The following is a 242624-nucleotide window of genomic DNA, read 5'->3' as shown; positions in this document are numbered from 1 at the left end:
TTTAAGTAAAGGTCCATTTGGTGTAATCCTTTTTTGCTTTGTCCATGCTCTCTAGGTCATGAAAGGTAGACCTAACCTAGACAAGGTGGCTGTAGTTTTAAATGTTTTAAACCACCTCCTTGTTTCTACACACACTGACCATTTTATCAGTGCCACTTACCATATAGGAGCACTTTGTAGTTCTACAATTACTGACTGTAGTCCATCTGTTTCTCTGCATGCTTTGTTACCCCCTTTAATGCTGTTCTTCAATGGTCAGGACTCTCCCAGGACCACTACAGAGCAGGTATTATTTAGGTGGTGGATCATTCTCAGCACTGCAATCAATGACATGGTGGTGGTGTGTTAGTGTGTGTTGGGCTGGTAGGACTAAATAAGACACAGAAATGCTGATGGAGTTTTAAACACCTCACTGTCACTGCTGGACTGAGAATAGTCCACCAACCAAAAATATTTAGCCAACAGTGCCCTGTGGGCAGCGACCTGTGACCACTGATGAAGGTCTAGAAGATGACCAACTCAAACAGCAGCAATAGATGAGCGATCGTCTCTGACTTTACATCTACAAGGTGGACCAACTAGGTAGGAGTGTCTAATAGAGTGGACAGTGAGTGGACACAGTATTTAAAAACTCCAGCAGCATTGCTGTGTCTGATCCACTCATACCAGCACAACACACACTAACACACCACCACCATGTCATTGTCACTGCAGTGCTGAGAATGATCCACCACCTTAATAATACCTACTCTGTGGTGGTCCTGTGGGCGTCCTGACCATTAAAGAACAGCATGAAAGGAGGCTAAAAAAGTTTGTAGAGAAACAGATGGACTACAGTCAGTAATTGTAGAACCACAAATTGCTCCTATATGGTAAGTGGAGCTGATAAAATGGACAGTGAGTGTAGAAACAAGGAGGTGTTTAAATGTTATGGCTGATTGGTGTATGTTTCCTGTTATTTTATCATGTTCAGTGGTCTCTTGATTCTTTTTTGATTTGATGAAGAAACTGGCTTTTTGTTCTTGTAAAGCAACTGAAAACAGATGACCACAAAACCCTTCAAATGTTTTGGGTGAGATCTAAGGTAGTCTTAGAGTTATGAGGGATTTGAATCATATTTAACTGTCACTATTTTCTTTTTTATTTTGGTACAGTTGACATAGACGAGCTAAAATACTTACTTAAGGTTACCAGTCAATATATTTAAAATAAAATTTGGTTGCAATTTAATCGACGGTTACTAGGCAGTATCAGTTGAAACACCACTAGGTGGCATCATGCACCAACAAAGAGCACTTGCAGTACCCAGCTTAGATTGGCACTGCAGCCTATAAATACATCTCACCACACTCACACCTACATATATTCAAAAAGATGGCAGGAAATTGCTGTCTGGCAGTCATTTCCCAGAGAGCAACCATGCAGCAATCCTTCTTTTCATAGCCATGTGATGATGAGTCAGACGAAGACAATCAGAAATCAGAATCACTGTGGAACAGAAAGGTCTTGCACCTCATTTGCCAGTTTATCAGGTACAGCAAATGTACAGAGCACAGTGAGAAAAACAAGTATTCAAGCCCATGGGTGTGCATGGCACTGGGATTCACTACATCAGACTCAGTGAACATTGAAATTAAATACGTATTTAACATTGATTAAAGTATGACAGGTTGTATAATCAAATTGATTAATAATTACTCTATATTGAGCAAAGATTTTACGAAGTAGGAAATACAAATACAGTGGACGCTTGAGTTACGAACGGTTTACCATACGAACATTTCGGGTTACAAACAATCTTTTTCAACTTAACGTACAAACAAATTTCGGATTAGGAACCGAAATTCACGAAACACGTGACGTCACGAACAAGTTGACTCTGAGCGTCTCTCTCTCTCTCTCTCTCTCTCTCTATATATATATACAGTGAGCCAACATTCGGACAGCGGACTGTGTTTTTCCGGTGTTTTCTTTATATTTTGTAAAATTCAATATTAAAATGTCCCCAAAGAATGTGCAGAGAGAGCGCAGTGCTGAGAAAATGAACAAATCTATTACTATTTGTTGTTTTATAATTACTCCTGCCAGTAGATGTCACTGTGTATCAGACAGCGGGGACAGTGAGTGAGAGAGAAGGAGGAAATCGCTGGGTAAAGTATTTTTTCTTTCGTGCAATTACACCTACAAAATACAACATTATTGAAATAAAGAAGGAGATAATAGAGAAGTATGAGAGTTATTGTTGTTTCTGGTAGATACATTTTATAAAAAAAAAAAGAAGGAAATTTATTATGGTGTATGGTACAGCACACGTACTGTACTGAAATGTGGTGTGTGTTTTATGTACAGTACTACTGTGTATTATTGTTTATTATTGTTTATTACAGGAATGTCTATTCTATAATTTAAGATTTAAGGGAAAATATACTTGTATTTATAACAAATAAGACAATTTAAGACATTAGAAGGGTTAGGTAAGGGGGTGGTGGTTTGGGAGGTCTGGCACAGATTAAGATAAAATAAGATAAGATAATCCTTTATTAGTCCCACAGTGGGGAAATTCACAGTGTTGCAGCAGCGAAGGGATAGTAAAGCACTCAGTACAAAAAATAAACAAAAAAAAGTACAATGTATAAAAATAATAATAAAAAAGAAAAACTGAAAACACTCTGAAAAAATATTTACAAATAATTACAAATAACAAATAATTGCACATGGGAAAAAATTATTGCACATTGTAATAGTTACACTTGATTCAGGACTTTGTGGAAAATTATTGCACATTGTAATAGTTACACCTGGTGAAAAAAGTTGCACATTGTTATGAATAATGAATGTTTTAGAGTGTGTGTGTGATCTGTCTGGAGCAGTGCTGGTTGTACAGTCTTACAGCAGCAGGAAGGAAGGACCTGCGATACCGCTCTTTCCCACATTTGGGGTGAAGCAGCCCGTCACTGAAGGAGCTGCCCAGTGCTGCCAGAGTCTCATGCATGGTGTGAGAGTCGTTCTCCAGCATGGATGCCAGCTTGGCTAACATCCTTCTGTCTCCCACCACCTGCACTGGGTCTAAGGGGCTCCCCAGGACAGAGCCGGCCCTCTTAATGAGTTTGTTCAGTCTCTTCCTGTCCGCTGTAGAGATGCTGCTGCCCCAGCATACCACTCCATAAAAGATGGCTGATGCCACCACTGTATCAAAAAAAGTCCTCAGGAGTTCTCCCCGCACTCCAAATGACCTCAGTCTCCTGAGTAGGTAGAGTCTGCTCTGACCTTTTTTATAAAGTGCGTTAGTGTTAACTGACCAGTCCAGTTTGTTGTTGAGGTGAACACCCAGGTACTTATAAGAGTCCACTCTCTCAATGTCCATTCCCTGGATGTTCACCGGTGGCAAGGTGGATCTGCACCTGCGGAAATCCACCACCAGTTCTTTGGTCTTCCCCACGTTTAACTGGAGGTGGTTCTGCAGACACCAGTCCACAAAGTCCTGAATCAGTTCTCTGTACTCGCTGTCCTTGTCATTATTTATGAGTCCGACAATCGCTGAGTCATCAGAGAACTTCTGAAGGTGACAGTCCGGTGAGCTGTACATGAAGTCAGGGTACAGTGTACAGGGTGAAGAGGAACGGTGCCAGGACCGTTCCCTGAGGGGCCCCTGTGCTGCTGACCACCATATCAGACACACAGTCCCGTGCCCTCACATACTGTGGTCGGTTGGTGAGGTAGTCCAGTATCCAGTTGGACAGGTGACTGTCCACTCCAACACGATCCAGTTTGTCCTTCAGGAGCCCCGGCTGTATGGTGTTAAAAGCACTGGAGAAATCGAAAAAGGTGATTCTCACAGTGCTCCCAGGTTTCTCCAGGTGAGAAAGAGAATTAATTCTGTTTACATTATTTCTTATGGGAAAAATAGGTTTAACTAACAAACATTTTCCTTGAATGTGAATATAAATGCTCTGTAAAACTATGACATCCGTGCTGATATTTGTGCAGCTTGAATGTCTGTAATCAGTCGTGCACTTATGCAGTGCTGTGGGTGTATATACACAAGTGGATAGAGTGTGTGTGGGTATGTGTCCTTGCCACACACATGCACCAGAGAAAAGTGATCCATTTAAAACAAAAGCAGATATGGCTATCGGGTGGCCGGGTGCCTACACACACATAATTGGCAGGTAGTGCAGCGGTAAAACACGCTCCCACACCAAAGCTGACATTTCAAACTTGTTGGTTCGAAACTTAGCTCTGCCATCCGACTGGGCTGGGTGCCTACAGGAACAACGATTGGCTGTTGTTCATACAGGGTGGGAGCCGGATAGGGACTCCTCATAACTAAGACAATTACGACCTCTGCTGGCTGACTGATGCCGCCTGCACAGAGTTGAGGGATAATGTGATCAGGTTTTGGCTCTCCGCACACAAAGCCGATCCACATATGAACCGCCTCGTGCAGGTGAAAAGATGCAATCAGCTACTGCACACTTGTCGGAGGGGGTGTGTGTCAGTCTTGCTCTCCTCAATCAGGGCGGGGATCGGCATGAGTAGAGAGGAATTGACTTGTCTGGAAAAGGGAGGGATTCCTTATAACTGCTGCAATTATGACCTCTACCTGCTGGTCTGCTGGGGATAATAGAGATTGGTGTGTGACTCTCCATGCACGATATGCATCTCCATATGAACCCGTCTGGCGCAGATGGAAAAAAGCATTCGGGAACATGTTGGTTACGGCCCTCATCAGTCAGGAGTGGAGGTCTGCAGCTGTGGAGGTGAAATAAGTTTGGGTAATTGGATACGACTAGATTGGAAGAAAAGTTATCTCTACAATTACCTCCAAGCTGGTAATTACTGTTCAGCTGTTACCTAGCAACATGATTTCGATTTTTAAAGAATCGAACCTTTCTGAGTGGTAAAAAATTCAGAGAACAATTAAATGCCCAGTTTCTTAATAAGTGTGTCCTCTTAAAGTTCAGGCTGGCTGGTTCTGAGTATATTAGCCATTCTTTAGAAACATCAAGGAGACAAGGCGCCGGCCTGTAGTCATCACGTAGGGTTCACAATGACTCATACGCTGAGATAATAGATACTGGAGACTGTCCAAGTCACTGAGTCATGCTCTGCTGGGGCTGAGAAGGGAGAAATCACACAAGGTGAGGTTGTCTTGGTTGGGGAACACAGGAGGACCCTTCAGGTTGAGTGATGCATTAATCAGCCTCATGTCATTACTGCAAAGCACGACACCTCCATAGTGCCAAGGGGGGGAATATTAGGAATATAATCACTCACCTACTATGATAACAATTTAGCATAAGACAAAAGTACTAAGCTTTTCATCACAGTGTACATTAATTTTTTAATTTATTTATTAGGAGTTTAACATCATGTTTTACATGTAATGTTCCAGCCCACCCAAAGAGGATGGGGTTCCCTGCTGAGTCTGGTTCCTCTCAAGGTTTATTAATGTATTTTTAAGGGAGTTTTTCCTTGCAATTGTCGCCCTCGGCTTGCTCAACAGGAGTTTTTGGTCTGTTGGTCCTGGATTCTACAAAGTTGCTTTGAGACAATGTTCATTGTAAAAAAGCGCTATACAAATAAATTTAACTTGACACACTTTGGTTACATTCATGACAGGACAGGTAGTTACTTGTTATACAAAATTCATCAGTTTAAGTTTAATGTCAAACAAAGTCATGGACAATTTTGTATCTCCATTTCACCTCACTTGCATGTCTTTGAACTGTACATAGAAAGTAGCCGGATTGCTCCACCTGGTCAATCAAACCCAGGACCTTGAGGCGACAGTGATACCCACCAAGCCACCGTGCCACCCCAGTGTACATGACAGGCTAAACTTTATTCCTTTTTATTAAAAAATATAATAATATTTTGTAAATATGCATTTTTAGATACCCTTCTTTAGTAACAGCCATTTCTACAGGACGAGTTTTGGTATTACCTATTCCATCAAAAACTATTCTAATATTTATAAAATATAAATTTTACACCATATGCAATAGTGTTTCCCTCAGTATTTATAGTAAAATGATCACTATATGTTGCCATTAGGGATCAAACAGTGTGAAGGCCTCTGAGAAGTATCAATAAATAAATATCAAATGTAATTAGTATTTTTACTTAGCAGTCCCTAATTCCTCCTACTGTTGTTCCTGACTTCTTAAAATTGTAAGCAGTATGTTGACCCAGTGGGTAGCACTGTCATCTCACCGCAAGAAGGTCCTGGGTTCAATCCCCAGGTGGGACGGTCTGGGTCTTTTCTCCCCGTGTCTGTGTAAGATTACTCCGGGAGCTCCGGTTTCCTCCAACAGTTCAAAGAGCAAGTGAGGAGAATTGGAGATACCAAATCTATCAAACTTGAATGTGACATTAAACTTGTGAACTGATTAACCTTGTGTAAAAAGTAACTACGATTTATGTCGTGAATGTAACCAAAGTGTGTAAAACATAACGTTAAAATCCTAATAAATAAACATTTTACATGCTTCAGAGTAATTAATTCTGTAAAGATCTGTGGATCACTGTTTAATACCATTATGCTTGAGATTTATTTGTACTTTTATTTACATTTACTAAAAAGTATTTTATTTAAGCCTGTCCGAATTATGATGAATGCATTCTGGCTAGAGATTAAAAAAAAAAATACACACACCTCATTCAAAATGAAGCCAATGCAAAACATGCTGGTAAACTCGAAATGTGCGAGATATTTTCCCCAGAAACCAATTTTTGCATGTTGTTTGAATGGTTTTCAAATTTTTAAACCCAAGGTATACAAGCCTGACCACATATTTGTTTTGGAATAAAATAATGTATGTATATGCTAGAAACATAACATGGATACACTATCATCTCCTGTTTGACATTATAGCACAGCTGGTAGACTGTGTGCTGCAAAGCAACATGGGTCTTGGAGACCTGGGGTTTATCCTTGTGTTTTTACCGTCCTGTGTGCTGCAAAGCACAATGGGTCCTGGAGACCTGGGGTTTATCCTTGTGTTTAAAACCTACTAACTTTCTGTAAGAAGTTTATTGTTCTTTCTATGACTTTCCCAAAGCATGCAGAAGGTGTTTTAACTGCTCTAAACTGCCCCTAGTTATAGCTAAATGTATCAATGTTTGTGGCTTTGTAATGCAATGCTGATTTTCAGGTGCTGCCAGACCCACCGTGACTCTGAGCAAAATGAGGTGGTTCATAAAAATGAATGAATTGAATGATTAAATAATTCATCTTTTTTTCTGATTATTTGTAGTAACACAAGTGCTCCCAGTAGGAGTTCACACTCATACAAAATGAACATAAGTGTATGCAGCGTTTGTTTACAGTGCTGTTGAAATTTTGTAAAATAGGAGCCCTTGTTGTGAGTGAATTAGCACCCCTGGGGTCTGTTTTTACACGCAAAAAAACAGCTACCTTTATGTCTCTACCATAAAAAGAGGATTTATTTTTTATTTTTTACTTTTACTGGAAAAAACTAATGTACAGCGGAGGTGAGTAGATTAGGCAAAGACTTATGATTTAGGATTAATATATTAATGATTAAATAAAGACTTTTAGCTTTTTTCTTTTAGAATTAACATGACTGTTTTAATTAGGTTACAAACAATTCTGTACAATTACGCTCTTCAATTACTTATTAAAATCATTTTCTTGTCTTGATTAAAAATAGAAATTGTCAGACAGCTTTTTCTTAAATAAAATGGGCATGTAATTTTTATTGTTAAATGTTGCATAATTTGACTTATAACTTAATATATATTAAGTTTATTTTTAAGATTTTTGTGTTATAAAGAAATTGTAACAATGTGTTATAATGAAATTCACAATACCCGACACAATTAGTGAGCTGTCACTGGTAATACTGTCAGTGTACTGTCGAAGTGAAGCTGGGTCAGTAATGGTCAGTAAAGGTATATAACTGTGGTTATATGGTGTATTATTATTATATGGTATATATTACTTGTATATCTATCTATCTATCTATCTATCTATCTATCTATCTATCTATCTATCTATCTATCTATCTATCTATCTATCTATCTATCTATCTATCTATCTATCTATCTATCTATCTATCTATATATATATATATATATATATAAATACACACACAGTATATATGTATAAATGTATATGTATGTATATAAAAGTATATATTACTTGTATATTCTATCTATCTATCTATCTATCTATCTATCTATCTATCTATCTATCTATCTATCTATCTATCTATCTATGTTTATATATAGTTGTGTATATAAATGTATATAAAAGAATTAAGTATACAGTATATTATTTGTATTTTCTATCTATCTATCTATCTATCTATCTATCTATCTATCTATCTATCTATCTATCTATCTATCTATCTATCTATCTATCTATCTATCTGTATGTGTATATGTGTGTAAATGTATATGTATGTACAGTGTATCACAAAAGTGAGTACACCCCTCACATTTCTGCAAATATTTTATTATATCTTTTCATGGGACAACACTATAGAAATAAAACTTGGATATAAGTTAGAGTAGTCAGTGTACAACTTGTACGTATAGCAGTGTAGATTTACTGTCTTCTGAAAATAACTCAACACACAGCCATTAATGTCTAAATGGCTGGCAACATAAGTGAGTACACCCCACAGTGAACATGTCCAAATTGTGCCCAAAGTGTCAATATTTTGTGTGACCACCATTATTATCCAGCACTGCCTTAACCCTCCTGGGCATGGAATTCATTAGAGCTGCACAGGTTGCTACTGGAATCCTCTTCCACTCCTCCATGATGACATCACGGAGCTGGTGGATGTTAGACACCTTGAACTCCTCCACCTTCCACTTGAGGATGCGCCACAGGTGCTCAATTGGGTTTAGTCCATCACTTTCACCTTCAGCTTCCTCAGCAAGGCAGTTGTCATCTTGGAGGTTGTGTTTGGGGTCGTTATCCTGTTGGAAAGGATTTTTCGAAGGGAGGGGATCATGCTCTGTTTCAGAATGTCACAGTACATGTTGGAATTCATGTTTCCCTCAATGAACTGCAGCTCCCCAGTGCCAGCAACACTCATGCAGCCCAAGACCATGATGCTACCACCACCATGCTGGACAGTAGGCAAGATACAGTTGTCTTGGTACTTCTCACCAGGGTGCCGCCACACATGCTGGACACCATCTGAGCCAAACAAGTTCATCTTGGTCTCGTCAGACCACAGGGCATTCCAGTAATCCATGTTCTTGGACTGCTTGTCTTCAGCAAACTGTTTGCTGGCTTTCTTGTGCATCAGCTTCCTTCTGGGATGACGACCATGCAGACTGAGTTGATGCAGTGTGCGGTGTATGGTCTGAGCACTGACAGGCTGACCTCCCACGTCTTCAACCTCTGCAGCAATGTTGGCAGCACTCATGTGTCTATTTTTTAAAGCCAACCTCTGGATATGACGCCGAACACGTGGACTCAACCTCTTTGGTCGACCCTGGCGAAGCCTGTTCCGAGTGGAACCTGTCCTGGAAAACCGCTGTATGACCTTGGCCACCATGCTGTAGCTCAGTTTCAGGGTGTTAGCAATCTCCTTATAGCCCAGGCCATCTTTGTGGAGAGCAACAATTCTATTTCTCACATCCTCAGAGAGTTCTTTGCCATGAGGTGCCATGTTGAATATCCAGTGGCCAGTATGAGAGAATTGTACCCAAAACACCAAATTTAACAGCCCTGCTCCCCATTTACACCTGGGACCTTGACACATGACACCAGGGAGGGACAACGACACATTTGGGCACAATTTGGACATGTTCACTGTGGGGTGTACTCACTTATGTTGCCAGCCATTTAGACATTAATGGCTGTGTGTTGAGTTATTTTCAGAAGACAGTAAATCTACACTGCTATACAAGCTGTACACTGACTACTCTAAGTTATATCCAAGTTTCATGTCTATAGTGTTGTCCCATGAAAAGATATAATGAAATATTTGCAGAAATTTGAGGGGTGTACTCACTTTTGTGATACACTGTATATAAAAGTGTAACGTATATATTACTTGTATTTTATATATATATATATATATATATATATATATATATATATATATATATATATATATATTTGAGTACAAATGTATATGTATGTATATATAAGTATAAAGTATAAATGAAACATGTAAAAACATGCAATTCTTAAGCCTGTTTTAATTGAGGAGCACATAAAATATATAAAATATAAAAACACAGCACACCTGATTTGTAATACCATAAACTCCATAAACTCACTTCAGAATACAAAATAAGCAGCAGGAAAGAGTTTAAATCGCAGTTTAAATTCGTGTCTGTAAAACAATGAAAACAATTTTTTTTCCTTTACAATTTTTTATTTGACATTTCATACAACAGCTATGCAATTCTTCTTGATCTTTACTGATCTAAATTTTACTCACAATGTGCAGTTAATAGTAATCAAATGCAGTTAAAGGTGTGAGCCGAAGGCATTGTATGAGAAACTTGGGAGTACTTTGGAAAACTGTTGTCATTTAACATAGTCTGTCGCTACATTGAGAAGAGCAACCAGAAATTGTATTATGTAAAGACAATGCCATACATTGTTATCTGGAGCCAAGCTTGTCTGTCATGGTAGTGGGGTGCATCAGTGGCCATGGCATAGATAACCTAAATATGTGTGAGAGTACAATTGACATGGAGGCATATATTGAAATTTTAGAGAGACATATGTTTCTATCAGGACAACATCTTTTCTTTTGAAGTCCATGTTTATTTCAGCAAGTCCTGAACATAGCTAAGGGAATAGCTAGATGACTGGTTGCTGAGCTGGCCACTCAACTAATTTTACAGCCTTAGAAATAGCTTTGTAACCATTTTAGACATATTTCAACAACTAAAATCAAGCCTGTCTGTCTTAGATATTAACTGATAAACTGGTTGATGCAACCAAGAGAGAAATCAGATTATTAATTTAAAAACATTATGTTACATTATGCTTTACAAAATGTGATGCATTTTAATCAAGTTTTCATTGTGTAATATCATTTAATGAAACATATTCGCAATAACAGACAATCAGGAAAGCAAGACACTTACCCATAACTTTATATATTTGTATATTACAGACTATGTAAATATAAATTATATAGTCTCCACTATAACAGTCTCCACTCTTCTGGCTTGCAATTCACCCCAAAGTTGTTCAGCAGCATTAAAGCCAGGGCTCCAAGCAAAAAAAAATTGAGTTCTTTCACACCCAAAGTGTTGGTACTTTGGCACTAAATGTTGGAAGCACAACATTTACTTTTGGCCAAATAGTGTAGTGTATATAGTGTATATCTATATAATCTTTTAATATCTATCTATCTATCTATCTATCTATCTATCTATCTATCTATCTATCTATCTATCTATCTATCTATCTATCTATCTATCTATCTATCTATCTATCTATCTATCTATCTAACTAGTTTGAGGTCTAATGGACATATTTACATTGACATTTATGTCACAAATTAGTCCTTGGGCAAACAAAGTCCTGTCTTCTCCCACAGTTGAGCTGCCCGCTGCCTAAACACAGACTGACCCACTCCTAGATTAATTGTAGTGGCCAGTGAGTAGAAGCTAAAGATTATCCAGATGTTATTGCGGTCACAGAACAAGCGTTCATATGTGCAGTACAAATCCAAAAACATGGCTGCAGAGCAAACGATGTAGAGAATCCCTTGTACAATACCAGTGATGGTCACTCTAATCTGATTCTGGAGAGGCTGAGACTGGATGTTTGTTCCACTTTTGGCCATCTTCCTAATGTGCTGGTAGAGGTAGCAGACTGTGGCGCCCGTTGCTGACAGCATCATTATCAAACCCAGAAAAACCATTCCCATTGATATAGTGTCCATGGCGCCCAGATAGTGCGTGATGGTATCTTCAACTACCTTGTTGCCGTAGATTGGGTTTGAGATGTTCTCGCTGGTGACATTAAAACCATCAACGTTTTCCTGGGCATTGTACAAATACACGAATTCTAATGCAAAGTATAAAAGGAAGAACAATGTGGTGATGATAATGGCTGAATAAATAACAAGCTTGATGTTATTTTTGAGCAACTTTAAAAGAAATATGCTTCCGACCGGAACGATTTGCAGGCAGTAGAAGATGTTCAGCCACAGTGTTGCAGGAAAGCTAATCCGAATGGCACAGTACACAAACGCGTCAGCTAGGTTTTTTACTTTCCAGCTTGCATTTTTGAGGTACAGGTTGAGGTGAAAGATCAGGCAGAACTGGAAGAGACTACCGCAGTAGACCATAAGAACCAGCAGAGTTTTCAGAGGCTGTTTGACAATCACCTCACCACCCGATGTGGGAAAAAAACAGGAAACGTAAAATGAATTTATCAGGAGACCCAACACTGAACATGACATGCTGATATAAACACAAATCAAAAAATCCATGCTGCAAGCTGCTGAATGTCTCCTCTGACAGGCGGATTCAGTCTGAAGCTCCTTTTTTCCTTCATGCAGGTGTTTAAAGCTTCAGAGAGTCAATGGTCCATATCTACTTTACATATGATTAGAATATAAAAAAATATGGTTCTTCTCAGTGTTTGCATATTTTAACCATCTATACATTTATCATAAGCACTGACAACCCCAAACCATCAGAAATGAAGTGGGAGTACATTTCACCAAACCTATAAGTGTTGCCACACACATTATCAAGTACAACAGCACAAAGAGAAATATTTAATCTCTAACCTTAACAACTTTGATGATTTCCCAATTCAGTGTTTTGGAATCACAACCAAAAATGTTGGGACAGGGACGATGTCAGAGTTGGATTTTGTTAAATATTTAAAAAAGACAGCAGTTGTGGTACTTTTCACAGGTAAACAGGTTAATATGTAAAATGTGATGTATTATGAGTGCAAAAAAAAGTCTCAATCATTTACAAGAAAGAAGAGGTCAAGGTTGGCCACTTTGCAACAACTGCATGACCGAATAGTCCGACAGTTAAAGAACAATGTTTTTCAAAGCTCACTTTCAACTGGTTTATAAAATTTTACCATATACAGTCCATAACATTATTAAAAAATTAAAAGACAGCTTAAGCAGCGGTCTTATACAGTGGTACTTTGTAACTCAACATCCCCTAAACTCAAAATCTTTGAAACTCAACTCCCTTTTTCGAGAAATTTGCACCCTTAAACTCGTTTCCCTTAAACTCAACGTGTTGCTTTGCCCAGCGCTCGGCTTGATCGGTGCGGTAAAACGTCATGCGAACATGAGACGAATCTGCATTTGTGTGAAATAATCGAATTTACTCTGAAAGCGCCACATATATCTGTGTTGAGCTTAATTTTCCTCCTGTTTCACTTTTAAACTTGTGTTACAGTCGGGGTTCTTAGAAACTGTAAGAATCACCTTTTCTGAGAGAGTCTAAAACACATCATAAAAAAAAAATATATAACTTAATGTATTAAAAGAACAACATAGAAATACTAAATTATTACTGCATATTTGTTCTCTGCACTAATTAAGAAGCATAAGGAAACAATAAAGAAGTAAAGGTAAAGTGTTGATTGATTTTTAACTGTTTTATAATTGTATTCCAGTGTTTTTATATTATATTTGTGTTATGTTCAGTGTATAAGTGTCAAAAACAACCCCATTATTTTACATTAGCCTAAAATCTATGCAGTTTCACGGGTCCATGGAACGCATTAACAGGCTTCTCATACATCCTTATGGGAAAAAATACCTTAAAACTTAACGCCTTTTAAACTTCCACTCCCAGAACCAATTGACGTTGAGTCTCAAGGTACCACTGCACCCTATACCTTTGCAATAATAACTTTTTAGCCATCATATTCCATTAATATGCATTCATATGGAAAAACATCACATCATTTGTGGCTATAACAGCCTCTGCTCCTTCAAAAAGGCTTTCCACAAGATGAAACAGTGTGTATGTGAGAATCGGTGGCTGTTTCTTTGAAAAAGTATTTGTGAGGTCAGGTCTTTATCTTGGATGAGAACACCTGGCTTGCAGTCAGTGTTCCAGTTCATCTTAAAGGAGCTGGAGCATCTCTACAACAACAAAGTTGGATTCATTAAATTTATTTGTGATTTTAGATACCTGCTTGCAATGGGTCTGGCTGAAACACTTACACTTTATAATTAGAAGTGCTGTCTGAATTTGGCAACATAGTGTACATGTTTCATACAAGTGTATTAAAGTATAAGTTTTAGCGCTGTATTGTTTGCCTTTTCTACTTTTCCTGTCATTCTTACTTCCCCTCTTTCCTGCCTTTACAATTACAATAATTATCCAGTCACTTAAATCCCATAATTGTAACTCTCGGCTGTTAGGAGCCTGCCCCTGTCCTTTTGTGTTCACACAAGCTTATCTGCAAAAGTCTTTATGACAAAAATATCCCCGCATGTTTAATATGTAGACAAATTGTGGGTTAATGCAACATTACAGAATAAAAAAAAAACATGTTATGCCAAGACTTACTATGTACAGAGTGCCACCACATTGGATGATGTGTTGAGAACTACATATTAGACCAGCACAATCACAGGTTTGTTGTTTAATGGGTGTAGAGTAAAACTGCAGTACACAAAGAGTTATATTTATTTTAATATTTAAAACTGAAATCAAAACAGAAAGTAGTAACTTTCACAGTCAACTGTGTTGTACAGGTTTTTAATTAAAAACAGAACCAAGAAGTTACAATAAATGTTTTACCTTATTAAGTTTAGCCTCCTGTCTGGGGTGGGTTGCTGCGTTCGACCCAGTGATTCTGGCGAACCTGTACCTGCGGCAACCATGACCAGGTAAAAAAATTGGGACACAGGCAGGTGTTTCCTGGAGGTAAATCCACTATGACCGCAATCAGGATTAAGCATTGTCTATATAAATAAAATGGATACATTTAATATATAAAAATATAAAATTAGATGCAACAGAAATGTATTGAAATGGGCAAATGTGACAGTGTGGCAGGTAGTGTAGGAACCACACAATACCAGGAGCCTGTGGTTCGACCCTTCCTCACCTCCAGTCACAGCCTTTAAAACTTTGGCATGTTACTGTGATTACTAATTGGGACAGTAAATAAGTGGAAGTCAGTATTATTAACCATGTACCAGGCTAGTCAAAGCTTTAGTAAACTTTTCCACTAGAATTCAACTGAACCTGTCCAAAAACTAGACATTAGCCAATTGTTTTCTCAGTCCTCTCTTAAGCATGAAGCTTGTAATCTCAGTGGGTGTCAGTGTGAGTACAAATTAACAGAATTAGTGTCACCTTTCGGACTGGCGGCAAGACAAAATATTCACTTTATCCTTTAATCTACTTATCCATCATCCACCCTCCTTCCATCCTTCTTTTTCTTCCTGCCTTGCTCCTCTGTACCAGTCACATTGTCTGTCATGTACAACTGCCGGTGTTTGAGATTGAAACTCTGCCCTGAGTTTGTGGGACTGTCTGAATGAATTGTACAGGGTCACAGAAAGCATAACCATAACTGACCGGGTTGCCGTGGGCCAGATTCAGTGTGGCAAGAAGGCAAGAAAAACCCTGGACATGCAATTTTTTTAGCTGTAATTGGTCTGACCAATTACATGCATGTCTTTGGACTTGTGGGAGGAAACCGGAGCACACAGAGAAAAACCCACACAGACACAAGGAGAACATGCAAACTTTACATAAAAATGAATCAAACACAGACTCTTTTTGCTGTTTTTTATCTAAACAGTGTCCATGTACAAATGAAGAAGAAAGTTTAAATGCACATATAAGGGACATGATGCATGGCAGGCACAATTAAGATTAAAAAATTTTTTTAATATGGTAATATACTTTTAGCACCAGAATTGAAGTTTAACCACATGTTGGTTTTTCTGGCACTGAGCTGACATTTTATTATAGTCATTATTATAGAAGTTTAAAACTTTATTCAAAGTTTTTTTTCAAGCTTAATTTTAGCCTGATTTAATCCTGTTCTAAACAGTTATTGATTTGGGTCACACCGAGCTGAATGCAATTATAGTCCTTCTGGCCGATGGTTTAAGGTTTTGTAAAAATCCCATCCACTTGCAGCAAAGTACCAGTTTAACAGGCCACAAACCAGCATCAAAAGATTAATTTATTTATATAAATCTACAATGCCTGACAGTATTAACAGTATTAATTTGTTTAAATGCCTTTTCTTTTCTCCTCTCCTGCAAACATACTTCCAGTCAATTAGCTAAATACAAAATTCACACGCATAAGGTTTTTTTTGTCTATGAATTGATCATTATTTTTAATCAAGCTTTAGAATGCTGAATGTTTTGTACTTTTGCATTTTTTGGTGGTTTATACTGTAGATTATGGCTATGACTATTTAGACCAGGGTTTTTTTTGTCATGACCCTTGGGTGAGTCGCAAGCCAAAACAAATGGGTTGCAGAGAAAAATAATTAGAATTAAATGAAGAAATTTTAACAGACACATAAACACAAAATTACAATGAATGCCCCCTTGTGGAGGCTTTACGGTACATCTCGCCAACCACAGTGGGACCAGATTGCCACCATTTTTATTCCTTTTTTTTATTTTTATTAATTAATAAAAATATAAAAAAAGAGTTTTTATTATTTTGTTTTGTGTTTTGTTTTGATGCATTGTTGTGTTGCCTGGGTTGCAGTAAAAATCCTGGACAAAATGTGGGTTGCTTGAGAAAAAAGTTGAAAAACCCTGATTCAGCCCTTCAATTGCTGTGAATTGACAATTCTAGTTTGTTAATCCATAAACTGCATTGGTTTGCAACTTGGTAAAGGGTAATGAACAGCAATTAAGTAATTAAAAGAGTCTAATTATAGTTAATCATTTAATGTTAAAAAACAACCTTGTATTTGGTTCCCATAAGACCCTGCACTGGCATTGAACATAACTGACATTACATATTCCTTTCATTATACAGATGTGAACAAAATAAAAAAAATTAGAGCTACACTGCCTAGTTCCAGCCACTCTTCCAAATACAGTCAACCTTAATATAAAAAATCTAAACCATGATTTTTTTGTCAGACAGCTTAGACTGTGGCCCACAGCAAAACTGCAAAAAGAAAAAAACTGGAATGGTATGTCTGTCAGTAGTTTAGTCAAAATCCTAAACTTAACCATGTTCTCAGAATTGCTAGACACCACTGAACTCTAATCAACCTGACAGAACTTTGTAATGGGAAATGGACTAGAACTGTTCCAGCACTTTATGCAAAATCTCCCATTCATTAGACTGACTGTGTTACCACTGCTTTATCCCTTTCAGGGTCACGGTGGGTACAATTCACTGGGTGTAAGGTAGGAAACATCCTGGATAGGTCGCCAGTCTATTACAGGGCACTCACACACTCACACACATTTACACTTGGGGCAATTTTACTATCTCCAATTAACCTGACTGCATGTCTTTGGCAGTTGTAGCCTAGCAGGTTAAGGTACTGGATTAGTAATCAAAATGTCACTGGTTTAAGCCCCACCACTTGCCACTGTTGGGCCCTTGAGCATAGCCCTTAACTCTCAATCGCTCAGACTATATACTTTCACAGTAAGTATACTGTAAGTCACTTGAGATAAAAGCATCTGCTAAATGCCAAAAATGGAAATGTAAAAATGGAAATGGACTGTTGGAGGAAACCTGAGCTTTTGGAGGAAACCCACACGGACACGGGGAGAACATGCAAACTCTAAAAAGAAAGGAATTTTTTGCTATTACCCAGCACTCAGTTGACTGAATAATACTTTGACTGTAGTAGCTTCTCAAGGTGGCCCAACCAAGTACTAAACAAATTGAGTAAGTACTTATGACTAGTTGATACAAATCCCAGGTTGAAGCAATCCTTCATGAATAGAAGGCTTGGGAGTGATTACTTTTTCAAGGATTTGTCCTGGAAAATCTGACTAGCCATGATAAAGCCACTGTTTGGGGGGATTTTTAAAAGATTGGTAATTATGTTTTTAGGGGGAGGAGGGAATCAGTGTTGGTATTAGAAGTGTCCAGCATCTGTCTACATTACAGCCCCACTGAGCTCTGTTAATCTTACACCAGATTATAGCATGAGAATCAGCCACTAAATCCAACGACTAGCCTTATAATCCCACCCAAAACAAAACCAATGCACATGTTTCATACAAACACACATTAGGAGGGTAAAATGACATTTATATCATTAGCTTTACTACTTTATAGTATGAAATTATAACACTGCATACTAAAGGTTTCTTCACTGATTTCTACACACGTGTTTTACAAGCGACATTAGCATGACATGATCCGGATATGACTGGCATTCAAATGAGCATGTACATCCTACTGGAGTAACGCTTGGAGATCAGGCAAATGAGGCATAATAATGGGCATATGGACATGCATGTAAAGGTGCATCAGTGTAGGGAAATTTAAGCTGTGAATTAGAAAAATACATAGGGCACATTAGTTCATGACACAGCATTATTTGAATTAGTGGATTCTGACTGGTTTTAACTTTTACCTTATCACGTTTATATCACACAGAACATGAAATCAATAGAAAATAAAAGTAACTCTTATTGACCTGGGCCAACCCTTCCAGATTGTGTCCCCAGCTGAATCGTCTCTCTAGTCGGGTTACGTCCTCAGTTAACCTGGGTTGTAGAGAAAATCAGGGGTCGCTTCGATTATGGGGTAACCATGAGGTCACATCTAGGATAAAGTAGCTAAGCGTTCTCAGGTCAACTTTTGCTAATAAGACCAGCGGGATTTCTTGTATGTTGTGGTGTGTGTGTGATTATAAGTATTATTATAATGATGTTTAGAATACACATCTTACTTTACGTTTGTATAATAGTAGAAATACATTTGTAATGGCAGAGCTTGAAAAAATTGCATAGTTTCAATAATTATTCTTATTAAACAAACATAATTTGTTGCTCATTTGTTGTTTTGTATTTATTGAATTTTTGGTGGTTCCTGGATTTTGTCGTATCATTTAGACTATGACCTTGGGCCCTACAGTTGCTGTAAATTGACAATTATAATTTGTTAAAATCCACTCTCTTCCAAGAGTGTACTCTTCCAATGTAACACCATTAAGCCATTGTAATTTCACTGTAATTAAAATAATAAATAAATAAATTAATTAATAATAAATTAATAATAAATTAAAATAAATTAATAATAAATATATAAATAATATTTTTGGACCTTCATGCTTCACTGGTAAACATACACACTGACCAAAAAAAGCAGCAGATCTAATGTGTATGCCAAAAAGATTTACAATTTCATGTTTTAACACAGATTTATCCTGGTCAGGATCACAGTGGGTCTGGATTACTATAGGAATCACTGGGTGTGATGCAGTAACATTATAAATAATGGTAAATAATCACAATAAATGTCAGGGCGACACAGTGGCTCAGTGGGTAGCACTGTCGCCTCACAGCAAGATGGTTCTGGGTTCAATCTCCAGGTGGGGCGGTCCGGGTCCTTTCTGTGTGGAGTTTGCATGTTCTTCCTGTGTCTGTGTGGGTTTCCTCCGGGAGCTCTGGTTTCCTCCCCCAGTGCAAAGACATGCAATCACATTAACTAGAGATACAAAAGTGTCCATGACTGTGTTTGACATTTAAAACTTGAACTGATTAATCTTGTGTAATGAGTAACTACTGTTTCTGTCATGAATGTAACCAAAGTGGGTAAAACACAATGTTAAAATTCTAATAAACCCAAATAGCCATTTTTTTGTTTTACAAAAACACTCACACATTGAAGTCCTACAGAAAGGCTTCAGTCTGCTGCCTTCAAAGTCACCCCACTGGGTTTGTCTATTTATAGTATATCACTGGAGTTGTCACAGTTATTTAAAGGTCATTTATGCTTGTTCAGCACAACAAAATATAAAAAAAAATATGCTAAGACTTTAAGCTTTCCAGAAATGTTGGCCAGATCTCTACACACATAGATAAAGAGAAATATTGTAAAGGTGGAAACATGTAAACAGACAAGTTTCTCCAACAGGTAAAACAGCTAGTTAGGCTTAGATAAAGAATGTTAACACAAGTGCATTGTAAATAATTGATTTAAATAATATTACTAAACAGTCTAGTTCAAAGATCTGTTTGTTGGGCATTTTTTAACATTCGTTTTATTTTGTGAGGATGTATTTACTCTCTGCACACATTTCTAATAAAAAAGGACAACTGTCAAATTTTAATTTCAAATTAACAACAAGCCTTTTCTTAATTATCAAAAAATTTTGTATTTTTCCCCACAGGTTCAACATGTTCTCTGTGAAAAATCTAAAACATTATGAAATTGCATCTGCTTTTTTTATTTCCAGAGTTTAAGCAGCGAACACACTGATTCCTTAACAAGGCTTTATTAGGAGGAACAGATTAGCCTGGGCTAATCATCGGAAAAGCGCTAATTCTGCATTTTTCAGAGCAGGAAAGGATCCAGAATGATGCCGCCTTTATCTCTCTCTGTCTCAGTCTGTGGATTTTTTTCTCTAAGACCAAAAATAGACAACCGAACAAACTGTCCTGGTTCCAAATAAGACAGCAGAAAAAACATTACAGTAATACGATTTTGACCAAGTGCAAAGGTTGTACACAGCATGTAACCACACAATTAATAACAAAGTTTCTGGACAAAAGTTTCTGGCTTTTGTAGGTAAAAATGTGAAAATAAGGATAGACTGGGCACGAAACTCCAAGGCATGATTTTTGGGGGATTATTTAAATTTTCCCTTTTCACCCAATCTAGTCGAACCATAGACTGTCACACATCCCCTCTGATACACACGCTGCCACCGTCTTCTTCTTTTTACCTGCTAGACTGCAGTATCATGTACGAAGAGCCATGCGTGATCAACCCCCCCTTGTGCAGATGGCTTGACCAGCCAGCTGAGGTCATTCCTGTGTAAATTCAACACTTTGTCCGGGTTCGTCCATTTCAAAATGCTTGCTCTCACTGTGGTTTGGTACAGTCCTTGTGTATATTTTTTTTACCCTTTTCTGGCTAATATAAAGGAAAAAAAGGAAATTGCTTAAATTACTGCATACTGTTCCTGTAGAAACCTCATGCCGACTGCTTGATTTTGATGGTAGGATTTAAGATAAATGAGATTTATATTCATAAGGCCAGATATTAAGCTTAGATTAAAAGTTAAATAAGAAAAACATGCTTATCATTTGTTGATTGAGTACATAGTGGGGTAATTACTTAAACTTGTGTTTTACAGATGATGTTTCTGCTAAGGTTGACATCATTCAGGGTGACATATATGCATTAACAGAGAGAATAATAAAGGGGGTGTTTACTTTATCACAGCAGTGTTCAGCATATATATATATTTTTCACACTGCTGTTATGTGTCACACACATACACACACACACACACACACACACACACACACACACATACAGATGAGAGGCCACAAGATGGCAGTGGACTCTCAACAGGCATCACAGTGGCATCATTTTAACGTGTAATTTTTTGTCATCCCATTATGACTGTGGACAGTTTTACCCATGTTTCAGCAGCTTTGGTTCAGGGCACAACTGTTTTTAGACCGTTCTAAAATAAATTAAATTATACCCGTAAATGGCACTTAGCATAAGGTGACAGTTTGGATTTTTTACTCTGAAGAGAGACCATTGTTCCATGTACATTTTAATGTGAGCAGATACATTAGCTGTAAGTCTATGAGCGTAAAGAAAATCATACATTTTAAGGACATTGTAGAGCCCTTAACACCATCAAGTGAGCATACTTGATGTATGTATCATTTTGATTTAGCAGATAAACACACACACACACACACACACACACACACACACAATATGTGTTTCATTAATTCAGTCACAAGAAAAACAGTTGCAAAATTTAAACCCCAAAACTACCATGACACACACACATGTGTATACACACTTGTGTATCAATTAAACTAGTGTATCAATTTATTCAATCATTTTTATTAACTGAATTATCCAGATCAAGGTCAGATTTAGGGTGTGTCCAGAGCCTGCGAGGCAAGAACAAAGAGGGAACCAATCCATTTTAGGGCAAAGCACAAGCAAAGCCTTGGCAAAGTTACATATATTTATTCAAGCTTACACAGTGTTGTCATGACAACTCATGAAAGGATAGTATTGGCTCATGCTCACACACAAACACACACACATGAACACACACACACTCTATTTTGTACGTTTAGACCTGCTTGTCTTACAGGACTGGGCTGGATCCCTCCCTTAGGTCTCTCTCTATCTCTCTCTACCACTGTCCACAAGCACTTACATTGGGCATATGATTGAGGATTGAGCATCAGACCATGGAGTCTGAGCAGCACACCACAGCTGGGTGCTTGCTGAACTGGGAAAGAAATAGTATCTAATGCACTATGAGAAGTGTACTTGGTGGAGTGGTCAGGGATTTATTCACACTATTCTCAACCAGTCATGTTTCTTGGAAACCCAATTTGCATAAAGGGGACCAGGAATAATGTAACAGGAAAGAATCTTCCCCAAACTGTTGTTGCCAGTTGATAGAAGAAAACATGAAACCAAAACTGAACTTTTTGGACACTCCCCATCCAACCTGACGGAGTTTGCTAGGAAATGCCAAGAGGAATGGGCAAAAATGTCCAGAAACAAGTGTACCAAGTTCATAGCCTCTTTCCCAAGACACCTTAACCCTTTGATGCACAAGCTAAGCAAACCCCTTCTAATGCATAACATGGGTCAAAAATGACCCATATTCATCCATTCAAGAATATTTTCATATGCACATTTGTCAGTTATTCATGTACAGTATTTGCTGTCTTAGCTAATAAAAGCTATCTATACTAGAATATGTAAACAGCTAGCAAGCAAATAGTATTGGACATATTCAAGATTCAAGAGCCTAATCTTTGGTTGTCTTTCAAAAGATCAGTAAATATGTTTTTGACTACAAACACTTACAAATGTCAGTAGTTTCTGTCAAATTCCATAGTAAATACATAAGGGTAATTTTTGACCCATGTTGTGCATTAGGAGGGTAGTGATACAAAAATGATTTTTATTAAAAAAGCAAAAAATATAAAACTGAAATAAGGATTTGTGATGATCAAAAACAAAAAATTCATGGAAGCTTGAATGACGAAATTAATTTATTGCAAAGATATAGAAAATAATAACTCAGTTGGGTCACTTTTGACCCAGGTTGTGCATCAAAGGGTTAAAGCTGTAATTGCTGCCAAAGCTGCATTAACCAAGTATTAGGCTAAGGGTGTGTACAGATATGTAACCCCTAAATAAACCATTTATGTCAGTAAAACAAAATTGCATATTTTCTAAACCCTGTTTTCATTTCCTAATTATTGGCGATTGTGTGTAGATGTGTGAGGTAAAAAAAGAACTCAATCTATTATAGAAAGAGTCTGTATCGTAATAAAACGTGGAAAAGGTGAAAGGGGTGTGCAGACTTTCCGGCTTGACTGTAATGTACACAGAACCCCATTTATTCTCACAAATTGTAATAAACATCCCACCTGTCAATAGTACACATATTCTATCCTGAGCCTTGCAGCCACCAGGCCCTTGACCATGGCCCCTATGTCTAATGCTCCCTGTCTCAGCATTTGGTTCTTCCTAAATTTCCAAATTGCTAATATTGCAATACCAGATAGGAAGTTTAGAATTACTGCAGTGTTTTGTGACATATTTAGGCCCAAAGATAAAAAGCTGCACAGAGAGAGAGAGAGAGAGAGAGAGAGAGAGAGAGAGAGAGAGAGAGAGAGAGATGCCTATAACAATTGAACAAACTGGTGGCTTTAGGTAGAATAAAAGAAGTGAGCAGCATGACACAGAGGGACAGAGCGGGACCGAAATGGGGGGAGAGAGGGATTTACATCTGAGGGGGCAATAGCAGTCACTCGCAAAGCACACACACACATACACAGTCATACATACTCATACAAACCCATAAGCATAGATGGAAGGCATCAGTCAGTTCGTCTGCCACTAATGAGGGATGAGGCCAGTCGAAGGAATCCCTGTCGGCCCCTCTATGTATAACCCACGGTAAGAAAGATACACTTATTATCCAACACAAAATAGTTTCTGTTTTTCTCTTTCTCTCTTCCTCTCTTTTTCTCTGTGAACATCTGACACGTCCAGCACTGGCTTCAACATTCATTTTGGTGTCAAAACTTTCTTTGTTAGAAAAATCATGGCTACATTTGGAAAATGTAATGACTGTTGACTTTCAATTTTACATTTCAATTTATATTTTGTATAGGTTTGTTATTATATAATAACAATTCCAGTGAAAAATTAAGGACAATGCTATAGATATATTTTTAAATAAATTATTTTTCTTATATTTAATTTTCTAAAATTCAAAGTGCATTTTATAAGTATACCAATCTATTAACGCTGCTAACATTTTTTATTATTATTTTTAAGTTGCATAATATTATACTATTTCATCACCCAGAAAATAGCAGATGCCAAGATTTATTTATCACTTATGTTTGTCAATTTTGTCTATTTTTAACCTTAAAGCAATTTTAAAATATTAAACACAGATAATTTGCCTGACAGTACACGATATGATATGATAAACTGAACCCACCAGAAAGAGAGAAAAACACATGGGTTTTTTTAACTTTTAAACTTAACTAGATGTGATTTTATTTCACAATTTTAAAACAACATTTTAAAATGGTGATTTCCTAATATTCCTAAGTTAAATATTCCTATGTTATTAAGAAATTATAATGGTGTTTTAATATGTCTTCCTTATATATTGGTTGTTATTTTAATATACAGTATTTTTTGCTAAATGCTAAAAAAGCTAAATGTATGTTTTTGATAAATGCTATGTTTTTAAGGACTTTTGGACTTGGCATTACAAAGGTCATATGGGGTTAGTTTTATGATGCACCAGTTTGCGTACTACTTTCCTTAAATCATATCAAATAAAAAGAGTGCTGTAGTTCATCATGACATTAAATCAAAATTTATAGTCAGTGTAATATATTGTTTCTGTATATTCATATCCAACAATAGAAATAATACATTTAAACCACTTTCTGTTATTTGACAAAATGTAACTTAAAAAGAGTTTACTTTGTTTGCATCAGTACTGTCGCCTCACAGCAGGAATGTCATGGGTTCGATCACCAGGTAGGGCGGTCCGGGTCCTTTCTGTGTGGAGTTTGCATGTTCTCCCCATGTCCTCGTGGGTTTCCTCCGGGTGCTCCAGTTTCCTCCCACAGTCCAAAGACATGCAAGTGAGGTGAATTGGAGATACTAAATTGTCCATGACTGTGTTCGATATACCTTGTGAACTGATGAATCTTGTGTAATGAGTAACCACCGTTCCTGTCATGATTGTAACCAAAGTGTAAAACATGACGTTAAAATCCTAATAAACAATAAACAAACAATAGAATTTAGCTGGAATCATCCCAACAACAAAAAACATCAAGTAACAGTTTAAAACCACAGACTTTCCGTCCGTCTAACCAGTCTGGCATCTCATCAACAAAGTATTTCTGCCTGCAGAACTGCAGCCTATTCTGATGTTTGATGTAAATATTAACTAAAGCTGATGAAATAATAGTTACAATGGGCTAATTTTTATTATACAGCCCACTTGACAAGTTGATCTCTGCTTTTACTATTTATAGTATGTGCTCTATTAAAATAAATCTTTTGGTTGTATTCTATAAACTACCAAACAATCCTTAGTATGCACTTTACCCCTCTGCTGCTTGTAGTTCTTTTGTAGATCACTTGATGTGATCCTTTGGTTGTTGAGTGTCATTTACATCTTATGTTGGTCTGTTGCTTAGTTGTCCTTAATATCTGCTGCTTGTTTTACTTCCCTCTGCCCGTAAAGCCAGAATTGAACCTTTCCATTATTCACTCAGTACATGTCATCAATATGCAAGGTCAATAGTGATGATCAAAGCAGTGGAATGTTACACATGTAGAGATGCTCATTTAAGACTACCAGTGTAATAAATTAGTTATATAAAAGAAATGTATATGCTTCTAACTTTACAGCAACAGTTTAGGGAAGATCCTGTCCTGTTTCAGCATAACTGTGCCCCTGTGCACAAAGCAAGGTCTATGAAGAAAGGTCTATGAAGGAAAGCTTGGTTCAAAGTAGCCTGCACACAGCTCTGCCCTCAGCCCCAAATGAACAGCATTAGAATGAACTGGAACATCAATTTAGGTTTTCTTGGCAAACATCAGTGTCCAGCCATACACATGCTCATTTGTCTAAAAGGACACAAATTCCCACAGACATACTTTAAAGTCTTGTGGGATGTCTTCTCAGAGAATCGGCTAATGTTATAGCTAAAAAGATCACATATTAGATTTTGAAAGTTTATGGTCAGGTGTCCAAATCCGTTTGGCCATATGGTTTATGTATAAATATACTAAAGGCTCTAAAGGAATATTAATGTTGTGATCATATGCTTTACTATCTACAGTTAGCTTAAACATGTTTATATATATATATATATATATATATATATACATATATATATATATATATATATATATGTGTATATATATATATATATATATATATATATATATATATATATATATATATATATATATATATATATATATATATATATATATAGTTGTACAGAGTTCATGTGGGACTTTTTTTCTTTGTCTGTCTAGATTAAGATTATGGCAGGTATCTAGGATTAGATTTAAACCTTTCCTCTTAATTTGATTTATTGCTTCTGACATGGATAGCAAAAGACACGTACATTTATGAGCCTAAAATTATAGATATTTCTGATGGATTCAAACATAAACATCTGTCAATGTTTCTATTAGTTATTGATGAATGGCAGGAAACTCCAATCTCTCCCCCAATGTTCAGTTCATGGCTACAACTTTGTTTCACAGTGTTCTTAATAATGTAACTTTGATTAAGCTAGTCTAGTTTTTTTGCCCTTGTTAAAAAGTCAATGGAACAATCCTCCCATGCCAGGGTCAGGAATAAAACAACTGTCATCTTATGCTGAGGCAACATTTGTCTAGGTGATCAGATCAGAACAAGTTTGCCAATTTAACTTTGTAGAAGGCAAAGAAATAAATGTTTTAATTATGTTGTAGAACTTGCAGAAACCTTTGCAATCCTAGTACACTCCATGACCCTACATGTCATAGAAAGCTACAATATGAAGGCATGACTATTTATATTCAACAGTAAATTCAGGTGGACAATGCCAATAACACATGCACATGAATGAATAGGCTTAAAGAGAATGCGCCGTCACACTCGTGCCACTTTTGACCTGTCAACCCCAGGTTTTGTGATGTTATCTTCACTTCAGTTCCTGGATAGCCAATGCTACGATAACATTAGAGGCACATTACAAAAACATCCAAAGAAAACATTGGCCGGTTTGGGATAACAGTTAGGGATTGTGCAGTCTCATAAGGTTAGATGACATCATTAGAAAGATTTAGCATTTGAAGAAAGTGAGGGGATTTTGGAATAGGATGTCCATGATCAGTTGGCTACTGTTTTTATATATATTTTTTTTCTTTATGCATTTTTCTCCCTTTTTAGCGCGTCCAATTGCCCAATTGCGTCATGCTTCCTCTCCACCAATGCCGATCCCTGCTCTGATTGAGGAGAACGAAGCTAACCCACACCCCCACCGACATGTGGGCAGCATGCCGTATGCATCTCTGACGAGTGCAGTGCAGCTCAGCGTTGTTTACGGAGAGACACACCCTGTGTTAAGAGCTCCTCCTGAGCTGCTGTTCTCTGTGGCCGCTCCTCTGGTGGTTTTGGTGACATCTAGCGGTGGCTGAAGGTACTTCTCCTCCCATTCCAGCCAATAGATCTCTCCCCTGCCTAATTTGACTCACCTGGCCCTAATTACCTTCTCATCAGCCTCCTGGTTATAAGCCCATGCCTTCCTCTCAGTCAGGACCAGATTGTCAGTTGTTGTTTGCTATGCACACTGTCTGGTTTCCCTTGCGCCTGCTATCTGTTCCTGTGTTCCTGACTTCTCTGCCTGGTTCCTGGATCCCTCGCCGGCTCTCTGTTCCTGTGTTCCTGCCTTCTCTGCCTGGTACCTGGATCCCTCGCCGGCTCTCTGTTCCTGTGTTCCTGCCTTCTCTGCCTGGTACCTGGATCCCTCGCCGGCTCTCTGTTCCTGTGTTCCTGACTTCTCTGCCTAGGTACCTGGATCCCTCGCCGACTCTCAGTTCCTGTGTTCCTGCCTTCTCTGCCTGGTTCCTGGATCCCTCACCGGCTCTCTGTTCCTGTGTTCCTGCCTTCCCTGCCTGGTCCCTGGATCTCTCATCCACCTGCCACCTGCGGTTCCTGTCAGCCTCCTACCCCCAAGCGTAGCCACTCGTACCCTCGCCTTCACCCTCGTTCCCTGGTTCTCTTTCTGGACTATTATTCTTAATAAATCACTTAAACCCTGCTCCTGTCTCTGTGGTTGTGTTCGCATCGTGGTTCCAATTCCAAACCCCGCTTAACAGTACAATCTGGTCATCACTATGGAACCCGCGAACCCTTCCACAGATGGACAGGGAACCCTGGAGTCCCTGCTGAGCCACCAGGCCACTCAGCTGGTTCAGCACGACCAATTGCTCAGGTCTCTCATTGAGAGCAACCGCCAGCTTGTGCAGCAATTAGGGCAGGTCTCCCGGCAGGTTGAAGCCCTTACCTCCGCCCAACCTATCTCGTCCCTGAACCCCAGCACCGCGCCACACGTACCTGTTTCCGAGTTTGGTTCCCCAGCCCCGTCCCTGGCTGAGGGTCTCACCACCCATCCGGAGCCTTACCATGGTGAGTTGGATAAATGCCGGGGTTTCCTGTACCAGTGCGGCCTGGTCTTTAGCCAGCGACCCACCACCTTCTCCAACGACGCTAGCAAGATAGCCTATGTGATTGGACTCCTCAGGGGAAGAGCCCTAACTTGGGCCGAGGCCGCCCAGTCATCTGTGGGTCCACATGTGGGTTCTTATGAAGATTTCTTCTGTCGGTTTCAGGCGGTGTTCGATCACCCGAATCATGCCGGAGATGCGGCCAGTCGTCTTTTGGGGCTACACCAGGGCTCCCGGTCTGTTGCTGATTATGCCGTTGAGTTCTGGACGCTTGCGGCTGATGCCGGCTGGAATGACGCCGCCCTCCGGGGAGCTTTCCGCCGTGGCCTAGAAGAGCGTCTTAAAGATGAGTTGGCAGCCCGGGATGAGCCTTCTAGTCTTCAGGGTCTCATTGACCTGGCTATTCGTCTGGACGGCCGGCTCCGGGAGCGCCACCGGGAGCGGTCGTCACGTCCTGCTCTGACCCCGAGGCCAGTTCTTCCTAGATCCTCCCTTCATGAAACGCCTGTTCCTTTTCCAGCTTCCCCCACTGCTGAGGGGGACGAACCCATGCAGCTTGGACGAGCCCGGCTCGCCCCAGAGGAACGTCTAAAAAGATTGCGTTCGGGCGAATGCCTCTATTGTGGCCAAACCGGGCACCTTCTCGCTTCGTGCCCCATACGCCCAAAAGGGGGAGCTCGCCAGTAGGAGTGGGGATTCTGACGAGCTCAAGAACCACAACCCCACCTCTTCGTCCTCGCCTCCAGGTCCCTGCTACCCTATGCTTCCCCGGGAATCCAGTGTCCCTCCTTGCACTCGTCGACTCCGGATCGGAGGACAATCTTATCGATGAAAGTCTTGTTACCCAGAAAGGGTGCGTCTTGGAGGTTCTCGACACCCCTGTAACCGCTTTTGCTCTGGATGGGCGCATGCTCGCTCGTATTACTCACCGTACGGCCCCGGTAACCCTAGTCCTTTCGGGCAATCATCGCGAGTCCATCCGTTTCTCGGTAGTCAAGACTCCCAAGTCCCCTCTGGTTTTGGGATTCCCATGGCTCTCAACACATAATCCTCAACTTGATTGGCAGCAGGGTAAGATCACTGCTTGGAGCGATCTCTGCCACTCCCGGTGTTTACAGTCAGCAGTCCATCCTTCTAGCCCTCGTACCGACCCCCCTCCTTTCATCGATGATGTTGACCTCTCCCAGGTCCCCTCCAAGTATCATGATCTTCGGGAAGTATTTAGTAAGGACCGAGCTCGATCTCTTCCTCCCCACCGGCCCTACGACTGCGCTATCGATCTCCTCTCCGGAGCCACACTTCCCACCAGTCGTCTTTACCACCTGTCTCATCCGGAGCGTGAAGCCATGGAGAATTACATCTCTGAGTGTCTCGAAACTGGTCTCATCCGTCCTTCCTCCTCTCCCCTCGGTGCAGGGTTCTTCTTTGTGGAGAAGAAGGATAAGTCATTGAGGCCTTGCATAGACTATCGGGCGCTGAACCAGATCACGGTCAGGAACAAGTATCCCCTTCCACTTTCATCCTCTGTTTTCGAATCTCTGCAGGGTGCTGTCATTTTTAGTAAACTTGACCTCCGGAACGCCTACCACCTGGTGCGTATTCGGGAAGGTGATGAGTGGAAGACGGCCTTTAACACCCCCCTCGGCCATTTCGAATACTTGGTGATGCCCTTTGGACTGACCAACGCCCCCGCGGTTTTCCAGGCCCTGGTAAATGACGTCCTACGCGATTTCCTGTACCGGTTCGTGTTTGTTTATTTGGACGACATATTGATTTTTTCCCGGTCCCCTGAGGAGCACATCATTCACGTCCGGCGGGTCCTGTCTCGCCTGTTGGAGAACAGGTTATTCATCAAGGCTGAGAAATGCGAGTTCCACACGAATTCCATCGCCTTCCTCGGCTTTGTCATCCAGCCAGGACGAATTAGGGCTGACCCCGAAAAGATCCGTGCCGTTACTGAGTGGCCTGTTCCTTCCTGCCGTAAGGCCTTGCAACGCTTCCTAGGATTCGCAAACTTTTATAGGAGGTTCATCCGCGACTACAGCAGGGTAGCGGCCCCCCTAACTCGCTTGACCTCCACCAAAGTCCCCTTCTCCTGGCCCCTGGAAGCTCAGGCCGCCTTTGACCGTCTCAAGGTTCTGTTCACCTCTGCTCCCGTTCTTTCTCAACCAGATCCCTCGAAGCAATTCCTTGTGGAGGTTGACGCATCTTCTTGTGGAGTTGGAGCGGTCCTTTCCCAACGCTCTAGCCCGGACAACAAGTTTCATCCCTGTGCATTCTTCTCCAAACGGCTCACCCCCTCGGAGGTCAATTACGATGTGGGTAATCGCGAGCTCCTGGCAGTCAAACTCGCCCTGGAAGAGTGGAGGCACTTGCTGGAGGGAGCAAGACAGCCTTTTGTGGTCTGCACGGATCATAAGAATCTTTCTTATGTCCAGACAGCAAAACGGCTGAACTCCCGCCAAGCCAGATGGGCTCTATTCTTTAGTCGTTTCGACTTTACCCTGACTTACCGCCCAGGCTCCCGCAACACCAAACCTGACGCGCTCTCGCGCCAGTTCATTTCCGAGGACACTCCACCCTCCGACGACTCCATCTTGCCTCCCAATTGCGTCCTAGCCGGTGTCACCTGGGATATCCAGGAAGCTATTAAAGAGGCCCTAGAACAGGAACCCGACCCTGGAGATGGGCCTTCCAACCGCCTGTTTGTCCCGACTGCTGTACGACCGGCTGTCCTCAGATGGGGCCACTGCTCCAATTTCGCCAGCCATCCTGGAGCTAATCGCACTGAGTCCCTCCTTAAGTGCCATTTCTGGTGGCCTTCCCTGGAAGCAGACACCAGGCAGTTTGTGGCTGCCTGCGCCACCTGCGCCCGCAGTAAGTCCTCCCACACACCCCCTGCGGGTCTGCTCCAGCCTCTTTCTGTCCCTGGACGTCCCTGGTCTCACATCGCCCTGGATTTCGTCACTGGCCTTCCGGAGTCTCAGGGAATGACGACCATTTTGACGGTAGTGGACCGTTTCTCCAAGGCGGTTCGGCTGGTAGCCTTACCCAAGCTCCCTTCAGCCCTTGAAATGGCTCAGCTCTTATTTGACCAAGTCTTCAAGATCCACGGTATTCCCCTGGACATTGTATCCGACCGGGGTCCCCAATTCGTGTCCCAGGTCTGGCGTGCTTTTTGTAAAGCCCTGGGAGCCACAGTCAGCCTCTCGTCCGGTTTCCACCCCCAATCCAACGGGCAAGCGGAAAGAGCTAACCAGGAGGTGGAAGCCGCCCTGCGTTGTATGTCGGCCAACAGCCCCTCTCTCTGGAGCACCCACCTCGCCTGGGCCGAATATGCCCATAATACCCTCATCTGCTCTGCCACCGGCCGATCCCCGTTTGAGGCCTCCCTTGGCTACCAGCCACCACTATTCTCTGAACAAGAGGCAGAGGTGGCAGTTCCCTCAGTTGAGCACCACTTACGGCGCTGCAGGAAGATCTGGAGGTCCGTACGAGCTACCCTGCTTAAGTCCCAGACCGTCACCCAGCGTTCGGCCAACCGCCACAGAAGACCCAGTCCGCAGTATCTCCCGGGCCAGTCTGTTTGGTTGTCCTCCAGAAACATACCCCTACACTCTGAGTCCAGGAAGCTGGCGCCTCGTTTTATTGGACCTTATACCATCCAAAGGATCATTAACCCCACTGCTGTCCGGCTCACGTTGCCCAAACATATGCGGATTCATCCTACTTTCCACGTCTCGCAGTTGAAACCGGTCAAACAGTCCAATCTGTGCCCTCCATCCAAACCCCCTCCACCCGCCCGACTTATTGATGGGCACCCGGCCTACACAGTCCGCCGCCTCCTGGATTCCAGACGCCGCGGCCGGGGCCTCCAATATCTGGTGGACTGGGAAGGCTATGGTCCAGAGGAACGCTCCTGGATTCCCCGCTCTGCCATTTTGGACCCGCACCTTATTCGGGAATTTCACCGGGACAACCCCGACAAGCCTGGTAGGTCGCCTAGAGGCGCCGTTAAAGGGGAGGGTACTGTTAAGAGCTCCTCCTGAGCTGCTGTTCTCTGTGGCCGCTCCTCTGGTGGTTTTGGTGACATCTAGCGGTGGCTGAAGGTACTTCTCCTCCCATTCCAGCCAATAGATCTCTCCCCTGCCTAATTTGACTCACCTGGCCCTAATTACCTTCTCATCAGCCTCCTGGTTATAAGCCCATGCCTTCCTCTCAGTCAGGACCAGATTGTCAGTTGTTGTTTGCTATGCACACTGTCTGGTTTCCCTTGCGCCTGCTATCTGTTCCTGTGTTCCTGACTTCTCTGCCTGGTTCCTGGATCCCTCGCCGGCTCTCTGTTCCTGTGTTCCTGCCTTCTCTGCCTGGTACCTGGATCCCTCGCCGGCTCTCTGTTCCTGTGTTCCTGCCTTCTCTGCCTGGTACCTGGATCCCTCGCCGGCTCTCTGTTCCTGTGTTCCTGACTTCTCTGCCTAGGTACCTGGATCCCTCGCCGACTCTCAGTTCCTGTGTTCCTGCCTTCTCTGCCTGGTTCCTGGATCCCTCACCGGCTCTCTGTTCCTGTGTTCCTGCCTTCCCTGCCTGGTCCCTGGATCTCTCATCCACCTGCCACCTGCGGTTCCTGTCAGCCTCCTACCCCCAAGCGTAGCCACTCGTACCCTCGCCTTCACCCTCGTTCCCTGGTTCTCTTTCTGGACTATTATTCTTAATAAATCACTTAAACCCTGCTCCTGTCTCTGTGGTTGTGTTCGCATCGTGGTTCCAATTCCAAACCCCGCTTAACACCCTGAGAGCACTCTTCTCTCATCTCTGTGCAGGCGCCATCAATCAGCCAGCAGAGGTCGTAATTGCACCAGTCATGAGAGAGAGACCCCATCTGGCTTAGTCCCGCCCATATCTGAACAACAGGTCAATCGTTGTTCATGTGACCACTCAGCCTTAGCCAGCAAGCAGAGCTGAGATTTGATTCGATGTATTCGAGATCCCAGCTCTGGTTCCAGCGTGTGTTTTTACCGCTGCGCCACCTGAGCGGCCCTTGGCTATGTGCTTTTGACTGTATAGTGTGTATAATTCTACATAATCATATCATTGTAGTTTTAAAAGGGTCTTTCTTGTTCTATTCTATCGTTCTAACAGGACAATAAGCTGACACAGGACGTCTTCTCTTCAAAGACGTCTTCTCTCAAAAAGATCAGCAAAGCCGTTTCCCTAGCAGCCTCGGAGCAACACACTTTCCTTGGTTTTGGCTGAACAGAGCTTTAAATACAGGCACTGCTGTTTATCCTTTCCAGTCACCGGAAGAGTTGCGCCAAAGTCAGTTTGAAGAGACAAAGAGCAGAAGGAGATCTAGCTCAACCCTCTTAGACCATCCATCAAGGAAACGCTATACTGTTACACCAAAGCCTGTGGCAGCAATGTCATCCCCATCCCTTCCAATCACCACACTGCCCCCCAGCCCACTTGCCATGGAGTACCTAAACGACTTCGACTTGCTCAAGTTTGAAGCAAAAGCAGACTCTCCTCCCCCTCCTCAGACATGTTCGAATCTGGAATCAGACCTTCAGATGCAGGATGTCTCAGGTTCCCCCTATGTGGTTCGCCTTCCACCGGATTCCAGTCTCAGCTCCAGCCCCTACACCTCCATGCCTCCCTCGCCAACTCTGAGCGATGCTCATCCGCCACCATCTGCATCTTCTTCCTCCTCCTCATCGATGTCCTTCCCTCTTTCAATCTCTGCCAGCTACATCTCTGGATTAAACAGCACCTCTCAGGGGAATCTTGACTGCAGCCCTGCACCTGGTGTAACAACCCAGTGTCCAAACCCTGCATCTTTGGAAGACCTGATCTGGCTGGCTGCACTCCAGCAGCAGTTTGGAGGCGATGCTGGGGGTGCTGCTTCTCTTCTAGAGGCCCTAGGCAGTGCACCAGAAAAAAATGACAGGGACAGGGGAGTCGTTGGGGGATTTATAGGGTGTGAGAATGCAGTAGAAGCTTTGCTTAACTCTGCTGCCGCTGCTGTAAGTTCACAGGTACAGTGTGTCTATTTGTGTCTTGGTAAATGTCTGTTAGTTGGGTATAGGTACGTGTGTGTGGCAGAACTGGTTGGACGTGTGGGTGGATGTTGGACTCTTTATGTAGGTTGGATTCAGCTTGTTTTTGAGTGGTTCTAAAAGAAAGTGTGGTATTATTAGGTAATCATTTGCATACGTGTTAGACTTTTGTTGGGTTAGCACATCAGAATTTCTCATATTTATGACTTCATTATCCACCCATCCATTCATCCATCCCTTTCTTTCTATTCTTTCTGTTTCTCAGTTTCCTGTTCTCTCCCAGAGCTCCGGCGGCAACAATCTTGGAGACTCAAGTAGTGAAAGTGGAGGTGATGTAAAGACCTCAGAGCTGTGTCATCGTCCTCTTCTGTTTGTCGCCTCCGGACATCCATCTCTCCACAATGGTAACCAACCTCCAGGGCCATATCCACAGTCCCCTAGTCCTTCATCTCGCCTTTATCACCTGCAAAATCACCATCACTACCATTCTCATCATCTCATTGATGACCATCACAGTCACCATCATCACCAGCTTCAAGCTAGCCAGGTACAGAGAAATGCTTGACATTTTGAATTTTATTATGATGAATCATTTAGTTGCATCTTAAAAAAAAGGAGTTGCTTGTTATTTACTGGTGCCATGATCCAGCATATACAGTGTATCACAAAAGTGAGTACACCCCTCACATTTCTGCAGATATTTAAGTATATCTTTTCATGGGACAACACTGACAAAATGACACTTTGACACAATGAAAAGTAGTCTGTGTGCAGCTTATATAACAGTGTAAATTTATTCTTACCTCAAAATAACTCAATATACAGCCATTAATGTCTAAACAGCCGGCAACAAAAGTGAGTACACCCCTAAGAGACTACACCCCTAAATGTCCAAATTGAGCACTGCTTGTCATTTTCCCTCCAAAATGTCATGTGATTTGTTAGTGTTACTAGGTCTCAGGTGTGCATAGGGAGCAGGTGTGTTCAATTTAGTAGTACAGCTCTCAAACTCTCTCATACTGGTCACTGAAAGTTCCAACATGGCACCTCATGGCAAAAAACTCTCTGAGGATCTTAAAAGACGAATTGTTGTGCTACATGAAGATGGCCAAGGCTACAAGAAGATTGCCAACACCCTGAAACTGAGCTGCAGCACAGTGGCCAAGATCATCCAGCGTTTTAAAAGAGCAGGGTCCACTCAAAACAGACCTCGCGTTGGTTGTCCAAAGAAGCTGAGTGCACGTGCTCAGCGTCACATCCAACTGCTGTCTTTGAAAGATAGGCGCAAGAGTGCTGTCAGCATTGCTGCAGAGATTGAAAAGGTGGGGGGTCAGCCTGTCAGTGCTCAGACCATACGCCGCACACTACATCAAATTGGTCTGCATGGCTATCACCCCAGAAGGAAGCCTCTTCTGAAGTCTCTACACAAAAAAGCCCGCAAACAGTTTGCTGAAGACATGTCAACAAAGGACATGGATTACTGGAACCATGTCCTATGGTCTGATGAGACCAAGATTAATTTATTTGGTTCAGATGGTCTCAAGCATGTGTGGCGGCAATCAGGTGAGGAGTACAAAGATAAGTGTGTCATGCCTACAGTCAAGCATGGTGGTGGGAATGCCATGGTCTGGGGCTGCATGAGTGCAGCAGGTGTTGGGGAGTTACATTTCATTGAGGGACACATGAACTCCGATATGTACTGTGAAATACTGAAGCAGAGCATGATCCCCTCCCTCCGGAAACTGGGTCGCAGGGCAGTGTTCCAGCATGATAATGACCCCAAACACACCTCTAAGACGACCACTGCTTTATTGAAGAGGCTGAGGGTAAAGGTGATGGACTGGCCAAGCATGTCTCCAGACCTAAACCCAATAGAACATCTTTGGGGCATCCTCAAGCGGAAGGTGGAGGAGCGCAAAGTCTCGAATATCCGCCAGCTCCGTGATGTCGTCATGGAGGAGTGGAAAAGCATTCCAGTGGCAACCTGTGAAGCTCTGGTAAACTCCATGCCCAGGAGAGTTAAGGCAGTTCTGGGAAATAATGGTGGCCACACAAAATATTGACACTTCAGGAACTTTCACTAAGGGGTGTACTCACTTTTGTTGCCGGTGGTTTAGACATTAATGGCTGTATATTGAGTTATTTTGAGGGAAGAATAAATTTACACTGTTATATAAGCTGCACACAGACTACTTTTCATTGTGTCAAAGTGTCATTTTGTCAGTGTTGTCCCATGAAAAGATATACTTAAATATCTGCAGAAATGTGAGGGGTGTACTCACTTTTGTGATACACTGTATGTGCTACTTGAAGGAACACCTAAAAATGTCAATCCATCTTTAAATTTGACATTGCCAAATTACTATCTGTGGTTAAAAAGATCTCTTGGCTATCCTCAGACTTACCAGTTATAGATGTCTGTTTGCCTGTGAAAGAGTCAGTGCTCCCCTTTGAGTGTATTTAGCTCTCTATGGTTTTGTTAATGTTGTTGGTAATGTTATTATTAAGGCAGTGGCTATTTTACGTGCATTAAAGTAAGCATGTTTAAGCTCTTATTCACCTAGATTAGGAATTGCCATGCAGTATGAGAGACTCAGAAAGCAGATTTAAAATGGTGATCATTATTAAAAAAAAATGGTAGTACTTTTATGGAGAGTAACACCATACCCAGATGACTTTATTAATGAAAAACAGTACACATTAGATTAATGGCAGCCCATATGATGCTCGAGTGAGCTGTCATTTTAGTGATATTTTTAAGATCTGAAGGGTTTCTTAGGATAAGGGAATCTGTGTGTTGTATGTCCATGTACATGTGGGTTTGACATTTCTGTGGTGCCAGTTGAGACGTCGTTTAAGGATCTGTTGGTTTGAATCTAGAACAGGTGTATAAGATTAGTGTAATATCTGCTATTATTGTTGTGTAATCCAGATCACTGTCACTTGTACTCAGTCAAACAGATTATAGATTATAAACATACACATGCTTGCGACAATACTCACGATGTATACGTTCATCAGTCACAACAGACATGCTCATGCCAAGTTATTATATTATATTTACCTCTGTACCTACTTATTTAACATTAATATACATTTCTTTGGTAATTCTAGCAAGTGCAAAGTCTTTTAGAAATGCTGTGGCCATTTTTTATTGTTTTATACCATAAAATATAGTATGCTCATATTCTTTAACACAGTTTGAGTCTTTTTATGCTACAACAAAAAAGCAACCTAGAAAAACGCCTGGAGAAAAGACTTCATTATATGTCCAATAGTATCTGGGCACCTGACTATGACCATGTTGGCATTAACATAGAGTTGATACCCTATTTGCAGCTTTAATAGAGTTAAATATTTTGTGAAGGGTATCCCCAAAATTTTAGATCATGTCTTTGAATATGTGCCCATTCAGCCAAATAACAAGACACAAATTCTCGACTTGCAATTAATGTTCTAATTAAAATTGAGGTGTACAGTAGGGTTAAGCTCAAGGCTTTATGCAGGTCGCATGAAGTTCTTCCACATTAAACAATGCTTGCCACAGGAATGGGCCGCCATTACCCTGTTGTCACTAAATCACTAGAAGGCATTTTTTAGTTGATTTTTTAGTTTTTTAGTTAGTTTTTTTGGGGTAATATGCAGTCGATGTTGATAAAACACAATAACCCCAACTGGGGTTAGGAGATGTCTACATAATTTTGGTTTGAATGGTGTAATTAGGAGTCCAAGCACTGAATAAGGAGTCATATTAACTGATTGTTAATATTATTAGGTAAATGCAGTGGGGGTCAAAATCTTATAGATGCACTGATCAATACACAGTAGAATTGCTCAAACATTTGATCAATGCAAGTTTATATATTACTAAAAAACACCAAATAACTAAGACAGGTTCATGTTGGCTTGTTTACATTTCTCCTGCCAGTCATGTTGTAGACTCTATCCCAAGATCACTTAACTTTACCTCTGCCTTTATCATCTTCATTTATGTTTCTTAATATTCCTAATTGATCTATTTTGGCCTTGTAATATTACAACATATAAATACTGTAATTTATCAGAATGTCCATTTTTGTTTTTAACATAAATACATTTTACATTACTAAAATTTAGCCATTCTTAACTTTCAAATGGTACTTTGTGTACCAATATTGTATATGTTAATGATACAGTGGGGGGAGGAGGTGGGGGGGGGGCGGGGTTTAGATTGTCGAGGTTTAAGAGTCACAGTTTGCTATTGATATTATGTAAGCAAACAAGTTACTGATGAAGATCTAGGATAAGGTTCTCTATTTCCATGACTGTTTCATATCTTTTTATATTTTGCTTATACTTTATATAAAAAGGTAAAAATTTTACAGTAATATTCATATAAAATAGACCAGGCATATAGTAGCAGTAGTAAATCAGACATTTAGGTGTAAATCTTCAGAATATTAAAACAACATGGTGTGAAGATTTTAATGAAATGATGTTGGCTTTTAACCAAAGTGCATGAAGAGCCGCTAGCCAGCACATTTCAGCCCAACCATTTTGAAATCCCTGTCAGCTAGTGGTCCTCTGCCAGCCAGACAGCTAAATCTCATAGTAAAATCTGCCAAGTTAAATGATGTGATAAGCACTTGACCTCTAATTAAACCATCAAACTCTTGAACAAATGTAATACAGTCCCAGCAGGCAGCTGGTCATTTGTAAGGTCATAAGTACTTATTCTTTTTTTAAATTATGTATTTAAATTTTGTTTTAATGAACACATGTGGCTGGATACACGGTGGGAGGGCAGGTATTTACCCACTTTTGTTTTCATATTATTTTACTTACCTATACCCACTTTAAATTTACATACATGATTTTGTACTTGAAATTTGATTAAAAAAAGATGGATTTATAGGCATAAATATAGTATCTTTGAACCTGTATTTAAAGTGCATGGTGCATGGTAAAGCACAGGATTTACTATGGTTGGAAAGGTGCTTTTGAAAGCTTTGACTCTCTTTTTGTCTCTCTTTCTCCCCTCAGTCTGGACTGGATGATCGTTTTTCCGATGAGCAGCTTGTCAGTCTATCTGTGCGGGAGCTGAACCGGCACCTGCGTGGTGTAAGTAAAGATGAGGTGGTACGTCTGAAGCAAAAGCGCCGTACGCTGAAAAACCGAGGATATGCCCAGTCCTGCCGGTACAAACGACTGCAGCATCGACATGCACTGGAGTCTGAGAAGCACATCCTCACCCAACAGGTGAACAATAGAAATGCCCAGGAATACACACACGCACACACACACACACACACACACACACACACACACACACACACACACACATACACACACCTAAATAAACAACATTTACTATGGATCACTTACAGACTCATAATCCAAATATATGTTAATATTTAAAAATGGTTGTATATAGTTTTAAAATAGATGGGAAGTGGTAGCCTAGAGGGTAGAGCTTTGAGCTATCAATCAAGAGATTGCCCGTTCAAATCCAGGCTTTGCAGCCACTGTTGGGCCTTTGAGCTAGGCCCTCAACTCTGTCTGCTCCATGGGTGCCGTACAATGGCTGACCCTGCGTTCTGACCCCAGTTTCCAAACAAGCTGGGATATGTGAAAAAAGAATTTCATTGTACTGTACTTATATATGACATTTGACAAATTAAGGCATTGTTCTATTTAAAATATTTTTCTATATTATTATCCACCCCACTAAATAAATATAAAGAAAACAGTGACTCACTGTGTGACCCAGTGCTTGCTAAAGAATTCTATAAAGTCAGATTAAATTGTTTAATAATTTTAGTTTTTGCTGTTTGAATTAGATTTTGGAAATGGAGATTTCAAACAATTATACATTCATTAAATTGCATTGTTATGTACAGTTAAACAAGAACCTGACGATGTTTGCAAGTCCAAAAATGACCCATATTCATCCATTCAAGAATATTTTCATATGCACATTTGTCAGTTATTCATGTATTTGCTGTCTTAGCTAATAAAAGCTATCTATACTAGAATATGTAAACAGCTAGCAAGCAAATAGTATTGGACATATTCAAGATTCAAGAGCCTAATATTTGGTTGTCTTTCAAAAGATCAGTAAATATGTTTTTGACTACAAACACTTACAAATGTCAGTAGTTTCTGTCAAATTCCATAGTAAATACATAAGGGTCATTTTTGACCCATGTTGTGCATTAGGAGGGTAGTGATACAAAAATGATTTTTATTAAAAAAGCAAAAAATATAAAACTGAAATAAGGATTTGTGATGATCAAAAACAAGTTAATTGAAAAATTCATGGAAGCTTGAATGACGAAATTAATTTATTGCAAAGATATAGAAAATAAAAACTCAGTTGGGTCACTTTTGACCCAGGTTGTGCATCAAAAGACAAATTGCCAAGACGAACAGGTCAACACTGCACCACTATGCTGCAAAAAGTATATATTTTTTTACCACAGATACAAAATACAAAAGTTATAACTAATTATTCCTATTAATCTGTGATGTTTATACATTTCCTCATGTACATTTTCATCGTTTTTGGTCTAAAATGACTTTAAGATTACATAATGACATTGTGAAAGACAATTCTTTAAATGTCTTTCACAAAAAGTATGAACAGAAATACAAGAAAAGCACAAGGCAAACATTTTACACAATAAAAAACAACATATTAAATAATGAATAAATAGGCACAGATGATGAGACTTCAGTGTTTAATTAAAACAGAGAGCAGGCATTTAATATAGAACATTTATAGCCTGTTTAATAACCAGTTGATACTAAAATGTGTGTTCACGCATGAATACAGAAAAAGTAACGAGACTCTAATGGTCTACAGCTGCCAGCTGAACGTAGTCGTGATTGGCAAGAGATTAGGCATTACATAACTCTTTTTATCGCTTCTACCCATCTATATCTCTCTTACACACACTTGCTTTATTTTTCATTTTTATTTTAATCACTATCATCCTGCCTCTGACTGTCTTCCTCTGTTAGTTTAAATTTTCCTTCCCCTATACTCAGATGCCTGGACAACTTTTGTTTTGGGGGTAATTGCCAAGCCCTACATGCATAGATCTTGTATGGATTTACTTAAAAAGCAAGGTCCATAAAGACATGATTTGACAAGTTTGATGTGGATGAACATCAGTGGTCTGTGGAACAGTGTAACATCCATTGTGAGTCAGGAACTTTCATCCAACATAGATATTTGACCACATATACTCGACATATAAGCCACTTTATTTGGAACACCTGGACATTTGTGCAATTATTCAATTAGACAATATATATATATATATATATATATATATATAAAACTATAAGAAATTGCAATAGTACATGTCATCATTTCAATGAAAGAGGATCCTGTTCTTTCTTATATTAGCAGTGCTGTGTGTGTTGGTCATGCCAGATCTACAATATCAGAAATATTTGACCATTCTTTTCTATGGATGTCATTCAGATTCTTGTCCAGTCTCTACTCAATCTCCCTCCTGGCAGGTCTTCAGAAATCCATTATCTGACTCAACTATCTGATTCAAAATGCAGCTTCATGCCTGATTTTCAATCAACCCAAACACTGACACATCACCCCACTGATGCACTCTATTTACTGGCTTTCTGTAGCTGTCTGCATTTAATTTAAAATAATGATAATTGCCTACAAAGCCAAAAACTGACCAACCATGACATTCAACTTTCATGAACTTTCGAAACCACATTTTGTGCCACATTCTTCTGTCCTATCAACTAGGTGGTGAATGAACTTCCCCTGTCTGTTCAACTTAAGTCTCTTGATGTCTTCAAAAGATGATTAAAGACCCTCCTTTCCACTAAGCACTGAAATGTAAACTTACCTGCACTTAACAATCTATCTGTATTTTTAAAAAGGCAGGGATTTGGTCTAGTCGGGTTCTGGACGGGTTGATGGCTAATTTCGCTGTAATTGTACTTGTTGCAATTTATAGTGACAATAAAGACTACTACTACTACTACTACTAGTCAGGGATCTCTGCCAATAGCTGGTGAAATTAAAACCAGCATTTAATACAGAAGTGGGTGAAATAAGACATGTCTAAAATCTTTTAGAAATGGCCATTCTTCTCATTCTTAACAGGTGTGTCTGGTCCATTAGAGCTAACATTATTTTCCCTGGCATTTGTTTTCTTTAACTATGACATAATGTTAGATTTTAGATTTTTTATGTCTTAAAACTCTCGGCTATAGTGAAGAAAGGTGTCTGCATTGCCAACACAAGATTTTTAATTAAAGATTAAAGATAAAAATATAACAAATTTGCTTGCAGCTTTCTGAGATCATCTGGTGAACCTCTTTAGGTTGCTTTAAGTATTGCTAGTCATACTGATACTATAGTTTGAGATCCATTGGCCTAATTTATTAATATTAACTTCAGGATATGTAACAAACTAGAAAATAAAACTTAAAATAACAGAATATGATTGTTGCCTATAGTGAAATAGAACTTTGTGTTAAAAACATACTTTTGTAGTACTTTTCTAGAATTTTCCAATATTTTTCTCAATGTCCCCTTTCTCACTTTTTTCTCTCTTTCCTTTCATAGCTGGAGCAGCTGCAGTGTGAGCTGACCCGTGTGTTGCGAGAACGAGACGCCTACAAAGCTCGTTACGAGAAGCTTGTTAGCTCCAGCGAGGCTCCGACCACTCAAACGAACGACCAATCCTCCCCTCCCTCGGACTACTTTCTGTAAAAAGAAATGCAGGAGACCTGATAGAACTGAGAGAACGAATTGAAGGAGATATCAGCTGCTTTAGCGAGCCAACAGAGCTACCAGACAGTTTTCAAAGAGGACAAATTAAGTTCTCGTCTGTTAAATAAGCTAATTAACCAAAGTCAGGGAAACTTTACTGATAATCTTGGGGGTTGATTGGAAGCCTTTGGTTGTAACTTTATGGGCTCTAATTATGAGAGAATGGTTTCACTTTATAATACAGTTCAGTAGCATAAAAATGCCATTAACCTGTTGATTTCTTTATAACCACCATGCTGCATTCAAATAATTTGTAAGAATCTCCAATTAATTTCAGTAATTTTCAAAATTCCAAGTAATTTGGAGACCAAAGTTGGTCAAAGCATGTGCTCTACCAAAAACAAATTCTGAAAGGTCACCAAATGGATTGATGACTATTTAAGTTATATATTGTACTTCATACTACTGCCTTTTCAATCACTGGCTCTCAACCCAGTTATTATTTTTACCTAAGTATACATTTACTGATACCTAAGAAAACTGAGTTACAATTAAATGGGATATTAATGGGCAACAATTTTAACACATTAACACATTAGTTAATATCAGTATATGAATATATTGAGTATTGAATGAAAAATTTGAAAATTGCAGTATTGTGTTACATCTTATTACAGAAGCTGGAAATTTCTCTTTTTTAAAGGTATGTGATATACACCAAGAGAATGGTACAATCCTAAAAGCACTGATTCAGTTTACTAACATAGTTTGACCTTCAATAGAATACCTTTTAACACAAATTACACAGTACTCTGACTGATCACTTCATCAAATCAATTTGATCCAACATATCTATCCTGATAGGAATTGTTCTCTTCCAGAACGATAGCATCCCCATTCAGGGGCACAAGAATGAAAATCATGTAATTCAAAACCTACAGTCACCAGTCACTAATTTTTTATCCCAGTTAGGATCTATATACATGTATAAACCTAAACATCATACATGAGTTTAGGTAACATGGTAACTATTTTACATCTACTTTGAATGAATGAATGAGCAAACTTCAATGTAACAAAGGATATTAGCATTCAGTCTTACAATCCAGTTTATGATGAAGGCTAGCATTCCTTACTCTAAAACTGTTTTATTCATGATAATACTTTATTCTTACAATGATTCTCATTTTAAAGTGTTGCTTTGGGGCAGAAATTGACGAAGCATACAGTGGGAGAATGCAAATTGCTTTTATTGTGTGTATAAATCTGTGTGAAGTCTTCTGAGAATAGCTGGTGGATTTAACACTTTTGGGTTTACAGTGGCCTGCATCAAAAACACACCATCATAAAGCAAATCACATCCTAGCAAATCTGATAACACACCAACAAATGTGAAAACAGATCCAAAAATGTAAAATCTCCCAGCAAATCTGAAAACAAACCAGCAAATCTAAAAGCAAAATTCTGAAAATGTACTCAAAATGTAGAGAGTGAATACTTATAACAGGCTAACGTGCACTGTAGCCAATCAACTACAAACATAATTTTAATAATTCTGTTGTTGTTGTGTTTTTGCTTTTATTGTTTTATTATCTTTTTTTGCTGGTGAGTCCTGAACTCTCTTGGTGTGTTTTTGCTTTTGTGGGTGTGTTTTAAGTCAGTAGGTTTTTCTTTCTTTTTTTCAACTTTTCTGGTGTGTTTTGCACTTATGCATAGAATAAATTCTCTAAAGCAATTCCAAAGAAAAAAACTCTAAACTAAACTCTGAATTCACAGAGCTGGACACTGTGGGTTACTGGATTTTTTTGTAATAAGTGAGTGATATGCAGGGACATATACTGATGTGCATTTCAATGATTCATTAAACATGACATGTTATTAGCGTAATACATTACACATTTTAGTTGAATGTAGGTTTGCTGATTTAATTTGTTTGTTTACATGATATTGATTTACAATATTTATACACAGTACTATTTGTTGTTTGTTTTTGCTGGGTTTCTATTTTATTTTATAGATTAAGGATTGTGATGAAAATGACTTGACATGAAAATGGTTTATGTGCTGTTGTGGTGGTTTCCTATGAAATAAAGATATTTTACCATTTGTGGCTCATTATTAATTTAATATTTCATCATCTTGCATCTAACACCTAATAATCACATTAACAGTTCTTATGCTGGTGTAGCTTCCCTGTTATAATGGTTTGGAACTGGTGAGTGATGCCTTTTTAGACACTATGTCCTTTAACACTTACCTGTTCCATTTTGTGAGACTGTGGGCCAGTTGCCTAGGAGCTGAGCTCTTTTTGCAAGCTTATTACACCATAACAGTATTAAAATTAAGATACTCTAGATTAAGAACTCTAGCTGAAGTTTGATGATTATGATGTGATAATGGGAAAATGAGGTGGCATTCCATGTTTGTCAAAAGATTACACCTAATTTTAAGGGACGAGCAGTGGAATCAAAATGCATGTAGACCCCCTGAGTTTATCTCATTGTTTATGACAGATCTTCTCAAGCTTCTTCAGACTGGATTGCGACAGTCTGTAGAGCAGGGGTGCCCATACTTTCGTGGCTTAAGATCTACTATTTCAGTCGACAGGTCATTGCGATCAACTTTTTAAGGTTGGCCTCATCATTTTTGCTGTCAATGCTGTCAAATATGTGGCACATATTCTTATGTTTGGATATTTTTCCTCAGTCAGCAAGTTCCAAAATTGACTAGCAGAGGCCCTTGACTTCATATGAATGTCCCATTGTAGGGTTAAAATTTCTGTATGTAACCTGAGATCTGAATATTCTGTCAACTTCTCCTACGTATGAACAAAACAGCTGTCTTTGCAGTGATCTTGCCCAAATCGAACAGTTTTTGATTTATTTGTGCTTGGTTGTGCACTCCTCTTCACAAGCATTGTAGGTTACAAAAAGAAAAATGCAAAAATGGGGCTAACTGGCTACTGATGAATGAAAACTTTCTAGATTTACAGTGCTGTAGGCAGACTGAGGCGTAGCTCTGGTAACAAACTGCAAATTAAAGAAACAGTGGCCACATTTCATGTCAATCACGTTGTCCTGTTTGAATGAGGCGCAAACTACCAGCGTGCACTGTGTGATCGACTGGTAGATCGCGATTGACAAATTGGGCACCCCTGCTGTAAACTGTCATCTTCAGGTCTCTCTAAAGATGTTCAATGGAGTTTAGGTCTGGACTGTCAAGGATTGGCTGCAGTCATACACTTCTAAAATTCCGTGCTGCTAAAAGCACCCCCATAGAATGATACTGCCACCAGCGTTTCACCATACACATGGGATTAGCCAGGTGATGTGCAGTGCCTGTATTTTGCAAGAAAAGAAAATCCTAAAAGTCCTTTATATGCTATTTAGCAAACTCAGGGCTGTCACATGTTGACTTTCATCTTGACAAATCCTGATTTATGGAGTGCTGCAGACATGGTTGTTCATGCTATTTATGCACAGGATTATTTAGTTTTTTTACAGTGATCATTGGGTTTTACCTTAACCCGCTGACATGGGTTCTTTTTGCCTGAATTCCCATTTTGGGCAGACAAAAAGGTTTCAATATTATATATATTTTAATATTATATAATATAATATTATATTTGTCACGTATGCAGTTATTTAAGGTATACTACCTGCAGTGAAATTGAAAAAAACTTTTTCCATTTCCCTAGACTGTGTAAGAAAGTCAAAAAATAAAAATAGAGAAAATACATAAAGGATAGGGTGAAATAAAGATATGATTAACCAATTATATACAGTACAAGAAAACAAGATACAATCTTTTTTCTAAGGTTGGTGTGAGTAAGATTGAAGAAGTCTCTGGTCAGAAGAACCCTGGGGATAGAAGCTCCTCCTGTGAATCAGCAAAGTGTATGAATCATTTTATGAATATGAGATTTAGTTTTTGTTATGACTGTCTTTGGATCTCTTGGGAACTCTTTTTAGTGCCCATATAAACAGAGCTAGGTTGACTAGATCTATTTAAAATGACATTAAACAGTGGTCTCCTGCCAGGATTGGAAAGAAAACATCTTGTGCCCAGAGGAAATGTCTCTGAATAGTGAGATGCTATTCAAGGCCATGAATCAGAAGCTGCTGGTGGGTGACACTGTCTACAGTCAAGCAAGCATGTGCTCACTATGTGATTAGAAAGCCCACACAAATCAATGAATTCAGAAAAAAAAATAATTGCATACAGATTTGACAACTGTTTTTAGATTGCATGATGACGCATGTTCCATTTCACAAACATGGCCATAGTGTTCTACTATACTTTTAAGTTCATTTCACATCCTGCCTTTAGACTTGTTCACTTGTTTTTTGTCTATGTCATTAACAGTCCATATTTTCGGGCACCCTATCTGCCCTCCTGTTATCTCTCTGTCTCTCATTCTCTACATCCCTCGCTCTTACCATAGAGAGACAGTGACCCGGGCTAAAGCTGGTGCAGGATGACCTCACCCTCGCCCTCCCTCGCTCTCTCCATATCTCGCTCTCTCTCTACATTGGCTCAGGGATTTAGGAGGATAATGGCCTTGGCCAGCTCACTGCCGGAGAGCTTTGGAAAAAGCAGCGGGCCTTTGTGGTCGGGACATCCACAGAATTACATGCACACATGCGCACATGTACACACAACACACACAAGGGCGTAGGGAAGAGATGGACATTGGTAAGAGACCAAATATTTCACAAACATGACAGCAAACAAAGTTAAAATAACACTATAAAGGTAAACAGTAACACAAATGTATTTTTTACACTTAAAATGTGATTAAAATTGTAATTAAACTACTTTTAGAGACAAAACCGTAAAACATTTGTGTGAAGATTTATGAATAATAAAAAATGGCCACAAATATGTGGACACTGCTCCTAATTATTGAATTTTGATGTTTCAGCCACACTCATTGCTAACAGATAGCCTGTGACTATGACTGTGTTACACAAAGCAAGGTCCATAAAGACATGGTTCAAGGAGTTCAGTGTGGGGAAAAAAGTGGCCTGTACAGAGCCTTGACCACAACAATTGATAAAAAAAAAAAGGTGTAAAAATCACTATATCAAATACGTTTAGGAAGTGCTTTAACGCCTTTGTAAACATGACCTAAAGGTTGGTTCTGCTGCCCCCTGGTGACACTGGTCTTTTTGATACTAGCGTTATGATTGGTTGCCAAATACTGTTTAAAGCACCAACAACCAAACAATTAATAAATACCTAGTAAAATCAAAAATCTTAGTTAATTCATCCTTAATATATTTATGGGCCAACAATAATAATAACTGAATTACAAATTAGCATTTTTAATCACTAATTGCAAAAACTAGTTGCAGAATTTGTCAAAAAGTTGTACAGAACGCTGTGACCCCACATTCCTCAACCTACATGATGATTTTAACCATGTTGATTTTAAGTAGGCAGAATATTATGCAGTTACCAACTAGGTTTATACTAGGATGACCATAGTCCTCTTTTCCCCCAGACATGTCCCCTTTTTAGGAGTACGGTCGAAATTTCTAAACTGCTTAAAATTGCCAGGATTTCGGTTTTGCTCTGACGTTTATTTACTACAGTTGCTAATCATTGTGTATACATTTAGAACAGCTTTGACCGCTTCTCTTCATGCAAGCATCGACTGACTGGTCACGAACATGCCCAACACATTATTAACGGTCAGTTTTTCAATTATTATCATTAGCATCCCAGCATCAACCAAATATAATATACTGTTATGTCTATGATAGTGGATTTTGATGGTAACTAATGTTTTTATTACATGACTGACATAAAGTTGTGAAAAAAGCCAAGAAATTCAAGGATGTCAAAGTGCGCTTCATTGACTAGAGCAAAACTTTCGACACTGTTGATCACACAACTATGGAATGTCTTTACCAGAGTATCTCATCATTCTAACGAGGAATCTCTACACTGAGCAACAAGCCAGTCATGACAATTAAATTAATATTTTAGGCATTTAGCAGACGCCTTTATCCAAAGGGACTTACATTACAGTATACAGTCTGTGCAACTGAGGGTTAAGGGCCTAGCTCAAGGGCCCAACAGCAGCAACCTGGCAGTGGTGGGGCTTAAATCAGCGACCTTCTAACTAATAGTCCAGTACTTTAAGCACTAGGCTATGGCTTGCCCACATTGACAAAAAATTGATTAACAGACTGGCTAATGAGTTCGACAAAACTACATACTGTTACCCTTAACATGTATGTTATTATAATTATTATTATTATTATTATTACTCTGAATTATTATTATTACTATATATATATATATATACATATTATATGTATTATTATAAGTATATATATATATATATATATATATATATATATATATATATATATATATATATGTGTGTGTCCCAATCCACAGTGTGAGAAATATTGTATTATTATAAGTATATATATATATATATATACAGTGTATCACAAAAGTGAGTACACCCCTCACATTTCTGCAAATATTTCATTATATCTTTTCATGGGACAACACTATAGACATGAAACTTGGATATAACTTAGAGTAGTCAGTGTACAACTTGTATAGCAGTGTAGATTTACTGTCTTCTGAAAATAACTCAACACACAGCCATTAATGTCTAAATAGCTGGCAACATAAGTGAGTACACCCCACAGTGAACATGTCCAAATTGTGCCCAAATGTGTCGTTGTCCCTCCCTGGTGTCATGTGTCAAGGTCCCAGGTGTGAATGGGGAGCAGGGCTGTTAAATTTGGTGTTTTGGGTACAATTCTCTCATACTGGCCACTGGATATTCAACATGGCACCTCATGGCAAAGAACTCTCTGAGGATGTGAGAAATAGAATTGTTGCTCTCCACAAAGATTGCCTGGGCTATAAGAAGATTGCTAACACCCTGAAACTGAGCTACAGCATGGTGGCCAAGGTCATACAGCGGTTTTCCAGGACAGGTTCCACTCGGAACAGGCTTCGCCAGGGTCGACCAAAGAAGTTGAGTCCACGTGTTCGGCGTCATATCCAGAGGTTGGCTTTAAAAAATAGACACATGAGTGCTGCCAGCATTGCTGCAGAGGTTGAAGACGTGGGAGGTCAGCCTGTCAGTGCTCAGACCATACGCCGCACACTGCATCAACTCGGTCTGCATGGTCATGATCCCAGAAGGAAGCTGACGCACAAGAAAGCCAGCAAACAGTTTGCTGAAAACAAGCAGTCCAAGAACATGGATTACTGGAATGCCCTGTGGTCTGACGAGACCAAGATAAACTTGTTTGGCTCAGATGGTGTCCAGCATGTGTGGCGGCGCCCTGGTGAGAAGTACCAAGACAACTGTATCTTGCCTACAGTCAAGCATGGTGGTGGTAGCATCATGGTCTTGGGCTGCATGAGTGTTGCTGGCACTGGGGAGCTGCAGTTCATTGAGGGAAACATGAATTTCAACATGTACTGTGACATTCTGAAACAGAGCATGATCCCCTCCCTTCGAAAACTGGGCCTCATGGCAGTTTTCCAACATGATAACGACCCCAAACACAACCTCCAAGATGACAACTGCCTTGCTGAGGAAGCTGAAGGTAAAGGTGATGGACTAAACCCAATTGAGCACCTGTGGCGCATCCTCAAGTGGAAGGTGGAGGAGTTCAAGGTGTCTAACATCCACCAGCTCCGTGATGTCATCATGGAGGAGTGGAAGAGGATTCCAGTAGCAACCTGTGCAGCTCTGGTGAATTCCATGCCCAGGAGGGTTAAGGCAGTGCTGGATAATAATGGTGGTCACACAAAATATTGACACTTTGGGCACAATTTGGACATGTTCACTGTGGGGTGTACTCACTTATGTTGCCAGCTATTTAGACATTAATGGCTGTGTGTTGAGTTATTTTCAGAAGACAGTAAATCTACACTGCTATACAAGTTGTACACTGACTACTCTAAGTTATATCCAAGTTTCATGTCTATAGTGTCGTCCCATGAAAAGATATAATGAAATATTTGCAGAAATGTGAGGGGTGTACTCACTTTTGTGATACACTGTATATATATATATATATATATATATACAGTGTATCACAAAAGTGAGTACACCCCTCACATTTCTGCAGATATTTAAGTATATCTTTTCATGGGACAACACTGACAAAATGACACTTTGACACAATGAAAAGTAGTCTGTGTGCAGCTTATATAACAGTGTAAATTTATTCTTCCCTCAAAATAACTCAATATACAGCCATTAATGTCTAAACCACCGGCAACAAAAGTGAGTACACCCCTTAGTGAAAGTTCCTGAAGTGTCAATATTTTGTGTGGCAACCATTATTTCCCAGAACTGCCTTAACTCTCCTGGGCATGGAGTTTACCAGAGCTTCACAGGTTGCCACTGGAATGCTTTTCCACTCCTCCATGACGACATCACGGAGCTGGCGGATATTCGAGACTTTGCACTCCTCCACCTTCCGCTTGAGGATGCCCCAAAGATGTTCTATTGGGTTTAGGTCTGGAGACATGCTTGGCCAGTCCATCACCTTTACCCTCAGCCTCTTCAATAAAGCAGTGGTCGTCTTAGAGGTGTGTTTGGGGTCATTATCATGCTGGAACACTGCCCTGCGACCCAGTTTCCGGAGGGAGGGGATCATGCTCTGCTTCAGAATTTCACAGTACATATTGGAGTTCATGTGTCCCTCAATGAAATGTAACTCCCCAACACCTGCTGCACTCATGCAGCCCCAGACCATGGCATTCCCACCACCATGCTTGACTGTAGGCATGACACACTTATCTTTGTACTCCTCACCTGATTGCCGCCACACATGCTTGAGACCATCTGAACCAAACAAATTAATCTTGGTCTCATCAGACCATAGGACATGGTTCCAGTAATCCATGTCCTTTGTTGACATGTCTTCAGCAAACTGTTTGAGGGCTTTCTTGTGTAGAGACTTCAGAAGAGGCTTCCTTCTGGGGTGACAGCCATGCAGACCAATTTGATGTAGTGTGCGGCGTATGGTCTGAGCACTGACAGGCTGACCCCCCACCTTTTCAATCTCTGCAGCAATGCTGACAGCACTCCTGCGCCTATCTTTCAAAGACAGCAGTTGGATGTGACGCTGAGCACGTGCACTCAGCTTCTTTGGACGACCAACGCGAGGTCTGTTCTGAGTGGACCCTGCTCTTTTAAAACGCTGGATGATCTTGGCCACTGTGCTGCAGCTCAGTTTCAGGGTGTTGGCAATCTTCTTGTAGCCTTGGCCATCTTCATGTAGCGCAACAATTCGTCTTTTAAGATCCTCAGAGAGTTCTTTGCCATGAGGTGCCATGTTGGAACTTTCAGTGACCAATATGAGAGAGTGTGAGAGCTGTACTACTAAATTGAACACACCTGCTCCCTATGCACACCTGAGACCTAGTAACACTAACAAATCACATGACATTTTGGAGGGAAAATGACAAGCAGTGTTCAATTTGGACATTTAGGGGTGTAGTCTCTTAGGGGTGTACTCACTTTTGTTGCCGGTGGTTTAGACATTATTGGCTGTATATTGAGTTATTTTGAGGGAAGAATAAATTTACACTGTTATATAAGCTGCACACAGACTACTTTTCATTGTGTCAAAGTGTCATTTTGTCAGTGTTGTCCCATGAAAAGATATACTTAAATATCTGCAGAAATGTGAGGGGTGTACTCACTTTTGTGATACACTGTATATATATATATATATATATATATATATATATATATATATGTGTGTGTGTCCCAATCCACAGTGTGAGAAATATGAACACAACCATTAGTGTTGTTACTCTAAATAAAAACATCTTAGCAACAACCAACAGGTTAAACTAAGCTATAAACACTAAACTAAACGTTGCATTTTGTTTTAGCAGGTGGTGTACACTTGGTTGTATTCTTGGTTTAATGCACCTGTTAGCAACAAGTGTGGCTAAAGTAAACAAGGCAACAAATGAAGGGGTGTCCACATACTTTTAGCCATGTAATGTACCAAAGCACGAACGTATCATAGTTTATTGTATTTCTGAACTCATGCACGTTAGCAATTGATGTGCCTAAACAGCTTAACCCACTAATTAGAAGCTGTTTTCACATAGATGTGTCCATGTTGAATACCAGCACAACCATTGAAGAGAGAGAGAGAGAGAGAGAGAGAGAGAGAGTCGTGAGCGCGGATCAGGTGGAAACGAGCAGCGCGTGTGGGTTGGGCGGGCGCGCGCACAAGCCGGAGTCGCTTGTGAAAGCAGGTGAAGCGACACACAGCTGAGCTACATCCGCGCGAGCTGCGTCACCTGATGGGCGTGAGGAGGACAGTGTCTGAGGTAAGCTTTTACATTAACACACATTAAACCATTTAAAACCTGTTTTTGTATATGTTGACTTAATAAACCAGGTTTGATATGATACTGTTTTAACCTTACTATTTGTTGAAGTATAAACATTCACATGTTGAAGCAGCCTTGAGTACATTTATGGACTTGCACGAGCGTCATGATAAAATTATATAATTGACTAACATTTGGTCCTATTAATTCCACTAATCAATTAATTGCGAAAGCTGCTGCTTCTAATAAGACCTGTAGTTGCTTGTTTACTTTACTGGTCCTGCTTTTTATCTGTGCATCTATTTTAATCAGAGGTGTCTGTTTATTTGTCAGTAATGCTATTAATTATAATGAGAATAATGTTTTGACAGACAATAGACACTGTTGCTGTATGGGGTAGGCACCAGGTGAAGCCCCACACCTGCGAGGTCGTAAGATATGAACCCAATTGTTGGGCACTTAACCCAGGTAGACATATGAACTCAATTGTTGGGCACTTAACCCAGGTAGACATATGAACTCAATTGATGGGTACTTAACCCAGGTAGACATATGAACTCAATTGATGGGTACTTAACCCAGGTAGACATATGAACTCAATTGATGGGTACTTAACCCAGGGAGACATATGAACTTAACCCAGGTCGACATATGAACCCAACTGATGGGTACTTAACCCAGGTAGACATATGAACCCAACTGATGGGTACTTAACCCAGGTAGACATATGAACCCAACTGATGGGTACTTAACCCAGGTAGACATATGAACTCAATTGTTGGGCACTTAACCCAGGTAGACATATGAACCCAATTGATGGGTACTTAACCCAGGTAGACATATGAACCCAACTGATGGGTACTTAACCAAGGTAGACAAATGAACTCAATTGTTGGGCACTTAACCCAGGTAGACAAATGAACTCAATTGTTGGGCACTTAACCCAGGTAGACATATGAACCCAACTGATGGGTACTTAACCCAGGTAGACATATGAACCCAACTGATGGGTACTTAACCCAGGTAGACATATGAACCCAACTGATGGGTACTTAACCCAGGTAGACATATGAACCCAATTGATGGGTACTTAACAAAGGTGTACATATTAACCCAATTAACAGGTGCTCAACCAAGGTAGAAAAATTCCTCATTCATTCCTTCACTGTCTGTTTTACCATCAATTTATCCTGGTCAGGGTTGCCAGTGGGTCTGCTTTATCAGGCATAAGGTAGGAAACACGCTGGACAGGTTGCCAGTACATCAAAGGGCAGACACGCACTTGCATTTACACACTTAGGGCAATTTTTAGTAGCTCCAGTTGGAGCTTGTGAAAGGAAACTATAACATCTGAAGAAAACCCACTCAGACACAGGGAGAACATGCAAACTCCACCGAGTAAAGACCCTGTCCGCCCAGCTGGGGATTACTGAGGAAAAATAGCAATGGAATTTAACAGGCCCTTTTTTATATTTTTATCGAAGCTAATTCTGTAATTCTGTAATTTAAGCTCATTAATAGCAAACTAATAAGATGAAAAAAAACATTTAAATTATTTAAAATTAAAAGATTATTTTATTGAAAATGACATACTACTCTACTCTACTCTTACAGCATGACTTTATCCAGCGCCCCACCACTTCGCAGAGGAAGTACCCCAGTTCCATTCAAACACCAGCTCCGTAGGGAGGAAGCGGTCAATGATGACTGTGATTGGACACCAGGAATTGCAGTAAAAGGAGGAACGTCGCCTCCTCCGGTTAGCTTTCTACCAGCAAAGGATGAGTTTGTGAGCGTTGATGTAGAGGAGAAACAAGAAGGACCTCTTAGGATTGTTCTGCTGGGCCAGAATGGAGTGGGCAAAACATCGCTTGCTATCGCCCTCTCAGAGGAAATGGACCGAACTGCATCTGTGGACTCAGATGGTAGGATGATTTTTGCATCTTTTTAAAATCTTTAAACACCTATAAAAGTCAATACGTGAAAATTAAATTAATCAATAAAAGCACAATAGTGCACAATAGTGATTGAAATTATAATCAAGGCTATCTTAATACTAAATTGTTGCTAAATAATTTTACTAAATTATTTGGTCAGCAGAAATTGTGGTGGTATTGAGGTCAGGGCCGTGTCAGGTTTTGATTTTTGGCCCTTGTTTTGGGCTAAATTAAAACAAGGACCTTGCATGGTGGTATTGGTACGTTCGGGCCGTGTTTGCAAGGGACCGGCTTTAGAAGCAGAGAAATATTTAAGTATAGTGTGTTCTTCTGTGCATGTCACGGCTCTGTTTAAAAATTTTTTTACTTTTGATTAGGACAGTGACATCTTATAAAATATACTTTTTATTTACCTGGTATACATACATGAATGAGAAGGATGGCACAGTAGTGCAGCAGGCAGTGTGGGTACAGAGCTCCATGGTAGATTTATTTTGGGATTAAACCTGGGTTAAAAAATATTTTACTATTACTATTATTATATGGATGTTTTGGTACAGATGTGATGTTACATGTTTATTTAGTTTGGTTTTTTATTTATTTGTTTGAGATATAATGAATCTTTAGGAAGGGTGGCACAATGGTGCAGGAGGTATTCTGAGTGCAGCACCAGGGTCGTGTTGATGTTGTTCCAAAAATATATGTTTACTTTTTACACTTTACAGGTCCTCTGTCCCCAGAGCCATTAGGGCACAGCGGGCGTTAGCTAAGGACTGAGGGTCTTACATGTAGCCATGTATGTACATGTATGTATTTATATATATTTATACACATGCATATGTATGTGTATATGTATGGGTATGTGTACAAGTGCATATGTGTATATGTACATATGAGTATGTATAAGCATGTGGGTATATATGAATATATGTTTATATATATATATATATATATATATATATATATATATATATACGTACATGGCTATTTCATATTTAATATCTATTTAATTTCGACTTTATATGAAACTGCACCTCCCTACACATTCATTCATTTATTTAATTTGTTGTGTACATTTGCTACAGTTATCCAGTGTATGTAAACATGTGTGCAAGCGAATTCACAGTGAGTCACGCTTCGATCCTCTTTATCCCCCAAGTCTGTGCAGGCACCATTGCTCAGCCAACTTAGGTCGTAATTGCAGCAGTTATCAAGAATCCATAAAGCCTCTGTTCCTCGGACCAGCCAATCAATGTCTGTGTAGGCGTCTGGCTGGTGATTAGCAGAGCTGAGATTTAAATTCATGAACTCCAGATGTCAGCACTGGCGGCCTAGCATGCGTTACTGCTGCGTCAGAGAGTGCCCTTTATCTCTTTGATTGTGAATATAGGTAAATATTTGAGAAAAAGAGACTTGGTGCCACACAGTACCAGTGTCTTGAGGACCCGGATTTGAACCTTGTCTTTGGTTTCTGACTTTGATAAGTTTGCCATGTTCTCCCCATGTCCATGGTGGTTTCCTCTGGGCCATTTTGTAAAAACATGCAGAAAATTAATTGGCTGCTATGAAAAATAGCCCTCATAGTAATTGAAGTGAGGAGGCGAGTGTATAAGGCTCTTCAGTGTATTGTGGCACCTCATTCTTGTCTTACATTCTTACAGGTGGCTTTGTAAGCAGTTACTGGATATGGATAAGTGTATAATTCAAAAATAAGAAAACAAGACGATGTAAAATCTAAATTATATTTAATGTAATTAACTAATGAAGTCAATAAATCTTTGTTAATATTCTTTTATTATTTAATGAAGATTTTTCTTTAGCTGGTAGCTGCCGAATTGTGATCAGGGCTGCTAATTTGACTTCACCCATTACAAAGCGCCTGAGTTTGAGTGTCTGTTGTGCCAACAATTGGCTGTATATGAGGGAGGAATAGCTGGTTGCCCCTGCAGGTAGACCCATACTGTGTGCTTGAGGTGCCAATGATTGGTGGATGAAAACGAAGAGTAGTGTGAGTCCCTGTAAGAATCCACTACTACCTGGTGAAAAGATGCAGCTGGTAGCTTTTTGCATACACAGCTTGTCATAACAAAAGTACATTCAGCGATGGTTTATTTGCCAAGGTAAAAAAAGAAAACCTGTAAGGTGTGTTCCTGTCTTACACCAAGTGTTTACAGATGGTCCTGGACCCACTGCAACTCTGAGTAGAATAAAGCAGTTACTAAATGTAAATGAATGTATCATTTTAAGTGGATGAAAAAGCATTTTTCTCATTTTTAATAAATGAATGGATTATTTAATTATAAAAACGTTTCCACTTCAACTGATCAAAAAGCTTTGAAATTTGTTCATGTAGTTCAAGGCTGAAAATGCTCAAATCTTGCATAAAGTGTTAATGGGGTTAATAATATTTTAAATCATTATAAAATACTACAACTACACTGAAAAAAGAAAAGAAAAGCCATACTATACTCAATATCTCTGCCAGCAAAGGCATCAAGACAAATAGTCTACTTATCACCTACCCAGCTTTACAAATGGCTTGGTACATAGAGGACAGACACAGAATCTTGAGTGTTAATCATGTGTAGCAGGGAACAGTCTGAGATGATTTTGTGATTTCAGGCTGTGGTGGTCTGAGCTCCGGAGGGGGATTATTGCAGTTATGTAAGCCGCTAGAGAGAAAAGAAAAAACACTCAAGTCTCTGAAGAGACGTCACTCTCTCAGGTCACGGCTGTTTGTGTGTGTCTTATAGGAGAGGGCTACATTCGCACAGTCACCGTAGACAATGAGGAGAGCACCGTCGTTATCTTTGACAACTGGAGACAGGTGAGATTGTTATACCTATAATTATTAGATAGTTCTATCTGTACCGTGAGCATGTAAGTGACGGAACACATTTGTGAATAATTTTCAGTACATTGCCCCATTCTTATTCCCTTTGTTGCATATTTGTCACAATACGGCATTACAGATCATTCAGCATAGTATGCCATATAGTGAGCAACATAATTCATGTTATTCAACAACCATATCACCCTAGTAAGAAATACTTTTTTTACATCACTCTGATGCGGCAAAGCATCCCACACCATCACTCATGCTATGGTTGACAGTATTGCAGTATGTTGTATATCTCTACTTTTCACAACTCCCGATGTGAATAACCTAAGTAAGTTGGAGGCCCTGGGACTGAAAGTCCATAGGGGGACAAGGAATTGAAAGTCTGGAATTTCTCATAGGCCAGAACCCTAGATCAGGAACAGGCCTCAGAACCTAGATAGATATATAGATAGATGGATAGATGGATGGATAGATGGATAGAACTCTGAGTTTAAGAGTCTCATACTCTACCAACTGAAAAAATGATGGAGACAGGTGACAGCAGACGTAAAAAAAAAAAAACAGGCATTAGGGCTGCACAACCTACTAATAGCCTTTTTCAACCTAATTTTGAACTGTTTAGCGCATTTTTTAAAATAAAAAGGTTCCGAAACTGGAACATTTGTTTCAGGCTGAAGCCAAAGAATAGATGACATCCATGGGTGTGTTAATTTGTAGCGGAAAAAGAACATGATCTTATCACCAATAGATCCATGCTTTGATCCAAGGATCCGGTTTCCTCCCACAGTCCAAAGACGTGCAAGTGAGGTGAATTGTAGATACGAAATTGTCCATGACATTAAACTTGTGAACTGATGAATCTTGTGTAATGAGTAACTACCGTTCCTGTCATGAATGTAACCAGAATGTGTAAAACATGACGTTAAAATCCTAATAATAATAAATAATAAATAAATACCTGTTGGATAAAAACAAACATTCCATGGTGATGCATCTTATTCCAGTAAAAACTGGTGCAAACACGGGCCGGTTTTATAAATTATCAAAGCCTGAAGGCATGGTGTAATGACCATTTGTGAGATGACTCATTTTCTTTACTAATGTACTGCCAGATTCAAATTAAACCTGTTTAAATAGCTAAATCACCCTACCAATTAAAATAGAACATCTGGTAAATGGAGTAACCAAAAAAGGAAACAAGATCATCAAGGTCTGGTAAATGGAGTAACCAAAAAAGGAAACAAGATCATCAAGGTAATATGGTGGTTGGATAATTATTGTCCTGAAAAAACTTGAATTTACTAGAATTTCCTTTGTGTTATATCCTGTTCTTCAATAAACAAATTATTTATAATGACAAAAATGCAATTACTTCAGCAAAAAGAATTAGGCCACATTTTCACAGCATTGCTCTTATGTATTATTTTTCTTGCCAAGATGCATTTGGTACCATTTGTCACTCATATTTCTATTTAAAAATGAATACTTTCACTGCTGTGCTAATTACGTCTGTGTGCATTTGTGTGTGTATGTGTGTTTCTTTGTATGTCTGAGTGTACACATGGGCATTGCATCAAACAAAGAGTGCCATCTTTTTATGGTCTCTCTGAGCTTCATTAATTGTGGCTTTTTGTATTTAAAAATGGTAAAAAAAAAAATAGTAGCAACATGACAAATCAATAAAAGTCTTACCAACAGTTGTAAGAAATAGTAAATGATATCTCAGACTGTTTTACAGTGATGTCAGTGGCAGCTTTAATCGGTACTAACATTTTCTAATCCTATCCACTGATGCTTTTCATATCGTAATGGATACCTTAGATGTTGTCTGACATGACAGACAAATTTAGGACCTAATGGATCTTGAAACATGTTTTGGATAATTGGTGAGGGTATCAGTTTCTGATCAGTATCTCCATCAGCCGGAACACATCTGACCGCTTCCCAATGATGAAAGCTCAAAGATCCTGAAGTCCTGTTAGTGGAAGCAGTGTAGTAAATTCCTCCAAATGCCTCCTGCTCTTCACAAAAAAGCCTGCAAAGGAGATTTTGTTGGAAATGTCCTTGCTAGCTGATGAGTAAATATACTTTTGCTCATTTCTGGATGGAGGACAAAAATGTGGAAAATTAGGCTGGGAAAAACTTTTTAGTGAGGGTCTTTTTCACAGTCTGCCAGGATTAGAATCTATCAGAATCAATTAAAAATGGAAAATGGGTAGTATAAGTTTATAAATAAACATAAAAGGGTGCCTTAAGTCGTAGCAATCATGCCAAGATGGCTACAGAAAACCTTTCACCAAAGGGATTAAATATTTGCAGGCTGAATATTAACGGTTGATTACATGTAAAGGTCAGCCTCACCAGCAGAACAGGAGAAAATCACTTTAAATCACCCACTTAGTTCTATATTTACCTGCTCTGATTAAATTTCCAAGAAAAGGAAATGTGAAGATGCACTGTTTCAACAACAGGCTCAGGCGCCCAAGGCCAAAGCTGGATTTAGCTGGAAGTTGGTGATTTGGACCGATTAGGGACTTATTATTTTCACAGTAACAAAATATCTCAATCTGATGTAAGTATGTGGACATACATAAGTTTGTCTGACATCCTATTGCGAATTCTATTCCATGGGCATTATTACGAACCAGGTGAACATACTGTCCAACACTTTTGTCACCAAATTGTAAGCTAGTTAAATCTAGAGACTAGAAGAACACTGTCTTCATGCTGTCCATACAGTATATATAATTTTTTTATTATTTATTAGAATATTAACACCATGTTTTACACACTTTGGTTACATTCATGACAGAAATTGTAGTTAGTCGTTACACAAGATTCATCAGTTCACAGGTTTATTGTCAAACACAGTCGTGGACAATTTCGTATCTTCAATTCACCTCACTTGCATGTCTTTTGACTGTGGGAGGAAACCGGAGCTCCCGGAGGAAACTCACACAGACCCGGGGAGAACATGCAAACTCCACACAGAAAGGACCCGGATCGCACCACCTGGGGATCGAACCCAGGACCTTCTTGCTGTGAGGTGACAGTGCTACTCACTGTGCCACCTCAGTATATATAAAACAGCAAAAACAAAAGCAGTTGAACCATGGTTAATCTGCCATACTTAAGCAAACATGCTGAACTGTTGAAACTATGACATGCCACTTATGGTAATCATCACCCCAGGCAGAGGCATAAACATATTTGGTGTAAAATGAAGCACAACAGGGTGTGCAATTGTATTTAATTACAGTTTATGTGAAATATGCTAAATGTTTAAAGCATATTTATGCTAAATGTTTTTATTGTGTAGTCTGTGCCCATTATAGTAGCGTAACTGCAATGGACGTGTTAAAGCTGTCCAGTAATTTGACCTCTCTCTCTGTGGGGTGTTGCTTCATTAATAAAGAGAAGAGTAAAACTGCTATCTCCCTCCAGGGGTGGGTATGGAAAAGGGCAATGGCTAGTGATTCACCAACAGGTGAAGCTGCACAGATGAAGTCTCACTCCAGCCAAGAATACAATGCTTGCAGATTGCCACCGAAAATGTACAAAACAAGTAATTAAAGATGAACAGATCATGTATTTTTTAGCTGATTGCATTGTCAGTTTCTTTATAGGCAACGGAACGGCACGGTGGCTCAGTGGGTAGCACTGTCACCTCACAGTAAGAAGGTCCGGGGTTTGATTGCCAGGTGGGGTGGTCATTTCATTCATTACATTTGCATTAACTGCTTTATCACTACAGCATTGCGGCGGGCGACAAGAATACCCTGGACAGGCAGAAATGCCTTGGGTTTGGGTCATCCACCCTATAGACATAGCCAATCATGTCTGTGTAGATGTAATAGCACAGCTACCAGCACCCATACTTAAGCGCTAGTGGGCTAGCGTGTCAGGCCGCTGGGCCACCCGAGCACCTTTAAATACCTTTTCAATAAGCCACAAAGTTAATTTGCACCATCACGCCCCCAGCAGGTGGACATACTGTAGTACATCAGCTAGCGACATATTTATTCACTCATTTTAAAGCGCCAGGAAACAATCTTGTGATAAACCACTTGTGATGACTGTAACACATTGCCTTTCTGTCTCACAGGATTTGGCCACGCTGGCGTGTGAAGTATGTGTGTTGGTGTTTTCAGTTACAGACAGACGCAGTTTTCATCGCACGGCTCAACTGCGCCTCCTCCTCAGGGAAAACCAACCGCAAACTCCCATCATCCTCGTAGGCAACAAGAGTGACCTCGTCCGTTCCCGAGAGGTCAGCACAGAGGGTAAGTCCTATAGGTTATGCCATTTCTTTACAGACAGTTTTGGGTGATAATAAGCTAGGCTAAAGGCAGCTCATAGGACCAACAGGACCCGGAATAATTTTAATATAATTGCCAGATTATAGCATCAATTTTCAAAAATAAGGCCGCTCAGGTGGCGCAGCGGTAAAACATGCTAGCACACCAGAGCTAACATTTCTAACTTGTCAGTTCAGAACTCAGCTCTGCCATCCCGCTGGGCTGGGCGGCTACATGAACAACGATTGGCTTGTTGTTCATACAAGGTGGGAAGCCGGATAGGGACTCCTCATAACTGATGCAATTACGACCTCTGCTGGCTGATTGATGGTCCCTGCGCAGAGTCTAGGGATAATGCGTTGATCAAGGTGTGGCTCTCTGTACACAAAAGCTGGTCCGCATATGAACTCGCCTTGTGCAGGTAAAAAGATGCAGTCGGCTACTTCACACCTGTCGGAGAGGGCGTGTTGTCTCGCTCTCCTCAATCAGCAGTAGGGATCAGCATCAGTGGAGAGGAAGCGTAATGCAATCGGGTAATTGGGTACGACTAGATTGGAAGGAAAATTGGGAAAAATGCAGAAAAAAATATTTCTATTAAAAAGTTGATCAATTTACTGACAAATACATCATATTTTTAAAGAACATACGTATTCTTGTTGTTACAGTATTTATAAAAAATATATCCTATATAATGTGGCATTATTTTAAAATGATTATGGAGAGTGTACTGGTTTCAACAGTGCTGTTTTTTGGTTTGGTTATGCAAATTTGGCAACCCTAAAGATACACTTCTCTGATATTGCCATTTAAAAACAGTTTATTTTACACTTTTATATAACAGTTTATTTGGTATACAGTTGTTTTTTTATATGACAGAACACAAGTGGCTAAGCAACTAAATCAATATGTTATACATATGCAAAGACAAAGCTGAAAGCATTAGGTTATGCAGCAGTACAATGATCCAAAATACAAAAGCCCATGTCCACATCTGAATGGCTAAAAAGAAAACAGAAATACATTATTAAAGTGGTAACATTCTTAAGAGGTAGTTTGCATAAGTGTTGGATATCTTCATTTCTTAATAATAATAATAAATGAAATCATGTAGAGCAGGGGAAGGATAAGATTCTATTGGGAGACGGGTGCTGAGGATGGAGCTGGCAGGCAGGAGGAGGAGAGGAAGGCCAAACAGAAGGTTTATGGGTGCTGTGAAAGAGGAAATGCAGGTAGTTAAAGTGAAAGAGGAGGATGTTTGGAAAAGGGTGAGACGGAGATGAATGACCAGCTGTTGCCACCCATAACTGGAGCAGCTGAAGGAAAAGATGTTTTACTTGAGTTTCCTTTACTTGAGTATAATTTCTTGTTTGTGTTTTTTGGTTAACGATCTAAAATCATTCAGTGTGACAACCAAAACCATAAGAAATCAGAAATGGAGTGATATTTTTATTTTCCAGCATTGTGCTATATATTCGGTACTAAATCAGCCAGCTCCAGCTTGTGGCGGTGTGTGCATGTTAATTTTATGTGTTTGTGTCTTGTGTGGGCTCTATCTGGAGAAATGGGATGCTGGCATATTTGTGAAGGTAGTGATAAACACTGGCAGACAGCAGCAGCGTTGACTCTGTGTAGGAGGGAAGAAAGATTTAGGTTTTCACATGATGCCTTTCACACATACACACACAACCCCACACACACATTTGTTAAGCCTTTGTGTTTGCTCTTTGTCTTTCTTACATTTTGTTTGTGCATGCTTTAAGGGTCAGTCTCATATATTTTATGCAACACCGAATTAAGGTCATTTAGGCACTTAGTTTGACAGAGCAGTGTAATACGCTAGTCCAAAAGAGACTCTTAACGGGCTTAACAGGCCCTGTTTGAGGGGCGGAAGGTGGGATGTAGAATCTTGCCGCTGCTATAGATGTGTGATTAATGTGTGATTAAGGCAGCAGCACGAGCACCAGAAAAATGAGAGGGTGGCGTAAATCTTTACCTGCTGAGGCTCTCTAAAAGAATATGGCACTAGGCAGAGGAAAGATGCCGCTGGATTTACACATGGCAGAAAAGCAGGCTCTAGACTGCGCCCCTCCTCAGGTAGAATCTAAATCTAGACAAATGTTAAATGCTGGGTAACAATAATACACTCTAAATGTGATTTTAAAAAAATCAAAAGATAATCAGTCTGGTTTGTGTCTGTCTATGCATGTAAATGTGTGTATCGGACAGAGATAAAGTCAGATACAGTGCATGCCCTTCTGACAGTTTCAGTAATTACAGTTTTAGTATTTAATTCATGCACCTGAGCTGTGTCAATTGACATTTGATGTTAAGTGCATTCACCAGACATTTCTTATCAAATATCACATTTACAATCCAATATTTTTGTCTCTGTTTTTCCATCATTTAAAATAATGGATTCATTAATAATGGATTTAGCGATAAATAGGAAAATTGTAGTTCTGACAGATCACCTTTAAACCACCATCTCCCTTTTTTCCCCTGTTTCTTCCGTCTGACAGGATTTCATCACAGCTTGTGAGATGAGAGAAAATGAACATTAGCCAAATACATTTTCAAAGCATCTAACTGCAGAGTTGGTACCAGAATAACGTCTGTAATGATCGTATCAGTATTTAGTGCATGTACCTGCACAGGCGTACTTAACATTTGGGGTTAATCTGTAGTGCAGATTTTTTTCTTTTCAAACACATTTACAGCCATTTGGAAAATGACCATTTCAGTTGTATTCCTCATCAGAGACATACAATTAACTTTATTTTTGGTACATTTACAAATAATGGGTTCATTATTGATGGATACAGCGATAAATAGGAAAATTGTAGTTCTGACAGATCACCTTTAAACCACCATCTCCCCTTTTTTCCCATTGTCTGTTTCCTTCGTCTGACAGGATTTCATCACAGCTTGTTTGTGTTGAGCTGTAGGTCAGCTTCTATAATGAAGCACAGACCTTCTACAGTTCTCTCTTTGTGTCGAGTTTACAAAGCAGAGAGAGAAAGAATGACTCAGCCAGATGGAAAAAAGAATGAAAAGACAGGTAGAGCTGAGTACGTCTGCCTACACAATTGAAGCATCATGAATAAATTCTGTTTTCTATTCTCCCATAAGCCTGTCCTAGAATTTAAGTGTCAAATTAATTCTGGTTAAATCACATTTTCTATCAACACAAATCCAAATGAAAAACAGTCATATCTGAGGACTAATATGTAATAGCATCTTACTAGACCTCAAAGCTCAGTTTATTAAAAAATGAAAGCCTACAAGATGCGTCGTTCAGGCCAGATTCAGATTTTAATTTGAATCTTTTTCGCAGGCTGCTAAACCTCATGTAATTGAAATTCCATATAGTCGTATAAGCCAGGGGTGTGTAACAACTTTCCTGGAGAGACAAATCCCACACAGTATGGTAATTTCCTGCTCAAAATACAATATTTGAACACAGGTAAGGATGACTCATATAGATGAGAAAAAATAAAACTAAAATGTGGTAAAACTTAGTAGAAGAAAGACTCAAAGTTCTCAGACACCTGATTTTACCACAGGGTGAGGTAAGGATGCTTCTACTTTCACAGGTAAGGATGTTGTCCATTTCCCTTAGGTGTGTCCAATGCTTAGGCTGTAATACAACTGGAAGACCCTAATATTGTCCTAAATGAAAAATAAAGAGTGGTGTTTAGGCTGGCACAATTTTTGGTTGAAATAACTATTTTTTCTCTATACAGTGGTACCGTAAAACTCAGTCAATTGGTTTGGGAGTGGCGTCGAGTTTAAAAGGCGTTGAGTTTGAAGGTTTTTTTTGATGGATGTATAAAACCTGTTAATGCATTCCATGGTCCTGTGGAACTGCATATATTTTAGGCTAATGTAAAATAATGGGGTTGTTTTTGACACTTATATAACACAAATATAATATAATAAAAAACACTAAAATATAATTAAAATTGTACAATTGCTTTTGTGCCAGCTGTGCTGTTATATTATATAGGGTGTGCCGGTGCACAAAGATTTTTTTAATTTATTTTAAATTTTTTAATTTTTCCCCTTTTTCTCCCCCTTTAGCGCATCCAATTGTTCAATTTGCGTGCTTCCTCTCTGTCTATGCCGAACAGCCACTCGAACCGGTAAGGCAGAGCTGGATTCGATACAAGGTACTCAGAATCCAGCTCTGGTTGCAGCGTGTCTTTTTACCACTGCGCCACCTGAGCGGCTCCGGTGCACAAACATTAACGGGACTTATTGTACTAAAACAATTTTTATGATAAGCGTTTTAGACTTGGAAAAGCTGATTCTAAACACAGATACATGTGGATGCTTTCACAGTGGATTTGATGGTTATTCCACACAAATGCATATTCGTCTCATATTCGCATTTTGATGATGTTTTACCACACCGCTCTAGTCAAGCGCTGAACAAAGCGGCTGTTTATTGTTAATTTGAAATTAAATAAATTATTTTTTTTCTAAGCTGAGTTTAAGGTAAACATTGAGTTTAAGAGTTGAAAGAGCTTTCTTATTAGAAGGAATATATCTGACAGTTAGCTTGGAAACCTCCATAGATCACTAATCAGTAGCTGGAGTGTGCTGACAGGAATAAATTATGGACTGACCTTTTTAGCCTGATGCGTCACAACACTTTTCAGAAAATGAAAAAGGAAGATGAGAGAAAATGAACATTAGCCAATTACATTTTCAAAGCATCTAACTTCAGAGTTGGTACGGTTCAGTTTCATACTGAATACAGCCTTGTTTGTCAAAGTGTACCAGACTAACGTCAGTAATGATCGTATCAGTATTTAGTGCATGTACCTGCACAGGCGTATTTGACATTTGGGGTTAATCTGTAGTTTAGATTTTTTTTCTCTGCAAACACATTTTACAGCTATTTGGAAAATGACCAATTCAGTTGTATTTTGCATCAGAGACATACACAATTAAATTAATGAGTAATTTATTTATTTATTTGTTAGGATTTTAACGTCATGTTTTACACACTTTGGTTACATTGATGACAGGACAGGTAATTACTGGTTACACAAGATTCATCAGTTCATCAAGTCTTCAATTTTAACAGTAAGGACCCGGACCGGTTCACCCAGGAATCAAACCCAGGACCTTCTTGCCGTGAGGCTACAGTGCCTGAGCCACTGTGCCAACCAAATAAATGAGTAGGGATTAACTTGGTGAGGATTATGAATATTCATTTTTGGTACATTTGGTACCATTATAATAATAATGTTCCTGCTAGATAATTATGTTTGAACAATCATCTTTGCTTATCTTTTATTTTGCTTCCTGCGACAGCATTTCAGAATAGCTGGTAGAATGTTAGCCCATAGGTGGGTTCTATAAAGAGTTATTTTAGCCACAAAGCACAGATCTTTTACTCTGTTATGAGTGTCTAGTGTTTATAGGACAGAGTGAGAATGATTTAGACAGATAAAAAATAAAGAGTAGCGATAAAATGGTTTTCTCTGCTATTTCCCTGAAGTACCAGCCAATTCCCAGATCATAGCTGAACTTGAGTATTCTCATGTTCATCTAAATGGAAATTTGGAGAGCGGTGATTTTTAACAGATGAAATAGCCATCTCTGGGGATTGAAATTGTCACCCCATCTGACATTACAGTTAAGTTTAGCAAAAAAAATGAAAGCATACAAAAACAGACTGCCATGTTAGATTCAGCCTACTTTATGCTTTCTTTTGATCAAATCCTTAAAAGGTTAAATATGTGCTTTGAATAGCCAAGGACAAGGCTTTATTCAAGCGCTTTTGCAAAAAAGAAGCTCACCACCACTGCCACACTGATTGGCCAGCACAGACAGTAAATGGATAAGGTTGGGGGTTGGTTACTGTCATAGGCTCAAAGAACCACTCTAAATATTATACCAGCAGTAACATTACATTGTATAAAATATTTCAAATCACCTCACAGACCTGGCTTGAAATTTACTCACTTACACCTGCAGTCTATAGGTAAATGTTTCCCCCCAAAAAAGGAGCCATGGACATGTAGGTTCAGGACAGTTACAAAGGTGATTTGTATCAATAACACTGTGGGCAAGCTGTATGAATATAATAAAGGTGCAATGAAAAGTCAAACTAAATCAGACTACATAATTAGGCTACATAATATTCTCAATATCTTGAACTTGCATTAACTTTGTGTTGTTTGATCCTTTCTCATTTGCATATGTATGTGATAAAAAAGTGCAAACATGCACATTTGAACAGGCAGAAAATGCTAAGGGGATCTAACTATGTGTGTACTTGGTATTTGCAGGTTTCTATATTTTATTATGCTATTTATTGCCGCTCAGGTGGGGTAGCGGTAAAAACACGCTGAAACCAGAGCTGGGATCTCGAATACATCATATCGAGTCTCAGCTCTGCCTGCCGGCTGGGCTGAGAAGCCACATGAACAACGATTGGCCTGTTGTTCAGATAGGGGTGGGACTAAGCCGGATAGAGTCTCTCATGACTAATGCAATTACGACCTCTGCTGGCTGATTAATGGTGCCTGCACAGAGATGGGAAAAAAGTGCTGTCAGGGTGTGTCTCTCCGTACACAGTTCTGAGCTGCACTGCACTCGTCAAAGTGTAGGTGACAAGATGCATACAGCATGCTGTCCACGTGTCGGAGGGGGTGTGGGTTAGCTATATTCTCCTCAACCAGAGCGAGGATCGGCATTGGTGGAGAGGAAGCATGACGCAAACGTGCAATTGGACGTGCTAAAAGGGTGAAAAAGGGGAGAAAATGCATAAGCCAAATATGTATATATATATAATGCTATTTATTTGTTTCCACAGAGGCTCAGTCCAATGCTGCTCTATATGAGTCTCCATACGTGGAGCTGTCTGCATCTCTGGACCACGGCACCTCTGAACTACTGGAGCTGGCAGTGCGGGCCGCACGTGGAGAAAACCTAGGGTCCCTGATGGCCTGTGGGAGCGAGGGGGCTACAGGAGTTCGCAGTGAAAGCATGACCACACGAGCTAAGCGGTTCCTCGCCAACCTTGTTCCACGCTATCCTCGAGAGAAGGAGCGTGACGGTGGCAGGTTCTTTAGGCAGAAATCTCGCTCCTGTCACGATCTAGGAGCTCTGTAAGCCATCAGCTGGGAGAGAGGGGCAAATATAGAATACAGGGTGATACAGAGAGGGAAAGGGAAATTGGAGGAAGGTTTATTTTATGGAAAGTGGTGGATTTATTGTTGAAAAATCGGGTTTTAAAGCCATGTAAGGAAAACTGAAGAAATGGACAAACATAGCCTTTATTGACACATTGGACAATTTTAATAGCATTAGAGCTAAAGCTGTGCATCACTGTACACTCTGTCTGTACATTCTGTTTGTTCTATGGTACTGTGGTTTGCATGCTACATTTAAAAAATGTTAGTTTTTTAAATTGTTCGAGTAAACCAGTTAACTTAAATATTTGGCTATGGTCATTCTTCAAGACTTTGTGCTCATTTCAGATTTTCTGCTTAAATAAAATTGCTTATATTATAAGTATGATGTATCAAACACTAATCTAAACAGTGTTTGTTTAGTTTGTTGGTATACAATTACTGACTTTAGCCTATTTGTTGCTTTTTTGCTCTGTAAACCCCCACAGACTAAACCCCCATAGACAAGATGTTATGTGGGTGGTGGACCATTCTCAGTATTGCAGTGACACTGCACCAAGGCTGCTGCACCTGATAGATTTGTACCAGAACAACACACATTACCATGTCATTACTATTTTAGTGCATTGCAGTGGTGATAAACGCAACATAATCTGGTCAATTGGGATCCTGTGGGTGTTCCTTTTAATTGTTAAATGGAGTACAGGGTGGTGACAAAGTGTAACAGATGGGCTACAGTCAGTAAATGTATTCTATAAAAGTTCATCTGTATGGTAGGCATAGCGCATAAAGTGAACAATAAACGTATGTACCAGATAGATTCATTGCTGACAGGTGTATACAGTGAATCATGTAAATAAATGACATGCTTTTAACTTGGAAGCAGTTTTGGAAAGACTCTTTTCCTTTCCAGTATGAGTAGGTCCATAAAGATGGTTTGGTGTGGAGGAACTCCAGTGGTCTACATAGAGCTCTGATTTCAACCTACCAAGCACCTTTGGAATGAATTGTGAGCAAGGCCTTCTCATTCCAACATAACTGCTTATTGTCACGTTTTGACTGAATGGTCACAAGTTCCCACGAACACACATTGGATGTACAACAAGCTCATGGCCAGAGTTTTTTTAAGATCATGTGTTGTCTTTTTTCTTGCCTAACATCTTGCCTAAACATTTTGAACAAATGGACCTTATAAGATCTAAAGATACAGCTCATTTGATTTATGCTTTTTATGTCTTTACTTATTATTTATTATTATTATTTTTATAATGTTTGAAAAATTTATAAACTAAAGCGGTAACATGATCGTTTTACTGTCCATGTCTAGCAAACTTAATTGACAGGGATTAGGAAGCTGCCTTGACTGTGTGGTACTGATTGTGAACACTGTCATGTGTTCCAGCAACTTCTAATTCATAGGGACGGCAGATAAAGTAGAAGTTTGGGTTTTCCTTTCAACACTGGAAAAGAGAGTTTTATAACCGAGAAGTCACCAGCTGTACTCGATCATTATCACAATATACAAAAAATATACAACAAAATAAGTAAATAAACTATTTTTGAGCAAGCAAAGGCAATGCAATGGTTTTACATGGGTTAGATTTTTCACATGAAGTAAGGATCCAAGAGAACTGGCTAAATATAAGCAAACAAAACCAACCCCAATCCTGTATAAAATGTAACATTATTGTTTATAATAAAATGTTAATTTTATGTTTTTGTGGTTTACATTTGATGGCTTACAAGCATCACACTGCTTTGCAACATGTTTGTGTTTTGATTATAATTTGCTCACTTTAATATGACAAACCAGAATTTGCATTGATGCAAAGGTGCTTGAATTCTGATCTGGCTGTTTAGACAGGTCACACTGCTGCAGATCAAATATGTATTTCAGTACCACATATGAAAGTAGCACGGATTAAAATGTAAAGTGGATAAAATGTAAAAGGTTAAATTAGGAGAAATCCTGTTCCCTTTGAAAAATATGTTGTTTTAAACTGTTGAACTGAACTTTACAAACAGCAGTATCAAAGTGTGCCAGTGAAAATGTGCAAGTGAGAACTTAAATAAATAAATAAAGTCCTATTAATCCGTCCACCATTACTAAGAGCTACAGGTACAATAAAATATTACACAATCTGAGGGTGCCGTTTCCTCTTTTTTCCATTTTTCCTCTTTAATGTGTTTGTCAATTATTAAAATTCAGTTACCGTTGTTGTTCATCTGGAATCATGAACACATAAACAGATTTAATATGCAATAAATGCGTAGGTACCCAGTCTAAACCATCAAAACAATTCAACGTCCTCTTAAATATGGAAAGCAAAGCAACCAGGATGTTTGTTAATCTTCCTCATGTCTCACAGATAGGATATTGGCGTGCAGTTTTGTGTCACGTATTCAGCATTGCACATTGCATTGCACAACAGAGTGTTTTTCTTATAGTAGTTTTTTTTTTTATTTGCTCTTACACTTGCATTCTCTGGTTCACCTCTTTTAGCATTGCATGTTGGGCTTTTGGTGTGATCTTTGCAGGAAGCCAGCTCATCTACTCTGTTCGTATACTTGTTTTCTTATTGTGACTTTGGAACATCCATGTCTTCAGATATGCTTTTGTAGCTTTATAAATGTTCATGCATCTTCTAAGCGTCATGCAATTTTTTTAAGGACCTTTGAAATCTTACATGAGTTAAACATACAGTCCATTTGTTAATTTAACATACATTTATATCAATTTATACTTAATAAATTTTACTCGCTGAATGTTTAGTTACTGTAAAATATGAATGTTGCTGTCTGTTTAGTTTAAGTACTAATGTCTGTCCTGTGTGACGAGGTTGGCTGTGCTCACTGCAACTGGATAAGAAGCAGAAACGTGGAGACGTGCTGTTCTGGCTTATTTTCTTTAATCAAAGAAGGTGGTGCACTGTATATGGTCTGATCGTTGCCTGGCGACAGTAGTCATAGCAACTGGAAATCTTTGTGACATGGAAAATCTTTTTTCTTCAATCAGCAGGTCACACTCAGGTAAAAATAGGAAGGAAGTAAAGCACATGAAAATATACAGTGACGGGCGCTCGGGTGGCACAGCAGCAGGACACACTAGCCCACTAATGCTATACTGATCCATGTGTGAACCCGCCTCTCGCAGGTGAAAAGAAGCGGTTGGCAACTGCACACGTATTAGAGGGGGCGTGTGTTAAGTTCAGCCCTCTTTGGTCTGTCGTATCTCTTTGATACGACAAGATTGTGAGAAAATGAGAAAAGTGCATGAATAAAATAATTATAATTTTTAAAAAACAATCGTAGTCGGGGGTTTAGAAGTATTTTTATCAAGTCTAGTAGAAGTTTCAATAAAAGCAGAGTCACCATAAAAGAAAATGTAAAAAGGTTTTACAGTAAAATACTGTGAAAAAGTATTTACCCCCCTTTGATCTGCACTGTACAGTATTTCCAACTTTATATCAAACTTGTCTGGTTCAGATCCACATCTGTAATATAAGACAATAGGAGCATGAGGAACACAAACATTTAAAATCATTTTTATAAAAGGTTATGCAACACATCAGCCATAAATAATTGTAACTGTGTTTTACCTACTGTTCTGGGCGGCACGGTGGCTAAGTGGGTAGCACTGTCGCCTCACAGCAAGAAGGTCTTGGGTTCGATCCCCAGGTGGGGCGGTCCGGGTCCTTTCTGTGTGGGTTTGCATGTTCTCCGCGTGGGTTTACTCCTGGTGCTCCGGTTTCCTCCCACAGTCCAAAGACATGCAAGTGAGGTGAATTGGAAATACTAAATTGTCCATGACTGTGTTTGATATAACCTTGTGAATTGATTAAACTTGTGTAATGAGTAACTACCGTTCCTGTCATGAATATATGATGTTAAAATCCTAATAAACAAACAAACAAACAAGCCTACTGTTCTGGTTATTTAGGAACTGGGTTTGGGTAGAAGAGTGGATCCGGCTCGCCGCGTCATTTGATCCGGCACGCGAGAGCTTAAACGACTGTATGATTGTTGTTTTGGTTCGAGTCGTTACAGAGACGCGCTTATAATTTAATGCGCTCCTGCGCCTTTAAATTCAACTGGTGACATCGTAGTCATGGCAACTAACTTTGACCTTGCTGAGTAGCCATGTGACTTTTACGGCAAAAGAACGCGGGGTAGCGTAGTCAGTAACGTAAACAATAATAAATAAATATAAATAATTATCTTGCAGTATAATACCCAAGCATTGTCTGTAAGTAGTGGCGTTTATATTCTCAGTTGTTTGTAAATGTTTAGTGAGTATATCGGCAGCGCTTTAGTTACAAACTCGTTAGCACTATCTTTACGTTTGGTTAAATCTCATATTGTACCAGATGTAACACTTGACTACAGCTGTGTGCTTGTACTGTATTAAGTTCTTTATTGTTTTTATTGTTTGTATTTTTACTTCATTTTGATGCACACAGTGTATCACACAGCTGGGAAGCAAATAAAACCGACTGTATTCTGAAGGGAGCTGTCTGTCTGTCTGTCTGTCTGTCTGTCTAGCTGAGCAAGGGGGATAAACTATTAGTGAGGGCAGAATGATTGTCTTAAAAATACACTGTAAAATCCTAAATAAACTGCATCTTTCAAAATGCAGGCTGATTTTGTGACCTGCAAAGTGACACATCCCGCCAGTAGATGATGTTACACATATTTAAACATGATCCTAAAATGTACAAGAAGATAAATAAGAAAATTAAGCAGAAGGAGGAAATGTAATGAAAGTGAAAACAAGTTTGTGCTTCAGGAAGAGAAACCGGTGTGTCTCTTGTGTTATGAGGCCGTGTCTGTGGTAAAGGAGGACAATATAAATGCAGAATTTAGCCTCCAAGAAAAACAACAGACTGCAATCACAGCAGGATACGTTACAATCGGCCCTTTGAGGGCCACAATAATGCTGATGTGGCCCTCGGTGAAAATGAGTTTGACACCCCTGTTCTAGGTGGTGGCATAGACTCACTAACGAGCCATAGCGGTTATGCTCCTTTATATGCACTTTACTGCACCGAATCACTCAGAATAAAAAAAAATATATCACCCCCTTGTGGCAGCTATAAAACCTTCTTTACATGTTTTGTGCCAAGTCATTTCAGGTGTTACCACGGTAAAAAATAGGAATTACCTACAAACCACTTGAGAAAAATCTATACGCCTCAGCACGAAGCTATGCTATCTCAGTAGACGGTGGAGGTAGAATGGATTGGATTGAAAAGAATGCTAGCAGTTCACTAATGAAAATTCTACCGAATAAATAAAGGTATCTGGGTAAACTTTCAGTGCTGCTAATTAAAGTGGAAAGTCTAAGAGCAACAACAACTTGTAAACAGGTGATCAGTGTTAGGTGGTCAGTGTTTTGCCATGTGATCAGCAACAACCATAAGTCAAGTCAATCTTATGTGTTTTGCTACTCAATCTTGGCAAGACACAACTTTAACATACACATATTCTTAATGGGTGCAGTCAAACTAATCCTATTTATATGATCACAGAGATGTCATCAGGTAAAGTCAACCATAAGGAATTAGGAGGTCATCCAACAAAGTTAAATGACATTATGAAACTTTCTATAAACTAGCAGCTTTTCAGAAAACCCCCCAAAACTTTGGAAAGAGTAAACATTTGTAATGGGTATTTATTTTATTTTATTTTATTTTTTTTGGAAAGAAAGAAGAGCTTGTTGTAGTTATTTAGTTAAGAAAAGAGAGCAGTTGCAACTCCAAAACTACTATGGCATACTGTATACGTCCACTAAAACTGGATGTAAACTTTTAACTTTAGCTGTTATTCGTTTAATAGATTTAAGGATGCTCTGGGTAATATTCAATTGTATTTAACACAAATAATGTGTTACATAAAATATAAAAATTATTGGCTGGTTTGGTCTGTAGTACTTCAAACAAATCCCACTGGTTTGGATTATTTCACTGTCCACTTGTATTCTAGTCAAATTTGACCAATTTGCTGTTTTCATAACTGTGGTTTCTGTGGTCTGATTGACACATGCCCTGTTTCTCTGAATATGTATTATGAAGGACATATTTCAAAGTTGAGAGACATGATCAGCTATAGAAAGTGAATGAGCAAAACTATATGAAGGTGCATAAAGAGTGTTTTCTGTTATACTAACTGTATGGCCGAAAAACATGTGAACAACCATGACAAATTATTGATTTTAGTTTAGGGTTTAGTTGCATTCTTTGCTAGTGGGTATAAAATAAATGATTTCAACTTTGTGGCAACAGGCTAGGGAAACACACAATCACACACCTACCTGGGGGCAATTTAAGGCAGTCAACCCACCTTTGGGATGTTTTTCAAAGGTGGAAGGATACTCTGCCAGAGGAAGCCTATCTGGAAACAATTTATAGACAGAAACCAGCAATGAGAATTGAACACAGGTCCTATCTTGCTGTGTCATGTTTTATCAATCTTATAATAATATGATATCCAGAAACTAAGCCAAATCAAATTCAACAGATCTAACAATTAATTAACATTAAAGGTTTCATACCTCAGCTTTAAATTGGTAAACATAGTTATTTTAATTACATATATATTAATTACATATATTTGGCACTTTGAGATTTGTACCAAATGTAAAGTGCGTTACAAATTAAATGTAGTATTATTATTATATATTCAGAATACACAAATGTGTATTTTATCAAAACATTAAGCAAACTTCTTATGGTTGAAATATATATTTGTATATATATTTGTATCCATACAGTTTAAAGTCTGCCTCATACATTTTGAAGAGTTTTCTTCTCCACTTAGGGGTAATATTGGTGTACCAGCTCTTTATCAAACTTTGTTCAGTCATATTGCTTCTTTTTAACAGATGCACAATGTTATCAACTTGAAGGGATCGTAGCAGGTCATTTAGGGTCTCAAACTTTCCTATAAAATCATAGTCTGACATGGATGGCACAAATGATTAACCTAGCTCCAGTGTTCATCAACATTTGGGTAATTACCTGCTGGGATGCACAGTAAATACTGGATAAACCTGGAGAAAGAAGGAATGTAGCCTGCATCATGGGCTTCCTTTGTGGATTTGGATAAGAGTACAGGACAGAGGGGTCAATTTTACTTTAATTTGAAATTGGTCTTTACTTTAATCCCGTCCTTCAAATTCCAACGCAAATGGAATAGGCAGGTATGGAGGATTTATTTGCTTTGCTTTGTATTTCTTTAAATGTTGTTTGTCAAACTGTTCTAATATAATCTAATGTAAACGCATCATCCATACAGACAGGTGCCATGACTTCTTAACTGATACACCCCAAACCTGTAAACTCGGGGCTCATGGTAAACTACCACTTTTCCTATAATATTATTGAGATTGTTGTGACGTTCATATGAGCTTAACTCAAAATTATGATATTTCTGGCTAGAACCTTAAGGAAGCACTTTTTAACAAATGAGCAAATATTATATACTATTGTGCTTCTTGTGCTGGAGTTTGCATGTTCTCCCCGTGTCCGTGTGGGTTTCCTCCGGGTGCTCCGGTTTCCTCCCACAGTCCAAAGACATGCAATTGAGGTGAATTGGAGACACTGAATTGTCCAAGACTGTGTTCGATATAACCTTGTGAACTGATGAACCTTGTGTAATGAGTAACTACCGTTCCTGTCATGAATGTAACCAAAGTGTAAAACATGACGTTAAAATCCTAATAAACAATAAACAAACATGAGCATGCGTCTAATATATTACAATTTTATTTATATATTACACTGTTATTTTTATTTTACCAGATTTTACGATAAAAAAATATAATATTAAAAATTCTTTTTCTTAAAAATTTTAAAACTTCTTTTTGAAGTATCAGAACTCACAACTTTTTTTCACAAAATATAATTACTATGCTCCCATTTCACAACTTTTATTTCAAAATATTTGGACTATTTTTAGAAAATTGAATTTCTTAAAATATTAGAACTTACTATTTTTTCTTGAAATATTACTACTTTGTTTCTGTAAGAGCTTGGAGTATTTTTTTATTACAGAAGTTATCTTCTAGTGTTGGAACACTACTTTTTACTCTAAATAATGTGGCTATTCTTAGACTTAGAATAAAACTTTATTGTTGTATTGGACTTGACTTTTTCTCAAACTATGTCTGTATAACTATTCTTGTTATATCAGTACACAGTCCCTAGTCAAATATTTGACCAAATTTGAAGTCAAAACATTTATTTTAAGCTATTTTAAAACCCCAAAAGCACATTATACTTTACCACCCACTCCACAGAATTGCAAGGTATAAACTCGGTAGAGATTAAATGTTACAATATGTAGTGTTTTGTTAGAATTCTAGATAAAATCATGATATTTTAAGTCTAATCGAGGCTATCCCCGCTTCATCCTCACTCAGCTCTGTCAGGAAAAGCCTGTGAGACTTAACCGGCCTCAACATGGAATAAACAACATGGCTCATAAGAAGAGCATTTTTATTGAAGGTCAGTACTTATTGTGGCTCAATATAACAGGAATTTTTATATATATATTTTGCAAACTTGTGGCTGTCAGGTGGAAACGTGTGCGTTTTAAAATTTGGCTCAATGCTGTTCTGTTCGCTATTTGTTCGGTGCAGTGCGCTAGCTTGCTGAGCTAACCTAAAATTCCCACAACACTGTGTAGCCCGTTAGCTAAATAGGCTATCCAGCACTGATTGGCGATTTGTTTGCATTTATTTTTTATTTATTTATTTGCAATATGTATATTAACAGAGTTATTTGCTTGCTGTAAACTAAAGTAGGTAAAACATGATACTATATTTAATATTTTTCACCTTCTGTTTCATGCTAAAACAGAGAGCTAGTGGTGTTGTTTAGACTCCAGGGTTATGTTTTAGAAAACTTTATATATTTAAACTCATTATAACACGCATTTTCTGAACATAACTGAAACTCAACTCATTTTCGTTCAGTTTTGTTGTTGCAGAACAGGTTCTTTTTCGCTATGTAGTTGCTATCCAGCTACAGATTTAGCTAGCTGTAATTTGGCTGCGTTCCAATCCGCACACTGCTGCACTAACTAGTGTTCCATATAAGTGCGCAGTCAATGGTGGTGTAGCATACTATGTAGTAACTACCTTGCGGTTTGGGACGCGGCCCTTGGCCTACTAGGTATTAACGCAGACAAAACATTACATTTAACAGATAATTTATTAAAACGTGTTAGTGTGAAATGTTACAGGAATGCATTAGATCTGATTTATTATAAAATGCATGCTGTGCTTTAATGCTGTGTCGTGGAATTGCATACACAAAGCTGTTATTTATGCACTGTAGCTGTCAGCTTTGTCTGCAGCTCTGTAGGCTACTTGCACCAGATTAAGTTAACATTACTTACTTTCTTTACTGGAAATTGATGTTGTTTAAATAATCACACTAATAAAAAATTGGTTTCTTCAATGCTCGTTTTATATTTTACTTTTGCAGTTTTAAATATGCAATAATAAGTCATTTAATTAAATGTAAAATCCTGATTTCCTAAATATGGCATTAATTCTTACATTAATATGGCAACTCAACACACAGATGTAAATGTCCTATCTAAGCCTAAGTTGAATTTATGTAGAGCCAGAGAAAACAACATAGTTTTACTGCTTCAAAAATATAAACCAGAACTATAATAATGCCATATAAAGCATGTCATTTGAGAGTGTCAATAACAACACTACTTATTGACTAATCTTCAAATTATTTTAATGGTAATTGAGATGTTGATAAATGTAAATAAATATGATAAATATTTATGTAACAGCTAAAATACGGCATAACAACATCATTAATGCTTATATTGTATTAAACAATATTAATAGGAGAGCGGTTTGGACTGCAAAAGACATCATCCAAATGTCCACATATGTCGCTCCAGACTGTGTATTTGGCTCTCAGCGTAATTATTGCCTTATCAGATGTGCAAGTTACCTATGCCATTGGCTAACACTTAACCACACCATGACAGACACTGACTTTCAAACTTTGTGATGGTAACAATCAGTGTTTCTTTTTTCTCTTTGGCCTGGAGAACACAACATCCATTATTTCAAAAAACAGTTTTGGCAAGTCAGATCACTAGACACATTTCCACTTCACATCAGCCCATTTCAGCTAATCCTGTTGTTGAGGGTGGCACAGTGACGCAGTGTGTAGCGCTGTCGCCTCACAGCAAGAAGGGCCTGGGTTTGATTCTCCGGCTAGGCGATTTCAGATGATCTCAAATATATAATATTTAACTTGTATTTATAAAATTCCATTCTTTATCACTGGGTTTGAAATTGAACGCACACCTGACACGTGGGGTTAAATGTAAAATGTAAATGATTGAGCCTGTTGGTCCTGTGTAGATGCAGGTCTGTGCTCTTATTCTGCTGTATGGTGTGTTTTTCTGTATCTGTCTAAGCTCTTGATAGATCAGAGGCCAGCAGAGATGGAGGATACAAACAGAACTGGAGTTTTTCCCTTTCCGATGACAGTGAAGAGGAGAAGAGAAGCGAGTAAGCACTTTACTAAAGCTTAATCCTGCATTCATGGTTGCTGCTGTTTCACTCCAGCCAGCACTCACATACACAGATAGATGCATGCACAGGAGAAAAGCTGCTCGAGATCTTTTTGTCAGCCAGGAGATCACAATTAGGTCCACATTATTTTGGTGGGCTTTAATAATGCTTTTTTACCCAGTCAGAATAGCATCACCTGGTAGCATTGTGCCCAATATTAACATGTGTACATCCATAATATCTTAAATGAAATATTATTATACAATTGAATGTATAATAATGTGTATAATAAGTGTCTCAATATCTTTGCTTTTTAGAGCTTCCTTGGTGACCATGGATCAAGTGGGTGGGCGGCAAGAACTTTCCCCTGAAGGGATTAAGGTATTCACATGTACTCTTTACTTGCAGCCTGCTTTCTGCCTTGGCCCAAGTGTGATGTTACTCTATGATAACTACATAGAAAGGGTTTTGTTTTAAGTGGCATGGAGGTTAGGTATGTGCTTATTATATTATATTATATTATATTATATTATATTATATTGATTATATTATATTATATTATATTTATTACATTACATTACATTATATTATATTTATTATTTTGTATTATATTATAGCATTTCAAATCCAGTCTAGCTTAACTAACTTAAGATCTGATCAGATCCGTAATAAACATTTCACTGGTCTGCAGCTGGTTTGCATTGTTGTTGTGGTAAAATTACATATTATTAAGGTGTTGAGACACTACAAGCTTCCTGACAAATTTCAAACTCTGGAACCGTCCAGGAAGGATTAAGCACTATTTTTCATAATATTTAACTTTAATTGGTGTTTTTGTGACCAGTAAATTGTGCCGTCTTAACACACCGACTCAAAATCTGTCACAGATGTTTAGTTGGGTTGATATCTAATGACTGTATAGGCCATAGTATGTGCTTTATATCTCACCGTCATTACCACTTAATTTATTAACCCCTTGTATCCTGTGGATGGGGGCAGTGTCATACTAAAAGTGAACATTCCCATAAGGTTAGACATGTTCCATCATGTTGGTTTTGAAGACAGACTAATGACTTTGGAGTTATCCTTAATATTCTGTAAACATCATGTTTTCCTCAAGCTATATTGATACATCATGAGTAGCTGGGCCTGCTGAGCATTTCTGTTTTTCTCAGTTAAAGAGCATATTTTCATGCTTATCATTTAGCTCATTCGTGCATTAAACCTGTCTGAAAACATCTGCACCAGTTATGTTTCTTCCTTTCCTTTTCCATTTTGTCACCTGTCATTAGCATAATATCAAAAGCCAGAATGTAGCTCTTAAAATGTCTTTGTTTTTTGCTCTTTCTTTCTGACGTTTATTCTTTATTCTTCCCTCCATGGTTTCTGTTCTCTGCAGCAGGCACCACCTTTGAGGCATTTCAGACCCTTGGAGCCTGTGAAGACCTACGAAAGACGGTCAAATCATTTGAAGTCTTTGAACAGAGTGGGAACAGGCAAACCCAGGTATCTGCTGCATGTGCTATATGATATGGGGGTTTATGCAGCTTAAGTAGCCTGTTAGTATAGCTTTGTAATTTAAGCAGCTGGCTAAGTACTTTAAGTACTCCAGCTAGATCACTTGCATTAGAAGATGTTTATAGAATGGATTAAAGTAATGTGTGTCAGTTTGTTAAAAAATGATTTCTTATTTGTTGAATTGTTTAAATAAATATACAGCAATACAAGGGCTGCAATACAGTACAAAAGAGAGACAGGTTCAGTGGATCTTTTTCACAATACAAATGTCAGAACAACAATCATCTAAGTGTGCGTGGCAGGGTGCTGTTGCTTAGTAAAACAATGTATGTTTGCATGCTGTGTCTAAACCAGAGCCTGATTTTACCACTCCAGCCTGCTGACATCAGGAGAAAGCAGTTGACTTTTAACATGCATGTCAACAAAAACATTTTAAAAGTGTAGCTGTGATTTAGATTTTTATTAAGGGTGTAATGTGGTATAAGTCCTCATTCAGTTTTTTTCCCCTTTTTCTCTACAAGGTATCCTATGGTACGTTTTTAAACCAGTGATCCCACTTTTAGAGCGTGGCTTCATTGCCAAGTTATCTTTACTGTACCCAAGTACACCTCTTTTACCCACCGCCTCTTGCACAGTCACTTGGAGTATCCGGCTGCTTCTTATCACCAACCAGTGGCAGATATCACATACAGTGATTTACACTATGCCTAGGTGAATCTCCCATCTTTTCCTGCTTTTTTGCAGAGGCAGTAAGGAGAAACCCCATCTGACATTCTAATACCATTCTTTTAAAAGCCTATTATATTATATTTTTTTTACATTTACATTTACATTTTCGGCATTTAGCAGACGCTTTTATCCAAAGCGACTAACAGTTGTGACAGTATACAATCTAAGCAATTGAGGGTTAAGGGCCTTGCTCAAGTGCCCAACAGCTGCAACCTGGCAGAGGTGAGGCTTGAACTGGCAACCTTCTGATTACTAGTCCCATACCTTAACCACTAGGCTACAACTGCCTAAGGTTCTTCTTAAACTAAATACATTTTAGTGAAAATGTATGTTAAACAATTACATTTTTATTATTTTACGTAAAGCCTGTCACTAGTATTGTATTACTGTTGCTAAAAAATTTAACTATTTAATATAGTGAATTTTACCTGTATAATTAGGATATATATTATAGAAATTTATAATTAAGATGTAAATTTCAGCTTTTGTAAGGCTAACATCACTGCTTTTTTATTTCTAGTGAAGCCCCCCACCAGATGGCTGTTTCGCCACTTCCCAACAAAACTAATTTTTTAATAATGAGTTCAACACCACCTCAAGGAGTGGTAGTTCAAGGGAGACTGTTTCAGCACACTCATCTTAATTCTTCTGTTAAAAAGCCAGTCCAAAGGTACAGCACATTACATTATTCTTTACATTATGTTTTACACCCTTGAAAAGGCAAATGCTTGTCTAAATTCTAATTTAGATTAGAATGAATAATCAAATATTAATGTGTAACAATGTAATAGAACTAAAACTTGACATCAGTTTGTGTACCTTCTCCTTTTTCAAGCAACCTTGACTTTAAGGAGAGGTAAGGCTTGGGTTGAATTAAAGTTTGTGTCCCATGCACAATATGTGATTTTGATTATTTTGAGGAGATGCCACTGATTAAACTTGCTTTGTGATCATGATTGCCCCACTAAGTGTGCCAGTATTCCCCAGCATATTTAAAACTGTCGCTGATCAGTTGCTGATGTAATGTGCCATGTAGAGCAATTAGTTGCAAGTCTATTGATCAGGAACGATAGACTGAGTAAGAAAAACTAAGAAGGTAAAAAAAAAATGAAAAGCATGGCGTGCACACGAGAATGAATGTAATATGTCTAGACACAGCAGAGACGAGCTGCCTTAGCTATCTGAATCAGTTCTTCAGTTATATTTTACTGAGGTCAAATTGCAATTTTAAAAGTCACTATAAGCTTCTATTTATTTTACATTCTCAATAAACATATTGATACTGACATTTCACAGTTTAGAAGTTAATAGATTAAGCTCACTATGTAGTGAATAGTGTGCTTATTGACCCAGCATTGTAGTCCAGCATCTAAAGCATCACCTTATTTCTCCTCTGTTTGCAGCCTGGTACAGCACATTATTTTGTAGATTTTTTTGATCTTTTATGCCTAGACATTGCAGCCCTGATTTTCCACTGTATTAAATGCTGGTCCTTCCCAAATCTCCTGAGGTCATCTTTGATCTGATGTTTGCATACATACTTTTTGTTTCTGCTATATTTAGCATGTAAAGTTTCATTATTTTTGCATCCTGCTTTTGTTAGGTAATGCTTTGTGTCATTAATGAATAACTTGCATATTTGTGCTCCTTAGTGATCACAGAATGACCGTCACAAGTAACAGTGTTGTGTCATGTACACTGCACAGTCAATATTTATTGGTATTTGAGGCTGGCTTGGCTGTGTTATATTTGACTAATTACCCATTCATTTATTATTCTATTAAAAAACATGCAAAAGTGGTTTGCTAAATGAAAACATACCTATTTTTTCATGTTTCAATACTTTTTGTATGTGCTCAAGTGTTTTTTCTCATCCTACAGATCTGACTTCAACACCCAAAGAGTAGATGTGGACAAAATTATTCTAACCTGTCCAGAAATCGCAGGTAAGCTTTATTACTGTTTGAGTCTTTTTCCTCTTGACTGCATTTGTAATTGTAGTTTCTAGTGCTGATCATTTGATCATGCACAAAGGCTGTGTGATAACAGTAAGGGTTGGGGTTAAATGTGGAAATGTGGAGGTGGTCTTGTACCATACTTCCAACTTGATTGGAGTGTTTATTTGACTTTGCAGTGACTGCTGACATAACTATACATTAATGTAAGCAGAAAAAAGAGACAAAGTGCCTTTAAAGTGCCAAATTCAGAAGCATGGCAGTCTTTCTTGGATCTTATCCTGTAAGGAGATACCTAGAAACACTGTACCCACTATGCAGAGACATCAACTGTAGTCAGTCCACAAGCCCATTCGACTTTAGACACGTGTAGTCGCCGACTGCTTCTGATCACCAATCATAGTGCATATGAAGTCCTGTTATACCCTAGGTGACTCCTCCAGCACTCATGCTGTTGCTTCAACCAGACTTGAAGGTCAGATTTTGCAATGACAATGAGGAGAAATTCCATCTGACCTTTTATTGACATTCTTTTAAAAGCATTTTTTCTCACTTTCCTACAAATCTTTCATGAAATGTTTAACAATGTTAACGCTAAACAATTCTTAAACTCTTTACCAGTGTATAAACCAATGTATGTATAAACTAAAAAAAGATTGAACAATTCTGCCATGAATGTAACCAATGTGTTGACATGACGTTAAACCAATAAACAAACAAACTAATGTTTTACTATTACTATTTGCAAAATGTAACGGATTCTATTTAAGTAAGGACTTTTTAATTGAAACAGAATATACACCCATAAAAATCTTTATTAGAATTTGCTTTAATAGAAATGTGCCAAACCAGTTTTACTTATATTTTTAGCATCTAAATACTACACTGCTGCCAAGTATACTGTTTGGGATAAAATGCTGTGTTTTATTTTAAAATACAGTTTAAATTAGGGGTGCAAATTTGCCAATTTCTTTTAACCAATGACCTACTGTCATTAAAGTATGTATTGTAGTACTGTCTAAAGTACTAAATCAGTAACTTTTCTTTGCTTGAATGTTGTAAGGCAAAATATTTTGATTGCAGGCTGTAAGACAAATTTTGAAAGTGTATGAAGATTTTCTATAGGCACTCTATTTAATCTAAAATGTTCATATGGACTTCATGCTTCTTGTATATATAATAATTAAAAATAAGCACAATGCAACATGTCTTGTCACAGCTGGTTTAAATTAAAATGCTTGCTGATACGTGTGTCTCGACCGATGCGTATGTTGCGCCTGTTAAAATTATACTTTTAAAAGCAGTAGTTTTACATCATAATTATATAGTAGCTTCCTTGAACATCCAATTCTGTGGCCCTTTTTGCATGCAGGTGCTTCAGTCTCTGCCTTCTCAGTTTACTTGGAACACTCAGTTCATGGCACACAGAGAGATGTGCTGGTGCACGATGTGCACGGTGGAGAAAGGAACAAAGTGTTCCGCATTCGTTGCTTCTGCATTGTTTGAGATAGCACAGCCGTTTGTGGCAGAGCTCTATGCTGGGGTGAGCCAGTGTATACCAGACAGGATTGCTGGCCTGTGATTAATCTGCACGTCCCCTGTGAAAGGAAAGAACTAGATAAATAAGGATGGAGAGAGAGACTGCTCCCCAGTTCAGCTGCTTTAAAATCATATGAACGTCGAGTTGCAAACACACGGAATGCACAAGCTCATGGGCAAGGGCAAGCTCATGAATATTAATATTTTTTATTAATTTATTTATTCATACACACACTATGTCTACTATGTCTTCCAGACACTGAGGAGCTAAATGTGAAAAGATTATCTCACTCGAAAAGGCGGGCATTGTTCGAGGGTGTGGGTACGGCTCCTTCTGCTGGCACAGACGAGGTGAGGGTCATTAAACAATTGACATCTGCACCCATTGTACCCGACGTTCAAATACACTGGCTGTGGTATCCACATATGTTCGGCCATGTTTTGTTTATCAGAGCATCGATGGTAATGAAAGTGTTGTTATGTGAACATCTGTAAGCAGCAGGTTTGTATTTATTATTAGCTTTTATTAATCGACCTAAATGTGTTGAAAGATGATAAATGTTGAGCCCAGACAAACCACTTAATAAAGCTATTTCACTCAGATTCAATTTGATATGACACCTGTGTTGTGGTCAACACATGCCTAAATTAACTCGCATGTTTGCTTAGGGGGTAGAATTCTGTTGAGTTCGTTTTTAGAACAACACCAACAATATCAATCTTTAGCTTTTTTTCTAAAAGCATTACATGAGCAATCACTAATTTGTTGCTAATTGGTTAATAATTTATACCTGGCTTAATAACAAGAACTACTATCATCTGCACTCCATTGACTGACCTTCTCTTTCTCTCTCTTACTCTCACTCCCACTTCATCAGTCAATAAAGCCGGAAGAGTATCTGACCGTGTGCAGAAATTGTGGTGCACAAAGTGAAGACCACACGAGGTGCAAAAGTTGCAGTCACCCTTTCTCCTCTGAAGTTCCCCTGCTGCCTGCTGTTGCTTCCTCCCCTGCCCCTCGAGTGCCTCTGCTCAGCAAGAGTTTCTATGGCGCGTCCTCCGGGGCCCGCTCCATCCACATTGACACAGTCAAGACCCCTCCAGCACTCATTACCCGGGGTACCCTGCTGCTCCCCCACAACGGTGCCAATCTTACCAAGGGCAAGAGACAGCCAGTGGCCAAGCAGAACGAACTCAACGACCCAAGTGAGTGAAGCGCAATAGCCCGCAGTGTTTTTATGTAGTGTACCTTAAACTAAAGTTTAGCTTGTACTTGTTGATGATTGGTTAAGAGATGGCTGTTTTCAGTATTGGAAATTAAGATCTTTGCCCAGTACCATACAACTAATGTTAACCAAGTAGGGCTAAGTGTGTAGGGATAAAGTCAAGGTCCAGGTTTTGACCACATGATCTGATTATGATGAGGAATGTTTTCATTTCACCCTAAATTACCCCTTAAGACTAAATACAGTACATCAGTCCATCTAAGCATAGTTATTCACCATACTTTACTCTGCATTCTGTTTACAATGTAATAGTAGTGGTCTGCTTTGCTTGGGCAAACAGTGAAATAATTATTGGATAGGACTCGTTTGTTGTTTACGTTACTAAGTTAAATTCCAGATTGCCATCTCCCTTTAAACAACAATTAAGCAACCAGACATGCACGATGCATTAATAGATACGCAGCCACTGATACTAGCCCCGTTTAATACAAACTCTTGTCCTACAGCACATACAGCCTTTATTCAAGTATACAGAGTCACAATACAATCTCTCATGACTCATTTTGTTCCAAATTGGCTCTTTTATCTTATGGTTGGAGCACTAACAAAAAACTTTCATTCATTCGAGTTTGACGATTTGTTTGCAGTTGTGCTGTCCAGTGACGAAGATGACGAGGCGGACAGTTCCAGTACGGGCAGTGTGAACCGACTGGATAGCGTCTCTCCGAGGCCTGCCGACTCGGCTCACTCCTCTCCGAGGCCTGCCGACTCGGCTCACTCCTCTCCGGCGCCTTCCGGTGGCAGAGTGGAAGCAGCTGTTAAAGGAGTCGGAGAAAATGAGGAGCAAACGTGTGAATTCTTTATCGATATGGACCCCAGGAACACTGTGCCCAGGAGAAATCGCACGAAAGATCAAGTATGTATCCAGTTCCACAATTTACATTATACTCATTAACTTCTTAAAAAAGAAGCTAGAAAAAGGGCAGTATGTAAAATTCCTTTAACAATTTCATTCACTTTTTTATAAATGGGATTGAAATCTTTTAAATCTTTTAAAAATAATATTGTTATTATAGAAGGTTTATTTGAAAGGTTATATGTGAGATTATACCATGTAAAAAAGTTCATGTGTGTAATGTATTAATGTCTCATCAGGTTGGAAATGCAATCGGTGATGACCCCTCTCCATCCAAGAAGCGTAAAGTGAGCCCACTGCAGGTGGAGAGCATGATCATGCAGTGCAGGAGTGTACGGATAGGAACGTTGCGCAGGATGGTCACCAAACCTGTCATTGTAATATTTGTTCTTTGTACCTTTATCAAACTCTTGTTTTATTTCTCTTTTTGTGTTATATAAGCAAGTAATATGTGCTTGTCAGTTAATGTAAGTGAGCTGCCTGGCAGACATGTTATTTAAGTAAACCTAACAGCCTAATGTTTAGCCATGACTATTTAGCATGCTCGAATTACTACACACGTTCTTTCAAATGTTTATTCAGGTAATTAAGAATGTAAGACTATTGCAGACCAAATTCTGCTTTTAAATCTGAATCCCACATTTTCATTGATTATTTTTTGTATACTTATCATTTGGGCACTACAGTGTGTAACGCTCATGAAATACAAGACCTAACAAAACTGTGGTGTGTATCTTACCTAAGCTCTGAGCTTAGACTGAGGTCTGTGGATGCTTAGGATGTTTTCTTACAGTAATGTAAAAAAAAAAAAAAAGGTACAACCTCTTGGAAATTTTATGGATTTACTTACCAGGGCTTAATAAAAAATCTTTGACTGGGCTATTGCAAACTGCCAAAACTTTAGCTTTTATAGACATGGTCAGTTGATTTAGGGCATTTGATTAGCAGCACCTGGTGCTATGTACCCTCTTAATCCCTATGCAAGCAGTAATGGTTTAATGGGCTAATTTTTGTTAAATAAATAATGACACATTTTAATCACTAAAAATCTGTTATTTTGCATATGATCAGAACAGGAATGACATGTAGAGTGCATCTGCATTAAGCACATCTGCAATATCCGAAATTATATTGAAACAGTGAAAATCAAGACTGTATGTCCCACTGCCTGACTATTTTCACTTTTTTCTTTTTTAGTTCACTATAGATTACATACAGCTTGAGACGGAAGGTAAGTGACGGCATGACTTTTTTATTATAATGTGTAATGCAGTATGTTTAATTGCATTTTAGCTTTTTAGAGTGCTAATAATACTCAGCAGTCCTCACATTCAGATAACTACAAAAAGGAAATAAGTATTTAATCACTCTCCCCATGAAGGATTTCCCCCCTTTATCCTCCAGACTAAACATTTCTGAATCCTGATTGTAAATGATTGTCACTGATTGTGTCACTGCCACTTGCACAACCCCCGATCTGATCAAGTAGAGCCAGATTACCGCATATTCCCCCCGACATGTGACCAATCTGCTGCCGCTTTTTATCACCTGCCAGTTTTGGGTTCCCACACTGAGCAATGCCACATACAGAGACATACAGAGACCCCTAGCCTGAATGGGACTCGCGCAGGCAGAGAACAAATATTGCACCTTCTTCAAACATGGCTAATTTTGTTTGTGTGTACACCCGGCCAGGTCAGTAACTTTGCTGAGATTTGAACTCACAAGTTCAAACATTCCACAGTTGTGTGCTAGTGTGTTTGACCACTGTGCTACCTGAGCTCCCCCCAAAATGAAAAAGAAAACAAAATTTAAAGAAAATGAAACTGATAGAAAGGTTACAAGCACTGTAATAAAGTTGTTGTTATTATTATTAGGTAATTTGTAAATTATTTGTTTTTTTGGTGGGTTATTTTTGGGCATCATTTTTCATGCTGTGTACAGGTCAGGAAATAGACGTGCTGGAGAATGTACGCCTCAAGTCATCTGAGCTGACAAGTTGTGAGTGGTGCAGCGTGAGAAAACTGCCAGTCATCTTCTTCCAGACTAGTGCAAATGAGTGCCAGCGTCTGCGTTCCCAGCTCCAAATGTCCCAGGAGAATGGTGTGTGGTACGACTGTGCTGTGGAAAGTGAGTATAAAAATTCGAATGCTCATAAGAATCAAAGTAGTGCTTCAAAAGCTAAGTGCTACAGTCAGTATATTTGCTAATGCGACATTTTGCAGGAACTTTCACAAAAGGAGGAAAAGTAATGCAGCCACAGGTTGTACTAAGCTTCTTTCACAAAAGTGCGTTTAACCAGCAATGTACCAGATCTGGTATGGCTGGGGAAACCCTTTGGAGTTTATGTACTGAATAGACTTACATGACTATTGACCAGACTAAGACTTAAGTCAAATTGTTGAGTAAATATGGTATTGCTTCATGTGTATAAAAGACAAGGGAATCAGGAAAGGACTAAAACAATACAACACACCCAAAATCTACTGCTAGGCCAATCATTAAATTGGTTGCATTTTAAAACAACCAAGACTGTTTTTTAACCTGCCTGGAAAATAAGGCAGGTTCATTTTGCCTCTTTTATAGTGCGGATACTGGACTGTTACGCTGATTTGTCCCTCTAAGTTGGGCACATTTGCTAAAAAACAGTGCTGTTCAGCCGTGCTTACAGAAGCTACACAGAAAAGCTACAAATACAACACTGGACAGATACTAATATGTATGGAGATACTAATCTGTGATGTTTATTTTTTATTTTTTCAGACCTGGATGAGAAATACATAGTGCTGATTTTCGAGACCGGTCCCTCGATGAAAGAGCAGATGATGTTAGAAGACATCCTGGTTGAGATAGGCAAAAACAACAAGCTTTTGAACTTTCCTGCAAGACTGACCTTCGATGACGCAAACGTTAGACTGGTTCAATATAACAAAGCATCGAAGGAGAAGGAGATGGTGCGAGCCTTTACCAATGTAACATTTTGTTATAAGGAATAGAATAAAGATAGACTTCATTTATTTTGTATATGATTACACTATAAAGTATTATTTTATAAAAATAGTATGAATTACTTCACTAATCTCCAGCTTGTTTGGGGTTAAGAACTACTAGCCAATTACAGCACAGGGGGTGGGATTTATTAGCTCATGAATGGTTAAAGAAGGTGTCAGTAACTACATTTAAAAATTACTGAACTATTTTTTTTATTTCCCAAATCACAGAAAGCCAAGTCTCTTTCATTACCTCCATCATCAGCAATGAGTTCGACGACAGTAACTGCCCCAGGCACCACAGCAACAGCAGCAGACACTGCTGCAACAGCAACCACCGTGTCAGCATCCCCGGTAGCCTCAACAGAGACCATGGTACGAACGCGATCATCCACTCAGCGCTGTGCATTCTTTGATGATGAGGAAGAGGAAGATATGTCAGCTCTCCAGCCTACTTTTACAGGCCCCATCATCAAGTAAGAACCACCTCAATGCAGGCTTGTTCCACTCATTTATTATGGATTTAAATAAACAACATCAATATGTAAAAATGTATAGAATAGTAGGCAGAAATGAAAACATGAATGGTAACTAATGCTGGACCCTCCCTCCACTTTATTTTCCTGCTGGTTAAATGTTCATTTAATGCGAGTCATTTGTTGTGCATCGTCTGCATTTATTACTAGCACAATACAAACACAAAGGCTATTTGTGATGCTGATTATTAGACTTCAGCATTTTTGCCTATGTTAAGGGTTTTGTTAATAGGCCCAACAGTGGCAGTTTTGTGATAGACCGTTTCAATGAGGGTAAACAATAACAACGCTACTGCGCATGTCTGTTCCTTTTGCCTTTCCGGTAGCGCCATTTTTAAACATCCATCCATCTGTCAACATGACGAGCTCGTACTTTGCGAGTCTCCCGAACACGGAACAAACGCGATATTAGCAGAAATGAATGATAGATCATCAAGTATCTTTACCAGCCACTTTTGAGGAGAATTTAAGAAGTCAGTGTTTTTCCTCTGACCTAAAACGTTTGCCTGAGGTAACATACCCAGCCGTGTATCACTACCCTGTTGAAACGGAGTGTGTTTACACCAGAGGCAGTGAAAGCACACCGCAGATGGACGCATACAATTAATTATTAAAATCATTATTGTGTCATCTCCCCTTTTGTGTCTGTTGAGCTAAGAGCCATTATAATATGATAAAAATATGACAAACCACAGTGAATTACTTCTCATCTGAATTAGAACATGTTAGCTAATGCTAAAACTATTTTTTATAGCCTAACTGGAAATACATGAAATATTTTACAGTAAGCACAACGTATTCATAAATAGTTTATTTACTTTTTGTATTACAAAAGTAGAACCATGTTTCTTAACATGTCATTTAATAATGAAGCTAAGCTAATTAAGCTGTTAATATAATTCCATATAGTGACATGTCCCCAAAATATAGTCCTATACAGTTATGGCTTTTACACCGTATTATAAGGGGAATGTAAACTTTTTAAGGCTTATGTTGGTTTATGTTTATTCTGTACTATTAATACAAATATTAAGCGCCTGCGTATTTTAATACACTTAAGCTAAACGTCAGGGACAAGACACCATGAGAACAGCGTTCAACTGAGTACATTTGTTCACAATATTTTATTATGAAATAATATACAGTATATTACATTAATTATAAGAGTTGATGGTGGGTATCCAGCCGTCTCTATTTATAGCAGCAATCCAAGCGTTTCACTGTGCGTTCTTTTGGAAATCTGTTCACCTTTATTTCTGAAAGCAATTTTGTACCCGGCCTGAGGGAACATCCGACAACCGAACAACATGTTCCTAACTTTAATTTAGACATACTGTCAATAAATCAGACCTGAACTAACGCAAAGGAATTGAAGCAGTTGTGGTCAATCGCTATTGTTCTGAGCGCTGTTTACCACCAAGCGGAAGCGTCTTAGGAACATCTACGTCACTTCCTGGACTCATGAATATTCATTTGAAACGGTCGATAGGCAGTGGCAGCTTAGCAGTGAAGTTACCTGATAAATAATCAAAAGCTTGCCGGTTCAAGCCCCACCACTACCAAGTTGCCACTGTTGGACCCCTGAGCAAGGCTCTTAAGCGCCAATTGCTTGAATTGTATTTAATGATAATTATAAGTCGCTTTGAATGAAAGCGTCTGCTAAATGCTGAAAATGGTGAGGCATCCATTAGCCTAATACCTCAATTGCTGAGCCACCACTGCATTTCTGTGTTTTGACTTTGTACTGAATGTAGCACTTCTCGATAATAACGTGTCTTTTATTGATTACTGCACATCTTTCTTTTTCTTTGCTAGGTTAATAGTCTATCCTCCTCCGCCAGCTAAAGGTGGAATTTCTGTCACCAACGAAGACCTGCACTGTCTTAATGATGGCGAGTTTCTGAATGATGTCATCATCGACTTTTACTTAAAGTGAGTGTTTACTTTTCGCCAGTGCTGTTAGCTAGCTCTTTAATGAGGGGAAGCTTTCAGCATTGCAGAATTTACTGATGAGGTGATTCACATTTAAAAAGATTTGCTTGAGGGATTGATTGACAAACCACATTTCTTGATTTTCCTGTATTCAGGACTCGGCACAGTGAATCATTGTGGTCTGCATACCTGATCTGGCACAGTTTTTACGTTGGATGCCCTTGCTGATGGAACACATTGACAAGTGCACCTTCCAATGGCTTGGCTGTTCAGCCACCCCACCAGACAAAAACAGTTGTGCCTGTGCAGACACTTGACTGGCCAACAGCACCGCTGAGATTTGAACAACTGATACTAGCAGCAGTGGGCTAGTGTTTTACTACTGGGCCACACAAGCGCACACAGTATTTCATAATGAAAAAGACAGTCTATTTATTTGGGTGTCCCTTTTACACAACAGCCACAAATTCTGTCACATTTTAATGCACTGCAATTAGGAAGGTCAGAGTGCTTGGAGGACAGTACAATATGGCCACTTTTAATCCTGAGAGTTTAAAGACCTTTAGGATTACACTGAACTTCTTGATTGATTGGTAAAACACACACACACACACACACTATCACACTCAGAAAGCAGGGCCAATCAGCTCCCAGATTATGTCTATAAACAGCTTGTGATTAGGGGTTCCCTAATTATTTTAATCAGGAAAACTAGTGACTTAACACACACAAAGCCACTTTTTTGTTCTGTAGTTGGGTAAAGGGTGTACTTACATGGTGAAAAATGTTTCTATGTGACTAATTTCAGGTATCTGTTTATGGAGAAGTTAAAAAAAGAGGATGCACAGAAAAGTCACGTTTTCAGCTCTTTCTTCTACAAGAGACTTAACCAGAGAGAACGGAGAAATGCACCAGACACATCTAACTTACCGTAGGTTCCACTCAGCCAGACATGATGACATACTGAGCTGCTTTACACTGCTTTACCCTACTGAAACGTCATCAGTCTGCTGCTGATTTATTCATTTACACACAGACATTCTTTGATTTTGGTTTGACTTTGCGTAGGATACCGAAGAGGAAGCACAACCGGGTCAAAACATGGACGCGGCACGTTGACCTCTTTCAGAAGGACTTCATCTTTGTGCCCATCAATGAGTCGTAAGTTAGAGTTTGGTTAATTGAGTGAATTGAAAGTTGATATTTTTGGTGTGACCTTTTAGAAATTGAGGACAAACACAACACGGGAACAAATGGACAACAATATGAAAAACAGTAGACAATACATTTCCTTATCGATTATTTGGTCCATGGTACACAACATATGAACATATTAAACATATCACCGAGTTTCATATCAACAAGGAGCATGGTTTAGCAAATGAAAAATGTGTAACACTGAACATGGCAGCAATGCAGAACAGTAAAATGAGCAACATTCAGTTTGTAGATTTTAAATGATAGAACAGTTCATAGTAAGTGCTAGCTGATCATGCTAATCACAATGAATAGAAATGCATTCTGTATATTAAAGCTTTTTCTGGCAACATTAGTGTAGTTAATATATGATAGTAAGCAGATATTTCCACATGTGCAGAGTTTAACGTGTAGTAGACTCCATACTGACTCAAACCAGCTTCAGTTTGTGATTTTAATTCAAGATTGTAATAATATTATTAAATAATAAGAGTTTTGGAGCTGGGCATCTACACAGATGTCATTGTCTGAGGAGAGTGGATGGCCGAAGCCCTGCGATGGACTGGCATCCAGTCCGGGGCATTCCTGCTTTACGGCCAGGGGGTTCAGATCGGCCCCAGCCTACCCCAGTACACCAAATAAATCCTGGGTAACAACCTGAGTAGTCAAACCAAGTGTAAAAAAAGAACAAAAAAACTTAAAAATGCAAGAGCTTCATCATCTACATTTACAGAGAGTTCCACTTTTGAACACAATTGAACAAAGCCACACTTCATCTTGGAGGGAGTAAACCTAAATATACACAATGTAAATAAAGGCTGGTATATTAGTGTATGTTAGTTTTTGTTGTTTTTGAATGTAAAATGTGTAACAATTTCTTTTTTTTCTTTGATTAGAGCACACTGGTATCTTGCAGTGATCTGTTTCCCTGGTCTAGAGGGACCTCACCACAAACCAAATCCTCTATATCAGCCCCAGTCCCAATCCGAGACCCAGACTTCATCCTTGTCTAAACCAGGCAGCGCCGGTCTATGCAAAGAAGACGTAGCGGAGCCATCGCCACACACGGAACCCATCTCCTTTAGCCCAGATGATGAAAACAGTGAAGGAGATGGGCTCGGTGAACAAGGGAGCCAGTCGAGCATGCCTCCCGCTCCACGCAGACATCCCGAGCACGTTAGCACCCACTGCCACAGGGTTAACGGACAGGTCAAAGGACATTCGCATTACATAGGTGAGGATTGCAGCATGGACTGGGTTTTGTCCCAAATTCACATGCATTCACGAGCTGGAAATAGAGAATGATTATTACTTAACGCTGGTTTGAAAATGTTTCGTTTGTTTTTAGATGGTTTGCACAGAATTGGCGTCTGCTACAGCAATGAAGAACCTGGTACCTTCTCTGATGACCAAAGCTCATCTCATGTGAGTTTCTTTTCTACTGTACTGCAACTGTCTTGTTAGTTGCTTGCTTGTGCACTGCAAGCTGTTAGTGTTTAGGGTTGGATTATTGATCAGCCTGGTGCTTCTGGCTCTGCATCTCATTCTGTGTTTATTTTTTCCATCTCTCAGGACGAGTGCAGTGAAGACGGAGCACTGGCAGAGGAAGCTGGTGCCTCAGAGGGCATGGAGTGGACGTCCAAGCCTACAATATGTAAACAGTGAGTACGCTAACTTTAAAACAGAACTACATTATTTTGGTCGAGCTTCATGATTATAGACTGTTCTGACTGTCCCAGTGATAGCACGTCTGTAGACAACAGACATTCTCTTTGGTGAAATGCTGCACTGAGGTCCTAAAAGTGAAACCAGACCAAACAGGCCCCCCAAAAAATGAAACAAATATTAGGCAAAAAAATTTGGAATTTATATGATTTCTGAAATGTGTATTGATGCGTTTTAATGCGTTTTAAAAACAATACATTTAACACTGAACAATTTATATACAGAACAGCATGATCAGCATCAAAACAAACCAGTTGTTTTTTAATTGTTTAGGTTTATCTTTTACTTTTGCAGTTCTATGTAGCAATTAACCAGCAATTTACAGGGAAGATGTTAAGTAGAAAAATTACAACTAAACATTAAAATAAGTCCAAGCCTGCACAAGGAGGATTGTCTATTTTGAATTGTTCCTGGGAGAGAGTAAGTGGGTCTATAGGTAAGTGACTGAATTAATTTCAGCTGCTCCTGTTGAAGTCTCCACAGCAGATCATTCAGCCTCATATTTGATTTGGCACAGTTTCTACGTTAAATGCCTTTCTTGACCATATCTTCTATTTATTCAGACTTGGGATTAGCACTAAGGGTACGCTGATACATGCCCCCCTAATGGCTAGGTTTACGAAATGCTATGCACCCTCGGTTTTTGTGATCCCAGCCCTTGGATTTAAATCCCTCGAACTCAGACACTGTTTTAGCATGTCATTATGCAACATGAGCTCACAGGTAAATGAGTACATGTGTATGATGAATAGATTCTTTGTCCTGGATATCTTCCTACCATTTGCTGACTGTTTTCAAGAGGTGCTGGACCACAGCCCTGACCAAGATAAAAAAAAGTGTAGGGGAAAAGAAAGAAAGAGATCACATTTTTCAAACACAGTGACATTTCATTGCCACCAGGGAGCAGCACATCTGCACCTTGTGTTCCCTGTGTCCTTCCATTTAAATAGCTCACGTGAATGGTGTTTCTAATGAGGGAAAGTAGAGACGTCTGTGTGTACACTCAATAGTCTGTATGTAAAACGTGTAATGTTACAATGATTGTATTACATTTCTTAATTACTGTCTTAATCAGTATTCTGCTACTATTTGTCATTCATTTTCTCATCCCACAGACCTTGTATTCTCATCATGGACTCGTTACGAGGCCCTGCCAGATCAACGGTGGTGAAGACACTGCGAGAGTAGGTCACCACTTCTTCATTGTGTGCCTGGTTTATAGTTTTTATCTATCTATCTATCTATCTATCTATCTATCTATCTATCTATCTATCTATCTATCTATCTATCTATCTATCTATCTAAAGTTATTTGCCTAGCAGAGCTCTAATATAGATCCTAAATTATTGCAGGTATAGTCAGAACTTACTGGCCAACTTTTGGTACTCACATTACCTAGTCGATTGTTGAAATGTCTTTTTGTTACATTTATTTGTTTCATTTTTTTGTTTAATATCATTAAAACAATTGTTAACCTATAGGATTTTTAAAAACTTAAATATTAATACACGATGTTCTTTAAAAAAATAATTGTATTTTGAGTATTTTGATGAGATATTTCAACCTAATCCAAAATATTGAATAAATGTAAATAGTGAATTCAGCTTTTCAAGAACTGAACCCTTCTAAAAAAAATGGTTTCCATTTGATTAATGTAGCCTGGAACTGTACTGGATTAAATTATGTAACTGAAGGTTGATGTGTTTTCTTTGAGGGTTTGTCCATGAGTAAGTTAAGTTTTGTGCACACCTGCATGTGTTTAAGTTTACATTTGTGTCAGGATATGATGCTGGTGTGTGTTGTGGGTGATTTTTTTTTTGCCTTTAATTGGTACCATCTTACAACAGCGCTAGTGATTGAGATAACTGTAGAAGTTGTTTTCAGCAACATTACCTTTATAGTTGTTCTGACTTTGTGCATGTGTGTGTTTGCCAGATATCTGGAAGTGGAATGGGAGGTAAAGAAAGGCACTAAGAGAAGCTTTGGGAAGGACGTTGTGAAGGGCTCCAGTCCACGTGTGCCCCAACAAGACAACTTTAGCGACTGTGGCGTCTACGTGTTGCAATATGTCGAGAGCTTTTTTGAGGTATGTTGTCATCGAATATGCGACCTTGTTTATTCAATGCATTATCTCAGTATTATTTATAGTGCCTACCCCAAACTGCTGCATTTAAGTGGGAAGCATTTTATTGATTTGACATAATTAGATCTCTACAACTGTTAGCAGTGGGTACAGCTGTCCATTTACTGTAAGGTCAAAAATGTTACTTGATATAGGTTGGAATAATGTCCCGAAATTATCCTACTGAAAAATTCTGTTCTAATAATCTTAGTTCTACAGACATTTTTATTAGATAGATAGATAGATAGATAGATAGATAGATAGATAGATAGATAGATAGATAAATAAATAATGGTGGCACATGAGTGGTCTGTTACACTAGCTCAGAGACCGTTGAATCTCAGCGGCTCTGTCGGCCCTCCAGGCAGCTACACAGACGTGATTGCCAATGAAATGCCCAGCAATGGATTGGCACCCCGTCCAAGGTGTTCCTGACTTAAAGGACTTTGCTAACTCTATACTCATTCTGATGTGTCTAAATCTTCTTTTTCCTTCTCCTTCTTCTTCTTCTTCTTAAGAATCCACTACCAAGCTTCCACCTGCCCATGAATTTATTAGACTGGTTTCCCCAGCAGAGAATGAAAACTAAACGTGATGAGATTAAGGATCTTATTCTCAAACTCCAGTCTCAACAGCAGTCGGACCGGACAAGCTCCGGGCAGGACCAGGACATGGAAGACTCCAGTGAAGACCTGGACGTTGGAGATGCAGTACAGTCCGCTGACCTCATCCCGCCAATAAGCTCGTGAGCTCCAACGTGCTGCTATAGCTATTAAAATAACACGGTCATGTTGGCCCTGCCCCAACGGCACTGACAGCCAATCAGGACCTCTTCAAGAATGTTCGCTGCTGGAAGACTTTTCCGTTACAAAAACAGTTTTTTTGGTTTGTTTTACCTGTTTGTTAATAAAAAAGCAGGAAGACTTGATTTGTATTAAAGAAACGTGTACATACGCTGGATGGATTTTTGTTCTCGATCTTGCTGCCTTTTTTCAGTGACTTCATTATCCCACAGCTCACTGTTGCTCCACCCATAGGGTTAAAAGTGTTCATTCATTCATGTGCTGGATTCCTGAAGGGCATGAATGACCTCGGCCGCTCCGTAAGACTGCTTGACCTCCCATTTTGTCTGTACTTTGACTCTCTTTACTGTAGCGATCAGTTCTCTGTTGTTTGTAGACAAAGTATCAGAAACCCTCGGAAGATTTTTTTAAATAGCCTTCTCACATCTCTCATGGCATAATGTTGCTAGTCAGTGCCTGTTAAAGCTTTATAAGATGTGACCACATGTAAGTGGACTTCATTTTCAATATTAAAGTATTTGAAAAGAAAGAGTGCATTTGAATCTGCGTTTGAAACTTCTTTTTTTTAACTGTCATGATTAAATAATAATGATGATAATAATAAATAATAAAATAATACATAGTTTTTATAGTGCATTTTCCAAGCAAAAGGCTGTATATACACAGTTGAGTCACATTATTATGACTGCTTACTTTCGACCGCGACAGTGCGTAGCTCATGAAAGAAGTTTCGTTAGCTGGCTCGGTGGGTATATAAGGTGTACGATAGGCTGTCTGCACACATATCTCTTGTTGCTGTCATGGGTGAAATGTCTGACATTGGTTGGAAGAGCATGACCAAGACTTCCAGGTATTACCCTGGCCCCCTAATTCCCCAGACTTAAACCCAACTGAGCATCTGTGGGACCACCTTGATCAACGTGTTCGCTCTACCCTCCAGCATCTGTGGGATGCACTGCAGTCAGCATTGCTCCCGATACCTGTGACGACCTACCAGGACCTTATTGAGTCACTCCCAGCCCGTCTAGCTGCTGTCCCTGCTGCACACGGCGGTCATTCTGGATATTAGCTGGTGGTCATAATAATGTGACTAGACTTTGTATATTTTTGTGTTGTGTAGTTATATATATATGTACATTATTTAATCACCATTATGGTAGCCAGCTGTGACTGTTTCCAGCCATCCAGCGAACTCTGATTTATCTGTCAGACTGCCAGCTGATGAATTGTAAGTCATTACTTAAGATAACGTATTGTCACTGCTTCAGGGTCCAATGGTGTGTGCTGGCGTGGCTGCTCGACCATGAAAGCCCAATCCATGAAGACCTCAACAGTACATTTACATTTTCGGCATTTAGCAGATGCTTTTTATCCAAAACGACCTACAGTACTGTGAAAGTATACAGTATAAGCAATTGAGGATTTAGGGCCTTGCTCAAGGGCCCAATAGTGGCAACCTGGCAGTGGTGGGGGTGAACCAGTACCCTTTTGATTACTAGACCAGTACCTTAACCACTAGGCTACAGTAAGTGTTGCAACCGTGGACAATGTTTTAAACTACATGCTTTAGCATTTTGTGGTCATGTTCTGTGAGCTTGTGTGCCCTACTGCTTTCTTGGTTAACTATTGTTGCTCCCACAGTACCAGCACTTACAGGTGACTGGAGCAGCTCCAGTAGCTGATTTTTTCAGGTGGCATCCAAAACCGAACACTTCAGTTTAATCCACTTTACTGTCATTGTTTGTCTATAAAGATGTGTGACTCTCTGCTTGAAGGTTTTTTCTTTTCTCTCATTTCTAATTATGCATTATAAGATTGTCCACATACTTTTGGCTATGTAGTTTATATTCCAGTCTATGTAGTTGCAATTCCTAATGTACACACTAGATGTTTAACGTTTTTTACTGCTACGGTGATGGCATCAAAGCTTTGTTTAACAAATCATTTGCTTGTGTAGGTAATGCTTTACATCACTTGACACTAGTAAAACGTGCACCAAAGCCTGTGGTGGCAGACCAAATGGAAGTCAGAACCACCAAAAACGGCCCAGTGTTTCCCAGTGGAACCAGACCCGTCGTGACCCTGACCTGGATAAAGCAGTTGATTGAAATAAAATGAGTAAATCCTGCTAACCTGGGTTTGTTACATAAAGCCCTTTATTTGTCAGTGCCTGCAGATCTTTTGGCCTTTTATTACACTTTATTGATAGTGTCCAGCAGTAAAGGAGAAGGAATCATACAGTCCAGACAAAATCAACTTTTTAGTTGTGCCTGGCAAATAAAGGAAAACATCTGAGATGTCATCCTTTCAGAATAATATTGGACAACGACCACAGTGTAAATATTTTAAAAGCTTTGGCTGGATCAGTGGAATCTACAAGTGTATGGAGGTGTATGGGTAGATAAACAGAGCCCATCGTCATCGACCTGTATAAATGTCAAGTGCGTTCTCTTTTAAATCCTCTACGTGATACAATTCGTCAAAGTTTCCGACTGGGAATAGAAAAGCTGTTTGTGCAGCTTGTGCCATTCACAGTGATGCCCAGTCAACCTAATATATGATGCTGTAGCATCAGCAAACAACTGTGCTTTTATACCGAACAAAGGTTGTCTGTCCTGTGGGAAGACATTAATGACTTTAATAAATTACATCATCATCTACTTAGTCTACATAAGATCATTTGTTAAGGATTTAGTAAGTCACAATTAGTGTTAATCAGATTTTCCTCTTTAACAAGAAGACTAGAGTAGAAACAGTAAAATATAGGTTGTGTATTATTATCAGATCTCACACATGATTGGTTGGGAAAAACAAATATATCACATATATTTCATAGACGTGTATTTAATAGCTGTCTTGTCTTGGGATTCCAATAATTCCTTTAACTGGTCAACGTTTTCTGTGACTGACCAGAACACAAGTTTTACAGCCAAAAGTATGTTGACCCCTGACAATAAGCTTGTTGGACATCCCATTCCAATACCATAGGCGTTAATATGGCGGCCCCCTTTCTTGATTTTCACAAGACTTTAAAATTCGTTAACTCGAGCACTGATGTTTTAAGACAAGCCTTGGTTTGCAATCAACATTTACCCCAAAGGTGTTAAGTGTGGTTAAGGGCTATGTGCAGGTCAGTAGAGTTCCTCAACACCAGTCTTGTCAAATGAGGTGTTAATGAACCTTGCTTTGTACAGATGGGCATAGTCATCCTGAAACAGGAAATAATCCTTCCTTTAGTGCGTACTAAATGTACTTTGGCTTATTTTACCTTGATTAGCCTCTTTGAACAAGCTTCTGGCACAACTCCCACTAAATCTTTAACTACCATTTGGCAGAACTGGTACAGTTTAACCAAGTTTGATCAAATGTTGAGGTGTCAGTGCTTGAGGTGGCAGTTTTGGAGCAGGGGGTTCTTTTTCTGGACAAATTTTCACTCAATATTGGGTTTTCTTTCTGACCTTGGTAAAGAGACAACTATTCGTTCCATGTATTTTTGAACAATTGTTTGTGCAGAGGATTGTAGGGCCTTCAAGTGACATTCCTGACTCCCAGAAATCTATTATATACTTTATGAGATCTGTACAGAGCTCACAAGACTTGTAGCTCAGTTTGGGTGGGTTAACTGCCTACTTATAGGGACACAGAGAAGTTACCAGCTGTAGTCAATCGCAGAAAAAATAAAGCCATGTCAGAAAGTTAAATCTCAGTATAGAACTGTCAACTGTCATAATTTATATAGGTGCCTACAGGGGAACTGAAGCATTTAAACCCAACAACACTGTACCTACTCAAGCATGGTGGTGGCAAATTCAAGCTCTGGAGCTGTTGGAATGCTGCCAGTGAAAGGATTTCAGTACAACTCTTTAATACAACCTCAAATCATCAGCCAGTAAGTTACATTTTGGAGCAGTGTGTCCCAACTGACAATGACCCAAAACACATGGACTGGATTTAAAAGGACACAAGGTCATGACCCTAACCCTATCAAGACTATATGGACTGTACTGAAAAGTGCTACTAATTCCATCATGAAAAGTGCCCCAACATCAAGCACGATTGAAAAGGATTATGGGACATGGAAAAAAGTACCACCACTTCTAATTATTGAATTAATGTGTTACAGCCTGACCTCCGCCCTACTTTGGAATGAACCGGAACATCAATTGAGACTTTCTTAAACAACTTCAGTGCCCAGCCATACAAATACTTTTTTGACTGAATGGGCACAAATTCTGACAGACATACTTCAAAATCTGGTGAGAACCCTTCTCAAAAGAGTGGCTGTTGTCATGGCTGAAAAGATCACACAGGTCACTATTTTAATACCATTTGTTTTTTAAATGGGATAACCAACAAGTTCATGGTCAGGTGTCCAAATACTTTTGGACATATAGGGAATAACCAGATATTGTGTGTTATATTGTTTTATTTGAACAAAACCCACACATTTGTTCCTTCCTTTTATAACAAATAGTTCCATTCCACAGTAGAGAGTAAACTCCAGTACACCTGCTGTAACAGGTCCAATCATGTGCCGGTGACGATGACGACACTGTCCTGCTGCAGCGCTTCTATTGGCCTGCGAGTGACGTTATCCGGCTCTATTAACCTGCTTTCGTGTTGCCAGATTGCAGTCAAAATCATTATATTCCTTAATTCATTTACAGCAATTATGACGTTGGGTCGTTATGGGTCCAAACTAGGGCTGGGCGGTATGACCAAAAAATTGTATCACGGTATTTTTTTAAGATTCTGACGGTTTCGCGGTATATCACGGTATGTTTTATTTTTTGTATGACTGGGACTTTTTATATGTCTGTAGCTGATTATACTGTCATAAGTAAATAGAATATAAAAAGTTTTAATTTCACCATGTATATAATGAAGGATTTAAGCGCTATAAGAGTTACGCTAGAAACTTCGCACACCCATACACAGATACACTGTTTTGATGCACTGTGTTGTGACACATGAACCTCATCACCAGTATTAAAATTATTTGTAATATAAGCCATAATAGGCCATCTGTTGATCCATGCCAGACACCACAGCCTTGATGTCCTTTGGCATCATTGAGTCTTGGTTGACCAACCTGCTGGCCTCAGATTACTGTGGATATTATAGGTGCATTTCTGTTTTGTCCTTACATATATGAAATTCTAAATATATACAGTATTTGTTTATTAGGCTATGGACATTTTTTTGACAAGCACCTGAAAGTGTTTCTTAGTTAACTAGTTACTAGTTAACCAACTATGAGCTCCCGTTGATCTTCTAAATTTGTTTATCATCCAGAACTTACCGACTTTCTCTGACCATTCAACTGGATTTTTTCCAGACAATTTATATTACAAGTTTATGAGAACATACATATGAAAAATTAAACCTGGCAACCCGACTTTAGGTTTAAGTCGCAGACGCATATGTTGCCAGATTGTGCGTTATTGAACAATTAATGAACGCCGATTTGCGTTTTTACTTAACATGACAGAAGTAGGCTCCGGACGCACTGTAACCCAGAACTATAGTGAATGAATAATTAATAAAGACTTAAAAAAAATACGAACACGAAGTGGGTGTCACAGCAACCTGGGTTCTGGGCACTTGGGTTTGAGCCTTGAATCACTTTTGCTAAGAAATTTGGCATGTTCTCTTAGAGTCTACATGGGTTTCCTTCATGTACTCGGTTCCCTGATACTTTCCAAAGCATGCAGAGGGTGGAGTGGTTACTTTAAATTACTATAAATTGTGCAATGGATTGGCATCCTGTCTAGGATGTATGATGTATTTATGTCTTGCTTTTGAACGGGCTCCGGACACACCGCAAAACAGAAACTAAAAGTAATTAAATAAAATTAAATAAAATATTAAATTTGTAGCCGCTCAGGTGGCGCAGCGGTAAAGTATGCTAGTGCACCAGAGTTGGTGTTCTGAATGCATCGCACCGAATCTCGACTCTACCTCTCCGACTGGGCTGGGCGGCAGCATGAACAACGATTGACTGTTGTTCAGGGTTAGAGGGTAAGAAAGTCGGATCGTAGGTCCTCATAACTGGCACGACTGCTGCCCCTGCTGGCTGACTGATGACGCCTGCACAGGGCTGAGGAATAATGCTGATGGGGGTGTGACCCTCCGTACACAGCGTCCATTAGTGTATGAACTCGACTCGTGCAGGTGAAAAATGCAGTCTGTACTGATTGCGTACCGGAGTGGGCGTATGTCAGTTGAGAGGCGTCCTCAGTCAGCGGTGAAGGGTCGAACCAGTATAGAGGACGCAATCAGGGTGGAGACGACTAGAATAGGGGAGAAAAAATTGGGAAAACTTTAATTTGTGAGAAGATGTTGCATTTGGAAGTGGGGTTTCCACATAGCAACATGAGATCTGGGTCCCTGGGTTAACCCTTACATTTGGTCACTGTTGTTGAGTAGTTTGGTATGTTTTCACCGTGTCTTTATGGATTTTCTTTATGGATGCCCAAAATTAAGCTGTTATTAAAAGTTAATTAATGAAAAAATGTTTAATTTGTCGTAATCCGGACATTGTAACGAATTCAGGACAGTTGATAATACACTGCTGAGGATAACTTCACAGCAAGGTATATAAGGGGATTACACCAATCTGGCAACCCCGTGTCGGATTGACTGTGGGAGTCGGACGGAGGCTGCTGGTGATCTCAGCACAGCTCCTGCGTTTCAGGACATCAGCCGCCTGTACTGTCACGTTCATGTGAATTAGCACTCTCACATTGCGGAGTTTACCGGCGGATCGCGCAACCAGGTGAGTATCTGCGCCGATCATCCACACCGACCAGATGAACCACTTACAGCCGCGGGTTTGGTGCTTTGTTTTGGGAAAGTGCGCTAATGGAGTCTGTCAAAATGCAGGAAACGAGTTCCAGCTTTCCAGTTTAATACGTGGTTACTACATAGGAAGTGAATTGTGTCACATTTGTGAGATCTGTGCACTGGAGTGGTTGTGATTTTTAGATCCATACATTCAGTCATTTTATAGTTCTTTATTAGGAACTTCCAGATGGGAACCATGCATTGCAATGTCAGTGTAGGAACTACCAAAGTGATCCAGTTCTTTTGGACATGACTTGCAGTGGGTCATGTTGGTATCAACATTATTTCTAATGGTGTGCATTTCTAAGCTGACATCATGGCACCATGCCACCATGCACTCTTGGTTATTGTAGAGCTATAATAAAAAGTTCACAAATACTTTAATAAAGGATTTTTGTAACTGTTTCTCTTCTGTGACTTGCACATACATTTTTATTGGTTTGTTGTTTAAATTTGTTGTATGTTCTGCTGTGTTGGATCTTCTAACACATTGTCTTGATGGCCAAAAAAAAAGATCTATGGATTAGAAGCTACTGAAACATGATTGACACTGTCCACAGTCAAACAAGCTTTAGGTGTCAATAAAGACATTGCACATTGACATCTTAAAATTCAAAATGTCCAGATTGAAAACCAGTTTTTGCAAGGCAGTTGTTAAGCCCTAACCTTGTAACCTTAATGGGTCTGTAGAAAGTGTCACCCATGTTCCAGCAGCTTCTAATTTATGGTAGACCTGTTTTTGCTTTTGGTGGTTTTTGGATTCCATCTGACTATCTAGACATTTTTTTCTACCTTGATTAGACTAAAGAGACCACTGTTTTCTTTACTTTGCAATGGAACCTGTCGAACTAGCCCTATTTATATTCTATTTATGCCACCAGAGTTGGTGTATATATATTTTAACTCATGTTTTTTTTTTTTTAGTACAAAGACAATTGTTTTTCACAGAAAAAGAGCAGTTGCAGAGGTCATTGAAATCCTGAAATATCCACTGCAGGTTCTTCAAGTTCTAGTCAGATTGTCACTAGCTGTATATAGAATATATCACAATGGAATTCGAGTTGGGCTCTACTAAAAATTTTGTAAGTCTTAAGACCAGTGGCTCCTTAGTGCAGGTAGAACCCTCTTTGCTCACAATACCATCGGATTAATATAACTTGTCTGCTTGAAGGTGTTTATGCTGTACAGTTTACATATCATTGGTTACAAAGAAACAAACCAAAGAACTCTTTTTAAAAAAACCTTGTAATTGCATTATTACTACATTAATTTAACATAAACACTCTACAAATGCTACTAAAGGGCTCTGCTTAGGTTTTCTCTTTGGGGTATCCTATAATGGATTAAACTTAGGTCCTACAAGAAAAAACGTGTCCACAAAGAACTTCAGAAAGCCATATTGAGGTGCTGTTGGGACATTCTTGTTTCTGAAGGTATAATATTTATAGTGTACACTGCTGAAATGGTTCTTTGGATGGTATTATTAAATTCAACATACTTTCTAACTGGGATAAATAGGGTTTTCAGAGCTATGTATTAAATTCTTGGATTAAAAGTGATCAAAATTTCAATTGTATAGGAATTAACAACATTTCAAGGGGTCCTTATAGACAGAAACAACTCTGTTGTGTTCTAGATAAAACCTTTCCATCCGTATCCATGTATCACATTTGAAACGACTGTATTTAAATTGTAAAACGTTGTTCCACCAATTCTGCATGGTGTCTGTAGCTAATGACTAAATCAAACAGTTGATGCTTGGCAGATGTTTCATGACCAAACCTTCAGAAATAAGTCTCTACAGTCACTCCTATTCTCAACACACTCAGTTCAACAAAATGAATCATTAGTTGAGTTTGGAATAGGAATAGAAAAAACTTCAAACTGTGCAAGGCACCACCAAACAACAGTGGACTAGTCGGTCTTTCAGGACCAGATTTAGGTTTCACTAATACAAATCGTAATCCTCATTTTAAGGGATTGAAATTTTCATGACTCGACCTAAAGTACTAAAATGTTGAACACATGGGATTTGTCTGCCTGGAACTGGTTTTGTAACATTCCCAGGCAACCCCATCCTCATCCCAAACCTAAGGCTTGGGAACTGGATCAAAAGAAAACCTGATATTGGGCACCTACAACAACTAAAGCATGTGGATTTGTCTATAAGTCTGGAAAAACAATGATCTGAAGGTAGTTAAATGTCTTTAGAAACAAAGAACCATAGCTTAGCCTTTGCTCAAGTCGTCTACAAGGCTGCTTTTATGGGTGCACTTACTTTTAGGTGGAAGTCATTATGAATTGCTTTCCATGTGTCTCTAGTGTGTCATTAAAGCAACAGCTGGGCAAAGGGCATTGAAAAACTGCACCTATGTCTTGGATTCATGAATGAGATGGCGGTCTGGTTGCTGTCAGGCTTGTTTGTAGTAAATAATGACCACACAAAGTGAAGTGTAGATCCTGAAGGTGGAATCATGGTTTAGTAAACACAGGTTTCAAGGTGTTTTGTTCCTGCTACCTCAAACAAATATACCAGTAAGTGGATAGTCTACTAAATGTAAAGAGGTGTGGATAAATAAGTGTGTGATGCATTATGATGACTTCCTCTTTAGGGTGTTCTCCTCCCATCTGGCACTTATTTATACCTGAATAAGCTCTGGGTCCCTGGCTTTACAAGGTCCAAAGATTTTAAAGTGAACCTGCCAAGCTCAATTGATGCACCCAACTTTAAAGTGTAGACTTAACGTGTGGTTGTATTGGACGTCACTTTGAAGATGTTGTCCAGGGGATAATGTCATAGTCTGTGTTTTGCCTTCCAGAGTGCTGGGTGTGTCACCCTGTTCGACGGCCATGACACACCCTCAGGTGCAGTTCGGTCTGTGTCGTGAGTCACCTGTTTAAAATGCTTACAAAGCCGAGACTATTCTTCAGAGGAATCCCCAGACTAAAAAAAGTTGTTTCATATGCAAGGTCAAGTTTCTGAAAGTCTAGCTGTGCTGAATTGGCACAATTCAAATTAGGTTTAGATGTTCTGATATACAATATGTGGTCAAAAGTATATGGACACCTGACCATGAGCTTGTTGGACATTTCAAAAACAAATTGTATTAAAATAGAATGACCTCTGTGTGACAGCCACTCTTCTGAGAAGGCTTCTCATAAGGCTTTAAAGCATGTCTGTGGGAATTTGTGCCCATTCAGTCAAAAGAGCATTTGTATGGCTGGGCACTGATGTTGGTCAAGAAAGCCTTAATTGATGTTCCAGTGCATTCCAGAGCTGTTCATTGGGGCTGAGGTCAGGGCTCTGTGCAGACCACTGGGGTTTTTTTAAGCCAAGCTTTACTTCATGTCTTTATAGACCTGCTGGAACAGTAAAGGGCCTTCCCTAATGTTTTGCTGCAAAGTTGAAAGCATATCTTTTTCCCTTTTTAGAATTGATTTATTACACGTTAGCAATTTTTGTGACTGGTGTACATGAATTCAAAATTAAAAGGGTTGTCCCAATACTTTTGTCTGTGTAGTGTATGAAGGCAGTGTTGTCATTGGGAAGATGATTTGAAAAATGGCTTCTCGGTTTGACACACCATAATTATGAAGGTCAATCCTGTGGTTTGCCATGAGGGTTGGAGGCCAATGCTACATTTACAGTCATCTAGTGTTTTTGAATGTGTGTAAATGTCTCTACGTGACATTTAAGTGACTCAGATACACAATAATAATGTAACTTGCAGGCAATCTACATCTCCTATAGTACAATACAAGTTTAAATTGGGGAGTGCTAGAGATAGCAGCTAAGTTATACCACCATCAACAAATGTAAAGCCACCTTTTTGAACTTTGGATCAGGCAACATCATGTGGTGTATATGGGAAATGGTTACAGAGTGAAACGTATACTTCCTACTGTTCTGTAGAGCAAGGATTCTCAATCTGCAGGACATGGTCTGTTTGTTTTCACCATACATGGTAGCTCTGCATGGACTTCTGTACTGTAAACCTGTTATTCGTACACATTAATGCGTAGGTGCAGCTTACAAAACCGCCTTTCATCCATTGTTGTCTACAGCAGTAACCAAAAGTTTACATATGCCTGATGTTATAGGTGCTGCTATGCACAGTTAAATAAAAAAGCCAGTTATGCTCCTCTGGACTCTTAGCCATGGAAAGCTATGGCATCATCAGGATAAAAACAAGCAAATTCTTCTCGTAGATTTGATTGGTGTGATTTTCCAGTTGTCTGATCATCATATCTGGATTCAGTATTTAGATTTCAGTCGGACATTCACTCTTTGATTCACTTTGATGTGCTAGACCACCACTTCCAAGGTTTGAAGCTCTCGAGCTCTCAAGTTCAAATCCCAGGTGGTGCTATCTACCTGGCCAGGTGCCCACACACTTGATTTTTTTTTTGTACATTTGCGTTCTCTGCTGTCTGGTCAAGGTGACTGTACTAGTTACGGATGATCTGGAAAGCTTAGCGTGTCTCTCTAAGCACGACAAATGAAGTAGATCCGACAAAATTAGGAGCAAATGGGGTGTGGAGGTACTAATAACTGAAGGAACTCATTTCTAGTCTAATTTTAATTCCCCATTCAGTTGCTGTACTTGCAGTTGTGAAGCTTCATTCATATAACACTTAGGCTTTGATTGCTGCCATCCTACTGCCATCGTTTTTTAGGAACGGGTTTAAACGTGACTTTTACTCCATATTTGGGTTAGAAATTGGACAAAATCTAATTCTGGCTGCCTGTATTCAGTCAACTATTCAGAAGAGGTCAGCTCTAACCATATCCAAATAAACCCAGCCTAGGTGGTTATCTCTATAGCAACCTGCCCTCGCTCACTGACATAAAGCTGAGTAGTTTATTCTGTAACTTGAACCCAACTTTTGTTATATATATCTGCTGCTAAAAACCTGACTAAAAACCTTAGTAGTCAACAAAGAAATAGTGAATTTGAAGGCAAGGAAACATTGTGTATCTCCAGGGTGGCTAGATGTTGGTTTTTTTGTCCTGTATTTATGAAAAAGCTGGACATCTGTCTTTCTGCTATAAGCCACAACATGGGGACAAAATACACCTAATTTGTCTGTACTTTGTTGGTCATAGTTTGATCAACCGTATTACTCACAGTATTACTTCTGTCAGGGTCGAAGGCAAACCCAAAAGTGTCACCTAATGCTGAGAGGCAGGTTTTGGTAAATAGATTATTAATTAGATGCTAATAAACCATAGGTAACACTGTTCACAGTCAAGCAAGCTTTATGTGGCCACGGGTTTAGAGGGAGCTGTGCAAGTAAAAATTCCCGTCCCATGTTCTTAACAGCTTTAGTTGAGCATTAAGTTGCCAACTTTTAACTTCATTTCCAACAACTGATGCTTGATTTCGCTCTGTATATAAATAAAACACCCAATCCACTCACAGTATGCAGCGCCAGCTATGTGTACAGAAAGTTTGGATATTTTATTCTGAACAGGGATGGGTGGCACGGTGGCTAAATGGGTAGCACTGTCGCCTCACAGCAGGAAGGTCCTGGGTTCAATCCCCAGGTGGGGAGGTCCGGGTCCTTTCTGTGTGGAGTTTGCATGTTCTCCCCGTGTCTGTGTGGGTTTCCTCCAGGTGCTCCGGTTGCCTCCAACAGTCCAAAGACATGCAAGTGAGGTGAATTGGAGATACTAAAATTGTCCACGACTGTGTTCGATATGACCGTAAGAAGTGATGATCCTTGTGTAATGAGTAACTACCGTTCCTGTCATGAATGTAACCAAAAGTGTAAAACATGACGTTAAAATCCTAATAAACAAACAATATTCTGAACAGGAAAACTTTTATGCACATATTTTACTTAAATAAGGAAATTAAAAATGATTAGGCATTCAAATCACAAACGGAAGCTGTTCTGTGTTAGCATGGAGTCTGACTGCATGTTAAATTCTGCACTTGTGGTTCTGTGTGGAACTTTTTTTAATGTGGAAGTTTAGCATTATGTGCCAGTATTAATCTTTACTTATTATATAATCATATAGTAACACTAATAGTTTCAGAAAAAGCTTTAACATACAGACTGCGTTGTTTTGGTTAGCATGTTTAGTTAGCGCTTGTAATAAACTGTTTGCTACAGACATTCTGAATGTTGCTCATGGTGTTCATGTTCATTTTACTTATTCAAGTTCACTATGTTATACAGTTTTTAATTATTTTAAAAAGTCTGTGATTATTTTGACTGTTGGCTATTGTTAAAAGAAATTAGCCAAATTTGCACTCCTACCTTAAGCAATGTCTTCCATGTTCTATCTGCTTTACAATCATGGCCGGGAGTAACAGTTTTTAATCTTTTATTATGGAAATCGAAGTTGCTGTGTGTTTATTTTGACCCAACAGATTTTCTATAAACCCAAAATAGCTTTCTGTGGGAACAAAAGTATGTAAGTAAGCAACATATGGAAAACGAGATTAAAAAGACTGGGGTAGCTGCTTTTTGTCAGTTTTCCAGGTGCTCATACATAAAGTAAATGACTGCTGCTGTGTGTAACACTCGGTGTGTAAATGAAGCATTTTTTTAGTTTGTGTATGTGTAACTTTGCCCGGTCTCATTAGGAGGCCTTACCTAAAGGAAACACTGACCCATTTTATAAAGTCACGGTTTGACCTAAACTTCTTTATGGACATTTGTATACCTAAAAGGACCATTATTTTACACTACAGTACTATTGAGTTCTCATTTTAAAAATGCACCAGGTGTGAGGGTGAATGTGAGTGTGTGGTGTCCTGGAATGGACTGGTGCTTTGTCCAAGATGTGTTCCTGCCGTTGTGAATGGGTATGTGTGTGTGCTGCGCTGAGACAGACGGTCTACCTGTTTTCTTCTTTTTTATGCACCCTAGTTTCTTTTAATAGGCTCTGGACCCACCACAGTCCACACCAGACTGAACTGAGTAGGCAAGGGAGTGAGTGTAAGTGTGAATGTGTGTGTACCCTGCTCTGTAATGGATTGGCGCTCTGTCCATATTGTGGTATTGCCTTTCACGTGGTGTTTCTAGGGTAGGTTTTTTTTAATGGTCAGTGTTCCTGGGATAGTTTCCAGATCCCCTTTGAATGAACGAATGAATTGGTTAGCGGGTGAACGTGAATTTTTGCCATGATCGTGTTTAGTTAATGAAGTACACCATGATCCTCACGGTATGATGTTTTTACAGGAGATGAAGGGATGAATGAATACATGAATCTGAGAGTGTGATTTTTGGAATGTTATTTTGACATCCCCCCCCCCCCCCACACACACACACACTCACACACTCAAGGATAAAGTCATTACTACAGATAAATTAGTAAATGAGATGAACACTCTAAATTTGGATGCCATGATTGTCTTTTTAATTATTATTTACTTTTTATTACTCTAATTGACCAAAAGTATATGGACACCTGACCATGAGCTTCTTGGCCCCTCTTTGCTTCTATAATAGACTTTTCATGCATTTGTAAGGTAAAGCACTGACGCTTGACTCCTAATTGACATTCCAATTCATGCCAGAGGGGTGTGGTAGGATTGAGATCAGGGCTCTGTGCGGGCCACTCGAGTTCCTTCACATCAGACAGGTCAAACATTGTGCACAGCTGAGAACAAAGCACAAAGGTAGAAAGTTGTTTTTACCAGTAATTGAGTGTCATTAGTTAACAGTTAACCATTAACCGATGATTTAAAAGTCCAGATAACCAAATTGGAAAAGACAGCTATGCTTGGACGAATTTAAGTAGAGGAACAGGACGGCCTGCAACAAGATGGCTGGATACGATTAGTGGAATAATGAGTGAACCTTTAGGGGGCCTGAAGACCTGAACAGAAGAGGTGGTTGTTGTTCTGGAGAAACATTATCCATGTGGTCGGCAGAAGTCGTAATTGACTTGACAGCACTTAATGATACAGTTAAACGTGCTAATCAAGATGTAACGGGTATGGTAAAGCTGAATATGGATGGATTGGTGCCTTGTCCAGGGTATTCCTGCCTTGCACCTAGTGTTTTCTTTTGGAACTGGACCTACTTCTACCTTGACCAAGATAAAGCAGTTCACAGACTAGTCACAGAGTCTGTACCATTATCCATCAAGCTTCCATCCTGTGTATTTTTGGCAACAGTTCCTTAAAGTAAATGCCCATGCTGTGGTTGTAGACCTCTGAGATCTTATAGCTTCAGAAGCTTATCATTTATCCAGCGCTTTATTCATTATCTTTTATCTCAGGTTTCCCCGATGAATACTCTTTCGCCTGAAGTCCTGCCAGTTTGTACTTTAAAAGCAATGTGAGAGTTCACAGAGTCCTGCAGATACTGTTACTGTATCAGCTTGAGGTTGCTCTGAGTTCATTTTCTCAGGTCTGATGTCATTCTTTGGCAGCGTCTTTAGTAAGAGGTAAAATAGGGGAACCAAATTAACTCCTTTCTTTTTGATTTGCTCTGTGGTCTGGAGAGTCTGTCACACTGGGATGTTTTACTAGCAGACACTTAGGACCAGAAGCCAGAAGGTATTACATTTCAATTCCTATTCTCTTGTACCTTACCATATTTAGATGTTTGGAAAGATGGGCTTCAAATTTACTCCGTAGGGGCGAACGTACGAATTTAAGTCTGAATGTGTAGGATGTCAGGTTGTTTTCACACACATTAGTACACTATATAGCCAAAAGTATGTGAATACCTGACCATGAGCTTGTTGGACATCCCATTATAATGCCTTGTGGATCCTCACCACTCTTGGCTATAACGGTCTCCACAAGACTCGACCATCAGGTGGTGTAACGATCGAAAACGCAAGCCGTTACACAAATACTAAGTGGTCCTACTGACCTGGCCAGTCACTCAAATAACAGTTGGTTGTGTCTAAGGAAGGGAAGGTTGGATCAGGATCCTGCCTGGTTGAGATGCCAGAATGAGAAGTCAAAGTACATATTGGGCAAGATGTGACTCTTCGGACAAGATCTGGCTCTTCATGTGCCAAATTGTCTGCTTGTGGGTAATGCAAGCAGGCGATGAAATTATACTTTAGTAAATGACTGAATCTATAAACGGCCATGATGTTCATGTCCCTTCCAATTGTGTGTAACCTTCAACAGTGAAATTAACTATTTTATATCTAAGGTGCTGGTTAACAATCAACTTTGGGTCGCTTTCAGTGTGTGGGCCTAAGCTGTTCTATACCTAACTTGGAGAGTATCTTGCCAATAAGTTATTTATGGGTGGGATAAATTAGCCGCTGTAACGTGACAGGCTTTTCAAGTTTTGTTTGCTCAAGCTACCTGTATTGTCATATTGTCAAATCTAACTAAGCTTTGATGTTCATATTCTTTTAAAATATGTGTTTGGTAAGCGCTGTGGAATGGGAGTTATTTCTAAAGGCTGCTACCAGCTAGGCTTAGTGTGTAAGGTGTGTATATGTGATTGAGAAAAATAATGTTTCCTCCTATGTACCTTGTAGGCTTTTGTACCAGATCCACGATTCATTAACTATTTTATTCTTGGTGTCACACGTCAGTCAGGCTCTTTTTATGGGTATTAGAGTTTGACCGGAACAGATAGGCTTGCAGCTTGTCAATCTTTAAACTCTGTAAAATATGTGGAACGAGTGCCGTGGTTAGGTATTGTAGGAATCTGCTGATGTGTGCAAAAATTAGGGTGCTAAACTGAAGTCCATCTTATACACACAGCAATCATCTAGAAAAAATAGGAATTAAGCAAAAAAAAAAACAAAAAAAAACATTTCTTGATATAATACTAACACCAAACTATATTTATCTGTTGTATTGTGTTGCAAAAGTGCTGAAGTACTGAAAAGACTAGGAATGTCAATAATTAACCGGTTAACTGACAAAGATGTCATTGTTTGATTATTGCTGTAGGTTAAAAATGTAATTTAAATTCATTTCCAACATCTGATGGTTAGTTTAAATTCAAAGCGCAGCTACAGTGTGTAAGAATGCTGATTTGAAACAAATCCTCACCCACTCATGTACAGCCAAATTTGGAATTTCCTGTCTAAACTATCTTGTGCATTTATATAGTTTAAATAATAATCAAAAGCTATTACACATTAAAATCAGTGATGTAAACACTGATGCCGCTTGACGGTACTATGAAGTCTTCATGTTAAAATGGGACTTTGGGATTTGTCTGCAACATTTTTCTATTCTTTATTTTTTAATTAATTATTTCTTGTTGCAAAAATGGTTTGGATATTTTGCATCACGTCCCATTATAAAGATCATTGTTTAGGAACTACACAAATGAAAAGGACTTAATTTACTTACTGCGTCTCTTGTAATTGACTGTTCGTCACTGACCTTGTGTAAAATCTACATTCATAGTGCTGGATTAGTCCCACTGGTTACTGTTCTGCATTACTTGTTAAGCAGTTACTTTATCAATAAAGCATATAAGCTCGCTGATTATCAGTTAATTGTCGATTTTGTTTTGTTTAATGTGTACACAGATCATTTTAAAACCATCCTGACCATATTGTCAGTCTCTGCTACTGATAAACTTCATATATCCAATTAATAAATGGGGTCTGTCTGTAAACCAAGTGAACTGCCTTGCTGCCTACTGCCTACCTAGGCAGCTGCCTAAGTAGAGATGATTCTTATAAGATATCGAAATCATGAGGCAGATTATTTAGACACACTACTTTGACAGCGATTATGGTGGTTACATCACCACAGTTTTTGCCTACTAAGCTAACACAATTAGCCTCAAGAAATTTAAACCAGTGGGCTCAGGTGGCACAACCTGCTAGCATGCCAGGTAACATCGTCCTCTGTGTACTGAAAAAGATTAAATTGTCACTGACAAGCCTGAATTTGCAAATTAATTATACTTGCACACCTTAATACAAATAAAAAATCTATGAGAATTTATTTACATTTGAAAAGAACTCCATTAGTTGCTCTGCATTCGTCCGCCATATTTGTCGTTCTTTGTGAGAAAAGTTGTGCTGCAATGAATGCTGGGATTGCCTTCACCGCTAAGGAAGCATCAGATGCTCCCTCGTAATTCAGTCAGAATATAGCTCAGAAATAAGGCACCTCAGTAGGCAGCATTTTAAGGTATCTGAGAATTTAGCTCTTCTCGGAAGCTTGCAGGATGACGTAAAATGCGTCTATGTAGAGAGCTCACTAGGTTTTCTGATGGACCCCATGGAGATGATATAAACCTGGCTGTTAGGTTTTTGCCACATGTAAGGTCTTATCAAAACAAAAAGCTTTGCTTCGTTCAGGCTGCAAGAAGGTTTGTTTAGCACTTTTTATGTCTAGAAAAATCAGAGTACTTTTTAGTTTGGTGACTAGTGGTAGCCTAGTGGTTAAGGCACTGGACTAGTAATCGAAAGGTTGCTGGTTCAAGCCACACCACTGCCAGGTTGCCACTGTTGGGCCCTTCATAAAGGCCCTTAACCCTCAATTACGTAGACAATATACTTTCACCGTGCTGTAAGTCGCTTTGGGTAAAAGCGTTTGCTAAATGCCAAAAATTTAAATGTATAGAGGTCTGACTCTAGAGCATGGCTGTAGGATCATTTTTTTAAATATAATTTCAGAGCCTTTGTAATGATCTTGCCTTTCTCCAGATCTATATTTTCCTTAGGATTACATACCTGACTTGTTTGAAAGCTTCTTTGACTTCATTTTAATGTGTGGTGTCCAGAGAACAGTCTCTACCATACTGAAAGACCTCACAAAGAAGACACAGGCGGTAACTGTGTCAGATCAAGGCTAGATCGAAGACTAAAAATAACACTGTGCATAAATGTGGCAGTTTTATGAGGCTGTGGTAGCTCAACGTTTAAGATACTGAGCTAATAATCAGAAGGTTGCTAGTTTGAGCCACCCTGCTGCCAAAATCTGACTGTTGGACCCCTGAGCAAGGCCCTTAATCCACAGTTTCTTAAATTGTATAAGGTCACAAATGTTGGTCGCTTTGGATAAAGTCGTCTGCTGAATGTCATAAATGTAAACACAATCAGTAAAATATAAAATAGTTTAGGGAGTGAAATACATATTTAAGCTACTAAATGATCTATTATTAAAATCCTACAGATAAAAAATTATACAATTATTTATTTTTCTTTTTTAGTTCTGACTTCAGTGGTAGGTCACAAAATTTTGTGCTGTTTCCTGACCAGTCTTTTGCTTTGAAGGTAGGGAAATGATGTCTGCTGGGTGTGACTTTCCATGGAATGCTCTAAGGTAGGTTCTTCAGCCTCCCTCAGTAAAGGTGTGGCTGAAAATAGTATTCAAATGATTTTCAGTCCAAATGTTTTTAAGCCGTGTACGAGTCTAACTTCAAAGGTTAAAATGTGAAACAAAGAGCTGTAATAGCACTCTGTGATGACGGCACACTGTGGCACAGGTTACGCCCGACTAAATGCCCCAAAAATTGTTTAATTAAAGAGTAACGTAACTGGTAATGTGACAGAGAAACGGCAATTACAAACCAGAAATAATCTGAAATAATGTGCTGCGGTTCGAACCCCAGGTGGAACCCCTATCGTCCAAAGACAAAATTACCCTAGGTATGAGTGTCTGTGAATGTGTTTGCCCTGTAATGGACTGCTGACCTGTTCAGGATGTTTCCTACCTCTCGCCCAGTGAACTGGACCCACCGTGACTGAATGTAACCCAGTAGCCGTCTTCCAATCTGCAGTTTACTGTGACAGACGCAAATAACTGGTGCAGAAATCATGTGACTGCATTCACAACCATTATTGGAATCACAAATAAAATGTAATTTATTGCTTTTTTATAGACTGTTTAAATCGTATCTGTGTGTCTGACTGAACAAACTCTGAAAGCACTGGCTGTACGATGGCTGACTCTGTGCTCTGACCCCAGCAAAGAAAGAATTTCATTGTACTGTACAACTGTATATGTATATATGACAAATAAAGTATATCTATCTATCTAAGATAGACTGATCAATTGACTCTTTGCCAACATCCATACATTCCTCTTCATCCCAGAGGTGTTGAATAGGGCTCAGGGCTTCCACGGCTTTATGCTTGTCAGTGCATTTCTTTTGGACTTTGCAGTCAGGCTGAACAGACAAGGGCAGGTCTATAGAACATCATTTTATACTGAAGTAAGTTTGCTCAGGCCCAGGTGGATCTTCCGCCACCATACTTTACAGGTAGAATTTACTATGTCTTTGACCAACCCAGGTTTATTTATTGGACTGGCAGATAGCAAAGCATGGTTTATTATTTCAGAGAATTCCTTTTCAATGGGAGCAATCCAGTGTGATTTGCACCACTCTAGTCAATGCATGGAGCAGTACATAGCTTGGTTTGTTGTATGGCTGCTTAGACATGGAAACCCAACCCATGATGCTCCAAATGGACAGAGAAAAGTCCACCTGGAAAAGGTACACCTGGTCATGTCGGTACCATTCATTCATTCATTCATTCAGTCATTTATTGACTTGTTTTACCACCGCTTTATTCTACTCAGGGTGGCGGTGGGTCCATTTCACTTGGTGAGAGGTAGGAATTGGCCAGTCCATCACAGGGCAAACACACTAACACACAAACACACCTGGGGCATTTTAGAATCCTCATTTAACCCTGACTGTATTTCTTTGGACTTTGGGAGCTCCCGGAGGAAACCCACGCACACACGGGGAGAAAGGAAACAGAATTTTACCCAGGACCTTCTTGCTGTGAGGTGGCAGGGCTACCCACCGAGCCACCGTGCCGCCTGTCTGTACGATGGTTATTTATTTTCATTTAAATTAACAAAAAGTTCTGAGACATACAAATAATTATGAATAAAACTGAAGGTCAAATGGAAAGCAAAACATTCTTAATAGATGTTTCAGGGGGTGGCGTGGTGGCTCAGTCACCTCACAGCAAGAAGGTCCTGGGTTTGATCCCCAAGTGGGGCGGTCCGGGTCCTTTCTGTGTGAAGTTTTATATTTGATCATTTTGGCAAATTGTAAAGCTTCTCCTCAGCAGCAGGAAGCTCTAGAACATTTGTATTCGAACCATGTAAACAATTTGTTTGCTCTTTAAGTATATTTTAGGATTTCTAACGGTGAACTATATGTTCTATAGTTGGTCTTGCTTTCTTTGAGGCTCTGGTGTTGTGAGATCATGTAGCTCTGAGCTCGTCTGGGTTCTTTGTTAACCCGGCCTTTGGTCCCATTGTCACCATGACATACCGCCACCTTTTGTGTTCAGCCAACTCAGTCTCTTGGTCACGTGAGTCCCATCCACCACAGAGTCTGCGCTCACGTGACCGTCTCGGCCAGCACAAAGTGTGCGGTCATGTGACCGCCCGACCAAAACAGTGAGTCCTCAGTGATCCCCTGCAACAATCCACGATTGTGTGGTGTGGAAGATGTGAGTGGGCCCAGAGCAGCATAACTTACTGGGATAACTGGGATGGCTCTTCTGGAGTCTAGCCTCGTTATGAGCCTGTAGAGGCTCCCTAGCTTGTTTTATACCACATTTATGTCATTATTTATTTATTTATTTTTTTCTCCTATTTTCTCCCAATTTAGTGTAGTCAATTTGTCTTCCACTGCTGGGGATCCCCGATTTTTTGCAGTTGAGGAGGGTATAGTGCTGCTCACGCCTCCTCCGACCCGCACGCAGCCCTTAACGGAACCCTTTTCCACCCATGCCTCTGCACAGGCACCGTACACAGCGTTCACATATTCTGGTCATCCCTCCCTGCAGGCACTGCTTATTATTATTATTATTTTTTTTAAAATCGTTTTTCTCCCCATTTTCCTCCTGATTTAGCGTACTCAATTTTGTCTTTCGCTGCTGAGAAATTCCAGATCGCTTCCGAGGAGAGCACGTCGCTGTACATGCCTATTTCGACACGTGCACAGCCCTCCTCTTCTCGCCCCTGCATTCTGTACAGGTGTCTCTTCTGCCAATCACGGTCCTTACACAGCTTATGAAGACCCACCCACCCAAACATAGTCCGCCCCCACCCTGCAGATACAGTGGCCAATTAGTATCTGCTGCAAGCACTGCCAGTTATGCACACTAGATGGCACCCAGCCGACCGGTGGCAACACCGAGTTTCGAACCGGGGAGTTCAGAAACTCTGTGCTGGTGTGCAAGCGGAATATCCCGCTGTGTCACCTGGGTGCCTGCACTGCTAATTATGCCCACTAGATGGTGCCCAGCCGACCGGTGGCAACGGCGAGTTTCGAACCGAGGAGTTCAGAATCTCGGTGCTAGTGGAATATCCCGCTGCACCACCTGGGCGCCGTCATTGTTATTTGTAATTTTCTTCTTTTAAATGAATTGTAAGAGTGACGTTATGCAACGAAGGTGTTTTAATAGTTTATGCTACAAAAAAATCTGAAAAATCATGATGGTAGCTTGAAGGTTACAAGACAAGCTCTGGAAGGGCTAAACCCGTAAGGTTCTGGCTGTTTTTAATTTAATGTAAATCCACTGAGAACTCTTAAACAGACAAATTAACTCATTTCCACACAGTTCTGGAGATTGTCACAGCTGGAACCAAGCGTCCCACTTAGGATCCGTTCCTCCGGGACGAGTTCCACCTATATTCGGATCATAATGTCTGTGAGGATGTGACCCTGCCGTGTTTGAATATGACAACGTCCAGCACCCAGATAGCCGAGAGCTGCACCTCCTGATTTGTTTAGCATGTTGTATTAGCATCATTTTCCGAAGCATTTATATTTGCATGTTCATTTATTCATGTGGCGGATGCTTTTAATGGACTCTGGGAGACTCTAATCCAAGCACAGAGGAGAGCAGTTAATGGTTTAGGGTCTTTTACAAGCAGCAAACACATGATCTCTGGCAGACCTTGGACTTACTAACTGATCACTAAAACAAATCCCTTTTCCACTTGAAAAGACACAAATGTTCCATAAAATGAGCAAATCATCATCAGCATCATCATAATCATCATAAGGTTTTACCTTCGTTTTACACTTGACAGAATGCCAATTCATTACACCCTAGACATAGCCAATCATGTCTATGTACAGGGGTTGGACAAAATAACTGAAACACCTGGTTTTAGACCACAATAATTTATTAGTATGGTGTAGGGCCTCCTTTTGCGGCCAATACAGCGTCAATTCGTCTTGGAAATGACATATACAAGTCCTGCACAGTGGTCAGAGGGATTTTAAGCCATTCTTCTTGCAGGATAGTGGCCAGGTCACTACGTGATGCTGGTGGAAGAAAACGTTTCCTGACTCGCTTCTCCAAAACACCCCAAAGTGGCTCAATAATATGTAGATCTGGTGACTGTGCAGGCCATGGGAGATGTTCAACTTCACTTTCATGTTCATCAAACCAATCTTTCACCAGTCTTGCTGTGTGTATTGGTGCATTGTCATCCTGATACACGGCACCGCCATTGGATGCACATGGTCCTCCAGAATGGTTCGGTAGTCCTTGGCAGTGACGCGCCCATCTAGCACAAGTATTGGGCCAAGGGAATGCCATGATATGGCAGCCCAAACCATCACTGATCCACCCCCATGCTTCACTCTGGGCATGCAACAGTCTGGGTGGTACGCTTCTTTGGGGCTTCTCCACACCGTAACTCTCCCGGATGTGGGGAAAACAGTAAAGGTGGACTCATCAGAGAACAATACATGTTTCACATTGTCCACAGCCCAAGATTTGCACTCCTTGCACCATTGAAACCGACGTTTGGCATTGGCACGAGTGACCAAAGGTTTGGCTATAGCAGCCCGGCCGTGTATATCGACCCTGTGGAGCTCCCGACGGACAGTTCTGGTGGAAACAGGAGAGTTGAGGTGCACATTTAATTCTGCCGTGATTTGGGCAGCCGTGGTTTTATGTTTTTTGGATACAATCCAGGTTAGCACCCGAACATCCCTTTCAGACAGCTTCCTCTTGCATCCACAGTTAATCCTGTTGGATGTGGTTTGTCCTTCTTGGTGGTATGCTGACATTACCCTGGATACCGTGGCTCTTGATACATCACAAAGACTTGCTGTCTTGGTCACAGATGCGCCAGCAAGACGTGCACCAACAATTTGTCCTCTTTTGAACTCTGGTATGTCACCCATAATGTTGTGTGCATTGCAATATTTTGAGCAAAACTGTGCTCTTACCCTGCTAATTGAACCTTCACACTCTGCTCTTACTGGTGCAATGTGCAATTAATGAAGATTGGCCACCAGACTGGTCCAATTTAGCCATGAAACCTACCACACTAAAATGACAGGTGTTTCAGTTATTTTGTCCAACCCCTGTAAATGCCCAACCAACCAGCCAGCAACATCCAGCATCATAGTGGGTGTAATTATATATACAATTAAACATTTTGCTTTATTAAATATATGTTCATATTTATTATATTTAAAATTATTTTCAATTAATTGTGGGGAGTTTTTTTTATGTATTTTTTTGCACCACCACAGTGACCAAAGAGACAGACTTCCCAAAATTACTGCCATTCACATTTTTTTGAGAAGTCGATCTATGCAAAGTAACCAGCCAGTGGGCACACCCTGTGTGAAAGGGCATTTCCTTTACATACCATTCACCATTCCCTACAGAAAAGACCCGTGCACAAGAAGCACAGTAATCAGGTTCATTACCCCTAATTGTACCTTATACTGTATGCACCTTGAATATTCCAAAGCATTTTGGCATGTGCTTTATTATTATTAACTTCATTGTTGTTGGATAATTTGCTTCATGTTGCTACTGTCTGTTAAAATTGCTTTGAGGCATGTCCTTCAACACCTTTCTGATTCCAGAAAAAAAACAATAAATAAATCACACAAATCAAACATTGTGTCATGGCTGAAAGGAACTGATGCCAGGAGGAATTCAAGTAAGGTTAGATACTGATGCTGGACGAGGCAGCCAATAGACGACCAAAGGTGTTGTTTGGTTGGGATCAAGCTTTTGTGCAGGCCACTGGAGTTCCTCCACGCCACACTCGTCAAACCAACTAAATGGACATTGCGTTATGCACAGGGACCCAGTCGTGTCGGAACAGGAAAAGTCGGAAGCATAAAATTTGTTAGCATGTTAGCAGTGGGTGTGGCTGAATGAGCTGAACTTAATCATTATGAGAGGTATCTACACACACTTTTGGTGTACATACTGGATTGACATCAAGCTCAGTTTCTAAAAAGAGAGGAATTATAATAAATACACATTTTTATTAATGTTGTTATTATGGACAAAATTTGTATGTTTATTATATTTGTAATGATTATTTTTTGGAGTGTAGGGGCTTATAATTATTATAATAACAGGACCGTAAGGACAGTATTATAATCACACTAAACAGTATCAATCAATTTCCTCGGCTTCTTCCCTTTAGGGAAGTACACTTAACAGTATATGGATTCGTAAATAATATATTTATACAGGCTATTTGAATTCTGTATAACGTTTATGTAGCAATATTTTCATTCATTCATTTTATTTTATTTTCAGTTTTACCACCACTTTATCCTGGTCAGGGTTGCAGTGAGTCTGGTTTTCTTTGAATTACTGGGCACAGTGCAGGATCTCAGCAAAGTACGCCAGTCCATCTCTGGGTCGACAGCACCGCTGGGGATTAGAACCTTGGATTCCAGCAGTAATAGACTAGCACAATTTACAACTGTGCCCACCAAGCATCTGCTGTTATATTTAAAAAAGTAAAATATTAAAATATTAAAATATTTTTAAATATACTTAAAACTGTAAATATACTTAAAACTGTAATAAAAATAATTGATACTGGACCCTCCCCAGCAGGTTCATTATGACCAAGAGACATTAGGTGTTGTAATATTACTGGATACCAAGCCCCCCCCCCCCCCCCCCACACACACACACCCTACTAAATCTAGCAGTGATATACAGTGTATCTCAAAAGTGAGTACACCCCTCACATTTCTGCAGATATTTAAGTATATCTTTTCATGGGACAACACTGACAAAATGACACTTTGACACAATGAAAAGTAGTCTGTGTGCAGCTTATATAACAGTGTAAATTTATTCTTCCCTCAAAATAACTCAATATACAGCCATTAATGTCTAAACCACCGGCAACAAAAGTGAGTACACCCCTAAGAGACTACACCCCTAAATGTCCAAATTGAGCACTGCTTGTCATTTTCCCTCCAAAATGTCATGTGATTTGTTAGTGTTACTAGGTCTCAGGTGTGCATAGGGAGCAGGTGTGTTCAATTTAGTAGTACAGCTCTCACACTCTCTCATACTGGTCACTGAAAGTTCCAACATGGCACCTCATGGCAAAGAACTCTCTGAGGATCTTAAAAGACGAATTGTTGCACTACATGAAGATGGCCAAGGCTACAAGAAGATTGCCAACACCCTGAAACTGAGCTGCAGCACAGTGGCCAAGATCATCCAGCGTTTTAAAAGAGCAGGGTCCACTCAGAACAGACCTCGCGTTGGTCGTCCAAAGAAGCTTAGTGCACGTGCTCAGCGTCACATCCAACTGCTGTCTTTGAAAGATAGGCGCAGGAGTGCTGTCAGCATTGCTGCAGAGATTGAAAAGGTGGGGGGTCAGCCTGTCAGTGCTCAGACCATACGCCGCACACTACATCAAATTGGTCTGCATGGCTGTCACCCCAGAAGGAGGCCTCTTCTGAAGTCTCTACACAAGAAAGCCCGCAAACAGTTTGCTGAAGACATGTCAACAAAGGACATGGATTACTGGAACCATGTCCTATGGTCTGATGAGACCAAGATTAATTTGTTTGGTTCAGATGGTCTCAAGCATGTGTGGCGGCAATCAGGTGAGGAGTACAAAGATAAGTGTGTCATGCCTACAGTCAAGCATGGTGGTGGGAATGCCATGGTCTGGGGCTGCATGAGTGCAGCAGGTGTTGGGGAGTTACATTTCATTGAGGGACACATGAACTCCAATATGTACTGTGAAATACTGAAGCAGAGCATGATCCCCTCCCTCCGGAAACTGGGTCGCAGGGCAGTGTTCCAGCATGATAATGACCCCAAACACACCTCTAAGACGACCACTGCTTTATTGAAGAGGCTGAGGGTAAAGGTGATGGACTGGCCAAGCATGTCTCCAGACCTAAACCCAATAGAACATCTTTGGGGCATCCTCAAGCGGAAGGTGGAGGAGCGCAAAGTCTCGAATATCCGCCAGCTCCGTGATGTCGTCATGGAGGAGTGGAAAAGTATTCCAGTGGCAACCTGTGAAGCTCTGGTAAACTCCATGCCCAGGAGAGTTAAGGCAGTTCTGGGAAATAATGGTGGCCACACAAAATATTGACACTTCAGGAACTTTCACTAAGGGGTGTACTCACTTTTGTTGCCGGTGGTTTAGACATTAATGGCTGTATATTGAGTTATTTTGAGGGAAGAATAAATTTACACTGTTATATAAGCTGCACACAGACTACTTTTCATTGTGTCAAAGTGTCATTTTGTCAGTGTTGTCCCATGAAAAGATATACTTAAATATCTGCAGAAATGTGAGGGGTGTACTCACTTTTGTGATACACTGTAGATAGATAGATAGATAGATAGATAGATGGATAGATGGATAGATGGAAAGATGATAGATAGATAGATAGATAGATAGATAGATAGATGGATAGATGGATAGATGGATAGATGGAAAGATGATAGATAGATAGATAGATAGATAGATGGATAGATGGATAGATGGATAGATGGAAAGATGATAGATAGATAGATAGATAGATAGATAGATAGATAGATAGATAGAAAGGTCATGTTACATGTATTCATTCAGTGAACTTCGGTAACCACTTACTTTGGGTGGATAATTCCTATCCATTTCCCTATTGTTATCTCTACTTTCTCTCTGACCAGTCATTTACACGCTGTAGTTTTATCTTATAACATCTGGGAGCCAGCGGCAATGCTTCTGAACAATCAAGTCTTCCCAAGACACACACACACACACACTCCAAGAACACTGACTGCTCATCCGACTGCATCTGTTTCCTTACTGCACTTTATATGGTAGCTGTAACCTTTGCTACTAGCACAATAAAATTATTTATTAACACATCATCCTTTCTTTTTATAGTGAAAGTGTTCTTAAATAGATTTACTTTTAACCTTTTTAAACCAATTTCCTGATTAGTTCTGAAACGTTCATAAGTCAAAGCAATCTGATCCTCACCATGACGGCATTTGGGTCTGTGTTTGAGGCAAAGTTATCCTACCCTCCTGTCTGTGTGTTTACTATATAATAGTAATAATAACAGGTCTATGGACACACCTCCTAATTATTACGTTCTCACAGACACACTGTAAATGATTGTTGGAAGCCTTTTTAGCAGTAAGTGGCCATGATTTTACAATGCTCTGATTTTAGAATCGTAAATGGTTTCAGTCGTATAGAGCCGTATGTACATGTCGGTTTGGATCTGTGCACCAGTTCTCCTTGGAAACTGTTCATGAGGAGCAGGAATCTGAACTCTGAACATTTTTACCATGGTCTGCCTCATTTCTTACCTTCTATAAACTTTAATGACTTTTTCAGCATCTGGCACATTTGACCAGTACAGAACATGTTTCTCAGAAGCTTGGGAAGAACTTTAGTGTCCTGCTGAGAAGGAGATCTTCTTTCTTAAAATCCAGACTGCTGCCCATTATATATCTATAAAAACCTGGAGAATACTGGAATACAGATCATGTAGCAAACTCTTACTCAGCCATTAAAAAAAAAAGAATACACACACTGATCAGCCATAACATTAAAACCACCTTCTTGTTTCTACACTCACTGTCCATATCATCAGCTCCACTTACCATATAGAAGCACTTTGTAGTTCGACAATAACTGACTGTAGTCCATCTGTTTCTCTGCATGCTTTGTTAGCCCCCTTTCATGCTGTTCTTCAATGGTGCCAGGACCACCACAGAGCAGGTATTATTTAGGTGGTGGATCATTCTCAGCACTGCAGTGACAATGACATGGTGGTGGTGTGTTAGTGTGTGTTGTGCTGGTATGAGTGGATCAGACACAGCAGCGCTGCTGGAGTTTTTAAACACCTCACTGTCACTGCTGGACTGAGAAAAGTCCACCAACCAAAAATATATCCAGCCAACAGCGCCCCGTGGGCAGCGTCCTGTGACCATTGATGAAGATCTCAAAGATGACCAACTCAAACAGCATCAATAGGTGAGCGATCATCTCTGACTTTACATCTACAAGGTGGACCAACTAGGTAGGAGTGTCTAATAGAGTGGACAGTGAGTGGACACGGTACTTAAAAACTCCAGCAGCGCTGCTGTATCTGATCCACAATTGGAAGAGTTTGGCCCAGCAATAAAGTGTTGTACTTGGGTTCTTCTTGGGATCTTTTTTTAAAACTCTATTTATTAAAAATAAAAAAAAATTCAAATCATATCACGTCACCTTCCGATGCATTTGTCCCAGCGTCGTACCAACTTTTTAATGCACCAATGCTTTCACATCATCATCACATGAAAATCCTCTTCCTCTTAAAGCTTCTTTGAGCCTCCAAAAATGTGGAAATCAGATGGAGCTAAATCCAGACTATAAGCTCTCTCTCTTGTCTCTTATTAAGTGAGTTTTAAGTCTCTGTGTTAGAGCCAGCACAGAGTCACATGACTTAAACTTTGTATCTTGTAATTCCAGTTAGCAAACCCAGTTAAATGGTTGTAGAATGAGTGTTAATGGTAACTAGTCTCTACAGTTATTAAATATTAAATTGTCTGTTGCTAGAAGGGCGTGCCAAATTACTCAACCTTTTATGAGAAGGAATTATTATTAGTTACTGAAAAACCTCCCAGTTACTGTAGCTTACTCTCTTCCATCTTCTTTCAAGGCTGTGGACTTTGATTTTTTATAAGGAGTGAATGACTTTACTGCAAGAAAAATGATTTAGCAGAGGCTATTCAAAATGACTTGCAATTCTGACCAAGCAAAGAGTTCAGGGACTTGCTCCAGGGTCCAACAGTGGCAACCTGACCATAGTGGAACTTAAAACTGATTCTATCTTGATTTATACTTCCGGGATTGAGCTGGTGGATAGGTGGGGTCATTCACCTCACACCACAAGCAATGTCATTTATATGTGCTGATTCATTTATTTCAGGATAAAGCTTGCTAACGTTCTGACCTAATGAGATTACAATAGATTTTTGTAGGGATATCTGTATCCCATAATAACCATCAATACAAGCGTCGATACTGGTCAAATAAGTCGGATTTGTATTCAATTTGATTAGAAATTTGTTTCTCATCAACGTTTTTAGGCAACAAAGGTCTCCTAAATAAATGCAGCTTACAAACTATCTTATACACCGTATTGCCAAATGTATGTGGACACCTGAGCACATGGCAATAAGACTGTTAGGGCTGTTAGGCGCCATCAGGTCTCTTGTGTAGTCCTCTGGAGTTCCTCTACAAATTGTCAAATGATGTCTTTAATGTGTTTATGACCCTTGCTTGGTGCCACAAAGGTGGAAGCATAACATTAATTTATAGAAATGATTTTTAAAAATCTTTATGCAGTCTTTATAAGTCTGTATTGCCAAAACATGAAAACTCAGAATGTCCACATACTTTTGGTTCTGTAGTGTAGCTTCCCACTTACAGTGGTAACAGTGGTAGCCTAGTGAGTAGAGCTTTGGGCTATCAATAGGTAGATTGTCGGTTCAAATCCAGGCTGTGCTTTGCAGCCATTGTTGGGCCCTTGCGCAAGGCCCTTAACACTGTCTGCTCCAGGGGTGACGTACAATGGCTGACCCTGCGCTCTGACCCAAACTTTCAAACAAGTGTCCTAAAAAAGATTAGGACACTTCTAGGGTGGCACGGTGGCTCGATGGGTAGCACTGTTCCCAGGCGGGGCGGTCCGGGTCCATGTTCTCCCCGTGTCTGCGTGGGTTTCCTCCGGGAGCTCCGGTTTCCTCCCACAGTCCAAAAAAAAAACCATGCAGTCAGGTTATTTGGACACACTGAATTGCCCTATAGGTGAATGGGTGTGTGTATCAATGTGTGTGTCTCTGCCCTGCAATGGACTGGCGCCCCATCCATGGTGTTACTGTGTGCTTTGTGGCCATTGAAAAGCTGGGATAGGCTCCAGCACCCCCCCCCCCCCCCAAGACCCTAATTGGATAAGGGGTTAAGAAAGTGAGTGAGGACACTTCTAACCAGAACAGAAAAATAGAAATGTCCAAAATATTGGAAACAGCAGTTTTTTGCATGTTTGGCTTCTACTTAAAAAGTAACTCTAGGCGCCCAGGTGGTGCAGTGGGATATTCCGCTAGCACACCAGCACAGAGATTCTGAACTCCTCGATTCGAAACTTGGCGTTGCCACCGGATGGCTGGGCGCCATCTAGCGGGCATAACTGGCAGTGTTCTGCTAGGGTGGGATGACCAGACTATGTGGGTGGGGTCTTCAAATGCTGTGTAAGGACCCTGATTAGCAGATAGAGAGGCGCCTGTGCAGAGCGCATAGGTGAAACAGGGTTCCACTAAGGGCTGCATGCGAGTCGGAGGAGGCGTGAGCAGCAATATACCCACCTCGACTGCAATCGGGGATCCCCCAGCAGCGGAAGACAAATTGACTACGCTAAATTGGGAGAAAATAATTTAATTTAAATAAATAAACTTTAAAAATCGTTAAAAAAATATGTACATATATAATAATAAGCAATTATAATTCATAATAAAGGGCTCATACACAATAGCTGGCACTGGCAGTAACAACGACGTGTCAAGTCAGTGCAGTTTGTTCGAAACTGGGACTAATTTAGGAACAGGTTATTTAAACTTTCAGCTTAGTTTTCTGTCGCACAGTTTTAGTTCAGGACTCGAGCTCTGCTCTCTAATTGGTGGGCTTACATATTGGACTGATGTGCCACCTTAGAGTTTATTACTGTATACAGTCTGATTTATTGTACTAGCGACCTCTGGTCGTCAAACATTGCAATTGCAGTAAATGGATAATGGATAATGCACCATCAGGTGCACCATCAGGTGCATTATCCATTATCCATCTACTGCAATTGCAATGTTTGTCAGTCTTTTTTTGCATGTCATGATGCATTGTTACATCCATCAGTCAACCCACCACAATAGTCGACATTCAGTAGCCTGACATTATCACGCAGGCAGATTAGAAAGCTAAATAAGCTTTATGTAGATCAGTCCGGTATCATTTAATGGTCTGTCCTAACGACACGCCGGTGCCAACATGACGTGTAAAACTTCACTTCTTGTCATTTATGTCACTGGGTGGAATAAATTGTCGAAGTGTATCTGCCAGGTACAGACTGCTGTCTGGAACATGGCTTATTCAAATACCAGCACAAAAAGCAACTCGCTTTCTGCTGCGTTACGTTCAGCAATGAATTTGTGTATGGAAATGTTTAGGGCTCAGTCTTGTTCAGAGAGCGAGTGAATGAATAAATAAATGAAATACTAAATCCTGGTATTAATCTGTTTATCTGGCATCCAGCAAGTTTTACAAACTCATGCTGACAAACAAATTATGGATCTTTCAAAAAGGTTCATTCTTGATCAGAGGTGCTTTACACAGACAGGTTTTGTTGGTGGTAAGCTTAAGTTACCTGACTAAAACAGTCCTAATTACCTGACTTTATCAGTAATAGTCCAAATACCCTTGACCTTAAGGAGTAATTTTCTTCTGACCACTGACACATATGCCTTTTGTTAAAGCAGATGACCAACAGTTAACTATCAGTAAACAAGCTTATAATGACTCAATAATAAATGCAACGTCCACAAGAATTTAGGCTTCATTGAATGCTTTAGCTGCTGGACACTATCTGACCACGTATATGGACAACAAAAAACAAATGTATTAAATAGAGTGACCACTATTTTATGTGATCTTTTCAGTTATAACAATAGCCACTCTTCTGAGAAGGCTTCTCATCAGACTTTGAAGTATGTCTTTGGGAATTTGTGCCCATTCAAGTTGAAAGAAAGCACATTTGCAGGGCTGGGTGCTGATGTTGGTCATGAAGCCTCAGTTGATGTTCTAGTTCATTCTAGAGCTGTTTGGTGGGATTTGTGAATGCCACTGGAGTTTCTTTAAACCAAGTTTTTCTTCTTTATAAACCTTGCTTTGGGCACAGGGGCACAGTCACTGAACAAGAAAGGGTCTTCCCTAACCTGTTGCTGCAAAGTTAGAAGCATATAATTTGCTTCATATAATTAATTGATTACACTTTTTAGGTATGGCTGAAACACATCAATTCAAACATTACAAAAGGTGCCCCATCACCTTGACTAAACAATGACTTTTGTCATTTATTCATTAATTAATAACATCCCTAATACAAAACATAATGGATTAAAATGTTTGTGTGTGTGTGTGTGAAGAAAGTAAAACTACTTCACATTTACCAACATAGCTGCACTAACTGCGTCTAAATTCAAGTTCAGCACAGTCTGTCTGCTAAGACTGCTATTTACCCGGTGGGGTGGATCATGAGTGCTGGGATTTAACCCCACGAGGCCTGAGTTATGCACCCCTTGTTGCAAAATGTGAGAAAAAAAAACATAGTAATGGTACCAGTACCCACTACTGGAAATTTCAGCTAAATGATCAAGGTTAAAGATTTCACAGACTTTCACAGTTCTAAAGTTAAAGCAGTGTGACACAGTCCTGATTCCAAATTCCTGAAGCCCTAGGGTCAGTCACTGTGCTGCTGTCCGGCTTGTTTTTGGTGTGTTTCGCAGAGAAACCGAGTGGCTTTTTGCTGAGGAGATAATGTGCTAATTGTCACACATGCCAGGCGGTTTTGGGCAAGCCTGAGCTGAATAATTAATAGCTGGCCTGGGATAATCCAAGTCTGATTCAGGCTGGAAGCTGGGGCCGCGCCAGAGTTCAGAGCTTTTGTGTTTGTAGGTACGGCGAACGTTAAGGGACAAATTTGAACACAGAAATGCCTAGTGGACTCATTTTTATATTTCTTGTGCTAATATGTTATTAGGGATTTATTTAACAGTAGATAAAATCAGTCTTTATTATCCAGAAGTGCTGAAATAAACCAGAATACTCACGAGTTTGGCTGTGTTCCAAATGGAATGATTTGATATTATATAGTGTATTTAGTAATTGCTCTGACATGCTATGTGGTTTGGGATGCAGCACTGTTTTTTAGAAAGTATGTGGACACCTGACCATGAGCTTGTTGGACGTCATATTCCAAAACCACGAGCCCAAAACCATGGCCATTATTATTGAGACTTCCTCCCCTTTTTTTTTGCAAATATAATATCCTCCACTCTTTTGGAAAGACTTTTCACAAGATGTGTGTCTGTGGGAATTTGTGTTTGCAATTGATGTTCCAGTTTATCCCAAGTGTATTCAGATGTGTTGTCGTCAGAGTTCTGCTCCTCTACACCAAACTCGTTAAACCACGTCCTTATGGATTTCACTTTATGGACTTTTGGTTCATTTTTGCTAAAAAATAAAAAATAAATAAAAAGCCACTTGATGAATGAAGACAATTACTATATGTAGAAATTTTTAAAATATATAAGGGTATTATGAGGGTTCTTCAAAAAATTTCAGCACTGTGTAAAACTCCATTTATTAAAAATTTCAAAAACAAATGACATCGCTTTTCTACATAGTCACCTTCCGATGCATTTTTCTCAGCGTCGTACCAACTTTTTAATTCCATCTGCAAAAAATGTTTTAGGTTGAGCGTGTAGCCACTGATGCACCGCTGCTTTTGTATCATCATCACCACATGAAAATCTTCTTCCCCTTTAAGCTTCTTTGAGTGTCCAAAAAGGTGGAAATCAGATGGCACTAAATCCGGACTATAAGCGTCTCTCTCAGTCTCTCAGTCTCTCAGACACGACCAATTACTACTCCTACCACCCTTACTGCTTCCAATGAAATATAAAAGTGTGGAAACTTTTTGAAGATCCCTCGTATAAGAATTTAAACACACTAAGCATGTGTCAGGTTATCTTGCTAATATAAAATCCATTTAATATTGGAATGTTCTGTTGCAGTGTGGTGAGATGGATGATGGGAAGCCGGTGTGGGCGCCTCACCCTGTTGATGGGTTCCAGCTGGGCACGATTGTGGACATTGGAGCTGACAGCCTTACCATCCAGCCCCTGACGGAAAGAGGAAAGGTGAGACTATGCTTTGACCTTTCTGTTAAATGAGCAGAATCACAATTTACACTACATTAATGTGTTTGGTCATACCCTTCATTGCAAAAAATGGAACAAACCAAGGCTTGAAATGGAAAAATGTAATGTTTTATCGATAGTTTAAAGAATTAAACAATGACACTCTAAGACCTTGACCCTCAGTAGTTTGAAACCATTTGCTGCTTTTGATAAAACAAATTGTTTACAAAAAAGCTAAAGGCATAAATTAAATTCTGTAATCTTTTAGTGCTCAAAAGTAAAATTGTGATAATGTTTAAAAGTTTGATATAAAATACAAAAGAGCAAAGGTGGTGGTGGCACCATATTAATATCCATTGTTTTGGAACGGGGTGTTCACCAAGCTTATTGTAAGGTGTCCAGATACTTTTGGCCATACAGTGTATGTCTCTGCTAATAATTTTATCTATAATAATCTATTTCTTTATAAGACTCACAGTTTGTCCAAGTAAGATTTTCCAAAGTCCAGCATTTATAGAGTCCACAAATGTACACTATGGTCAGAAGTATGTTGATATATTTTTATTATTACTATGTCTAGGTGATTTAGCCACACCTACTAACAGGTTAAAAAAATAATTATTTGAGCCGCTCAGGTGGCGCAGCGGTAAAAACACACACTAGCGCACCAGAGCTGGGATTTTGAATACATCATATCGAATCTCAGCTCTGCCATCCGGCTGGGCTGAGCGGCCACATATACAACGATTGGCCTGTTGTTCATATAGGGGTGGGGCATTAAGCCGGATAGGGACTCCCCGTAACTGATGCACTACGACCTCTGCTGGCTGATTGATGGCGTCTGCACAGAGGTCGGGAAAGAGTGCGGATCAGGTTGTGTCTCTCCGTACACACGGCTGATTTGCATATATGCACTCGCCTGGTGTGGGTGACGAGATGCATACGGCTGCTGCCCACATGTCGGAGGGGGCGTTGGTTTGCTTCGTTCTCCTCAAATCAGAGCAGGGTTTGGCATTAGTGGAGAGGAAGCGGGACGCAATAGGGCAATTGGACGCGCTAAAACGTTGGGGAAAAAAGGGGAGAAAATGCATAAATAAAATAAATAAATTTTAAAAAATGATTATTTGAAATACAGTTTATACAGACCTGGTTTGATCTGACCAACATCAGTACCTGACCTCATTTTTTGACCGAATTGGCTCATAACACCAAGACTTTCCAAAAGAGTGGAGACTGTTATAGCCATACAATATTGCATATGGTCAGTGTTGTTGGGTTCAGGTACTTACATAACTTTAGCATTAAAAGTGTTGCAATTGGCTCTTTTTTGTCTCCTGCATTTTATTCTACGTCACTTGTAGCCAACTCCTTGAATTGCTGGGGTTGTTGTCATAGTGACAAAATGATGACACCCTCATGCCACTGACGTCACCGGGCCGTGGTTCCAGACCTGCAGCACGGGCACATTTGCATGGAAAATTTGGAATTAGTTTAGGATTAGGCTCTGGCTCTGGAACAAACACAAATGCCTCATTGGTGGAGAAGTGGCTCATCTGGTGAAATCCTATACTGTGTTTTTCCCAAGTTATGTGTAAGATACAGTCTCTGCAGGGGGTTGTGGGACTACTCACCATGGATGAGTTACAATCTCAGCTGTGCTATCGACTTGCCAGGCGCCAACACGGACACAAGATTGGCTGTGTGTCTGCAGGGAGGAGGGGCAATGGTCAAGGAGGGATTCCTCAAGGTTGCAATGGAATATGACTAGATTGGGTAAAAGGGAAAGGAAAATGAAATACAGTGGTACCTTAAAACTCGATGTCAATTGGTTTTGGGAGTGGCATTGAGTTTTAAGGTATTTTTTCCCATAAGGATGTATGGGAAACCTGTTAATGCGTTCCATGGTCCCATGGAACTGCATATATATTAGGCTAAAATACATATATTTTTATACACTAAAATACAATTAAAGAACAGTAAAAAATACAATAAAACCTTCACTTTACCTTTACTTCTTTATTGTTTCTTATGCTTCTTAATTAATAGAGAAAACTTATGACCAGTACTAATTAAGAGAGGTTTAGTGTTTCGATGTCGTTAATACATTACGTCACATTAAGCTTTTTTAACGATAACTGTTTTATACTCTCTGAAAAGCTGTTTCTCACAATTTCTCAGAACCTCGAGCTGTAACACAAGTTTAAAAGTGAAATATTCGTCTCATATTCGCACTTTGATGACGTTTTACTGCACCACTCAAACCGAACGCTGAGCAAAGCAGCAGTCGCACATACGTTGAGTTTAAGGTAAATGTGGAGTTTAAGGGTACACATTTCTTGGTGAAGGGTATTGAGTTTCAAAGATGTTAAGCTTACAAGTTACAAGTTGAGTTACAAGGTTCCACTGTAAACAGATTGGTTGGGAATCCAGGTCTGGGCTTCTCTCTGACGCCTTTAAGATGCTTTTTAACTTCATTTTGACTGTTGTGTGGACATTAAACAGTAATGGATCTTTTTATTGCCTGTCCACACATGTTTGACCTGACAAGGTATTGAGTCTCAGGAGACTGTAGTTGGTATAAATGCCAATAGCTATAAAAGAAACATTGGTGAACATTTTAACACCACTAGTGTGGCAGCACCCGCTTCATGCAAGAATGAGCGATTGTGAGTAATGGCGTGAGAGAAGCATTACATCTGCCTCATGTGATGCTGGACGGATGTGCCTGGAGTGTCTGGCTCTGTTGGCTGGCACAGCATGAGAAGTGTTTACTAAGTGTGTGCCAACACATGGCAGGCACCATACTCAGAGAAAAGGACCAGGAGACCAAGACAGGGAGACTGAGGGAGGAAATAGAGGGAGAAAATAAGTACATGTCCTCACATCACCTCTTTTAATGATACAACAGCCCCAAAAAGCATTCAGTAATGGTACTATGTGACTGCCTTTGAGGGTTACATCAGTATGTAAGCCACCACACAGATCAGCTGCAGACCAAAGGAATGAACATGCCTGAAGGGGATAAAAATCAAGCATACTTCCTCACAATCTCCATATACAGACGTTTTTAATAGAATGGGTCGTATTAAAAAGCTTAGTGATTTAAAACACGCATTTACACAGATGAGGCATAACATTATGACCACCTTCCTAATATTGTGTTGGTCCCTCTTTTGCTGCCAAAACAGCCCTGACCTGTCAAGGCATGGACTTCACTAGACCCCTGAAGGTGTGCTGTGGTATCTGGCACCAAGATGTCAGCAGTAGATCCTTTAACTCCTGTAAGTTGTGAGGTGGGGCCTCCATGGATCGGACTTGTTTGTCCAGTACATCCCACAGATGCTCGATTGGATTGAGATCTGGGGAATTTGGAGGCCACGTCAACACCTCAAACTCGCTGTTGTGCTCCTCAAACCATTCCTGAACCATTTTTGGTTTGTGGCAGGGCGCATCATCCTGCTAAAAGAGACCACAGTCATCAATGCTTATGTAGGTGGTATGTGTCAAAGTAACATCCACATGGATTGGAGGACCCAAGGTTTCCCAGCAGCACATTGCCCAAAGCATCACACTGCCTCCACCGGCTTGCCTTCTTCCCACAGTGCATCCTGGTGCCATGTGTTCCCGGCTAAGCGACGTACACGCACCCGGCCATCAACGTGATGTGAAAGAAAACGTGATTCATCAGACCAGGCCACCTTCTTCCATTGTTCCATGGTCCATTTCCGACGCACACGTGCCCATTGTTGGGGCTTTCGGGACTGGTCTGCGGCTATGCAGCCCCATACGCAACAAACTGCGATGCTCTGTGTATTCTGACACCTTTCTATCAGAACCAGAATTAACTTTTTCAGCACTTCTTACATTATAAATAAAAAAAGTGCTCTACGATAAAAAGTGCTCTATTATCCAAGACCCCGTGGATAATAGACCTGGTTGGTAATCAGCTTGTAATCAGATGAGCTGTGTTGGCTGTGCAGATTGAATTATACATGTAAACAGGAGCTGTGGAGAGTGTGAGACATTACTAACCTCAGAGAGCCCTCAGGTCCTGTTACACAACATGCATGGACAAAAATGCGAATGCTTTCCAAATTATTCAGCAGAAGCAAGTGTAAGCGAAGTGCATCTAGCCTAAACGTACATTATTTCATAAGTGCCAGCACAGAGGATTCCTGGATTATTATATTAGTGCCCTCGTAGTATGCACCCTAAAATGATATATTATGTATTGTGCTTCTTTGCCCTTTAATTGGGTTTGGTTATGGGGTTAAGTGGCTGGAATGCAGCACATATTGACCTTTTTGTAACTATAAATGACAACGTTTATTCTCTCACTCACTGTCTTAACCGTTATCCAATTAGGGTCGCGGTGCTGGAGCCTATCCCAGCTTTTCAATGGGTCAAGGCACACAGTAACACCCTGGATGGGGCACCAGTCCATCGTAGGGCAGACACACACACACACACACACACACACACAAACACACCCATTCACCTTTAGGGCAATTCAGTGTCTCCAATTAACATGTTTTTGGACTGTGGGAGGAAACCGGAGCTCCCAGAGGAAACCCACGCAGACACGGCGAGAACATGCAAACTCCACACAGAAAGGACGCGGACCGCCCCGCCTGGGGATCGAACCCAGGACCTTCTTGCTGTGAGGCGACAGTGCCCCAGCGTTTATTCGTTAAACTTATTAAAAATCTACTCTGTGACCTCTGTACTTTTGCCCAGAACATGGCAAATGCTGATCAGTTTTCAAAATTTCTTCACGACCACTGGTGTTCTCCACTTTATGTCTGTGTCCATGCGAAAATAGGGCTTTTTGAACATTGTTTGAAACTTGCAATTGCAAAAACATACAATCATAATAATTAGTAAAGCAAGACAACACTAATCTGCACAGTAAGCTACAATCTTAATGTAGATTTACATTTTCTGCATTTAGCAGACGCTTTTGTCCAAAGCGACTTACAGCACCGTGACAGTATATTGTTTAAGCAATTGAAGTTTAAGGGCCTTACTCAAGGGCCCAAAAGTGGCAACCTGGCAGTGGTGGGGCTTGAACCAGTTACCTTTCAATTACTAGTCCAGTACCTTAACCACTAGGCTACAACTGCCCATTGTGGATTGTTCCTGTTCACCTTCATACATCTAATCCTGTTTTTTAAGGTACATCATGGGTGCTTCTAATAAACTGCACACTCTTACTCTGTGTATGCACTATATCTGAGATTGTTTTAGGGTTAGGGTTCTGTGGATGTTCATTTTCATAATTAGCATCTAATTTCCTAACACCACTTTTGTTCTGTGTTGCAGACTTTTCTTGCTTCGGTTAGTCAGGTGTTCCCTGCTGAGGACGATGTCAACAAACATGTTGATGACAACTGTAAGTGTCAACTTTGTTTTTTGTGTAAAACTGTGTTTCATCTAGATCTACTTTTAGTTTCTAATATTAACAACAATGATTTTATTTATTTATATTATTTAACTATTTTTTATTTAATACTTTTAATGGAATTATTGACTACTGGCCAGTAAGCTTAACTAATTTGGTACTGGGGCGGCACGGTAGCTTGGTGAGTAGCACTGTTGTCTCAAAACAAGAAGGTCTTGGGTTTGATTCCCAGGTTTGCATTTTCTCCCCATGTCTGTGTGGGTTTCCTCCGGGAGCTCTGGTTTCCTCCCATAGTCCAATGATGTGCAAGTGAGGTGAATTAGAGATACAAAATTGTCCATTACTGTGTTTGACATTAACTCTTGTGTAACCAGTATCTACCTGTCCTGTCAGGAATGTTACCAAATTGTGTTAAAATTCTAAATAAAATGAATCCTAATAAATAAAATACAATTTGGTACTGACATCCTTATTATCCCTATATAGTAACTCTTTGCAAGCTTCTTTTGTCAACTTGTGCTAAATAACGTTGGTCTAATAAAAGTGACTTTATATCCTACTTATGTTATACACAGTCTCATATAAGTTGATTCATCCCCAGAATATATTGTAACGTTCCATTGTGAAACAATGACATTACTCTGTCATAACTGTCACAAAATACAACTACATCACAACTTTGCCCTTCACATACAGTGTGGTTTGGACCCAAATTTGCTTGAAGCATGCCCCAGAACATTGTTTCCTAAAAATATTACAGATTGTTAGCCTTAAACTCTAAAGCATCTCTCAAGCGGACTTTAGATCTAAGTGGACTCAGGTCCCAAACATAAGTATCAGTAAATCAATGGGTTTAGCATTCTCCTCTGAGACTGTTCAGCTGCTCAGTGTCGTCCAGATTTAATATAAAGTACAAGCATTTTCCCCAGATTAGCTTCACTTTTTTGCATGACACTGAAACTATGGCAACACATTTCCATTTCCCTGTAATCCATTTTACCTGTTCACACATTTGCGGTTTCTAATTTTTTTTTTCTTCGTTTGTTATTTTACAGGCTCGCTGATGTACCTGAATGAGGCCACGCTGCTAAACAACGTCCGTGTGCGCTACAGTAAAGACAAAATTTATGTATGTACTGAACACCAATCAGAACCTGCAGTTCTTACTGTCTAGCTTTGTCAGTGTCCGAGTTGCTTACTGACGTTACATGATTATGAACTATTGTATAGTTGCTATTGCGCTTGAGTGGCACAGCAGTCTATTACACTAGCTTTCCAGCTCTAATATATGGGTCTGGTCTGGTTGGTGGCTAAAGCCCTGTGTTGGATTGGGAATGGTTTTGGATTGGCTGAATCAAGTCCTGACGTTAATCCTATTTAAAATATGTGGACTGTACTGGAAGGTCAGGTTTAGTCTGGAAAACCAAAACATTTGCTTAATCTTCACCAACTCTGCCAAGTATAGTGGTCAAACATCCAACCATTGTTCTCCTAGAAGCCTGTTGATGGCTATCAAAAGAAAATGTTTGGAACACCGGTTTATGTTCCAAAATCCCATGAAACCAACATCCTGTACAAGTTAAATTTTATTTTACTTTAACTTTAATATGTTGTAATTGTTTACTTTGTTGTAATTTGTCTGTGTTGGTACTAGGCATTAAAAAAGGACGACAGATCACACCTTGGTGTATTTTTATAATCCCTGTATCTTGTTGGAAATGTATTTGCATACATTTACATTTTTGTCTATAGACAACCAGTCATCCAGTACAGAAAGAGCACCAGTATGGTTTTACCACACTGTGTACAGAAAAACATCATCAGCTTTTTCTCTGTAAAAATAACCTCTTATTATACTTCGTACTCTTGTACTTGTCTCATTTCTGTCACAGTTGAGAATACAAGTTCATTTTATAATGTACACAGATCATATAGATGCACCTTGTAGGTAAACAATTACTAAATCTAGCCCATTTTGAGCACTTTCTTGGCACACCATGGTCATTCATCAGTGGCTAAAGGACTTGTGGTCCCACCATGCAGTAAGGGCAGTGATAGCTCAGTGGTTAAGGTACTGGACTAGTAAACAGAAGGTTGCCGGTTCAAGCCCCGCCATCACCAAGTTGCCACTGTTGGGTCCCTGAGCAAGGCCCTTAACCCTCAGTTGCTCATCGTGTTCAGCTCATCGTGTAAGTCGCTTTGGATAAAAGCGTCTGCTAAATGCTGAAAATGTAAATGTAAATGCCTTCATGCCTAGAATTAGTTTAGACCTGAATAAGACCTTGATAATTCTCTAGTGCCATCTAGTGGTCAACCTGATTAAATAAAGTGCATTTTTTCTTTTACCTGAGAAGCTCCAATAACAATCCAAAAAATTACCAAAGAGCAGTCTATAAATAGCTAAAGGGAGGACACAATTTGTTTTATTGATTGGTATGGGCCAGCAGCAATCTATGGATAAATATGTAGAGAGTTTCCACTATGGGCCAGCTGAAACATTGCAACAACATTTTATTCAGGGCCAGCGGGGCTGCTCGTAAAATAGAAAAAGGTCAAAGGTCCCAGCTGAAGCAAGTTTATTTATACCAGTTTGCCCAGAATTGTTGTACTTTTTAACCCGACTTGACTTCATAAAATGTGATTTGATATGCAGGAGTGTTTTCTTGGATTTTGAAGATTACCAATGTGTCAGTTGGTCCAAAAAGTGGTTTATGTGTGTTATAAAATACAAGTATTATTGCAAATACCCAGACTTTTGCTTTGATTACTGCGTCAGCTGCTGTTCTGAAAATCTACAGTAAATAAAGATGAAATATGTGTGATTTTTTGTTTTGTTTTATTGTATGCTATGTTCATATTGATCTTCCTTCTTCTGTCTACTTGTACTAGAGTAGTGAAATGTTTACTGTGGAGGCACTTCTGTAAGTCGCTCTGGATAAGAGCGTCTGCTATATGCCAAAAATGTAAATGTTCTTTTCTTCCTGGCGAAAAGTTCTGACAATTGTCACAACTTATCTTCTGTTTTGTTTAGACCTACGTAGCCAACATCCTGATTGCAGTGAACCCCTATTATGACATCCCAAAGCTCTACGCTCCTGAAACCATTAAGCAGTACCAGGGCAGGTCGCTGGGCACGCTCCCCCCACACGTCTACGCCATCGGTGAGTGAAGGAGAGAAAAGAAAATCTGAAGTAGCTACACTGTTAATGCTGTCCTAATCAGGTATAAACCAGGACGCATCAGAGGTCCTTCTCTACAACCCAGGCCCTTCTTGCTGTGAGGCGACAGCTCTACCCACTGGACCACTGTGTCGCCCTGATTTTCGTTTTCCTTTGTATTTTATTTGTAATTTATAGTAATTAAATTAGTTTTGCACTGTGTCTTTGCCAGCTGATAAGACCTATCGGGACATGAAGGTGCTAAAAATGAGTCAATCTATCATCGTCTCTGGGGAATCCGGGGCAGGAAAGACGGAAAACACCAAGTTTGTTCTGCGGTAAGAACATAATCCTATTTTTCACTACTTAATCTTTAGCTTACTGTCTGTCTTTAAATAATGCAGTCCATACCACTAAATCATCTTTTACATTAATATTTATATAAATCTTTTTAGTTAATGTTTGTCTTTTCTTCCCTTTATAGGTATTTAACCACGTCATATGGGACAGGTCAAGACATCGATGAGAGGATAGTGGAAGGTGGGTGTGTTTGCCATGTTGCACTGTTAAAACAAAAAAAAAAATCACAAAAATACAAACGTCCTTTATCTGTTTAACCTTCCTCTGACAACTCCAGGTTTCTCCCACCACCCAAAACATGTAGATGAAGTAAAATTAAAATTGCCTCTGAGAATGAGTGACTGGATAAGCCTCAGTGGTCTGTAATTAATTGATGGACTGTCCCTTGATTCTGTGGAGAACTTCTCTTAATTTTATCTAAACAAAATGCTTCCAGACTCATTGACTTTCATTCAACAAATATTTCACATTTCACAATTAATGATTCTCAGTTTGGGTCGTACAGACTACTACAGTACAAGCAGAAACACACAGACACGCATTACTACTGCTTTACTGACAGAGGTTTATTTATTAACAGGTTTTGTCCCACGTGTGTGTGTGTGTTTGTGTTTTTGTGTTAATAGTATGTGTGTATGTTATATACTGTTCATTTAACACACTTAATGGTAAACTTTACCTTTATTTACAGCAAATCCTCTCCTGGAGGCGTTTGGAAATGCAAAAACTGTCCGAAACAACAACAGCAGCCGTTTTGGCAAGTTTGTGGAGATCCACTTTAATGAAAAGGTACAGTGTGTGTTCTGTACTGTTTATTCCCCTTATTTCTAGCAAGCATTATTTATAGTACAGTATAGTCATGTCTGTTGTTTATAGGTATGTATTTGTACTGCATATTAACATACATGTGTACTGTATGCTAACATACATATGTACTGAATACAAGTGTATATGTGTACCATATACTGGTGTACATGTGTACCATATACAGGTGTACAGTTTTCATTTACATTTGTGGCATTTAGCAGATGCTTTTATCCGAAGCTTCCCTGTGTCTGTGTGGGTTTCCTCTGGGAGCTCTGGTTTCCTCCCACAGTCCAAAGACATGCAAGTGAGGTGAATTGGAGATACCAAATTGTCCATGACTGTGTTTGACATTAAAGACTCGAACTGATGAATCTTGTGTGACGAGTAACTACGTGTCCTGTCATAAATATAACCTAAGTGTGTAAAACATGACGATAATATCCGACACGTAAAACTTAAGACAAAATTACTGTAAGTACTTAAAATATAAACCAAGAGAGTTTTCCAGTTGTAGGCTGGTTGACCATGGGACGTAATACATACATTAACATGTATGTAGCTTGCTTGTTTATCTAGTTATCTAGTTACTGATTGTGTTCTGGTGTGTAGAATGCTGTGGTTGGAGGTTTCGTATCTCACTACCTTCTGGAGAAATCACGTATCTGCACTCAGGGTCAGGAGGAGAGGAACTACCACGTCTTCTACAGGCTGTGTGCTGGAGCGCCTGAAGAAATCCGAGAGAAATTCCACCTCACCTCACCAGACTGCTTCAGGGTAAGTGGAGAACATACATGTGGTTGCGTGTACTATTTATACTACAATTACTACTACTACTAATACTTCTGTTGTTACTAGCACTTCTCCTGCTACCACTACTTAATCAAACACTAAGAGTAGAATTTACTTCCAGTTCTTCCACCAATGAAAACCATAATAGTAATAAATACCAGTCCTTATAGAGTGGTAGCTTGAAACTCAACGTCAATTGTTTCTGGGAGTGGCGTTGAGTTTAAAAGATGTTTCAAGGTATTTTTTCAATAAGGATGTATGGGAAACCTTCGGCTCGTGCCTGCGACCAAATCACAGCCGTGATGTTATTCGTGATAACACACGACCTCGAGTGTTCTATTGCTTTTATACAACAGTTTTTACAAAATAAAGAAAGAAAATAAATCAAAGAAGCCCTGAATTTCATATTAAATATGCTTTAATATTGACAATACCTTCCGCCAAAAAGTAGTTCCACAACGAATATAAAGTTTAACACTACAAAGCAGAAATCCCAAGTGGCAAAAACTCATTTCAGGGAGGTAAGAACAACAAGAAGAAGAAGGCAAGAACCTCTGAAGGGAAAAAAAGAAATAAAAAACCTCTCTCACACACCAAAGGATTATGGGTGATAACAGAACTCTTAGGAGCTGCTAACTAGGCTATTAAGCTAACTGTTCACGTTACAAACACATTAAAGTTCCCTACATAGTGCACTAGATTGTGTATCAGATCGTGGATTTATGTTCCCTACATAGTGCACTAGATTGTGTATCAGATCGCGGATTTATGTTCCCTACATAGTGCACTAGATTGTGTATCAGATCGTGGATTTATGTTCCCTACATAGTGCACTAGATTGTGTATCAGATCGCGGATTTATGTTCCCTACATAGTGCACTAGATTGTGTATCAGATCGCGGATTTATGTTCCCTACATAGTGCAATAGATTGTGTATCAGATCGCAGATTTATGTTCCCTACATAGTGCACTAGATTGTGTATCAGATCGTGGATTTATGTTCCCTACATAGTGCACTAGATTGTGTATCAGATCGTGGATTTATGTTCCCTACATAGTGCGCTAGATTGTGTATCAGATCGTGGATTTATGTTCCCTACATAGTGCACTAGATTGTGTATCAGATCGCGGATTTATGTTCCCTACATAGTGCGCTAGATTGTGTATCAGATCGTGGATTTATGTTCCCTACATAGTGCACTAGATTGTGTATCAGATCGTGGATTTATGTTCCCTACATAGTGCACTAGATTGTGTATCAGATCGTGGATTTATGTTCCCTACATAGTGCGCTAGATTGTGTATCAGATCGTGGATTTATGTTCCCTACATAGTGCACTAGATTGTGTATCAGATCGTGGATTTATGTTCCCTACATAGTGCAATAGATTGTGTATCAGATCGTGGATTTATGTTCCCTACATAGTGCACTAGATTGTGTATCAGATCGTGGATTTATGTTCCCTACATAGTGCACTAGATTGTGTATCAGATCGTGGATTTATGTTCCCTACATAGTGCACTAGATTGTGTATCAGATCGTGGATTTATGTTCCCTACATAGTGCACTAGATTGTGTATCAGATCGCGGATTTAAAACGTGTTCGGGAATAGAGTGTGTGTCGCTTGCGTGCACGTTTGTGTGCATGAAGCTTGTCGTTAATGGCAACGCGTCAGCGGAGTAATACCATTGTGGTGTGAAAAGACCGTGCTGTTATCACCAATATCAGCACAGTTAGAACGCTTCTCAACCAATCAGATTGTAAGGTCGGAACTAACTGTTGTATAAATACGAAATACATTACAGCTGTCAGTTAATATCCAAGGTAAACAACACGGATACTTGTTAGCTTAGTCGCTAAGCTAATTGCAGCGTTCTGTATTTATAACTCATCATATTAATATTGTAATACATACATTTTTGTCAGATTTCTTGTTTCTGGGTGCTTTGCTTTCTCACAACGTTACCATCATGGCGTAATATCCCTCGGGATAAGTAAAGTATCTGTTACCACCAATCGGCTAACTCATAGTTGCTAATTCGTGTTTGCTGAGTGAATAAACATGTACATTTTTAATAGCGACCGAATATATGTGTCCTTGTTAATTTAAAATAAAAAATAAATGCTGTTCTGTTTACATTTATAAACATAAAGTCAAAAGACAAGAGCACGTATTCAGCAAAACGAACACGGACGAGAGCCTTACTACGCATGCTCCGATTCACGAAACTGATCTACGTACCAGGGCGGTTTCGTGAATTTGCGTAAGGTGCGTTTGTGCTTAACTAATGTATAATTTACACTATAATTTCCATAAAATTGCCCCTATTTCTGCATGTGCAAAGAAACATATTCAAAAACTTTAAACATATTAAAAAAAATATTAATTGGATCTTATAGAAATTTTCAGCAGGGAGATTGATATGCTTCTGCTAGCTTGAATGGCCTCAAGGACACAAAACAAAACCATGAACTAACAATAAATGTGGTTTTCTGATGATAATTAGGCCTACATTTCATAATGCACAGACAAAAGAAGTCTTTAAGAATACAAATGAACCATCGTCTCAACTAAAGAACCATTGTTTTTAAAAGTGTGTAAATCAGGACAGTAATCAAGTACAGTTATGTAAAATTTCAATACATGTACTTTATTTGTACTTGTAAATAGACACAGACAAAAACTAAGTACTCTTGTGCAAAATAACCAACATAAACAATACAAACATTTACCACTACAAGTACAACATGGTCGCTGTTCCACCCGCTAGCAAACAACTTAGCTTCTCAATGCTGTTAACAGATGATCATTTATCCAAACAACGATCCCTGGCATCCTAGCTGAGTTTGTCTCGATATGGTTTCCTCTCATTTCGCGTCTGCTTCTCCAGCTTTTACTGCTTCGAAAGAGTAAAAATAAGTAATGCTGGTGTCTTTGCTGCTACTTTTACTAAACCGCTGACAGAAAACATATACAGTCACGCGTCGGTGACGTCACCTCGCTAAACACGTGACTGACAAAGCTTAACTATTAAATCACTAAACCGACATTCATTTTAATGCGTATTATAATATTGCTTATTTACATTGAAATGAAAAAAAAAATTGCAATTCCATATATAAAAATAATTATTTGCACTCGGTATTTATGATAGTTTTGTTAATAAACGGAAAATTGACCAAGTGAAGCGTTTTCAGAATATTTGTGGTGTTTCTGCGCCATCATGTGGATCTTGAACCGTTTTCATGTTTTGAGCACTGAGGCAAATCGCGTGATTCACTGTCCAGTGTTGCCAATTTAGCGACTTTGTCGCTATATTTAGCGACTTTTCTGACCCCTCTAGCGACTTTTTTTCAAAAAAGCGACTAGCGACAAATCTAGCGACTTTTTCTGGTGTTATTGGAGACTTTTGGAGACTCGAACGTGAAAACACACATTGTTCTGCAGTTACTGTCCTCAAGCACGGGCGGTCAGTATCACAGTCAGTGTTGCCAGATTGGGCGGGTTTCAACCAAAATGAGCGGATTTTGTTGAAAATTGGCAGGGAAAAACACACTTTGGCAGGTGGACAAAATTTGGGCTGGTTTGTAATTATTTTGGCAGCTTAAAATATAAATAAAAAAAGCTATTGCTAAAGCAGGTGGAATATGAATAGGTCTCCCTTCTCCCTACCTTCTCCCACTACATCCAACCCGTTGTCAAAAGTTTGATTGACAGGTTATTCTTTCCAGTCCAAGACACTGTTGCCACGCCCATCAATACAGTGATTCATATGTTAGACAAGTGATTTGAGTTGAATATGAAGGTAAGCAAGTCTCATATGTACGAGAGGTTGAACTTTCATTGCAAGTTTATTTTTATTTACATGCAAAGGGTTGTGTGTCCTAACAAATAATGCATTTTACAAACTTGGCAGGCTACTAAAAAATTGTCCTTTATAATGTATAATTACTGATCTGTACATTTTAAGATATTAATTTGTAGGTCATGATGGTTTAACTGGTTTATTATTTGTGAAATGATAAACACCATCTGCTTATCCTGTGTTTTGGGCGTTTTTTCATGCATTTTGGCTGAAAATTACTGTCGCAATCTGGCAACCCTGCCCAGAGTAGCTCAGTATTTTCTTAAAAAACAAAAACAAACCACGAATTAACAGAAGAATGTTCATTTGTAGTTCTAAACATATTTAGGGTGTTTTTTTTACCCACTTTTTGTCTTTCCCACGATGTTATTCCTCTTCTACAGCGTCAATTACATGCAAATGGATCATATGCAAATTAGGCAATGACGTCATTTAGCGACTTCTAGCGACTTTTAGGACAGCCAATAGCTACTTTCCTTACTGAGGAGTTGGCGGGACTGATTCAAAGCTTTGGTGCTGTTGTGTCTTGGTACGCGAACCGTAAAAGCAAGTCATTAAAAATAACGCACACAACAGCAAGCGTGATCAGTGCTCTTTATTATCCGCCATACTTATCCTTCACCCTTTTCTGCGTATCTCCCTTTTATGACCTTTTCTAACAGTGCCACCAACTGGTCAAACCAAGTAACAGTGTTTATGAACATGTACTTTTCCAAATGTAACACAATACATAAAGACTGTATACAGAACACAACAGGTGCTGTCCCGTTTCTCACTGACTATTTAAGAGACAGACAAACCCCTGATCACTCTTTGAGTCTCAGAGAATTGTACATGACAAATTTCAACGCAATGCTTTAATAAGTAAAGATAATTATTTGCAGATGAAAACAAATATACCGAGGGTTCGTATGTTCCACAGTGTTGAGTAGCTGCAGGCTGCAATCCATATGGCAAGCCGTTTTAGCTTTTAATCCTCTTTTTCTTGATATTAGGAATTCAATTTTTGATATCAAGAATTAAATTCTTACTAGTAAAAATTGAATTCTTACTAGTAAAAATTTATTTTTTGATATCAAAATTAAATTTTAACTAGTAAAAATTTAGTGTTTGATATCCAGAATTAAATTCTTACTAGTAAAAATGGAATTCTTACTAGTAAAAATATATTTTTTGATATCAAGAATTAAATTCTAACTAGTAAAAATTTGATTTTTGATATCCAGAATTAAATTTTTACTAGTAAGAATTGAATTATTACATGTTCTAATGATAATTAGGTGATTTGCATGGGGATTTAAAGGCGGGGCTAACTTGCTTTTCTTAAAGAGACAACATCATGAACCACATGTACTGCAAGCCATTGTAAACAAAATAGTAAAGGTTGTACATTACAGATTTTGCAGCATACTCGAGCATTTACATTAAAAAATAAACATTTTTAAAAACTGCAGACTGAAAATCTAACATCTAACCCTTAAATCTATGCTCTATCACGTAATCTACATATCAGTATTAAACCACATTTCTTTTGTAACGCAGACGTCTTAATAATGTACGGAATGATGTGTATGAAAGCTGTAAAATGTAACATCACTTCATTATTGCATCCCAACTCTCTCACATCAACACTTTACAAAGTCAACTACACTAATGAACAACTTTCTAATGGAGTTTCTCTGGTCCAACTTAAAATGTGCAACAGTTCAGTAGATGGCACTTGGAAACCAGAGACTGAACGGTCTACTAAATAAATACACATTTATTTGATTCCTCTATTAATGATGATTGTTTTAGAGAGAAAAAAACAGATCTTAGGTTTTTTAAATTAAAGACAATTATTGATTATTACATTTGATTTTCAATCACTTGCAATGCCTGTTTAAGTCAAAGCTCCTGATTCTCAGTGTTTCACATGACAGTGATTTATATACAGTGTAAGAGACAAAAATCATGTCAGATGTGTGTAATGCCAGGTCATTTATTTATCACTGTCATTTATCAAACTCACATTTTATTGCAGACTTGGCAACCCTGAATATTTGGAGACACTCCCACATGCAGTGATAATGAGCTACTATTGGATATATTTAAACAGACTCATTTGAATACAATTTTAACTAGTAAAAATTAAATTCTTACTAGTAAAAAATTTATTTTATGATATCAAAAATTAAATTCATGATATCAAAAATTAAATTTTTACTAGTTAGAATTCAATTTTTACTAGTAAGAATTTAATTCTTGATATAAAAAATTGAATTCCTGATATCAAGAAAAGGAGGATTAAAAGCTAAAACGGCTTGCCATAAATCCATTCTTAAAGCAACCAGCGGTCACTCTGCTCTGATGTCCACTTTCAATCATTTTCAGCACAATCAGGAAGAAGCTTCAAAAGCTTCAATGAGGCTGAATCTGCCCATCACTATCATATACAATAATATAATAACAAAACTAAATCACTGCACAAAAAAATAAAGTAAACAAAAGTATCAGAATCAGACTTTATTGGCCAAGTATGCTTACACATACAAGGAATTTGACTTTGGTTATACAGATGCTAGCAGTGCACGATAAATACAATAAGGACAGTCTTATACACAAACACATACATTCACACATTCATACCTGTAAACAATTAGCATGTGTAATTCACATTATGGGTCAAAGGTGCAAAATTCTGTGCAATATAAAAACTATAGAAAAAATAGAAAAATATATAAATAAGAAATGAAAAGTGAATGTGAAAGACCAGTGTATGCAGTGTTGTGAGTCATTATATAAGTTAAATAGGTCATTTGTAGATGTACAAGTGTGTTCAGTTGTTCATGAGCAAAATGGACTGTGGATTACTGGAGAACAAATATTACTGGAGAACAAATGTTTTAAACTTTAAATTCTTTTTTATTTATTTATTTATTTTTTTAATTTACTGACGGAAAATATCCCCACACAGCTTCTCTCTCTCTCTCTCTCTCTGCTATAGACCACTGAAGTCGTTTCGTCATTTTAACCCGGGTCTGAGATAAATTTTGAATGGGAAATATGAATGGAGATTTCGCAAATTGCCTCTCTCGCATCCTGTAGTCATAAAAAATGTTCCAGAGCTGTTACGTTTTGTTTTATCGAGATTCTTCTGTCTATTATCACTGGATCCTCTGAATTATGAAGTCGTTAAAGAGTCAAAATATGAATATTGCTACATGTAAGCTAATGTTACTGCGCACTGAATTGACGTCACTAACCACTTACACTTTCTTGTATAAGTCTCTTAAATAACCACACGAAGCAGCGCGATTCACCAGTGTAACAGTGGAGTGATATTCACAAGTTTTGGTTGATATTTTTAGTAGCTAGGTACATTAAAGTAGAAAGCAAGGATGGTTGGGTGTTACGCCTTTGGTTGTACTCACCAAAAGCGAGCCGCTCGTTCCGTTGATTTGATTGGTGTAGTTCAGTGACGTCTAATTAATGCGCAGTAGCATTAGCTTTCTTGTAGCATTATTAGTATTACGACCCTTTAACAACCTCGTAATTCAGAGGATCCAGTGATGTACAGGAGAAAAATGTACACAGGACAAAACGTACAGGGTTCTGAACATGTTTATTTAGCACAGGATGCGTTAGAGTCGATTTTTTTTAAAACCCCGTTCATTTTTCCTATAGGAAATCTAGGTTAGACCCGGGTCTCCAAATATGGGCATAACGAGGACTACAGAATGACGCACGACTTCAGTGGTCTATTTATGCTTGGTGGTCTCCTGTGCCGCTTAGTCACGTGACATTTTTATTACTGACCGAATATATGTGTCCTTGTTAATTAAAAATAAAAAATAGATGCTGTTCTGTTTACATTTATAAGCACAAAGTCAAAAGAAAAGAGCACATTCGTCAAAACAAACACGGAATGAGAGCCTCACTACGCATGCGCAGACGGAATGATTCGTTTACGTAGGGTGCGTAAGGTGCGTCCGCTTTACGTGACGGTACCACAACAACACAGCAGAGCAGGAGGGGAGGGGCCAGGTGAGCATGTAAGATGTGAGGGGGCGGAGTCTGTACAGACACGGTGTTTACTTCTGATGAAACGGGAGAAACGTGCTGAATGTTGCAGAGATAAAGTAAAACTAAAGTATCGATCCCATCACACTAGTATCGATCCGATTGTAATGCCAACGTTGGTATTGATAATATCGATATTTGGATCGATCCGCCCGCCTAGCTGAAAAGATGACATAGCACTCGATTTGAATACCGTTTGTGATGAAGCTCATGATCAGGTGTCCAAATACTTTTGGATATTTAGTGGCAAAGATTTATATTTCTACCACCACTAGTAATATATCTACTACAACACACTCAATATGTTGATGAATGTTAAGCCACAACACGTTTGAGAACTTAAGCTCACGGCTAACTCTTGTGCAGAGTTCATTAAGCCCCTCGATTTGGAACCCAGTGTACCAAAATGAGTATGTAGGTGTAATTGTCGCCCACAGCATTCTGTCTATTAAATCATTGCTGCTCTGTGTCTAATTAGAAATTCATGCCAGCATGTCTTTAACTTTCTGTTCTTGTGTTTTGACTAAATAAATCGAAGCTTGAGGTCTGAGGTACATCGTGTTCATCGTTAATTCTCAGAATCAGCCAAAGCTAGTAATGAAAACCTAAAAATTCATCTTTGAATTCTGTTTAGGAAACCACTAGATGGCAGAATGGTCCAAGCTGAAAAATGATCCTACCCAGTCCCTGAATCAGTCTTTAGCTCATAGTCGGTATTGGGTTGCAGTTTCTAATAATTAGCTTATTTCAACATTTGCTGGTATTATGGTATGAAACCTGCAGAACATCTAAAAATCCCCAAAACAGCTGGTATAAAGAAATTGAATTGAATTTTTATATAATGGCCTATCTGAAGAACGCTTAAATCTATTTTAATGATTGGAATCTCTACTTTTAGACTAGATTTAAGTCATGTTAGTGGTATAAGATTATTATTAACATACAGTGGTAGCCTAGTGGGTAGGGCTTTGGGCTATCAGTCCATAGGTTAAGACTTTGAACCCCAGCTCTGCTATGCAGTCACTGTTGGGCCCTTGAGCATGGCCCTTAACCTCTAGAAAAGGTGGTAGCTTAGTGGGTAGAGATTTGGGCTATCAGTCCAAAGGTTGAGGGTTTAAATCTCAGCTCTGCTATGCAGCCACTGTTGGACCCTTGAGCAAGGCCCTTAATCATCTCTGCTTCAGGGGCATCGTACAATGGCTGACCCTGCGCTCTGACCCCCGTTTCCAAACAACATAGGATATTAAAAAAAAAGAATTTCACTGGGAAGGCAGGAACACCTCGGACAGGGCACCAACTTATCGCAGTGCTTCGGCCACCTCCCTCCCACAGACATGGCTAATTGTGTCTGTGTAGACACATGCCATAATAGACCGCTGCGCCTTCCAAGCACCTATCGATGCCATCTTTGCGTCTATACGCAGGTTTTACCTTTGATTTTTTCTTTTAAAAGCCACCAGATTTACAGAGATAAATTCAATATCTCTAAATCTTAGGATAGGATGGAAAGAATGCCTTTATTTGTCATATATACATATACATGTGTACAGTACAACAAAATTCTTTCTTCGCATATCACAGCTTGTCTGGGAGTGCAAGGTCAGCCATTGTATGGTGCCCCTGGAGCAGAGATGGTTAAGGGCCTTGCTCAAGGTGGCAACAGTGGCTGCTTGGCAGAGATGGGATTCGAACTCTCAACCTTTCAGTTCACAGCCCAAAGCTCTACCCACTAGGCTACCACTGTCCCTAATCTTGCTAAATCTTGTAGCAAATTGGCTTAACTCTCCAACATATTAACACTAATAATTTTAAAATGCCATTTTTAAAACAGATGGGGTGTAAACAAGCAAGCTGCTCAAGTAGAACTTATAGGAGCATGTTTTGACAAGCATAGAGTGCAGTTCTCACGTAAAATAAAGAACTTTAATAAGAAAATGTGTAATGTATGATGCTATACAGTGCAGATTGTAACAAAGATCTGTGGAAAAGGTTTTGGGAGTGAAGACAAAAGGTATTAGACATATAAACTTAAATAAGTTTAAATTAGATTGAGGAATTAGCTTCATTTTCTTCAGTGTTAGAAAAGACTTTAAGTACCTCAATATACTTGTCTTACACACTGAGACCTGAGTTTTCAAATATTTATCTTTACTTGATATAATGGCAAAGATCTTGATGAAATCTACAAACTGTGACTATAAACTTTTATGATTTTTTACACTTTGGCTCACATTTAATCTCAGGCATAACTTTTAGGTACAGTTTGGTTGAATTTCTCCGTTTCCATCACCGAGCCGAAATGGAACCAAAGGATTGTGAGATCACAGGATGTCCCTGTAATCTGTGTCCTTCAGAGAGCCTTACATAGAGATAAGAAGCTTTTAAAGGCAAATGAGGACCACTTGACAGTGCACCCTGGGGGATATTAAACACATGCGCTGCTTGGGCTGTGAATCCGTCACTTAGCCGGTATAATATGCTCTCAAACCCCACTTGTGAATTCATTTGAGTCAGGAGGTGTGAGATACTCAGGATCTTTTAACTAATTAATGTTCTCACAGCTCCTGGGTGGCACAGTGGTCTAATACACCAACCCACATCTATTAAGATATGAATTCCAGTCAGTGCATTGCCATTAACAGACACAGTTGTTCGTGCTTGATTAAGAAAGCACCAATTTCTTACCACAAACCTTTTGCAGGATGTTTTAAGAAGGATTAAAGCTTATGGTAACCCATGACTGCTGAGATCCAGGTTTGACTTGGTGCTATTGGCCCACAGGGTGTCTATACAGACGTGATATGATTGATGCCCTGTCCAGCATAATACGGCCTTGGCCCCAGTGTTTCCTGTCCATTTTATCAGCTCCACTTACCATATGTAGACTGTAGTCCATCTATTTCTCTACATTCTTTTTTTAGCCTGCTTTCACCCTGTTCTTCAATGGTCAGGACCCCCACAGGACCACCACAGAGTAGGTATTATTTAGGTGGTGGATCATTCTCAGCACTGTAGTGACAATGACATGGTGGTGGTGTGTTAGTGTGTGTTGTGCTGGTATGAGTGGATCAGACACAGCATCACTGTCCACTCCATTAGACACTCCTACCTAGCTGGTTCACCTTGTAGATGTAAAGTCAGAGACAATCGCTCATCTGTTGCTGCTGTTTGAGTTGGTCATCTTCTAGACCTTCATCAGTGGTCACAGGACGCTGCACATGGGGCACTGTTGGCTGGATATTTTTGGTTGGTGGACTATTCTCAGTCCAGCAGTGACAGTTAGGTGTTTAAAAACTCCAGCAGCGCTGCTGTCTTATCCACTCGTACCGGCAGAACACACACTAACACACCACCACCATGTCAGTGTCACTGCAGTGCTGAGAATGATCCACCACCCAAATAATACCTGCTCTGTGGTGGTTCTGGGAGAGTCCTGACCATTGAAGAACAGCATGAAAGGGGCTAACAAAGCATGCAGAGAAACAGATGGACTACAGTCAGTAATTGTAGAACTACAAAGTGCTTCTATATGGTAAGCCATATAAGCCATATGTAAGTTTACAGCCATAACAACAGCCACTCTGCTGAGAAGGCTTCTCACAAGACTTTTGAAGTATGTCTGTTGGAATATGTGCCCATTCAGTCCAATTAGCGTTCGTATGACTGGGTGTTGACCAAGAAAGTCTCAAATGATGTTCCAGTTCATTCCAAAGCTGTTCAGTGGGGCCACTGGAGATTGTTTAAACCAAGCTTTTCATCATCTCTTCATAGACCTTGCTTCATGCACATGGGTAGTTATGCTAAATCAGAAAATAACCGTTCTTAAACTGTTGCTGCAAAATTGGAAGCATATAATTTTCCTTATATAATTGATTTATTATACCAGTTAGCAACTATTGTGGTGGAAACATGTGAAGTCAATAATTAAAAAGAGTGTCCTTATACTTTTGTCCATGTACTGTCTTTTCCCCACCTTTTTTTGGTTCTTTTGAATAGAATGGCATCAATACACTGAGGTGATGTATCTGGAGAGTCAGGCTTTTCATTTTCTCCAGCTCTCCTCTCTTTATCTGCTCTATCGATACACATTCAGTCTGTCTGTCCTTTAGGGCGATGTTCATGTTCACTTACCTGTCCGTCAGATCATCTTCCTCCTATTCTTTTCTCTTCAGTCTCTCTCCAGCAGAATGCCTGTCAGGTAGACCAGGCCAGATTCACCTGCTTCCTGTTCTTTACACATCCTGTTTTTCACCTTGGACTTTTAAGCATCACTCATCATTTATCTGCTGACAGCATCTCTAAATCAGTTCACCTCTTACTGTAAAAGCTCACAATAAAAACAATGTTGTGATGTAGGGAGCAGGAATTTGTTTATTGGATGAGTTCAGGTTGACTCGTGATGCCCTGAAGCATTCAACATTTCTTTTGTGTTTATCCTGATGGCTGTATTGACCTTATTTTTTAGTGTGAGGAAATCTCACCCTTAGTTATTCTGAAATATAAATAACGAACCAGCTATGGTACAGTGTCATTGTCATTTTCTTTCTCTGATGTTAAAACATCCTTCAAAGTCGCTCAGGCGGCTCAGCGGTGATACTTGGTAGCACACCAGAGCTGACATGCAAACTCCACAAACTCATACAGTATCATATACACTGATCAGCCATAAAATTAAAACCACCTCCTTGTTTCTACACACACTGTCCATTTTATCAGCTCCACTTACCATATAGAAGCACTTTGAAGTTCTACAATTACTGACTGTAGTTCATCTGTTTCTCTACATACGTTTTTTTTGTGGGTTCTTCAATGGTCAGGAATGGTGGAACATTCTCAGCACTGCAGTGACACTGACATGGTGTGTTGTGCTGGTATGAGTGGATCAAACATCAGCACTGCTGGAGTTTTTAAATACCGTGTCCACTCACTGTCCACTCTGTTAGACACTCCTACCTAATTGGTCCACCTTGTAGATGTAAAGTCAGAGACGATCGCTCATCTATTGCTGCTGTTTGAGTTGGTCATCTTCTAGTCCTTCATCAGTGGTCACAGGACGCTGCCCACAGGGCGCTGTTGGCTGGATATATTTGGTTGGTGGACTATTCTCAGTCCAGCAGTGACAGTTAGGTGTTTAAAAACTCCATCAGCATTGCTGTGTCTTATCCACTCATATCAGCACAACACACACTAACACACCATCACCATGTCATCGTCACTGCAGTGCTGAGAATGATCCACCAGCTAAATAATACCTGCTCTGTAGTGGTCCTGTGGGGGTCCTGACCATTGAAGAACAGGGTGAAAAAATGGACAGTGAGTGTAGAAACAAAGAGGTGGTTTTAATGTTATGGCTGATCGGTGTATATACTTTAGTAACGTTTTGCTTATGGCAAGCACCTCGGGAAGGTCATTTTGTCTTGTCAGATTTGTGCCGTCTTGTTTCCCCTTTGCAAATTAATCACTGTCTAAAGTCTTACTGAAGTCTAGTCTTATGCACCAGTCCACAGTTTTGACATCTTTAAAAACCTGCCTTAAAAAGTGACCTTTTTTTTCCCTCTTTCTTTCTGTATTTCTATCTTTCTATTTGCAGTATCTAAACCGGGGATGCACTCGCTACTTTGCCAACAGGGACACAGACAAACAGATCCTGCAAAACCGCAAGAGCCCGGAGGTAACACATTTATCTTCTGATTGCTCCCTACAAAAGTGCTGACCTTGACTGGTTAGGATGTCCTGAAAAAGAAAAGGTCCATCACACAACTTCCTCACACTAATTGAGTTGGACCCTTACCAAGTCTTCTGAAGGACACACACACACACACACGGCCTCATAACTTTGGGGAATTTAAGTCAAGGGATATAGGCCAACATTGAACAACAGTGCTGCAAAAGGCCAATTGTTTCTCACTGTATCATTTAAAACATACCCTATGAGGCCAAAAGTATGTGAATACCTGACCATTAGCTTGTTGGACATCTTATTCCATACTATGGACATAATATAACCTTTGTCTCACTTTATCAACCACTTCTTATTAAAGGAAAGCTTTAATAATTCTCTCGTGAGTTCGAATCTCAGCTCTGCTACGTCGGACTGGGCACCTACACAGACAATGATTGGCTCGTTCTTAGAGAGGGTGCCGGAGAGGATTCCTCATAACTGATGCAATTATGACCTATTCAGTTACCATGGCGCCTGCACAGCGACGAGGGATAATAGGGATCAGTGCATGACTTTCCGTGTGTGAGTCTGATCCACATATGAACTCGCCTCATGCAGGTGAAAAGATGCAGTCGGTAATGCATCTCCGTGTCGGAGGGGGCGTGTGTTAGTCACGGCTCTCCTGAGTCAGGAGTGGAGGTCAGCATCAGTAGAGAGGATGCGTAATGCAATCGGGTAATTGGATATGACTAGATTGGGAGGAAAAGTGGGGAAAGTTCTGTTCCGCTCACTAGAGTTCATCCAGACCAAACTTGGATAAATGCATATATTCTGAATATATTAAATCTGTATTATATTAAACTAATATTAAACTAATTTTATAGCTTTGTTAGCAATGAGTGTGGCTAAAACACCAGAGCTTAATAGTCAGGAAGGATATTCACATACTTTTTGCCATATAGTGTATTTTGTTTATGCTTAAAATCCATTTTTGTATATACAAAGCCAAAAGACATTATGTGTGTAAATTTGAAGTGTGTATATGCACTGGAAGAATAATAAATACCAATAAGCAAACAGGTTAAATACTTCCCAGTTCCCACTCACTGTACACAGCACACCTGATGAGATGGTATTGATGAGAAGCATGAGATTAATTTAATATGCGATTTTAGAAACACACAGATGATTAAGAACAAGCCCTCATTAAGTGCCCCAATTCATAGCGGGTCTCTTGTGGGAATTGCCTAATTAATTCACGTTGTTTACAGGAGTCCCTACAATGCACTGCTTGTGTTCTCATCTTCTGAGCACAATCCAGCACTGTCATAATCAGTTTATTTATTTCTGGACACAATTTATTGGAAGAACTTTTATATCACATCGAAGGCTTGGAAACAGCAATATACAGAAAATGAAATGGATAAGGAACATCACATTCTTACAATGTATTGCTGTACACAGAGCAGAGGAGAGCTGCTGTGTCCCAAATACCATTCTATATACAGTGGAACCTTGATTTAACGGATTTCAGATTTAACTGACAAAACCTAGAAAACCAAATGTCCCGTCTGATTGTTTAAAATTCCCACGTGTCAAATTCTCGCATATCAAGACCAGTAGTTCAGTAATTGTCCACTAGCCGGCGCACATCTCTCTGTTTACATGAATAATTGGCTTTATTTTGCAGGTAGGCTCGCTTTGTTCTCGCCTTTCTAAGTTTTATGCTTAATTTACCCTCTAAATAAGTTCTAGCACTGCTCCAGTCGCCACCAGCAGTGCTTCATACTCAAAATAGATACTCTGAGTCCCCACTAAACGATCACGGCAAAAAAAAACCCATCTCCTCCCCAGTAGTACAGTACACCAATTTTAATATTTATTTACAGATTTTACATGACATATTTACATATCTATTAACATTGTTCATTTTACTGTTTTTCATATGTGCATGTTTACCACTTTTGGGGACCTTAGTGCTGTTTTCTTACATATTTTCACACCCATTGAAAAAAAACCCTCCACGGACCAGTGCACCCCCACTTTTAGTCTGTTAAATCAAGGCTCCACTGTACTGAAGAGTGTGCTGAATAAGATTACAACCAATTCGCTTCATGCTTCATTAGTACCAGTTAGATCATGTTTTTGACCAGGCACGTGCACAGATAGACCCCTAGTGGTGCTCAAGCACCTGCCCTTTTGCCCTGGATGAGAAAAGTGCCTTTTTCTTCAATCTTTAATATTCAAAAATAAAAATTACCCTCTCTGTCATCAATTCCCCCAAAAGTGTTTTACTGTTTTACAAATTAGACAAGGTCACTAGTTTTGTTTAATTAAAATTCTTACTTATTTTGATGTAAATGCCTGAAGGAAAAAATTTTGCAGGAAAATGTCAAGTAGCTCTCACAGTAAAGTGTTGAAAATAAATACAAACATACAATATTTTATAATTACAGCATCCTGGCCAAAACGCTGTGTAGGAAAAGTCACCTTTAGTCAAGGAGTTGTTTTCATGCAAGCATTTATACTAACATTTACATTTTTAGCATTTAGCAGACACTTTTATCCACAATGAGCGGAACATGATGAGCAAGTGAGGCTTAATGACCTTGCTCAGGGACCCAACAGTGGCAGCTTGGTCGTGGCAGGGCTTGCACTGGCAACTTTGTGTTTACTAGTCAGTACCTTAACCACTGAGCTATCACTGGCCTAGACCAATATATGTAGAAGGCTAAATATAATGCTCTATAATATAGAAAAGCATAAAAAAAATGATGAATAAATAGGAAAATGTTATTTAGCTGTCTATTTGATTTTATTGGCATAATAATAGGCCCATTGTTAACATTAACTACCCAAAGTGGGTTTCTGATTTGAAATCAAAGGTAGATCTTAAGTTGAGCTATTTTTTGATGATTATTTAATATATTGTTTGATTATTAAAAAGCGTGCACAGTATGGCCTTGTTTTTGCCTGTTTTTCATTTATTTATGCAATTTGATAATTTGAGTTATTTGATTAAATGTGTAGTGATTGTGTTAACAAAAATACAAATATCCTACTGTGTTTTTTAAAAATTATTTTATTACTAATTTTGGCAATGGGTGCCCTTTTTTTGGCTTGAGCACCTGCCCCCAAAAATGTCTGTGCTCGTGCCTGTTTTTGACACATTTCTCTTTAAATCCAACGTACTGAGATTATTTTATCTTGATTTCTGCTGTGTTGTTACTTTAAGGTGTGATTCTGAATAATCTTGTTTGGCATTCACATTCATTGCGCAATTCTTATACTGATCTGCTCTGTATCCTAACATTTGTATCTCCACAGCACCAGAAGGTAGGACCTTTGAAGGACCCTTTGCTGGATGATCAGGGTGACTACAAGCGCATGGAGGTGGCTATGAAGAAGATCGGCCTGAAGGATGATGAAAAGCTGGACATGTTCAGGGTGGTGGCTGGCGTTCTCCATCTAGGCAACGTTGACTTTGAAGAGGCTGGCAGCACTTCAGGTAAAAAAATCATCTTTGGGGCTCTCGGGTGGTTCAAAACTATTAAGCTTTGGAGTTCTTATCTTAGTTGAGCTACGGATCTGGCTGGGCACTCGAAGGAGGGAGGTTGAATAGATTCCTCATTGCTTCTGCAAATGCAACCTCAGGTGGCTGATCAGGGTGGCTGTATGGGGGTGGGGAACTCATGGAGCAGTGTAGCGTGTCTCACCTCTGGCAGGTGAAAAGAAGCAGTCGCTACTGTATGTGTGTCTCCTTGGTTGTGGCAGGGTGGTGCAAGCAACTATTGGCCTTGGTACTCTTCTCGCAGGAATTTTAATCAGTTGAACCGGACATTTGGTTTTCCAGATTTTGGTTCCACTGTATATAACATATATAATACAAGACCAATAAAAATAGCATAAAACACAGATTCATGCCATGAATATAATGAATGTAAGAACATGACGTTATAAAACCAAACAAACAAACAAAGAATCTGGTCATTCCTAATTTCATCTCATGATTCACCCAGCACATTCACTATACACCATGGGTAATGCTAAACTGTGAGGGATCTCGGCGTAGGCTGAGCCCCAGAGGTGCAGTGTGCAGGCCCACCGGCATGTGGACACGCCCTGGCACTCACCGATCAGCCCCCTGCTGCCTTGTTGGGTAAGGCTAAAGGAGTAAACCCTGAAATTAAAATCTGGAGTGTGGGTCCCGTTAGGCAGTCATCATGTATACTATGTTGATGTCTGGCATCCCCTGCAGTCCTGTTGATCTTCCAAACGTATTGACCTTGTCCTTCCTTGGAAAGCTTCTACAGGACCAAGAGGGGGGAGGTGGAACTTGGGCACAACACTTCCTCCATATCTGACGCCCAGGCATAGCATAGCAGAAATATCTACACGTGAAGCCACACTCTCATCTTTTCACCAGCCAGTGACAAATTCCTGCCGAGAGCCGTGACACATAGGGAGGAACTTTCTGTACTCTTCAAACTTTAAAACCATAGCAGTAAATTATACCTGAGCTCCCCTGAGTTACCTGAGTTCTATTTTAATACGGAACTTAATGTGCAACGTTATACTTTATTATCTTTTAATATTATCTTACAATATCATTTAAATAGCCAAACAAATCAAGGTGTGTGTGTGTGTTTCTGTGTGTGTGTGTGTGTGTGTGTTTTAGGTGGCTGTGTGATTAAGAAGAATTCGAGTAAAGCTCTGGAGCACTGCGCTGAACTGCTGGGTTTGGGCGAAGACGATCTGCGAATCAGTCTCACCACCAGAGTGATGAACACATCAGCAGGAGGCGCTAAGGACTCAGTCATCAAGTGAGACTCGCTCCTACACACACACGCACTTACGCATGAGTGCATGCACAGATCATGTGCAAGGAAACTCTGTTCCTCATTCACAAGTATTAATGCTAATTGACTTGGTGCTTGTGTGTCAGCGTTCCACTCGTGAGGAGTATTCCTACTGAAGAGGTTTCACAGGTTTGCATTGTTGGACCCCTGAGTAAAGGCTCTTGCACGCATCTGCATGTTGGATTGCATAAGTTGTCTGCCAAAATGCATTACATGTAAATGTAAAACATATACGTCTGTCTGTTTTTTGTTTAGTGCAGTGGTAGTTTGTGGTAGCTCAGTGGTTAAGATACTGGATTAGTAATCAGAGGGTCACTGGTTCTAGTCCCACCACTGCTGAGTCACCACTGTTAGGCCCCTGAGCAAGGCCCTTAATCCTTAGTTGTTTAAATTGTACTCGGTCACAACTGTATGTATTTGTCTGCCTGCCTCTTGTGGTTAAGATACTGGATTAGTAATCAGAAGGTCACTGGTATAAGTCCCACCACCTGCTGAGTTGGACCTGTTAGACCCCTGAGTAAGGCCCTTTATCCCTAGTTAATTAAATTGTCTTCGGTCACAATTTGATCACAACTGTATGTATACAGTATGTCTGTCTATCTTTTGTTTAGTGCAGTGGTAGCTCTGTAGTTATGATACTGAATTTGTAATCAGAAGGTCACTGGTTCTAGTCCCACCACTGCTGAGTTGAACCTGTTAGGCCCCTGAGCAAGGCCCTTAATCTCTAGTGGTTCAAATTGTACCCTGTCACATCTCGGTCACAACTGTATGTATTTGTCTGTCTGTCTTTTGTGGTTAAGATACTGGATTAGTAATCAGAAGGTCGCTGGTTCTAGACCCACCACTGCTGAGTTGAACCTGTTAGGTCCCTGAGCAAGGTTCTTAATCCTTAGTTGTACTTGGTACCAACTGTAAGATGCTTTGGATAGAAAAGCGTCTGCTAGGTAGCGTGACATTTCAGTAGGTTGTTCACTGTGCATTCAGGAGGTTTTCAGTATGTTTTCAGTATGAGTTTAGTAGGTATTCAGTTGCTAGTTATTAGCTTTTCAGTCTGTGCTTTTTTAGGGTTTAACACTGGCTCAGTGTATGTTTAGTAGGAGTTTAATCAGCATGAAGTATGCTTTTAGTAGGTAGTCAGTAAGTGCAGTTTAAATTTGGGAGCTTTTAAATCGCCAAATATAACATATTACCAGCCAGTTTGACAACAGTCAGTCAACAGCTATGAACAACAGAGCTTTCAGTCTGTCTGATTTGCTTTAGAAAGCAGTACAGATACTTGATTGATAGAAGCTGGAGGCCAGTCGTTTTCTCTACAGAATGGCTGACAGATGAGTGACACGTGCAGTCTGGACCTAGAGGGTGAGGGTCTCTTTTGCAGAGGTTTTCTACTCCGGTTCATCTCCATTTCAGTCTTTAGTGAGTTCTACTATAGTTGTGAATAGTATGAGTTAATTACAGTATATGTTCAGTAGGGGTTTAGTACTAGTTCAGTCGTCTGTGTGTTAGACAGGAGTTCTTTAAACGTTCAGCAGGCATATAATAGAAGTCTGGTAAAAGTCCATAAAATATTAAAAATATGAGTTTAGCACATGTATTAGAGTCTATTAGTGAGTACTTAGTAGGTGTTTAATTCAGGTTTAGTCAGGGTAAAGTGTTTAAGTCTTGCCCTTGCTACCAGCCTGGCCAGCCATCCAACAGGCACAACTGGCTGTGTCTGCTGGAGGGCGGATTGGATTGGTTTCCCCTTAATGATGCTGCTGTCTGGTTGAGGCGCTGGCACGAGTAGTGGAGGAGCACATAGTAGAGGAGGCATAGCGTGACTCTCCATCCGCAGTAAGGTCTTCTGTAAGCATCCATGGCTCTTAGAAGGGACGGGTGCTAGTTTGCAGCTCTCCTCAGCCAGTGTGGGAGTGGTGAAGTAGATGTTTGTTTAGCGTTAGGTTTGATAGGCCTGTAGAAAACAAAAATGTTGTACAACCTCCGTACTTGAACCTTGTGTTCCACTGGGTCCATTTGGGATCGTTTTCTGCGTTTAAAGGCGCAGTGGGAAGCACTATTAACGTGTCTTGTTGTCTGAGAGTTCTAGCAGCTCCTCGTCTCCTGTCACCAAATCACTTCCCTGCCAATATCAGTCCTCCCACTCAGACCTCTGTTCCTCCTTCATTCCTTTTTTTCTGTTGTCAATCTTTTATTGACAACAGAGGAGCTTTAGCGTGTATATACGCGTGTACTGGTGGGTGACTGGGTGGTCGATCGGACCTCTGTTTTGTTGAAAGTTGGTGTGAGTCAGAAAGATAAATGAAGGCTTGAAGAAAAAGATTCTGTTCATTCGTCATGCCGGCAGCCACTCAGTCACCGGTGAGCTTTTTTTTTTTGCAGTGCAGTCTTTATCACCTGAGTGTGTATTAATGCCACAAAAGCAGAGAAGCTCACTGAAGATTTGGTCTGTCCCTGCTTTTCTCAGCGTCAGAGATGAGGAAAGCCCAAACTGAATCACAGCAGAGGGTGATGAGCAGATTGCAGAAAGTAAATGCGAGCACATGCCATTCCGGGAGCTTTACACTTCAGGCTTAACAGTTTAGTATTTAAATTCTGTCTTTGACACTCAGTATTCTCGTCCCTCCTGTCCATTTCTTTGCCTTGTTATCTGCTTTCCGGCTCTCTTCTCTCACCCTTTTGCCCTGTGACTCTAAGGATGACTTTTAGAAATGCCTATTAGCTACTTCATGATCACAGAGTGTACCCACAATGCATTCATAACAGGCTTTCGATTTTTGCTGGGGGGTCTTGAACTAAGCATATTTTCATACAAGAAAAAGTACAAAACTGTCCAGCCAAAACATTAGGACCACCCCCCAAAATATTCATGTATTTGCATTTGCGGCATTTCTACTTTTCTGGCTGAGGAGAGCTGCAAACTAGCATTTAGCAGATGCTGCAAACTAGCATTTAGCAGATGCCTTTATCCAAAGCGACTTACAGTACTGTGACAGTATACAATCTAAGCAATTGAGGGTTAAGGGCCTTGCTCAAGGGCCCAACAGTTGCATCCTAGCAGAGGGTTGAACCGACAACCTTATACAACCTTGCCTGGGGCTTGAACCGGCAACCTTCTGATTACTAGTCCAGTACCTTAACCACTAGGCTACAGCTGCCTACATATTTACGTTTGCATATCATCAGCATTTAGCAGATGCATTTATTCAAAGTGACTTACAGCTCTGTGGCAGTATACAGTCTAAGCAATTGAGGGTTAAGGGCCCAACAGCAGCAACCTGGCAGTGGTGGGGCTTGAACCAGCGACCTTCTGATTACTAGTCCAGTACCTTACCCACTAGTCAATGTCTCTGATATTCTAGAACGTGTGAATGTCATGGCTGATAGTAATATAGTAATTACCATAGATAGTAATTACATTATATGCTAAAAGTATTGGGACACCCCTTCTAATATTTTAATTAAAATGTTTCAGCCACGAAAAATTGCTAACAGGTGTAATTAATCAGTTAAATAATATAAATTATATGCTTCCAACTTTGCTGCAGCAGTTTAGGGAAGGCCTTTTCCTGTACCCCTGTGTACCAAGTAAGGTTTATAAAGCCGAAAAAAAGAAACTTCAGTGGTCTGCACAAAGCCCTGACCTCAGCCTCACTGAACAGCTTTGGAATGAACTGGAACATCAATTGAGGCTTTATTGACCAACCTCAGTGCCCAGCTACACAAATATTCTTTTGACTGAATGGGCCCAAATTCCCATAGACATACTTGTGAGAAGTCTTCTCAGAAGAGTGGCTGCTGTTATAAAGATGTGAAAAGATCACATAGAGATCACTATTTGGTATTTTAATACCATTTGTTTTTGAAATGGGATGTCCAAGCTCATGGTCAGGTGTCCACATACTTTTGGCTGCCATGTAGTGTATGTTTATTGTTGGCTTTTGTCATAAAACCTGGTTCCAGTAGCATTTTTAGCTTAGTTAAAAGTGAAGGAGGTGGCACGGTGGCTCAGTGGGTAGCACTGTCGCCTCACAGCAAGAAGGTCCTGGGTTCGATCCCCAGGTGGGGCGGTCCAGGTCCTTTCTGTGTGGAGTTTGCATCTTCTCCCTACCTCTGGGAGCTCCGGTTTCCTCCCACAGTCCAAAGACATGCAAGTGAGGTGAATTGGAGATACAAGAATTGCCCATTACTGTGTTTGATATAATCTTGTGAACTGATGAATCTTGTGTAATAAGTAACTACATTAGTTACTAAAATAAAACAAGTAAAATCCAGTCCATTCTAGTCCAGTGGAGTCTAGTGATTATTAACACTTGGTTATTTATCTTTTCTTTGTCATGACCAGGGTTCCTCTGAAGGTGGAGCAGGCCAGTAATGCTCGTGATGCCCTGGCGAAAGCTGTTTACAGTCGACTCTTCGATCATGTGGTCACCAGAGTTAATCAGTGCTTCCCCTTCGACTCCTCGGCTAATTTTATTGGCGTGCTGGACATCGCCGGCTTCGGTAAGCTTTTTCTTGAGTGGGTGTGTGTGTGTTTGTGTGTGTTTGTGTGTGTTTGTGTGTGTTTGTGTGTGTTTGTGTGTGTGTACGTTTGCTTTATTACTTCGTTTTTACTATTTTCTTATTATTTTAATTTACTTTTCTTTATTTCATTATTTCTCTTTCCTGCTTTTCATTCCCTTGTGCTTTTTATTTTTAGCTCATATATATTTCATCTTTGTTTTTTTTTTATGTTAGCTTTTCTTTTCTTACCTTTCCTTCTGGGATTTACCTTTAGTTCCTTTTTACTTAATGTTTTCTCTGCTTTTCAATCTTTTTGCCGTTTGTTTTTTTAAATTTCTTTAATTTTCTTCTCTTCCCTTTTTTCATACTTTTTCTTTGTTTACTTCATTATTCATTTCATTTTCTTTTCTTATTTTTACTTTTTTTTATTCTTTTTTTGACTTTTTTTTCTTTTCACTTAATGTTTTGTTCTGTCTTTTTGCTTTTTGTATCTTTGATTTCTTTATTTTTTTCACTTCAATTTTTTCTTTGTTTACTTAATTTTTTCTTTTTTTCTATTCCTTTTTTGTCTCCTTTCTTTTTTCTCTTCTTTTAAATTTTTTTGCTTTCTTTCTTTTTGTTTTCTCTTTTCATTTTGTTTTGCATTCTTTACCTCTAATTTTACTAACGCTTTTTTCCTCTCTTTTTGCCTTTTGCACCTTTCCTTTCATTTACTTCCTTTTTCACATTTTTCTTTGTTCACTTACTTTTTTATTTTTTTTTTACCTGTTTTTTCCTATTTTTATTTCTTTTTTTGTCTCATTTTTTTTATTTTCATTCCCTTCTGCCCCTTTTTCTTTTTAAATTTCTCTTTTGGTTTTTGTTTTTTCTTTTCATTTTTTTTGCATTCTCTACCTTAATTTCTTTTTTACTTAGTGTTTTTCTCCCTCTTTTTCTGTCTTTTTGCCTTTTGTACCTTTAATTTATAAAATTTTCTGCAATTACATCTTTTTTTATATTTTATCCTTGTTTACTTACATCATTATTGCTTTTCTTTTCCTATTTCTTTTTTTTATTTCTTTTTCTTTTTCTTTTTCTTTTTTTTTATTTTTTTTTATTTCTTTTTGAATTTATTCATTTATTACTTGCTCTGTTATTTTTGACGTAGATTTTTTTTGGTGAATGGTAGAATTCATGTTGCTGGAATTTAAGTCACATTTTGTTTATAGAAATATCTTGGGATTAGGATTGATCTTATTACCACCAGTATGAAGGGTCCAAACCAAGCTTCCTGAATGTTTTTTTTTACTAGCTCTTTTCTTACCTTTTCATTCCTTGTTTCCCCTCTTTGCTCTTTGTTGCTTCACTAAGTTATGTACAGTACATAAACATGTAGCGTAAGAATGCTTGGTGTAACAGCAGGTGTAAATGGGGGAGTTGGGGGGGGGGGGGGGCATACATTTTTTTGAAATTGTGTTCCGTATGGTGTTTGTGTGCGTATGTGTAATAAGATCATTTATCATGAAAAGCAGTGAAGTGTGCGAGCGCAGTGTGTTTGTGTGTGTTTAAGTGGACCTGTTTGGTAATTTTCTCAGTGGGACTCTGAGAAAACTGAAGCAGTGAAATAGGCTTGCAGTGAGACACACTTAGCATTCATGAGACTCGCACCGGCCTCAAACACTTGGTTCCTCTCATTCATTCATTGGATATATCTTATCGTCCTTTCATCTTTCTTTCATCTCCCCTCTATTCACCCTGTCCCATCTTTCTTCTGCTTTATTCCCCCCTCAAATCTTTGTGCTTTCTCCTCTCTCCTCTCTTTGTGCTTTCTCCTCTCACCTCTAACGCTCTCATTTCTTTTTCTCAGAGTATTTCGAGCACAACAGTTTCGAGCAGTTCTGCATCAACTACTGTAATGAGAAGCTGCAGCAGTTCTTCAATGAGCGCATTCTCAAAGAGGTGAGTGCACACTTAACTTCCTGCCTCGCTCTTTTCCCAAGGGTCATTCAGATTTGACAATAAGTTCTGGCACCTGGGACCTGACTGCAAACCCCTTGAGTGCTGGACCAAACTTTACTGACACAAAGTCACGACCTTTGATTTGTTCTTAGACTTTATAATCAGGTGAATATTAGCTGTTTGCAGTAACTGTACAGGGCGGCACGGTGGCACAAGAAGGGCTTGGGTTTGATTCTCCAGCGGGTGACCAGAGTCCTTTATGTGTGGGGTTCTGCATAGGTTTGGAGCTACTAAAATTGCCCTAAGTGTGTGTGTGTGTGTGTGTGTGTGTGTGTGTGTGTGTGTGTGTGTGTGTGTGTGTGTGTGTGTGTGTGTGTGAGTGTGTAAATGTGTGTGTAAATGTGTGTGTGTCTTGTGATGGACTGGCGACCGATTCAAAGAATTTCCCACCTTTCACCCAACGAATCAGACCCACCTTGACCAGGACAAAGCAGTAGTAAAACATGAATGAAGAAAATACTCTCCATGGATATATAGCTCATCTCTTAGTGAGGTCTGTTAGTATGGTACAGACTGTCCACTGAATGAATCAATAGTCAAAGCGCATTCAAAACAAAGCATTTATTGGAGAATCACCCTTTATAGACTCTAAACATAGTTTGGGTACATCATAAAGAACATATGAAACTACAGCCATAGTACAGCCCAGACCTAGGTCAGGGTTTTTCAAACCCTGGGTCTAAGGGTCTCAAGCCGTAAAAACGCTCCATTAAAAAGGTTTTATGTTACATCTTGTAAACCACAGTGGGACCAGATTGTACAAAGCGTAGGTCTTTCACAAGTGACATATAACCGAAGTGGATTGTGGGTTAACCGCCATTTTGGAGGTATTTAGCGGTCGAGTCTGCTCTGTAGTGATTTTCTTTGTAGGACATAATTGATCTGAGGACAGATAGGTTGGATGGGGTTTCTCCTTTTTGCCACTACAATATATGATCCCCAAGACATGAGTGGTGGATGGATTCACATGGAGCATAGCATGTTTCGTTTAATGACCTGAAATAATTGTGATACAAATATGCAGTTCACGACACTGTGATGACGTTTCTGTCTGAATTGTGTTTGGCTTACAGGAGCAGGAGCTGTACCAGAAAGAAGGTTTGGGAGTGAACGAGGTGAAATACGTCGACAATCAGGACTGCATAGGTCTGTATATCAGTCTCCTTCACACGCAGTATTTGTAATGAAATTTGCTCCGGGTGTATAAATTGCAGTAGTAGATTGGGTGTGAGCTTTTTGACATTAAACCTTATTTTCTGCTCACCATGGAGGAATAAGAACAGCAGAACTTTTCATTCATGCAGAGAGCAGGACTTTTTCCAGCCGGAGTCATTTTTCGCCTGAGAGTCATTTAAATAATTTTGCACTTGAAAAGACTGATTCGTTACAGACAAGGTGTCTGTGATTGTGAGGTATACAGACTGACTAAAGCTTTGTTTGTATGTCTGTAGTTGTTTTCCCTGGCTAAAGTAAGGTGGTCATTTTTGTGTTCAATGCCATGTCATTCTTATTCTTTTCCTCGACCTTTGACCGTACAGCTGCAATAAAGATATTTTACCCAGAGGCTATGTGGATTGCAGATAACCAAACAACTAAAGCACACCAAAACCCACTCAGGAATTCACACCCGATCTGCAGAAAATAACACTGTGGCTTTATAATTGAAGGAAAAGGTTGAGGGAGAGAAAGTGATGTGAAAAGTTGTAAAGAGAGGCTATGTGGGACAGACATAATTCATCCATCCATCCAGCCATTCATTCTTTACAAACTCCATCCATCCATCCATCCATCCATCACTGCATCATTCTATTTAATTCAAGCCTCATTCCACTCATCCATTAATCCATCCAATCGTGTATACATTCATATATCGATTCATCCATCCATCTATCCAATCAATCATGTATACAATCATATATCCATCCATCCATCCATCCACCCATGTATCCATCTATCCATCCATCAATCCATCCATCCATCCATCCAACCATGTATCCATCCATCCAATCATGTATACAATCATATATCAATCCATCCATCAATCCATCCATCCATCCATTAATCCATCAATCCATCCATCCATCCATCCAACCATTCATCCATCCATCCAACCATGTATCTATCCATCCATCCATCCATCCATCCATCCAACCATGTATCCATTCATCCATCCAACCATATATCTATCCATCCATCCATTCAGCCATCCAACCGTGTATCTATCTATCCATCCATCCATCCATCCATCCAACCATGTATCCATCCATCCAATCAATCATGTATACAATCATATATCCATCCAACCATCCATCCAACCATCCATCCATTAATCTATCAATCCATCCATCCAACCATTCATCCATCCATCCACCCATGTATCCATCCATCTATCCAACCATGTATCCATCCATCCAACCATATATCTATCCATCCATCCATTCAGCCATCCAACCATGTATACAATCATATATCTATCCAACCATCCATCCAACCATCCATCCATCCATTAATCTATCAATCCATCCATCCATCCATCCAACCATTTATCCATCCATCCACCCATGTATTCATCCATCTATCCAACCATGTATCTATCCATCAATCCATCCATCCATCCATCCAACCATGTATCCATCCATCCAATCAATCATGTATACAATCATATATCTATCCAACCATCCATCCAACCATCCATCCATCCATTAATCTATCAATCCATCCATCCATCCAACCATTCATCCATCCATCCACCCATGTATCCATCCATCTATCCAGCCATGTATCCATTCATCCATCCAACCATGTATCCATCCATCCATCCAACCATATATCTATCCATCCATCCATTCAGCCATCCAACCATGTATCCATCCATCAATCCATCCATCCAACCATGTATCCATCCATCCAATCAATCATGTATACAATCATATATCTATCCAACCATCCATCCAACCATCCATCCATCCATTAATCTATCAATCCATCCATCCATCCAACCATTCATCCATCCATCCACCCATGTATCCATCCATCTATCCAGCCATGTATCCATTCATCCATCCAACCATGTATCCATCCATCCATCCAACCATATATCTATCTATCCATCCATTCAGCCATCCAACCATGTATCTATCCACCCATCCATCCATCTATTTATTACACTGTTCAATTTAAACATCACTTTATCCATCCACCTAGAGAGAAAGAGAGAGAAGAGAGGCTATGTGGGACACTCATCAAAATTGACAGACATAAAATAATTCATCCAACCATCCATTCAATACAAACTCCATCCATCAATACATCCATCCATCCATCCATCCAATCATGTATACACTCATGTATCCATCCATCCAATCATTATTATGTTCAATTCATCGGTCCTTCCATCCATCCATTCATTACTCTATTCAGTTCATCCATCCATCCATCCATTCATCCATCCATCCATTTATACATGTATCCATCTATCTATTTATTACTCTGTTCAATTCAAGCATCCATTTATCCACCCATCCACCCAGGCTTTATTACTTAAAATTCAAGCATCATTACACACCTGTCTAGAACAAGCTTCTTTATTCTGAAATGCTTCCTAATTGATTTGTAAATATGAGTGTTTACGTAAACTTAAAGTACCTTCTGTTTGCAGTAAACAGTGAAGGACCTTCCCCAAACAGTTGACACAAAGTTGAAAGCATATAATTTTTTTTATAAATGATTTAATACACCTGTTACCTCAGAGATGTCCACATAATTTTGGTCAGACGGTGTAGCTGCTACATGTGATCATGGTCGGTCTGTTTTGTTTGTGCGCTATGCTTTTGCTTTTTCATTCGAGTGTGGTGTGTGTTCAGTTGTGTGTTTGTGTGTCACATGTGTTTTCTGTTTCCTCACACTGAGGAGCGAATGAGCAGCTGCTCCCCTCCAGCCCTCTTTTGTAAGAGCGTCAGTGTCTGAAGCAACACACTCCATCAGTGCCTTTATCTTCCTGTCTTTTAGATCCTCTCCTCCATTCATCTCACTGTATTGTCCAGTCTGAAGTGCACCCCTAATGAACCCTCGCTAATGATCCCTTACTGCTTTTTTGGTTGTTGTTTTTTATTCCTGTCTTTGCTGGAATAAGTTTTTGCAGTTTAATAGACATTAGGGATTCGATTTGCCTGTTTTGCCACGTTTTTGGCATAGAACTGTAATTAACACACGCTCCCTCTGACACGTGTGCCATAGCCGACTGCTTCTTTTCACCTCTATGAGGCGGATTTATATAGCGATCCGTATCTCACAAGGAGAGTCGAGCACCAATCTGTTTTATAACCCGTCTTTGTACAGGCGCCATCGATTAGCCGGCAGAGGCTGCAATTGCAGCAGTCATGAAAAATCCCTTCGACATTCCCACCCTCAGACGAGTGGGTGCAAGTACTGCAAATTGTCTTTCTTTTAGCTGTCTAACTCAATTCTGTGGCTTTTGGTGCAATATGGTGATCCGCAAGGCTCTGAACTAGGCCCCTTTTCATTTACACATGACATATTTGGGCAGTAGCGCTGACCTTGGTCCTGAAGTTAGTTTACTCTGCATATTAACAGGCCATGCTTAAGCAAACTGGAAGTTTGTGGAGAAGGAAAACCACTAGGGTCTACTCCAGGACCAGGGTCAATAACCAGTGCAGACACATTATCCTGTCATATGCTATATGTGTGTGTGTTTCTAGACCTAGTGGAGGCAAAGCTAGTGGGTACTCACCTCTGTGGCTTTGCTTCCATTTTTTACATGCTGTAAGTGCAATATGATGTTCCACAAGGCTCTGAACTAGGCCCCTTTTTGTTTACATATGATGTATTTGGGCAGTAGCGCTGACCTTGGTCCTGAAGTAAGTTTGCCCTGCATATTACCAGGCTATGCTTAAACAAACTGGGGGTTTGTGGAAAGGCAAAACCACTACGGTCTACTCCAGGACCAGGGTCAATAACCAGTGCAGACACATTATCCTGTCAAATGATGTGTGTGTGTGTTTGTTTTCAGACCTAGTGGAGGCAAAGCTAGTGGGTATCCTGGACATTCTGGATGAAGAGAACCGTCTACCTCAGCCAAGCGACCAGCACTTTACCGACACTGTCCATAGCAAGCACAAAAATCACTTTCGTCTGAGTGTAAGCTCACATTTTGATTTCTACACAATTTGAAGGGAGATTTATGCTAATTATAAATTATTACTATATTTACACTAAAAAGGGAACTTTAAAAATTTATCTTTTGGGTTTTACTTGACAGACTCATCAATTCCACTGCTATAGGTGTACAACAAGGCTCTGTTCTGGGCCCCTTTTTGTTTGAATAGGATCTGTTAAGTCCTAGTTCAGTAGTAATGGTCTTACTGAATGGACACACTCCACAGACTTCAAGGAAGAGTGGATGCTGCTATGGCCACAAATGGACTTTATGTCAGTGCCCATAGTTTTGGGATGTAATGTTCAACAAGCTTGTGACCAGATGTCCACATTGTTTTTCAAACAGTGTAATTAAAGTGGATATGATTCTGAGTATACCTGATATCTAATACACTTGATAACCAAAAATCTCAATGATGCACCTTATTACACCCCTAGAAAATCCTCCATTTGATATCTGCCAAGGTTCCTTGCGTCCAATATGCATATAACGACATGTAGTGTTTTCCTATACGACACCAAGACAATATCCTAAAGCCAGGATTAAGAAGCAGGCACTCGTTCATGATTTAATTTTCTTTCTGTGCCCTCAGGTTCCCAGAAAGTCAAAGCTGACGGTGCACAGGAACGTGAGGGATGATGAAGGATTTATCATTAGACATTTCGCCGGCGCAGTGTGTTACGAGACGGTATTTACTCACGCGCAGTACAATTAAACATCAGGGGTGACAAATGTACAATCCAATATTATGGGTTTGGGGTTTATCACACTTTGCACCAGTATGCTTTATTCCACTAGGTGTTGGAAATAAAGAGTGCAATATAAAAGAGTGCGATATGATATCCAACAAGGCTGTGTTCTATGCCCCTTAGAGTTGTTCAGGCTTTTTATTATTTCCCTGGGATGAGCAGGGACTGAACCCAGCTTACAAGCTGCACCATGCTTGTTTTTCCTTAACAACATTGGTATGATTCGGCCATTGAAATCTGTCAGAAGAAGACACATATTCTTGTAAGGTCTAGATCATTTTAGAGCTGGATTACTTCTGCTACCGGTTCAGAATGCAGCCACACTGCTGGTTTTTAATCACATCAAACAACTGGCTGCCTGTAGCTGCCCGTGCTTGCCTACAAAGCCAAAAATGGAGTAACCTCACCTATCTTAAAGCAAGTATCAAACCCTGCAGGTCTGGCTTGTGTTGATGTGCCTCTCAGAACTCAAGGAAAACAAGCATCAGGGCTTTTTTCTGTACAAGCCCTCAAGTGGTGGAATAAACCTCCATTGATTAAAGGGGCGCCCAGGTGGCGCAGCGGGATATTCCGGGTTCGAATCTTGGCTATGCTACAGGGCAGCTGGGCACCCCGTAGAAGGCACAATTGGCTAATACTTGATGCAGACAAATTGGCCTCCTGTCTGCTGGGTGGGAAAGACTGGACTAAGGGGTGGGTTTATCAATGCTGTGTAAGGACCTTGGTTGCTGTACAGAAAGTGGAGGAGCGCAGAAATCGGGGTGTGGCTCTCCGTACGCAAAGCTGATCTCACACTCAAATCCACCGAAGTATGGGTGAATAAAAAGGGATTGGTGGTGTTTTAGGTGAATATACACCCTCCTTGGATGCTGTCGGGGCCCCCAGCAGTGGATTGGCTATGCTAAATTGGGAGAAAAAGTGGGAGAAAAACAGCTGACTAAAGACTCACCTCTTTAGTAATTAAGTAAATGGAATCTGTTCTTTTACCAGTATTTTCTTCTTAAAGGGGTTCGGCAAACACTTATAGACTTGTTTTTGTTCTGGATAATTGCATATTTTAAATGCTGTAAATGTAAATGTTAACCATCAACATACAGTATCTGTACACCTCTTAGTCAAATGCTCTTGCAGTTCACTTTCCTGTAGCCGTTCGATCATTTTCTGCGATGCGTCATCTTCCCTCACTGTTTCTTCCTGAGCTTTCTAACACGACTCACTATGAAAGTAATAAGGTCAAAATCCTGAATGTGATTATTCTTTGAAATATAAGAAAACGTTACGTTGCGCTTTCCAGTGACTGTTTTGTGTTTTCCCAGAACCGCTTCACGGAGAAGAACAACGACGCTCTGCACTTGTCCCTAGGGTGTCTCATTAGTGAATCAAAGGATCAGTTTATACGAGAGCTCTTCGAGAACTCCAACAACTCCAAAGATGTTAAGCAGAAGACGGGCAAGCTCAGCTTCATCAGCGTGGGCAACAAATTCAAGGTTAGTTTAGATCAGGGGTGCACAGCTTCTTTTTACCAAGGGCCGATTTCACATAAACACCTAAACCAGAGGGCCACAAATTTCATTTTTACAGACCTGTCCACATGAATTTGTAATACAGTTAGGGCTGGGTGATATTGCAGAAAACAAAAAAATCTCGATTGTTTTCAAATGTATTATCGGTTCTCGATTGCGATTTTTTTTGTTTTTGTGTAATGCAATTGAAATTTTTTTATTTAAAAGACTGCAGAAGTGCAAAAATAGTAACATCACCTATAATTATCCTTTCAAGGAACTCAAACTTTATAACAATAACAATATAATAATAATTAGTTCCATGCGCATCTTATTTAAACTCTTCTGTTTGTGTGTCTCGTTGTGAAGTTTTGCCGATCGTGTTTGCGCTCCTTATTTCTGAATCTAACCATTACTGTGTATGACCCTTGTTGTCTTCCGTTTACTGTTTTTGCCCTTTTAATATTAAGCTTTCCTTGATTTATATTCCGCGAGCGTCTGGTCAGTTTCTGCCTCGTGACATGTTGGTATTTTAATTAAAAAAAAATCGCGATTGTCACATTTCTAACCGGGTGAAAACGTTCATGCGAATTAACCGAATTAATCGTGAAAATCGCCCAGCCCTAAATACAGATACATAAAATCAGGTAGTTACAAAAAATGTCTTGGTCAGTGGAAGATATTGCAGCGTCTTTCTGACACCAACTGATTAATGTGGTCGCAAGCACACCAGACATGAGAACACCATGGCCCGTTTAATAAAAAAAATACTTGTATGTCCATTCAGGGTTAAATTTCATATGCTCGAGATCCTATTTTCTTTTTTTACTCGTACTTGGTTTGGACAAACACATGGTACCGCTGAAGTAACTTGTATTTACATAATTTACTTTTCATTCACAAGTTCATGGAATTACCCGGTGAATTTAAAGTGACAGCATTTAAAAAAGCATCAGCACTTCTGGCCCGCGGGCCGTATGTTGTGCACCCCTGGTTTAGACTTTTTCTATGAAACGTGAAGAAATGTTTGCAGTGACATTTTACTTTTCTGTGCCAGTATTAATAGGGCTAGTTTGACTCCACTAATGCAGACTGACTGAACCTCAAACATTACAGTGGAACAGTCTGTACATATCTCAGAACTTCTTTGTTGTCATATACTGTACACTGTATACCTATTCAGCATAGATCCACTATGTGGCATTCTTAGAGCCTGTAGGTGTAAGGGCCTTGATCAAGGGCCCAACAAGGGCTGCTTGAAGGGACCTGGATTCAAACCTTCAGGCTTCTGATTGTTAACCTAGATAGATAGATAGATAGATAGACAGATAGACAGACAGACAGACAGACAGACAGACAGACAGACAGACAGACAGATGATAGATAGATAGATAGATAGATAGATAGATAGATAGATAGATAGATGGATAGATGATAGATACATAGACAGATAGATAGATACAGTGTATCACAAAAGTGAGTACACCCCTCACATTTCTGCAAATATTTCATTATATCTTTTCATGGGACAACACTATAGACATGAAACTTGGATATAACTTAGAGTAGTCAGTGTACAACTTGTGTAGCAGTGTAGATTTACTGTCTTCTGAAAATAACTCAACACACAGCCATTAATGTCTAAATAGCTGGCAACATAAGTGAGTACACCCCACAGTGAACATGTCCAAATTGTGCCCAAATGTGTCGTTGTCCCTCCCTGGTGTCATGTGTCAAGGTCCCAGGTGTAAATGGGGAGCAGGGCTGTTAAATTTGGTGTTTTGGGTACAATTCTCTCATACTGGCCACTGGATATTCAACATGGCACCTCATGGCAAAGAACTCTCTGAGGATGTGAGAAATAGAATTGTTGCTCTCCACAAAGATGGCCTGGGCTATAAGAAGATTGCTAACACCCTGAAACTGAGCTACAGCATGGTGGCCAAGGTCATACAGCGGTTTTCCAGGACAGGTTCCACTCGGAACAGGCTTCGCCAGGGTCGACCAAAGAAGTTGAGTCCACGTGTTCGGCGTCATATCCAGAGGTTGGCTTTAAAAAATAGACACATGAGTGCTGCCAGCATAGCTGCAGAGGTTGAAGACGTGGGAGGTCAGCCTGTCAGTGCTCAGACCATACGCCGCACACTGCATCAACTCGGTCTGCATGGTCGTCATCCCAGAAGGAAGCTGACGCACAAGAAAGCCCGCAAACAGTTTGCTGAAGACAAGCAGTCCAAGAACATGGATTACTGGAATGCCCTGTGGTCTGACGAGACCAAGATAAACTTGTTTGGCTCAGATGGTGTCCAGCATGTGTGGCGGTGCCCTGGTGAGAAGTACCAAGACAACTGTATCTTGCCTACAGTCAAGCATGGTGGTGGTAGCATCATGGTCTTGGGCTGCATGAGTGTTGCTGGCATTGGGAAGCTGCAGTTCATTGAGGGAAACATGAATTCCAACATGTACTGTGACATTCTGAAACAGAGCATGATCCCCTCCCTTCGAAAACTGGGCCTCATGGCAGTTTTCCAACAGGATAGCGACCCCAAACACAACCTCCAAGATGACAACTGCCTTGCTGAGGAAGCTGAAGGTAAAGGTGATGGACTAAACCCAATTGAGCACCTGTGGCGCATCCTCAAGTGGAAGGTGGAGGAGTTCAAGGTGTCTAACATCCACCAGCTCCGTGATGTCATCATGGAGGAGTGGAAGAGGATTCCAGTAGCAACCTGTGCAGCTCTGGTGAATTCCATGCCCAGGAGGGTTAAGGCAGTGCTGGATAATAATGGTGGTCACACAAAATATTGACACTTTGGGCACAATTTGGACATGTTCACTGTGGGGTGTACTCACTTATGTTGCCAGCCATTTAGACATTAATGGCTGTGTGTTGAGTTATTTTCAGAAGACAGTAAATCTACACTGCTATACAAGTTGTACACTGACTACTCTAAGTTATATCCAAGTTTCATGTCTATAGTGTTGTCCCATGAAAAGATATAATGAAATATTTGCAGAAATGTGAGGGGTGTACTCACTTTTGTGATACACTGTAGATAGACAGACAGACAGACAGACAGACAGACAGATAGAAAGATGATAGATAGATGATAGATAGATAGATAGAAAGATGATAGATAGATAGAAAGATGATAGATAGATGATAGATAGATAGATAGAAAGATGATAGATAGATAGAAAGATGATAGATAGATGATAGATAGATAGACAGATACAGATAGATAGATAGATAGATAGATAGATAGATAGAAAGATGATAGATAGATAGACAGATAGATAGATAGATAGATAGACAGACAGACAGACAGACAGACAGATAGATCACTTTATTAATCCCATAGAAAAAGTCAGTTATTAGAGCAGCTCAACCTGTTGTTGTGTGTTTTTGCTACATCCGTATGTTACTCTATACCATTTCTCTGCCGGAGAAAGACATGGTGAACGGCGTCAGACAACCAAGCTTGTCTGCTGTATGGACACATGACTCAACGTTACTAATTCTGTTCTCCGTCTTTGATCCGACAGACCCAGCTGAACATCCTGCTAGAAAAGCTCCGTAGCACGGTAATCACACAATCAAGAACACTCCAATCCCACTAAAATGCATAAACATATTAGCATGATTTATCATTAAGGTCCTCCGTCTGCCAGCCTTCTGTCACGGTTAATGTTGCTCTGGCTAAACGCTCTCAGAGGAGGTTTTAATCATAATTTGTGTTTTGATTACAGGGCTCCAGTTTCATCCGCTGTGTTAAGCCTAACTTGAAGATGGTCAGCCACCTGTTTGAAGGTGCTCAGATCCTCTCGCAGCTCCAATGCTCAGGTTAGTGGCTCTGAATATTTGATGTACACTCTCATACTATGTCTAGCTACCTGCCATGGTTTGGCCAGATGTTAGAAATAAAAAAAACGATGTCTATTAAAGTATGTTGAAGTAAAGCTGGTTTCGGGATTCTCCAGAGGCTTCACACAGACTAAAACAACTGCTCAGTTTGGTCATGTTGGCATGTTTTTTTGGTCTTTGGCACATTATGCTGTTCCAGTTGACATCCCTTCATTTCACCTTATCCAAGACTTCATAAGCCAGACAGCAGGATCATCATCCAGCTTTACCATTTTGACCTTTCCTAGCACTTGTTGAATCATCTTGATGAAGTCTGGTCATTCTTGGCCAGCTTGTGCTCTGGTTTTGATACCACTTTAGTTTTGTTTGATCTATTTGGAACATACTTCTAGATACATGGAGATATAACACCCAAACTGATTGAATTTTGATCCAGTTTGCCTCTGACCTATGAGACGAATTTTTATATGAAGTAATTGGATCCCACTTTCTTTTTCCTTCTATTTTTATCACACTGCATCAGTGATTAAACAGCTTACAAAAATGTGCTTCCAAGAACAGCTAAAAATGCATTCCCCCCCCAATTTTCTCCCCTAATCTAGTCGTATCCAATTACCCTGGTTTCATTATGCTTCACCTCTACCGATACAACCCTCCACTGCTGACTGAGGAGCTTTGCAACGACACGTGTGCAGTACCAACTGCATCTTTTCACCTGCACGAGGCGAGATCATATGCTGATCAGCTTTGTGCACGGAGAGCCACACCCTGATCAGTATTATTTCCCAACCCTGGGCATCGCCATCAATCAGCCAAAAGAGGTCGTAATTGCACCAGTCATGAGGAACCCTGGTCCGGCTTTCCCATCCCTGAACAACAGCCAATTGTTCATGTGGCCGTCCAGCCCAGCCGGATGGCAGAGCTGAGATTTGATATGATATATTCAAAATCCCAGCTCTGGTGTGCTAGCGTATTTTACCACTGCCCCACCTGAGCAGAACTTTTAAAAACCTAGAAACTTAATTAAAATGTTCCTAGCTATTCTCAGGTTGTCCTCAAACACACAATGGTGGGTAGTAAACAGAAATTAGTGATTAAAAAGAATGTTTTTGTTATATGCTGTTTTTTCGAGTGTCCAGAACCCTGAGACATAACTTTTTAATCAATACCCTTGAAATGCTACACATTAGGACAGCAAGTGTACCATTTCACAAAGAAAATAGCTTTATTATCTGCAAAAACAGCTCATCTGGGGGTGTTTATAAATGTATTTTCTAATCTAAATTGCTACAAGCTTGTTGTTAGCCAGGAGTTACTGCTGATTCCAATGGCTTTGTTTTATTGCTATTGATTTCGTTTAAACTTGTGTTTAACTTGGTTGTTAATCTTGTCTGGTGCTTTAAACAGCCCTTAATTCCCGTGGTTCAAATGTTTTAAAGCTACTTATCAATTTGTAAGTATTTCTAACAAATTAGAGCTTTTTTTCACCTGTGTGTTGCTGACTAGAGCTCTTACTGTGCAAACACTTTCAAGTAGAGGCTTATGGAGAGGATTTTTACGTAGGTGGAAATGACAGATTTGTTGTACTTGAAACTGTTAAATCATCACACCATCTATTTTGGTCTTTCATTTCCTCAAGTGCAGAAAGATACTGTGATTTTAGCTATTGGGCTAAAAAAAGCCTCGTTAATGAACAACTTTTAATGCCTCGCAGCAAGAAGGTTCTGTGTTTGATTCCCCCAGGTTAATTGATGACACTAAAATTGCCTCTAGGTGTGTTTGTGTGTTAAGGTGTAAATGTGTTTGTATGTATGCCCTGCAATGGACTGGTGCAGTCCAGGGTGTTTCTGTGTACCTTGCGCCTGTAGAGAGCTGGGATAGGCTCCAGCACCCCCTGCGACCCTGATTAGATAAAGGGCTTGGACTGAATGAATAGAACACACTGTTACCTATAGTGGCTGAAATGATTATGTCATTTAACTCCACTTTTGTGAAGTGCCCTCCTCCTTAGTTCTTCATTAGTTCCTCATTACTGGTTAAGACTGACTCTAACTGGTGAATACTCTGTGCCCTTATAATTAGTGAATCTTTAACTGCATACATGAAGTATCAATGGAAGACAAAAGTTCAGGAATAAATCCCACACTGATAGCTACTGAGAGGAAATGTGTCTAGATGGAACCCAGAAAGCATGTCTGCCATGAAAATTTTCTTTAACAGATTTATCCTGGTCAGGGTCACAGCGGGTCTGGTTCCAGAGGAAAACACTGGGCGCAAATGCAGGAAAATCCCGGACAGGGTGCCAATCCATTACAAGGCTTTGGCCATCCCTCCAGATATTGTCATTCATCCCTGATAGCACCACTCGAATGTAAATCATTAAATGATAAAGAAAATATGAATAGACCAGAGTAACATATAGGCCTTTTCTCGATCTGACACCACATTATCCTGGTCACGGTTTTGGCAGGTTCGGCATCCCCGATATCACTAGACGTAATGTAATAACACAATCAATTAACGTTTTATGTGTTGTTAATGTGTTTTCTCAGGGATGGTGTCAGTACTGGACCTGATGCAGGGTGGCTTCCCATCCCGTGCACCCTTCCATGAGCTTTACAACATGTACAAGCAGTACATGCCGCCCAAGCTGACACGACTGGACCCTCGTCTTTTTTGCAAGGTAAGCTACCAGTTCTGAAATAAATCTTTAGTGTCGAGTCAAGGAGGAAATTGTCCAAGCACTGGCATGTACAGGTTGTATTAAATGCCACTTGTAAGTCACTTTGGATAAAATAATCTAATAAATAATAATGTAAATGTAAGTAATGTAAATGTCAGTCTGAACCAAAAACATTATTAAACACTTTTATTATTATTATTATTATTATTATTATTATTATTATTATTATTATTATTATTATTATTAAGGTTAGGTAAACTTTATATTTGTTCCTAAAATGTTGCTGTTTGGTTTTGCTGCTCAACAGGCTTTGTTCAAAGCTTTGGGTCTGAATGACAAAGACTACAAGTTTGGCCTCACTCGAGTTTTCTTCAGACCAGGAAAGGTAAGATTGTTCACCAGAGTCAAACTTACATGATCTAATATTTTTATAATAATAAGTATTACTGTTATTGTTGTTTTTTATTATTATTATGATATATTGTTATTGTAATTGTATTATAATAATAATTATTGTTACTATACCATATTACATAATAATAATAATTATTATTACTTAGTTATAATAATAATTGTTCTTATTATTAGTATTACCATAATTGTTGCTGTTGTTTTTATTATTATTATTATGAAATCATTGTTATTATAATTATAAAAATAATAATAATATTATTATTAATGATTATGATATTGTTTTGTTATTATAATAATATTATGATTATTATTATACTATTATATTATTATGTTATTATTATTATTAAATGGTATAATGTATTAATAATAATAGCTATTATTATTATTATTATTTAGTAAAATAATAATTGTTATTTTTGGTGTAACTATTGTTGCTTTGTTTTTATTAATATGAATCGATATTTATAATAATAATAAAAATTGTATTATTATTATACTGCATCAAATAATAATAATTATTATAATCCGTAATATTATTGTTTTTATTATTATGAACATGATATTATTTTGTTATTATAATTATATTCCTATTATTATTATGCAATTATATTATTATGTTATTATTCTATTATTATTATTATACTATATGGTGTAATAATAATAACAATTATTAATATTATTAATATTATTTTTTAGAATTTTGTTTTTAGTATTATTTAAATTAAAAATTCAGTTTACACTTTATTTATGTTTATTTCTATCATGCTGTTGTTATTTTGTATATAATTTGGCACACTGATAAATTATACCAGCCCACTACCACTGATTCAAATCCCCGGTGGTGCTATCGGCCGGTCAGACATACATACTGACGTGATTGAGTAAGTGGATGGATGAGGCCTAGCAATGGATTGGTGTTCAGTCTGTAGTGTGTTACTGCATTGTGCCCACTGATTACAGGAAAACCAGACCCACTGTGAGTGGGAAAGGAATCTCATGGTACTGTACATGTGTGTACATGTTTGTATGTACAGTATATACACTATATACGGCTGACCTCCCTTACTCAGGCACGACCACTTGTCCATGTTTGGACTCCTGGCCAGGCTGATAGCACCACCTGGGATTCAAACAACCTCAGTTAATGGCATACAGTTTTTAAATAGAGCTAAAGATAAATACATACCAGGATTGGTTTCACTATGAGGTGATTTAAATAAACATAACCTTCTAAATTAAATTCTTCTCATGGCGATAAACTCATTTTGGTTGTTGTGATTTAGAGAAACAGGATAAAAAAAAAATGCTTTCAACTCTGTAATGACAGCAGTTGGATTTGCATAGTAAACTAAAGTTAGCAGATGGTGTTTTTATTCCTGCTGAAATGAATCATTCCTTCATCATGAGGATGTAATCCAGCATGTTGTAGAAAGCTGTGGTGGATTTGCACAGAGACGAGGTTTTGGCGAGTGCAGATGTCGCACCGCAGCGAATCAGAATGGTGTTTGTGAATGTGAATAAATATGAAGACGGGTTTGATAAGCAACTGTTGTCACTTTCTATTTCCGTCATGAAAACTGTTGATGTGTGATAATGAATACGTTCTGGAAAATAAACATTTTCCTGTCTGTTTTCTCCACCATCAGTTTGCGGAGTTCGATCAGATCATGAAGTCGGATCCGGATCACCTGGAAGAGCTGGTGCAAAAGGTCAACAAGTGGCTGATCTGCAGCCGTTGGAAGAAGGTGCAGTGGTGTGCGCTGTCCGTCATTAAACGTACGTAACATGTACAGATATTCTCCATATATAAGTTAGGTTTTTGTTTTATTAAATGCTTGTTTAAAGAGTTATGTTTCATTGGCACTTCATCCAATAATGTATCAAGGGTGGGAAAAACAGAACCTAAAGCTTTCTAACATTTAGAAACCAATAAACAGTAGAGCCAAGGGTGCTTGGTGTAAAAGCATAGATACAAGTTCAAATCCCAGAGGTACAACACCAGCCTGGTTGTGTTCCTAAAAGTCACAGTCGGTCATATCTGTGTGAAGAAAGACTCCTACAGTGTAGTTGATGCATCGGCTTAAGTGGTGGAGAAATACAGAGGGAATAGCGTGTTCCTCAGTACATGTTAGGGCTCTCTGTAAGAATCCCAGCTGTCCAGTATAAACATTTCTTGCATAATTTGTGGTCGGATGTTAAACCATTCTTAAAACAGAAGAACTAGTTTTAGTTCTGGGTGCTTGAATGGTGCAGTGGTAAACCACACAAGCTCACTACTGCTGTGATCCAGGGTTGAATCCCCAGTAGTGCTATCAGCTAGTCGGGTGTTTACATACAGATATGTCGTGGAAAAATAAAGTCAGATGATCATAGAAGACAGAGAATTTATTGGCCAGATCGTAGGTTTATACAGCAGTGTATTAGCTGAAGAACAAAGAACAGAACTGTGGGCCTCCCTTTATACTGCTCTAGTCACGTTACTGTTTCAGCACTGCCTCTAAAGCTCGGGTGTAAAACATTCTGTGGTAACTGTTGTTCTTTATCTGCTTACAACATCTTGCAACGGCTTATCAAAAGACATGTTGCTTATTGCAGTACTTCCCACTCCAGCCACACATATTAGTATATGAATATAAGGATTTAATGCACAAGCAGCACAATACTAATATTCAGATTATACTAAGCATATAATCTAACCTTCCCACTACAGTGCTCATTCCATGTCATTGTTCATCCTTTTGGCCAGTTTAGGAAGTTAAGTAAAATTTGGCTTGTTAGATTATTTGTACTTTGATTAATCATTACCCAGGGGTCCAGGTTGTGTGTTCATTACACCATGCTAGGTAAGGTTTTCAAACAGTAGCCATATAATAAATTTCAGCTTTAAAGCTTGTGCAGCTCAATATAAAGTTCATGATTAACAGACTTGGCCATAGAGGCGATTATTCAATTCTTAGATCATTTTGTGGCTGCAGTTTTGAAGCATTTGACTAGTCAGATCTATAAAAATCTTTGCAGGTTCGGCTTCTCTTTATCAACATTTATGGTTCTGTGGATATTTAAGACTTAACAAGACCTGAACTGTAGGAGTCTTTAGGAGTCAAATACTGGCACTTAAATCAAGTAACCGAATGATTAATTACCCATTACCACCCTTAATATGCAGTGGATGGACTGAATCTGTTTGACTCAGCGCTAACCTCCAGCCAACGATCATCATCACAGCCGCCTAATAGTTTTCCTTAATGACCTGGAAACTTTGATTAAAATTTGAATCAATTTTAGCTGCATATGCTGAACAGTCTGATCTTATTTGCTCAGCAGTTACAGTCCATTCTGGCTGGATGTTCATTTTCTATCCAGTATACAGAATATTCCTGATTAAATGTCACATTTTGATGAGTTTGGATTTCCTCTACAGACAAAAAAGTGCAGTGCACCATTTTTATTTATTTGCTGAATTTAACATGGTAAAATATGACATATGGGTGTTATAGGAATCAGGTGCACTAGTCCACCACAGCAGTCTGAGCTGCTACATTTATACATCAGTGGTGCTCAACAGAGTAGTGGAGGAACACACAGAGTATAGTGTGTCTCTCTGTACGCAGTACAGCTCTCTATAAGAATCCACCGCTCTCTGGTGTAAAGAAACGATGACTGCACATGTGTTTATTGATGATTTCCACGAAATTCCAGCCTTCCAGCCTAGTATCACATATCAACTTTTGTAGATCAAAAAAAGTGATAGGATTTGAGTTTTAATAATAATAATAATTAAAGAATAAAATAATAACAAATTAAAATGATATAATGATAATGAAATATACAATTAAATATACAATAAAATGTAACATTATGACGCTAATAGAGAATTCAGCACTATGCCATGATTATCCGTAGTAGGTGTGTTTATATAGACTTTTTCTTTCTCTTTTTCCCTCTCAGTGAAAAATAAGATTCTTTGTAGAGCCTCCGCCTGTGTGAAGATGCAGAAGACTGTACGCATGTGGCTTTGCAAGAGAAAACACAGACCTCGGTGAGTGATCATCTTATACGATGGTGTATTAGGGCCACTGTTAACATTTAATACTGTATGTTTTGATTTTGAGAATAAAGTCTAAATGGTTTGAGAATAAAGTCGTATAGGTTTTGATTTTGAGAATAAATTCAAAATGATTTTAAAAATAAAATTGAACTGATTTTGAGAATGAATTCAAAATGATTTTAAAAATAAAATTGAAATGATTTTGAGAATAAATTCAAAATGATTTTAAAAATAAAATTGAAATGATTTTGAGAATAAATTCAAAATGATTTTAAAAATAAAATTGAAATGATTTTGAGAATAAAGTTGAAATTATTTAAAAAATAAAGTTGAAATGGTTTTGAGAATAAAGTTAATTCTTGACCGAATGGGCACAAAATGCCACATATAAAAGTTTTTGGAAAAAAGTTGAAAGTTGGGCTTCTTAATATTATCGTCCAGGTTTTTGGGATATGATGTGCAACATGCTCATTCTTAAGTGTCAATAGTATTTTGGCCACAGAGTAAATATTAGTTGCATTATGGTTAATGAGAAGTGTAGGACCCCATAAGCACAATAGTAATATAATTTTAGGGTTATGATGTATGGAGAGTTCGTATGTGTGCAGATGTGATGCAGTAAGAAATGTAAAATGATTGAACCATCAGAGTCTACTGTAGAGACATTAAAGAAATTAGACTAATGTGACCTATGTATTAGAATCTAAAAACAAGATGTGTGTGCAGCATCGAGGGCCTGGTGAAGCTGAGTAACCTGAAGAAGCGCATTGCCAAGCTAAACGAGGCCGTGTCCGGGCTTAAAGAGAGCAAACAAGAGATGAGCAAGCAGATCCAGGAACTGGACACCTCAATCAATGCGGTCATGCTCAAGATCAAGGTGTGTGTGGGTGCATAGTCATTTACATTTACAGTATTGTACAGAGGGACTCGCAGAAGTTCCTTGTGTTTCCATCAGTATTCAGCATTTTCTAACTCTAAATAAGTAGACTGCAGTGTAAAAACACATTGCTGAAACAAAAGTATTGGGACACCACTGTTAATTTTTGATTTCATGCGTTTCAGCCACGACAATCGCTAACAGATGTAATAAATTAATTATATAAAGAAAAACAGATGCTTCCAACTTTGCAGCAACAGAATAGGGAAGGATCTTTCTTGTTCCAGGATGGGTTTGCCCCTATACACAGAGCAAGGTTCATAAATGGAACATCAATTCAGGCTTTCTTGGTTAACATCAGTGCAAATGCTGTTATCTTTTGACTAAATGGGCACAGATACCCACAGACATACTTGAAAGTCTTGTGAAAAGCCTTCTCACAAGTGTGTCTGTTGTTATAGCTAAGAAGTGGTCATTCAATTTTAATTCCATTTGTTTTTGAAGTGCAACAAGCTTATACTTGTCCAAATACTTTTGGCCATATAGCGTAGTTGAAAATAGAGATTTTTTATGTAGTTAAACTAATAAGTGGGTTTTTAGTCCACTACTGCTGGAATTTCTCGCTCTCAAGCTTTTTAGTTGGAATCCTATCTGTGCTATCGACCAGCCAGTCGCCTACACAGACACATGATTGGCTGTCTGTCTGTAAGGGGGATAAACAATGGACAGGGCAGGGTACCTTGTCCTTCAACTCCAACTTTGCCAGCCAGTCGAGGCACCTGCAAAAGGGCAGACATGATTTGATTGTGATTCCCCCCCGATACCGATAGGACAATACAGTGTCTCCAATTAGCCTGGCTGCATGTTTTTGGACTGTGGGAGGAAACCGGAGCACCCGGAGAAAACCCACGCAGACACGGGGAGAACATGCAAACTCTGCGCAGAAAGGACCTGGACTGCCCCACCTGGGGATCAAGCCCAGGACCTTCTTGCTGTGAGGCAACAGCGCTACCCACCTAGCCACCGTGCCGCCCACACAGTTTACCCTTTGATGGGCATTAATATAGAAACGGCCCTCTCCATAGCTACAACAGCCTGCACTGTTTCTCTGGGAACCTTTCCAGATGTGATTTTTCTGTCTGTGGGAATTTGTGTCCATTTATTCAAAGAAACGGGCACTGATGTTGGCTCACTATTGATGTTCCAGTTCATCCCAAAAGTGTTCAGTATGGCTGAGGTCAGGGCTCTGTGCAGACCATTGAAGTTCCTTAATACTAACATTAAATTATGTCGTTTATTATTTATATCGTTATTATTATTACGTATACACCTGTCAGGAATGGGTGTGGATAAAGCTCTGTACTCATTTATTACAATGGGTGTCTACATACTTTTAGCCATATAGTTTGTCTCGATTCTCTTCTCTATTGTTACTCACATACAGATGTTCATGTATCAACATCGTAAACGTAATAGAAACTGAACTAATCAATCATTATCACTCTGAAAATCAAATTTTGGCTGAACGGCTGACCTTGACTATGTGTTTAGCATACATTACAGCTCATTAAATAGATTCAGTCCGTGCTTATATGTTGCCACTTGTTCCTGGCTCTCTGGAGGGGGTTAACTGATGGCGTTTCGGCAGCCTCCGCTGAATACCAACTAGCTCTGCATCTGGATTCCATCGGTCACTGATTCTGTTATTTAAATTGACAAGAGAGGCTTGTGTCAAGCATGACTGACACCGAAATTAGAGAACGTCGAGGGTGTGTTAAGTGCTTATGAATATGGATAAACAAGTGTAGACAAAGCTTTGAGAATTCATATTGGACTAAAAAGAAGAAGCAGGAATACAGGACATATGGGATGAAGTGGGGCTCATATATTCGATGATTTGCGACTGAAGTCTTGTCTTGTTCTGTCTAGACCACTGTAATGAATCGTATAGACATGGACCATGAGCATCAGGCGCTGGTGACGCGCTCCGAGAAGCTTCTCGGCACCATGCAGAAGCAGAAGCAGGAGGAGGAGGAACAGGAGAGACTGCGACGTATTCAGGAGGAAATGCAAAAGGAAAAGCAGAAAATAGAGGAAGAGGAGCAGCGCCGCAAACAAGCCGAAGAGGAGAGACGCCTGTAAGAACATGGGCTGGGACAGTAAGAGAGGGAGGAGATGTCTATAAGGACATGGGGTTGGAGGGTTAGAGAAAGTAGAGATGTCTGTAAGAACAGAGTGGGAGGGTTATAGAAGGAAGAGATGTCTATAAGGACATGATGGGAGGGTGAGAGATATAGGAGAGACTTTTGTAAGAACACAGAGTGGCAGGGTAAGAGAGAGAGAAGACATGTCTGTAAGAACACGGTGGGAGAGTAAGAAAGAGGAGAGATGTCTGTAAGAACACAGAGTGAGAGGGTAAGAGAGAGAAGACATGTCTGTAAGAACATGGTGGGAGAGTAAGAAAGAGAAGAGACGTCTGTAAGAACACCATGGGAGGGTGAGACATTTTGAGAAACTTCTGTAAGAACACATGGAGAGAGAGTAAGAGAGATTAGAAATGTCTATAAGAACACAGGGTGGTGAAGTAAGACAGAGAAGAGACTACTGTAAGAACACATGGATAGAGAGTAAGAAAGAGGAGAGACGTCTGTAAGAAATGGGGTGGGAGAGTAAGAGAGAGGAGAGACGTCTGTAAGAACACCATGGGAGGATTAGAGAGGGGAGAGATGTCTGTAAGAACATGGGGTGCAGGGTGGGAAGGTTGGAGAGAGAAGAGACGTCTGTAAGAACACCGTGAGAGGGTTAGAGAGGGGAGAGATGTCTGTAAGAACATGGGGTTCAGGGTGGGAGGGTTAGAGAGAGGTGAGGTCTGTAAGAACACAGTGTGGGAGGGTTAGAGAGGAAACAGACATCTGTAAGAACATGATGGGAGGGTGAGAGATAGGAGAGACTTCTGTAAGAACACAGAGTGGGAGGGTAAGTGAGAGAAGACAGACGTCTGTAAGAACACGGTGGAAGAGTAAGAAAGAGTCTGTAAGAACACGGTGGAAGAGTAAGAAAGAGTCTGTAAGAACACATTGAGAGAGAGTAAGAAAGAGTCTGTAAGAACACATTGAGAGAGAGTAAGAAAGAGTCTGTAAGAACACATTGAGAGAGAGTAAGAAAGAGTCTGTAAGAACATGGTGGAAGAGTAAGAAAGAGTCTGTAAGAACACATTGAGAGAGAATAAGAAAGAGTCTGTAGGAACACATTGAGAGAGAGTAAGAAAGAGTCTGTAAGAACACATTGAGAAAGAGTAAGATAGAGGAGAGACATTTGTAAGAGACGGGGTGGGAGAATAAAAGAGAGAACAGATGGCTGTGAGAACACATGGAGAGAGAGTAAGAAAGAGGAGAGACGTCTGTAAGAACACCGTGGGGGTTAGAGATAGAAAAGGCATAAGAACACAGGGTAGGAGGGTAAGAGAAAAGTGTGGTAAGGACTATTGACATGGCAGCTATTTGGGATGAGGCCAATAGTAAAATCTCTGCTTACCTATTAGGAGGCTCTGCTTCTTAAATGAAGGGTGCAGCAAGGGAGCTTCAACTAGTGCTGTAATTAGGATGGGGGCAATGAAGCACATCCATGTGGGGATTATTGATAAAATCCCCTAGAAAGTGAGCGACAGCTGACAGGACTCAATACCTTTGTGTCTTTATTGAACACAGGTGTTTCAATTAAGGAGATGAGATTGGAATTGTGGGTAATAGAGCCCAACCCAAAAAAAAACTGCTTGTGTAAATTATTGCCTGAAACGAATTCAAGAGGGAATTTCTTTAAAATTGGTTATCAATCTTCGAGAAGACAAGCTGAGACACATGGAAGATAATGTAGTGCTGTAACTAGGTGTCATGCAAAGATCACAGCATGAGCCCAGCATATAATCCTGAAGGATGGAAAGAAGACTGAAGAAAGATGACTCCTACTTTAATGCAGGGACACCAATGAGGAAAACACTGGACTAGTTCAACTTCTTTTAGACATCTCTCCTTTGAAGTATAGCGGAGGAAGCATTCTTATACAGTATAAGGTTGTTTTGCAACCTTAGAGCTTGGACAGCTGTGTATGAAGTTTAAGAACAGGACGTCAGGGTAGCGATACATCACACGGAGCTTAGTTGAAGCTGGATGATGCAACACGTATCAAACAAATGATGCAATAATTTCAGGATCAAAGAAAGTTCAAGATCAAAGTCTTTTGGTCTTTGATCAAAGTTTTTAATCGTGCAGGCCCCCCCCCATAAAAAAATTCTGGCACTCCCTTTGACACAGGATACACTTTTAGCTAAGAGGACAAAAAGTATTGTCTTCTTGCTCATGGAAATCCGATGAATCCATGGGCTTGAACCAGCGACCTTTTGATTACTAGTCCAGTACATTTACATTGCATCCAGTACCATTCGATCCAAGGACCTTGCTCAGGGGCCCAACAGTGGCAACTTGGCGGTGACCTTCAAATGACTAGTCAAGTACCTTAACCACTAGGCTACTGCTACCCATTCCTAGGTCCACCTAGGTTTGCTTGAGTGGGATCTAAATGATTCTGAATCAGAATCATTCATAAACACCATTTGATTCGTAGTCATCATTCTTAGACAGTATATTGTTTAAACAATTGAGAGTTAAGGACCTTGCTCAGGGGCCCAACAGAGGCAAATTGGTGGTGACCTTTGAATGACTAGTTAGGTACTTTAACCACTAGGCTACTACTGCCCATTCAGTCTGCTTGAGTGGGATTTGAATCTACAACTGAATCAGAATCATTCATAGACACCATTCGATTCATAGTCACCATTTTTAGACAGTATATTGTCTAAACAATTGAGAGTTAAGGACCTTGCTCAAGGGCTTAACAGTGGAAACTTGGCGGTGACATTTGAATGACTAGTCAAGTACTTTAACCACTAGGTTACTACTGCCCATTCCTCTCATGGGTCTGCTTGAGCGGGATCTGAATGTACAACTGAATCAGAATCATTCATAGACACCATTCGATTCGTAGTCATCATTCTTAGACAGTATATTGTTTAAGCAATTGAGGGTTAAGGACCGTGCTCAGGGGCCCAGCAGTGGCAACCTGGAAGTTGTGGGGTAGAACCAGTGACCTTTTGATTGCTAGTCCAGTACATGTACATTACATTTACATTTTTGGCATTTAGCAGACACTTTTATCCAAAACGACTTACAATGATATTGAATGCAATTTGAGCAATTGAGGGTTGAGAGCCTTGCTCAGGGGCCCAACCTATGTGTCTACCATGCTTTGCCGTATTTGTTTAAATGTCGTTTTGAAAGATTAGGGGCGTTTTTTTTGCACGTATACAAATAAGATCCCAGTCATACGTTTGCAATTTGTGTTTTTATGAACAAACAAAAAGCCAGTTTACTTTTGACATCAAAAACTCAGAACGGTTTAACGCCTGAATGTCTTGCTGATCTTCTAAAGCAGTATAGCCCACCTCAAACACATCTAGAGCAGTAGGTACTGGACCACAGGTTGAAACACCGCTGGTTCAAACCCGATGTCAGGGCACCGGGATAATTCGCTAGCACACCAGTGCTTTGATTCTGAACTCCCTTGGTTCGAAACTCAGCACTGCTACCGGTTGACTGAGCGCCCCCTAACGGGCATAATTGGCAATGATTAAAGCAGACAAAATTGGCTATTAAAAAAGGCTGCCGGGTGGAGAAAAAAGACCGGACCGAAAAGTGGGTGGGGTTTTCAATGCCGTGCAAGGACCCTGGTTAGGAGCCTGAGGAGCCCGGAGATCAGGGTGTTGCTCTCCTCGTGCAAATTTATCAAATGTGTAGGCGAATAAGAAAAATTGTTGACTGTGCACTTGTCGCAGGGGGCGTGAGGCAGGCAAAATGACCCTTCTTGGACATGACCAGAGTCTCCAGCAGCCAAGCTGCCACTGTTGTATGAATAAAAGCATCCGCCAAGTGCTGTAAAAATCTGTTTTAATGTCTCCCCATGCAGAAAAGCAGAGATGGAGCTGAAGAGGAAGCAGGAGGAAGAGGGGAGAAAGAGGCAGGAGGAAGAGGAGAGGCGAATACAGGTGGGATGCATTACCTTTCTAGCTTCGCAGTTGTGCTGCTTTATATTCGGGGGGAATAAACAAATTCTTTTTGAAGGTGAATTTTAGCTCCTGTGGTAACAAGCAGAACAGTAGATCATGGTCACCCCTCTCCCAACCATGGTATTAAATATGGTATAAAATACTGCTATCATAAGGGCTCTTGGGTGGGTGTATAATTTGACTAGCAGTTGGGATATAAATAGTGTTAAACACAGTAAAGCTGCAACTAATCACATAAATAGCACCTGGTACGACCTAATAACTGTGCTTTGCTCGAGGCGCAGATTGTAAAAGCTGCTAAACTGGTAAACATGATTAACAAACAAAGAGATCGAGAATTTATTTTAATTAAACACATCTGTGTCGGAACAAGTGAATAATTCCGAATACATTTCCATTTTTATGGTTAAGTGGTGCTCCTAAGATAATATCAAAATAACATTTAATTTGCAAATTTTTCATCCCATAAACCAGTGTGTTCTGGTAGGAACAAAGTTGCCAGAAATAAGTAAAATAAGCCTTGCACAAAGCAGCCCACTAGCACCTGTAAAAACTGTTGTTTCCCTAAATAATCCTGCTGGAGTCTCATATTAGGAATGCACACATACACACACACACACACACACTAAATTATTTAATGTACTTACATTTAATTAATTTCAGCTAATTAATCAACTGGTTTATCTGGGTCAGGGTTGTGACATGTTCGGTTCCACCAGCAAACACTAGGCACAAGGAATACCCTGGACAGGGGGCTAATCCATTACAGGGATTTGCCATCCCCTCTAAACAATCTCCCCCCGACCTCCTACCCTCCCAAGACATGACCAATCAAGTGTGTGTACACGCCCAGATGACCAATAGCACTGCTGAGATTCAAACTCAAGTCCCAACAGTGGTGGCCAAGGCCGTCCCACCAGAATAAAGCGGTGGCAAACCATTACATTTTCTGCATTTAGCAGACACTTTTATTTAAAGTGACTTACAGTATTGTGACAGCATACACCGGCATAACATTATGACCACTGACAGGTGATGTGAATAAAACTGATAACTTCTGGGGATTATATTATGGGATATATTGAATAGCAATTGAACATTTTGTCCTCAAAGTTGATGTTAGAAGCAGGAAAAATAGGCGTGTGAGGATTTGAGCCAGTTTCACAAGGGCCAAATTGTGATGGCTAGACGACTGGGTCATTGCATCTCCAAAATTGCAGCTCTTGTGGGGTGTTTCCAGTCTGCAGTGGTCAGTATCTGTCAAAAATGGTCCTAGGAAGAAACAGTGGTAAACCGGCGACAGGGTCATGGGCGGCCAAGGCTCATTGATGCACGTGGGGAGCGAAGGCTGGCCCGTGTTGTCCGATTCAACAGACGAGCTACTGTAGCTCAAATTGCTGAAGAAGTTAATGCTGGTTCTGATAGAAAGGTGTCAGAATACTCAGTGCATCACAGTTGCAGGGCTTTTTGGCATCAAAAGGGGGACCAACACAGAATTAGGAAGGTGGTCATAATGTTATGCCAGATCGGTAAGCATTTGAGGGTTAAGGGCCTTGCTTAAGTGGCAACCTGGCAGTGGTGGGGTTTGAACCAGTGACCTTTTGATTACTATTCTGGTATCTTAACCGCTAAGGTATAACTTCTCTACAAAACATGAAACTGAAATGAAATTTCCACCCATTATAGTTTCCAATACTTGTAAGATTTTTGTTTATTTGTATTGTATAAGGGTGTCCACCTGTTTCATACATTTCATACATTTTTTCCCAGAATGCAACAGTTTCTACTTTAAAACGGTCCAAAAAGCTTAGCTGTGTACATCTAGCTCCTAGTATGACACAGATGAGTAAAGATCTGCAGTGCTCCCATATATTGCAAATTTTTGTTGTCATACTGGTATTAATCGCACCTGTAAAATGCATTTGTCTTTTATGATACCGTATCTCAGCCAGCTCAGCCATGCAGGCAGCGTGATGGATGATCTTTTACCTGCCATCTACCACTTCTTACTTTATTATATTTGTTCTTTTATATTCATTTATTCGTCTAATCTTTGCTGTTGTCTATATCAATGCATACAGATCTCATTTTCTGTAAACGGTGCCCCTGTTCTCAATTGTTTTGGGACAGGTTGTGTTAGAAAAAAAACGTATACCTTTCATAAATATGCATATACACCGATCAGCCATAACATTAAAACCACCTCCTTGTTTCTACACTGACTGTCCATTTTATCAGCTCCACTTACCATATAGAAGCACTTTGTAGTTCTACAATTACTGACTGTAGTCCATCTATTTCTCTGCATGCTTTGTTAGCCTCCTTTCATGCTGTTTGTCAATGGTCAGGACCCCCATTACCACTACAGAGCAGGTATTATTTAGGTGGTGGATCATTCTCAGCACTGCAGTGACACTGACATGGTGATGGTGTGTTAGTGTGTGTTGTGCTGGTATGAGTGGATAAGACACAGCAATGCTGATGGAGTTTTTAAACACCTCACTGTCACTGCTGGACTGAGAATAGTCCACCAACCAAAAATATCCAGCCAACAGCACCCCGTGAGCAGTGTCATGTGACCACTGATGAAGGTCCAGAAGATGACCAACTTAAACAGCAGCAATAGATGAGCGATCGTCTCTGACTTTACATCTACAAGGTGGATCAACTAGGTAGGCGTGTCTAATAGAGTGGACAGTGAGTGGACATGATATTTAAAAACTCCAGTAGCATTGCTGTGTCTGATCCACTCATACCAGCACAACACACACTAACACACCACCACCATGTCATTGTCACTGCAGTGCTGAGAATGATCCACCACCTAAATAATACCTGCTCTGTGGTGGTCCTGTGGGGGTCCTGACCATTGAAGAACAGGGTGAAAGCAGGTTAAAACAGTATGTAGAGAAACAGATGGACTACAGTCAGTAATTGTAGAACTACAAAGTGCTTTTATATGGTGGAGCTGATAAAATAGACAGTGAGTGTAGAAACAAGGAGGTGGTTTTAATGTTATGGCTGATCAGTGTAGAACAACACTGGCTTCCAACACGTACCTTCCACCCACCTTTACCCAGTAAACTATTACATCAGCAATTGTTTTATTTCCCTCATTCAGAGAACAATCAATATCATACAAGCCAATACAAGATCATTTCTCTCACCTCCTTCTTCCCTTCCACTCTTTCATCTCTACTCAACTATTTACACTATAAAAACTAGATCTTCAGGATAAATGTTGTTTGAATCTGCTTGACTCGTCTGATCAGAGCTCCTGTCCTGAAGTTGTTGCCTGGGGCGTCTCGGGCAGCTCTATTTTCCTTCCCTCTCCCTCCTAGCCGCATCAAGAACATAATCTCTTATTTAACACGCACGCCACAGCCTCTTTAAGCTTTTTGAGCACTCCCTCAGCGACGAGGTTGCAATTTACGAGCTCTCGCCCCAGGTATGCTGGGCTCCACGCCGAGGCTTCTCGTCACGATGTGAAACCGTTAGATCAGATCAAAGTGTTTGATGCAGCCTCAGTGGGGAAAGACGATATTAGTGCGGAAATTGGAGGCTAGAGTTCGGATTTAATACCTGGGTATGAGTCTTCAAATATCAATCAGGTTGAGGAATATTGACAACCTTGGATGGAAAATATGTTATGAAACAAAATAAAAAAAATTTTTTTTTAATTGGATTTAATGTATTTGCTGCAATAATAGTATGATATTATTAGTTGTGTTTTTTTAGAGGCATATAACACAAGCAACTATTTTGAAACATTTTTGAAAAATTAAATCAAATGTTTTTTTGTTTTAAAGAGAAGTCTATTCAAATGTGCGGATTGCTCAGATTGAAAGAGCTCAAAATATTACCTGCTATCTGTCTCACCTGATCAAGATCATGCCCAGACCCCTTCAGAAGTACACCCTTTAAATGAGAACTCTAATGTGTTACCCTAAGTTCAGACCGGCAGCGATTTTTTTTGCTCGTTGCCCAAATTGCTGATCGCTCATCACTCTGTTCACACCGGCAGCATCAGCATCACATGTGGATGTTTGGTTGCCATGTTTTACCTAATAAAAGCAAATGCCATGGCAGTGCAGCATACATAAATGGCTTCTATCTACCACCACATTTGCATGAAGTTAAACTTTTCTTTAAAGGGGGAAGACTCCGCCCACTTTGCATCACCAACATTTGCGCCGTCCCTTGTTGCCGGAAATCACCAGCTCTTTTTGTTACATTGCATGGCTGTCAGTCCGAATATAAGGTTACTCCTAAGGGTATTAAAATAGTAGTCGGGTCCACTACCCCCGAGAGTCTTATCTGTCCCAACTGCCTGGTCAATGCTCAGCAGGCCCTATTTTGCCATTTCTGAGGAAGGAAAAGTAAAATAAGTCGTTTTCTCACTTTCTCTGCAACATAAACAAACTCTTGTTGTCTGTTCAGGATGCTGACTCAAAGACTTTGTTAACAGTACAGTGAGAATCCCCCACTGGCTGGGGTACAGAAGCGTCTGGCAACTTGTCAGAGGGTGTGGATGCGAGTGGGTGGTGTAAGGGGCTAAGACACTGTAATAGGGATTTAAAAAAAGGACTTAATTTAGGAGAAAACAATACAAATGCAAAAAGACAATGCAAAAATGACCTTTGGAATTAATATTTGGATATTATGATTATAATATTATATAATAATATAATTATAATTATATATTATAATTATATTATATTATAATATTATAATTATGTTAAAAGTTTACATTTTATAATACTGATTCATAAATATAATGTTTAATATTTAACAATTTAAGTGTATTTATTTAAGTCAATGTTTTTTTTTATTCAGATTGTTTTATCAAGAACGACCCTATTGGTGCTTTGGGGGTGCAGCAGTCTGATGAGGTATTCCACTACTGTAGAAACAGAGTCTGAGGCTCAGTGGTGCCACCTCTTGGTCAGGCCCTTATCAGACAATTCGGCTACATCTATGAATACCAAAAAATGCATAGTATTTCTTCCTTGCTGCTGCAGCAGACTATTGTCTGGAGTGGTGGAGAATTACAGAGAGCATAGCGTGATCTTCCGGACGTTTTGGGCTCTCAGTCCCTGCTGCTGTAAAGATGCACTTGGTGGCTTTACACTTGTCAGTCTGCAGCCCTTCTTTGCCCTTTTAAATATCTGCTATGGTTGGTCCCTCCCTAAAATTCTTTCTAAAGGGCTAATCACTTTGTAATGGATTTTTCTTAAGCAAGTGTTATTAAACAGTACAAAAGGAATTAAAACCATGGCTGTGATTTGGTTGCAGACAATCACAACCGTGATGTTATTCGTGATGACACATGACCTCGAGGGTTCTATTGCTTTTATGTAACAGTTCCTGAGTGGTTTGTTGCTATGCGACAGTTTAATAGAACACAGGAAGTGTCATGTTAATAAATGTGAATTAGTGTGTGACAGGGTTGACAGTGAAGCTGATCTGGTTATTTGTCCTGTTTTTCTATTCAATTTTGGTAATAATGATAATGATAATAATAATAATAATAATAATAATGATAATGATAATGATAATGATAATAATAATAATGATAATAATAATAATAATGATAATAATAATGATAATAATAATAATAATAATAATAATAATAATAATAATGATAATGATGATAATAATAATAATAATAATAATAATAATAATAATAATAATAATAATAATAATAATAATATTAAGTCTACAACATGCTAATCTGGGCAATCAGACGAGTCTGAACAACAAAGTAAAACCTGTTCAGGGTCGTGGTGGGTCAAATTCACTGGGCGAAAGGTAGAAAACACCCTAGACAGGTTGCCAATCCATTACAGGGCAAACACACACTCTCTCTATCTAACTCTCAATTGCTTAGACAGTATAATGTCACAGTACTGTAAGTCACTTTGGATGAAATAAATGCTGAAAAATGTTAAAAATGTTATGGAATCCACTGTTGCTTTGTTGCTGTAGGACACACATTGGCATTGAACAGTGCTTCATTTTAACAGTGTGTATCAGTGCACTGTTGGAATGTTGGATTAAGAGTAATGACTGTTCAATCAGCCTGAAATCAGCCTTCAAATTTCATGTTCATGTTCAAACTCGGCGTTGCCACCGGTCAGCTGGGCGTCATCTAGCGGGCACAAAAAGGGCAGGATGACCGGATTATGTTGATGGGGTCTTCAAACGCTGTGTAAGGACCCTGATTGGCAGATAGAGAGGCGCCTGTGCAGAGTGCATGGGTTGGAGGGGGGCGGGGGCAGCGGTATACCAACCTCGACTGCAGTCGGGGATCCCACAGCATAAAGAAAATGTATAAATAAAAAATAGAAAAGAAATAAATAAATAAATACGAGGACCTACAATAAATACAAGTGACATTGTCTAATTTAAAAAATGTGAAGGGACCGGATCATGTCCCTTATGCCCGCTAGATGACGCCCAGCTGACTGGTGGCAACGCCGAGTTTGAACATGAACATGAAATTTGAAGGCTGATTTCAGGCTGATTGAACAGTCATTACTCTTAATCCAACATTCCAACAGTGCACTGATACACACTGTTAAAATGAAGCACTGTTTGATGCCAATGTGTGTCCTACAGCAATGCGGTAGGGGGGGGAGGTCTCCCTCTGGAATCTTAATGTAAAACAATGTATTACTTAACAATCCTGATTTTTATATTAATACAAATAAATCTTTGAGTGACTTTACACTATTTTAGGGTTTATATTAATTCCTGTCTACTTTAACTTGTGTTCTAAGGTTATACAAACCTTACTTTCTTCTTTCACATTCTCAGATGAACTCCCTGGTGAAGGAAATACTGTAGAAGCAGGAACGATAATAGATTTAAATTATAGATGTGAACAGCTGGAGAGAGGAAACTTTAATATCACATTCAATCATTCATTCATTCACATTGTAAGATGATAAAAGCTCCTCTGGTCCGTACTGAGCTTTTCCAATTGTATTATCCAGCTGAGTCATATGAGGATACAGAATACACCCATCGGCCATAAAAGTAAATGAAAGCCAACAGTGACACAGTAAACTTTAAGCTTAGCAAAGTTTTTTAGAGGTTGATTGGAAATGAAAAAATGTCTTGTAAATCGTGGGCTCTTACAGGGTCTGTTAGAAAACCTAGTGAGCTCTCTACATAGACGCATTTTACGTCATCCTACGTGTGCTCCCAAAAAGAAGGCTGTCTGAATTCTTAGATATATTAAAATGCCACCTACTGAGGTGCCTTATTTCAAAGCTATAATCTGACTGAATAATTAGGTAGCATCTGATGCTTCTTTAGCAGTGAAGGCAATCCGAGCATTCAGTGCAGCACAACTTTTCTCACACAAAAATTACAAATATGGTGGACGAATGCGGAGCAACAAATGAAGTTGTTTTCAAATGTACACTAATTAGCCATAACATTAAAACCACCTTCTTGTTTTTTACACTCACTGTCAATTTTATCAGCTCCACTCACCATATATGAGCACTTTGTAGTTCTACAATTACTGACTTCTCTACATGCTTTTTAAGCGTGCTTTCACCGGAGGGAAATGTTTGCTGGCATGCTAGCGGTTGTGCCAACTCAGCCCATTGGTTTGAATGGCCTGAGGCTTACTGTGTTAACTTACTAAGCGAAAACTGCGGTGACGTAATCACAGTAATCAAGGATAATGAAAGCAAACAGGTTGACAACAATTGAAGTGCTGAAGCAGTGTGTGAATATTTTTGTAACCAAGAGATTTTAGCTTTTGACCTTTAATTGAAAGTAACTAAAAAAACTTTACTACAATGTTTTTACAGTTACATTATACATTATAAGGTGTAGATTGATGTCTAAAAATAGCAGTTACCTTTAAAATCTGACTGACTGTTCCGAGTTTACATGCTACCTTATATATTCCACTTCTTCATAGGCGCCATGTAGTGATGTAATCAATGTTTTTCACTTCACCTGTCGGTGGTTTTAATGTTGTGGCTGATTTACAACAGGGACATGTTGCACACATACCATAAACTCCTCAAAATAAACCCAAACATCAACAGTAAGCCAAGGACACACCAAGGAAGACGAATAGACCAAGTAATACATACAAGATGCAGAATCGGCCACACCAGAATAACCCACCGACACCGAATAAAAGGAGAAAATACCCCAACCTGTGAAACCTGCCGAACATCTGTCACAATAAAACACATCCAGACAGAAGCCCCTAAACACACATGCATGGAACCATAAAATAAATTCTTACCAAAGATATCCTTGTAGCCATATTTCATAAATAGAAATGAAAATATGAAATGGATCCAAATATTAATACAGAAAACAGTAAACACACTAAATTATAACATCTGTCCTGCCATAAATGACACAAATATGTGTTAAACATGGCACCAAATTGGAAATAAATAAATTAACCACCTAGTGAGCTGCCTTGCTGTCTACTGCCTATTAGGCAGCTGCCTAAGTATCCCATACGGCAGGTTATTTAGACACACTACACAGACAGTGATTACGGTGATTATGTCACCACAGTTTTAGCTTACTAAACTTGCACATTTAGCCTCAGGCCATTCAAACCAATGGGCTGAGATGGCACAACCGTTAGCACCGTTGGGATTGTTATTCAGTCAGATTATAGTTTCGAAATAAGGCACCTTAATAGGCAGCATTTTAAGGCGTCGCCTCACAGCAAGAAGGTCCTGGGTTCGATCCCCAGGTGGAGTGGTCCGGTCCTTTCTGTGTGGAGTTTGCATGTTCTCCCCGTGTCTGCGTGGGTTTGCTTCAGGAGCTCCGGTTTCCTCCCACAGTCCAAAGACATGCAAGTGAGGTGAATTGTAGATGAAAAAAACTGTCCATGCCTGTGTCTGACATTAAAGACTTGAACTGATTAATCTTGTGTAACGAGTAACTACTGTTTCTGTCATGAATGTAACCAAACTGTATAAAACATGACGTTTTATAATAAATAAATCCTAATATCCTAATAAATAAATGAATAAACTTCTTAGTTGCATGTAGATTGATCGAAAATGCTGTTTATGTAGAGAGCTCACTAGGTTTTCAGACAGACCCAATGTATTAAATTCCCATATTGAATGTTGTTTTTTCCTCTCTAGTACTTTAAACTTTAACTTAGGTATTTAGGATCAAATTAAGCCAGTCTATCTCTTAGCTCTGGAGAATTGGGACTTGTAGACAGTGTGCACCGTGACTGTAGTTATTATATAGCCTCATCTGGTGAATTATGACACCCCGGACAGTCGAGTCGGAAGGGGACGTCTCTGGCTGTTTGATATATCTGCCCCTGCTGCAGTTTATTTTTCAGCAGAAGTGACGGGAGCTCTCAGGTCCTGATGAGGAACACTGTGCCTCCTGGTAGGCTTGCACTTCTCAGCCTTTTATCGCCTGCAGCAAACTTTTTTAAGGCTTTTGAAATCTCACAGCGCTCTGCTTTTCTCTCCATCATGTTCCACAGTGATGACCACAGCAGGTCTAAATGCACAAATCTGTTCTGCTGTTCTGGTAAAGGAATAAAAGAACTAAGCTGGTCACTACTGGGATTAATGTAGCCTGGTGCTTAGCAACAACATCACATTATTTTAGAATGACTGCTTCATTGTTAAAACAGAGACTCATATGCTGGGTGATACTCATTATTACATTTCAGTCTCCAGTTTTCTAGAAAAGGTTTTTGTTATTAGATGATGGATCATGGGCAGAAACCTTAAAGGTTCCTGTCAGTACAATTGATTTATTAATCCACAACTTAAAGTCATTCCTGGACTGGTGGTGCACCACATGATTTCATTCACAACATGTTCTCAGTCTAATGACAAGTAAAAGAAAAAAAAAGTCCGTTGTCATTCAAAAAGAGTTGCAGGCGGGATATTCCACTAGTGCACCAACGCTAGGATTCCTAACTCTCCAAGTTTGAATCTTAGCTCTGCTCCCAGTTGGCTGGGTGCCCCCTGGCAGGCACAATGGGCGGTGCCAGCATCAGACAAAATTGGCCACCAGTCTGCTGTGTGGGAAAAGACCGAACTAAAAAAAAAAGTATGGGGTCTTTGATGCTGTTTAAGGACCCTGGTTAGTAACCCGAGATGCCTGTACATACAGTGCCTTGCAAAAGTATTCAGCCCCCTTGAACTTTTCAACCTTTTGCCACATTTCAGGCTTCAAACATAACGATATGAAATTGTAATTTTTTGTGAAGAATCAACAACAAGTGGGACACAATCGTGAAGTAGAACGAAATTTATTGGATATTTTAAACTTTTTTTAGAAATAAAAAACTAAAAAGTGGGGCGTGCAATATTATTCAGCCCCTTTACTTTCAGTGCAGCAAACTCACTCCAGAAGTTCAGTGAGGATCTCTGAATGATTCAATGTTGACCTAAATGACTGATGGTGATAAATAGAATCCACCTGTGTGTAATCAAGTCTCCGTATAAATGCACCTGCTCTGTGACAGTCTCAGAGTTCTGTTTAAAGCGCAGAGAGCATCATGAAGACCAAGGAACACACCAGGCAGGTCCGAGATACTGTTGTGGAGAAGTTTAAAGCCGGATTTGGATACAAAAAGATTTCCCAAGCTTTAAACATCTCAAGGAGCACTGTGCAAGCGATCATATTGAAATGGAAGGAGTATCAGACCACTGCAAATCTACCAAGACCCGGCCGTCCCTCTAAACTTTCAGCTCAAACAAGGGGAAGACTGATCAGAGATGCAGCCAAGAGGCCCATGATCACTCTGAATGAACTGCAGAGATCTACAACTGAGGTGGGAGACTCTGTCCATAGGACACAATCAGTCGTACACTGCACAAATCTGGCCTTTATGGAAGAGTGGCAAGAAGAAAGCCATTTCTCAAAGATATCTATAAAAAGTCACCTGGGAGACACACCAAGCATGTGGAAGAAGGTGCTCTGGTCAGATGAAACCAAAATCGAACTTTTTGGCCACAATGCAAAACGTTATGTTTGGCGTAAAAGCAACACAGCTCATCACCCTGAACACACCATCCCCACTGTCAAACATGGTGGTGGCAGCATCATGGTTTGGGCCTGCTTTTCTTCAGCAGGGACAGGGAAGATGGTTAAAATTGATGGGAAGATGGATGGAGCCAAATACAGGACCATTCTGGAAGAAAACCTGTTGCAGTCTGCAAAAGACCTGAGACTGGGACGGAGATTTATCTTCCAACAAGACAATGATCCAAAACATAAAGCAAAATCTACAATGGAATGGTTCACAAATAAACGTATCCAGGTGTTAGAATGGCCAAGTCAAAGTCCAGACCTGAATCCCATCGAGAATCTGTGGAAAGAGCTGAAAACTGCTGTTCACAAACGCTCTCCATCCAACCTCACTGAGCTCGAGCTGTTTTGCAAGGAAGAATGGGCAAAAATTTCTGTCTCTCGATGTGCAAAACTGATAGAGACATACCCCAAGCGACTTGCAGCTGTAATCGCAGCAAAAGGTGGCGCTACAAAGTATTAACGCAAGGGGGCTGAATAATATTGCACGCCCCATTTTTCAGTTTTTTATTTCTAAAAAAACTTTAAAATATCCAATAAATTTCGTTCTACTTCACGATTGTGTCCCGCTTGTTGTTGATTCTTCACAAAAAATTACAATTTCATATCGTTATGTTTGAAGCCTGAAATGTGGCAAAAGGTTGAAAAGTTCAAGGGGGCTGAATACTTTTGCAAGGCACTGTAAGTGATGGAACACGGAGATCAGTATGTATGTATAAGTATGGGCGAATAAGAAGGGGTCACGGACTGCGCACATCTCGGCGGGAGTGTGTGTCAGGCAAGTATACCCTCGTTGGACGTGATCGAAGTCCTCAGCAGCGGAAGACTAATTGCCTATGCTAAAAAGGGAGAAAATGTGTAATAAAAATAATATAAACATAAAATAATGCAAAAAGAGTTGCAGGATCAAAGAGCAGCTGGAACAACAACGACACAATAAACATTAAGGAATTTACTGGATCAGAATTATCAGTCTTTTAGCAAAGTGTCTTATTTGTATAAATTTTTTTGCCCGGATAGTGATGTGTAAATTGTGGGCTCTTAATGATTTAGGTGTGTGCTTTTCCAAACTATGTTAAATCCATTCTAATTGATACAGGTGGACTCCCATTTGAGTTCTAGACCCATCTTAAGGATAATGGGAGCAAACAGGAAGCAAACAGTATGCACCTGACATACCTGACATAGTGCTGCAGCGAAGGGTCTGAATACTTTTGTAAACAAGAGATCTTAGCTTTTGTTTTCTATGCATTTTCTCCCCTTTTCACCCGACTTTTAGCATATCCAATTACCCAATTGCATTATGCTTCCTCTCTACTGATGTCGATCCCCACCCTGATTGAGGAGAGCGAGACTGACAAAACAATACCACCCCCCTCCACGAGTGTTAAGTTTCACTTAAAATCAAACACACAGTACAGTGTGCAAAACCTCAAGGGGGCTGAATACTTTCTGATTTTTACTGCAAGTACATTTGAAGTGGCTATATGGTACATGTCTGGCTTTGCTTCCGCAGGAGGAGATGGAGAGGCAGCTGGAGGCAGAGAAAGAGGAAGACGCAGCTCGGGAAACACTTCTCCAGCAGGAGAGGCGGGATCGAGAGCTGGCTCTGAGAATCGCCCAGAGCGAGGCTGAGCTCATTCAGGAGGAGGGAGATGCTGCACGCAGGTACTGTACTCGGGTTTTCTTAGAAAAGTCATTTCTTCAACAATTTTATCCATTCATGTTATTTTTCTGATTTCAGAACTAGGTATTTTATCCATCTCTCCAGTAGAAGATATATAGTAGTAGGGCCTATAGAGGCCATATGTAGGGCAGTGGTTAGAGCTTTGGGCTGCTAATAAGATGGTAATAATAGGGTTATAATCCCAAACTGTCACAATTGGGTATTTAGCTGGATGGGACAGGTCTTTAAATGCTAAGGGTTTGTATCCAAGCTTTGCCAAGCAGTTACTCTTGGGTACCTGACCAAAGCCTTTAACCCTTGGCTCTGGTAATCCTCAGGTCCCTGCTTGGGACCTTAAGTAAGACACTTTACCATATCATTTAGGGATGGTGTATACTGGCTAACTGACCCCAGCTTTCGAACAAGTAGAAAAGAGCTTCATAAAGGTGTCCTTATTGTTGTCCATCCTTATTGGCTACCTAAGTTAAAGATTCCTCAATAGTTCACATCCAGTGCTGTTCTATTCCATTTAAAAAATTTAAAACAATTAAAAAACAGCTTAGTTTTTGTTTTACCTCAATTAGCAGAAAGGTTTTTATTATATGGCGATAAACATGGCAACACAATGTCTAGCATTGTGCCCATTGTAATCCTACCGGCCTCCGATGTAGTTATCATGATAACCATTATGTACTTTCTTAGAAATTGTGAGGTTAAATAAAGTGTCAAATTCTTCAGCAGACTTCAGGTTTTCAGCACGGTTAACTTCTCAAAATGATCTTTTATTATACGCCTACAAAAAGCTTTTTAACCTCTACCTTTTTCTCTCTCTCTCAGTAATGGCAGTGTCCCATCATCCCCCGAGAGAGCAGCGTAAGACACTAAAAGCTCTATTTGACTCTTAAATCCCTTTTACCCTGACCTTAATTTTGACACCATAAAGCCGTCGCGCAGCATGTAGCACCGATCTGCTATTCAAGCACCCCTCTTTGTGATGCTTCACGCTAACATAGCTATTAACTTCACAGATGTTTACTTTGTAAACATTGACACATGCATGATTTGGAGCAGGGTTTCTCAACCATTGGCCCCCTAGTGGCCCCACCAGTTATATGGCTGATTTGTGGATTATGTCAGATTGTTCGATGCTACAAGATGATCCTAATGGGGCTTTAAATTTAGGAGAGAAGATTGTCTAGGCAGCATGGGAAATTCTCTCTCTGGGCCATAAGTGTTAGGGCCTGAAATCTCCATCCATCTTTGCTGTGATTGGTTAGTAAAGATGTGTGAATGGTTTTTATTATGCTAATTATGTATCTGTTTACCCAACTATATATAAGCATATATATATATATATATATATATATATATATATATATATATATATATATATATACAGTGTATCACAAAAGTGAGTACACCCCTCACATTTCTGCAAATATTTCATTATATCTTTTCATGGGACAACACTATAGACATGAAACTTGGATATAACTTAGAGTAGTCAGTGTACAACTTGTATAGCAGTGTAGATTTACTGTCTTCTGAAAATAACTCAACACACAGCCATTAATGTCTAAATAGCTGGCAACATAAGTGAGTACACCCCACAGTGAACATGTCCAAATTGTGCCCAAATGTGTCGTTGTCCCTCCCTGGTGTCATGTGTCACGGTCCCAGGTGTAAATGGGAAGCAGGGCTGTTAAATTTGGTGTTTTGGGTACAATTCTCTCAGACTGGCCACTACATATTCAACATGGCACCTCATGGCAAAGAACTCTCTGAGGATGTGAGAAATAGAATTGTTGCTCTCCACAAAGATGGCCTGGGCTATAAGAAGATTGCTAACACCCTGAAACTGAGCTACAGCATGGTGGCCAAGGTCATACAGCGGTTTTCCAGGACAGGTTCCACTCGGAACAGTCTTCGCCAGGGTCGACCAAAGAAGTTGAGTCCACGTGTTCGGCGTCATATCCAGAGGTTGGCTTTAAAAAATAGACACATGAGTGCTGCCAGCATTGCTGCAGAGGTTGAAGACGTGGGAGGTCAGCCTGTCAGTGCTCAGACCATACGCCGCACACTGCATCAACTCGGTCTGCATGGTCGTCATCCCAGAAGGAAGCTGACGCACAAGAAAGCCAGCAAACAGTTTGCTGAAAACAAGCAGTCCAAGAACATGGATTACTGGAATGCCCTGTGGTCTGACGAGACCAAGATAAACTTGTTTGGCTCAGATGGTGTCCAGCATGTGTGGCGGCGCCCTGGTGAGAAGTACCAAGACAACTGTATCTTGCCTACAGTCAAGCATGGTGGTGGTAGCATCATGGTCTTGGGCTGCATGAGCGTTGCTGGCACTGGGGAGCTGCAGTTCATTGAGGGAAACATGAATTCCAACATGTACTGTGACATTCTGAAACAGAGCATGATCCCCTCCTTTCGAAAACTGGGCCTCATGGCAGTTTTCCAACAGGATAACGACCCCAAACACAACCTCCAAGATGACAACTGCCTTGCTGAGGAAGCTGAAGGTAAAGGTGATGGACTAAACCCAATTGAGCACCTGTGGCGCATCCGCAAGTGGAAGGTGGAGGAGTTCAAGGTGTCTAACATCCACAAGCTCCGTGATGTCATCATGGAGGAGTGGAAGAGGATTCCAGTAGCAACCTGTGCAGCTCTGGTGAATTCCATGCCCAGGAGGGTTAAGGTAGTGCTGGATAATAATGGTGGTCACACAAAATATTGACACTTTGGGCACAATTTGGACATGTTCACTGTGGGGTGTACTCACTTATGTTGCCAGCTATTTAGACATTAATGGCTGTGTGTTGAGTTATTTTCAGAAGACAGTAAATCTACACTGCTATACAAGTTGTAAACTGACTACTCTAAGTTATATCCAAGTTTTATTTCTATAGTGTTGTCCCATGAAAAGATATAATAAAATATTTGCAGAAATGTGAGGGGTGTACTCACTTTTGTGATACACTGTATATATATATATATATATATATATATATATATATAGACTAAATGGGACTGTATGATAAATAAAAGTAAAGACTAAAAGCAGTGATTTATGAATGCTTTACCTAATTATTAATTATTTTTTTAAATAAATATGTTTTTTGAACAATTGAGGCCAAAATATATTTCTAGAATAGGAGCAATTTAAGACCAGGAGCTATAAAATATTGAACACGACAGTTGGCCCTGGTGTGTGTCAAGGCTATCCATTTTGAAGTGTAATGCAATCTGGTAATTGGATACGACTAGATTGGGAGCAAAAAAATCCCTACAACTCTGCTGCTTCTGAGACACTTAGACCAGAACAACACACACTACTATGTTATTACCATGTTAGTGTCATTGCAGTGCTGAGAATGGTATTATGGGGGTCCCTATCAATTTATAAAGTGCACAGACCAACAGATGGGCTACTGTAGTAATTGTATAAACACAAAGTTAATCTGTATGGAAGGTGTAGCTCTAGCTAAAAATAAAAATAAAGTTTTAAGGGAGAGTATAGACAATCAAATCCCGATAAATTCATAAAATTAGACATTACATACAGTTTTTCACTGTTTTTATTTACAGGTATCTACAGGTCAAAAAGTATTTAATAATGACTGCTTTCTGTTTATTAGCATTTCATATACTGTCAACCTTTCTGCACCTTTTTGAACAGTATTGATAAATAAGTGGGCTGTGATATAACAATGGTTGAGAATCCCTAATTTACAGCAATTAAAATTAAACACATGTTTAAATTCCAGACTCTGCATGAGCGACAAAGCAATAATTTGCACAAACCGATGGAAGAAGGAATCAACATTCTTCCAGGCTCACGTTCTTTCCACCTAACCTCCATTTAACCCTGTTTTATTTCTTTGCAGTTTTCCTCAACCCCAGAAACTCAAGGGCTTGACCATGTAGGTTATGATCTCATTATTGTTTCTCCTCGGTTTATAGACACCGCTAGCTTTAATGTCACCCATGCACTACAAAGCTGGATTGTACTTATAGCCAGATTGTTACTGCTAGTCTTAATGTCACTTGTGCACTACAAAGCTAGATTGCACCAGATGCATCATGGTTTTAGCCATTGGGAGGGGTTGTCTTGGCTATCATTGCGCTCGTTGAACATACCTGAGCTCGGCTAATATAAGGCTGAGCATTACATGGCTGTACTGAGTGTATGCTAGTGTGAATATGCCAAATACAACCACAAGCTAAATGATTGGCATCCTTGTTAAAGATACATAAAAGTAAACAGAAATCTATGCTCCAGTGGCTTAAATTGATTGATCAGCCAGTCAGGCGTCTACATACAGATGTAATTGGCTTTAGAGCTGGTGAATTTCCGATGACAGGAGGCGGAGCATTGAGTTAACATTGACAAATGGGTGGAGTTGATCATGCAAAAAGTTGAGCAAAGGATTAGGAGCAAAGCTATGTGGAGAGCTCTAACCACCAATAGGAATTGAGCATCAAGTGCATTATCTTCGCCACTCTATTTTTAATTCCTAGATAATAGTTCCTACTAGAGATAGAAATAGAAACACATTGTCACGGTATTAAACCTCCACAAATGGACGACAGCGATTAAAAAGAACAAATGCAGTTATCCTGTCATGTTAACTGCACAGACAGTGATGGGTGGGTGGGTGGGTGGGGGGGGGATCCTGCAGTAGATTGCCGTCCTGTCTGGGGTGTGTTACTGCATTGTATACAGTAAATCCAGGGACACTAATAGATGTCACAAAACCACATTAGAAATGTAACACAAGGACAAACTCTTGATTCTTTGCTCTTTATTTAGTATTTCTATTATGGATTATGATAAGGTCCCTACTAAATACCTAATAGAATACACACAGAATAAATGGAAGCGACACATGGAACTCCCCTGTGTCCACAGAATTGGCTGAGAGTTTTCCGTTTGCTAACTGAATTGCCGTAGGATTGCTAGGACCGCCTCAGTGAAAATTAGCCAGTAAATGTAAGGCACTTGAATGCTACGCGAATGAAAAATTTTATATTGCTAAACTCAAACCTTAATGTTTGGATTTCACAGGAAATTACATATGACATGGAAAAAGGCTCGTTTCACGGTCCGTGACGCAATTTTCACTGCTGTAAATTATGTAGGACCTTAATCATGATGTATGTTTTGAGACACTGTCCTGCTGGAAGATCTCATCGTGACCCAATTTTACCTTCTTCACAAAAGCAAGATGTTAATTTCAAACTTCCAGGTACTTTAGGGAGTCCATCATGCCATATATCAACATGGTTCCCAGGACAATTGGTAGAAGAACAGCCTGGTTTGGTGCAGATTAAATCCAGTGGCCTGTACAGAGAGTGTCTTTAAATAACTAATCAACCAGATATATCCAAATCAGCACCACGGGTGCCGATAATTCAGCAGTAATTTGTATTTTTGTATTTTACGCAAAACCACTTTTAAACCAAACCTAAGCACGTCGAGCCCGCAGTGTGTTTTACACTGCATTATACAGGGACTCTGAATCTGAAGGGTGGGACTCCTGTGCACCTGCAGGTATTTTCAGTGTCAGGCTAATGTGCTGTATCGCCGTTAATTAAGGATTACATTTTAATAGCACTAAACCTCCAGAACTGTTATCACACACATACACTCAGAGCCATGCTCACTGGGCTAATGCTATCACTTCTTCATAAATAAAAGAACAGGATTAGGAGGTGATGAATGCGGAGGCTCACGGTTCTCTGCAGTGATGCAGTAGTGCACGTCTAGTGTTTGAGTATTACACGTCAGAGCTCGGTTTATAGAAACGACAGACGCATCGATGCGCAGTGTGAGGAATGAGCAGGATGATCCTCATGCAAGTTCATCATGGCAGTCGTGGGAATTCTCTTACCCACTTTCCAACCACTGCAATTCCCATGGCACTTATAAAATATCTGACCTGGCTAGGGAAAGACTGGATAATCACTCACCACCTCTTGACTCCTGTGCAGTCGCCGCCGCTTCTTTTCCCCAGCCAGCAGTGGGTTTTTACAGAGAGCCATACCTTTTGCCAAGGTTAAGAAGAAATATGAAAGTATGTAAACACCCTCTAATGATAATTGGCAATATAAAAATTAGCTTAGTGGCTTTTAAAATTGGAGTACACCAAAAGCATCACGAAAGAACTGAAGTTTGAAAAAGTGCATGTCGACATTGGAAAGTCACCAATTACTCGTATTGTGTGTCTGCAAAGTCAACATCAATCTAAGTGAATTAACTTTCTGTATTTTAATAACAAATGTCAAGCTTGGAAAAAGGTTAAAGAACCAGAGTAAACCGGTTCAATTAGATGAAAGTCTAAAAAATGTGTAATTTCATCTCAGCCTCAAAAAAATCAAACATTTTCCTTCTGAGAACCATGTTTGATTTTATTTATTATAGTTTCAGTGCATAGATCCACCTCTAATTTGTGCATAATGTTATTTGACTCTGTGGTTATACATATTATCAAAAAAGTACAACTTAAGATCTGGAATGTCCTCACAACACCAGTTTTGAAATTTTCCACAGATTATACTCATAATACTAATAAAAGGGTGTAAAGGGATCATTACCAAAAGCCTCATTCATTTTTAAGCTAGGACATGTCAAGAGTCACAACTTTGCAAAATGAATTTTGGAATTTTACCATCTACAGTCCATAACATTATTAAAAGATTTAGAACTTTAATTTCTTATTAGGTACTGTAGTAAAAACAGAACAAACTTCTCTTATAAATATAACCACATAGGTTTGGCAGTGATTCTAAAAACACTTAATCATAAACAGTTCATTGCTGCATGTACAAGTGCAAGTTAAGCACGCACTATGCAAAGCAGAAGCCATAAATCAACAACATCTGGCAACTCAGCTGACACAAGCAAACTTCTCTGGGCTTGAGTGATCTGAGATGGACTGATGCATGTGCTTTCAGATTGTATTTGGAAATAAAGAACATCATGTTCTTTGAGAAAAAGAGCGAGTTGGTGTCCTCAGTGTCCAAACAATTACAGAACTTTGTTCTAAAGAAATGTTATTCTACATAGTGGTAAACAGGCTCCTGTCCCAACTTTTTTGGTTTGGTTCATTGTAGATTGTTGTTATATTTATAGCATAAATATATAGAAGCTTTAGCCTTATGATTAAGGTACTAGACCAGTACTCAGGAGGTTGTCAATTCAAGCCCCACCACTGCCAAGTTGCCACTGTTGTGCCCTTGAGCAAGGTCCTTAACACTCAATTGCTTAGATTGAATACTGGCACAACTGTAAGTCACTTTGGATAAAAGTATTTGCTATATGCCTAAATGTAATTGCAAATATAGCATTTATAGCACAGAATCTAACTAAACTGTCTCAAAGGGGATTAAACAAAGCACAAAATGCATAGATGCCAACAATTATGAAAGCTGTTTCAGTAAAAACTAGTAGATTTTAATAAGATTTGTCATTATTTTTAATTAAATATTATAAATTCCTCATATTTTCTGTGCGGCTTAAGCTTATTTACCACAAAGACATGTACATCTGGCTAGTGGTGATTCATCATGGTGTCTTTCCTTCAAGAATTGGGATGAATAAAGCAAACCTATAAATTAGCTACACTCAACAGTTGCATACCTACAAAGCGCACCTTTGGTTGGTGGACCTGATGAAATGACTAATTGATATCAACCTGGTTGGACGTCCAAACAGCTGCAGTTGGTTGTGCCTGATGGGGGGAGTTTGATGGTTTCATTGCTGCTGTACAATTGTGAACCTCTGGTGTCTGGTTCAGGCGGCACTATACGGCTCTCTGTGAGACTTCTTCACTGGCCGGTGAAAAGATGCGACAGGTGACTGCACACGTGTCGCTGGGGCATGAGGTTTGGGAGAAAATGGACGGGGCACCAGTAACGTTGCTTTAGAGTAGATGTATCTAAAAATCTGTTAACCTAGCAGCCTCTGAATTGAATGTTATATACATTTAGCAGTAAGAATGGTACTGAATGGTATTTTAATGTGTGTGCTGCTTCATCATGTCATACAGGGAGGAAATGGCTCGGGAAATGTCCGAACTTCTGGCTAGGTGGGTAAAAACCTTAGCTCAACTCGAGAGATTTTCCTAATCACAGTCTAAACCAATCACTACAAATAAACTCCTCAAAAGTGATTAATTACACTTCAATTGCAAAAATAATTTTCATTTTAATTCCAATCTTATACTGAATGTGATCAGAAATTGTTTTTCTTTTATTCTGACTTTTAATGAAAACTTGAATGAGAAATAAATGAATCAGGTAATCTAACCAGCAGGATTACTTCTGATTAATAAGTGCTGTAATGACGCTTGAATAATTGCTGCACTCTGATTCCTGTGCATGTTGTCATTATTCATAGTTATTAGCCCTTGACTTGGGAAAATGAAAGTGATCCACATGTGAGTGTTTTCTTAAAAGGTCCTCAATATTAATTTTAGCTTCAATTTAATTGTCGTATTTTATCACATGGATTTAAACAAGGTAGAACAAGCCTGGTTTTAGCCAGACTTGGGACCTGCACAATTGAATACTGGCTTTCATTTACAGTCTGGCTTCACAGATTACAGATGTTGGTGAAGAAAAAATAAAACCACAATAGTCATAGTTATGACAACCTTGTCTAAAGTCAGTCCAGCCAGTCTGCAAGTCATGTAGATCCAGTCCGTCCAACAAGTCAGTCCACTGAATCAGTCAAGCCCGGCAGTCGGTTAAGTCTGCCAGTCAATGAGTGCATTTCAATCACCCCAGTAGTTCCCCGTGAATTAAATTAGTCTGGGAATTTGGCCATTTTAAGTGAGATTCCAAACTGTAGGGAGTAAAAGCGTTCAGTTCTTAGGTGTAAGAACATCATAAGATCTTAATGAAATCTTGCTGCTCAAATCTTCTACTTCAGTGTCATTTGCTGAGTTAACTTCCATTTTATTGTAGTAAGAATTGAGCTTATACACCGATCAGCCATAACATTAAAACCACCTCGTTTCTACACTCACTGTCCATTTTATCAGCTCCACTTACCATATAGAAGCACATTGTAGATCTACAATTATTAACTGTAGTCCATCTGTTTCTCGACATACCTTTTTAGCCTGTGATCAGGACCACCACAGGACCACCACAGAGCAGGTATTATTTAGGTGGTGGATGATTCTCAACACTGCAGTGACACTGACATGGTGGTGGTGTGTTAGTGTGTGTTGTGCTGGTATAAGTGGATCAGACACAGCGGCACTGCTGGAGTTTTTAAACACCTCATTGTCACTGCTGGACTGAGAATAGTCCACCAACCAAAAATATCCAGCCAACAGCGCCCCGTGGGCAGCGTCCTGTGACCACTGATGAAGGTCTAGAAGAAGACCAACTCAAACAGCAGCAATAGATGCGCAATCGTCTCTGACTTTACATCTACAAGGTGGACCAACTAGGTAGGAGTGTCTAATAGAGTGGACAGTGAGTGGACACAGTATTTAAAAACTCCAGCAGCGCTGCTGTGTCTGATCCACTCATACCAGCACAACACACACTAACACACCATCACCATGTCACTGCAGTGCTGAGAATGATCCACCACCTAAATAATACCTGCTCTGTAGTGGTCCTGTGGGGGTCCTGACCATTGAAGAACAGGGTGAAAGCAGGCTAAAAAGATATGTAGAGAAACAGATGGACTACAGTTAATAATTGTTGAACTACAAAGTGCTTCTATATGATAAGTGGAGCTGATAAAATGGACAGTGAGTGTAGAAACAAGGAGGTGGTTTTAATGTTATGGCTAATCAGTGTATAGCTGATGTGTAGGTGAGAATGTGAGCCTATGGCTGAGTGTAGTGGGATCTCAATGGTAGAGCACAAAGAGAATTATTTATGAGCACAGCCCAGAACCAAGTTAATGCTTAGGGGTGTTGAGGTTGTTAACATTTGGAGGGGGAATAAAACCTGTTGAAAGGTGTGCTGTGGTTTGTTATTGCTGAAATGAGCAGCGGACAGAAGAGAAAGACGTTACCAAACGTTTATGGACACCTTGATATTTTACCCAACATTAGGGAACTTCAAACTGTGTAGGGAGTAATGAGCAACGGTTCATCACCATGCAGGAAGCTGAAAGTTTTCCCATCAGTCATTGTGTTTCTTGTGGGTTAAGACAGCTGGAGCGTCATCTGAGAGCATCAAACAGTACGAGCTGGATTATGTCAGACTAATGTTTCAATGTGAAAGTAACCAGTGAAGTCCAGAAAATCCGCCAGAAACCAAATAATTTTTTTTACATAGCTAATCAAGAGCAACACAACATAATGTAAACATGACACAAACCTGTTGCATGTCCATAAAATCTTATTTATTTTCATATTACATTCACAATATGATACATGGATATGGTTTATTAGTTTGCTAGTTAGTTCAGAAAGCAAAGGAACGGTCAAAGATTGCTCTCAATGTAACTCTGACATTTACATGATGATGTTCCAGGTCATTCCAAATAAAGGGATTTAACCATCTGAAGTTCCTTTATCCAATATCACATGATCAGTGTGTAGAAAATACAAGAGCACTGCGGAACCCTGTAGCACAGAATCCAGCAAATATGTCCAACAGCGGTCACTAAATCCAGCCATTCAGTCAGCCAGAGAGCCATGAACACAATTACATCCAGTACTCAGAAGCGAGTTCTCAGAAACGACTTCTAACCACATGACTTTTGCAACGTATTGCAGTTTATTGATTCACGAGGATTCCATAAAGCTGGAGCTCAACTCTCCACTTCCTTCGGCTAGAAAAGAAGTTGCAGTAGATTTCGGTCAGCCTGTTCACAGAAACAGCGAATGGATGACATTAACAAGTAGCGACAACGTTAATCCCCCAAGCTAAAGGGCTTCGGCTCACTGCCAGTTAAACCTGCCAGATGCTCAAACGGGGCAGCGAGAGGTGCCAGGTCATTCTCTTCACTCTTTCTCGAGCTTCAAGTGTCTTTAAATAACCGATAAAGAGTTGGGACAGGCCTTCAGAGGGGCAGATGAGATTGGCCAAAACGATTAGCAGGTGACTGGATGTGGGAGGCCTCTGTGATTGGATAATTTAGGGTTGGGAGAGGCATGGGCTGAGGTGAGTGAAATCAAGCAGGGAAGTTCAGTCTGTTTGTGTGAGCGGGTATGAGCAATTTTCCTCCTCAGCTGCTGTAAATTGCAAGGCAGAATAATAATTATGTAATCATCGTAATTATCCACTCATTAAGCCAACCCACCATTCGCTCCATCCGTATGTAATAAACTTGTCCATATGTTTTTTCTACTCGTTTAATTGACCTCCACTAACCTTCTGTTCGTTCCAGAGTTGTACTTTGTGATTCTGTTCCTCAAAACTGAAATTTGCTTCCTGTATGTGTCACAGATTGTTTTTTTTATTGGTGTTTGTTCATTGGTGGCTGTTTTTGTCTTTTTGTATTTTGTGCATGACAGGGGTCAACAGCAACAAGCCACAAAAGCTGTGACCAATACCAAGAAGCATGACCTCAGCAAGTGGAAGTACGCCGAGCTCCGAGATGTCATCAACACCTCCTGCGGTAAGAATTGTTTACAATACTCGCTCTGTTTAAAGAAACTTCAGCCTCACTGCACATCTTTGGAATGAACTGGAACATCAATTAAGCCTTCTTGACCATCATTGCCCAGCTATACAAATGCTCTTTTGACTGAATGGGCACAGATTCACACAGACATATTCCAGTCTTGTGAGAAGCCTTCTCAGAATTGTGATTGTTGTTATAGCCGAAAAGATCACATAGAGGTCACTGTTTAATACAGTTTGTCCAATAAGCCCATGGTCAGGTGTCCAAATACTTTTGGCCATATGGTAAATTTTGTGCCAAGTTCACACTACACGACTTTCGGGGCTGTCAGGTCGTTGTACAGATCACACTACACAACTGGATCTCTTGTAATCGGGAGTCTTTTAAGTCGTCGTGGTTTTCACACTACATAACTGATCGACGATAGGAGGTCACACACTACACCATCTATCACCAGGAGGAATCGCAGATGAGTCTGTCTGGTCTCCCAAACTACGTTTTGTCCCGAAAATACATGCGAGAAGTGACGAGGGGTTTAATAATACCACGTCCAAACATGCATGTCAGCAAGGAGCGAGCGATTAAAGTAGTTTGTGTGCTGATATGTAGCGTAAAAGCAAGTAGGAAAAATAAATGAATCCGAGTGGATTGGGCTACGCGACCAGCAGGGATCGTCTGTTCTGTAATGAGTTGAAGGTAAATAAATATATGCCCCTGTCCCATGTTTTTACAACTCCTCCGCTGGGTTTCCCCTCACCCTGTATCTTGCGTAGTTCGACATTGCACTCGCTGCCACTCGCAATGCTTTTTTATACTACAGGACTTTGACTCGCCGACTGGTCCAGATATTTAGCATGCTAGATATTTTTCTTGAGTCTGCGAGCACTCGGCGAGCCGCTCGGATCGAATCGTTAAACAGTTCACACATAGCGATCGAGAGCCGAGTTCTGATCCCTGGGTGAACGCAGAGTTGCTTCTGAGCTGCCACATCTAGCGGCGACCTATCAGCAAACGAAAATCATTAGGCATTAGACATACTTTGGGTGGCATGGTGGCTCGGTGGGTAGCACTGTCGCCTCACAGCAAGAAGGTCCTGAGTTCGATTCCCAGGTGGAGCTGGTTCGGGTCCTTTCTGTGTGTTTTCATGTTCTCCCCGTGTCTGTGTGGGTTTCATCCGGGAGCTCCGGTTTCCTCCCACAAGTGAGGTGAATTGGAGACACTAAATTGTCTATGACTGTGTTTGATATTAAAAACCTGAACTGATTAATCATGTGTAACCAGTAACTACCTGTGCTGTCATGAATGTAAGCAAAGTGTGTAAAACATGATGTTAAAATCCTAATCAAATAAAAATACTTCATTTTAGTCAGTGTTGTTTACGCTTTACCTTTAGGAGGCACAGATTGGCTTCCAAAAAACAAACAGTGTCTTAGAGTTTAGTCCGGCCCTTAGCATCTTTGTTCCTGCCCCACAGGCTAAACATCTGTTGTTTCTTTGTTTGGTTGTTTTTTATGTAAAATACTCAAAATTCCCAAAGACACATTAAAATATTGTTACATCTGCAAGGGCTGGAAATTTTAGAGGTCGTAATTGCATCAGTTATGAGGAATCCCTTCTGTCACCCAACCGTGAGCATGATGTAGTCAGTAAAACGTTTTCCACTTAGCATCATAGGTCACAATAATCAACAGTACAAACACCAGAAGACTAAAGCCTGTGTAACACCCTAAAACAAAATAAAAATAATAAAATATGCCTGTCTGAGGAAAAAAAGAAAACCAGAATTTTAATTTGTATTCTAATACAAGAGGTTTTTGGGTGGATTGTCAGACTTTTATGCAAATGATGTTTGTTAATCCTGAGAGTCTGAAGGTTGAAACCAAAAACTGTGTCGTAATTCAGCAGGAGAAAATGATGAAACATAATGAAAAACGTTGAAGGTAACTGAAAGAGAAAGATTTATTTTGATTACACGCCACATCTGAACGCTGGCTGAGTTTTCCTCGTTTTCATTTAAATGTCTTTTCTAGAATAAACAAATGTAATTGGTACAATTTACATGGATCTGCTCGCTATAACAAAAGTGTCCAACATGTTCAAATCTATCCTAAAAAAAAAAAAAATCATGACTGGATGGTGTTTTCAAAATGACCAAACGTATGTGGACACCTGGTCACCTTGTAGGACGTTCTTGTACAAAACCCAATGTATTTGTTTGTAATTGCTCCCTTTTGTGGCTATAAAAGCCTCTATTGAAACATTTTGAAATGTGTGATGTGCCCATACAATCACTACTTGTAAAGTCAGGCATTCCAATTCACCCTAAAGGCATTTAATAATGTGTGCCAGGGCAGTTGTACTCTAGCGGTTAAGGTACAGGATTAGTAATCAGAAGGTTGCTGGTTCAAGCCTCACCACTGCCAGGTTGCTGCTGCTGGGCCCTTGAGCAAGGCCCTTAACCCTCAATTGCTCAGACTGTATACTTTCACAGTACTGTAAATCACTTTGGATAAAGGCATCTGCTAAATGCCGTAAATGTAAATGTAATCAAAAGTTTGCTGGTTCAAGCCTCACCACTGCCAGGTTGCTGCTGCTGGGCCCTTGAGCAAGGCCCTTAACCCTCAATTGATCAGACTATATACTGTCACACTACTCTGAGTCGCTTTGGATAAAGGTGTCTGCTAAATGCCCAAAATGTAAATGTAATTAAGGTTTAAGGTCATTGCTCTGTGCAGGCCCAGTTTTTCTGGACCTTGCTTTGTGCACATGGGCACGAGCCAGAGCAGGAAAGGGCCTTCCCCAATGTGATTAAAGCAAGACTATTATTATTATTATTATTATTATTATTATTATATGGCCAAAAGTATTTAGACACCAGACTGTGAGCTTGTTGGTCATTCCATTAGGAAAAAAAAACAAATGGTTGAAATAGTGTAACAACAGCCACTCTTCTGAGAAGGCTTCTCACAAGAATTTGAAGCATGTCTGTGGGAATTTGTGCCCATTCAGTCTAAACATGAGAGCATTTGTATGGCTCTTCTAATTCATTTTAGTAGGGCTGAAGTCAGGGCTCTGTGCAGACCACTGGAGTTTGCTTTCCTGAAAGAGAACAGTAGCTTACCTAAACTGTTGCCACAAAGTATGAAGCATACTGTATAATCTCCTTTATATTATTGATTAATTACACCTGTTAGCAGCTGTTGTGTTTGAACCACATTAGTTCAGTAAACAGAAGGGGTTTTCCAATACTTTGGTCCATATAGTGCATGTTGTGAAGAGGTTGGAGGACTAAGATTTATTAAGTTGGAGGCTCAGTAAAAGCTTAGTCACCACTTACTGATTTATGACCTTAGTAAAAGCTAAAAGAAAACGGCTAAAAGAATACGGTGGTCCATAGCAACAAGATAAACACACCAGCAAAGCAGAGCATTATTTATTAAACGCTACCAGATTCCAGTACAGCTTGGAATTATTATCAGGCATTACATTACTGCTTTCATTCAGGATTTATGAATATAACTTTAAACCTTTGTATCAGGGACGTTCACTTATTTTTCAGTCATGTACACGTTACTTGTGAGAATTATAAGAATGTTAATCAAAAGGTTATGATTTAGAACACAAGCTGAAATCATTAATAAAGATCATGAATATTAGGACATTATTTCTCTATGCTAACATCATTTCATTCTTTTTCTTTCTTTCTTTTCTTTCTTTTTCTTCCTTCTGTTCTTTTATGTTTCTTCTTTCTTTTTTTTTACTTTGTCTCTGTTGTTTTATTCTTTCTTTCTGTTTGCCTCTTTGTTTCTTTATTTCTTTCTGTCTGCCTTTTTCTTGTCTTTCTTTCTTTCTTTCTTTCTTTCTTTCTTTCTTTCTTTCTTTCTTTCTTTCTTCTCTCTCTCTCTCTCTCTCTCTCTCTCTCTCTCTCTCTCTCTTTCTCTCTTTCTTTCTTTCTTTCTTTCCTTCTTTCTGTCTGTTTCTTTTGTTTCTTCTTTCTTTCTTCTTTCTTTCTTTTTCTTTCTTTTTGTATTTTTCTTTCTCTGTCTGCCTTTTTCTTTCTGTTTCTTCCTTCTGTTTTTTCTTTCTTTTCTTTTTTTCTGTTCTTTCTTTCTGTCAGTTTTTTTTGTCTTTCTGTCTTAATTTATTTTTCTTTCTTTCTTTCTTTCTTTCTTTCTTTCTTTCTTTCTTTCTTTCTTTCTTTCTTTCTTTCTTTCTTTCTTTCTCTTTCTTTTTTTCTTTCTTTCTGTATGTTTCTTCTGTCCATTTCTGTCTCTTCTTTCTTTCTTTCTTTTTACTTTGTCTCTGTTTTTTTATTTTTTATTTCTGTTTGCCTCTTTGTTTCTTTATTTCTTTCTGTCTGCCTTTTTTCTTTCTTTCTGTCTCTTTCTGTCTCTTTCTTTCTTTCTTTCTTTCTTTCTTTCTTTCTGTCTGTCTGTCTGCCTTTTTTCTTTCTGTTTCTTTTTTCTGTTCTTTCTTTTTGTTCTTTCTTTCTTTTCTTTTCTGTTCTTTCTTTTTTCTCTTCTGTTCTTTCTTTCTTTTTGTCTGTTTTTTGTCTTTCTTTCTCTCAATTTCTTTCTGTCTTTTTCTTCTGTTCTTTCTTTCTTTCTATTTTTCTTTCTGTTCCTTCTGTCCCTTTCTGTCTCTTTTTTCTTTCTTTTCTTCTTTTTATTTCTTGCTTTCTTACTTTCTGTCTGTCTGTCTGTCTGTCTGTCTGTCTGTCTGTCTGTCTGTCTGCCTTTTTCTTGTGTTTCTTCTTTCTTTCTGTTCTTTTTTTCTGTTCTTTCTTTTTTCTCTCCTGCTTTCTTTCTTTCTTTCTTTCTTTCTTTCTTTCTTTCTTTCTTTCTTTCTTTCTTTCTTTCTTTCTTTCTTTCTTTCTTTCTTTCTTTCTTTCTTTCTTTCTTCTTTCTTTCTTTCTTTCTTCTTGTCTGTCTGACACCTTAATTCATTCTTTCTTTCTTTTTTCTTTCTTTCTGCCTCTTTTTTTTTCTCTCTGTTTTTCCTTCTTTCTGTTTCTTTTGCTCTTTCTTTTTTCATGAACATTGGGACGTTATTTCTCTAAGCTAACATCATTTTAAATGTATTATTGTTTTATTATAACATACATAAAGTATGCTAGCTCACTGCTGAGATCTGGGGATCCCGGGTTTAAATGTCAGTGCTGCTTTTGGCCGGTGGGTCATCTGCACAGATACGATTGTATAGTTGCCCTTCCTAACTCAGCCCCCCTTTTTTACCCAGGCTTGGGACCAGCACTGGGAGCGCACTGACATGTGCACCTCTTAATGGCTAGGCCATTTATGCCCCCCCTTCATTAAAATTAAAATGTTCGTCATTATGTTCATCCAGACAAAATAAATAGAAAATAATGTAAAGAAAATGATCAGAGGTAATATTGGTACGTTACAGTGGAGACTCTGTTGACGTCTCAGTTTCTTCTTTTGACCCTGCTTGTTTTTCTCGATTGCTCGATTGTTTGTCTTCTATCTGCTGTGAGAATCTCTGTTTTTGACCTTTTCAGGCCACCAGAAACTCAATATGTGGACAGAGTCGCATTCTGTTCTACTGTGTTATTTTTTTCTTTCTGTTTTTCTTTCTTTTTTCTGTTTTTCTTTTTTTTTCTTTACTTCTGTTTTTCTTTACTTCTGTTTTTCTTTACTTCTGTTTTTCTTTATTTTTGTTTTTCTTTCTATTTGTCTTTTTTTTCTTTCTTTGTCTTTTTCTTTTTCTCTCTCTTTTTTTCTGTTCTGTTTTTCTTTACTTCTGTTTTTCTTTATTTTTGTTTTTCTTTCTATTTGTCTTTCTTTTTTCTTTATTTTTTCTTTCTTTCTGTCTCTTTTTTCTTTTTGTCTTTCTGTTTTTTCTTTCTATTTGTCTGTCTGTTTCTCTTTTCCTTTTTTTCTTTTATGTTAATCACTTCTTTCTCATCTCCATATTTCTTATTTCTTTTTCTTGTTAGATATTGAGCTGTTGGAATCATGTCGAGTGGAGTTTCACCGCAGGCTGAAGGTCTACCATGCCTGGAAATCAAAGAACAAAAAGCGCAACACTGAGGGAGAACAGAGAACTCCTAAATCTGTCACGGACTACGGTAAGGGCGCGTTTTCGGGTTGCACCACAACATTCTGTAACTCTGAGATCTTTCAGATATGGACTATTGTGTGAAGTTCATGATCTTAGCAGGATATGTTTAGGTGGAAACATTAGTGTATCAGATGTATACTAACTTTAGAGGAAACAGGCACATCTGGTTATTATTTAGTAGCTCCAAAGGCTTTGTAAGAAAAATATTGATCATTTTTTTATAGACAGTTTAACAGAAAATGACACTTTTTCAGGACCTGTGCTACTGTGTTGCACCTACTGCAACCTCCCTGCCCACTTTGATTTAACAATATTATGTAAGGTTTTTGTAGGGAGTCACCATGACGATAAGGAAGATGCAAAAGCTCTCAGTTCTACATGGCTTTTTACTGAGCGGCTGGTTTATGCCTGCTCAGCACCCACTTTAATGCAGGTTTTATGGCTTTTATTATAGGAGCAACTGTGATGAAAAACAGGGCAGATGGACAGATAGCACAGCTTTATGGGGTTTAATGTATACCTAAAAAACCTGCACAAAGGCCTGATTCCTCTCATACTTATTTTGAAACTTACCAATAAAGTCAAGCAGGAATTTCTACAGGAACAGTATGTCTTTATCTATAAATAAGAATATCAGAAAATAATAAGTTGTTGGGATCAATTTTTTTTTCTAAAAATCTAAAATAATGGTGTAGCAATTTAGAATGAACTTCCAATTTAGAATGAAATAATAATATAAATTTTTTTATATTTAAATAACCAGTGAATAATATTTTTTAAACCACATGTTGATTACAGTTACAAAGCCTTATGGTTTTCTCATTATAAGATTAATGCTCAACATAAAAAATTATAAAAAATATATATTAGTCAAAATCTATGCAGTTTATGAAATTACAATCATATTGTAACATTTACCAAAGTATATATGAGAGAGTATTTGTATGTTTACTGTACCAAATCATTTGTGTAGGTCTGCCAAAGGTCACTGTTGTTGCATTTTGTGTGCATAACATTTGGCTCATTTATTTGTAGGTCATACACGACATGCATTACATTTCTGTAAGTAGTGCTCAATGCTGTCAACAATGCTACTTAACACCTAAACTGCACTTAATAACCAAGTTACATTTATTTAACCTCTCCACAGTTGTATCCAATAGTTTGGGGACCTCTAGTTAAATGACATATTATGTAAATGTTTTAAATGAGAACAACCACTGCAGCAAACTGTACAACAGCACCTGTAACAGACAGTTATTAGACAGTCATTATATTATGTGAAAACATTTGGACAACCTATTACATTGGTACTTAAAAAACACATAGTTACACATAGAAAGCTTTTTAAGAATGTTTACCCACTCTCGGGGTGTCTAAGCATAACATGTCGACAATGTACCACCGATTTTGTAGTATTGATTGTAGTAAGTCATGAGCACGGTTAAATTTGAGGTACGTTTGTTGTAGAAGCCAGCTTTAGTTTCCTGAACTGCCTCATATTTAGTGAAATCCATTCTTTTATTTACCATGCATTGTTTCCAGTGCCACTGGCTGCCACACAACTCCAATGCAAAATAAACCCACCCTGTGCTTAACATTTCACTAGGTGTTCTTTTAATTAAAAACAACCCCCCCCCTTCCCCAACATATTTGGTGATTGTTTCCAAGGAGTCAAATCTTATTTGGATGTCGTTTGGTAAACTTTGGATGTTACTGCTTTTAGTAAGTTTACAGATAAATTGTCCTAAGTACAGCGAATATCTGTACCATGCAGCAAAGGCTACACAACACTGTGTCAACTAAATGTCCCTGCATGTCCTTTGGCTGTCTGCCTTTGTTTTTTGGAGAGTCTTGGTCTTCTAGATCTTGCCTTAACTTCCATAGTTTCTCTCAATAACATTTAAACTTTAGAAAGTGCATCTTGAAGAGCTAGATCTTTACTGTCATAAAACCATGATGGTGGCAGGTGCCAGTTTCTAAACTCATTTGCCCCATTATTTTAAATGTATCAAAAATAAAGTGCAAATTGCAAAAAATGTATTTGCTGCAGAGGTCGTCTTTATTTATTAAATCCACAACTTATGTAATTTAATTAAATGTGCCCAAATATTGCATAGAGCGGTGTTTTATGCTTCCTACCTTATTTCAATAATAATGGCTTTTTACTAAAAAAGAATCTGCTAAATGCATTTGAGTGTTTTTTTTTTTTTTTTTTTTTTATTACGTGTTTGTTTTAGTGCAATGATATAATGTACCTGAAAACATTAATAGTGTTTTATTATGGAGATATTTCATATGTTATATATTAGGGGGATATGGTCTACCAGCATGCCAGCATTGGGTACATTAGAATAAAAATAAGCTTTTCTTATAGCAACTTATTTTGTTCTAGGATGCAGTTAAAGAAAATCAATGCATTCTTATCCATCAACGTACAAGTGAATTAGGAATTGCGATAATGAAACAACTCACAGTAGTTGATTTATTACGGCGATATTGACTTTACGGGCGCAAAATTGTTCACTTGGGAGATGAGAGTTGTGGGCATGGCAGCATCGTGGGAAGAGATGGGATTTGACCAGAGCATTATGTTTAAATCTATTGATCATGACAGAACTATAATAGCTTTATGAACTTGAATAAGACAGTCAACACGAGTTAGTTTCATTAAGGGCAATCCTATTCACAGAGGGATGGTATAGCTGCAGTTCTTCATACCAACTAGGCAGGAGCTTCGTGTGGTCCATAATTTAAGAGGATAAACAAGTGTAAACAAGGGTTCTTTGAACCATCGGTTTAAATGTGCTTTGTGGGTAACACTGATTGTGGGTAATGCTGATTGTGGGTAATGCTGATTTGACTCTTGACCAGAATTAGTAATGAAAGTGTCCTCGGGTTGACATTCAGCACATAAGTGTAGAAAAAAATATATTAAAAAAGGTGACCTATTTTTTCTACTTTCCTGCTGACACTTCACTAATCCTCTGAAGTAGAAAAATTATCGAGAATTGTTTGTTCTAGTGGAAAAGTACAGGCTGTTGCGAACGTTAATCATATGATTTTATGAAACCATTGCGAGGTTGAGCAGGGTGTTTTTGCTAAGTTGACTTGCTAAGATAAGTTGACTCAGAGAGTTGACTCACGCCCTAAACTAGCTCAAACCGGTTCCAATTAGTATTGGGGGTCATTGGAAGAAGGGGACTGTCTGTATAAATACCATGTGTGAATGTGACTCTTGGCTTGATGCTCCATTTTCATTGAACCCACAGCACAGTGTGAATAATCCAGTCTTCATCTGCTATAGGTCCTTTCTTCAAGTCAAGTGACAGATGTGGACATGTTTTGGATCATTGTCCTGCTGGGATATCCAACCACAGCACAGCTTTAAAAAGCTTCTTCCTAGATGTGATTAGATTGTATTTAAAACTTCTGGTACTTCATGGAGTCCTTGATGGCACATATCCCAGCAAGGTTTCCAGGGTCTTTGGGACAAACAAATCCACAAAATCATACAGAGTCTCTAACATGTATATGTGTCCTGTAGATTGTTGGCATTAAGGTGGCTTATATGTGTCATTTAAAAAACTTGATGACTCCAGGATTCTTAATGTTAAGCCTCCTTTTTCTGTATGACTCTCAGTACAGACCTGCTGCGTCATGAGAGTATCTAGCCAAAATGGTCTGGGCATCTGGTCAGCTCCCACTGGAACAGAGATTACAAGACAGACCCTCCTTTAAAGGATTATAAATGCAGTGATCACTTCACAGTTAATTTGGGAGCATATGGGGATCCTTAAGAAGAAGCTGGACTCCAGTAATAGAAACCAGTAATAGAAACGTCTTGTTATTTTTTTGGCCCTCAGAAGAAAAACAGTAAAAATGAAAGATTCGACACAATAAAAGCTAAAACATACCACTGCAATTGCTACAGTAATAACATTTTTGTGGCCATTGTACTGAAGAGCAACGTTTTTTAATACTGATCAAAACTGTATAGATGCAGTGAGTGGAACAGTGTACTTACAAGGTGAACTAGACACACACTAAAGGTGATTTGTTATTGATTAAGTTATTGACCCCATAGTACTGGCTAATTTAAGACCACTTTGTTTGCAGAGCAGGAATTCCGGAACAAAACGCTCATTATCTTGTGCTGTTTTATTCAAATAATCCATAACTGTCTACAGTTTAATATAGTTTCCCTCTACAAATAATTCAACATTATTTAGAATAATAAGAAGAATGAACGTATTGACCAGGGCCACCTTTTCATTTTATATACTTATTACTAAACAATGAAGGCAATGTAGTATTTTATTTTTTTTAAAGGAATCATTTTTAATACAGAGAGGAAACACAGCAACTATTGTGCATGCTGGAAACAAACTGGAAGGAAAGACTAGTAAAATACTAGTATTAGTTATAGTAGTAATAGTAGTAATCAAGGTCTTCTTTTATGGTGATGCTATAACAATCTATAAAACAGCAACCTTTACCTGCTTTTTACTGATGTCAACCAACTACTTTTTAACCATTTAATAAAAAAAAAAAATACTGTTTAAATGTTCATAACATGAATCATATATACATTTTTTTTTAAATGTATATACTCACCACGATTGCCCTCTTTACTTTCAGCCAAGTCTCACGTGCCACCTAAGATCCCAGTTCAGCAGTACGAAATCCTGGCACACCGTCCACAGCGCTACTTCCGCATCCCCTTCGTCCGGCCAAGCGATCAGTACAAAGATCCAGAGAATACAAAGAAGGGATGGTGGTACTCCCACTTCGATGGGCCGTGGATCGCCAGGCAGATGGAGCTGCACCCCGAAAAACAGCCTATTCTACTGGTGGCAGGTGAGCTCTTCTTAGATTTACACTTCTTACAAATGTGACTTTCAGATGGACTTTCATGGACTTGCTCAGTCAGTCACATAATCATGTTTAGCAAGAGGACATTTCTTCACTAGGGTAAACACTATCAGTTGTTTCACAGATGTTTGTAGTCCACTGGGATTTCAGGGAAACACAGTTCTGCTTTCCACACTTCTGCTGTCACACAGCTTTGGCCGTCTCTTCCTTCCTCGGACATAGCCAGTCATGTCTGTGCCTGGATTTGACCTGGATCTCAGTGGTTGTTGGCTAGTCTAGGCTGTGCACACATACGGACAAAGCACAAACATTAGCAAACAAATATTACAGTAAATGCTTCAGAAAATGACTTAACATTGTATTCAGTTCTCTTAAACGTGTTTTGACGCACTGTTGTTCTTTTTGCATCCTTTCCTGTGATGAAAAACACCATTATTTACTTTTGCATTCTATACATTCATTATTTGCAAGTATTCTTCTGTCTGATGGCCAAACCACATCATATGTTCTATATAATGTGCTAATAAAACCTTCACAACTGCACAAATTAGTCATACTATTTAGTAAAGTAGCGTGCAATTTGGGACACAGCCGCCAGACTCTTCACAGTTTGACCTCAAGGCCAATTTTGGTTTCGAATCTTTCGTAGGTAAGGACGATATGGAGATGTGTGAGCTGAATTTGGATGAGACAGGTCTGACCCGGAAGCGTGGGGCGGAGATTCTCCCCCGCCAGTTTGAGGAGATCTGGGAGCGCTGCGGAGGTGTCCAATATCTGAGGGCCGCCATCGAGAACCACCAGGCACGACCTACCTATGCCACAGCCATGCTGGAGAACACACCCAAGTAGAGGCGCATACGATCAACCTTTATGTCGCACCAATGCTGCCATGCTGCGAGTCAAATAGACACACACACACACTTCTACAAACACTCAACATTCCTCATGTGCTTGTTTGGCTGGTACTTATAGTTGAAGTTAAAAGTCTGCATACTTTTGTGTCATGCAGTCTTTGCAGTTAAATGATTTCTGCACCTTTTTGCAGAATAAATACTTTCACAGAGTCTCATACATTTATGAAAGGTTTATTACAACTATACTGGTCAAAAGTATACATTTAACTTAAATTATTAATTAAATGATGTAGAAAGTTCTATAATGTCAGGTATCTTTGTGGCATAACCTCTAACATCCTATTCCTCATGACTTTTCTGTGCCCATATACCTACGGTATGTACCTGCACTCATAATCAAGCACAAAAGCAGTGATCCTTGGGCCAAGGTCAGGAAGTAAACCCAGTTACCTTATACTATGGTCAAAATACAGGACAGTCATAAATTAGAACCTGCTAGAACACAAGTTACACTGTCCACAGTCCAGCGAGCTTTATATACATGTGCTTAGAGTCTGCCACACAAGTAAACAAACCTGTGCTAGAAAACTCAATGTTGTTATTGATCACACAGACTATAAAAAGCACAAGCAGAAGTTATCATGCATGGAATCAACTTAAACCATGGTGAATAAAAGCTTGCTTGACTGCAACCAGTATCACCAATTTTCCGGCAGCTTTTCAACTCTGCCAGACCTGTTTTTGATGGTTTGTGGATTATATGATCACATGGACAAACATCCTAGAGTGAGTTGTTTTTTTCACCTTGGTATGAGACCATTACTCATGGTCTAGTACTGTTGCCCGAACCTAGTAAAGCACACAGTTAAACTAGCCCTATTTATACAGACACAGATACTTCACCATTTATAGTCCTCTATAATTAATAATGAATTATGAGAACATGCCACAAAGTAAAATGACATTATGGAAGTTTGGAATTGGTTGATTTATGTTTCACTCATTCAGTCAGACAAAATGAACTTTGTGATTCCAAGACTGCAATGACATACACATTCCATACGAGTGTATGTCAACTTTTGACTTACACCTTACTGAACTACTGACACACCAGAGTAGACACACTGTATGAATACACACACACACACACACACATCTACACACACCTACACAATCTTACTCCACTGCCAGCCCATAAACACAAACACACACATACATAGTCTTGTTTCTTTTTTTGTTTTGTTTTAGATTGAAGGGAATTCACATTTAGCACTTTTTTTTCTCGAACTCGGTAAATTATTTCTTCCTTTTATTTCAATTAGATTTTTTCCTTTGCTTGCTTTCGTTTATTTATGTGATTTCTAAATGAATGTGATTTACAGTGAATATTTTTCTTCAGAACGTCTATAACTGCAAGTAAGAGGCCTTAATATCTAAATGTCAGGGTGATTCTTTCTAAGATGCATCTAAATATGCTATTTTTGTATAATAATGGATAAATATTGATAAAGAAGTGTTAATAATTCACTTGTTCTATATTTGTGTGTCATCCTAACTTTGTCAACACTTCATTTTTTTTACATATAGTTGTTTAAAGCTGCTGTATGCAACTATTACTACTTTAAATATATGTATGGGCGGCATCGTTTATCTGATCTACATGGAAACGTGTACTATGCTGAGCACTCATGAATGGTACACCTCACGTCGTTCTGGCCAGCTACGGTTGCCAGATTTTAGTCGTGGCAAACCGAATACGAATGTAGCTGTCATGAATGCATCCCTAAGTACTGTACAGTTCTGGATTTGAGTTTGAATTCGTATGCAAGGTAAGGAGGTACGTTCATGAAATAACCAGGCTGGCTTTCTTTTGTTTGATTTGTGCAGCGTCTGCTTTGTAGGTCTGCGCATCGAGTTTGAGTTGCCAAATCAGTTCAGGCCAGTTGAGAAATGACTCAGGAGAGGGTATTGGGTTTATTTTTATGTGAGAGATCTGTGGTTATTATACACAAGTGACACTCCGAATTATGCAATCCAGATTTTAAAGATAGACTACAGATAGGAAACAGTACTTTTAGCATTTAATCTTGTTTAGATTGTAGTTTAGAAGGTAAATTAGGAAGGATGTGTTGTATCTAGGGTATATAGTATGGTTTGCTCTTTTAAGGCTATAAATAGGAATTAAAACAAGTAGAACTTGGGTTCTAGGTGCTTTCTATAAACCTACTAGACTAGATGAGTCTGTTTGCTAAATTGAATTAACCTATTAAAATGTGCTTACAAATGTATTACCAGGCCATTCACCATCATTAGATTTCCTCTTTAGGAAGGTGCAGCAGCTGGATAAAAAAATACTACAAAATATTTCTACCCAGGTTGCTTTCAATAGCATGTTTGTACCAGGGAGGTCTCCCTCTGAATTCCATTCTTCCTTAAGTTACATCCTGCAGCTTTAAATGAAAAGTTCTGTGACTGTTCTGTTTTAAAATGTTACAACTGGAACTATTCTTTTCTATGTTCATTTTTACCACCATGCACACAATATCACTTACAATAATGCTAAATGATTTAAGTTGTTTGTTAGTTGATTATTTGCATGCTAATAATATTCATCAAATGTTTACACTAAAGCGAAGTGTCGAGGTGAAAACACTGGTAGTTCAGGACTAAACCTTAAGAGATGCACTATATTTTTCAGAGCAGTTTTTCTAACATTCCTAAATGCTCTTCCACATTCTACTGAATGTACAGAATAGAACCAGTTATAAAATAAACTGCTCAAACACAAACTTGACACTACTTATTTTAAATTAGTTTTCATTAATTAAAATCGCTTATATTCTTGTTTTTTGTTGTTGTACTGCACAAAGCATACATACACATTTATTTTTCTTCATAGTCTAAATTATACATTCTGTTCATCTCATCAAATCTACTGTAAAGAATTTATGCAATAATTGATTAACCATAATTTTTAAATTGTGTGAAACTGATTTTGTGTGTGTTTGGTTATTGTTGGACCAAATATGTATTCTAGCAAATAACTGATGACTCTGGGGGGGGATCCGACTGTGTGCATGACCTCACCAACCGAAATAAAGTTGTTGGTTTTCTTCCCATCTGCTCTGCTTCAGTGTGTATATGTTCATGCCAGGCCTGTTTTGTTTTACATCAAACACAACGGGTGTGTTCGAAAACCTAGGGAGCTGCCTTGCTGTCTTACTGTCTACATAGGCAGCTGACTTAGTAGAGAGTATTCTAATAAGTCAGTGACTTAAAAGGCAGGCTATTCGAACGCACTACTTAGACAGCGATTCCATCGGGTTTAGCATTTCGCGTTTAGCATTTAGCATCTCGCCATTAAAACCAATAAACTGAGGTAGCACAGCACGCTAACGTCAATATATCTTCCTTCATGTACCGTAACGGTTAAATTTCCTGACAAGCCCGAACTTGCAAATAAAAACACTCGGTACAAGTTTATACAAGTTAAAAATCAGTAATATTTTATTTACGTTTGGAAATAACTCCATTCGTTTCTCCGCCCTGTCAGCCATGAATGCTGGGATTGTCTTGATCACTAAGGCAGCGTTCGATGCTCACTCGTTCTTGAGCCAAAATAACATTGAAATAATAAGATGCCTCAGAAGTGAGGATTTTAAGGCATCTAGGATTTCGAACAGCCTCCTTCTCGGGAGCGCGCACAGGATGACGTAAAATGCTGCCTATGTAGACAGCACACTAGCTTTTCGAACACACCCAACGTTTCCCTTAAACTCAACGTGTTCAGTTTGTTTTTTAAAAATGTATTTATTTAATTTCAAATTTCGCTTGAGTGGTGCTGTAAAACATCATCAAAGTGCGAATATGAGACAAATCTGCATTTGTGTGGAATAACCGTCAAATCCAGTCTGAACGCTCCAGTTTCACTTTTAAACCTGTGTTACAGCTCGGGGTTCTGAGAAATTGTAAGAATCAGCTTTTTATTTCAGTGTTTTTGTATAATATTTGCGTTATTGTCAGTGTATAAGTGTGAAAAACAAAAACATTATTTTACATTAGCCTAAAATATATGCAAATCAATGGGACCATGGAACGCATTAACAGGTTTCCCATACATCCTTGTGGGAAAAAATACCTTAAAACTCAATGACTTTTAAACTCAACGCCACTCCCAGAACCAACTGACATTGAGTTTCAAGGTACCACTATATTTGGAAAGGGGTAGAAAACGGCAAACTTTCTTTGATCCTCAACAGGTTGAAAAGTAAGTTTTTGCTTAAACAACTGGGTCAGGCGTCCAGGTGGCGCAGCTGGATTTTCCGCTAGCACACCAGCACCGAGATTCTGAACTCCTCGGGCGTTCCTTGGGCGCCATCTGGCAGGCATAATTGGCAGTGCCAGCAGCAGATACTAATTGGCCACCGTATCTGCAGGGTGGGAGCCGGACTGTGTGTGGGTCTTCATACGCTGTGTAAGGACCCTGATTGGCGGAAGAGACGCCTGTGCAGAGTGCAGGGACGAGTAGAGGAGGGCTGTGCACGTGTCGGAAGAGGCGTGTACAGCGACGTGCTCTCCTCGGATTCCTCCTTAAGGAATTTTAATTGACTTTAGAATGTGATTTGAAGCTCCAAGCAAAGAAAGGGTTGATAGGGTTTTGGGGTTTACCCACTGTAACTCAGGTGGTGACCCATTGTTATATATTTCACAGCAAGTGCTGCTGTGTCCTCCTCGAGGAAGATTGGTAGTTTTTCCTCAGTTGACTGATCTCTTTGTATATGAGTTTCAAATCTATTTTTTTTCCTGCAGTAAAGACAAAAGTGCATTTCTGTGTCAACCTTATCTTTCATGCACTGAACACAGTCTATCCTCTGTAGGCAGCCAGGCATTTTTGTGTCAGCTCTTTTCTGTTTTCCTGATGTATTACCCAGTTTACGCTCCAGTTTACTTTGACCTGCAGTTTTTCAATGTCAATGCTGTAAATATAGTGTTTTATTATTATTATTATTATTATTATTATTATTATTATTATCATCTGATTTATATTAATATTTGGGTGTGTAGCAGTGCTAATCTGTGTGTGTGTCATAAGATTATTAAGCTTTAGTAGGAGCTGACTGAGGGCACCCTAATCAGGTTATTGAACAAGTGACATACTCTGAACTATGCAATCCAGATTTTAAATTTTAAATATAGGCTACAGAAAGAAAACAGTACATTTAGCATTTAGTATTGTTTAGATCATAGCTTATTATCATGCTTTGTCTAATAATTTAAGTAACACAAATTAGGTATGATGTGTTGTATCTAGGGTATATGGTGCCTAGGGTATATGGTGCCTGGGGTACCTGGGTTCTAGGTGCTTTAAATAAACCTACTAGACTGTTTGCTAAATTGAATCAACTTATTAAAATGTGCTTACAAATGTATTACCAGGCCATTCATCATCATTAGATTGCCTCTTTAGGAAGGTGCAGCAGCTGAGATTAAACAAATACTACAAAATATTCCTACCCAGGTTTTGCTTTTAATAGCATGGGAGGGGAGTTCTCAGAATTCCATTGCTCCTTAAGTTACATGCTGCAGCTTTAAATTAAAAGTTTGACTGTTCTGTTTTGCTAGTCTGTGTGTGTGTGTGTGTTCACAAAGCTATTAATCTGGGGACATTGACCTGTTTACACACCAATAAGGTGGGGACTTGTAACATGGTGGGGACCTAAAATCGAGTCCCCACAAAACTAAGCATTGTAACATGTATATCTGAGTGAGATAGACCCGCCCACCAAATTTCTGAGTAGTCCCCAAAATTGACACATACATGGGAATAGTGTGTGTGAGTGTGTGTGTGGGATTTTGACTCAGATGTGTACACGCCCCCTCTGGCCAAAGACTGTAAACGAATCTCGCTTACACACTTGATGACGTAGTAAAGCAATTCTTAACTCCGATTGGTTGAAACGGCGAAGATTATCCTAAACTCTGATTGGTTGAAACAGCGCAGATTATCCTAAACTCTGATTGGTTGAAACGGCGCAGATGATCCTAAACTCTGATTGGTTGAAACGGCGAAGATTATCCTAAACTCTGATTGGTTGAAACAGCGCAGATTATCCTAAACTCTGATTGGTTGAAACGGCGCAGATGATCCTAAACTCTGATTGGTTGAAACGGCGAAGATTATCCTAAACTCTGATTGGTTGAAACAGCGCAGATTATCCTAAACTCTGATTGGTTGAAACGGCGCAGATGATCCTAAACTCTGATTGGTTGAAACGGCGAAGATTATCCTAAACTCTGATTGGTTGAAACAGCGCAGATTATCCTAAACTCTGATTGGTTGAAACGGCGCAGATGATCCTAAACTCTGATTGGTTGAAACGGCGAAGATTATCCTAAACTCTGATTGGTTGAAACAGCGCAGATTATCCTAAACTCTGATTGGTTGAAACGGTGCAGATGATCCTAAACTCTGATTGGTTGAAACAGCGCAGATTATCCTAAACTCTGATACCGTGGTAAAGTTAGTTTTATATTGGACATTCGCCTGACATTCGACTTTCTTTCGGCTCGTTCTCGGCTAATAAACATCCAAAAACTAATTAATTGCACGACCTGATACCTCAGTAAACAAGGAACAAACTACAATTAATTTTGTTTAAAAGGTTTTTCTGTTAATTTTTATTTAACGTTATTTGGTAAATGTGAGGTGCATCCGCGCTGAAATGCTAAGGAAGTGCTAAGGGAGCGTCTATAAAGTTCCGAGGTGTAGTAATTACCCAGTGGCGTGTACCATCTAATACACCTGTATTAAATCCTACAGTATGCTTACAGTAAACAGCGAGAAACGCACATTTTGAGGTTGAAATACTTAACTAGTCTCCTGTACTAGTTAATACAGCCACAATAATAATTAAAAGTCCCCCAGTTTGGGTGCATTACAAAAGTTTTAAAAAAAATTTAAACAAAATCAAGAAACACACATTTAAAAAAGACAAAGGTTGTAGTAGTTAACTAGTCACCTGTACTAGTTACTACAACCACAATATTAATTAAAAGTCCCCCAGTTTGGGTGCATTACAAAAGTTTTTAAAAAATTTAAAAAAAATCAAGAAACACACATTTAAAAAAGACAAAGGTTGTAGTAGTTAACTAGTCACCTGTACTAGTTACTACAACCACAATATTAATTAAAAGTCCCACAGCATAATACGTAATCAAAAAATATTTTTTTTGAACAATAATCGAGAAACGCACATCTGTGAAAAGACAAAGGTTGTAGTAGTTAACTAGTCCCCTGTACTAGTTACTACAACCACAATACAAGTTAAAAGCTCCACAGTATAGGTACAGTAATGAATCAAAATATTAAAAAATGAACAAAAATTGAGGAACGCAAATTTTGATATGATGAGGATTGTAGTAGTTAACTAGTTACCTGTGCTAGTTACTACAACCACAGTACAAATTAAAAGTCTCCCAACATGGGTACAGTAATGAGTCAAAGTTTTATAAAAATTAACAAAAATCGTGAAACGCAAATTTTGATAAGACAAAGGTTGTAGTAGTTAACTAGTTACCTGTGCTAGTTACTACAACCACAGTACAAATTAAAAGTCTCCCAACATGGGTACAGTAATGAATCAAAGTTTTATAAAAATTAACAAAAATCGTGAAATGCAAATTTTGATAAGACAAAGGTTGTAGTAGTTAACTAGTGATCTGCACTACTTACTACAACCACGTTTCAAATTAAAAGTCCCTCAGCAAGGGTACAGTAATGAGTCAAAGTTTTTAAAAAATTTAAAAAAAATCAAGAAACACACATTTAAAAAAGACAAAGGTTGTAGTAGTTAACTAGTCACCTGTACTAGTTACTACAACCACAATATTAATTAAAAGTCCCACAGCATAATACGTAATCAAAAAATATTTTTTTTGAACAATAATCGAGAAACGCACATCTGTGAAAAGACAAAGGTTGTAGTAGTTAACTAGTCCCCTGTACTAGTTACTACAACCACAATACAAGTTAAAAGCTCCACAGTATAGGTACAGTAATGAATCAAAATATTAAAAAATGAACAAAAATTGAGGAACGCAAATTTTGATATGATGAGGATTGTAGTAGTTAACTAGTCACCTGTACTAGTTACTACAACCAAAATACAAATTAAAGTTTCCCCAGCATGGGTGCAGTAACTAATCAAAAATTTAAAAAAATTAACAAAAATCGTGAAACGCAAATTTTGATAAGACAAAGGTTGTAGTAGTTAAGTAGTGACCTGCACTACTTACTACAACCACGTTTCAAATTAAAAGTCCCTCAGCAAGGGTACAGTAATGAGTCAAAGTATTATAAAAATTAACAAAAATCGTGAAACGCAAATTTTTATAAGACAAAGGTTGTAGTAGTTACTAGTGACCTGCACTACTTACTACAACCACGTTTCAAATTAAAAGTCCCTCAGCAAGGGTACAGTAATGAGTCAAAGTTTTATAAAAATTAACAAAAATCGTGAAACGCAAATTTTGATAAGACAAAGGTTGTAGTAGTTAACTAGTTACCTGTGCTAGTTACTACAACCACAGTACAAATTAAAAGTCTCCCAACATGGGTACAGTAATGAATCAAAGTTTTATAAAAATTAACAAAAATCGTGAAACGCTAATTTTGATAAGACAAAGGTTGTAGTAGTTAACTAGTTACCTGTGCTAGTTACTACAACCACAGTACAAATTAAAAGTCTCCCAACATGGGTACAGTAATGAATCAAAGTTTTATAAAAATTAACAAAAATCGTGAAACGCAAATTTTGATAAGACAAAGGTTGTAGTAGTTAACTAGTCACCTGTACTAGTTACTACAACCACGTTTCAAATTAAAAGTCCCCCAGCAAGGGTACAGTAATGAATCAAAGTTTTATAAAAATTAACAAAAATCGTGAAACGCAAATTTTGATAAGACAAAGGTTGTAGTAGTTAACTAGTGACCTGCACTACTTACTACAACCACGTTTCAAATTAAAAGTCCCCCAGCAAGGGTACAGTAATGAGTCAAAGTTTTATAAAAATTAACAAAAATCGTGAAACGCAAATTTTGATAAGACAAAGGTTGTAGTAGTTAAGTAGTGACCTGAACTACTTACTACAACCACAATACAAAATAAAAGTCCCCCAGCAAGGGTACAGTAACTAATCAAAATGTAAAAAAAAATAACAAAAATCGTAAAACGCAAATTCTGATAAGACAAAGGTTGTAGTAGTTAACTAGTCACCTGTACTACTTACTACAACCAAAATACAAATTAAAGTTTCCCCAGCATGGGTGCAGTAACTAATCAAAAATTTAAAAAAATTAACAAAAATCAAGAAACGCCATTTTTTATAAAACAAAGGTTGTAGTAGTTAACTAGTCACTTACACTACTTACTACAACCAAAATATAAGTTAAACGTGCCACAGCATGGGTATAATAGGTAATCAAAAAATTAACTAAAATCGAGAAAGGCAAATTTTAAAAAGACAAAGGTTGTAGTAGTTAACTAGTGACCTGTACTAGTTACTACAACCACAATATAAGAGAAATGTCTCACAGCATGGGTATAATAAGTAATCAAAAATTTTAAAAAATTAACAAAAATCGAGAAACGCACATTTAGAAAAGACAAAGGTTGTAGTAGTTAACTTGTCACCTGTACTACTTACTACAACCACATTTCAAATTAATAGTCCCACTGCATATGTACAGTGGGTAATCAAAAAATTTAAACAATTAATAAAAATTTACAAATGTAAATTTTGATAAGACGAAGGTTGTAGTAGTTATTTAAGCCAGCTGTAGCCTAGTGTTTAAAGTACTTGACCAGTGATCAGAGGGTTGCTGGTTTAAGCCCCAAAATTTTGACTTGAGAAACCTCTGTCCTTTTTGTCTCCTGATGTTTGGCCCACATTTCCTGAGACAGGCTGATGTCTTGTAATTTAAGTGGTTTTACAAGAAGGCCATCAGGGAAACTGTGGTAGACAATGTGCTCAGTGTACCTGCCCTGAAGAGAACTGTGCATTTTCCTCACAAACTGTCCTGGATGCAATCCTTTCTTTTTGTTTAGGATGTTATGCTTGATTATACCAAACCATGCCTCAACATGGCAATTCGTCTCTCTTGTTTTTTCAGAGAAAATGTCATCAGTGTTTTCTGTTTTGTCAGTAGATTCCCCAACATAATTCCACTCCAAAGAGGAAATATTGAAAGATAATGTTCAAACAGTTGATGACGCCTGGACAGTAGCATGGATTTTTATCTGATGACTCTTCCTCTTTATTCATCTTTAACTTAACAGAATCAGAAATACGCCTGAAACAAGCAGAGAAAGGTGAAGTTCTCACATGGGTTTTGGAAAATCTCTGCAATCCTTCATCCTGGTCGATTTCAGCTGCTCTGTCATCTGAAATTCTTCAAGGTCACATATTTTGGCTGTAGCAATAAGATCTTCAAGTCTTCTAATGTTTCTGAGAACATCATCATTCTTGTTCTTGTTTAACAGCACAGTACAAAATGATTGAAAAATGTCACATG

General features: G+C 39.3%; 4 protein-coding genes across 11 annotated transcripts; all 4 read left to right on the top strand.

The window, feature by feature from the left end:
- The first annotated feature begins 34322 nt into the window (after positions 1 to 34322).
- nrl (neural retina leucine zipper) lies at positions 34323 to 43695 on the top strand. Its single transcript, XM_063002461.1, has 4 exons — positions 34323 to 34937; positions 35224 to 35505; positions 39981 to 40196; positions 43549 to 43695. Exons 1-4 carry the CDS (start codon positions 34323 to 34325, stop codon positions 43693 to 43695), a joined length of 1260 nt encoding a protein of 419 aa, XP_062858531.1.
- A 10276-nt stretch (positions 43696 to 53971) lies between these two features.
- Positions 53972 to 70564, top strand: LOC134319870 (GTP-binding protein REM 2-like). Its single transcript, XM_063001135.1, has 5 exons — positions 53972 to 54042; positions 55660 to 55970; positions 58736 to 58809; positions 62930 to 63107; positions 69952 to 70564. The coding sequence occupies exons 2-5, from the start codon at positions 55661 to 55663 to the stop codon at positions 70248 to 70250; spliced, it is 861 nt and encodes a 286-aa protein (XP_062857205.1). The 5' UTR covers positions 53972 to 54042; position 55660; the 3' UTR covers positions 70251 to 70564.
- Positions 70565 to 78693: 8129 nt separating this feature from the next.
- On the top strand, positions 78694 to 100539 carry senp6a (SUMO specific peptidase 6a). 4 transcript variants are annotated; one of them, XM_063001875.1, is made up of 24 exons: positions 78694 to 78774; positions 80726 to 80819; positions 81140 to 81203; positions 82225 to 82328; positions 83590 to 83739; positions 83905 to 83925; positions 84951 to 85015; positions 86820 to 86914; positions 87442 to 87769; positions 88437 to 88705; positions 88945 to 89082; positions 89903 to 89936; positions 90650 to 90835; positions 91469 to 91659; positions 91927 to 92171; positions 94047 to 94163; positions 94972 to 95094; positions 95232 to 95324; positions 96257 to 96594; positions 96709 to 96785; positions 96933 to 97021; positions 98201 to 98269; positions 99021 to 99171; positions 99726 to 100539. In XM_063001875.1, exons 1-24 carry the CDS (start codon positions 78744 to 78746, stop codon positions 99954 to 99956), a joined length of 3303 nt encoding a protein of 1100 aa, XP_062857945.1. In that variant the 5' UTR covers positions 78694 to 78743; the 3' UTR covers positions 99957 to 100539. The 4 variants fall into 4 exon arrangements, with proteins under 4 accessions (XP_062857945.1, XP_062857944.1, XP_062857947.1 ...); XM_063001874.1 differs by having other exon boundaries at positions 82222 to 82328; XM_063001878.1 differs by having other exon boundaries at positions 78697 to 78774; positions 80736 to 80819; positions 82222 to 82328.
- A 6167-nt stretch (positions 100540 to 106706) lies between these two features.
- myo6a (myosin VIa) lies at positions 106707 to 235170 on the top strand. 5 transcript variants are annotated; one of them, XM_063001873.1, is made up of 36 exons: positions 106707 to 106788; positions 134878 to 135003; positions 140326 to 140395; positions 141460 to 141533; positions 143436 to 143565; positions 143795 to 143900; positions 144047 to 144102; positions 144614 to 144711; positions 145339 to 145503; positions 159040 to 159120; positions 162439 to 162619; positions 163790 to 163934; positions 168313 to 168470; positions 170317 to 170408; positions 171542 to 171614; positions 175498 to 175625; positions 176237 to 176332; positions 177710 to 177880; positions 181442 to 181480; positions 181646 to 181739; positions 184313 to 184443; positions 184751 to 184828; positions 186504 to 186633; positions 188806 to 188896; positions 189632 to 189782; positions 191712 to 191920; positions 195801 to 195879; positions 208484 to 208635; positions 209471 to 209506; positions 212527 to 212562; positions 216691 to 216729; positions 220132 to 220235; positions 226198 to 226329; positions 227358 to 227384; positions 230964 to 231182; positions 231847 to 235170. In XM_063001873.1, the coding sequence occupies exons 2-36, from the start codon at positions 134887 to 134889 to the stop codon at positions 232044 to 232046; spliced, it is 3888 nt and encodes a 1295-aa protein (XP_062857943.1). In that variant the 5' UTR covers positions 106707 to 106788; positions 134878 to 134886; the 3' UTR covers positions 232047 to 235170. The 5 variants fall into 5 exon arrangements, with proteins under 5 accessions (XP_062857943.1, XP_062857939.1, XP_062857941.1 ...); XM_063001869.1 differs by lacking the exons at positions 212527 to 212562; positions 216691 to 216729; XM_063001871.1 differs by lacking the exons at positions 209471 to 209506; positions 212527 to 212562; positions 216691 to 216729.
- The last annotated feature ends 7454 nt before the right edge of the window (positions 235171 to 242624 follow it).

Source organism: Trichomycterus rosablanca, chromosome 9 (assembly GCF_030014385.1).
Source record: "Trichomycterus rosablanca isolate fTriRos1 chromosome 9, fTriRos1.hap1, whole genome shotgun sequence".
NCBI classification, from domain to species: domain Eukaryota; kingdom Metazoa; phylum Chordata; class Actinopteri; order Siluriformes; family Trichomycteridae; genus Trichomycterus; species Trichomycterus rosablanca.
The sequence above is the reverse complement of the archived record's forward strand: the minus strand, read 5'-3'. Positions and strand labels throughout refer to the sequence as shown.

What these genes read in the sequence shown, in the direction of transcription:
- nrl (XM_063002461.1), top strand. Translation starts at nt 34,323, where the DNA reads ATGTCATCCCCATCCCTTCCAATCACCACACTGCCCCCCAGCCCACTT. An exon ending in CCGCTGCTGTAAGTTCACAG is followed by an intron (nt 34,938 to 35,223) that starts GTACAGTGTGTC and finishes TCTGTTTCTCAG; the next exon opens with TTTCCTGTTCTCTCCCAGAG. An exon ending in ACCAGCTTCAAGCTAGCCAG is followed by an intron (nt 35,506 to 39,980) that starts GTACAGAGAAAT and finishes TTCTCCCCTCAG; the next exon opens with TCTGGACTGGATGATCGTTT.
- LOC134319870 (XM_063001135.1), top strand. Translation starts at nt 55,661, where the DNA reads ATGACTTTATCCAGCGCCCCACCACTTCGCAGAGGAAGTACCCCAGTT. An exon ending in TCTTTGACAACTGGAGACAG is followed by an intron (nt 58,810 to 62,929) that starts GTGAGATTGTTA and finishes TCTGTCTCACAG; the next exon opens with GATTTGGCCACGCTGGCGTG. An exon ending in CCGAGAGGTCAGCACAGAGG is followed by an intron (nt 63,108 to 69,951) that starts GTAAGTCCTATA and finishes TTGTTTCCACAG; the next exon opens with AGGCTCAGTCCAATGCTGCT.
- senp6a (XM_063001874.1), top strand. Translation starts at nt 78,744, where the DNA reads ATGGCTCATAAGAAGAGCATTTTTATTGAAG. An exon ending in GTGGGAACAGGCAAACCCAG is followed by an intron (nt 82,329 to 83,589) that starts GTATCTGCTGCA and finishes TTTTATTTCTAG; the next exon opens with TGAAGCCCCCCACCAGATGG. An exon ending in AGGACATTCGCATTACATAG is followed by an intron (nt 96,595 to 96,708) that starts GTGAGGATTGCA and finishes GTTTGTTTTTAG; the next exon opens with ATGGTTTGCACAGAATTGGC.
- myo6a (XM_063001873.1), top strand. Translation starts at nt 134,887, where the DNA reads ATGGATGATGGGAAGCCGGTGTGGGCGCCTCACCCTGTTGATGGGTTC. An exon ending in AGATCCACTTTAATGAAAAG is followed by an intron (nt 144,712 to 145,338) that starts GTACAGTGTGTG and finishes TCTGGTGTGTAG; the next exon opens with AATGCTGTGGTTGGAGGTTT. An exon ending in GAGGGAGATGCTGCACGCAG is followed by an intron (nt 208,636 to 209,470) that starts GTACTGTACTCG and finishes TCTCTCTCTCAG; the next exon opens with TAATGGCAGTGTCCCATCAT.